The sequence below is a fragment of the Erpetoichthys calabaricus genome, chromosome 10 (assembly GCF_900747795.2).
Source record: "Erpetoichthys calabaricus chromosome 10, fErpCal1.3, whole genome shotgun sequence".
Lineage (NCBI taxonomy): Eukaryota > Metazoa > Chordata > Cladistia > Polypteriformes > Polypteridae > Erpetoichthys > Erpetoichthys calabaricus.
Window position 1 is genome coordinate 161,235,843 of NC_041403.2, and position 218,763 is coordinate 161,454,605.

Consider the following 218,763-nt stretch of genomic DNA (forward strand, 5'->3'; position numbering starts at 1 on the left):
CTGGATTATTGCAATTCCCTTTTCTTTGGTCTTTCTCGCAAATCTCTTTATAAGCTTCAACTGGTCCAGAATTCAGCTGCCCTCCCATATCATTACTAGAACCTCCTCTATTCACCATGTCACTCCCGTTTTGCTGCAGCTTCACTGGCTTCCAGTTCTGTTCTGCATTCAATTCAAAATTCTTCTGTTAACTTTTAAGGCTCTCCACAGCCTCGCCCCTCCATATCTGTCTGACCTCCTCCATGTTGCCATTCCCTCCCGTACCCTTAGATCTTCTTCCTCCATCCACTTGACTGTCCCCTTTGTCCATCTTACCACCATGGAGAGCAGAGCATTCAGTCGCTCTGGAACTCACTACCATCTGATCTTAGAAATATTGAATCATTTTCACTTTTCAAATCTAATCTTAAAACTCATTTGTTTAAGACTGCTCTTTCTCTTTGATTACAATTGCTCTGTCTGATTTAAATTTTTGTATTTTAGTTTTGTTTATAATCTGTGTTATAAAAATAATAATAATAATTATAATAATATATATATTAATAATAATCTGTGTTTATAATCTATTGTTCGGTGTCCTTGAGTGTTTAGAAAGGCGCCTACAAATAAATAAAATGTATTATTATTTATTATTATTATAGAAGTATGCGCCCCTTACACTCCATCCATCCATCCATTATCCATCCCACTATATCCTAACTACAGGGTCACGGGGGTCTGCCGGACCCAATCCCAGCCAACACAGGGCGCATGGCAGGGAACAAACCCCGGGCAGGGTGCCAGCCAACCGCAGGGCACATACACCCACACACAGCACACACTAGAGACAATTTAGGATCGCCAATCCACCTAACCTGCATGTCTTTGGACTGTTGAAGGAAACCCACGCAGACACGGGGGAACAAGCAAACTCCACACAGGGAGGACCCGGGAAGTGAACCCAGTGCTACCCACTGCGCCACCGTGCCACCTGGCCCCTTATAATTTGCACCATAAATCATCTTGTGCATATTTCTTAGCATCCTACACACTTAAAAATGCTGGTTCTTTAATGGCACTTTATGGATCTTTACTGGGTTATGTGCTTCTTCGTAGAACCTTTGATTGACAAACTTCATTCTGGGACAAGATCTCCACATACTGTGTGAACTTAAATCTTTGTGTTTTGAAAAACTTCCTAATATGTAGAAAATAACTAAAATCTTAAATGCCTGGTATAGGCTGCCTAGCAGGACAGTAGATTCAGAAAACCTGCACTTAAACTGTGCTGCTGGATGAAAAGAGTCCTTTTAAAATCAGGAGCTGTTGCTATTTCAAAAAACCTGTTCCCATCTATTCATGTTTATTTACTGTATGGAGCCAGCTACAGATTTAAAGAAATAAAGGACTCTTTGTGGAACTTTCATGTGGATTGGTCTTTTGGGAACCCAACATGGTTCCCCCATGGCATCTCTCTGAAGAACCACTCTGGCACTTTAATTTTTAGAAGTGTATGTTGCCTAATGGATTGAATGGCTCTGCCAAGAAGTACCCCCATAGCATGATGATTCCACAGCCATGCTTCACTGTAGGCATAGAAATTAGGTGGATGATGAGCAGTACCTGGTCTTCGCCAGAGTGCTTGGAGTTCTGCCCAAAAGAGTTCATTATTTGTCTCATCAGACAGAATCTTTTTCTTAAAAATAAAGGTGCCAGAGTAGTTCTTCAGGACAATGCCTTAACCCTAACCCTAACCCTAACCCTTTTTGGTTCCCAGAAGACCCATCCAAATTTATTTAGATGCATAACAGGCTCCATATAATAACCACTGTAAGTGTTTGAGTGGATGGACTGGCATCTTGACAGGGATCAAGGTTAACTCCCTATCTGACTGGGAAGCCATAATGGAAGGATATGGATGGCCAGGCATGCTGACCAGGTTGGTTGCTGGTACCTTTCCTGGTCTGGAAGCCATAATAGATGGACAGAGGGAGGCTACATCATTTGGGCCATGTATTTGGCCCAATTGCACTTGAATCATGACCTTCATTGGTGATTTGGGTCTGATCGTCGTGATTCAAGTGCGATTGTTTGGTGGTCCTGTGTTGATGATTCGAGAGCGATCGTCGGAAAGGGACGCGGCTGGGGGGGCACCATCTTGGTGATTCCAGCACAATTGTCAGAGCTGTGACTTGCCGCGACCCACTGCCATTGTAAACAAAGTAAAGTTGCGACCCATTTTAACCCCCATGATCGCACATCAATCACCAAGGTGAAATCCCAAAGACGTGTTCTGACGGGGCTCCTCGAATGGGTTGCGAGTTTAAAAAATAACATTGGAAAAAGTGGGTCACGACACCGCCCTGTGTTGGCTGGGATTGGCTCCAGCAGACCCCCGTGACCCTGTGTTCGGATTCAGCGGGTTGGTAAATGGATGGATGGATGGATGGGTCACGACACCTTAAAGGTTAAGAAACTGCCATACATCACACATGGAGAGACATGAAGATGGCAGTTCACAGATGCTTCCCATCCAATCGAACGGGATCTGCCAGGAAGAATGGGGTAAACTAACAGAATCCAGGTGTGCAAAGCTTTTAGAGACTTATCCCCAAGAAGAATCTAAGCTGGAAATGCTGTCAAAGGAGCTTCAACAAAGTACTAAATTAAGGGTTTGAATACATAAAATGAGAGATTTCAGTTTTTGACTGTTTGAAGCTAAATGGTAAAGGCACAGTTTGCAGATCTCTTAGAAACCATTTGAAGACTGCACCTTTTATCGTTATATTATGAAAGATCACTTTAATTTTAACGTTTTGGGTTGTCTGAAGTATACTAAATGAAGAAAAATGTAAATACCACATAATCGCTTAAATCACTTAAATTTCTCTTGGGTCAATAAAGTATCTATCTATTGTGATAGATGGCTGGGGACTTTGCCCAGCCGGGATGCCCTTTTGAGGAGAGGACCGGGGAAGTGGACATATCACCAGCAGTACCTCCCCCGGGACACGAGGGGGCAGCCCCCCTGGTTTATATCGGGGCCACGGGACTGGAGCTTAGAAGCTTAACCCTGCACGGGCCCATGGCCACCACCAGAGGGCGCCAGGACAGTTCCGGTGCCATTGTCTACAGCACTTCCACCACACCCGGAAGTGGTACCAGAAGAGGAACCATATTCCCTCGCAGCACTTCCGCCACATCCGGAAGTGCTGCCGGAACTTGATCAAGAAGCACCTGGAGCACTTCCGGGTGCAGTATAAAAGAGGCCTCCTCACACCAGCAAGGAAGCCGGAGTTGGAAGGAAGAAGACAGAGCTTGTGGGAGAGGAGTAGAGGCGGTCAGAGAATAGAAGGAAGGACGGAGCTTAATTGTGGTTTGTGCATCGTGCTGTGCCAAAGGACAATAAATGTGTGTGTTCTGGACATTGTTGGTCTGTGTGTCTGTGTGTATCTATCTATCTATCTATCTATCTATCTATCTATCTATCTATCTATCTATCTATCTATCTATCTATCTATCTATCTATCTATCTATCTATCTATCTATCTATTATATAGCGTCTTTCACAATATCTATCTATCTATCTATCTATCTATCTATCTATCTATCTATCTATCTATCTATCTATCTATCTATCTATCTATCTATCTATCTATTATATAGCGTCTTTCACAATATCTATCTATCTATCTATCTATCTATCTATCTATCTATCTATCTATCTATCTATCTATCTATCTATTATATAGCATCTTTCACAATATCTATCTATCTATCTATCTATCTATCTATCTATCTATCTATCTATCTATCTATCTATCTATCTATCTATCTATCTATCTATCTATCTATCTATCTATCTATCTATCTATCTGAGCATTTTCATTAGCACCTTTCATGACACACATCATTACAAGAGTCATAACGAAGACCTCAACAAATTTCAAAAACATAACTCCTGCAAAAACATCACCTTTCATATCTGATATCAAAGTAAAATGGGCTGAGATCCACAGAGAGATGGATTGAAAACAAATCACTGAGAGGGGAAGCCTGCATGGTCGGCGGTGCGAGTGCAGTGCAATGCAGCGGACCGGCGGGGACTGCAGACAGGAAGGGCTGACGATTTGCTTTTATTCACTCAGACACCAAACACTCGACAGCCATCGACCTTCTCACCCGTGGATTAGAATGACAAAGGAATTGCAACCCACTTTTTGGACTGCGCTCAGGTCCTAGTGCCCGCCGAGTCTCACACACCGAATGTCCTAACGTATTGATAGGTAGCAGCTGCTGAAGAAAAACACAAAAAAAGCTGGAAAAAATCTGATATTACATTTAGTTCATACACTTTATAACATTACATGCAATGTTATATGACACAACCTATATTAAAAAAGAGAGAAAAATGGCACGGTGGCGCAGTGGGTAGCGCTGCTGCCTCGCAGTTGAGAGATCTGGTGACCTGGGTTCACTTTCCGGGTCCTCCCTGCGTGGAGTTTGCATGTTCTCCCCGTGTCTGCGTGGGTTTCCTCCGGGCGCTCCGGTTTCCTCCCACAGTCCAAAGACATGCAGGTTAGGTGGATTGGCGATTCTAAATTGGCCCTAGTGTGTGCTTGGTGTGTGGGTGTGTTTGTGTGCGTCCTGCGGTGGGTTGGCACCCTGCCCAGGATTGGTTCCTGCCTTGTGCCCTGTGTTAGCTGGGATTGGCTCCAGAAGACCCCCGTGACCCTGTGTTCGGATTCAGTGGGTTGGAAAATGGATGGATGGATGGAAAAACAGCAAAGAAACTGTAATGACCCTGTGAGAGACAGAGGAATGGATGTTATCCCCTCACGCCAGACACACTGGTGTGGCCCTAAAAAGGACCTTTGCCTTTTTCACTTACTTCTCTGCAATGCTGCCAGCTGCCTTGTCAATTCTGCCCATATACCCACACTCACTGAAGATCAGAGGCAACCTGAATGCCCCAATGTCCCCTGGTTCCATGAGCCATCCCAAGGGCAGGGCCCATGTCCGAAGGTCATCGGTTAGTCGCCCACACAGGCAGATAGTTCTCAGCAGCAGGTCAATGTGGAATAAAGTGCTTATGCACAGTTTTGTGGCTGCATCCCCACTCTCCAGGTATCCCTGCCCAATCTGATTGTTTGCAGCCACCTGCAAAGTGTGTCCCTCCCAGGTTTGAACCCAGGGTAACTACACTATGCTCCTCTCTGAATCCATCCCCTTGAGGGTAACACGAACTTCATCCACTGGGACACTCAATAGGTGTGCCCTGTCTGAAGTCATCCGCTGTAAGCCTTAGTGCTAAACCAATCATCCATCCTTAGTGGGCTTTATCCCACTCCTGTCACCACTGTAATGAATGAATTGGGTGAGAAAGAAAGAGGAATGGACTTAGCCACCTGAAGTCTCAAGTTGCTACATTATCCTCCTCTCAAAATCCTTGCCCTCAAAGGTTCTCCTTCCAGTGTGACACTCAACAGTCTCAAGCAAGACATGGTAAGCATTGTTGAGGGGTTAATTCTATATTAGTCCTCCATCTTGGGTATGTTAGTTAGTTCTATTCAACTTCTGACACCACCGTAATGACCCGGGGTGTATGAGAGAAGGAGGAATGTATTTAGTCACTTCTCACCAGACCAATGGTGTGCCCCTATAAAGGACTTTCAGTTTCTTCAGCAACATCTACACCACACCACTCGGGTCTCCAGTGGCACCACACATTCTCAGCTGCCTTTTCCCCTTAGCCAACACTCCAACACGGCCAACTCCACCTCACTCTACTCACTTGGAGTCATAGGCAACCTGACTGCCATGCTATCCTCTGGTTCTGTGAGCCAACCCAAGGACATTCAAAAAGGTCGATAGTCCTCAGCAGCAAGAAGATGTAGAATAAAGTGCTTACTCACAGTGCCATGTCTTCCACCACACTCATTTTCTTCACGGGGCTGCTAGTATAACTGAATTCTCCATGTATCCCTGCACATTTTGATAGTTCATAGCTGCTGCCTGGTGAGGACACATAGCCCCATCCCTTCCAGTTTGGGCGATATAAGAAGCCCGTCTGCCCGGAATAAGTTGTCTTTTGCAATCAGAGTGATCAGCTGGACGGAGCCCTCAGTTCTGAGGGTAAGAGATGATTATTCTTCTTGTTATTTACACTTGGGGCTGCTTGTACAGATGCCAAGAGGCATGATTTTCTTGAACCTCATTTAATTCAATGGGATGACCCTGTTGCTGTCAACTTTTCATTCTTTCCGTGACTTGTCATGTCTACAACCCGTCCACAATGTCAAAAATTAGACTGATTCAAGATGGCAGTGAAATCCCTTAAGAGGAAGCAAAGCGGAAAAGGTGGGTTCAGGAAGTTGTAGCCAGGAAATGACATTACTGGTGTTGCCGGTCGTCAGATCTCTTTTAGGGAGAGGAATTAATGAACAGCGCCAACTCTCGACTGATTGTGGAATTACTAGTCGATGAACTCTCAAGTTGTCTCCCAAACGTTTGTGTGAATATATTCTGGCCCATGTTGGGTTTATTTTTGACACTCAGTAAAACTGAATTTGAAACCCCTGCTCTAGAATCAACACACTTTTAGGTGTGCTAGGAACTTGACTAGTCATAAATTATGGTAGACTTCTAAGGAATCTGCAGGATTTTCACTAATTAGCCACAAGAGGGCACACATAGGACATACTGTAACATAACATAACATTACATAACCTAACATAACGTAACATAAGCCCTGGATTACTAAGGAACTAAAAAGAGACAAGAGCATTCAAATCTGATGACAAAGAGGCTCTTAAGGGCATACGGTGAGTGCTGAAGAAAAGGTGAAAGAAAGAAAGCCTACAAAACTTAAGCAGAATATCAAGAAAGATGTCTGGAATAGACTGGGCACAGCTACTGGACTCAATCAATCCAGGGCTCAGGTGCTGGAAGGGAATGTGAACAACACCCTGAACCAATTTTTAAACAGCTCTTCCCTCCTTCCACCACCATCACTTTCTTCCCAAGATGAATCATCTCCAAGCCATCTCTACTACTTCAACAACTACCACTTCAATTGGTATAGCCAATATTGAGTCCAACTATGATCATTAGTATGGGTTGTCCATCACCGATTACCAAGTGAGGAGACAGCTGAGGAGTGTGATGGAACCAGGCCGTCAGCAAGCTCCAAACCCCAAACACGATTATTCAACACAATTCCTACAAGAGTTGACAAAAGCACAAGCACAGGTTCTCTTTCTCTTCCAATCACCTCTCCTCTCTCCACTGCACTGTCCTCCTCCAGTCAAGTGTTGCCTTCTTTCCTCCCAGCTCCGACTTGCCTGGATAAGGGAGTGCAGTTCATTTTATTGCAGAACTGGGAGTCCTTCTGGTGCCAGGGCTGCTGCCTGATGGAAGCACTTCATATGGAAGTCCCATATACTGTATTGGGGAGCGCATCTCCCTGCACCACCCCAATGTGGCACCCGTGGACCCCAGCAGGCCTGTGTTGCCGAACTATATCTCCCAGCATGTGCCCAGTGACATCTTTATCCTTTGGTGGGCTGTTTGTCTCTTCTGGTCATCATTTCCGGGTCTGGAACCTTTCTTCTCCCCTGAACGGGATGCTTGTATGCCTAATAGGACCCTCTCATCCGGGTAAGGTACCATCCCCCTTCCTGGTCAGGATGCCCATCATTCCCATATGCCACCTACAGGAGATTACACATAGGCAAAGCCACGGGACTGTTGGAGTGGGCCCTTGTGTTCTTAAGGCCTGTGCTGACCAGCTTTGTGTTGTACTCTGTCACCCATTCAGTTAGACACTAAAGCTGCAAAAAGTTGTACTGATGTGTCAGACGCTCTGCATTGTTCAGGTCCAAAGAAGTCTGGAGCATCATTTAGTCAGGCACACTTAATGTCCTACAATTCACAATGCATGTCAAGACAAAAACCAAGCCATGAAGTCCAAGGAACCCCATGCACACCGCCACAATCAAATTATGGTGAGGCAAAGATCAGGACAACAGGATAAACTCATTTCTAAAACTTTAAGCATTCCCTGGAGCACAATGGCATCAAGAAAACTGTGAAATGGAAGAAGTTTGGAACCACCAGGAATCCTCCTGGAGTTGGACATCCAGTCACACTGAATAATGGGGCAAGAAGGGCCTTGGTCAGAGAGATAACTAAGAAACCAATGGTCACTCTAATAGAACTACAGATGTCCTCTGCTGAGATGAGAAAACCTGTTGGGGGGATGACCATCTCAGCAGCGCTTCATCAACCTACAACTTAAATGTTTTAAGGCAAAATGTGTAAATAAAGCTGGAAAAGGTCATTTTAAAGGGGTTGATGTCAGATTGCAAGACCAAAGAGGTGTCATGATTTTCTCTAGGCACTATACTATTGTTGTATCATCTCCAGTTCAGTAACTGGAGTATCAACTCCAGTTATGATAGTACTGGAGTTATGGTTATACAGATAATTTATTAAATAGATTCAAGATACAACCCTTAGGGTTTCCTGTATTGATGCCGAAAGCACTGGAAACATCTGCACGCATTCTTACCACCTGGCATCAGCCCATCAGAAAGACAAGGATGCAGCTGCACAGGGAAAACTTCTAAGCCCAGTACTCAAATTTAGTGGTAAACATAGAGGGCATTGAGTTGAAGATCTCAAATAACATCTTCACAAGCTTCCTTTTGTCCAACAGAAAATGAGAAGTATGAAGCACAGCGCAATGTGCATCAGCAGTAGATCTGTTCTGAAGATAAGCAAATTAGAGTGGACCTACTAGAGCAGGTAACTTGGAGTAAATAAAGTGCTTAGTGTGTCTCTCAGATCACTTGATAATGTTGGATGTGAAGGGAACAGAACACTAGCTATTTACAGTGCATCCGGAAAGTATTCACAGTGCATCACTTTTTCCACATTTTCTTATGTTACAGCCTTATTCCAAAATGGATTAAATTCATTTTTTCCTCAGAATTCTACACACAACACCCCATAATGACAACGTGAAAAAAGTTTACTTGAGGTTTTTGCAAATTTATTAAAAATAAAAAAACTGAGAAATCCCATGTTCATAAGTATTCACAGCCTTTGCTCAATACTTTGTCGATGCACCTTTGACAGCAATTACCGCATCAAATCTTTTTGAATATGATGCCACAAGCTTGGCACACCTATCCTTGGCCAGTTTCGCCCATTCCTCTTTGCAGCACCTCTCAAGCTCCATCAGGTTGGATGGGAAGCGTCGGTGCACAGCCATTTTAAGAACTCTCCAGAGATGTTCAATCGGATTCAAGTCTGGGCTCTGGCTGGGCCACTCAAGGACATTCACAGAGTTGTCCTGAAGCCACTCCTTTGATATCTTGGCTGTGTGCTTAGGGTCGTTGTCCTGCTGAAAGATGAACCATCGTCCCAGTCTGAGGTCAAGAGCGATCTGGAGCAGGTTTTCATCCAGGATGTCTCTGTACATTGCTGCATCTTTCCCTTTAACCTGACTAGTCTCTCAGTTCCTGCCACTGAAAACCATCCCCACAGCATGATGCTGTCACCACCATGCTTCACTGTAGGGATGGTATTGGCCTGGTGATGAGCGGTGCTTGGTTTCCTCCAAACGTGACGCCTGGCATTCACACCAAAGAGTTCAATCTTTGTCTCATCAGACCAGAGAATTTTCTTTCTCATGATCTGAGAGTCCTTCAGGTGCCTTTTGGCAAACTCCAGGCGGGCTGCCATGTGCCTTTTACTAAGGAGTGGCTTCCGTCTGGCCACTCTACCATACAGGCCTGATTGGTGGATTGCTGCAGAGATGGTTGTCCTTCTGGAAGGTTCTCCTCTCTCCATAGAGGACCTCTGGAGCTTCTTCTTCTTCTTCTCCCCCGATCGCTCAGTTTAAATGGCCAGCCAGCTCTAGGAAGAGTCTTGGTGGTTTTGAACTTCTTCCACTTACGGATGATGGAGGCCACTGTGCTCATTGGGACCTTCAAAGCAGCAGAAATCTTTCTGTAACCTTCCCCAGATTTGTGCCTCGAGACAATCCTGTCTCGGAGGTCTACAGACAATTCCTTTGACTTCATGCTTGGTTTGTGCTCTGACATGAACTGTCAACTGTGGGACCTTCTATAGACAGGTGTGTGCCTTTCCAAGTCATGTCCAATCAACTGAATTTACCACAGGTGGACTCCAATTAAGCTGCAGAAACATCTCAAGGATGATCAGGGGAAACAGGATGCACCTGAGCTTAATTTTGAGCTTCATGGCAAAGGCTGTGAATACTTATGTACATGTGCTTTCTCAATTTTTTTATTTTTTAAATTTGCAAAAATCTCAAGTAAATTTTTTTCACTTTGTCATTATGGGGTGTTGTGTGTAGAATTCTGAGGAAAAAAATGAATTTAATCCATTTTGGAATAAGGCTGTAACATAACAAAATGTGGAAAAAGTGATGCGCTGTGAATACTTTCCAGATGCACTGTAAGCATATGCACAGGTGGACATATAAGAAGTAGTAGGCATATTAGACAAGGAAAGGCATAAATGAAAATTTAAGTAAGACCACCAACAAAATGGACTGCACATGCTATCAAGATATGGCCAAAGCAGCAGTCTTGAGGGTTTTAACTCTCTCTTAAACTGTTATTAGGTGTATTGATAAGGGGGGATGAGACAAAGGAGAGGAGTCAGGTGGAGAACTTTGTGTCTCAGTGCAGAAAGAATTGTCTACAAGTTAACATCTCCAGCTATTTAGGGGCGTCCAAACTACGGTACTTTCCTTTTTTTTTTGTTCCTTGAGGAGGCGCAAAAAAAAAATTCTTTCAGCGTTGGGGTGTCAAATTTTTCACCCCCCTGGGCAACATGATCTCCAGCTACGCCACTGATATATAGATATTAATTTAATACACAAATTTTACAATAATTTTTCATTTTTTATTATATGTATACATTTATTATAAGTATACATACATAAAAAACTATACTATATTTACTTTTATGCAATCTTAATAATTATAACATAATGACTGATTAATGTGATACCTTAGCTTGTTTCAATGAACACAAAAGTTTTATATTCGGCTCAATATTTGACAGCGCAACCCGAAGTTCTTGGTCAAGATCTTTTAAGATAGATAGATAGATAGATACTTTATTAATCCCAATGGGAAATTCACATTCTTCAGCAGCAGCATACTGATACAATAAATAATATTAAATTAAAGAATGATAATAATACAGGTGAAAAAAAAAAAAAAAAAAAAAAAACAGACAATAACTATGTATAATGTTAAATATTGAACGTTTACCCCCCCTGGTGGAATTAAAGAGTCGCATAGTTTGGGGGAGGAACGATCTCCTCAATCTGTCTGTGGAGCAGGACAGTGACAGCAGTCTGTCGCTGAAGCTGCTCTTCTGTCTGGAGATGACATTATTTAGTGGATGCAGTGGATTCTCCATAATTGATAGGAGCCTGCTGAGCGCCCTTCGCTCTGCCACAGATGTTAAACTGTCCAGCTCCATGCCAACAATAGAGCCTGCCTTCCTCACCAGTTTGTCCAGGCGTGAGGCGTCTTTCCTCTTAATGCTGCCTCCCCAGCACACCACTGCGTAGAAGAGGGCGCTCGCCACAACTGTTTGATAGAACATCTGCAGCATCTTATTGCAGATGTTGAAGGAAGCCAGCCTTCTAAGGAAGTATAACCGGCTTTGTCCTTTCTTGCACAGCGCATCAGTATTGGCAGTCCAGTCTAATTTATCATCCAGCTGCACTCCCAGATATTTATAGGTCTGCACCATCTGCACACAGTCACCTTTGATGATCACTGGGTCTATGAGGGGTCTGGGCCTCCTAAAATCCAACACCAGCTCCTTGGTTTTGCTGGTGTTCAGGTGTAGGTGGTTTGAGTCGGACCATTTAACAAAGTCATTGATTAGGTCCCTATACTCCTCCTCCAGCCCATTCCTGATACAGCCCACGATAGCAGTGTCATCAGCGAACTTTTGCACATAGCAGGACTCCGAGTTGTATTGGAAGTCCGATGTATATAGGCTGAACAGGACCGCTGAAAGTACAGTCCCTTGTGGCGCTCCTGTGTTGCTGACCACAATGTCAGACGTGCAGTTCCCAAGACGCACATACTGAGGTCTGTCTTTAAGATAGTCCACGATCCATGCCACTAGGTATTAAGCATGACCGCTTATCATTTTTAATTAACACAAGAGTTGTTTGTCTTTTTTGGCGTAACTGGGATGGTTTGAATTTAGATGGCGATTTAGTTTACTGGGTGCCATTGCCTCGTTTGATAGCTGATCGCCGCAAATGATGCATTGTGGCTTTGCAGCCGTTTCGTCACCACACCACGAGAATCCATATCGAATGTAGTCTTCGTTGTACTTCCTTTTCACAATTTTCTGTTTTTTTTTTTGCAACACTTGTGCTGGGTTCTTCATCATCTGTACGTGAAGACGAATCTTTTCCACGTAAAAATTTATCCATATTTAAAGGGGTATAAAACTAAATATGAATCACACGAAGAACATTAACCGTACACAATTCAGCAACACAACTAATAGTAATGAATGATAACTACTGACGCAAGACAAGTGAATGCGACGTAGCACGACTAATACATCGGCTTGAATTGAATCTATGTGAGGGCACAGAGCGCTCTGCCTATCAAAGCGTACTACGGAGTTGTCTGGCGACTACGTAGGGCCTACGTCTTAGGCGACAGGCGCCAGGCGATGGGATTTATTATTTCAGAGAAATGACACATAAAATTATGAAACCTTTAAAAGGCTATTTACGCGAATATTTCATTGCACGTATTCTCGTTATTGTGTTTCTAAGGAGGACCGTTGAAATATTATTTAGTTAGAAAATTGTCTTATGTGACCGCGTCACACCTATATCGGCTCAAGGCACACCAGTGTGCCGTGGCACACCGGTTGCGGAGCACTGCCATAGAGGACTAGCTCCCAAGCAAAGAATCACAAATCAATAATATCATCATATTCGTATCACTGACCTTGAAGTACTCTAAAACGATATTCCACATGGGTATGTTTGAAATCTGTCATTTTTAACCTTCTGGGAGAAGAGCTAGGACCACCCATAAAGCATCAAATATGATAACTATGGTCTGCAACCTGTAAATAGCAATAAAACAACACACCTCATGCCTGTATTACTGATTACCCATTTTTTTGAAGTTTTGTGAGATGGAGTAGCTTTGATTCTTCGGCAATCCTCCGAATACCGGTCCCAAATTATTTAACAACTCTTTTCCTATCGAGTGGACAATACTACACTGAAAGCCGCGAAAAAACATTTATTGCAAGACAATAACATGTATTTCCAATATTTTGTATTAATTCCAGCACAACAGCTGCAACGTCTCTTAGTGGTAACGGTTCAACACAGAGCAACTAAATGTTGTAGTTATCGCTGAGCAAATGCATATAATTGCCGAAAAGATTGCGTGGCAATCCGTTACCACTAAGAGACGTTGCAGCTGTTGTGCTGGAATTAATACAAAATATTGGAAATACATGTTATTGTCTTGCAATAAATGTTTTTTCGCGGCTTTCAGTGTAGTATTGTTCACTCGATAGGAAAAGAGTTGTTAAATAATTTGGGACCGGTATTCGGAGGATTGCCGATTCTTCATATTCCATTAGGGGGTGAACCCCTGGGGTCAGTTGATGTGGCATGCACAACTTCCAGTCCTTCTGATCATTTCTGCTGAAGACACCTATTGGTTTTCTCTTTATCATAACGGTGTAATTTCCTGCACATAACATGGTCCAAAATGAGGAGTGGTCAGGCCAAAAATAGAGGGGGAACCCTAAGAACTTGACGCCTTGTGTAACTGGATATCAAGACACGTTCAACAGTTTATTGACAGTTTTCCTGTACCCGTCAGGAGGCAGTGGTCAAACAAAAGGTGTTTCCAAAGCATTTAGAACTAATTCTTTCAAAAACAACATATCCATACTCTTCACTTCAGTAAGACCCTCATACGCTTGCTCTGTTTGAACCTGGAGTCACTGCAAAACCTCTAACACAATAAAGTACTCTCCGAAAGGTTCAATAAATTCTTGCACCAGCGGTGACACTCAGAAGGGGTCTTGCTGGGTGACAATAATTAATCTCCCAGCTGGATGACAAAGCTGCCTCCTCCTTTGTGTAACAATCACTTTAATAATCTCCAGTCTTATCTAACACTAAAAGCAGGAGTCACTGAGGGGATCCAACCAGATTAGTGATGAATTAGGAGAAAGCAGGGGGAGGGAAAATGGAATATGGGGAAGTAAAATGAGAATCAGTGGCAGGGGAGGGGGTGTTGGGATGACAGAGGATGACATTGGCTGCAATACTGAAGCTCACAGGGCCTGACGTGAGGGCGGGTATCGCAGCGAGGCCGAAAGTTGTGAGATCTGGGCCGGGTATAACAATAATATGAACAGTTGGTTAAAATACACAAGAGATTGAGGCCAAAGACACAGAAATCTGTTTGTTTTAATCTGACATAGCGGAAGCATTAGGGTTATCTCTGTCCATAACTCACTCCAAACTAAAAATGGCTCACACTCAGTCCACCAGTTGGTATCTTGTATAGTTCCATTTATCAGATGAGACCCTCTCAAAGTGCTTTCCTATAGGAATGAAAAATCAAACAAGAGATCTCCGCAATAGCTTTTTGGTTTCTCCTCGACAACAATGAGATCAGAAAGAAACAAAATGGAGACATTGTCTTTTGTTTCATGCGTCTCAGATTTTTCTCCCCAGTAGTCTCACAAGGGTCTCCTCTTGAGCTTCAACAGAGATCTCGGCACAAGTCATACAATGGGCTCATATCTGACAAATAGCATCTTGACATTTTTTTTTGCAGTTTCAAAGTATTTGCATTGTGTGCTCAGTAATATATGGTGAAAGGTATGGACAGTAGTAATAAAACACTTTACTGTGATTACAAAGCTGTAGTTCTTGCTTCTGAATTATATTTTTAGTTGCTATAATCTATATTGCTGTACTCCAATTAGGTCAGACTCATTCTGGAAATAAAGGCAAGTATAGTGTGACCTAGTGGTTAAGACTTTGTTCTTCAAGTCCTGAGGTTGTGGATTCAAATCCCACTACTGACACCACTGTGTGATGATGAGTAAGTCACTTCTTCTGCCTGCGTTCCAATTAGCAAGAGAAATGTAACCAATCATATCTCAGATATTGAAAGACACCTTGGATAAAGGCATCAATCCAATTAAAAATGTAAAGTCATGAGAGAGATTAAAACAAGTCTAGAAAGAGATCTCACAAAATGTGCAATGCTTTTCAAGCCATAAAAGTATATATATATTGTGGAGACTGGCACGGACACAGCCAGGCAGACACGCTCATGTCACCCAACACATGTTTATTTACACTATTATTTACAATTATTGTGCCACAAACCCCAATCTTCCCCAAAGTCCAGGCCAACCACTCTGCCTCTTCGGGCCGCCTCCTTCTCTCGTTCTTGCACATTGTCCTACTTCCACCCGACTCCAGCCTCGAATGAAGGGAGGTGGCCCCTTTTATTCGTACCCGGATGTGTTCCAGGTGTGCACCAGCAATACCGCGGAAACGCCCCAGTGTGGCGGAAATGCCGAAGCACTCCGGGTTTTCCCTCTCTTCTTCCCCCCAGCACTTCCTGGTGTGGCGGAAGTACTGGGGTCCAGGGTCCTTCAGGCAGGGGGACGCCCCCTGGCGGTGACCACGGGCCCCTACAGGGTTGGGCTTCCAAGCCCTGTACCCGTGGCCCCCAATACAACCAGGGCGGATGCCCCCTCACGGTCTGGAGGAGGAATGAGCCTTCCTCCTGTCTTCCTGGGCGTCCCGGCCGGGGTGCCACAATATAAATATATATATATATATATATATATATATCGTGAAGACAGAGAAAACACAAGAGAAGCACATAAAGGTTTGGGACCCAGTCCTGTATACTAAAGGTCTTGTGGATAACAGTCTTGTAGAGAAACAAAGACTTCCATGAGACAATGGTTGAATGATACTGGGGATTTTTATATGCGACGGACAAGAAATGACAATGATAATTGATAGTGATGTTGAAATGGTGAACCAGAGGTGATAAGATGAGTTGAAGGTGGAAGCGAGGTCATCTGGAGCGAGCCGGAAGTGAGATCGTCTACTGGAGTCGTATCTTTGACACCCGGAAGAGGACAGTTTCTTGAATGGATTTTGAACAGAGTTTTGGAAGGTAAGTCTTCTAATCGTCTGTTTTCCTGAAGGATAAGAGAGAGACATTAGCGCTAAACATGAAGTCCCCCTGGTTGTTGTATTCACACTGTGTCAGGCCCATTGGCTGGCCTCTATTTGTGCGTGTGTGACAATATATATACAGTATATATATATATATATATATATATATATATATATATATATATATATATATATATATATATATATACTAGCTGTCCTCTGCTGCTCTGCCTGCGTAGTAGTGAAACAGGACAGTGAGGACGGCCCTGCCCGGCTTCCCACTCCTGATGTCACGCTTCCCCTTCCCCTTGGCCCTGTTTTGGATTAGCAGGGCAGTCTCTGTCTCTGATTAGTGCGAATATATCGCTCCTGCAAGTGAACTATATTTCTTAGCGCGATTAGAGAAGTCGCAAACTCAACTGGAATGTTCAAGTAAATTATAGAAAAAGCCCGATCTAAATCCGTTAAGTAGTTCTTTTGTGAAAAGCGGACAGACAGACATTGGATTAATATATATAGCTATATACAGTACATATACTGTATATATACTGTGGCCTGCAGAGGGTGCTACTTGCGCCTAAACCTGACACAGCAGGCAGGCACAGGATACAAGTTAAGCACAGACGCTTTTTATTTTTTATTTTTCCCTCGTGGGAAACGCCTTGCTCCGTTTCCCACGAGTATAGCACAGTTCACAGCTCAAAACCCAAAACACACTTCTCTTCTCTTCCCATCCACCTCCACTCCTCCAGGAGTGCTTTGTCTTCTCCCACCTGACTCTGGCTCCCGGAGTAGTGGCTGCTGGCTCCTTTTATAAAGCACCCCGAAGTGCTCCAGGTGCTTGTTGACTCACTTCCGGCAGCACTTCCGGGTGTGGCGGAAGAGCTGCACCAAAGGGCTCAGCAGCAGCTGCAGCACCCCCTGGCAGCGCCCACGGAACCCAACAGAGCTGTGTCACACTCCAGCTCCCATGGAGTCCTGCGGGAGTCCGAGGCACCGCTGCCACCTAAGGGGGAGATAATGCTCTTGATTTGCTCCTTCTCCGGCCCTTCCAGTGTAGAGGTGTCCCAACTGGGCAAGGGCCCCAGCCATAAGCCATAATACATATATATATATATTATATATTATATATATATATATGTGTGTGTGTGTGTGTGTGTGTGTGTGTGTATACATACATTGTCATACATACATTATTATGAAAGGACATGGATGGACATTTTTAATGACTTGACTGTTCAAGTTCTGGAACCCCATGTGAGTCATTAACATCAAGAATGGACCAACATGGAATAACATAAAGAGAGGGAGTGCTGTTGCAATCATATAGACAGAGGTCAACAGCCTGGAAAGGTTGCAGACTTTGCTTTTTTCCTTCTGTTATTTGTCAATTTGTCTTCTCCCTTTGCTCATCCCACTGCTATATTTACTTGTTTAAGAAATTCTTCATTCTGGTTATTTTAGCATTGTATCTGGGTAAGAATGTCACTACAGTACTGCCTCCCTTTGGTGAGACTTTCTAGTTGCTGGCAAACATGCTCCCAGGTGGGGCCAGTAGGTGTCACTGTTCCAGGCAGACAGACAGCACCCTTTTCAATCAGGCAGCTGTTGCCACCTGGGCTCTGCATGCAAGCTGCAGGAACATCTGCTGTTGTTCTCCATCCCAGGCTGTCACCAAATTCCCCCGCTCCCCACCCTGCATGTCCCTCGGCTGCTCCCTTTAATCTGTTAAAATGCTGGAATTGTCTAAAATCGGTAATGTCTGATTGAAAAGTAGGAGAATTACCCTGGAAATCCTGAAGCAGTACTTCAACGGATTAAAATAAAATGTTGCTTACAGATCTTAGTAAGCTGTCTAATTGTCCTCTGAGATGAACTCCATTATTAAAAACAAGAACACAGCCAGAAAGGGTAGCAGGCGCCCATCCTTTGCCTAACCCAGCTGATTTAAAGTCCAGGCCTGCAGCTCACTCTGCCCATGCAGTACCACCTGGATAGATCACTGGAGATCTCGAATTTGATTGAGCAGCCATCCCTTATACACAGTTACCTCTCCTTCTTACTAAATTCTGCACTGAGTGATGGACATTTACAAAACAGGTCAGAATGGACCAGACCACAGGCTAATTAAAGTGCTGACCAGCCTGTTTATCTCCTAAGGGGATACACAAGACAAGTCTGGCTCAGATCTGGTCCTGCAGTTCATTCATCTCAGATTGTAGAACGGCAGAAGTGATTATGCATTTTTTTTTAATTTACAGAGAATGCTTAACACCATTTCACGTATCAAATGCATAACTAGAATGGACCTAGTGGTTACCGCTGTTGGGGTACCTCACCGTTGTATTTAATGTAAATTTATTCGCGTACGTTTTGCAAAGTGCCTCGTTGTGGGTCTCTGCAGGTTGACTTTGCTTTGCCATGATGTTGCTGTAGATTCTTCAAGGATTACCCCCCAAGGGATCCCCACTCCCCCACTGAGAAAGTTTCTTATGATTCAATAGAGTAGAATAGAATAGAATATCTTTTATTGTCATTGCATTGAGAACAACACAACAAAATTTAAAACAGCTCTCCCAGTGATGCTTTCATCACTCACACACACATCCTCACACATTGTCACGCACGTGTGCATAGGGAGCTGCGTAAAGACCTGACGAGCAACGTAACATATCGTGCCAGGGTATCAAGGCGGGGTACTAACCTTTCTTTCTTTTATTTCCACAGAAAGACAGAAACAACGCTGCTGTAACTTTGCCCGGATTCCCTAAACCAGGGGTAGGCAACGTCGGTCCTGGAGTGCCACAGTATGTGCAGGTTTTTGTTCCAACCCAGTTCCTTAACGAGAACTCAATTATTGCTGATGAAGCACATGTTGCTTAAGTGACATTTTAATGCTTCATTTTAGTGGTCTCGCTTGTTAAGGTTCTCCAACCTTAATTGCTTATTTCAATCTTAAACTGCTGCATTCAGTGTTTTAATTGCTCCTTATTAGCAATAAGATGTAAAACAGGGGTAGGCAATGTCAGTCCTGGTGAGCCGCAGTGGCTACAGGTTTTCATTCCAACCCAATTGCTTAATTAGAAACCAATCATTGCCAATCTCAGACCTTATTTAATTTTATGGCTTGTTAGTCTGTGCAATGTAAGGCTTTTATATCGTAGATTTTTTTCCTTTCCAAGGATATCATCCAAATGATTTGAAGCCTAAAACAGATCATTTTCAGTCTGTCACATTTTTCCATTAAGTGTTTTATTAAATCAAACCGTGCATGATGAACACACACAGATGTAATTAGAAAAAAGCTAGCTGGAGAACTGCTGGCTGCTTTGTCTTTTACATCTTATTGCTAATAAGGAGCAATTAAAACACTGAATGCAGCAGTTTAAGATTGAAATAAGCAATTAAGGTTGGAGAACCTTAACAAGCGAGACCACTAAAATGAAGCATCAAAATGTCACTTAAGCAATATGTGCTTCATCAGTAATAATTGAGTTCTTGTTAAGGAACTGGGTTGGAACAAAAACCTGCACATACTGTGGCACTCCAGGACCGACGTTGCCTACCCTTGCCCTAAACCACGCACTACCACTTCCACATTCTATCCCTTCCTCTGGTCCCATCTTGATGACGTCATGGCTCCCATGCAGCACCTCGGGTCCTTCCCAGCATTCCTTTCATCAGTTTCCAGTCCCACCTCATAAATGCTCCCTCCATCACATGCAAAATGTCTGTTGTAATGATAGAAAGTCATATCACTGACCGTGTTATTTTCTTTCAATCTGTACAGTATACGGGGCTGGAACCCCAAAAACTTTATGAGTTTCTGTGTCCTTATTACAACATACACAAATAAAAAGCTGATTGGGTTTGTTAAATAATGTAAAAAATTATAATTATAGTGCATAAAATATTAAAAATGAATTTCAGTAATTGCACACCGTTTTTCACATGAAAACAACTCTAAGGCTATTAAGTTGGTGAAAGTGATAGTAGGGATAATGGGATAGAGGGCCGAGAATAAAGTTCTTGGGCAGCTGAGGGGTAAAAGCTGATCCTCCATCTTGTGCTACGGCACTTCAGGCCCCAGAGGGTAGCAATGTGAAAACATGATGGAAAGGGTGAGAATTGTCGCCGATAATTCTGAAGACCTTGCTGTAACAGCGTGACCTGTACATGTCTTTTGGTTTGTCCAATGATTTTTGTGTGCTGCGTCGACCACCCTCTGGAGGGCTGCCCTGTCTGCTTCTGAACAGTTTCCAAATCATGCCAGGATGGAGTAAGCCCTTGATTGAGCAGTGATAAAAAGTCTTCAGCAAGGTGTCAGAGATGTGGTTTTTCCTCAGTATCCTGATGAAGTGGGCCTTCTTCCCTGCAAGGAGTGGTGTTTATACTCCATTTTAGGTTACTGCTACCCTACCTGCTCCACCTCTTGGTCCCCTATCCTGAGTGGCAGGCGCCTGTCATGTTTCCCCCTGAAATCCAGGATGAGCTCCTTTGTCTTTTTTGATGTTTAAGGACAGATTATTTACCGCACGTCATCCTGTCAGTCTAGAGACTTCATCCCCATAAGCGGCCTCATCGCCATTTGAGATGAGACCCACGACCTTTGTGTTGCTCATGAACTTGATTATCGTGTTTGTGGGATGAATGGGCGTGGAGTCGCAGGTGTAAAGGGAGTATAGAGCAGAGCTGAGCACACACCCTTGCGGTATCCCTCCTCTAATTGTAGGCATTGCTCAAAACAGGCTCTGTAATGTCGATATGATTCACAGTGCCACGCTAACCAATGATCAAGCCGTTCCTGTGTAGGCTCCCGACCGATGAATGAGAGAGAGATTTGGGTCTTCAATTCAAAAGCTCTTTCTCATTTGAACATGCTGCACTTTTGCTCACTAGAAGATTTTCACGAGAAGTGGTTTATTTAAGAATATTTTAGCAAAAATACAAGTGGATATTTGATAAGTGGGTTATGCGATATTCGTAATTTGAAGGATGTTGTTTGCTGATGTTCGATTGTGGGTCCTATTGAGGTCCACTGAGTCAGGAAATTTATTGAACCCTTTCTTCATGAAAACAAGACATCACTACAAACAACATGGTCATAAGTAAGAGATCAAAAAAAAAACATTTTTTGATGGAATATTTGTTTAAGATTTGAGCAGATTAATGCCTGATGAAAATACTGGCCAGCCTCTCCATCTCACAGGCTATGAGGATGGATGACCAGCCCAGACCTTGTTCTTCAATAAAATCAGAGGAGAGATGACCAGTCCAGACTTGCCTCTTCATTCTTCTATGTCAGAATTGACCAAAGTGCATCCTAAATGAAATACTGATGAGCTGTTTTATGTTATACTAACTGTACCCCGCAGCTCCACCTATGTAGTAGTGGAACAGGACAAACTTTAAAAATCAATAAAAAAATTTAAAAAATGTAATTCTGGGCAAGCAGAAGATATCTAATTGTGTTCAGCTCTTACGGGAGAGCGTCACCCGTGTGGGGAGAAGAGCATGTGCCCGTGATATATCTACCAATCACAAGGGCCCCGCTCTCATCCCCCTCCCCTCGGCAAGCTGTGTCTCTGTCGGATTTGCGCGAATGATTCGGTACCGCAACTGAACTATGATACTGAGAGAATGAGCAATGAGAGAAGTCGCAAAATCAACCGGAATGTTCAAGCAAATTATAGAAAAATTCTCTCATGAAAACCTAACAGAAAGTGTCACAAAATCAAAGAAGCCACAGAAAGGTTTGGGTCAGCCACCTGTACAGATTGGAGTCCAGAATAGAACTGAGGGGATAGGGGAAAGGTGGTGGCTTTTAAAGGCCAATATAGGAAATTACATCATGGGGATCGGAACCGGAAGGGTCTTCATCCATAGGCTCGGACCCGGAAGTGACGTCAAAGGGGTCTGTAGAAAAGCGGTCTGTAGAAAAGCGAGAAAAAGAGTCAGCGCACTCCGCTGCATCCCGGTCTGGCTCGGAATTACCCTCATTCAAGACCTTTAGCTGCCTCCCATGTGGACGTGTGTGACAACAGACAGACATTGGATTTTATATATATATATTGTGATATTTGCCCGGACACCACCAGTCGAAGACCACATCTTTATGAAAGCCATGCTTTATTTTCTGCTCTTTTCCAACACAACAACACAGTCCCGCACAACACACTGTGCCTCTAGCCCCAGTCACCTTTCTCCTCGGCCTTTCTCTCTCTCAACGTCCTAGGGCCAACTGTCCTCTCTCTCCAGGAGCCTCATCCTGCTCCTGCTCCTGACTCCAGCTCTCTGATAGGAGGGAGGCGGTCCCATTTATCCTCACCCGGATGAGCTCCAGGTGCTCTACCTGACGTCACGTCCTGGTGTGGCGGAAGCGTCAGGAGAGCACCCGGAAGCACTCCGGGTGACCCTGGAAGGATCGTCCTCCATGGGTGTGGCGGAAGTAAATAAGTCCCGGTGCTCCATGAGGCTCGAGGTGCCCCCTGGCGGTGTATACGGGCCTCCATGGACTGAAGCCTCCCTGATCCCCTTCCGTGGCCCTCTTCTGCTCCAGAGCGGTTGCCCCCTCATGGCCCGGAGGACAAATATGCCACCTCTCGGTCCCTCCAGGCGTCCCAGCCTATATATATTGCCTAATTTACTGTCAAATAAAGCAAAGAGTACGCGACACGTGTTTTGCCCTCATTTGGGCTCATCAGGCATACCCACTCTACTGCTCCCCTCTCGGGGAATTGAACCTCTGACGTCAGCATCAGAGATAAAGTCCCTTTACACTGCACCACGGCGTGTAGTTCATCTGTTTGACAGCCTGTAGGTCCGGCGTAATTACATTCATTGCATTCGTAGTAAGAGTCTCGACGACCTGAATCGTCGTCGAGACTCAGACTATGAATGCAATGACTATATATATATGTACTGTATATATAGATATAGATATAGATATAGATGGGAGCAGACAAAATTAAAGTAAGTCAGAAAAATCTGGAACCCCATGTGAGTCATTAACATAAACAATGGACCACGTGAGAGAGAGAGAGAGAGAGAGAGAGAGAGAGAGAGAGAGAGAGAGAGAGAGAGACCAGTTTCTTAAGAGTAACCAGTAGAGGGTGCTGTTGCAGACACAAAGACAGAGTTCAACAGTCCAGTTATATTGCAGATTTAGTATTTTTCCTTCTGTTTTTTTGTTCATTTGTCTTCTCTCTCTGTTCGCCCCACTGTTATGTTATAGAGATGACCAGTCTTGTTCTTCAATAAGATCTGCTTTATGATTCGTTGTCTGAAAGTACTTAGTGCTGGATTGTCAGAGAGGGGATGTGCAGCATTGTTCATAATGGCACTCAGCTTTGCATTCTATATCTCCTTGTCTACTATCACCAGGGGTTCCAAAATATGTCCTATAACTAAACCTGTCTCTTTTAATTAGGCTATTGATTTGGTGGGCCTATCCTGAAGTGATGTTTACCAGCCTAGCACACCACAATGCAAAAAATCACTCTGGCCATCACAGAGTTATGGAAGATATGAAGGGTGTCATAACCCACATTAAAGGAACACAGTCTCAAATGGAAGAAGAGCCTCCTCTGCATTTTTATTCAGTTCCTCTGTGTTCTGAGACCAATCCAATCTGTTATTAATGTGGGCCACCAACAGTATGACAACCTTGAAAATTGTGCTTTAGGAAACATCAGTCAGCCCCAAGCTTCTTGCCAATTTTGAGGATCTCCTACTTGTTCTATCTCATGAAAGATGAGTAATCTGTTTTTTTTTTCTTCTTTTCCTTATATACAATGTTTTGAAGAGCTCATATCACATCTGAAAATGCCCAAACTGAGGTGACACATAATGCAATAATGTAAAAGAATATCTCATCTGTTGCAAGTTCTCTGGTATTAACCTGGGGCTTGGAGCATACATAGGAACTATTGAAATGCCTTTAGTGTAAAGGAGAGATCACACCTATTCCCTAGAAGATATTTGGAATTAAACTTCATGGAACAACAAGCTGTAAGGATGCTTTCTTCAAGTGTTTTTATCCTCCTCTTGTTTTTCCTCTGTCCAGGCCAGCCTGCACCCCGGAGTGGTGGGTATCTCTTTGATTTTCCTTTTGTCCTGTTTCCTTGTTTGTGCTTATTAATGATCATAGGGATTGTGTGTGCTGGACATGCGTCCAAAGTATTGTCTGGGATCAACTGTATCGCCGATCCCTTTGCAATCAGGATCATCGTGATCCGCAGGAATTAAAATAATGACACACACTCATGTGTAACTGACTTAACAACGATTACTTTACCAAAGCTTTTAATGAACAATAAATTACACAAGTTGAAAATAACAGATTGGGATATTCAAGGTAATCTAACAGTTTGTCAAGTCTGAGGAGGGTTAGTTAATTTAGGGTAAGTTAAATAATCAATATTATGATGGCATACTGTATATTTCTAAACTGGTATCTGAATAGATAGATAGATAGATAGATAGATAGATAGATAGATAGATAGATAGATAGATAGATACAGTCATATGAAAAAGTTTGGGAACCCCTCTTAATTCTTTGGATTTTTGCTTATCATTGGCGGAGCTTTCAAAGTAGCAATTTCCTTTTAATATACAGTATGACATGCCTTATGGAAACAGTAGTATTTCAGCAGTGACATTAAATTTATTGGATTAACAGAAAATATGCAATATGCATCATAACAAAATTAGACAGGTGCATAAATTTGGGCACCCCAGCAGAGATATGACATCAATACTTAGCTGAACCTCCTTTTGCAAATCTAACAGCCTCTAGACTCTGTCCTCCTATAGACTTTGATGAGTGTCTGGATTCTGGACGGAGGTATTGTTGACCATTCTTCCATACAAAATCTTTCCAGTTCAGTTCAATTTGATGGCTGCCGAGCATGGATATTCAAGTCAGGGGACTGTGACGGCCATTCCAGAACATTGTACTTCTCTCTCTGCATGAATGCCTTTGTAAATTTCAAACTGTGTTTTGGGTCATTGTCTTGTTGGAATATCCAACTCCTGCGTAATTTCAACTTTGTGACTGATGCTTGAACATTATCCTGAAGAATTAGTTGATATTGGGTTGAATTCATCTGACCCTCGACTTTAACAAGAGCCCCAGTCCCTGAACTAGCCACACAGCCCCACAGCATGATGGAACCTCCACCAAATTTGACAGTAGGTAGCAGGTGTTTTTCTTGGAATGTGGTGTTCTTCTTCTGCCATGCAAAGTGCTTTTTGTTATGACCATATAACTCCATTTTTGTCTCATCAGTCCAAAGCACTTTGTTCCATAATGAATCTGGCTTGTCTAAATGAGCATTTGCATAAAACAAGCGACTCTGTTTGTGGTGTGAGTGCAGAAAGGGCTTCTTTCTCATCACCCTGCCATACAGATGTTCTTTGTGCAAATTGCGCTGAATTGCAGAACAATGTACAGATACACCATCTGCAGCAAGATGTTCTTGCAGGTCTTTGGAGGTGATCTGTGGGTTGTCTGTAACTATTCTCACAATCCTGCACATATGCCGCTCCTGTATTTTTCTTGGCTTGCCAGACCTGCTGCGTTTAACAGCAACTGTGCCTTTGGCCTTCCATTTCCTGATTCCATTCCTTACAGTTTAAACTGACACTTTAAACCTCTGAGATAGCTTTGTGTAGCCTTCCCCTAAACCATGAGACTGAACAATCTTTGTTTTCAGATCTTTTGAGAGTTGCTTTGAAGATCCCATGCTGTCACTCTTCAGAGGAGAGTCAAAGGGAAGGAAGCACAACTTGTAATTGACCACCTTAAATTCCTTTATATCTCATGATTGGACACACCTGTCTGTGAAGTTCAAGGCTTAACAAGCTAATCCAACCAGTTTGGTGTTGCAAGTAATCAGCATTGAACAGTGACAGGCATTGAAATCAGCAAAATGACCAGGGGACCCACATTTTTGCACAGCCAGTTTTTCACATTTGATTTAATTTCATACAACTAAATACTGCTTCACTAAAAATCTTTCTTTGGAGAACACCCCAGTACTCAGATGTTCCTAGGAAATGAAAGACATACCACTGTTATCTTTTATGTTGAAAAGAAATTATTATGCAGGCTGAGAGGAGTTCCCAAACTTTTTCATATGACTGTACTTTATTGACACGAGCGAAATTTAAGTGAATTAAGCGATTACGTGGTATTTACATGTATCTTGGTTTAGTATACGTTAGACAACCCGAAACGTTAACATGAAGGTGATAGTTCATAATATTTGGAAAAAGGTGCAGTCTTCATAAGGGTTCTAAGGGATCTGCAGAATGTGCCTTTTCCATTTAGCTTCAAAGAATCAAAAACTGAAATCTCTCATTTTAAGTATCCATCCATCCATTATCCAACCCGCTATATCCTAACTACAGGGTCACGGGGGTCTGCTGGAGCCAATCCCATATTCAGACCCTTAATTTAGTACTTTGTAGAAGCCCCTTTGACAGCATTTCCAGCTTTGATTCTTCTTGGGGATAAGTCTCTAAAAGCTTTGCACACCTGGATTCGGACAGTTTATCCCATTCTTCCTGGCAGATCCTGTTTGATTGGATGGGAAGCGTCTGTGAAGTGCCATCTTCAGGTCTCTCCACATGTCAGTGGCAGTGATTCTTAACCTTTAAGGTGTCGTGAACCACTTTTTCATGTTATTTTGTTTTTCTTGCAACCCACTGGGGTGATTCGAGGAGCCCCGTCAGAACACGTTTTTGGGATTCCACATTGGTGATTCATGTGCGACCATCGGGGTTAAAATGGGTCGCAACATTACTTTGTCTATAATTGCAGTGGGTCGCAGCAAGTCATAGCTCCAACAATCGCGCTGGAATCACCAAGACGGTGCCCCCCATCCACGTCCTCTTCTGACGATTGCTCTCGAATCATCAACACAGGACCACCAAACGATCGCACCTGAATCACAATGATCAGACTCAAATCACCAATGTAGGTTGTGATTCAAGCGCGATTGTCAGAGCTTCGACTCTCTGTGACCCACTGCCATTATAAGCAAAACTCTGGAGCAGGTTTTCTTCAAGGGTCTCTCTCTGTATTTGGTTGTATTCATCCTTCCCTCAACTCTGACCAGCCTCAATGTCTCTGTCACCTGGAAGCAGTGCCAGTTAAAGCCCATTTGGAGCCCTATAGTTGGGGTCGATGGACATTGCCCCTTGCTATCCGGTCGACTTTGACCACCTTCCATGTCTGGAGTACACACTCCTTCAACCCTTTCTGTGCACCCTTGAGTGCAGGGGTCCCCAGCTCTGGTCCTGGCTGCAGGTTTTCATTCTAACCCTTTTCTTAATTAGTGACCTGTTTTTCCTCCTAATTAACTTCTTTTGAATTTTTTTTAATTGACTTGCTCTCGAAGACTCAGACCCCCTCAATTATTTCTTTTTCCTTAATTAGCAGCCAAAAAATAATGAGATACAAAATGAGCCAAAACAGGACCAGCAAACTGTGTCCATCATACAATATCTGAAAATAAAGAAAGATGAAGGTCTCAGGAATGCTGATCTGCTCAGGTCCGCAAAACATTTTGATGGTGGTCTTAGAAAAGAGAAAATGAAAAATTAAAAAAATGTCTGCTATTGCACATTGATAGCAGCAACAAGCCATGGAATTAAAGAACGAGTTTAATTAACGACAAGAATCGATGCCTAATGAAGCAACTGGTTGGAGTGAATTTGGTATGAGTTTGAGGTCTGAGTTGGTCTTCAGTTGGGTCCCTCACTTCACATTTCATTTCTGTTTGGGTGCCATTTAAGGAAAGAAGTGAAACAATTCAGAGGAACGAGGAAGAAATTCAGGGAAACAAATCTGAAAAACAAGTCAATTAAAATGAAAGGAAAAGGAGTTAATTAGCAATGAAAACAGGTCACTAATTAAAACTCCACAAACTGTGGTGACACATAATGCAATAATGTATCAGGATATCTCATCTGGTGCAATGTCTCTGATGGCATTAACCTGGGGCTCAGAGCATACAAAGGAACTATTGAAATGCCTTTAGTGTAAAGAAGGTGGAGAGACCACACCTATTCCCTACAAAATATTTTGCAATTAAACTTCCTGGAACAACATCCTATAAAAAGGGATGCAAAAGAGAAGCGCAAACTAAAAAGCTGAACACGGACATCTAACTGGGAGCCAACAAGCTGTAAGGATGCTTTCTTCAAGTGTTTTTATTCTCCTCTTGTTTTTCCTCTGCCCAGGCCAGCCTGCACCCCAGTGTGGTGAGTATCTCTATGATTTTCTCTCTTGTCCTGTTTCCTTGTTTGTGCTAATTAATGATCATAGGGATTGTGTGTGCTGGACATGCGTCCAAGGTATTGTCAGGGATCAACTGTATCACCGAGCCCTTTGGCATCAGGATCATCGTGATCCGCAGGAATGAAAGTAATGACACGCACTCGCATGTAACTGACTTAACAATTATTACTTCACCAAAGCATTTTATGGACAATAAATTACATAAATTGAAAATAACAGATTGGGATCTTCAAGGTAAGTTAACATTTTTTCAAGTCTGAGGAGGGTTAGTTAATTTAGGATAAGTTAAATAATCAATATCATGATGGCATACTGTATATTTCTAAACTGGTATCTGGATAGATAGATAGATAGATAGATAGATAGATAGATAGATAGATAGATAGATAGATAGATAGATAGATAGATAGATAGATGTGAAAGGCACTATATAACTGAGATAGATAGATAGATAGATAGATAGATAGATAGATAGATAGATAGATAGATAGACTTGAAAGGCGGCATATTATAGATAGATAGATAGATAGATAGATAGATAGATAGATAGATAGATAGATAGATAGATAGATAGATAGACTTGAAAGGCGGCATATTATAGATAGATAGATAGATAGATAGATAGATAGATAGATAGATAGATAGATAGATAGATAGATAGATAGATAGATAGATAGATAGATTTTAATTTTAGTATTGTAGGCAGGATAAGATAGATAGATAGATAGATAGATAGATAGATAGATAGATAGATAGATAGATAGATAGATAGATAGATAGATAGATTTTAATTTTAGTATTGTAGGCAGGATAAAATAGATAGATAGATAGATAGATAGATAGATAGATAGATAGATAGATAGATAGATAGATAGATAGATAGATAGATAGATAGATATTAATTTTAGTATTGTTGGCAGGATAAGATAGATAGATAGATAGATAGATAGATAGATAGATAGATAGATAGATAGATAGATAGATAGATGAAAGGCACTATATAATAGATAGATAGATTTTAATTTTAGTATTGTAGGCAGGATAAGATAGATAGATAGATAGATAGATAGATAGATAGATAGATAGATAGATAGATAGATAGATAGATATGTGAAAGGCACTATATAATAGATAGATAGATAGATAGATAGATAGATAGATAGATAGATAGATAGATAGATAGATAGATAGATAGATATGTGAAAGGCACTATATAATAGATAGATAGATAGATAGATAGATAGATAGATAGATAGATAGATAGATAGATAGATAGATAGATGTGTGAAAGGCACTATATAATAGATAGATAGATAGATAGATAGATAGATAGATAGATAGATAGATAGATAGATAGATAGATAGATAGATAGATAGATCTTTAATTGTCCTGAGTTCTAATACTTTATTTGTGCTTAAGGGGAAATAAAAACTTAATAGAAGTTAAACAAAAATAAATATTATTGCAACTCAAAACCTTCCAATCACACACAAGAGCTTTTGACTCAGATAAGAAGAGAGCCGCTGCTATCTGATAACAGGCTTATAAGATGTGATCAGATCTGCCACAGACTTACAATTAAATGCATCAACATTTGGATAGGACAGGACCAGCTTGTTGTGTCCACAAATGGGACATGCTGATTGACGTTTGTTCCTTTCAATATTCCTCTGGTTGAAGTCACCATTCTAGGGTCAGAATGGTTCGTCATTATAGTGTTGGGAACAAGAAAGTTAATTTTTTACTGATAAATATGATTTTCACAAATTGATCATATATTGATTATATGGAATGAATTCTGTTCTTGTTCACTGTGAGCTTTTGCCTTTAGCACTCTTAGAAAACATTTTCATTAAAGCCTCTTGATCTGTGACCCAGTCCTTCTGCTACTTTAGCACAATGACTAAATGATAAGAAAAAACGAGTACAGAATCCTGACTCCTAGAGTTTGTGTTTATCAGTAACTAGCAAGGACATGAGATGTGAAACTAATCACGTACTGCTTTAATTGACAAGTGCATTTACGAAGTGTTACCACCATCTGTAAGTCAGTCATATCTTTCCCTGTAGTGAGTGGCTCCATGTACGTGTCAATAAAGGTGTCTTCCCATCCTGAAATGGCTTCATGATCTGACTTTGACAGAATTGTTTAATAAACATTAATTAGGATGATGACACTTACCTCCCTAGACAGTGACGTGGACAATTTCAGTCAGCATTTCAATGTCTAGACCTTTTACCATTGTTTATTTGCATTGATGTCCAGTTCTCCTACTTGTTGTCCACTCTGATCTATTAGATGAAGCTCATTCAGCATTACAATAGCGTCTGAAATAAAACGTTTAAGCAGGTTCTCTGCAGTACTCAAAATTCCAAAGTATCTGAGCTCAATAAAACTTACAATGAAATGTGACAGTTCATCCAGCTTATTTAAAAGCTACAAAAAAAAATTAATTCAATTTGTGTCCACACCTCATTTGACACAGAGTAGAATTTTGCAGGTATGAAAACAAATGCTGAACAGGCAGTGCAAATATGAATCCTGAATAAAGAATTGGAAAGCTGCTGGAGCCGAGTCTGGAGCAAATGGATATGTACTTTTGGAACACAAAACTCATCAAAACCCATAACAATAGGGATACGTGTCACTTGATTGTGTGAGTAATCATTATAGGCAGCAGACATAAATACAGAGGCACCTGGGAATTGAATTATTCAGATGTTTGCCAACGTAATTTTAAAATCAGGTGTTTGCACAAGATGCCTGAGGGGTAAATACCAGAAAACAAAGCTTTCTTCCAGCATTGTCTTCACATTTGAAATTGGAAGACACCTTCACTGGCCGTCGAATGCGCCTTACGGACCATGTGCTCTGGCTACTAGACCACCGAATCCCCAGAGACTGAATGAACTGGAAGAAACCCAGAAACGGGAAGACATAGCAAGCAGCCTGCTGAGAAAATCTCAAAGCTGTCAGTATCGAGTGGGATGATGCTCCAAATATCACGGCTGACCGAAGATTTTGGAGACAACTTGCTGCCCAATGCCCAAATGGCACAGGAGGAACAAAACTAAACTAAAAGTAATCTTTTTCTGAATGCAAAATAGTAATAGAAGTCAAAGGCCAGCTAATTAAATGATGGAGTCAATTTAGAAGTCCAATAGACTGAATGATGTGGGAAACTGGATGGAGAAAAATCCTGCAGCCATAGAGGAACTGAAATGTAGGAATGCAGTGACACTGTTACAACGCGATACTTCACTCAAAACACTGCAAGAGAACAGAGAACGCTTTCACTAACATGACAGTTTAATAAATAAATAGTAAATACATTTTTTGACTAAGCTATGTAATAATGATAATTATTCTTGTTTTACCACTCAATATATCCTCACCTTCACAGATGCTTTATTTTATTGTCTTTTTTGTGAATTATTTCTTTTTTTATTTTTATGTTTAATTTTCTTTCACCTGTGTCCAGCTGTGCCCGAGTCTCAAAAAGATCTTGTCACCTATCTGCTCAACCTGATGGTCCAAGCTGAGACAGACAATGCCCAGAATAGTTTGAATCCCAACCCTAGCCTTCTCCTGGGCCTGAGACTGGCACAACAGCACAACCTGTCAGTGGAGCAGAGCGCACTAACCAAACTACAGCAGGATGTGGTCAGCAAGATCCAAGGAGGTAAGGAAGTAGACAGGTCCTCATCTCTATCTATCTATCTATCTATCTATCTATCTATCTATCTATCTATCTATCTATCTATCTATCTATCTATCTATCTATCTATCTATCTATCTATCTATCTATCTATCTATCTATCTATCTATCTATCTATCTTATATATAATTTGCCAGTCTCCTCACTCACTCATTCACTCACGTCCGTCCGAAGCCGAATGCGCAGTCGCCTTCTGTGCAGCTGCCTGAAAAACCTTACGAGACCGACATCGCGGCAGGCGGCGGATTTACGGGCGCAAAAATTCAAAGAGAAAGGCGACTTCGATTAAAGCTGTAGAGGCCTGAAAGGCGATTTCGACTACAGCTCCAGGCCTAATGACGCATTCATTCAATACACCTATATCAGGTTTGTGGTGCTTATACTTATTACTTACTATTCCACTCGTGCCCGTTCCATCTTACGTTGTCGAAGCGGGCTCTTTGTCTAGTCTATAATATACCGCCTTTCAAGTCTATCTATCTATCTATCTATCTATCTATCTATCTATCTATCTATCTATCTATCTATCTATCTATCTATCTATCTATCTATCATAAATTGAATTTGAATGTGAATTCAAATTTTATTTCATTTCGTTTATATTAATTCATTATTCATATTCATTATTCATATTCATTTATTTCATTTTAAATGTGAATTTCCCATTGGGATTAATAAAGTATCTATCAATCTATCTATCTATTAAAGATTTTATAATGCCTTTCTTTTTGACATAGACACTTTCCAGATCTGTATATTAATTGTGTTATGTTGGCTGTGTAATTCTATTTATTATTATTAATGTTGTCAGTTTTTCATGTTATTTTTGTGACAACATCATGCTGCCATTTTGTGGTCTTTGCTTCTTTTTCATCCCCACTTTTTTGTGTCGATCCATGCTGTACAAAAAGAATAAAAACACAGGACCAGCAAATTTAGAGGAATGGTTTTTACTCAGGTCACCAAAAAAAGAAGTCAAAAACAAAAGACCAGAGCGTTAATCAAAGTCACAGTCAACAGGGAATAGTGAAAAATTTGAAACCAGAATAGCAAAGTTACATGCATGAGGATTAGTTTGTATTGTTGGTCCAAATCATGGAAAGTGAATGCAGTGCTATGCCTGTTATTAAAATGATGTGGTGAGTTGTAGTGGCGCTCAGATTCTCACCATTTGTTTGTGATTTGTTTATTTTATTTGACACCCAGCCTTGACTCGGCCCACAAACACTCACATGCAAGAACACAGTTGTTTAATTGTACTGCTCCACAAGATCCTTTTTTACCCCCCGATGACTCAATTCTAATATTGGCTACCGATCCCTAGAGCAAAAATTTCTTCTGGAGTGCGAGTGACCAACACTACTTTCTTACTAGCCACACAAGAAGTATAGAGCACACCAAAAGAAGCAAATGTAATCATAGAGATAAAATTGTTGTTATAACCACTGAGAAATACAAACAGCAGATAAATCAGCTATTTATGCAAAACATACACTCATCGAATTGCAATACAAAAACTCGACAAATAAACCACTAATCTAGTAATGCATTTTATTACGGAATTTGTTGTGATGCACCACAAGTTGAAATAATAAATGTAATGCATTTTATTGCTACATGTATTACAAAAAATAAATTCCAATAGATGGTGTACTGCAAACGTTAATGTTGAGGTCTATGTTGATGATTTAGATTTCAACCCATCTTAGATGGGTGCCACAGCTAGTACAGTAAATCTATTAACCTACACTTCCACTACTTGGTGTCATGGCCTGTTATTCTGCAGTTGTGCTACTCAATACTGACCTCTAGTGGCCTCCATAAGAACTATGCCCTACACATTGACCTCTAGTGGCCTTCTTAAGAACTACACCCTATCAATTTCTTTTATCAGCAGGTTTCATACACAGACTAGCAGATGGCCTGTTCTCCTTTGTTGTTAGTAGGATCTCACAAGACTTACTCTCCATTCAGTATTTCTTAATTTTTTTTTCTTGTGGTGAAGAACGATTCACAGATCTTGACTTTGCTGACGATGCTGTGATCTTTGCGGAGTCGATGGAGGCTCTGATCAGGGCGCTTGAGAGACTGAGTGAGGAGTCTGAGTGTCAGGACTTGTGAGGGTCCTGATAAAAACCAAAGAGCCAGGCCTTTAATGACCTCTTAGGCACGGCCATCAGCAGTGTGTCTGTCTGCGGAGAGAGTGTCGACCTCGTCGAGAGGTTTACTTACCTTGGCAGTAACATTCATGTCTCTGGTCACTCTTCCCGTGAAGTCAATAGACGGATTGGGAGAGCATGAGGGGTCATGAGGTCACTGGAAAGGGGTGTGTGGTGCTCCCGATATCTGTAAAAGGGCGAAGGTCCAAGTCTTTAGAGTCCTGTCTTGTAATATGGTTGTGAGACATGGACGCTATCCAGTGACCTGAGATGAAGACTGGACTCCTTCATGTGTGTCTCTCCAGAAAATCCTTGGGTACCGCTGGTTTGACTTTGTGTTGCTCATGGAGTCCCAAATGAGGCACATGACCTGCATTGTGAGGTAGCGTCAGTTACGGCACTATGGCCATGTGGCGCGTTTCCCCAAGGGTGATCCGGCTCGTAAGATCCTCATTATTGGGGACCCAAGTGGCCAACCAGGATCCCGAGCTGTTTTGACGTGAAGTGGGTGTGGCAACACACTGTACCAGTTGCTCCCCAACTTGACTTGACTTGCCCCAATCTTGCCCTTCTGAGCATCTTTGAGACCCAGTTCATGACAATTGACAGATTAGCGGACCCTCCTCGGAATCATTGCCGATAGTCATAGTGTTGCCCTTGAACAATAGACAGTCATAGCAGAGCAATGTCGATTGCTTAAACTGCTTGCAGTGACCCATCATGAGACAGTTGACAAACCGTTCACGATCCTTTCCAATTGAATTCAGCGGTGAGTCATGACCCAAAAGGTGGCAAACCTTTAAGAAACTATGCTCTTCAATTTTTCTGCATTTTGCTCTACAATCATCATGAAAATTTCCTGGTAGCCCACACTAACCTGCACTATCTCTTGTAGAAAGTCTCTATTAGGTAATGATGGCTTCTCATCATAAGCTCTTCTCCACGGATTCTGGTATTCCTGTGTGCTTATTGTCATTGCCATGCAACTTCACTCTTCAGCATAGTTTTTAGTGCACCTTACTGTAACTTCTCCTTTCCATCAGGTCTGCCATTCTCCTCTGGCAATGTGGCATTATACTGCATGGCAATGCAGGCCAGCTGTCACGATCCCTCTGACATCCCAGCTTCTGTCCTTCCTGGTGGTAAACTGAATCTGGTGAATGTGCTGGAAGAGAAGTTGGTGGAGGAGATTTTTAATATTGGTAAGTAGACGGAGTAATGGAGACTTCTGAGGGCAACAGAAGGCCCCACCAAAACCTCCAAAACCACGGTGGCACGGCGGCTGGCTAGCAGTAAGGAGACTGGGGTTTGCATCCTGGGTCCTCCTTGCATTCTCCCTTTGTCTACGTGGGTTCTCCCCCACCGTCCAAAGACATGCAGGTTAGGTGAATTGGTGGTGTTAAATTGGCCGTAGTTTGTGCTTGCTGTGTGTGTGTAGGTGTGTTTTCCCTGTGATGGAGTGGCACCTGTTCAGGGTTTGTTCCTGCCTAGCGACCTATGCAAGCTAGGATAAGCTCTAGCCCCTTAACACGACTCTGGTATGGACAAGACAAAACAAAGAGAAATGATGGCCCAGGTCTTCATATTCAGCGGAAAGGAAAAGCAATGTGACAAAGATCTGCTGCTGTGGCCCATCCCATTCTAATTCATCTCTTTCTTTTATTTAACTTTGCCAGAAAAAGCAGGCACGCCAGTCACCAACTACTACCAGGTCAGTCTGGACGTGCTGGCCTTGTGTCTAATGGGTAAACCCATGACTGCCCTCACCACGCAGGTCCTGATTGATGCAGCAAAAACCAACAAGTTCAACCTGAGCGGGACCTTCTCCGTGGGTATGTGTCTCGTCGGCATATCAGACTCCATGGCCGCTCTGTCTGTGTCTCTCTCTGTGTCCATCTCTCAGACCTTTCTCTGTCTGATTTTTGAGATATGTGTCTGGCTTTCTATCAATTTGTAGTTCAGTCACCCTTTGACCTACCTGTCTCTCTGCTCTCTTTGTAGACACCGGCTCGGTTGCCGTCCTGGCTTTGACCTGTTTGAAGCAATTCAAGACCATTCAGGCCTTTCCTACTTTGCAATCCAGGATTGAATCCACTATAAGAAAGCTGATCACAAAGATTGAACAGCAGAAGCAGGAGAGCGGAATCATCGGGAACTTGTACAGCACTGGTTTGGCAGCACAGGTAAGCAGCAGGGATTGTGGTCGGACTGGTCGCTGGGTCAAACGTCAGAAGAATAAGCAGAGTTTCTTCTCCTTTATGGTAGAACTGTAGGACTCTTTCATGATACACATGGCCAGATCTTCCATCAGCGTGAATTAGGGTGCTCACTCTCTGGAGCATTAGCCCATGCAAAAGTAAGTCCGCACTTTCACCAACCATAGAGGCGCCCACAACAATCCGCTATTGAGAACGCAAGCTTGCCCCACTTCGATCCTCGTGATTACAGACCTATCCAATCAGACATGAATAAAAAATGTTAAAATGAAATACAGAAGTCCTGGTTGGTTGACAATCAAAGCAGGTCACTCTTAGGAAATTGTACAGTTGAAGTTTAACAGTGCCACAAAACGAGAAGACATTCATATGGTAGGTCATTTAAGACCAAGAGCCCTGTGGTGCAACAAAAAGAACATAAAGAAAGAAAAGTAAAGAAAGTTGTGCTGAAAGCTATATCAGACATCTAAAAAAAGTAAGTAAAATAATGATTTGAATAATTTGACCAAGCCATGAATCCTGCAGTTGAGATGAAGATGAAGAAGAATGACCTTAAAGATGGTTAGAGAGCTTCTAGCAGCTTTAGCATCAACGTGCAGTCCAGTTCTACAGAGTCGCCAACACAGACGTGAACAACCAACAGCATGGCAGACAACAAGACAATTTTGGAATTTTTACTTTCTTTTGCCCCAGAACAGTGGCAGAGGATTTTATAAAAATGTTGAATAGATGTTTGTTAACCACCATATCAGAATAAAAGTTGAATTTCAGCAGTTGTGATCTCCAAAAGACTCTTGCTGCAGACCTTCAGTGGCACGCCCCCCCGAGTCAGGTCAGATCAGGTTGGGGAGCATGCACTAGTACAGTGTGTTGCCGCACCCACCACACGACGACACAACTTGGGATCCTGCTTGGCAACCCCCCAGGCAGACACGTGGTCCAGTCCCACCTTGGCCTGTTCCAGCCACTCGGGTCCTCTACAATGGAGCCGGATCACCCTCTGGGAATCGCACCACATGGCTGTAGTGCCGTAACGGACGCTCCCTCACAATGCAGGTAATGTGCCTCATTCGGGACTCCATGAGCAACACAAAGTCAAACCAGCAGTACCTAAGGATTCTCCAAAGAGACACAGTACCGAAGGAGTCCAGTCTTCATCTCAGGTCACTGGATAGCATCATTAAGAGGCCTGTGGCTAACGATGATAGTGACGTAGGTTTGGTAGGTCTGCCTTCTTTTAGAAGTGGAAGTGACATTGATGTTCAGTGCTCTTGAATGCCATTTATTTTTCTTCAATGAGGTTTCTGTGCCTGATCTTTTATAAGACATGTGTACGCCATTCTTTTTTGCTATTAGACTTTGTTGCAGATTTGTATATCGAGTGTCACCAAACTGAACAAAGTACACTTCAAAGGAGAACATTGTATGTGTGGGGAAGCACAGTGGCGCAGTGTCTTGTTACAAACTCATCAGAGTTTTAAGCCCCAGATGCACCCTGTGTGGAGTTTGCATGTTATCTTCATGTGTGTTTGGGATTCCTCCGGGCACTCCCATTTCCTTCCACACTCCAAAGACATACAGCTTAGGTGGATTGGCGATGCTATATTGGCCACGATATATGTGTGTATGTGTAGAGTATTTTAATGACTGTAACAAACGTATTATTCTGATAGCACAGTCAACGACCATAAAACATTTTCAAGGAGGCTGTGTCACCTTAAAAAGGTGCAAAGTAACTCAGAGTTTAGGATTTGCATATTTGTACCAAATTAAATTAAAGTCGGTTCGTTCAGGTTTGGCATTGATTGGTACGTCTTATTTCTTGCAGTGCTCACATTGTCTTCCACATTATTGCTCATGTCCATATCAGTGTTACCAGACTGAACATATGCTGGTACACTAGAAACAGCAATGTTAGCTTTAATCCTCACCTGACTTCCAAACTTCCATTTGTCTCAGCTGCAGTATTTACAACTTGTTCAAAATGAGAGACTTTTTTTCTGCTTCAGTCCCTGCACCCAATTTATTATTGACATATGTGATGTTCATAATGTGTAACAATAAAAGTGTGACTAGTGGGGCAGCAAGGTGAAGCAAGCGACAGGACGCCATTTGAGCTTTGAAGCTCAGGGGCCTGTGGGGGTCTTAATCTTGATGATACTTAAGTCTTGATGGTGAGCACTGTGCACAGACAGCGCTGTTTGTGGTTATCCCGTACACTTTGACAAGTTGTTAATAAATGAAGAGCCACCATCTACTTTCAACTGTTTTCCTATAGGGGGCAGCAGTACGTCTAATCAGGGAATACAAACAATACATCTAAAGCGTTATAATTCTGTGGTTTCATATGTGCTATTTTAGCTTTTGCTCTTATTTCTTCATTGTCAGGTTGATTTTGAGCATGTAATTAACTTATGTCTTCAGGCAGCAGTGGCCATTGTTAATGTGATATTGCTGTGGTATCCCCAAGTTCTCTTTGTGTTTGGGTAGATTTTCTCTTGGTATCGTGGTTCACTTCGGGGAACTGATGTGCTTGAAAGTGACCTGACATGAAGTGGCAATTCAGGGTTTGTTCCTTTCTTATGATTAGTTCTCCCGGGAGATACTGTGGCTCTCTGTAATACTGAGTGAGTTAAGAAAAGGAATCAATTGAAGGAAATGAGTATATTGGACACATACAGTAATAATAATGTATTGGTAATGTTAACACTATATTGGTAATGATTAGCACTATTAGCACTAGATTAGAAAATAAGACTTCAATTGAACTCTGTAAACATGACAATAACTACCCTATAAACTAGTAAAGTATTATATGAATTAGTACATGTACGGTATGACTTACTGTGTATTTATTATGACATTTAAAATGGTATTTACCAATTATTTCATAATTGTTACTCTTTGATGGAGCCTGTGAATTGACATGTAAAAAAAAAAAGAAAACACTTTGTCGTGTGCACAAGAAATAACTTTTTTAGCTCATATCCCTCTAGGGGCGCCATAAGGCAAGACAGTATATTGTATTACAGAATTATTGGTTAAGAAAATTCCTCCGTATGCCACAAGGGGGCAAAATGGCACCATTTTATGTCTGTGAAACTCTATACATTGCATTTAAAAATGTAATTCTGAAAATAGAGATCTATCTATCTATCTATCTATCTATCTATCTATCTATCTATCTATCTATCTATCTATCTATCTATCTATCTATCTATCTATCTGTTATATAGTGCCTTTTTATCTATCTATCTATCTATCTATCTATCTATCTATCTATCTATCTATCTATCTATCTATCTATCTATCTATCTATCTATCTATTATATAGTGCCTTTTTATCTATCTATCTATCTATCTATCTATCTATCTATCTATCTATCTATCTATCTATCTATCTATCTATCTATCTATCTGTTATATAGTGCCTATCTATCTATCTATCTATCTATCTATCTATCTATCTATCTATCTATCTATCTATCTATCTATCTATCTATCTATCTATCTATCTATCTATCTATCTATCTATCTATCTATCTATCTATCATAGTACATTCCATACCTATTTTCCTTATATAGCACTTTCCATATCAGTATATCACTCGTCTATATTTGTATTTATTTATATATTTTCCTTTCTCCATTTCTTTAATTTTTTTTCAGGCACTGGTTGCAAATCAGGTGAATTTCAACTGCAACAAAACCATCAAGACCATCCTGGCCCAAGTTTCCGCTGGAGCTTTCAATAATCCGATGACCGCCTCCCAAATTGTTCCATTCCTCGGTGGCTACACCTATTTGAACGTGAGCAGCCTGAAATGTTCTGCTGACCAGAGTAAGTGATGCCACTCAGTGTCTCCGTCTGTGCTGTAGGTTCGTATTATTAATGCAGCGGGCAGTGCCAGTCTTCCTGCTTTTCCATTTTCTTCTGACAACTGTTCTGTAAAGTAGACATAATCCATCCATCTATTATCCAACCCGCTATATCCTAACTACTGGGTCATGGGGGTCTGCTGGAGCCAATCCCAGCCAACACAGGGCACAAAGCAGGAAATAAACCCCTGGACAGGGTGCCAGCCCACCGCAGAGTAGACATAATATAAAATGCTATATTTTATGGAAACTGTAATTTATACTTTAATTCAACTCCTTCATATAACATTCTAAAATGCATTTAATACAATTCAGAGTTATTGTGGAGCCAGAGCCTACCCCACAACACTGACTTCAAGCCCTGGATTGGGCACCAGTCCACCACAGGGCCACTGAAGCACACATCCACACACACAGTGGGTCTCTTTAGAGTCGCCAATTAATGTAACAGGCATGTCTTTGAGGATGTAAAAATAAAACTGGAGTAACTGGAGTAAAAACCATGTAGACATAGAGGGGATGTTCAAACTCTTCATGTGCGGTATGACCAACGACATTATGCCTGGCACACAGTGGGTCACACCAGAGTGTTCACAGGGTTGTGAGGGGCGTATGTGGTCAGAAAACTGATTGTGACGTCAGGCTGTGTGCTGGTGACTGTTTCAAAACATGTCACATGAAGGACGTGTACTAAATTTGCACCAGTACAGGAATGGACACTTAACAGACCTTTCCTACTGGATTAATGTTGACCCTTTTCTATTTACATGGTTCTGTTAGAAATAATCAGTGTTTCTTTTCGAAAAAAAAAAAAAATCAGTGTTTTGGACTCATTTTTCCAGTTGTAAACATAATGCTAAAGAGGCTACACAATGCAAAAAGGATATGAGGCCTTCAAATAAAATGCTTCATTGACCGGGCTGGGCCTCTTTTACATGACTGAAAAAGAACGTCACTCAAATCTGCTAAATGCCAGCTCTGGTGGCCTGCCTCATGTTTCAACAGGCGCAAAAAAGATTTAAGCCTGAAAAAATAAACTTAATGTCCCAATAATATAACTAAAACCCACACACAAGAGAAAGAGTGACCGTAAACCCCTGGCTTATATGGAAAAGTACAGTGACAAATAAATATCAGTGAAGAATTTTTTGTTGCCTAGAGATGTAATCCAAAGTGAACAGGTCCCAATATGAAAGCCAAAAAGAATAATCCAAGAATAGGGCAGAAAAATAATATTAGAAAAGCAGTAAATCCAGCAATGCTCATAGTGCTTTCCTGCTGCTGAACCTTCTCAGCTCACTGATATGGGCAGAGTGAGGGCGCAGTGGCAGTTATGTCAGGGTGGTCCTGCCTCCTGGGTCTCCAGCCACAAATAAAAAGGAGCAGCAGAACACTTAAAGAGATTTGTATGTAGAAAATCCATAAATATGACACATAGCTCAAAAATAACAAACATAATTAAATGGATAAACAGGTGCAACTCAATAATAATATCACACAGATTACTGGATACTTCTTCATCCATCCATCCATCCATCCTCTTCCGCTTATCCAAAGTTGGGTTGTGGGGGCAGCAGCTTGAGCAGAGATACCCAGACTTCCCTCTCCCCGGCCACTTCTTCTAGCTCTTCCGGGAGAATCCCGAGGCGTTCCCAGGCCAGCCGGGAGACATAGTCCCTCCAGCGTGTCCTGGGTCTTCCCCGGGGCCTCCTCCCGGTTGGACGTGCCCGGAACACCTCACCAGGGAGGCGTCCAGGAGGCATCCTGATCAGATGCCCGAGCCACCTCATCTGACTCCTCTCGATGTGGAGGAGCAGTGGCTCTACTCTGAGCCCTTCCCGGATGACTGAGCTTCTCACCCTATCTTTAAGGGTTACTTCTGGATACTTCTTACTTAATAAAAACCCTATACATGGACTTGAAGAAAATCCAGATTTGGACAACAATTTTTAACTGAAGCTAAGTGAGAATAAATGTAAAATCTTAAAAAACAGAATAAAACTGCAGTACACAAGTGAGAAGTTTATGTTAGCTTATGGTATGTTAATTTTTCAATTATAATAGTATTAAAATTATAATAGTATCATCTCCAGACAGAAGAGCAGCTTCAGCGACAGACTGCTGTCACTGTCCTGCTCCACTGACAGACTGAGGAGATCGTTCCTCCCCCAAACTATGCGACTCTCCAATTCCACCCAGGGGGGGGTAAACGTTAACATTTAACATTATACAAAGTTATTGCCTGTTTTTCACCTGCATTATTATCAATCTTTAATTTAATATTATTTATTGTATCAGTATGCTGCTGCTGAAGAATGTGAATTTCCCATTGGGATTAATAAAGTATCTATCTATCTATCTATCTATCTATCTATCTATCTATCTATCTATCTATCTATCTATCTATCTATCTATCTATCTATCTATCTATCTATCTATCTATCTATCTATCTATCTATCTATCTATCTTTTTCAACACTGAAGACCACCATGATTTTCTTTAGATGCACAGAGCTATTGTACAGTTGCTGGATTATTGACAAATTATCGTCTTACAGTTTGAGCTGAGGCAGGCGAAGTTGCCCACTTAGGGTCCCAGGGTGACTAAGAGGTGAGAATCGATCTGTGCTTTATTTACATTTCAATGCCTTTGCTATGTGGCCGCACCTCTAGAGGACTGACAGTATTATACGCTTTGCTCCGTAATTCCTATTTCTATTCTGTAATGCCACTTGTTTATTTGTCTTCTAGATAATCTGCCACTGCCAACGCCCACCCACACCAGCCCACCATCATCCTCAAACATCAGTGTCCAATTCACTGTGGCGAACCCTTTCCTCAATTCCAGCAATTCCATTGATGTGTCAGTACTGAATGGCTCCACTTTGCTGACGGTAATGGAGAAAGCAGCTCAGCTTGATCCACAACATTTCAGGTATGGCACCTTGGTAAGGCCAGTAATCCCAAAATCTTATGGAATACCATGTAAATAAATAAACAGAATATCATGAAGAGTTGAGGACCAACCGGGTACCCATTTAACAATTAAATTACAAAAAATGAAAGGAAACAAAAAAGCAACCGTAGAGATGTTTTGGGCCCTTGTGAGTCTCCAAAGGTTTCCCAGTTGTGGAGTTTGTAATGCTAAGTCAATGTCAATGTCAATTTATTTATATAGCACATTTAAAACAACATAGGAATGCTGTGGCCAAAGTGCTTTACAATGAAAGAAGAAAAAAAAAACCCATACAATTAACATAAATAACATAAATAGAAATAAAATAAATGAACATAAATAAAATAAAATTATAAATAGAAGTAAGATCACATAATCACAATTAGGAAACCATCAGTATTACTGAAGGTCACGGAAAGCAAGTGAATAGAAATGAGTGACTGCGGTCCGAATGGGTGCTGACTTCAGATGCCTTTATGGCTTAAATAGCTCCTGTGACGTCAGGGGTGGGATCTCCAAGGTTGTACCGGAAGTGATATTGCGGGTCCTTCCCAGAACTCATGTCCTGGTTTGCAGAGAAGACAAGAAGAGGATATTAACAAAAGATTTTGCCCCTGCCCTGTGGTCGACTGTCCTACTTTGATAGAGTTGCTTAGATGCTCCCCAATCTCACATCTTAACGCTGAACTGATTTTCCTTGAAAACATTTTAGGAGAACTGGGGCCATTAGCTGCAGCAAATATGAATAAGAGAACTGTCTGGGTAAACATTCTTCCAGCTTGAGCTTTTATATTTGAAAATGAGCCTGGTAATGTTTGCTTCCCGATCATTGGAGTAGTGACATACCACTGCGTTCAGATGCTTGACTGTTGTTATACTGTTGATTACATGGAGGTGGTCTTTTTATTAACACTTTCCAGATGATCATCTCCTCCTCTAGTCTCCAGGATGTGCTTACCATATAGCAAACTCTTGGCACTCGCCTATTTAAATACAAGTGCTTTTTCTGTATCTTCTACAGTTTCACTATTCAACCATCCGCTTATGGACCCTATGTGACCAGCATTCAGGGAGTTGCAGGGAATTCGACTGATCACACCTACTGGCAATTTCTCAGTGGGACAACTAGCTTGTCCCAAGGTAAGTCATCATTTCCAAACTACATTTCAATATTTTCTACACCCGCACTTTAAAACAATTTGAAGTGTGCATTGTGTGGTTGTGCTCACACAACTGCCTCAACGATAGTATGATTGGACTTACTTTGTCAAGATCTGCTGATGTATAGTGGGTGTATAGGATGGGTGAGTTTATTGGGTGGAATAGCCTCTTCTCATTCCAGTTTCTTCTAATGTTCTCTTAAAAACCTTTGCCATCCATCCATCCATTATCCAACCTGCTATATCCTAACTACAGGGTCATGGGGGTCTGCCAGACCCAATGCCATCTATCTCTATCTGGATATATGACACACCAGAAGACCTATTGTTATCTTGGAATTTTATTCTTAAAACCACAAACTTAGTTTTCAGAAACCCAGACTATCAACATGCTCAGAGCATTGATTCTGATGAAGGGGTGTCTGTTGATATCACTTCTGCGTGGCATCAAATCGTGCAGCTCCTAGCTGGTGTAATGAGCTGCCCACTTGAAATTTAGATTCCCTCAGTTTGTTTAAGAAGTGTCTGAAGACTCTACTGTTAGGGTTAGAACATTGTAAAGATCTAGACAAGAACAGGCCATTCAGCCCCACCCACTTAATTAAATTCAAAAATAACATCATCTTGAGTTCTGAAGGTCCCTATTGTCCTACATGGTACCTCACTCCTTGTGTCTATGGTTCTCTTCCTAATTTAATGCAAAAGAATGGGGCTGAGTATTAAGGTTTTAAGAAATGTTGCTCAAGTGCGCACCCTGCTGCTTGTTCTGCAGTTTGCACATGTCAGACCTAACACTTTCTATTTCTTTATTTCTGTTCAGGTGTTGGAGACTACAAGCCCAAGAATGGAGAGCACCTTGTGGCCCTTTTTTCGACATATTAGCTGACAAGCAAGAGGAGACTCAAAATGTCTTCTCAGTTGCTGCCCTGATTTGTCGCTGAACACGTCTCTCTTAATGACTGAGGCGCTCTTCTGGGTTTTAAATGTCTGTCGTAGTTTTCTCATCTTGAAAGTTTACTTTTGCTTTCTCACCGCACCATTTCGCCATCTTTGGATCTAAAAATAAGTGCTACCAATGAATTTCCCGCAGGGCATTTTCCTTGCGGCCAAATTGTCAGTGACATAATGGGTACACGATGCCTGTGCTGGGTGTAGCTGAACCCATGAACAAAACATGAGGTGCCATGCATTCTTTGGAAAAAGCGGAATACATAACTTCTACACCCTGCATAATTTAGCAAAAAAACAAAACGCTGTTTTGACATTTAAAAATGAAAATGAAAATAAATAAATAAATAAATAAATAAATAAATAAATAAATAAATGCATCTGTGATATGAGAGCAGAGCTGGCACACCTGCTCCTGGGTAACTGCTGAGCTATATTTGGAGCATGATGGCGTGCAGCAGGATGAATATTTGGATTTAGCTCGTGTGAGTGCGTGTGTGTGTGTGCGTGTGTGTGCGTGTGTGTTGTATACTCTAAAGGTGAATAGAACTTAAGTTTATATCCAAAATTTATATCCATTTTTATCAAGTGTCTCTGAATTACTCCTAGGAATTGTATCCTATCTGACTAGGATAAGAATTTGCCCTACCTCAGAGTAGGATGTGAAAAGCTGTAAAGCGGCCTACATCCACTCAGAGGCCACGTCTGAGAATGAATGACATAGAGATTTTATGGCTGACCGAAGCTGCAAAATGGCACTTGTAAAGGCATTTTTTTCAATAGACTCTAATTGCAGACCTTCAGAGCACCAATCCAACTTACAGCATTTGAGATACGAGTGATTACATTTAGTGGTGGTGGTCAGTGGTGGGATTTGAACCCACAACCTGCTGGTTTGAGGTCCAAAACGCTCAAGCACTGCACCACACTGCCTGCTTCTCAGTATACAGCGGGAGGGAGGGCTCGGCAGCAGTAATGTGAGGGTGGACCAGCACTTTGGGATACCACCTATATAATACAAGGAGTTGACAGTACATAATTACAAAAACGTAGAAATTCCCAACAGAAATGACAAAAAAAAAAAATATTGTGAAATAGTACGGCCTGGACACAGACAGGCAGACACATTTACAGCCATCACCACACGTTTATTTACACTATATTATTTACAGTCTCTAAGTGCACCGCCACCAAACCCCCACAGTCTCCCAAAGTCCAGGCTTCACTTAGCCACCTCTCTTCATCCCGGCTTCTTCCCCAGCCGTCTCTCTCTCTCTCTCTCTCTTTTCTCACACACTTCAGGCCTCTCCTTGCCGCCTCCTCTCCGACCTCGTCCAACTCCTCACCCGACTCCAGCCTTGATTGAAGGGAGGCGGCCCCTTAAATAGGCAGGCGGCTGATGACCACACCTGGCCACCTGCCACAATATATATATATGAAAAGTATTCATTCAAAAACAACAATAAAACTACAGATAAAAATCCTGCCTGAAATACAGCAATCGCAAGGTGCCTTTTATGGTTTCTGCTCTGCCTCAGGTTTTGTTTATTCATTTCATTGTTTAATCATGATGTTTCCAAATTTGTTAATTCTGTTTTTTTATTTGGTTTTGCGCAGGTAAAATTGTTATGTATGCATTAATGTTCTCTGACGTTCCTTGTATATTGTGGGCGGAACCTCCCAAGAGGCGGGACTACCTTTCCCTCACTGCTCATGGACCGCCCTCAGCCTATAAATTCAGGCAGGGAAGCAAGTCCCTTAGCAGTTCATTAATAAAGACTTTCTTTGAGTAAACTTTCTTCTGCTTCACTTTCCGATTACATTATTGGAACTTAGTTTTCTTTTTGGGTTACTTTTTGCCTTGTTGTTCTTTTGGTAACTTGCTAATAAATTCTTTCTCAAGCAAAATGTTTTTCTTCACAGTTTATCTTGAAATACTTACTGTATGGACATTTGAACACTAAAAGCCTGTTTGCCATTTTGGGGCCTTGTCAGGCCTGAAGCCTTCAGGATTGCCCCGGGTAAGACAATAATTGGTGGAAGTCCAGTGAAGATTCTGGCATGTTTTTTTGAGTCTGTTTGAAGCCATAATCCATTTCAATATTTTGTGGTGCCAGAATCACAAGAGCACCTTAAATGTACAGAACTATGTGCTAATTTTTTACATCTAGAGCTAAGGCTACCTCCATGCTACTATGTTTTCATTTAAATATAGTGTTTTTAAACCAGAACACTAACATTTTCATATCGTTATGAAAGTAGTCCTGTCCATACTAAAATGACTGAAAACTCATATGAGGTAACAGTTTGCCTACAACCTGGCATGCGTACTTTGGTGGAAAAATCATTGCCCATGGGGTCAGTCAGTCAGTCATCTTCCAACCCGCTATATTCTAACACAGGGTCACGGGGGTCTGCTGGAGCCAATCCCAGCCAACACAGGGCAGGAACAAACCAAGTGCAGGGCGCCAGCCCACCGTGGGACACACACACACACACTAGGGACAATTTAGGATCGCCAATACACCTAACCTGCACATCTTTGGACTGTGGGAGGAAACCCACGGGGAGAACATGCAAACTTCACACATGGAGGACCTGGGAAGTGAACCCAGGTCTCCTTACAGTGAGGCAGCAGCGCTACCACTGCGCCACAGTGCCACCTTGCCCATGGGGTTTACAGCAAAACTGTAGTGACCTGTAAATTCTTTGCCTTTTTTGTATGCACAAAATTCAATTCAGATGGATACAGGTAAACAACACAACAAGCATCATGGAAAGAAACTTCTCCATGTCTGCCATGTTAAAATATGGTTTTCTTCCGTGATGGGCAACCAATCAGGGAATAACACATTTTGATGAGAAGAATCCAATCAGAGAAGGGTCACATAATAACCTCTGATGGTCTGGGTCGACTCCCCTTTCTCTCTTTTTGTCGTGCAGGCTCCCCGTATAGAGCCAGTTGGGTGCAGGTGTTGTCCTCCACCTGCTCTGAGGTATCAATGAAGCACTTGACTGACCTGCTTATATTTGCACATGAATGTGCCATCAACAAAGCACCCCAATCAATCTCAGGGTTCTGCATGAACGCTTAAATGTGCACCTGCACCTGTTTGGAGCTCGCACTCTCTGGGGCCCACGATTATTCATTAAAATCATAGTTCGCCATAGACCAGGTTTTCTCAGAGGCCAATAACCCAATTTCTCTAACCAGAATGTTGTGGGGTACAAAATCTAGACATTTTGGTTTATATTTCCATTATAGGGAAGGGAGAAATGCTGGTGGCTCAGGCTATCAATTACTTTATAACATGAGAAAGCATAGACATGTAATTTTTTTACAGCCTGGGAAAGGAAGAGATAGCGACACCTCAGAGAACATCAAAAAAAGTTTTATTGTTTGGGAAAACAGACAGTGAATTCATTCATCATATTGACAGTCAGCCAATCAGAATATCTAACAATCACATCTTGCAAAAACCCCCGGTAGAATTTTAGAATAAATATGACTCATTTGAGGAGTGATAAAGTAAAGAAGGAGGGAGGAAGAAGAAGGAACAAATACGTTAGAAGAGAAAAGAGCAATGGCAATGTGCGGCCGTTTCCATCTGGTTGTCAGAAAAGCATCACAAACAACTACGAGTGCTAAGATCACAAGCCGCCTGCGACATTCATCCTTGTCATCTTTACTTTTTCATAAGCTTTTTCTAAAGACTATATATATCCAGACTTCACTATCAGTCCTATTTTCTATTATTCTTTGTTCCAGTGGTATTATTATTCCTGTAATAAATACCGTGCTGCTTTTAACTTTCTATGCTTTGTCTTAATGTCTAGAGTGATTGAAGTAATAAGTTAGATTTCTTTGAGCACCTGGAGCAGCCGGAGGTTTGCCATACACTCTGTGCTGCAAGGTTTATAAGGCTGAGAGTGAGAGCTCCACCCCATAGTAGGGAGCAGTACATAAAGTAAGGCATTACTGGCTGATAAATAGTCAAGGATGCTGAGCCTTTGTATGTTTAATGTATTCTTGGAGACCAAAAGTAATACTTAGGTTTGAGATATCATTAAAACATTGTATGTTGTTCATGCCGATAATAAGTAAGTCTCTTGAAGTGCTGAGATAGTGACAAGTTGTGTCATTCCTAAGGCACTTGTGTGGTTTAAAGTGCCAGAGGTTAACCAGCTATGTGTGTGTCATTCATAGGACACTGTTGAGTTTCTGTGTGTATGCATATAGATAGATAGATAGATAGATAGATAGATAGATAGATAGATAGATAGATAGATAGATAGATAGATAGATAGATAGATAGATAGATAGATAGATAGATAGATAGATAGATAGATAGATAGATACTTTATTAATCCCAATGGGAAATTCACATTCTCCAGCAGCAGCATAATGATACAATAAATAATATTAAATTAAAGATTGATAATAATAATAATGCAGGTGAAAAACAGACAATAACTTTGTATAATGTTAAATGTTAACGTTTACCCCCTCTGGGTGGAATTGAAGAGTCGCATAGTTTGGGGGAGGAACGATCTCCTCAGTCTGTCAGTGTAGCAGGACAGTGACAGCAGTCTGTCGCTGAAGCTGCTCTTCTGTCTGGAGATGATACTATTTAGCGGCTGCAGTTGATTCTCCATGATTGACAGGAGCCTGCTGAGCGCCCATCGCTCTGCCACAGATGTTAAACTGTCCAGCTCCATGCCAACAATAGAGCCTGCCTTCCTCACCAGTTTGTCCAGGCGTGAGGCGTCTTTCCTCTTAATGCTGCCTCCCCAGCACACCACCGCGTAGAAGAGGGCGCTCGCCACAACTGTCTGATAGAATATCTGCAGCATCTTATTGCAGATGTTGAAGGACGCCAGCCTTCTAAGGAAGTATAACTGGCTCTGTCCTTTCTTGCACAGAGCATCAGTATTGGCAGTCCAGTCTAATTTATCATCCAGCTGCACTCCCAGATATTTATAGTTCTGCACCATCTGCACACAGTCACCTTTGATGATCACTGGGTCTATGAGGGGTCTGGGCCTCCTAAAATCCACTACCAGCTCCTTGGTTTTGCTGGTGTTCAGTTGTAGGTGGTTTGAGTCGCACCATTTAACAAAGTCATTGATTAGGTCCCTATACTCCTCCTCCAGCCCATTCCTGATGCAGCTCACGATAGCAGTGTCATCAGCGAACTTTTGCACGTGGCAGGACTCCGAGTTGTATTGGAAGTCCGATGTATATAGGCTGAACAGGACCGGAGAAAGTACAGTCCCTTGTGGCGCTCCTGTGTTGCTGACCACAATGTCAAACGTGCAGTTCCCAAGACGCACATACTGAGGTCTGTCTGTAAGATAGTCCACGATCCATGCCACTAGGTATGAATCTAATCCCATCTCTGTCAGCTTGTCTCTAAGGAGCAGAGGTTGGATTGTGTTGAAGGCACTAGAGAAGTCTAGAAACATAATTCTTACAGCACCACTGCCTCTGTCCAAGTGAGAGAGGGATCGGTGTAGCATATAGATGATGGCATCCTCCGCTCCCACCTTCTCCTGATATGCAAACTTCAGAGGGTCAAGGGCGTGGTGAACCTGTGGCCTAAGGTGGTGAAGCAGCAGCCTCTCCATGGTCTTCATCACATGTGATGTCAGAGCATCCATCCATTTTCCAACCCGCTGAATCTGAACACAGGGTCACGGGGGTCTGCTGGAGCCAATCCCAGCCAACACAGGGCACAAGGCAGGAACCAATCCCGGGCAGGGTGCCAACCCACCGCAGGACACGTGATGTCAGAGCAACAGCCCGAAAGTCATTCAGCTCACTAGGACGTGATACCTTTGGAACTGGGGTGATGCAAGATGTTTTCCAAAGCCTCGGGACTCTCCCCTGTTCCAGGCTGAGGTTGAAGATGCGCTATAGGGAACCCCCCCGCTCCGATGCACAGACCTTCAGCAGTCGTGGTGATACTCCATCTGGACCCACTGCTTTGCTGGCACAAAGTCTCCTCAGCTCTCTGCTCACTTGTGCTGTTGTAATTATGGGTGGGGATGTCTCTCCTATACTGGTATCAGCAGAAGGATGTGTGGAGGGTGCAGTGCTCCGAGCTGAGAGTGAGAGTGGGTTAGGGTGGTCAAACCTGTTAAAGAAGTTGTTCATTTGGTTTGCTCTCTTCACGTCTCTCTCGAGACGTATATATATATATATATATATATATATATATATATATATACTGTATATATATATATATAGCTATGTATGCGTGTGTTAATCTTAAAGTGCAACAGTAGACCAACCTGGTAACGAACTTGACGAGTACACTTACCCTTGAAGAAAACAGGTAAAGGGTAAGTAGAGGGAAATGCTACGATAATATACAGAATAAGGGCTAATGTCATTTTAGAAATCAGGTTTCTATGAATAACCAGGTTATTGAGGCACATGTAAATGCACTGACTCTTAACCTTTGTTATTCGCAAAGCTCATGTGTCCAACCATCAGAAGAAAGAATGAATAGTGACCAGAAAATAAATGTCTAAAAACCTAACCAAGCAAAGCACTCCAATCAACCTCAGAATACTGTGTGAATGCTTACATGTGCACCTGCACCTGCTTGGAGCCTGTACGCTCTGGAGTCCGTGATTATTAATTCAAATCATGCGTCGCTATAGACCTTTTATCATATAAGCATGAACCATTTAGAACATGACGAGAGTTTGTGTTTTCAAAATTTTCCATCTTCATCCATCCACATTGCAAAGTTTAGCCAGCTTTTTCGGAAATATGTGGCTCTGGTGAGCATTTTCAAAAGTCTCAGTTTTCAGGGATTAAAAACACTGGTCTAGTGTGGATGAAAGCTGAAAATGGAGATGAATGAGTCCTTTTTACCTCAGTTGTATCTCATGTCACCTTTTTATGTAAGGCTAGCTTCCCAAAGAAATTTTAGGAGAAACCTCTGTGAGAAACAATAAAACCAAAATGATAATCTCTTTTAAGTTTTGAAAGCCATTAAAGATCAATCTTTGAGAAGTAAAATTTTCCGTAGGGCATTAAAAAGAGCCTGAAGCTAAAAACGTCATAAGAATTCCTCACTTCAGAGGAGGTGGAAAAGTTGTTAATTAGATCCACAGACTTCAACAGGAAAAAGGTGACACGTTCGTCAAGTTAGTGTGTCACTGACTACGTAAATATCAACCTTTGAAAAGTAATATCAGCCTTTGAGAAGTAAATTTTTCTGTGGGTCTTGCCTTACACCCTGTGCTGTTGCAATAATAATAACGCAGGTATGTTAACTTCAATAAGTTAAGCATTGTGTTAGGTTACTTGTAACATGTTAGACTTGTGCTCTCAAGATCGGGTTGCTAAGTTTACCACTGTACATTCAAGATCATCAACATAAATGTATCGATTTCTGAAGTAGTGAGACAAATTATTTCAGCCAGGTGAAGAAATAATGTGATCAGCGAATGATTTGTCACTGGAAATTTATTGGGTGGATGAATTTACCCATGGCTGCTGAAAGTGTGTGTGAAGCAAATACATGAGCAAGCTGATGTACTGCAATGGACATGTGCAGAATACAGAATCCTTAATTGTAAACCGATTAAGGGTTTACATGGCCACATAATCAGATTACTTGTGGAGAAATCTATCTCTGCTAATCAGGTTTTCTCAGAGTCCAATAACCCAGTTTCTCTAACCAGAATAAGGGTTTACACGTCATTTTAGAAATCGGATTTCTGTGAATAACTGGGTTATTGAGGCACACGTAAATGCACTGACTCTTAACCTTGCTCCTAACCGAGTTCATTACAAGAGAAGGCTGGGCAATTTTAAAATTTTTTTTATTTTTGCCATATCACAAAATAAAACCTCAAATCGTAATTAATGTTCACTTCTAAGTGGTCTGTAGCCAAAAAGAACAAGAAAAACAAACAGCATGTCTGGGGTGATGCTTCTTACCGTCGCAACTGACATGTGTATTATGGCAATTACCTACCAATGCTTAGCAACTTCATCCGCAAAAAAGATGCAAATAATTTAAAGCCACTAGATAGCAATTTAAAATAAAAAAAATAAACTTTAATAATTCATTCAGCAACCTCAGGAACCATAATAACTGTTTTTATATGCACAACTCATTCAGGAAATGGAAATAAGAAAATATTATAAATGATTAAAGCTAGGAGCAAGTGTTCTGGAGATCTGAAGCTCACCACATTAAAATCATGGATTATAAACGACCTATCATTTCGTACAGTGAGGTTCATGGCTTATTCACAATTCAATTGACTACTGGTTATGTTTCATATCTCATCAGCCTTCTTTACACACACATAGGTAAGGTGCATGTTTGGCTAAGAAAGAACATTACATTTATAGCGGCGAGAGAGAGCGGAGAGAGCACATTTGCTCCGCACCCTCCATGTGTTCTAAATTTTCTGTTGCAATTCCATAATTTATACTCATACAAAACAAATTAAAGTATTGAGTGATGTACAAAAAAAAAACGGATTTCAATTTTGAAATATTTAGTTCTTTTTAAAAGCTTTTAATTCTGATGCTTTAATCAATTTTAATACAGACTGCTCAACAAAAGGATAACAAGAAAAACAAAAGAATATTTTATTTAAGGTCAAAATTTATTTTTTAAATATGGGCTTGTTTTATTCTCAGTCTGATCCTATTTTTTCTAAAATTGAAAACCGTTTATGGTCTTAACTTTATTTGTAAATGAAGTCAATGTGCCTATCCTTCTCCACGACAATCTCTGTCACTTTCTTGTAAAAGTCCTCCTTGTTTTCCTTTTTCTTTGGCAGTCAGGCGGAACAAAAATAGATAGATAGATAGATAGATAGATAGATAGATAGATAGATAGATAGATAGATAGATAGATAGAACAGGCAATTCAGCCCAAAAAAGTTTGCCAGTCCTGTCCTCTTAATTCTTCCCAAATAACATCAAGTCCCATTTTGAGAGTCCCTAAAGTCCAACTGTCTACCATGCTACTTGGTCTCTTATTCCAAGTGTCTATCATTCTTCGTATAACAGAAAATCTTCCTAATGTTTGTGTGAAATTTCCCCTTAACAAGTTTCCAACTGTGTCCCCGTGTTCTTGATGAACTCATTTTAGATTGAATGTCTTGATCCGCTGTCCTGTCCTCATGTCTCCTCTTAATCTTCTTTCACTTAAACTGTAAAGGCTCAGCTCTTTTAATCTTCCCTCATAAGTCATCCCCTGTAGCTCTGGAATCAGCCTAGTCGCTCTTTTCTGGACGTTTATTAATCCCAAGGGGAAATTCACACAAATACAAATAAATGGGCCGCTGCAGTGCACTTGACTTTCTGATATCGCTAACTTATTGGTGCCAAGAGCCTCTGAGTAGAAGAACAGCAGCAACGAGCACCTGTTGTGCTCACATGCGCCCCCTTCGGTGCGGCACGGTCCTGTCTGCCTCACCTTGTGCCTTTTTACTGCAGTTTTATGTTCCGATCAGCAAGACTAAATATGCCACACACATTTATTAAAGATATTAGCCAGACTGTGGAAAGTCAGGGTGTATAATAAACGTGTCTGCAAACATTATATTGGCGGCATACAGAGAGACAGCGACAGGCACGCAACAATCGCACGCATCAACTCAGTGAGTAAGGGAGAGCACAGTCCGAGGGGAGGTGAAGCTCGTCGCTGCCGCACTGCGCGTTTCTTCCCTGTATTTGAACAGGAAATGCACAAAGTCAGAGATTTTGACTATAAAAATGATCAAAATTAATGGAATCATACAGAAAACCAATTTGTAGCACAGACCAGTGGGCACATTTATTTTATCTTATCATTCTTCGTTTTTTTACTTTTCATGATGACAGCTGAGGCTGTGTCTCACTTGCCTCCCCTGACCGCACGTCCCTGATTTTGTTGTCCATTTCTTTTATTAAAATGAGTCAAAGATTAGCAGTTGTTTTGCGGCAGCCTAGATAGACTGAATAGGAAGAAAAAACATGCAAACCAATTACATGTAGATTAAACAAATACAAAACATGTTATCTGTTTAAATGCTGCCCATTTAAGTTATGTTGCCCAAATTTTGTCACACAGCAGACACCGAGCCTCACGGAACATAATGTACTTACTTTTTAAGTAAGATATTAATTTTATAAACATGTTTAGTGCCTACAACAACAACAACAGCAACATTTATTTCTATAGCACAAATAATGGAGCTCAAAGTGCTTTAGAAGATGTCAAAGAGAAAGTTACACGAAAAGAAAGACAAGTTTAGGCAATCATATTAAAGAATAAGTAAAAAAGAAGTATAAAATGAGTCAAAACGATCTTTAAAACAGATCATCATCAACTAGTGCCATCCTATTGTCTTCCGAATGTCTGTCTGAAATGAAAGAAACAATTAAACCTCTGAATGCTTTGAAAGATTATTCAACATAATAATGTTTACAAAAATGTCAACGCCCATGAATGTGTTCCATCTTCGTTTTTGTTTTTTTTTACTTATTATTGTGAATTATGCAAACAAAGTCTTCATTCCAGTCATCAGGCGCTTTCAGGACAGTTTGACAAATTAGAGCATACAAGGAATGGAGCTAAACCAAACAAGCTTTGGCTTTCAGCCACAGTAAAATCATTTCCGTGTTTGCCAACAAAATACTTTAGGACAGATCTTTATATCTATCCTGGTCACAATCTTGTGCCATATCTGTGTCTGAGGTGGTCATCACACTTTCATGGACGTAGGCTCTCGCATGGATTGAAAGCGGGTGCAATTGATCTCTGTTGTACGCAGTCCTCAAAATAGCAGAGAGGCTATTATTATTGTATCTTGTCAGCGCTGACAGGAGCCACACTTCTTTCAGATGTCATCCAATGTTAACTCCTTCAACACGGCCATGATGAATGACATCTGCAATTCTGTTGTTGTACATTCTGAGTACTACGCTATTGTCTCTGTCTGGGTTAGCTGCTTCCTGGTCTCTTTGCTCTCGATCTTCTCCAATAGCTGCTCACTGAGACTCTTCCTTAGGGATAACTTAACTGAACGGCTGCATCTTTGTCTTTATTTTGATACTCTTGTTCTTCCAGAGGCCATCCACATCTCTCATAATTTTTAGTGCTACAGCTGTTTGTGTTGATACGTCCTTCATGCTGCCGCTGCCTGTTGCGTACATCGATCCAACATGCTTACGTTTGTTCCTTAGTTACAGACCTTTCTCAGTTGTTTCATCTCTCTCTGCTTTTGGGTTAATCAGCATCCACTCAGTCTTCATATCGCTGATTTCCTGTCCATACTTCAACTAATGCTGTCGGTCTTGGTCAGAAACAACTGGGCCCACTCAAGCAACTTGAGGAGGAGAGCAATGTCTTCAGCAAACGTGCACATTTTTGATTTTCCTGTCGTTGATGCACATTCCTCGATCCTCTAGTTCATAGAGTGCTTCTCTGGTGATGTTGAAAGGTCCAGTGAGAGAAGAAGCCCCGTTTTGCACTGATTGTTTCCTCAAACCAATCTGTCATCTCATTGCTAACCCAAACCCAATAGCATTGATAATACATTTGTACAGAGCCCACATACCACAGTGGTGCAGGACTCCTAAATCAAGAAAGAGATCTCCTTCATATCGTTTTGGTTTCTTCTCGACTCCAATGAGATCAGAAAGAATTAAAATAAAGTCTTTGTCTTTGGTCTCCTGCTTCTCAGATTTTTCTCTTGAATACTTTACCACGGTATTCTGTGACCCAAAAATGCGCGATAGACAAAAGCGCGCCGACAAATGCGCAACGACAAAACCGCAAACTGATTTTCGACAAATGCGCGCCGACAAAATCGCGAAAATCAAAATCTCTGCATCAACAAGCTGTGGAAAGCCTATTGACTGTGCTGACCCACTAATATGTAGCCAGGTATCATGTAATATATAGCAAAATGTTTTATTTCTCATATCTCATAATATTGACATCTAAATTAAGTTTTACAAACCATATTTAAGTAGAACTTTTTATGCTTTTATACTACTAATTATCGCGCATTTGTGTGTTTTTGTCGGCGCACATTTGTCGACGCGATTTTGTCTATCGCGCATTTGTCGGTGAACCATTCGCACAAAGGTCTCCACTTAAGTTTCACCTGAGATCACAGCAAAGTCATGTAATGGCCTCAGATTTGACAAGTAGTGTCTTGATATTTATTTTGCAGTTTGAAAGAATTTGCATTGTGTGCTCAGCAATATATAATGAAATGTGGACAGTAGTATTAAAACACATTGCCATAATAACAAAGCTGAGGTCCTTGCTTCTGAATAATACTATTAGTTGCTCTGATTTATACCAGGTGAAACACAAAAATAACCGGACTGGACTTGGGGCTTTCCTGGAAAACTGTCTGGAGGTCGTCCGGACATGAATCACAGAACTATATCCCCTCCTACACGCCTTTTCAAACCGCCGACCGACTAGGTATATCCTGTGAATAGCCCAGTCAGTATTTGCACAACAATCGCTACACAAGTTGCAGCGATAATGTCGGGTGAAAAAAACCAAACAGCGAATCAATATCAAATTTCTCGTGAATTTTCTCTTTTTCCGTAAAGCAGTTTTTGACTGACAAAAACATTCCTGTCCTCGATCATCCTCCCTATTCACCCGATTTAGCTCCCTGTGATTTTTACTTGTTCCCGAAAATCAAAAGTGATCAGAAGGGATGACATTTTTCTTCAGTGGATGAAGTGAAGACAAAAATGGCAAGCCTGCTGAAGAGTCTCAAACAAGAAGACTTCCGGCACTGTTTCAATCCATGGAAGATATGTATGGAGCAGTGTAGAGATCGGAATGGGGAGTATATAGAAAGTGATAATGTTTAGAATGGTGTAATTCATCCAAAAATATATATTTTTTTACCTATCTGGTTATTTTTGTGTCTCACCTCGTATTACTGCACTCCTGCTAGGTCCAAAAAGGCAGGCATAGTGGCTAAGACTTTGGGCTTTAAATCCTGACGTTGCGTGTTCAGATCCCACTACTAACACCAGTATATGACCATGAGCAAGTCACTTCACTTCTAATTAGCAAAGCAAAAGAAATGCAACCAATTGTATCTCAGATGTTTCTAAGTCACCTTAGAAGTTAAGCAAAATGGCACCTTTTATTGGCTGACTAGAAAGATTACAATATGTAAGCTTTTGAGGCAACTCAGGGCCCAAATTCAGGCAAGATGAAGAAGGGACCTGAGTTGCCTCAAAAGCTTACATATTGTAATCTGTCTAGTCAGTCAATAAAAGGTGTCATTTTGCTTAACTTCTCACTACGTCCATAATGGCCAACACGGTACAACACCCTAGTACTAAGTCACCTTAGATAAAGGCATCAAATGAATAATTAATCTTCTTCTTTCGGCTGCTCCCATTAGGGGTTGCCACAGCAGATCATCTTCTTCCATATCTTTCTGTCCTCTGCATCTTGCTCTGTTACACCCATCACCTGCATGTCCTCTCTCACCACATCCATAAACCTTCACTTAGGCCTTCCTCTTCTCCTCTTCCCTGGCAGCTCTATCCTTAGCATCCTTCTCCCATTATACTCAGCATCTCTCCTCTGCACATGTCCAAACCAACGCAATCTCGCCTCTCTGACTTTGTCTCCCAACCGTCCAACTTGAGCTGACCCTCTAATGTCCTCATTTCTAATCCTATCCATCCTCGTCACACCCAATGCAAATCTTAGCATCTTTAACTCTGCCACCTCCAGCTCTGTCTCCTGCTTTCTGGTCAGTGCCACCGTCTCCAAAGCATATAACATAGCTGGTCTCACTACTGTCCTGTAGACCTTCCCTTTCACTATTGCTGATATCCGTCTGTCTCAGATTACTCCTGACACTCTTCTCCACCCATTCCACCCTGCCTGCACTCTCTTCTTCACCTCTCTTCCACACTCCCCATTATTCTGTACTGTTGATCTCAAGTATTTAAACTCCTCCACCTTTGCCAACTCTACTCTCAGCATCCTCACCATTCCACTGACCTCCCTCTCATTTACACACATGTATTCTGTCTTGTTCCTACTGACCTTCATTCCTCTCTAGAGCATATCTCCATCTCTCCAGGGTCTCCTCACCCTGCTCCCTACTATCGCTACAGATCACAATGTCATCAGCAAACATCACAGTCCACGGGGACTCCTAAATTCCGCAATATTGAAACAAGACTAGGAAGAACTCTCAGAAAATATACTATGCTTTTTCATACCAAATTCTCAATTTTGACTTCTTTTACCTCAGTTGTACCTCATGACTCGTTTTTATCTAAAGTTATTTCTTCTAAGGAATTTTATGAGAAACATTTGTGGCAAAGTTGATTCTTAAATGAAACATAAATGAGAATCTCTTCTAAGTTTCGGGAGACATCAAAGATCATCCTTTGAGAAGTAAAATTTTCCTTTGGGCATTTACAAAGAGAGCTTGAAGGTAGAAACACAGTACGAATTCTCCCCTTTACATGACGTTTATTAGATCTCATCGCCGTTAACAGGAAAAAGGTTACACGTTCGTCCAGTTACTGTGCCATCGACTATATAAATGTAAGGCAGCTCAAATGGAAACCCCTTTTCCAGCAAAGATTTTCCCGAATGCAATAAAAACAAAAATGTTTGATATGTTATTTCACATGAACCTTTATTTAACTGATAAAAGTATAAAGAAAAGATTTTCAATAGCTTTATTAGCCAACTTAATTGCATTTTGTAAATATACACAGATTTAGAATGTCATGGCTGCAACACACGCAGTTGGGACAGAGGCATGTTTACCATTGTGTTACATCACCTTTCCTTTTAATAACACTTTTTAATTGTTTTGGACTTAAGGATACTAATTGTAGTAGTTTTAAAATTGGACATTGTGTCCATTCTTGCTTGATATAAGACTTCAGCTCTTCCACAGTCTGTGGTCACCATTGTCTGATTCTCTTCTTCATGATCTGCCATACATTTTCAATAGGAGCTACAGATGTGGACCGGCAACAGGCCAATCAAACACACACACTCTGCGTCTATGAAGCCACGATGTCATAGCACACGCAGAATGTGGCCTGGCATTGTCTTACTGATATAAGCATGGACATCCTGGAAAGAGACGTCACCTTGATGGCAATATACATCTCTCTGAAATCCTAATTTACTCCTCAGAGTCAATGGTATCTTCACATACATGCTACTCATCCATGTCCTGGGCCCTGATGCACCCCTATACCATCACAGATGCTGGTTTTTGCACTTTTCGATGATAACAATCTGGATGGTCGTTTTCATCTTTGGCATGGAGAACTCAATACCCATTGTTTTCTGAAAGCAAAATGAAATGTGAACTCATCTGACCACAGCACATCGTACAAAAGTGTTTCGTTCCATATGAGATGAGCTCGGGCCCAGAGAACTCGCCAGCGCTTCTTCATACAGTTGATGTATGGTTTCCTCCTTACGTAATACAGTTTCAAGTTGCATTTCTGGATACAGTGGCAAACTGTGTAAAGTGGTGAAAATGGTTTTCTGAAATGCTCCCGAGCCCGGGTGGCTATATTTGTCACAGTAGCGTGACATTTTTTAGGCAGTGCTGCCCTCAGGGCTCGAAGATCACATGCATTTAACAGTGGTTTCCGACCTTGCCTTTTATGCACTGAATTGTTTCTGAGTTCTCTGAATCTTTTCACAAAATTATGTGCTGTAAATGACGAAAGACTTGAATTTCCTGGAATTTTGCATTGAGAAATGTTCCTTTTGAACTGAATAACAATTCTGTCATACATTTTGGCACAAAGGGGTGAGCCATGGCACATTCTTGCTTGCAAAAACTGAGCCTTTGACGAATGTTACTTTTATACACAATCATGATACCTCAGCTGCTACCCATTAGCCTGCTTGACATGGAGTCTTCCAAACCAGTATTACTTGAATATTCTGTGCACTTCCAATCTTATTTTAACTCTGTCCCAATTTTTATGGAGTGTGCTGCAGCCATGAAAGTCTGCATTTGTGCATATGGGAGTAGATTCATACCTGGTGGCATGGATCATGAACTATCTTAATCTTACAGACAGACCTCAGTATGTGCGTCTCGGGAACTGCAGGTCTGACATTGTGGTTATCAACACAGGAGCGCCACAGGGGACTGTACTTTCATTGGTCCTGTTCTGCCAATATACATCGGACTTCCAATACAACTTGGAGTCCTGCCACGTGCAAAAGTTCGCTGACGACACTGCTATCGTGGGCTGCATCAGGAGTGGGCAGGAGGAGGAGGAGTATAGGAACCTCATCAAGGACTTTGTTAAATGGTGCGACTCAAACCACCTACAACTGAACACCAGCAAAACCAAAGAGCTGGTGGTGGATTTTAGGAGGCCCAGGCCCCTCACGGACCCCGTGATCATCAGAGGTGACTGTGTGCAGAGGGTGCAGACCTATAAATACCTGGGAGTGCAGCTGGATGATAAACTGGACTGGACTGCCAATACTGATTCTCTGTGCAAGAGAGGACAGAGCCGACTATACTTCCTTAGAAGGCTGGCGTCCTTCAACATCTGCAATAAGATGCTGCAGATGTTCTATCAGACGGTTGTGGCGAGCACCCTCTTCTACGCGGTGGTGTGCTGGGGAGGCAACATAAAGACGAAGGACGCCTCACGCCTGGACAAACTGGTGAGGAAGGCAGGCTCTATTGTAGGCACGGAGCTGGACAGTTTGACATCCGTGGAAGAGCGACGGGTGCTGAGCAGACTCCTGTCAATCATGGAGAATCCACTGCATCCACTGAACAGGATCATCTCCAGACAGAGGAGCAGCTTCAGTGACAGACTGCTGTCACCGTCCTGCTCCACTGACAGACTGAGGAGATCGTTCCTCCACCAAACTATGCGACTCTTCAATTCCACCGGGGGGGTTTGGGGGGGGGGGGGTAAATGTTAACATTATACAAAGTTATTGTCTGTCTGTTATACCTGCCTGGCACTCTCCACCTTGCACTTTTTAACTTGCACTGCATTTTTATCACTCTTTAATGTAATATTGTTTTTTATATTGCCTTTCATCTATCTATCTATCTATCTATCTATCTATCTATCTATCTATCTATCTATCTATCTATCTATCTATCTATCTATCTATCTATCTATCTATCTATCTATTCAGATACCAGTTTAGAAATATACAGTATGCCATCATGATGTTGATTATTTAACTTATCTACAATTAAATCGATCAGGAAAACTATTGAAAATCTTTTCTTTATACTTTTGTCAGTTAAAATAAAAGTCCACATAAATTAGCATATCACATATTTTTGTTTTTATTGCATCTTGGAAAATATCCCAACTTTTCTGGAAATGGGGTTTGCATTACCTGTTGTGCTTACATCCAGTGGCTGTTATTTCTCACCAGTCCACAATGAATTAAGTTGAACATTTTTTACATCGACTAATATTTGTTTGAATCATCCACCAACCACTTGTATATGATTACGCCACAATGTATACTGGAGAATATAACTATAACCCTGGGCGGTCACCCAACTTGCCACCCCAAAAACGCCGCTCTTGACAGGTACATTGAAGTGGAATTAGAAGTTATGCGGACATCAGTCATGGTGAGGAAAGAGCTGAGCCAAAAGGCAAAGCTCTCGATTTCCCCATCGATCTATGCTCCTATCTTCACCTTGTAGCAGCACTACCTAATTGGACTGCAATTCCCATCAACCCCAGGAGTACAACACCATTGGGCAGCTCTGGATTTGTGCTGGGGTTGCTGGGAAGACACATGATGAGGAGTAACCTTTAAAGAGGAGTCATCCGAGCGCTGGAAAGGATCGTGATTGTTTATGTCTATTAGTTTCACCCTCAAACGGATTACAAATAACGACCATCCTGGATTATAGTTTTTCTGGATTTATGTTCATGTTCTGTGACGGCTTGTGTGTGTGATTTTGTCATGGTTGGATATGTCTTTGTCAGGGCAGTGCTCCTAATTAAGTGTGTAATAACTGGAACTCAGTAGATCAATATTGATCATCATCATTTGTGTATGTGGACCTGGACTGTTTGTGGACTGTATCATGAGAGTTTGCCGTTTTGTCAGGTTTTTGTGCTGTTTAACTATTTATCGCCGTCAGGGAAATCAGATGGGATTTGTGTGCCCGCTGATTGCTAATTTAACTTTCCTTCATTACTTGTTTAATAAATTTCTTATCATATCTTTTTACGGGTCTTTCTGTGCAAGCGTGTGAGCCAGGTCAAGACTGGATGTGTTCCTGGAGGTCCCCAAAATTACATTTTATGTTTAACAGTGATGGAGAGCTCGGGGCAGACCTAGTTCATGCTGATGGCATTATATCTCCTAGCAGGCCTGGGAGTTGGAGGAGTTGGCATCATTACTTAGACTGCTGTCCTCACGACCGCGGGTAGAAATTGAATGGATGGATGGATTTTTTTTTTTTTTTTAGCTCAGCTGGTGGAAAGAATGACATTAGTGCCAAATGGCAAAGCCCTGGCCCATTATTTCTGTATATTTCCCTTTATATTGAGGTACTTGGCTTCCAAACATGTACTTAGCAAAAAGGCTGAATTCTTGTGTCAACAGGATATTCCAATTTTTTATTTTTAATACATTTTCAAAATATTATTAAATCCTATTTTCACTTTGTCACTCTGGGGTATTGAGTGTTGCTTGATGAAGGGAAAAATTAATTAAAATCATTTTAGTACAAGGCTGCAACATAAGAAAAAGCAAAAAATGTGAAATGGTCTGAATCCACCTTAATAAAACAATAGGTGTCTGTGTGTCCATCCAGTTTCTATGTTTTTTCCATTCCAACAGAAGGCGCCACCACAAGCATTTGCAGTAACAAATTGTAATGCATTTGCCATTCCAAGAGATGGTGTATGACAAACATTAATACTGCTTTTACAAATCCAATACCAAATGGTATATAGCATAATGTCTCTGTTTATTATATAACAGAGGCAAACACAATATTTGTTGCATTTGCCAATCCAACAGATGGTGTATCACAAACATTTGTTGTAATGCATTTTATTAGCATTGCATTTGTCATTCCAACATTAATACTCTTTTTATGGATCCAATACCAAGTTGCATATAACAGAGACGTATGCACCACAAACATTTGTTGTAATTGTTGTAATAATATGCATCGCATTTGTCATTTCAACAGATGGCATTTTACAAACATTCATAGTAATGTATTTTATTTCTACAATTGTTTTGTGATGCACCATCTGTTGAAATGACAAAAGCAATGCACTTTATTTTTACATACATTACAGAATATATTTCAACAGATGGTGCACTTCAAATATTAATGTTGAGGTCAACATTGATTACTCGCATTTCAACCCATCTTAGATGGGTAGCACTGCTACTTCTTTCAAAGAGCACTGTAGACAGCCAACCCTGGATTGTGGATCTCTGAATCAGAATTTAGAACTTTCTAACATTTTAACATTTGAAAATTGGATTTGTTAAGTGTTGGGAAATAAATTCTAGTTATTGTCTTCCACACAGTTGGACCTTCGGGCTAATTTCTTAATCAGTATAATAACTAGAATTAGAACCAATGAACACTAATACAAGGGTATTTAGAGCTAGTAATGAAGGAGCATCAAAATAGCAGCATTCAAAATTGGTGACTCATTTTCGAGAATGTAGAAGAAAAGAAATGAAGGCGGGGCTCAGGGTGTAATCCAGTAAAATAAGGTGACATCAGATAAAAAAAATGAAGATGTTTGGTCTAAAATTAAAGAACATTGGGGCGGGTGGAGTCCGCACATTCTTTCTGTGTTTTGTGAAGTTTTTACACACGTCTCTGGTTTCCTCTCAAGTCCCAAAAAAACATCCAGCTTGGGTGATGGAGCAGCTTCGGATGGTCTAAACGTACTGGTGGGCCTTTTAGGGTACCTTCTACCCGGTGCGACCAGGAGAAGCTCTGGTTCCTTTGAGAAATACATTGGACTCAAGAAGTATGGAAGATACACGAAAGAAAACTTAGCTAACAATCTGAAGAAAGGCTGTGCTGATGTCATAAAAAGCATTAATAATAATAATGAAAGAGCAATGTAACATGACAGCATGGTCATGTAAGCAGATGATCAAAATAAGATAAAATTCAACATTTAACAGACAGCTGTCCAAAGTGCCTATGAAAAGGATCATCCCTTGGAAGTTTCCACATTTTACTGGTATATAACTTTGAATCATAAGTGGATTTAATTTGCCTTTTTTTTAAACTGACTAACAGAATAAGTCTCTATAATGTCAAAACAAATACATGCAAAGTATTCTAAATTAATCACAATGATAAAACACAGAAAAATTGATTACCCAAGTACTCTCCCCTTTAAGTCAGTATGCCCCTTTAGCAGCCATGACAGCCTTGAGTGCACAGATCTCTATCGGCTCTGCACATCTGGACATGGCCATCTTCATCCATTCTTCTTTGCTGAATTGCTCCAGCTCCATCAAGTCGCATGAGGATCATACATGACAGGCTTTATCAAGTCTGGCTCACAGATTTCTCAATTGGATTGAGATCTGGACTCTGCCCTGGCCACTCCATGGCATTCACATTGTTGTTTTGAAGCCATTTCTCTGCTAGCTTTGGATTTATGTTTTTTGTAAAAAGCAAAAATTTCATCCTGGGTACAATTAAAGATCTATCTATCTAGCGGCTGTTGTATGTAAAGTGCTTTATAAATAAAGTTGACTTGACTTGACTACAGTACTGTGCAAAAGTTTTAGGCAGGTGTGAAAAATGCTGTAAACAAAGAATGCTTTCAGAAATATAAATAATGATTATTTATTGTTATCAATTTACAAAATGCAAAGTGAGCGAACAAAAGAAAAATCTAAATCAAATCAATATTTGGTGTTCCTACCTTTTGCCTTCAAACCAGCATCAATTCTTATAGGTCCACTTGCACAAAGCCAGGGATTTTGTAGGATTCTAGTCAGGTGTCTGATCAACCAATTATACCAAACAGGTGCTAATGATCATCAATGTCACACGTAGGTTGAAACACAGTCATTAACTGAAACAGAAACAGCTTCAAACTGGGTGAGGAACAGCCAAACTCTGCTACCAAGGTGAGGTTGTGGAAGACAGTGTCATGTCATGGCAAGATTGAGCACAGCAACAAGACACAAGGCAGTTCTACTGCATCAGCAAGGTCTCTCCCAGACAAAGATTTCAAAGCAGACTGGGGTTTCAAGATGTGCTGTTCAAGCTCTTTTGAAGAAGCACAAAGAAACGGGCAACGTTGATGATCGTAGACGCAGTGGTCGGCCAAGGAAACTTAGTGCAGCAGATGAAAGACACATCAAGCTTATTACCCTTCGAAATCGGAAGATATCCAGCAGTGTCATCAGCTCAGAACTGGCAGAAACCAGTGGGACCCAGGTACACCCATCTACTGTCCGGAGAAGTCTGGCCAGAAGTGGTCTTCATGGAAGAGTTGCAGCCAAAAAGCCATACCTCCGACGTGGAAACAAGGCCAAGCGACTCAAGTATGCACGAAAACATAGGAACTGGGGTGCAGAAAAATGGCAGCAGGTGCTCTGGACTGATGAGTCAAAATTTGAAATATTTGGCTGTAGCAGAAGGCAGTTTGTTCATCAAAGGGCTGGAGAGCGGTACAATAATGAGCGTCTGCAGGCAACAGTGAAGCATGGTGGAGGTTCCCTGAATGTATGGGGCTGCATTTCTGCAGATGGAGTTGGAGATTTGGTCAGGATTAATGGTGTTCTCAATGCCTGAGAAATACAGGCAGATACTTATCCATCATGCATTACCATCAGGGAGGCGTAAGGTTGGCCCCAAATTTATTCTGCAGCAGGACAACGACCCCAAACATACAGCCAAAGTCATTAAGAACTATCTTCAGCTTAAAGAAGAACAAGAAGTCCTGGAAGAGATGGTATGGCTCCCACAGAGCCCTGATCTCAACATCATCGAGTGTGTCTGGGATTACATGAAGAGACAGAAGGATGTGAGGAAGCCTACATCCACAGAAGATCTGTGGTTAGTTCTCCAAGATGTTTGGAACAACCTACCAGCCGAGTTCCTTCAAAAACTGTGTGCAAGTGTACCTAGAAGAATTGATGCTGTTTTGAAGGCAAAGGGTGGTCACACCAAATATTGATTTGATTTAGATTTCTCTTTTGTTCATTCACTGCATTTTGTTGATTGATGAAAATAAATGATTAACACTTCCATTTTTGAAAGCATTCTTTGTTTACAGCATTTTTTCACACCTGCCTAAAACTTTTGCACAGTACTGTATCTATCATACAGTGCCTTCTATCTATCTATCTATCTATCTATCTATCTATCTATCTATCTATCTATCTATCTATCTATCTATCTATCTATCTATCTATCTGTAGGAAGAGGAATTTTTTTCAGTCAAAAAGGGTGAAAAATGCTTAGTCACAGAGGTCATTAAATGGCATTAATTTCTAGCTATTGAGCAGACAAACATGCATTTCGGTTGGTGACATTTAAAGGGCAGATTCTCAGCAGGACTGAGCGAAGCCCGCTGATTAATTGTAATTACCTTTTCAAATAAGGGAGTGACCTGTCATATGTAGGAGGGCAGCATAGCAATCGCAGTTTCTTTTGGATGCTATTGCAGCACCAAACCTCACAACACTGGGTTCTGGTAACGACCATAAATAGTGAATGAACTCTTATCCTGTGTAACACACATGTGCATGAGAGGCAGCTGAAGGGCTCTCAAAGGGACACAGTAAATCCATACCAGATCAGGGGGTGGCAGGGTGCACTGATCCTCCCTTATTTTCATCAGAAGACCAACCACGGGAAATTTCCACCTGGACTTGAGGATGGCACTTCCGGTTCCTGACTCGATGACATCACTTCCCCTGCCCGGCTCCTGAGAGTGACCCATTCTTTCACAAATGATTGTAGATGCTGTCTGCATGCCTAGGTGCTTGATTTGATACATCTGTGGCCATGGAAGTGATTGGAACACCTGAATTCAACATTCTGGAGGGGGGGGGGGGGGGTCTCAATACATTTTGCAATATAATGTACATAGAAAAAATCTGGATGGAGCCTTAGAAAACTTACTAAAAATCAGCATTTTTAAGGGTGGATGTTGTCCTGGGTCTCTTTTTAAATCAGCAGTCTGTGTGATGAAGTTCAGATGAAGTGGTCCGTCTTTCAGTCTCTGACATGTCTCAGTCATTAACGTTGTCTCAGATTTTCCTCAAGTCTTCTATGATATGCTGTGGAGTTCATAGTTGACTCGATGACTGCATGCTGCCCAGCAGCAAAGCAAACCCAAACTGTAACATTTCCATCAATATGCTTCACTGCTGCTATGAGGGCCTTCTCCCGAACTGCTGTATTCAGATTGACTCAAACATGTCTACTGCAACTGTGGCCAAACATCTGTTTTTGATTCCTCTGTCCAGAACACATTGTTGAAGAAGGCCTGGTCTTTGCGTAGATGTTCAGTGGAAAACAGTAGTCTTGTTCTTTTTGGACAGCAAAGGCTTCTTCTTGGCATACCTCGCATGGAGATCAAATTTGTCCAATCTCTTTCTGATCTTAGATGCATTCACTTTGATGCCCACTTTTGTAAGATCTGCCTGCAGATTTCACAATGAAATTTTGGGGTTCTTGGAGACTTCCTTTTGTATTAAATGGGCTGAATTTGCTGAGCCAGCCAGTGCAGCACAAATTAGCAGTCATTTGAAATCTACGCCTCTTGTAGATGATTTTCCTTACATTTGAACAATCGATTCCAAATAATTTGACATTTTTTTAAAATCCCTTTCCAGACTAATAGGTATCTACAACCTTCTTTCTGAGGGCCTTAGAGAGCTCTTCTGATCTTGGAGTGGTGACACCACACACATCAATAGCACAGACAATACCAGACCCTCCATTTCAGTCAGGTCCACATTATACTGTATACTCCCTAAGGAGGTTCTAATCACTGGCACCTCATCTGGAGTACATGATTCTAATCTGATGGATTTGATGTGTTGATAAATGTAGTTTTTCCATGTGACAACAATTTCCATGGGGTGAATTTACTTTTTCACATGACTGCATTTTAAATAACTTTAGAACACAATTTCATGTGGAAGAGTGACCCGCTGGATGGAGCACCTGAGCAAACAGACGCTAATCCACAGCTAAGGGACGAACCTTTGCTTTGTTATTTGAATCCAGAGGGCAAGAGCTATAATGACTCAGGAATGTTTTCTTTCATCCTGGAAGTTTATGTTCATTAAATGTGACGACCCAGTGAGTGCCCCAAATTTCCCTCAATGACCTGTTAGTCCTGCACTAGATTGCTCTCTCTCTCTCTCTGTATATATATATATATATATATATATATATATATATATATATATATATATATATATATATATATACACATATATATACTGTATATATATATATATATATATATATATATATATATATATACTAGCAAAATACCCGCGCTTCGCAGCGGAGAAGTAGTGTGTTAAAGAGGTTATGAAAAAGTAAAGGAAACATTTTAAAAATAACGTAACATGATTGTCAATGTAATTGTGTTGTCATTGTTATGAGTGTTGCTGTCATATATATATACATATACACATATACACACACATATACACACATATACAGATATATTATATATACATATACACATATATTTTTTATATATATATTTTTTATATATATATATATATATATATATATATATATATATATATATATATATATACACATACATACATACATACATACATATACACACATAGATGCACTTACAATAACATAGAAATCAATATAAACAACATTAACATCATTATCATATGAGAATATGAAGTAATATATAAGAAGCACATTTCATATAAATATAAATTATTAAACAGTAAAATCTTCTTCTATAATTTGGTACCGTGGCTTTTCGTTGGTCTGTCCAGGATTTTAAATCACCTGTAGCTTGCAAACCGTTTCACCTATTGACTTGAAATCTGGCACACATATAATATGTCACGTCTGCTATCCGCTTTATGGGTGATGATTGTATTACTCTTTTTATGTTTATTTTATTTTAGAATCAACTCCTATCTGCGCACACCAGGGCGGCTGTGGGCGGATGCGTATGGTGTATTTACTCCATGTTATCGTGCATTGCGCTGTCACTGGTATTTTGATAAAAGAATTTGAACAATATATAAGAAGCGTATAAATTATTAAACAGTAAAACATTAACATTTAAGAAGTAAAGTTACATGGAGTACTACTGCAGTGCCTTCGGGTATACCTCATTTTTTCTTTGCCCATTACATGGTTAAATGTATACATTTTTTGGTGTACCTACCCGAGAACACGGGACATATAACCGACCGTGGGAGAAGCATGGATTTTAAACACGCGTTGAGTTCATCTGCTGGTCTCCCTCGTGGAATAACTGGTAATGTTTGACTAAAATCTACAGCGAGTAAAACGACATTACCTCCTTTTTTTTTTTTACGATATCTGAGATCTTGCTTTTTTCGGTTCAAGGCTTCATAAGCTCTTTTATGTTGTATGGTGTACTTATCCCAAACCATGATCTTTGAATGTTGCAAGACTTTCGCCTTGTATGTAGATCGGAGTAATTACATTCATTGCATTCCTAGTCTGAATCACAATCTGATTGTATGGGTGGTTACCTGGCACTGTAGGGTTGCCACCCGTCCTTTAAAATACGTGTCTTCTCATTAAACTTTTATCTCGCGAATATGTTATTGCAATCCGCAGTGGGAGCGTTTCTATAAACTTAATTTAAACTTACGTTTTACACCGTGCTTTGTTTCCCTTATGAACATGCTTGTATGCTTAACTCGCTCCGTTCTGAATCGTTTAATTAATTTTTTGCTCTTCGCTGTTTGCGGCTGTTCCTCCATTTCCCCCTACTTCGTTCTTTTATCTCGTGAATATGTTATTGCAATCCTTAACGGGAGCGTTTCAATAAACTGATTGAAAATAGTTTTGCATTTACCTTTTTAGTAAAAGGCGAGCTTTTAAGCCTGAGAAATCACCCCGTAAATGCACACGTTTAATTGGACATGTGTTAATATGTATGGTTACACAGTATTAAAAGACAGTGAACAACGTCAGTTACCTTTCTTCCCGCGTTTGATAAAAGGTGAGCTTTTAAGCCTGAGAAATCACCCCGTAAATGCACACGTTTAATTGCACATGTGTTAATATATATACATAGAGAGAGAGAGAGAGAGAAATAGATAGATAGATAGATAGATAGATAGATAGATAGATAGATAGATAGATAGATAGATAGATAGATAGATAGATAGATAGATAGATAGATAGATAGATAGATAGATAGATAGATACTTTATTAATCCCAATGGGAAATTCACATTCTCCAGCAGCAGCATACTGATACAATAAACAATATTAAATTAAAGAGTGATAATAATGCAGGTAAAGAACAGACAATAACTTTGTGTAATGTTAAATGTTAACTTTTACCCCCCCGGGTGGAATTGAAGAGTCGCATAGTTTGGGGGAGGAACGATCTCCTCAGTCTGTCAGTGGAGCAGGACGGTGACAGTAGTCTGTCGCTGAAGCTGCTCTTCTGTTTGGAGATGATACTATTTAGTGGATGCAGTGGATTCTCCATGATTGACAGGAGTCTGCTGAGTGCCCATCGCTCTGCCACAGATGTCAAACTGTCCAGCTCCATGCCAACAATAGAGCCTGCCTTCCTCACCAGTTTGTCCAGGCGTGAGGCGTCGTTCTTCTTAATGCTGCCTCCCCAGCACACCACCGCGTAGAAGAGGGCGCTCGCCAGAACTGTCTGATAGAACATCTGCGGCATCTTATTGCAGATGTTGAAGGACGCCAGCCTTCTAAGGAAGTATAGTTGGCTCTGTCCTTTCTTTCACAGAGCATCAGTATTGGCAGTCCAGTCTATTTTATTATCCAGCTGCACTCCCAGGTATTTATAGGTCTGCACCATCTGCACACAGTCACCTCTGATGATCACGGGGTCTATGAGGGGTCTGGGCCTCCTAAAATCCACCACCAGCTCCTTGGTTTTGCTGGTGTTCAGGTGTAGATGGTTTGAGTCGCACCATTTAACAAAGTATATATATATAACTAAAGGGCGGCACGGTGGCGCAGTGGTAGCGCTGCTGCCTCGCAGTTAGGAGACCTGAGGTTCGCTTCCCGGGTCCTCCCTGCGTGGAGTTTGCATGTTCTCCCCGTGTCTGCGTGTGTTTCCTCCGGGCGCTCCGGTTTCCTCCCACAGTCCAAAGACATGCAGGTTAGGTGGATTGGCAATTCTAAAAAATTGGCTCTAGTGTGTGCTTGGTGTGTGGGTGTGTTTGTGTGTGTCCTGTGGTGGGTTGGCACCCTGCCCAGGATTGGTTCCTGCCTTGTGCCCTGTGTTGGCTGGGATTGGCTCCAGCAGACCCCCGTGACCCTGTGTTCGGATTCAGCAGGTTGGAAAATGGATGGATGGATGGATAATATAGACTAATATATATAATATAAACAAATATATATGTAAACTAATATATATATAATATAATATAAACTAATATATATAATATAAACAAATTTATATATAAACTAGCTGTGTAAGCCAGTGCTGTAAAAAGCCCGGGGTCCTAGTACCTCTCACCTAGGAGGTTTCGTGTTGCCGATGTGCTTGCATCACTTTTGCATTAGTGGCTAAACAGCTGTCTTTCTTCGGAAGTTTCGTTTTGCCAATGTGCTCGCCACGCTTGTGTATTAGCGGCTAAATGAGAGTCTCTTTCTTCAGAGGTTTTGTTTTGCGGATGTGCTGGCCCCTCTTGTGTATCTTCAGAGGTGGAGCCCTTACCCCGACTCCATCTCTTACTTCCGGGCCGAACAGACAGACACACACACAATTCCATGTGTAGACATTTATATATATGCTGAATATATATGTTTATACAGTATATATATGTATAGTAGACAGTAGCCTTCCTAGCCTCAGTCACCACCACACAAACACAAGTCATCACAAGTCCTAGGGTCAAATAAGTGATTTATTTACACAAATTCTTCACAATGGTCTTCCAATGCACACACAATACCTCTCTTCCTCTCTTCCACACCTTCAAGCAAGCATTGCCTTCTTTCCTCCTGACTCCAACTCCCTGGATGACGTCAAATGGCTTCATTTATTCTTGACCTGGGAGAACTTCCGATGCTAAGGCATAGCCTGCTGGAAGTACTTTGGGGTGAAATGGAAGTCCCATAAACCATGGAAGAGGAATCCCTGTAGCACCCCTTGGTGGCTCCTACTGAACCCGAGAAGGCAGTTCTAGAGAACTAGAATATCCATAATGTGTCTTGTGGGAATCTGCACAGGTACAATTGCCCAGGGAAGCTGCCACCTATTATGTCAGGGAACCCGTAGTCCTGTCCTTCCACTCCCGGCCGGGTATTGTTACTAGGTCCAACCCAGTTGGGACACCAGTGTACCCAATGTTGCATTGGCATCTTTTTCCTGTCTTTTGGGCAAAAGAGGACAATCTTGACCATGTTTCTTGTGGAAGCATAGAGCTGACATCCTGTCCAAATTAAGAACTAAGCTCTTTCCCAGCCAGGATGCCCATGCATGTGCGTTGTCCATGGCATTATACATATATATATATATATATTGCTAGTTTGTGGCCATTTGTTACATTTTGTTTGTGGTTATTATTCTCTTTGTGTATTTTATGGTTGGAGCACAGTGGTTCAGTAGTTAATACTACTGTGTCACAGCAGTGGCTACAATAATCGGTCCAACGCTTCCCCTAACCTTCAGGGACACTTAAAAAACAGCATTGCAACATTATAAACCACTCAAAACTAGTTCAGTTGCTCCTTCAGTTGCTTCAGGTGACTTCAATGCACTTTGTAGAGATTGGTGAAGTGTGCAAAAATTTCTGCAAATTTGCCAAGCTCCTGTCAAAGCGAACTCCGTTGGGTTTGCTCATCACTAATCCACACTGAAAGCAGATATCCGTGACTTTTTTTCCCATTTTCCATCAAGGCTGACGTGTTTCGGGGCTGCAACCAGTTCATGAAGGCAAGGCATAATCTGAAACTAAACATACTAATAAAACACGCACATATAATTACAGCTGGTTTGGTACAATTGAGATGGTATGTTGTTACTTTCTATATATATATACTTAGACAAACATATTTGAAATTAGCAGATAATATAAATTATGTGTTTCCTCTAATGGAGCTTAATTACACAGGCCCCGCCAGTTTTACCTGTATTTGAGTTATTTGCTTTAAGTTTGAAAACTGAAAATCACTTGTTTTCACAACGTGTTTCACAGCATGCCAGCGGATAAAATCGTCATTAATACGTCCCTGAGTACAACGGCTGTGACATCACCAGAAAAGGTGAGAGGATTGGCTCACCCGCTGTTCTGATGCGGTGGATTGTCCTTTCTTGTTGCTCTCCTTTGTGTAATTTCATGTGACCTTGCAGTCCAAGAAAGAGAGTGTTGCAATACCTGAAGCTGGGCGATGTCTTTGGTATCATGTTGCATGTAAATGTTGTGCTCCCCAGTCTGGTTTGATGGCATGGTACGGATTGTCACGTCTGAACTACTGGCAACTCTCTGGCTGGTAGGAGTACCAGTGTGTGTCACCAAGTGTCGGCAGATGATTCAAAATGCAATGGCATGTCACTTTTCTTTTCAAATTACTATATGGCCTCCCTGTAGCACCACAGATAAAGTTCAAATCCTTGGTGCTTACCTACAGAATAGTCGGTGGGTCAGCACCTGGATGAATGGAGACAATTGTGAGGTTCCATGTTCCTTCTCGACCACTCAGGTCTGTTGATGAATGTCATCTAGTGATGCCACCTGCGTGTGGCCTCAAATCTCAATGTGGACTGTTTTCATGTGTAGTTCCTAGCTGGTGGAATGAAATGCCCGACTTCATCTGATCTTCTGACCCCTAACTGTGTCCAGTTAGGGTTAGAACATTAGAAAGATTTACATAAGAACAAGCCATTCAGCCCACCAAAGCTCACCAGTCCCAGCCACTTAATTCCTCTAAAATAACATCATGTTGAGTTTTGAAGGTCCATTATGTTCTACTGTCTACCACACTACTTGGTAGCTTGCTCCTTGTGTCTATGGTTCTCTGTATGAATAAACAGCTTCCTAATGTAACCAATGAATTGTAACTCACTTGTATTTTGTGCTGATCAATTTTGTCACCTTGTCTTGCAGCACTTGTTCCCAAACAGTCCCCCAGACTGATATTATGTTGACCTTTTGTGTAAGTGACTGTGGACAAAAGCGCCTGTTAAGCAAATAAATGTAAACAGACAGAGGGGGAACTTTTAAGTTGTAATTTGAATTTTTCTGCACATTCAGAATAACACGAAATGTAAAAAAAAACAATTTGGACGTGAGCGTCAGTAGGCTCAGCGCCCTAGGAACCAAGTTACCCAAACTATTCTATCACATTTCAGTAATTATTCACCACTCTAATGCTGATCTTTCTGATCGTAAAAAAGTCATTATGACAGCAATCAACGAGAAGAATTCATAATGAACTGCAGAATTACGGTATTTGCCAGAATTCTTGAGATATTATCAAAAATTCATTTGAGGGTTCCTCTGCAGTACCTCTTTCTCTTCCATGATTTATCTCATAAACTAATCAGCACATCGTCATCTCAGAACAGGCTTAAGTTTCGAGTTTGGTATTTTTTGGCAGTTTTAGCTCTAGACGGTCTTCAAGAAACTGTAAAATACAGACACACACACCCATCATCGAGATGTCAATGTTTTTGGTATCAGGGGACCCTAAAACGTCAAGATCCGTCAAACACCGGAAATCGAAATTTTTGACAAATGTAAAGTTTTCGCTCCTCCCTCATCAAACATAAGCTATGGTGGGGGAGGATGCAAAGTTAAAAAAAAAAACAAACAAATTTTATGCATCGATGGGGACGACACAACAGAGATCTCCTTTATTTATCAATCTGAGTGAACTTTTTTTAAAACAAAGAATGGAAAGTCCACCGTAAAAGCAGGAAACAGGACACATTTGGAGAAGATTGTGCAGTCTACTGGTACAGGATTCAGGTTCAATACCAAAACTGTGGGACTGCTCATTGTAATGCCTGGGCAGCTGTTATACTTCTCTTGAACAAAAGACTTCGATAGTCATTCGCCGAAAAAGGACCGGGCAATGAAGATACAGAACAGCAGGGCTAGGTACAAATGTGAACAGCACCTTTATTTAGAGAAAGTGTTCAAAAACTGCAGTCAAAACTGAATCAATAAATAAGTCAATTTGTAATCCATAAAAGCTGTGTTCTTGTGGAAGTTAAAAAATAATAAACAAATAAACAAACAAGCAAACAAACAAATACATTGAAATGCAAGGTCTGTGGTGGGTTGGCACCCTGCCCGGGATTGGTTCCTGCCTTGTGCCCTGTGTTGGCTGGGATTGGCTCCAGCAGACCCCCGTAACCCTGTGTTCGGATTCAGCGGGTTGGAAAATGGATGGATGGATGAAATGCAAGGTAAAAGTACGGTCAGGATCCACCCATGAAAAATCACCCAAAACCTCTGTACTTTCTTCTAAAACTGACATCTCCTCTGTTCATCTATTATGGCGAGAGAAGACGTCCTCCAATGGTGCAGTCAGCCCTTAAATTGGATCGTGTTCTTGCCTCCATCGTTTGGCATCTACAGGAACCCCTCAAGTCCTGCTCACTTCTCTTACCGCCATCCCTTGGTGTCACTGGGAATTTCTAGGAAAGGTTGGTTGCTTCTCCTCTTTGGGTGCCAAGCAGACCCTGCACCGTGTGTGCCATCTGCTCGCTCGAGCTGAGACAGCATTCCCGACTGCCTAATAGTAGCACTGGCTCAACCACGATCCTAACCCTCTTCTCTTTTCTTCCTGTTCTTTGTTTCCAATATTCCCTGCATCTTGCATAGGCTCTTTTAATACTATAGTGAGCTCAAGTGCCTTCATTTCCAACTCCAGACTGCTGATGTGGAAATCGGCCAACTTGCGCACATCTGCATGTGAATGTGGCCTCCAGCAATTCCATCTTCCACATCCTGGAGCCACTCATCTACATAACCTACACCTGCCCAAAGCCAGGTAACAGTGTTTTTAATAAAAAGGGCACATCACAGCGGACCGCTAAATGAGCTTTACCACACTCCCCAGCCTGGTGAATCATTTGAACGCGTCTCTGTCAATAACATGCCAAAGCCATATGTGTTAGGTTAACTGACCTGGTGGGAATGATTGTGGGTTTCCTGCCTTGTTCTCAGTACTGTCAGGATGGGCTTCAGCTCCCAGTGACCCTGAACTGGAATGAAATTAAAAGCTCTCTCCATTTACAGCTAAGACGTTCCTCTTGCAAAACCCCACAATAAGTAATTGAGTGTATGAGTATCAGGTTCTCTGGTCCTGCGGCTAAGATTAGAGTTAAAGATGGGTGTGAAGATAATTGATGTGTTGTCTAACTGATAGATGTGGACTATTAATGCACGGGGATATATTGTACAGAACCAGTTTGCCAACAAGAGTGATGAGAAGAATGTAATGCGAGAGTGAGAGAGAAAGAGAGAGAGAGAGAGAGAGAGAGAGAGAGAGAGAGAGAGAGAGAGAGAGAGAGAGAGAGAGAGAGAGAGAGAGAGAGAGAGAGAGAGAGATGGAGCTTTAGAATCATCTCAAGGAGGGCAGAAGTGCAGCTGTCACCCTGAGCAAAGACACGCGTCTGTGAAATCATCGGATGTAAAAATGGGCTTTCTGAGGACAGCCAGTCTTCTCCTGGTGTTCCTGGGCCAGTGCCACCTCTACCCTTTTTGTGGTGAGTCTCACGTTGGGTACGAGCCCATCTTTATTCTCCTTATTGGATTCCTGCTCTCTTTGCAACACTGATGACCCCTTGTCTCTCTGACTTAGAGGTTCTTTGTTCTCCTATTGCTGTTGTCCACCTGTTCTGCTCATGGCTTGTGCATGAATCCAGCCAGCAGCAGATGAACTCCTTTGACTTCTTTTCTCCATCTGTTTGTTCTTCTGCCAAAGTTGCAGTGATGATTGCCTTTTTCTTCCTCCTCATATAAATTGTCTGGGTCAGCCTGGCTGTGCGTCCATCTGTCTAGTTTTGTGAATCTCTCTCTATCTCAGAGCACTTTAATGCTTGCTCTCTATCTAAACGTTGCTCTTTTACCCTAATTATTCCTTCAGACTTTTTTTATGGACTCTTCACTAATCCTCCTGGTAGCTAATTTCTCCTGTAAATTGGTTTGGCTGGCTCTCCGTCTGTCTGCCTACACATCTACTTTTGTGAGTTCCTCTGTCTTAGAGCACTTAATGCTTACTTTCTATAGACAGTAAGTGTTGCTCTTTTACTCAGATTGTCCCTTCCAACTCTTTTAAGGACCCTCCATTACTCTTCCCATTTGCTAATTTTTCCTATCATTTCAAGTGTCAAGGATGGCTTGGCTGGGTGTCCATCTGCATGCTTACATGTCTACTTTTGTGAATTCCTCTCTCTTAGCGCAGTAATGCTTACTTTTTCAATTATTTATAGTTTAATTTTATTGAATTTTTAAAAATCAAATAGCACTCCATTCACATGACTCGAGTTTTAGAAAAAGAAAAAAAGAAAAGAAAAAGGTTCGAAACAAATCAACCCTCACCACTGAGAAAGAGAGCTAGGCCAGTAGTGTAAAACTTTATGCTAGTAAAGACAAATGAATTGATAAAATAATAAATGAAAAAAAGATAAATGGAGTAAAACTAGTAAAAATAAATAAACTGATGAGTTTAATAGGCGGATAAAGATAAATGGAGAAGAAAAAGAAATGGGAAGAGAATCTGCTTCCTCAGTGCTTTAAGAGTTAATTCTAAAATATTATTAATTAGATCCTGCTAGGTTTTGAAAAAGTTCTGCACAGATCCTCTTAGTGAGAATTTTTTTTAAATTTTATTTATTAATTTTATTGTAACCATTTCATACAAATAGATCAATTTATCACAAAAAAAAAATTGAAGACAAATCAAACCCCACCCCTGAGAAGGAGAGCTTAGCCAAAAAAGAATTGCTTAGGGCTTTTTAATAAGGCAACAATAAACAAAAGAAAGGAAGAAATATATATAGGTAAATAAAAAAAGGAGAAGGGAATTAAATGCGGTAATAGTTATTTCTCTTATTCTAAAATAATATTGATTAGATCCTGCCAGGTTTTAAAAAAATTCTGTACAGATCCTCTAACTGAGAATTTGATTTTTTCCAATTTCAAATAATATAAAACATCGGTTTCCCACTGACTTATAAGAGGAGAGTTAGGATTCTTCCAATTTAACAAAATAAGTCTGCGTGCCAAGAGTGTAGTGAATGCAATCACCGTTTGCTTGTCCTTCTCCACTTCAAGTCCGTCTGGAAGAACACCGAACACAGCTGTTAATGGGTTAGGAGGGATTGTGACCCCAAGGCTGTCTGAAAGGCACTTAAAACTTTTGGTCCAAAATGATGTTAGTTTGGTGCAGGCCCAAAACTTGTGACCCAGTGAGGCAGGAGCTTGGTTACAGCGTTCGCAGGTTGGATCTCGTCCTGGAAACATTTTGGACAGTTTTAAGCGAGACAGATGACCTCGATATATAATTTTGAGTTGAATAATTCTATGCTTTGCGCATATGGAGCTCGAGTGAATTCTCTGCTTTGCTACCTTCCACTCCTTTTCTGATATATTGATTAAGAGATCTTCCCAATGTCCTCTTGGGTCTTTGAAAGGCAGGGACTCTAGTAAGATTTTATAAAATGCGGAAATGGTGTTTAATTCCTCGAAATTAAGCAGTATTTTTTCCAGCATGGAGGAGGGTACGAGGTGAGGAAAATCGGGCAGATTCTGTTTAACAAAGTTTCTAATTTGAAGATAGTGAAAGAAATGTGTAGTTGGGAGGTTGAATTTGGAACGTAATTGTTCAAAAGATGTAAATATGTTGTCTATATAAAGATCTCTGAGCATTTTAATCCCAAAACTTTTCCAGATATTAAAAACTGGATATGTTTGTGAGGGTTGAAAGAGGTGGTTCTCTTGCAGAGGTGCCACAGATAAAAGATTCTCCATCTTAAAATGCTTTCTAAGTTGGTTCCATATTCTAAGTGAGTAAAGCACTATTGGGTTATTAGTATATTTGTGATAACTTGCATTTATTGGAGCGCAGAGCAGGGAGTATAAAGAAGTACTACAGGATTTTACTTCTATTGCGGACCAAACCTGTGTGTGTTCATTTATTTGTGTCCAGGTTTTTATGGCTTCTATGTTTGCTGCCCAGTAATAAAACCGAAAATTAGGTAGAGCCATGCCACCTTCAGCCTGAGGTCTTTGTAGGGTCGCTCTTCGGATACGTGGGTGTTTTGAGTTCCAAATGAATGAGGTTATTGTTGAATCTAACTGTTTAAAAAATGATTTATTGATATATATTGGAATGTTTTGAAATAAAAAAAGAAGTTTAGAAAGGATATTCATCTTAACAACGTTAATTCTTCTGGCTAGAGTGAGATGAAGGGTTGACCATCTATGCAAGTCTTGCTTAATTTTTTCCATACAGACGGATCTTAGTGAGAATTTTGATTTTTTCAAATTTCAAATAATATAAAACATCAGTTACCCACTGACTTAACAGAGGAGAGTTAGGATTCTTCCAGTTTAGCAAAATAAGTCTGCGTGCCAAAAGTGTAGTGAATGCAATCACAGTTTGTTTGTCCTTCTCCACTTTAAGCCCATCTGGAAGAACACTGAACACAGCTGTTAGTGCATTAGGAGGGATTGGGACACCAAGGCTGTCTGAAAGACACTTAAACATTTTTGTCCAGTGAGGCTGGAACTTGCCCTGGAAACATTTTGGACAGTTTTAAGTGAGACAGATGAGCTCGATGTATAATTTTGAGTTGAGTAATTGTATGCTTTGCTCATATGGAGCTCGAGTGAATTCTCTGCATTGCTACCTTCCACTCCTTTTCTGATATGTTGAGTGAGAGATCCTTTTCCCACTGTCTTCTTGGATCTTTGAAAGGGAGGGACTGTACAATAATTTTATATATTGCAGAAATGCTGTCTGAGTCCTCGAAACTGAGCAATATTTTTTCCAGCATAGAGGAATGTGCGAGATGAGGAAAAACGGGCAGGTTCTGTTTAACAAAGTTTCTGATATGAAAATAGTGAAAGAAATGTGTTGCTGGAAAGTTAAATTCGAAATGTATTTGTTCATAGGATGCAAGGATGTTGTCTATATAAAGATCTCTAAGCAATTTAATCCCAAATGTTTTCCAGATATTAAAAACTGCCCTGGAAACATTTTGGACAGTTTTAGACGAGGCAGATGTGCTCAATGTATAATTTTTGAGTTGAGTAATTGTATGCTTTGCGCATGTGGAGCTCGAGTGAATTCTCTGCATTGCTACCTTCCACTCCTTTTCTGAGATGTTGAGTGAGAGATCCTTATCCCATTGTTCTCTTGGATCTTTCGAAAGGGAGGGACTGTAAAATAGTTTTATATGTTACAGAAATGCTGTCCGAGTCCTCGATATTGAGCAATATTTTTTCCAGAACAGAGGGAGGTGAGAGGTGAGGTAAACTGGGCAGGTTCTGTTTAACAAAGTTTCTGATTTGAAGGTAATAAAAGAAATGTGCTACAGGAAAGTTACATTTGGAGTGTAATTACAAGACAATACAATAAAATACAGTTTATTTTTGTATGGCCCAAAATCACACAGGAAGTGCCACAATGGACTTTAACAGGCCCTGCCTCTTGACAGCCCCCCAGCCTTGACTCTCTAATTGTTCGTAGAATGCAAACACGTTGTCTATGTACAGATCTCTTAAGTGATTGAATCCCCAATGTTTTCCAGATATTAAAAATTGCGTACGTTTGCGAGGGTGGGAAAAGGTGGTTCACGTGCAGAGGTGCCACAGATAAAAGCTTCTCCATCTTAAAATGCTTCCTACTTTGGCTCCATATTCTGAGTGTGTGAAGCACAATTGGGTTGTTAGTATATTGGCGATAACTTGCATTTATTGGGGTGCAAAGCAGGGAATATAAAGAAGTACTGCAGGCAATGTTCCCTCTAAGGAGTAGCATATAGTGAGCAAAAAACATTGTTTATGAGCGACATTTTGTTTAAGCCAAAAATTTATGAGCACCAACTCCGACAGTCAGAATGAGCGATCGTGCGGGAAGTATGAGCGACGCCCTGAATTCGTGTGAGCGATCGCTCACGCGCTCAGCTTAGAGGGAACATTGACTGCAGGATTTTATTTCTATTGCGGACCAAGAATGTGTACGTTCGTCTGTTTGTGTCAATGTCCAGGTTTGTATAGTTTGTACGTTTGCTGCCCAGTAATAAAATTGAAAGTTAGCTTTTTAAGGGTTGGACTTTTACCATAATTATCCCTTCAGACTCTTTCTATAGACTCTCCATCACTCCTCCTATTTGCTCATTTTTCCTATCATTTTAAAGTGTCTAGGCCAGCTTGGATATGTCTCCGTCTGCCTGCTTATATGACTAATTCTGCGAATCCCTGCTTCTTGATGCATTTAGTGCTTGTTTTCCATCTCTTCCGTCTCTTTTATTCTAATAGTTCCTTTGCACTCGTTTATATGCGCCACCTGTTTTCTCTTATTTTCTTTCCATTTAAAGCAGCTGAGTTAGATTGTCTGTTTATCAGTCTGCTTATACAGCATTTCTACCTGGCAGTGCAGATTGTGGGCACCACCCATCCCCAAACGCTGGACACAACCAACACAAATGTAGCCTTGATTCCAAAACAGTCTTTATTATAAAAATACCTCACAACGGCTGCTCCAAACGATTGCACAAGCAATTACAAGCACAAGTCTTCTTCCTTCCTTCTCTTCTCTCTCCATCCACGTTCCTCCAGGGAGTGTTGCCTTCGTTCCGATTCTGACTCCACTAGAGGAGGCTGGATGTCTTGCTTTTATGTCGGGCCAGGGTATAGCACTTCTAGGGTCAAGTAGAAACCCCGAAAAAACAGGAAACACATATCCCTGCAGCACCCCCTGGCAGCACCCATGGGAAACAGCAGGGGTGACTCATGGCACTACAATGCCCATCATGCCCTACTGGTGTCCACATGGTTACCGAGGTCCTGGGATGCTGACATCTACTGGATGGGGGATGAAAATATAGGAGCCTTCCCCCACTGTTTCCGTCTGGGTATGGATCCCATACCCATCCCAGACGGGATGCCAGTCCATCACTTTCCTTCCCTTCTCGGCCCTTTTCTCCCGGGTGGGATACCAGATAATCCTGCTTTGCGCTCACACTGGTTAAGCCCTACTTAACTTGATACTCCGTTGGGCCCCCGAGCCAAGCCTTTATCCTAAAAATTGCTCCAGGGGTGCCGTCCAATGGCTGACCTTGCACTCTGACCCCCAAAAGGTCATGTGAAAGGACAGTTTCCCCTGAGGAATTAATACAGTGTACCAAATACCAAAATACGTAGTTTTCTGTCTAAGTGTCTCTTTCACTCTGGCAAATCCCTCACACTGTTTCGATAATCCCTCTGTCAGTCTTCCTCTTCACTCTTTTTTTCTGTCCATTTAAAGTGACTGGGACAGCCTGTGTGTTGTGCACATATAATATGCCTACGGGTGTAAATACTTGTCTCGTACTAAACTGGTTGTCTGCTCTCCGTCAATCCCCTTGTACTTTTGTACAAATCCCCTTGTACTTGTACTTTTGCCAAAGTTTGGTTTTGTCACTTGTCATACGGGTGATCCATTGTCATTGTGTGTGTGACAGTTGACAGCAAGTGAGGGTTCAGCAATGCATACGGCGCACGGACGGCATTTAATCAGCGCTCAGGCACTGACATGATGCACAAATAGAAACAGCTGCGATGGCTTGGCCTCCATGGAGAGTTATGGCGTAGGCTCGATGCAGAAGAATCAGTCAGCCTTGTATGCAGCAGCTGCCAGTTTCACAGCAGCTTTGCTATTGTTTCTTTTGTTATACCTGATTCCTCTTGCAATTTTTCTGTGTTTTGGTTTTACTGGCTTCAACCCCTGCTTCGTCTTAAGGTACTGTTTGCTTTTTTACTTTTTGCCTTTCGTTCTGCCTTTGAATCCATAAATAACGTGTTAAAATTTCAAAGACGTTTTCTTGATTTTCCTTGGGATGGAGGTTTTATGGTTATCCCCTCTTTCCATTTGGTAGTAGGAGACATTTGAAATTTTTAAAGTCTTAGCCCCATTTCTGGCTCTAGACAGGTTTGAAGACTCACGGTGGAGTTTGGGATAAGGCTGCCTGGGGACAGGTCTTACGAGGGCACTTGAATCACCGTGGGAATCCCTCACCCTGACCCTGATGTTTACCAAGAGGACCCGCCGCTCTGACGAGTGATCTCAAATCACCAAGGGGACTAACCCCAACCCCCCCCCCACTCTAAAGACCCCATTGTGTTTGAACCACGTTCAATTGTTCAAAAATCCAAAGGAAAAAACAACAGGAGGGCAGAACACAAGCACATGTAGAAAAGTACCTGGACGCCCAGTGGGCAAAGTGGATGAAGGGGATCAGGTACAAAAGCAGTCAGACAGCACATACCAAGAGTAGGGAAAAGTCAATGAACAAACTTGAATTGGGTCTGTTGATAATTAGGATTTTGGGAACAGAGTTTTACATCATGAAGTGCGCAGGCAGGAGCAGAAAATGATGGTTCTTTAATGGAACCTCTCACCACTTTCTGGTGGGTAATATTGTATACATTTACATTTCTTGTGCTACTATGCGGATTTTGAGCTGTCCTCTGGCTGGACATTTTTTTCTGGACTTGGCAACCCTGCACAGCAGATAAGGACAATTACAAAAAATTCCAGTGGCAGTTGAAAGAGTTAAGGGTATGATACCATCCATCCATTATCCAACCCGCTGAATCCGAACACAGGGTCACGGGGGTCTGCTGGAGCCAATCCCAGCCAACACAGGGCACAAGGCAGGAACCAATCCTGGGCAGTGTGCCAAGCCACTACAGGACACACACAAACACACCCACACACCAAGCACACACTAGGGGCAATTTAGAATCGCCAATCCACCTAACCTGCATGTCTTTGGACTGTGGACCTGCATGTCTTTGGACTGTGGGAAGAAACCGGAGTGCCTGGAGGAAACCCACGCAGACACGGTGAGAACATGCAAACTCCACGCAGGGAGGACCCAGGAAGCGAACCCAGGTCCCCAGGTCTCCCAACTGCGAGGCAGCAGCGCTACCCACTGCGCCACCGTGCCGCCCCAGGGTATAAACTTTATGGTGCCCTCTTCTCTTGGTACCCTAAGCACGTGCTTATTTGGCTTAATAATTAACAAAGGGGTGCATGTAGTGTTAAGGTTTAGGAAAAAGTAACAGGAACTAATATATTAGTCAGAATAGTATTCATATTATTATTTTCAATACAAGTATTAAGGAGATTATAGAAAACAGAATTAAATTAACTTCCTTCAGGATATGTTTAAAAAACACAAGGAGGTGTAATCGGTTCTGAAAAGAGAAAAAAGATGGAAAGAAAACAGAACACCCGAAAGTGGAGGAATAACATGAAAGGATATTATGTCTCCTGTCCAGCAGAGGGCAGCAGTGCATCAAAACAACTGGTATCAATCTGGCAGTGCAAGTGAAAGAAAAGTTGTTTTATATATATATATATATATATATATATATATACAGGAGGTCTGTCTGGAAAGTATCCAGCCATTTAATAGGAAAAACAGATCTATTTATTGTAGATACAAGAAACACTGTACACGGGACAATGACGCCTCAGTCCCCTTCAATGATGGCACCTAGGGACCTCACACAGCTCTCCCAGCGTCTCTTCCGCTGTCCAAAACCCTCCGCAAAATCCTTTGTTGGAATCGCCGTCGGCTGTCTCGTCGTATTTTTCCTAAATCTCATCGACAGTCTGAAATTTCTTCCCTTTCAAATGTGATTTTAATTTTGGGAAAAGCCAGAAGTCGCAGGGCACCACATCTGGGTTGTAAGGGGGCTGAGTCACCTGGGTGATGTGATGTTTCGCCACTCATTGCATCGTCGCCAAAAGCCTTCTGAATCATCCGAATAGTTTCCGCGGACGAATGTTCAAGCTTAACGCAAAATTTGAGGCTGATTCTGTGCTCTAGACTCTCAGTTATTTTGAAGGCGACGGCCACAGAGCACACATGCTGACTAGCGCCCCCACGGACTAGTGCAATGAAGTCGTCATTGTTTACGCATGCGCATTCCCGTCCACTCGTCTCGGCTGAGAGGTCATATTGCTGCCGCGGAAACCGTTCTCGGTATATTAACAATGGCTGGACTTTTTTCCGGACAGACCTCGTATATATATATATATATATATATATATATATATTAATTAACACTGTAATGCAACCCTTACCTGCTTTGCAAAATGATTATATTACATGCTGTGCACGACGCAATATGAAACAAATACTGAATGACTGAATATATAAAAGAATATATACCGGTCGGCGGAATGGAGGTCAATCGTCATCTCAACGCTGCTTGCTACGCGCTTTCATTCGAAAAGCGTTCAGCTACATTTAGAAATCAATCCTTTATTTTTAAAAGCACAACAATTATTGGTAATGTACGCGTTCAGAACAATGAAATATTTCGATTTATTCGGCTTAGTCTCCCTCAAACATAAACATTTTAAATCACGGCGCAGCTTGATGACATTTCTTTGTGAGTTATAAAAAGGCAAAGGACAATAGACCGCGAAGCGCGTACACGAAGTTTTTTTTTGTATTTGCATATCAGAGCCGAACAGAGGGAAGCTGCTCGCATTCCATTGGTAGATCCGTGTATAGTTGCAGCGAGCCTAATTTGCATGAGCAGTAATAAAAGTCCAGCCCAGAAGGGGAGGGCACTAGTCTAACGAAGATACTACTGAAATCTGTGGAAATGCCTGAACCGAAATCGGCACCCGCACCCAAGAAAGGCTCCAAAAAAGCTGTTTCGAAAAGCCAAGCAAAAGGCGGAAAGAAGCGTAAGAGGAGTAGGAAGGAAAGTTATGCCATTTACGTGTACAAGGTGCTTAAGCAAGTCCATCCCGACACGGGGATTTCTTCTAAGGCGATGGGAATCATGAATTCGTTCGTCAATGATATCTTCGAGCGTATTGCTGGTGAGGCTTCTCGTCTAGTGCACTACAATAAGCGCTCCACCATCTCTTCTCGGGAGATCCAGACTGCCGTTAGGCTTCTCCTTCCCGGAGAGTTGGCTAAACACGCCGTGTCCGAGGGCACCAAGGCAGTTACCAAGTACACTAGCTCTAAGTAAATGTGGAGATTATCGCTAGAGATCAACGGCTCTTTTCAGAGCCACCCAACTTCTCTAAAAAAGAGGTCCATTAACTAAATTGCGGGGATTTCTGTAGTTCATTACGAAAACGTTATAATACGTTAACGTGCATACGGGCTCTTTAGAGTTTTGACTCGGGACCTTTCTTTCCAGTTGAGTGCGTTCAAGTGGGTTTACAGTCAAACGAGGTCGCTGCAACCTCAAATATAAATCTCTCTACCAAAAATGTAATTTCTCTAAACAATTAATGGCCGAAAAGGTCTCGCTTTACTCTAAATGTATTTCCATCCGGGGAACAATAACGTTTTGATTTGACCAGGGTGTTCTTGTTTTAGGTGATTGCTTAAAGTGAAAGGTCCATCTGTGAGGTTTTGTCTCGTGTAACGATAACATACATTCGAGGGCAATAATTAGAAAAGGCTTCTGATGGTAAGCGCAACTTTTTTTTTTTTTTTAAAGTAAAATCCTCCCATAAACCTGCAATACACGACGTAAAGGATTTCGTTGCCATTCAGGGTAAGAAACTCCATTTAAAAGCTGAGAGTTCAAGTCAGCATAATTATGAATACAGAGAAGTGGGCGACTGTGGCGGTGCTGTAAGAATTATGTTTCTGGACTTCTCTAGCGCCTTCAACACCATCCGACCTCTGCGGCCTGTACTTTCTCCGGTCTTCTAATACAACTCGGAGTCCTGCCACCTAATCAATGACTTTGTTAAATTAAATGGTGCGACTCAGACCACCAGCAAAACCAAGGAGCTGGTGGTGGATTTTAGGAGGCCCAGGCCCCTCAGAGTTGACGATAAATTGGACTGGACTGCCAATACTGATGCTCTGTGCAAGAGAGGACAAAGCCGGCTGGCGTCCTTCATCTGCAATAAGATGCTACAGAGGCAGCATAATATTATAGGCATGGAGCATCCAGTGCGGAGATCGTTCCTCATACTATGCGACTCTTCAATTCCACCCGGGGGCGTTGGGTGTAAACGTTAACGTACAAAGTTGTCTGTTATATATACCCTATGAGGTGGCTGTCCTGGTTAAACTGCCCTTCATGGCCGTACAGCCATCCACCACCTAATAGGTGTGGTGAGCGTGCTGTTGCTACACATTAGTGATGGGTGAAGTGGCTCCCGACTCACTATGAAAAGCACTATATAAATTTTTTTTTAGTCAAACCTGGCTAAATTCCTTAACAGTTTACAAATCGTAAACTGCATCAATTACTATCACAATTTTCTTCTGTAAGCCATCTAACAATACTGACAGATTTTGAAGTACATACATGCCGAATTAGTGTATTTTGCTTTACCTGTGGTCACTTTGCAGTGACACACCGTCATCTCTGCTAAGGCAGGGGTGAACGTAGGTTTTTGTTCCAACATGGTTCATTTTAGCGTTTTTGCTCTTCTCCCCACCATTAATTCTTGTTAGACTCAAAGCTGTAGCGTTTGTTCTCTCCCCTTAACAGGTAGATGACACCAGAAGTACCCCCATCTTGATCTGTGTGACCGACCTGGAAAAAGTACAACATAATGGGGCGAAATTTTAGAGCTAAAACACTAACAAGCCACAATACTCATTAGCAAAGGATAAACTAGGGTGAAAAAAGTCACCATTATGGCCCTCAGGAACTACTTACTGTAGAGACTCGCCATTGTTCTTTACACTCATTAAAACAAACTAAAGGTCTGCTCTTTATGTAGAAAAGTGTGGGCGGCTCTGAAAAGAGCCTTTAGTTGTTCGTGTTAAGTGGTGGCACCCTAACCTCCAAAGCCGTATAGTGTTCTTCCCTGTCTCTTCAGTGCGTACACTACATCCATGGCAGTCACAGTCTTCCTCTTGGCGTGTTCAGTATACGTAACAGCATCGCGGATAACATTTTCCAGGAACACTTTCAGCACACCGCGAGTCTCTTCATAGATCAAACCAGAGATCCGCTTTACTCCACCACGACGAGCTAAACGGCGGATTGCCGGCTTTGTAATACCCTGAATGTTATCACGAAGAACTTTACGATGACGCTTAGCACCACCTTTACCAAGACCTTTTCCTCCTTTACCACGACCAGACATCTTCTTCTACTTTGTGAAACAAAACAATGAGGCAAACGTCCGCCAGCCAAGTTTTTATAATGAATGACAACGACCTGTTAGAAGGCAGAAGGCACGTCTGTAACGAGCTGCGCCTGCGCGGCTGTAACGAGCTCGTTGGTTCGTTTAAACAGACTCGTCAGCAACAGCTTCGTTTGAACTCAGATGTGCGGCCGTATTCAAACCAATTATGCGACGCGACGACACTTTTAAGCGATTAAAATAGAATTATTTGTCTGTTTAATAAATGTTTAGTTTTCAGGGCACAATCCTTCATAATAATAATGTTCTCATCCTGTTCTTTGTTCAAACTAACAGACAGTTTATAATTTTAGCAGATTTAAATCATGCAATTGTGGTATTCTGTATTAATTACTACTTTTGATTGCATGAAAATAATTGCTCATGTTGAAGTTTTTTTCTGTCTATACAAATTATTAGCAAGCTTTGACCATCAAGGTTTTAGCAAGGTTGAAGAACACATTGACAAAACAGTACCCTGTGGTTTTCTATTTATTTGTTGCTTGCTGGCACATCTTTCTTTTCTATCTTGCTGTTTTTGTGTTTTTTTGGGCCTGTATCCATTGCAGTGTCTGGCAGATATTTGCTAATTCACTTTTTCTTATCCCAATTTCTGTTTTTGTTTGTTTTTTATTATTTTCACAGAAACACATTTCAGACAAATGGAATTTTTGAATTTGACAGGGCAATTATGTTGCTTATTATTATTTGGCTGACACCTTTGTCCAAATCAATTTGCAATATTTGAAATACTATTTGTTACATTTCGTTTGCTTCTTCCAATTGGCAGGGGACTTGCACATGGTAACACTATGTCAGAGAAGTGGGATGTTAATGTTTATATCCTGGTGCAGCAGGCAGCAGTTCCACCTCCCAAATTTTGCATTCTGGTTCAAATCCTGCAATCAGGCATGGTCAATATGGAGCTTGTATGTTCTACCCACTGTGGTGGGTTGGCACCCTGCCCGGGATTTGTTCCTGCCTTGTGCCCTGTGTTGGCTGGGATTGGCTCCAGCAGACCCCCGTGACCCTGTGTTCGGATTCAGCGGGTTGGATAATGGATGGATGTTCTACCCATGTCTTGCTTGGATCACCAAAGACAGACCTGCTATGTGAACTGGTTATTTAAAGTTGGCCAGAGAGTGGGATATGTAGGAGTGTCCTGTCCAAAGTACTGTCCCTGTGCTGAAATAACTTCAGTGGCATTAAGAATGTGAAGATTTTCTATTGTTCTGGCTGGTCCTATATGAAAAATCACCAATAAACAAAGTTCTCCTCCAGATTTCTCTTCTCTTTCTCACCCCCTTTATCAATAAACCACCATAAGTGCAGAATCATCTAATAAACTCTTTAAGTGATATGACCTGGTGTTAGGAATTGGTTCAGCAATGGCACACTCCAAATCTAAATTACAGTGTGTGGTGAATGTTTGCTGAGGAAATAAGTGGCTGTACCCTTCCATCTGTGGCAGATCTGTATACATCTCGAATCACTAACACTGTCATAAGGACCACCACAGACTCATCTCACGGAGCTGAACACTTATTCCAAAAACTCTCCTCTGGTAAACGCTTCAGGCCAATTAAAACTAAAACTAATAGACACCTCAAACGTTTCTTTCCCAGAGCCATAGCCCTCTCAGACCAGTAACTTAGCCTGTCTTTTTTGTATCTTCCTGTCCTGTCATATACTGTATGAAGATGTGTTTTTGGCATATGTACATGTGCGTACATGCTACACACTCGCACTTTCCTTTGCACATCTTTATAATTGCACTATTCTGCAACCAAAATTTTTTTTTTTTTTTTTTTATATATAAACTTACATTTGTATGTGATGTTATATTCCATTATAAGCAGCTCAAAATCTACTAAATTCCTGTACATTAAATACATACTAGCAAATAAAGAAGGCTGATATTTATAATTGAATGTGCACAGAGTGAAGAACAAAGGACACAGGACTGTTCTTAGTGGTGGTGCTCCAGAGTTCCTCAGTCTACCCACAACCCTGCCCTGGATAAGTGGGCTGTGAAAACCCATGGATGAATATAGAACATTTCAATGTTTCTAGCTCACATACACAATAGCATTCAGTAACAAGAAAAGTTTCTTGAATCATTTCTTTTAGGATGCTTTAATGGAACTCACAAGTTCACTAAAATGTTTAGTCTGGAAAAATTACAAACCCATCATCCTAATGGATTTTAGTGGGGCTTGTATTGAGAAACATTCATCTATCCCATACCTCTATATTCAGAATAGCATTGCTAGCATGTCAAGCCAATTTCTACCAAACATGTAATCAAGTATTTAACTGCTTTCCCCAGGTACAAGAAGAACTATTACAAAAATGAGCCAAAAGATTGTTTGTACATTAAGAAAGCTCTCTATTGTAAACGTGAGTGGCTCTGAAAAGAGCCTTTGGTGGTTATTAGCCGGAAGGTAGATTTAACCTCCGAAGCCATACAGAGTCCTGCCCTGTCTCTTCAGCGCGTACACAACATCCATGGCAGTCACAGTCTTTCTCTTGGCGTGTTCAGTGTATGTAACAGCGTCCCGAATAACGTTTTCTAGGAACACTTTAAGCACACCGCGAGTCTCTTCATAGATCAAGCCGGAGATTCGCTTTACTCCTCCTCGGCGAGCTAAGCGGCGGATAGCCGGCTTTGTAATACCCTGGATGTTATCACGCAGAACTTTACGGTGCCGCTTAGCACCTCCCTTGCCAAGACCCTTTCCTCCTTTACCACGACCAGACATTTTTCAATAATCTAACACCAAACAGCGTTATTAAACTCTACCCGCGCCAGTGAGCTTTCTTAAATGGTTGACAACGACCTGTTAGGAGACCAGTCAGCCTATGCCTGTGTTGACGCGCCTAAATTTCGTTCGTTGGCTTTTGAACAAACTTCTTGTAACCGGAACGCCGTTTGAATTTCTAACATAATCCGTTGTAAGCCGCTCAGTGTAATTTGAGTTTGCGACGGCTCATTTGGACTGTTTGCAAAAGAATAAGCAAATTATATACGCTTTCGATATGTGTGAATATTTTTATATCAATCAGCTTTTAAAACATGTATCTGATATGTGTTGGGTTGCCAGATTAGAAAATTAGAAATACGGGAAACTCTTAAAATCTTTCTCTATATTACTGTATATATAAATTTATACATGCCCACTACACACCCAGACCAATATATTATATAAAAGTAGAGACATAAGTTAAAAACATAAAGCAAGGATTTTAATGGGTTATGAGGAAAACAAAAGTAAAATCATTTGAAAATTATTTAATACAAGCCAAGACATCCATCCATTTTCCAACCCGCTGAATACGAACACAGGATCACGGGGGTCTGCTGGAGCCAATCTCAGCCAACACAGGGCACAAGGCAGGAACCAATCCCGGGCAGGGTGCCAACCCACCGCAGGACACACACCAAGCACACACTAGGGCCAATTTAGAATTGCCAATCCACCTAACCTGCATGTCTTTGGACTGTGGGAGGAAACCGGAGCGCCCGGAGGAAACCCACGCAGACACGGGGAGAACATGCAAACTCCACGCAGGGAGGACCTGGGAAGCGAACCCAGGTCCCCAGATCTCCCAACTGCGAGGCAGCAGCGCTACCCACTGCATCACCGTGCCGCCCACAAGCTAAGACAAATTCTGTAAAAGTGAAATAATTTGAAAATATTTATTTAGTACAGACAACAGAGAAATATTATTATTTAATACAGGCAATACAGATAACTAAAATAAATTCTGAGATAGTGAAATCATGAACTAAATACGGGACACTTGGGTGTCAAATATGATCAAATATGGGACATGTCCCGTATATAAGGGACATTTGGCAACCCTAGATATGTGTTATAGTGATTACTGCTTAATTGATATTGATTCTTGTCCTGTCCATATATAATTAACAGTAATATTGGTTGAATGTACAGAAATGGTGTAGAAAATGATAATCTTTCATAGTGTTTTATATAAATAAGTTGATTGTTTTACTTTCTCTTGCTCCGTTTTAAAATGGCTGTTTCTTGTCCCTGTGAATGGCATCTTGTAACTTTTCTGAAAACCTACAAAAACAGTCCGGTTTAAAAAAATATACAGGGATTGGTTTTCTAGGGTGGTGCAGTGGGGTAGATGAGTACCACTTGATTTGGCCAGAGTGGAAATGTTTTTTTTTTTTTTTTTTTTTTTACAAAAGCTCAATATTATTATATTAGGACAAATGACAAACTTCCTCTCAAAATGCATACCAGAATGACTATAAAGAAAGAAAGTGTCATTTGGCAGTCACAGTGTGCCATTATAAAGGCATTTCTCCATATTTGATTGAGCCCCAGTCACGTTTCTTCACACACTTCTGAAGAATTTGTTGGCTGAAAGTCCTTGGTGTTAGCATATCAGAGAGAAGATGTGCAGCATTGTTGATGAACTCTTAAAAATACGGGGTCCTTAATGGCACACTATGACTCTTTACTGGGTTGTGTGGCTCCTAGTTGAACTATTGATTGACAAAACACAATTTAATTCTGGGAATGGCTCTCTGCATGTGACGGCAGGTTCTTTCTGCTTTGAAAAAGTTCCTAATATTTGGGGTGAAAAAAAATCTTTAATGTATGGTAGGCTACCTAGCACGACACTAACAGATTAAGAAAACCCGGATTTAATGTGTTAACTTAATGCAGGAAAATCCTTTTAAAATCGCGACTTATTGGTATTTCACAAATCTGTTAACATCTATTAATGGTTACTTGCTATAGACAGGCTGTTCGAGATCTAAATAAATAAAGGGGTTTTTCTGGAACCTTCATTTGGATGGGTTTTTTGGGAACCAAAAATAGTTCCTCCATGGCATCGCTCTGAAGAGCCACTCTGACACCTTTATTTTAAAGAGTGTTATTACACTCCATTTTGTCTTCAGTCTTTTCTCCACTACCACCTCCAGAGGGTCCAGATTGTGTCCAATAACTGAGCCTGTCTGTTTAATTAGTTTGTCAATCTGGTGGGCTCCTCTTGAAGTGGTGTTATCAGCCCAGCAAACCACAATGCAGGAAATCTCACTGGCCATCACAGAGTTGTAGAACATGCAAAGGATGTCACTACCCGTGTTATAGAATCTCCTGTTATAAACCAGTCCGCTCTGCCCTTTCCTCTTTAGTTCCTCTGTATTTATGAGACCAGTCCTTCCAATAGACCTCCAAGTACCTGTAGCAATGCACCACTGCTACTTCCACTCCCTGAATGGTGACTGGACATTGAGGATTTTTGGTGTGGCGAAGGTTAATAACTAGTTCTTAGTTTTTGCTGATGTTGAGTTGCAGATAGTTCTGAAGGTTCTCCCCCTGACTCCTCTCCTCTGTCTCATGCCTCTTATAAATACACCCTGGAAATGCAGAATCATCCAAGAATATCTGAAAGTGACCTGACCTTCTGTTGTATTTGTACTCCGAGGTGTACAGAGTGAAGAGTAAAACAGACAGAAGTGTTCCTTGAGGTGCTCCAGTGTTGCTCAAACAATCCTGGAGTTTCGCACTCTATGGTCTGCCTGACAGATAGTCCATCATCCAGGACACCACAGGCTCATCCATCTGCAGATCTCCAAGTTTAACAGTGATGTTGATGTCACTTTATGAATTCAGCATACAACAACATTAATTTCTATAGCACATTTTCATACAAATGATGGTGCTCAAAGTGCTTTACATAATGAAGAAAGAGAAAAAAGACAAAATAAATACAAAAATAGAATTGGGGAACACTAATTAACATAGAGTAAATGTAAGGTCCGATGGCCAGGGAGATAAAAAATAAAATCTGCAGGGGGTTCCGAGACTACGAGACCACCCAACCCGCCTCTAGGCATTCTACCTAACATAAATGATTTCAATCAGTCCTCATGGTTTTTAAGCTTCACATGGAAGAATTAGATGATGATGGTCATGTGGACCTCTGGTGTTTAATCCATTAATGTAGGGACTGCATGGTGCTTTGATCAGGTGGTGTTGGCACAGATCGACATCATAGAAAACCGGAAAGAGAACAGCAGAGAAAGTAGGGGTTAATACAGATTGCAGAGCCATGAAAACAAAAACGATAATTAAATGCATATACACAGTATCAGGTTACACTAAAATGAAGCTATGAGAAAGCCATGTTACAATAATGGGTTTTTAGTAGTTTTTTAAAGCACTCCATTGTTTTAGCCTGGCGAATTTCTATTGGTCAGCTATTCCAGATTTTAGGTGCCTAACAGCAGAAGGCCGCCTCACCACTTCTTTCAAGTTTACTTCTTGGAATTTTAAGCAGACACTCAAACCTTGTCCATTTGGAGTATGCAAGTCCTAACGAGGTTTCCTAGAAATTTCCTCACTGTAGACATGCCGGTGAGGTGAATCGGTGGTTTCACATTGGCCAGAGTGTGTGATGTGTGAGAGTGGACCCTGTGATGGACTGGCGCCTTCTCCTGTTCTTTTTCTTGTCGTGTGCCCTCTGTTGCTACCATCCTGATTTGAATGATGTGTTTTGAGGATGTGACTTGTTTTGGCTTTTCCTTTACGAATAAGTATTTGGTCAGACAATCAGGAAAACTGCATGTTTTTGAAATACTTTACTCTTTAGCACACATTTTAAAATGGAATATATAAATAATTTAATCCATGTTCCTCTAAGCTTACCACTTAATAGGGATGGTGTTGCCAACTTTATGAATTCTGCATATTTGGCTCAAATTCTGCACCACAGGCATTGTCCATGTGGAGTGTGCATGTTCTCTACAAATTTCCTAAAAATATTTCCACCCCAAAAACACTCCGTTAATGTGAATCAGTGCTTTCAAATTGGTCAGTGGGTGGGATGTGTGAGAGTGGGCCCAGTGATGGACTGGTGGCTTCTCCAGTGCCCACTGCTGCTACCAGTTTGTATGGGATGAAGTTTTTTGAGGCTGTGCCGATTTTCTTTTGGATTAGATTCACTTTATTAATCGGAAGGGGAAATTCAGATGCATACAGCAGCAGAAACATAAGAAACATGAATACACACTCACAGGACAAATAATACAGCCAATCAATCAATAAGTAAATAAATGGAAATAAACTTAACAAGCACATCAGGTGGAAGCATTGAACTGCCTGATAACAGTGGGCAGAAAAGACCCCCAAAAGGTTCTTCTTGGTGGAAGGAACCTGTGACTAAAAGTGCTCCAAGACAGCGGCTCCTGGAGGGGATTTTTCATGATGGCATCCAATTTTGTCCATCATCCACCTCTCCACAAGAGCTTCCAGCGTGTCCAGGGTTTGTGCCTTGTAATGGCAGGGACTTTCATGATTGTTTTGGCTCGCCTTATACGAAGAAATATCCCAGGCAAAAGTATATCCTTGGATACCTTGACCATATGATGTGCCACTTTAAAGGATGGGTTTTGTATTTTTCAAGTCCAAGGTATTTCTTCAGTGTATATTAAATTTGCCACATGAAAATGTGTTCAAAAGTGAACTATTTTAATGCATTTGTATAAAGCAAGTACCCTGCTTTTATGGGTCACAATGGAGACTGTAATCCAACATGAAAACAAAAGCACTAAAATTTAATATGTTCAGTTTTGAAGCCAAGTGTTATTGATCTGCATCTTGAGATTGCCCACTTATTTCAAGAGCGCATTCATATCATTTTAAGATGGAAAATAGTTAAAGGGCAAAACAGAGGGAGTGACACAGCTGTGTCTTGCCTTACATACCTAAAAGATTAATCATTTAAGGGATTATAAAGCTCAATTCTAAAACGTTGTCCACAAGTTAGGGATTGCTACTACGTTATTTTAAAGTATAGCACAAGTTGAACTCAAGGAATACTTCAATTGTGTCAACGCTCAGGTAAAACCCCGCATGTTCATTAAAACCAGGCGGAATTTACCAGAATTAGGATATGCAAAAAACTTTAACTCTCAAATTAAGATTGTGGTGGCTCTGAAAAGAGCCTTTTGTTTTTCAAGATGGTCTGAAGAATTTATGCGCGTTCCCCACGAATACGGCGAGCCAGCTGGATATCCTTGGGCATTATGGTGACTCTCTTTGCGTGAATGGCACACAAGTTGGTGTCTTCGAACAGCCCAACCAAGTAAGCCTCACTAGACTCCTGCAGAGCCATAACAGCGGAGCTCTGGAAACGGAGGTCGGTCTTGAAGTCCTGGGCGATTTCTCTCACCAGCCTCTGGAAAGGCAGTTTGCGGATTAGGAGCTCGGTAGATTTCTGGTAGCGGCGAATCTCTCGAAGGGCGACTGTACCGGGCCTATAACGGTGAGGCTTCTTAACACCGCCGGTAGCAGGTGCGCTCTTACGCGCTGCCTTGGTGGCCAACTGTTTACGGGGAGCTTTGCCACCAGTAGACTTACGAGCGGTTTGCTTCGTTCTTGCCATTTTCCTTCCACAGTTAACAGATACAACTTTCAAAAGAGTAATAAAAAAATAACTGCTGGAGGCGCCTTATATATAGGCCCTTTTCATTTTGATTGGTTGAAAGAAAAGAGGGAGTTAACACTCGGTTTTTGTTTCACAGGTCGACTTTTGATTGGTCACCTAAACATTGCGCTCTGAATTTGAACACATTCTTTATTTCCGTGTCCTCGCCTACTAACGGTTACTGTTGAGAGAACACAGCAAGTCGTCGTTATTTCCAATGTGTACAATTTAAATTTTTGTACATCTATCTATATCTATATATGGCAAATACACCTTTATAATTCCTTACTGTAACTGACAAATCTGAAGTTGTTTTCTTTTTAGTCGTTCTGGTATTTATTTTGAAAGGGGGTTTACCTTTATATATTTTTTTGCCGAGTATATGTAAAAAGCCACATTTCCCCCTGGGGTCAAACAAAATACTATCTCTCCCCTGTACCACCCCATAAAATTTTAAAAGAGCTGTTTTTGTAGGTTTCTCAAAATAGCAATATAAAAGAAAAAGCTGAGTATATAAACTTTACATAAAACACTTTAAAATAGTACAATTTTTTAATAGCATTTTTTGGTATATTCAACCAGTTTTACTGTTAATTTGATATATACAGGACAAAAATTCAGTATGATTCAAGCAGTAATTATTACAACACACATAAGACAAAAACGTACAAAGCACAAATTAATAAAAGAATGTTCACAAATACAGAAAATATATAACTCTGCTTATTCTATCGTAGTAGTCCAAATGAGCTGCTTTAAACTCGTTACGTTAGAAGTTCAAATGGCTCTTTTGCTTTAACGGGTTTGTTTGAAAGCCAACAGTTTAAGTGCGGCAGCGCACGCATTGGCTGACTGGTCTTCTAACAGGTCGTCGTCAATTTTCACACAAGGTAACCCAAACTAAAGCGCCAGAATTCTTAAAATCACTGCGCGAGGTATTGGCGGTTGAACGGGATGGGCCAGGGGTGGCAAACTGCAGTCTTGGAGTGCTGCAGGTTTTCATCCTAACCCTTTTCCTAATCAGTGACCAGTTTTCGCTGCTAATTAATTTCTTTTTCCCTTCATTTTAATAGCCCTGTTTTTAAGGATTCAGTGCTCTGAATTAATTATTTTTTTCATTAAATGACAGCCAAACAGAAATCAAATGTGAAACAAGTCAACAGTTGACCAGCTAAACTGGGGCTTCAGACTCCAACTAATTTCACTCCAACCAGTTTCTTAATGAGAAGCCAATTAAACTCGCTATTTAATTCTATGGCTTGTTGCTGCTCTCGTTCTGACACAGCAGCCATTTCCATAACTGTTGATTTTCTGCTTTTTTCTAAGCACATTGTCAAAATGTTTTGGGGAGCTGTGAGATCAACCTTACTGCCACTGACCAATTCACCTTCCTGGGTTCTCTCTGCGTGGAGTTTACATGTTCTCCCCGTGTCTGCATGGGTTTCCTCCCACAGTCCAAAGACATGCGACTGTCTTTCTTCGGAGGTTTCCTTTTGCCGGTGTGCTGGCCTGGCTTTCATATCCTCGGAGGTGGAGCCCTTACCCTGACTCTACCTCTCACTTCTGGGCCGGACAGAGACACACACTTCCACGCGTAGACGTTTATATATAAGATATGTATATATATGTGTGTGTGTTGGAGTCACAAAGACAGAATTAGTCCCAAAAATAGTTTAATGCCAACCCGGCAACTGTATTTAATTTCAAAAGCAACAGGCACCCGCGCGGTGGCGCTCAAACATAAAGAATGCTGGCAGTCACCTCCAGTTCGCCCTCTGGTGGTCATTCCGAGTGTAGACCGCAAGATCACCCCCCTACCCTATCCAGAAGGGGTGGGTTATGTCTGATTACACCCTACAGTATATTTAGTCGACCAATGAGGAACATGTGTACCAAGTTTCATGAAAATCCATACATACATACATACACACATTGACTTATATAAGTCAAAAAGTTCCAATTATACGTATTTCTATAATATTCCAATTTCTGTAGATTTTTCAATATTTTTTTCTAGACAAAGTTAACTTGAACTAAGCTGTAAACGATTTTTATTGCACATATCCGATCCCAAAATAAAAAGTTGTAGCTGACATAGCAGAAAGCGTGTTCACGTGTAGATAAACTGTTAAGAGCGATTCTTTAGCTCATCTGAACTAAAAACATGGCGAGAACACTCTTTAATGCACGTGAAGTGAAGCCCTAAATTCTAAGCATGAACAGTAATGACAAATAATTCATCTTAACTAGTCTGAAGGAGGCTGGGATTGGCCCCAGCATACCCCGTGACCCTGTGTTAGGATATAGCGGGTTGGATAATGGATAGTCTGAAGGAGCCGACACGCCTTTCAATTAAATTGAGGGGGCGGAATTCAGCGATACGTTAAAGTTCGTGTGACGCGCCTATTAAAAAAAAAACAAAACTCCAGTGACGCATGCGCGGAACTGTGGCCTGGTTTCTAACAGGTCCTTTTCTTTCGTTATTAAAGCTTGGGTACTTTTAACTCGTGACGCCGTACGATTAGAAAGAGGAAGTAAACTGTTATGTCTAGTCGTGGTAAAGGAAGCAAGGGCCTTGGTAAAGGGGGCGCTAAGCGCCACCGTAAAGTTCTTCGTGATAACATTCAGGGTATTACAAAGCCAGCCATTCGCCGTTTAGCTCGCCGCGGTGGAGTGAAACGAATCTCTGGTTTGATCTATGAAGAGATTCGAGGTGTGCTTAAAGTGTTCTTAGAAAACGTTATTCGTGACACCGTTACATACACCGAACACGCCAAAAGAAAGACGGTGACTGCTATGGATGTGGTGTATGCGTTGAAGAGACAGGGCAGGACACTGTATGGCTTCGGAGGTTAAACTCGCTAAGATTCGACAGTAAAATCACTAAAGGCTCTTTTCAGAGCCATCCATATTAAGTATAGACCTTTCCTTATTTTTAATTAATGAAGCATTAATTTATACAATTGGTGATTAAAAGACTCATTACTTAAGGTTAATTTTAATCTAAAACTGGATATTCCTGTTTAGATAACTGGTGCCGTTTAAGGCGATGTACATGTTATAATTTGAGCGGAAAAAGTTGGGTCAGCAATGTGGTGGACAGGCGTAGCTCAAGTGTTTCGGTTCTCACGCAAAAGGACCTCCCAAGACAAAAGGGTCCGGGCATCAGGTTTCTATTCCAGTGTGTACAAAATGCGTTATAATTACAAAGTTTTTAATCTATAATCTGTTGCAATACAGTAAACTGCCTTTACGATCTACACATTTCCGTGTATTTCAAAATACGGACGACTTCCCCCAAATTTTTTTAAACAAAATGGCAACCAACATTAAATGCTAAAGGCAGTAATGGGAACTGCAAAATGTTTATATGAAGGTATTAAAATAGTTCAGTGCATGCGTAAATATAAATGCGGAACATCTCTTCATATCAAAGCCGTGTGCATTTAGCACTCAAGACCACAAAATTAATGGAGCTCTTTTTATAGATTAGATGGGTGGCTCTTAGAAGAGCCTTTGTATTTCTAGGAGCAGTCTTGCAGTTTATTTGGAGCTGGTGTACTTGGTAACTGCTTTGGTGCCCTCAGAGACGGCGTGCTTAGCCAGCTCTCCAGGTAGTAGGAGCCTCACAGCAGTCTGGATTTCCCGAGAGGAAATGGTGGAGCGCTTGTTGTAGTGAGCGAGACGAGAAGCCTCACCAGCAATGCGCTCGAAGATGTCATTCACAAACGAATTCATAATTCCCATTGCCTTAGAAGAAATCCCCGTATCAGGATGAACTTGTTTCAGAACCTTGTACACATAGATAGAATAGCTTTCCTTCCTGGTCTTTCTACGCTTCTTTCCACCCTTGGCTTGGCTCTTCGAAACGGTTTTCTTGGAGCCTTTCTTCGGCGCAGGAGCAGATTTCGGTTCCGGCATTTCAGCAAAATTCCAAAGATTTCGTCAACTGACTTGTGCCCTCCCCTTCTCGGTTGTCCTTTTATCACCACTGATGCAAATTAGGCTAGCTGAAACATGTACATGGAACCACCAATGAAACGCGACTGATTTTCTTCTTTCCGGTATGCAAATAGAAATATCCCTCTACCAATGAAACGCGAGGAGCGCTCCTTCCCCCTCTCAACATCGACTTAAAAAAAAAAAAAAAAAAACTGTCGAGCGCGCAGCTTCGTATTGGGCCTCTTGTAGGTAAACATATAACGCTTCAAAGACGCTTTCCTTTGGCTTTTTACATCTAAAAATGAGGTTCACATACATTAATGTGATTCAAAAAGTTTCAGTTCAGTTGCGGAGGTTTAGTATTTACGACGGTTATATGCTTCACACGACTATACGTTCTAAGTGAGCGGTAGTTTTGTGTATGTTGATGAACACGTTTCATATTCTATGAGAAATCTCGAGATTCTCATACAACAGAGAAAAAAACTGGCCCAAATATTTCTTAATGTTTTATTTAGGAATTTGGCACTTTAAGGAACACAGGAAACAGGCGCTCTATATAAAATGAATTATTATTAGTAGTATCTATCTATCTATCTATCTATCTATAGAATGTCTCCAGTATACTATTATTTCCTGCAGTTGGTATAGCAATAAAGGCACTTCACTTGACTCAACTTGACTATATGTCTCGTCTGTTTATGTGTAAGACTTTGCTGATGTTTGTATTAGGATCTGTTTTGCTCTCAGGAGTAACTACTGTACTGTATTGGATTTGTAGAAGAGGAAAACACAATTAATTCACAATTTGAAATAGTGTTCCACAAAGTCAACTTGAAGCCAGAATGGTTGGTCACACAGAATGTTTTCTCTGTTTTAGGACAGCTGATTCTGAAAATGTGCTAGTGCCTTTTCAATCGGGGTCTTCCAGATTTCCAAAAATTGTATAGAGCATTCCATTTAAGACATTTGACTGAATGCTCTGCTGTTCTGACAAATTTCCTTGAAGAATAAATGAATCAAATCTTACCGGTGGGTAATAGAATCGGACAGGCAGTTACAACACAAAAATGGGTACTTTTTGTGTAATGAATGTCATTGGTTGGCTGGCATGGTACCTTCCCTGGCCAGAATGCCTTTTTAATACATAGATGTTGGTGGGCGGGCATCTCCCTGGGGTTGCTTAGTGGTACATTTCCTGGTAGGATGGATGGACAGGTGGAAACTTCTTCCTGGGGCCATGTTTTCCCCTGGTACACTGACTAGTGACATCTCTCTGGCATGCTTTGCATTCGGACATCTATGGGGCTGCATGGGAGTGGAAGTTTTGGTGGGTAGCCCTGTTGAGGTCCTTGGGTGCTACTAGGAGTAGCAGCTTGAAGCAGGCTCTCTTATCTCAGGGAGGTCCCGCCTGATTTTGAAGTGCTTCCTGGGTGCAGTTTGATAGCACTGGAGGTACTCCCCAGGTTCACAATAAAGGTAGCTGCTGCATTTCAGCCAGTTGAGCTGGGGTCAGGCGGGAGAACACAAGCCTTGCCTTGAAGGGGTGAAGGAAAAGGGAAGAAGAGAATTGTGCTTGTGTTGTGGTTATTATTATGAAGAAGCCTCTTGTTGAGATAATTTATTATAATTAATCTTGTATTTGAACCTGGGAGTCGAGTGAATGAAACGAATATTGGAGTCCTGAGGGATGTCCCGTTTAATAATTGCATCCAAAGGACAAAATGAAAAGCATGTCTCATGCGAAAAAAAAGTAATGGCAAACTGCCACGCTGCAAAATGGTGCAAGACTGGAGGAGCTCTGTCTTGGTCTCAAGCTGGTCTAAATGTGAATCCCGAATTCTGGGTGTGCAAACGTTTACATGCTCCGACGATTGGGGTGGGGGGGGGGATCAGAGTTTTCGATGTGCCACATTATCTGTGGTTTTCTCCTCTAAGGAAAGAAACAGGATATGTGGAAGCAGTGGTTTCACACTGTTAGTCTTCCCTGTAATCTCGTTGCTCCCAAAACCCATAAAATTGCTCTCTAAGCTCGTGCAGCAGACATCCTAAACAAAAAAATGTTTTGCCTCTTCCCACAGTTGTGCCCACCGATCAGATGAAACTGGTGACAACGTTTCTCACCAAAATATTGCAGTCTGAAGTGGACAAGGTCAGCAATGGGAATGAACCGAGTGCCAGTGTGGTGCTGAGCCTGAGGCTGGCACAACAGCACAACCTCTTCTTGGAACAGGGCCTACTGGAAAGACTGGAAGAGAATGTGGCCAATCCAAACAAAACCGGTAAGTGCAGCATCTTTAGGTCTGCGTGGTGAACTTGGTGGAATGGCAGCACTGATCTGTATTGTCACCTGGATGAACCTCTCATTGGCTTAGAGAATTATCTTCAATAAAGAAACATCATCAAAAAAATTGTATTTGTGAATTGCATGTTGACCACAACTACTGCACACATTTATAACTCTCAATATCGCTAATCTGACACTGGGGAGAATCACATAGACAAGGACATTAGGGTAGAGAGAGATTTTTGAGACTGATACAGAGACAGATGTTAGAGACAGGGTCAGGACAGATGGAATATGTTAAAATCCAAAATGTACCCCGTTGTTTTATTGATGTTTAGTTTATTAAGAAATGAAATTGTGAAGGGCAGCACAGGGTGCAGTGGTAGTGCCTCACAATAAGGTGACCAGTGATCATGTCCCTCATTCTCCTTGCGGGGAGTTTTTTATTTTCTCAGTGCCCATTGAAACCGATTCAGAGCCTTGGGTGGTTGGGGATGGGTTGGGGTTAGTGGTCCTTGTTGTCCATTGCAGGCAGTCTGTACTATTAGGCTTAAATGACCGTGTAGGTGGTCCCCCTCTGTGTCCAGAGCGCACTCCTCTTTAGCAACACCAATGGTGCCCCTCTGTCTATGTGTACATATTTATAGAGTGTATGCTTCTTCACCCTGAAAGGAGTGGGGGGCATGCGGAAAAACTGTGTCAGAAATGTATGCAAATCCCCTTAAATTAGAATCTGCAATGTGCGCTTTAATCACGTCTGAGGTCATTTTAAACTGTGGAGGAGAAGGGTGTGTGTGTGTGTGGGGGGGTGTACTCCAGGAAAAATGTGTCTTTGTCCCAAAAATTATGGAGGGCACTGATACATCCAGACAGAAACTGAAATCCATGGTGGCTGTCGTTGTAATCCAATAGAGTGTGAAGCATAGAAACAAATAGATAGATAGATAGATAGATAGATAGATAGATAGATAGATAGATAGATAGATAGATAGATAGATAGATAGATAGATAGATAGATAGATAGTGTAGTTGGCATGATTAATTAGATAGATAGATAGATAGATAGATAGATAGATAGATAGATAGAAAGAAAGGCACTATATAAGTGATAGATAGATAGATAGATAGATAGAAAGAAAGGCACTATATAAGTGATAGATAGATAGATAGATAGATAGATAGATAGATAGATAGATAGATAGATAGATAGATAGATAGATAGATAGATAGATAGATACTTTATTAATCCCAAGGGGAAATTCACAATAAACACAGATGACTGCAACCCCCTCATGTCTTTTTGCCTCCAGAGAGAGCGCCTAATTATCTTTCTTCTTATTGACACCCCACCACCCCAGCTACCCCTCCCATACTACTTTGAAGCTACCCAATGGTGCAATACCACCAGTGCTGCTAGGAGTTGTAGGCCATTGAAGTGACGCTGCTTCAAGTGCATATACGATAAAGGCTGAGGTTTGCAATGTCCTGGTCAAGAAAACATCATTCGAAATACCTTATGAAAAAAACGTGTCTGCTTACTTGACAGGTGTTTGCATTTTGGTACCTGATACTTCGTACCGTAGTGAGAAATCCCTTTTGAAAACAAAACAGTTCTTTGACACACTGATAAAGAGATTCCCTAAAGTCTACATAACTGAGCTGAATGTTGTTGTCCACAAATCATTTATTTACTTATTTTGCTGACGTCCTCGAGATTCGTTTTGTTCCGATCGGAGCACAGGCAGGTGAAGTGACTTGCTCGTGACCACAGAGTGGTGTCAGTAGTGGGATTTCAACTTACAACTTCAGGCTTTGAAGTCCAAAGCCTTAGCCACTATGCCACCCTGCTCTGCAGTTTGGAACAATCTTTTGGTAATGAAGTGATATGAACATTGCGCAATTCCTGAACTGGCACCATGTCTGACCTACATAACAGCGGGTGAAGATTACTGGAGGTTTGACAAAAGAATCTGCAGACTGACATGACACAAAAAATTATTTCTTATTGCATGTAGGCCTTTGTGGGTCGTGTATTTATAATTTCTAGCCTTACACATTTGTTTTCTTGACCCTGGATAAGAGAGCTGTAAAAGAGTTTAATGGGCACACAATAAGGTGAGTGTGGTATAGCTGGTTAAGTTCTACTTCAGTTTTTTCTTCTGTCTCAGTTCCTGTCTTTTTTATTGTTTTTTTCTTACAGACCCACTGGCTCTATATGTTTTGGCCATTCAGTCGTTCTGCAAAGACCCCTCTCTCATTCCCGCCCCTATGCTGCTAGATGACTACCTGAAAGTGACACCGATTTTGTTTGAGGAGCTCAACAAAGAATTGTGCCATATAGGTATGTGAAAAATGTGTCCTGTGACAAAGTAGCCAGTAGGGTAGACAGACTTATTTATGGAGCTAACCTAAAAACATCTAATATGGCAAGCATTTCAGATGAGGACAGGGTGTTCATTTATTCTGTTTGTGTCTAACTTGGGCTTGGCATAAAGCTAGCGCTTTTGGTGAGAGTTGTGTCAAAATATTCTTGGGAAGAAGTTATGCTAATGGCAAGCTAACTTCGCCAGACTCACAAACACATGATTGTCTACACAGTGTAACAAAAGCACAAAGTGACTGAAAGAGGTCTGGGGCAGCATGGTGAACCCCGTGTAATTGGTTGAAATAAAGATAGTCAAAAAGTCAAAGAAAACGAAAGTGCATCTTCACAGATGGGGCGTCAAAAAGGGACTGGCTCGAGATGGCTCAAGCAGAAGGGGAGGGTCCAGGAGGGAGGATGGCAGAAGTGACATCAGAGCTGGTAAAGCTGTCAGTCTTCTGTTCTGCAGAGGGGAGAAGATAAAAGGCATTATGCAACAGCACCAGCTTCTGGTTTGGAGGGTAATTACCATCACCAGATGCCCTAAAGCTGTCCCCCATGCACACATGTGTGACAATAGATATTACTGAGGTTACTGATCTTCGTCAGTTTCTTTACTGTCCTCTCTGGGAAGGAAGCGGAGGTTCTGCTTCAGACTGTGGCTTCTCACCCTGCTTGCTCTTTCCATGATGCTTCATGTTGGACACAGTAAAGCACTCATCATTTTCAAGGGATATGACAGGTAAGCGACTTGTGTCAAAGTGAATCAGATGTGGTGATCAGGCTTAGAGCCCAATTTCTTAATGACAAGGGTGGAAGGCGGTTCCTGGCAGTGATAGGCAGGTGGCCACGCCTCTTGGGGGACCACTCACAAAACGCATAACAATGGCAGCTTAGATCAAAATCAAATCAAAAATAAAGAATGATGCACATAATCAACATAAATAAAAGAATCAAGAATGAACAATCCTCTTTAATAAAAACCCTGTGTGCGTCCGTGTGTGTGTGTGTCTTCTGGTGAAGTGCGCATGCGCGGGGCATCCTAAAGGACATCGTTGCTGGGGAGAGTGCTGATTGGGTAGTCGCAGCCAAGGCGGAAGTACAGGGAAGGGCGGAATGAGTGGCAGAGTCACCGGCCTCTAGCAGATGCTTCAAAGGCCGCCTGACGCGTCACAGAAGACAGACAGGGCGGGACCTATAAAATATCTCGCGGCCAATCCAATCGGATTTCAGTAAATGAGGTAAGCAACATCTCCTGGAAGAACGGTCAGCTCAGCAAGTAAACATCAACAAAAGAAAGGCTGAAAGACAAAGAAAAATATGAGCAAATAGATCAATTTAAGAAAAAGAAAATGAGCGTCAGAAAAAAGCTAAAAGAGAAAGACTCAGAAGAGCAAATAGATCTATAGAAGAACAGGAAAATGAGCGTAAAAAAAATTCTCAAAGAGAATACATTTAATATAGACTGTACCTACTAATGTTTAAGCACTACTGTTCTAGCGCCCGTTATTGTAACAGGCTTAATGTCTAGTAGAGACATAAAACATGAAATTGAACCCCAACCCTGGGAAAAACCCTGGCTGACATATAAAAGTTATATTTATTAAAATAAAATAACACCAGTAGAAGAAAATATAATTTAAAATACAAACAGTTAGCAGACACTTGATGTATGTATAGCCTTAAAAAGCTTACTGAAGATTAGCTCCAATTATTAAAGAGGATGTTGTCCTGGTCAGCTTTTAGATTTAGCAGTCGGGCTGTTTTGTGAATTGCATTCGCCGATGTCCAGGTGAAATCGTTTCTGTTTCTGTTGCATGTCTGTCTCTGATGTTGGTTTCTCAGATGGGTTGTTATTTATGTCAAAAGTTCCTGAGAATTTCCGGACCTCATGCTACCACACATGTACAGTATAATTGGCTGGCTATCCTAGTGATGGATGGTTGTACCTAAAAGCTTCGAGTCTTGTATCTATCTGTGCAACTTTCCACTCTCGTCAGTTCTTTCATAAATGTTTTGATCATTTTAAACTAAGAATATCATAAATTAATTAGATAATAAGAAAGAAAGTATGTACAGATGGAGGTAGATAAAGAAGAAGGAAAGAATGCACAAATGTATAAAGTCATAAAGTATCGGTCACAAAAAAAGAGACTACTGATTTTATTAACTAAATCGCCTTTAAAACTCCTATGAGGTTCATTGCAGTTTCTTTGAGTTAAAACTTGTAATTAAGCCAGATTGGGGTTTATTTGTTTGTAGTATACTGTCCATAGTTTCAAAATTATGCTTTTTATCCCCTTATTACAAAGACATAGTAAACAATTAATGAAAAAATTACAAACCCAAAAGTAATAACAAAGAAACATGAAAAATAATGATATCAAGTTAACAAAAACAACAAAAATACAGAAAATAAATATGAACCAGAGAATAAACCCTGGCTGTAAGATAACACAAACACATCCTATTGAAATTTTTTCTTTTTTCTTGAACTGTGTGTGGGTCAATGCTTAATTAATGAATTGTATTAAATGACGACATGGTTGCTGTGGTTTCACACCATCACAGTCCTGGGTTCAAATCCTGGCCTGATCCCTGCCTATTTGGGGCAAGGATTTCCTCTCTGTGTTCTCCTAGTGTTCCTCAGGATGCAAATGTTTGTTCCCACATCACAAAGACATGCAGGTTATGTTCATTGGTGACTCTCTGGTGACCTATTAATGAATGCCTAGACTGCAACTTCTTTTGGCCATGTACTGCAATATATAAATGCAGAAAATTCAGAAAGTATTCATTCAATAACTCATAATGACAAAGTGAAAACATGTTTTCAGAAAGATTTACATAATTATTAAAAATCAAAAACTGAAATCACTCATTCTTATAAGAATTCAGATCCTTAATTCAGTACTTTGTCGGAGCCCCTGTGGCGAGCGGCTGGGGGCAGTACCCAGCCGGGACACGTGGAAGGAACGGAAGAGGGACTACGCCTCCTCCGGAGCACGAGAGGGCAGCTGCCCTGGTTGGTATGGAGACCACGGGAACAGAGCATGGAAGCTTAACCCTATAGGGGCCTGTGGTCACCGCCAGGGGGCGCCCAGATGCCTATGAAGCCCTGGACGTCAGCACTTCCGCCACACCTGGAGGTGCTGGCAGAAGGAAAACCAGGGACACCCAGAGTGCTTCCAGGTGCTCAGCCTGCACTTCCGCCACACCAGGAAGTTCTGGCGGATGTCCATCAAGGGGCACCTGGAGCATATCCGGGGCAACATAAGAGGGACTGCCTCCCTCCATTCGTCAGCTGGAGTCGGGTGGAAGTGGATGTAGCTCGGAGGAGAGGAGTGGAGGCAGTGAAGGAAGGCAAGATTGTGAGAGGCCTGGACTGATGATGTGTGGTGCAGGGGCACTGGGTTGTGTGTGGTAACTGTAAATATTGTACATATGGCGAATAAACGTGTGTTGGTGACTAAACTGTCGGTGTCTGCCTGTCTGTGTCCGGGCTGGTTCCCACACCCCTTTGGCAGCAATTACAGCTTTGAGTCTTCTTGGGTGAGTCTCTTCAAGTGTGGCACACCTGGAGTTTATCCCACTCTTCTTAGCAGATCGTCTCAAGTTGCATTAGGTAGAGGACAGAACCTGCACCCATTTGGTTCTATAAAGGGAGCTTGTATGGCAGAATCAGGATGCAAGAAGAGATTTGAGGTTAAAGGAAAATCGAAAGGCAGACAGGAGTAGGACCGTAGAAGAGGTGCTTCAGTAGAGCAGTGGTGGGGAATAGAAGCAGCCCTGTTGTGCTGCATCTCCCAGGTAGATGCTGAAAGACTGGCTAAGGGAGACATGTGCCAGGTTCGGAGGGGAGTCCTGCAGACGCGAAAGTTACTGGCAGTGGGAACCTGAACTCAGAATTAAAGGAGGACTGTACCTGTTGGTGGGCATTTCCACTTGCTGCAAGGTCCTGAAGGCAATAGCAAATTGTAGAAGCACCGGGGCTCATAGTTTCTTAGAAGGAAGCGTCTGGCTTCGATTTTAACCTAATTTTATTGGATCTACTTATTGATTTTAACCTCCACCACAAACTTGATTTCATTGGTTTATTTATTAATTGTCAAAAGTGAAGTGCTGCTCTTTTGGGCACAGTTTGTTTTGTTTTTGGAATTGACAGTTTATACCAACCCCTTTACGACTGTGTGTGTGTCCTCATTTGCCTGGCTCAGATACATTATTGACGGTTTTGGCATCAAGAGGCTCTTGCAAGCAATTAGGGATCGCAGAGCAGACCCAGACCATCACACTAGTTTTATATACAGAAAGGGATTCTGGTGTGCAGATGACAGAAAGATAATGAGGCAATCGACTGAGCCATGAGTGTCTGCATGTGAATGCACAATCAGCACGCTACCAGACAAACCTACACCCCTAGAAAGCCAGAACACCTTTATTAAATTATTTATTTAAAATTGTGCATCACCACAAACCCCAGTACACCACACAGTGATCCAGGAGGGATTTGAAACCCAGGTTCTTGGAAGTGTGATTCAGCATGTGAAATTGGATACATGTTACAAATGTAATTCTGATCTATTTAGGCTTAAGAAAATAACTGAAGGAAAGAAGAATTATGAAGGGATTGGTGGAAAAGAATGATTTGTATATAAAAAAACTAACATTCTCATTCTCTTCAGGGAGTCAAGGCAAACCTCTCACCAGCTACTTCAACATCTTTCAGGATGTGTTAGCGTTGTGCCTCATGGGTCAGAAGTTTGTTATCCAGACAGTAAACAGCCTCCTATGGTCTGTGGACTACAACCAGCTTGGGGAGGATGGAAAATTGTCTGTGGGTATGTTCAAGCAATTTATCCTCTGTTAACTTAGCCGAGAATAACATCTAACGTAGCCTGAATTTAACGTTTTCAAACTTGTGAAACGCCCTCACTTTTGTCTCTTTCCCTTACAGATACTGACTCCATGGCCATTATTGCATTGACATGTTTGCGTCAGTCATTGTCACCTCGGACAGCGGCTTACATAAGAGCCCAAATACAAACTACTCTTGAAATGCTGTTCCACCAGGTTCTTGCAACAAGACAGACAAATGGCTTGTTTGGAGACCTTTATAGCACAGGCCTGGCCTTACAGGTTAGTAACAGAATGGAAGCTGACTGACTGATGGGATGAAACTCTGGGTTTGGGACAACAGCTTCAGAGAAATAATCCGTCAAATCACATATTCTGGTTGTGTGTCAGGGGTAAGATATTTTTATAATTTGGTGAAGTGGATCCAGTTTCAAAGTTTTGAATCCAATGTTTGGTCATTGCCTATGTCTGAATGGACATTCCTCCTACAAGCCCAGAGGCATATAAGTTAGGTCAAGCGTCAGTTCTTAATTGGCCATGGCCGAATGCATAAGTGGGCCATGGGATGGACCAGCAGGATATTTCTTGCCTTCTGCGCTCTGCTGCTGAATTCAATACTAGATTATTTTATTTGTGTCAGATCTTTGTACTAGTATAGTGCTGCAGATGTTACACCTGGCAAGAACAGGCAGATGAAAGAAATAATACAAGACATGACGAGAATCATAGTTTAATAAACACTTATGGGTCAAAACCGAAAGTAGTACCAAACCTAGCAACCCCGATAATTAAAGGGAAATTACAGAAGAAAATGAAATGCTAAAGTCTGTAACAGTTTTTACCCAAACCACATCTAGAAACACTGCTCATCTTTTATTTTATCTGTGACGTCCAATCTGTTGGAATAACAGACACCTCTCCTGTTATTAAGGTGGACTAAATGACAGATACTCACATTATTTACTTATTGTTATTAGGCTGACACAATTATCAAAGGTGACGTACACCATCTGAGTTACAATTAGAACATTAGAACAATCTAGACTAGAACAGGTCATTTAGCCCAACACAGCCCACCAGTCCTATCCACCTAATTCCTCCAAAGTAACATCAAGTTGAGTTTTGAAGGTCCCTAAAGTTCTAATGTCAACTACATTACTTACCATTGTGTTATAAAGCTTGAGCAGAACCTCCTGTGACTTGTACCCCACACATCAAGGCGCTATATAACCTGACCTTCTTAATGGCTTCTGAACACTGTTGGGAGGTCGATAACTTAGAGTCCACTATGACTCCTAAATCCTTCTCATAAGGTGGACTCTCGATTTCCCGACTGCCCATTGTGTATTGAAACCTAACATTTTCACTTCCTAGGTGTAATTCTTTACCTTTACTGACATTAAATTTCATCTGCCACAAATCTGCCCAAAGCCTGTCAGCTGCCCAAGTCCTCCTGTGATGATTGAATGGATTCTGGATTATAATTACAATTGGTTACATTTCTTGTGCTTTTTCCATTTGACGCACCTGCAGGTGAAGTGACTTTCTCATGGTCACACTGTGTCAGCGGTGGGATACATGTGGAATTATTGCAGGGTAAAACCTCCAGACAGGAACTAAACACCTTTATTGATGTCTCAAATGCACAAATTAACTCTTGGCTAATTATTTTTTGTTCCCAGGGCTGAATATTTTTTCAGAAACCTCAGGTTTTCTACAAAGCACACAAAACAATGGTTTTGCACATAAATCAACATAAAATACTTATTTATGACAAATGTCACACTGTTTTGTGTCCCATGAGCCCCTACAGTATGCAAATTGACATACTTATTACACACCTGTTTGTCTCATCACTCATAAACGGAAAGGCACATTCTGGAAAAAAACAGCTTGAAGTAGTCGAGTGGCTGGTAATACGTCATGTCCAGTAGCACACTGGGTCGTTTGATGATGTTCAGTTGCCAGCTTGCCTCCCACAGATCTATGTTTGTGTAGTCCTCTCTGGGCAAACGTTGTCGTGTCAGCTACACGAGCATGTTCTGCACTACAATCAGCTGGGGACCAATCAGCTGACAACAGGAACATGTCTATCGTTTTTGATTTCCAAATCATTTGCATCAAAATCGGAGTTTGATAAGTCAAAGTCTGATTCAGCAATAATGCATAAATTAATACTTGTGGAGTATTTTGCTTTGTGCATCCGCTTCACCCTCTTGCCCAATGTCAATGCCATTCTACACGTTATTTATTCTACGCTAATCATGCACATGCAGGGATTCAATGTTAAGTCAACGAGTCTAACAGTTCTCCTAGCAAAGACTGTCTACCTTTTTATATAATGAGTTTTTTTTTTGACGTTTACAGCTTTTTTTCACCCTCTGTCCTTGAATGTCGACCTTAGTCGACATCTGCCCTAAGCCCCTTGTGTTGACAAAAGTCGACATCCGCCCTATAAGAATTAAAATAACACTTCAGTTTTCAGATAATTTTGTTGATTAGTCCAATCCTCGCTAAATCTGATGTGCTGCATGCTGAACTCACTACTGAAATGAAGGCCACTGAAAATGTTATGTTTGTTGTACATTTTAATTTAACCCTAAACCTTGTCTACCGGAATGACAGAGAGAGGAAAGTTGCCAAAATCAAAAGTAGAGTATGAAACTGTGTGCCCCGGTGACTAAGTGGAGTGGATTTTTTTTTTGTTTTGGTGATTTTATGGATTGACCAATCTAACCGTCCCATCTCTGTCTCCTTCAGGCTTTATCAGTGAACTATGTTGACTTTGACTGCAAGACCACTATGCAGACCCTCCTTCAGGAGATTTCTTTGGGAGCCTTTGACAACTCCATAGCAGCATCCTTGATTATTCCCACTCTAAGTGGGCGCACCTACCTGGACATAAATAAACTGAAATGTTCAACTGACCAAGGTAAGGCAGCCCGATCCTTAGGAAAAGCAGATTTATTTATTTAATATGTGAAAAATGAAAGAAAAGATTCAACAGGGTGGCAGCTGATGAGACCGAATGGCAGTTACATTCCAACTGAAACCTTTAATTTCATTGATTAAGCAAAATACAGTATCTTGTCCGGAGTCTGTCCCCTGTTGGGTGCTGCATGTTTCTTGCTTGCTGACGTTTTGTGGTCTGATGGATAGGTGAATGTCTTGCTTTGAAAGTATGCCATGCTTTCCAGTGATGGCTTGATGGAGCTCCACTTGACAGCTGCTAGATATCATACCTGTATTTAGGAGGTTAAAAAAAGAGAGCAAAGCTAAGCCGTGCCATGGAATGAAAACCAGCAGTCTCTACTTTGTATAGCACTCTTAACAGAATGCACTATCACAAGGAACTTTAAAGAGCAAGTAGCACCCACATGAAGGCAAATCACGCCCATACCCTGTGACAGTACAAGTAAGGTTAGTTATTATTCTGTGCTGCCTTTAAAATATGAGAATCGAAAAGGCCTCATGTTACCTACACTTATTCTTATTTTGGCTGCTCCAGTTAGGGGTCGCCCCAGCTGATCACCTTCTTCCATATCTTTCTGTCCTCTACATCTTGCTCTGTTACACCCATCACCTGCATATCCTCTCTCACCACATCCATAAACCTTTTCTTAGGCCTTCCTCTTTTTCTCTTGCCTGGCAGCTCTATCCTTAGCATCCTTCTCCCAATATATATTCATGTTACCTACGCTTACTGAGCAAATTACGGAGAGACAAATAGAATCAACATGTTGGAAATCCCTCCTGGTCAGAAACTGATTAAATAATAGTGACTGAAAATTTTGCTCAGCTAAAAAAAGTTTCACGTAGAAGACTGGAGAGCCCTAATGGCCATCCAAAAGTGATTATACAGTATGTAAAAAAAAAGAGAGTACATCTCAGGTCCATCATGGATGAAAGAAACACGATAGAGAGCTATTCTGAATGGACCATATCATGAAGAAGCATTTTTGTCAAAAATAAAGAAGCAAGATTATGGTGACCTCTACTGGCCAAAAAAAAAAATGAATGGTAACGAAGTACAAATCCCTGCTGGCCACAGATGAGTCACATTTAGGATGATAGAAAAATGCTGGAAACTGTAAGTTCTGGGAGAGGAAGGACAGGCATCCTGGCTGGAATAAAGTAAGGATTCTTGCTCAGCCAGAAGGCCATGATGCATGAACTGAATGAAAGGGAATGCTGGGAGCAGTTAATTTCCCCAAAAGATAGGTGGCAGTGTTCCTCGAAGCTAAACCCGATCAGGACACCTGCAGGGTGGCATGGGGGTTGGAGTCCGGAAACACAGCCTTGTTGGGTTGTTTAGGGACCACTAGTGTTTCTCTGGTTTTCACAAGAGCTGTAAGTATTCCGGATAACTTGGGCAGAAGACTGGAAGCAGATCCTGGATCGACTTTAAAAGAAAGCCCACCGCTGGTCTTAGACATGTCAGTGTCGGGGAGCTGAGGGATACACTCTCTTGGAGGTGGAAGGAGCGTTGTGTATCAGTGATTTGTTTGGTGGTGTCCTGGAGAAGATGTTAATGGCAAATAAAATAAATTATTTAAACCTGGTATTGTGTTGGGTATTACTGTGTCTATGGTTTGGGGCTCAGTGACACCACCTCTTGTGGCTTCAAAATATATGATAAGATTAAACATTATAGAGATCCCCAGGGGTCAGAGGTGGGTAGAAGTAATGTGATGGAGTGCAACGCTGGAAAGTGATGTGACAAAGAAACCTCAGTCATACCCAGTTTTTAACTCATAATTGTTAGAATCAGTTTGCCCCATATTTTGATCACACTTTCTCCTGCTCATATTACTCTTCAACCTTGTGTGACGGACGGCTGGGGGCCATGCCCAGCCGGGATGCCTGAAAGGACCCGGAGAGGGACTGTACTTCCCCTGGGCCACGAGAGGGCAGCCACCCTGGTTTGTATGGGGGCCACGGGAACGGAGCATAGAAGCTCAACCCTATTGGGGCCCGTGGTCACCACAGGGGGGCCCCGCAGGATTGTGGAGCCCTGGAGTGTGTGGTGGAAGTGCTGACGGATGGAATTCCAGGCACACCTGGAGTACTTCCGGGTGCTCATGCGGCACTTCTGCCACACCAGAAAGTGCTGCCGGAAGCTCGTCAAGGAGCACATCCGGGTGCTTATAAAAGAGGCCTCCTTTCTCCACTCAGAAGCCGAGGTCGGGAGGAGGAAGACAAAGCTTGGGAAGAGAGGAGTAAAGGTGGAAAGGAATACGGAGAGTATAGGAAAGAAGGGACTGTATTTGGATGGATTGGTGCACTGTGTTGTGTGCAGGACATTTTGTGAAAATAAACAGTGTGTGGTTTTGGAGATCCAACGTCTGTCTGTCTGTGCTCGGGGGCTGTCTTATCACACTTGTTACAAAAAATATCAGAAATAAAAGCTGACTTCAGTGATAACCAGAGGTTACAGGTAGTAAAGAAAGGAGACCCTGCTGTATTTCATTCTTCGTCTTTTTTATATTCTGCCTTTGGTGGTCTCGACTGTGCTAAATCTCAAACTCCAGTTTTCACTTAAACTAAAAGGTTTTCTTTTACAGACAATCTTCCACTGACTGATTCTGACACTGCTTCTTCTGGCAATATTACTGTATACTACACAGTGATAGACGACGTGAGCAACACATTCAGGGACAGTATCATCGTCAGCCTTCCAGTGGGGTCTACTCTACTAGATGTCTTAAAAAAAGCTGCTGCCATGTCTCCAGAGAAATTCAGGTCAGGCCCCAATGTGATATCGCAGAAACTCTTTAAGCCAGCATCACGCTACACTACAGCAGTCGATATAACATTTAGTCAAAGGGCATGCCATATTCAATTTGTGCAGCTGCGGAATATTGTTGTCTCTGAGAGAGTGAAATTATATGAATAAGAATTGCAGGGTGCAACAGATGACACAATTACCAATGGTTCCTGATCTTGTTGCTATAAAAGTTCCTCAGTGTTGCCAGTTAATCAACATGGAGCCCACCAGAACAAGCAACAATCCCTGCCCATCTGTATGTCTTTTTTTAGCCTCAGTGCTGGCGCTATATTTCGACTAGCCTATCCTTTATGCAGTGCAAAACAATAGCTTTCCTTTTTTCTTGTTACTGCCAATACTCCCCATTATTTCAGTAATCACTAACTGCTGTAGTCCACCCCTTTGATTGTGACTATGAAAAAAATCAGACCAGTTTACTTTTCTAAAAGTTGCGATGCCAGGGTTGCCAGCAGCTGGCATACTCATTTGAAACCAGGACATCAATAGCCATGACTGAGGATGGACTGGACAATGAAGACATATAACAGCAAGAACAGATGCATCAAAAGTGCTCAACATATTTTATTTCACAATACAGTGTTCCAAAAATCAAACAAAGTGCAGTGCAGATATTAAATACATAAATAATCCAAATAAAAACAGTAGAGGTTAAAGGTTAGACAGCAGAGGTTAAAAATCCTAATACATAAATCAATCCAAACATGGATTTAAAGCAAAGTTTAAAGCACAGTCAGGATCCATTTGTGAATTTAAAAAAAGCCACAAGCCGCAGAGTTTCCTTCTAAACCGATGTCTTTTCTGCACACCATTTCAGGTCTCCCTCCACCGGCATGCACAGTCACCCTTCAGTCTGACTTGTGTCCCCCCTGACACCATCCCTTGGCATTCAGCAGGGGACACAGTGAGTCCTGCTTCCTTCTTCCACCACCATCCCTTAGCAATCAGTGGGAGTCAATTGGAGCAGATGGTCGTTCCTGTTCCTTGGGTGCTCAGCAGGACCAACCCTACCCTGTGAGCGCCATCTGCTTGCACCACCCAGGGACACTTCTCGACTGCTTACCTCCACATTGATGTCTCCCACCTCGACATGGCAAAGGCCTTCATCAGAGAAGACTGGCGGATTACGTTGTCCACTGTTGCTCCACATTTGGATATCACCTATGGATCTGCAGGTGCCATAGTGCACGATGACTTGACGTACCATAAAGTTTGTACAAGATGGATGCCCAGACAACCTGCTGATCTACACAAGCCAACATCCTTTGGTGAAGTTCTGCAGGTTTCACTTCCTTGGCCCAAAGAAATCTCATTGCAGAGTGTTGTTCAACAATGGTGCTATCCCGCAGCAGAGCGTCCATGTTTATTTGACCTTAGCTTAAACTAGATTAATATTAGAGCACTGCACTATTCGTGTTTAAACTACCCATAAGCCACCACTAACGTGTTATATTACGTCAGCTTCTTTCCATTACAGTGTACAGCGTAATTTTCAAATTGCCTTTACTTTTTGATTTACCCTTATATTAACAGATTGATAATTTTTCAAAAGAGCTGCGTTCATTTATAATTTCAATACTCATTTGAAATATTTAAAATTTTTACTGTATAAACATGCTTAATATGTTCATAAAAGACTCCATGATTTGCAAAACTTTCTGGGAAAAAAAATATGAAGGCACTATTATACTGACACTTCAGCACCTGCAAAAGTAATGATTCCATAGTAACTTCTGTATATTTTTTTCTTTATGTTTCTTCAATTTTACAGTTTTACCACTCGGCTGGTAAAGAACCTGGGACTCTTTGTTACAAGCATCCAAGGACTGACTAGCAACAATTATCAGACCTACTGGGAATTTTTCTCTGGATCCAACATGTTGTACGAAGGTGAGATGCCATATGCACTGTTCGGATATATGTCACATGTAAATGTTCAAGCAACTTATTTAATTCAATTCAGGACCATGATTACAATTAAGAAAGTCATGCAGGGATTTGGCTGAGTTTGTAGGTGGTCTGTCTGGTTACCCTACGTACACAGATCTGACATGTAAAACACAGCAATCACCCAATGAGCATTTATTGAATACTGATAGTAGAAACAAAAGTATTTATTAAATGTGTTAAATTTGCATATAATATACTGCTTCCGTCCTGCGGCGGGTTGGCACCCTGCCCAGGATTGGTTCCTGCCTTGTGCCCTGTGTTGGCTGGGGTTGGCTCCAGCAGACCCCCGTGACCCTGTGTTCGGATTCAGCGAGTTGGAAAATGGATGGATACTGCTTCCCACGTGGCAAGCTAATTTGCACGGTATTCTCAACATGGCTTTTATAATTCCCTCCTCTCCAGTGTCTTTCAATAATTCTAAACTAGTGAATTTAGTGTTGTGAGGTAGAGGTTGGATACCAGTTTCTGCTTCTGACTATTTTTAAGTGCATGGTGTAGTTAATGCATGCTCTGTTTTGTGTTGTTTGTCATGGAACTGGTTACACACACTGCTGTAACTTTCCTGTTGTCTACCCATAATACAACAGCACAGTGTCAGCAGGTAGGATTATCACTGCTGGTATCCAAAAAATGTTCCCCTGAAATCGACAGGTTTCTCCAGGTGTGGATCTACCATCAAGACATTTTGAGTCTTTTTACCAAACCCGATGAAACAACAGAGAATCTGTGAGCCAGAATGATCAAGGGGGACGCGCTTGACAAAACAATCGAGCATCTGCGAGTTCAAATGACTGCCCCGGGACGATTAAGCGATCAAGTCTCGTACTGAAATCAAGAGTGAAAAATACTACACTGAATTAAATGACCCGATGTCCGCTCGCTGCATTGTTAAAATTATGATCGACCCTCTGTTAAGAAGCTAAATCACCTAGGGGCCTGTGGGGATCTTAATCCGAGTTTGGGTTTCTGAAGTATATGCCTGCAACTTTTCATAGTATCACCCTTTAGTGCTATTGCCTCTGTTTTAGTTTGTGTGTGTGTGTGTGAACGTCCTATTATGTAATGATCTCTGGGTGAAGTTGTGGGGATTGTAGACAGTAGATGTGTTGAGAATGGGATGTTGTAATAGTCTATGAGACTAAGGTACAGGTTGCACTTTCGTCTTTTTCATCATTGACTAAATAATCTGTGTCAGAGAATTATCTTTAGTAAGTGTGTTATGGGCGAACCTCTAATCAATTCACAAACATCTGAAACTATTTTCATGGGTTTTAGTGTCATTGTCTGAAATATCTATGGTATGTCACATCTGGTTAAGTCTGCTTTCAGTTTGTACCTTTTAAACAGCCACATTGAAAGAACTCGCTGTAATAGTACTTGATGGTGGTATAAGCTTTGTAATAACACATAAACATATTTATCGCTGCTAATGCTGGGACCCTTCTTAGATCATGAGGCTTGTACTGTCGTTTTTACTTCTGTGTAAATGTAAGTTTGGTGATTGGGTCAGTTAACAAGTTAAATGCAGGTTCAGGGTCTACGATGTTTGAAACATCCAGAAAATGTGGATTTACCATGGTGTCTGTATGCGTCTCAGTGGAAATTCAATGTTGATTTTCACTTCTTAAAATTACAGTTTTTATTGGAAAATGATGCAGTTTTCTCCATATTGTAAAGTTCCTGGATGACTACGTTTTTTAATATTTTTATTTTATTAATTTTCATTTGGAACGTTTGGAAAACGTTAGAACATGCGGTTTCTGAGATATCCACCTTGAATACAGAGACCAATGTAAAATGATTGTTTTGGAAAATATTCACCTATCTTTTTCAAATAAGTCATGTATTTACCTTGTTAGAGGTTGTTCCAGGTCTACTGTTTTTGGCCAGTACTTATCCTCACCTCCTTTCAAAACAGTTTGACCTATGTTCAATGGTGATTGCCACAGAAATTGTTTAGGCTGCTCCTTTTAGTCATGAGATCAGGGTATTGATTTGTAAAACTTTTGCACAAGTAGTTTTTTAAGATACATAATTTATTTAAATATACATGATCGCACACACACGGAGGCTCACACAAGTGGAAGCAAACACACATACGCAAATAAATTTATAAGTGAGGATAGCGGACATCTTATTTGTTCTACCAGAACATATGTTGGATGATGAAGAGAAAGAAATGACCAGACACACACTGTAGTTGCCAGCTCCATGGGTGCCCTCGGGCTCAAATACCTCCAAAACTGAAAAACATAAGTGAAATTTGTACATCAACCTGTATTTACTGCACAAACTATATTTCCATAGAAAGTATGGTTTCTCATTGATTCTGGCTAACATTCTCAGCATGTCTATTTATCAGCTCCTAGCACAACTGTGTAGAACAACATTATGGCGGTTCAACAGGTAGTTTTGAAACATTAGCCAAACAAATGTTTGGGACTGACTAGATGCATTATTATGTACAACATGGGATGACACAGTAAACAATTAGTTGCAGTTTTAGTTTGGCCTGTCTTCAAAGGTTAGACCTCAAGTACTGAATGCCACTTCCGAATTATGCCTCCAAGTGTGAAAAATGCTGTTTGTAGGGCCAGGCAATTGGTTTCTGTTGTCATAAACGGAAGTTTCAATGCAACCTTTGCACGTATAACAGTAGGACTGTTTCTCAGGTGGTAAATATTGCTCTCGAATCTATAATCGAGGAATTAAGTGTTGAATTAAGTGGGCATCCTGGAAGCATCCTTCTTCAGGTTTTATATTGCAGCCTGCTGTCATCTGAATTTTTAATTATTGTAGAAACCTCTCTGCTGCTCTTCACCTGGTTTGGTGAAATTTGGGGTGAGTGAAGGAAGGATGAGTATCTCTTTATTATTAGTTACAGAAGAGAGACATAATACACATCCTCTATAAAGTAAATAGGTTTAAGTATCCAAAGAAAAGAGGTAAAACATCAGTAAAAATTTATATGATTGAAAGTGAAACACATTACCTTAATAATGGATGCATTTCTTTTGCAGGGATTGGAGGCTACATACCAAGCAATGGAGAAAACATTGTGGCCCGTTTCCTGCAATTCTGACAAAATTGAGGACTAAACCTGAAGTAGTCACCAATACGTTTTGTCTAGGAGGATAGTCCAGAGCTTTGGCACTTGTTCTTTTCCTTTTGCTTGTCAATTTGTGAGAAAATGAAGGAACTCATTCATTCTTGTAGAAACCTGTGTATGGTATCTGGTATCATTAGTTTTCTAATAAAGACATACTTCCATTCTAATGTTTTTCTGCTTAATTTGGTTCTTTGCTATTCTGTTTTGAATCTTGCATGAAAATGTGCAAACACAGCTATTTTCTAGCCACTGCAACAAATAAAAATCCATTTCATTGTATTATGATGTGTCTCATTTAAGTCTTACTATAATGTTTCTTAGACATTCCTTACGTATTGAATTTACAAAATGGCGATGTGAATATGGGGTCATTTACTCATTGCTATTTATTGAGAATTGAAGAAAACGATTAACCTTTCCGGGCATTCTCACTGGTATTTTACCATTGGTTCACACTCTGACATTGTGAATGAGCCCATTCCACACATACAAGCTATCTGAGAAATTAACCAGTAGATTCCTGGATCTAGAGTAGTTGTGAATGCCAGAATAAAGTATCCCAGAAAACTTGGTCTGGTAATTTTGACTCATGGAAATGTACTGGGTCTGCTGAGGTGTGAATAGAGGGAGTAAACTGCAAGTTTAAGAACACTAAATGCCACACTGGCCATACCTAACATGCACTGACATTGATGCGAAAGGACCATAAGAGGATCTGGATAATGATGTACAAAATCCTTGATTTTTTTTTTGCAAAAAGTTATTATTATTTATTCATTATTATTTTTTTGCAAGGGTGGGCATTTGAAAAGTATTAATTCCTATTAATGGTAAGTGTTAATAATTATTCAGCCCCAATCAACTTAAAGTAATAGTAAAGATACTGATATAGGGTATGGCCAAAATTATACAATATGTTAACATTTAAATAACACTTATACCTCTGGGTACTCTGGTTTTCTTCCTCCATCTCCAAAGATGCATTAGTTAGGGCAGTGATTCTACATTAAATTCTGTGTGAATGTTAGTGTGGGTATGTGCGTGAGGTGTCTGTGTGATGGACTGACGTCCTGTCCAGGGCTGCTTCTTGCCTTGTACCCATTGGCACCCCATGACCAGGAATTGAGTGGGTTAAGCAGATTTGAGAATGTTAGGTTAGCTTGTCTTCAGTGTGAGTTCCTCGGGATTTTATTCTACAAGGTTTCTTGAACTGAACAAGTAGTAAGAAAACAGAGGTAAGGGAAACATCAGGTTATCTGGTTTGAGTTTAACAATAAATAAAAGTAAATTATATATGTTAATAAATTATCATTTATCAAGGTGCCAGAGAATGGAAAAGTTAGAATTTTATTGTACACTGTATACAGTATGTGACAATACTACTATTTATACTCTTACTACCACCCTTAGCAGTCCATGTATGTAAGAATTCATAAAAATGAGTATAGAACAACAGTACATGTATTAATATTAGAGCCATAATACCTTTATTGATCATATCACTCAAATTATTAACCACACTATCTCTAAATTTTATAAAACTACTTAACATCATTAAAAAATAAGATATGTTAAAGCAGTGGTTCCCAACCTTTCTATGCCCTGCACCCCTAGAAAATGTTTGACTTATGTTCACACTCCCTACAAAAGCAATATCACATTTGAAAATGAAGAAGTCAAACTTCTAATTTTTGAAACCATATAATGAACCACATACTATAATGGGAGTGAACAAATTGAACTCGATAAAAGTGAGCTTTTAGCTCAGTGCATAAAATTTAAATATAAATTGAGCAATTTACATTTCTAAGTCTCAATATTCTTACAAATGTGTCCCCCTGTGAAGCTTACACATTCATTTGATGATCAGGGGGTTGGGGTATCCTTTGAAGCATCAAGTTCTATGAGGAAATGACACACGACCAATGATTGAGTGGTTTGGGAAGATTGGAGACTCCCATGAAGCAATAGGTTCCGTCACGCCTCTAGGCAATGAAACAGTTGACAAGGTTTGCTCCCTGATAAGATCTGAATTGCACTTCAAAAACAAATGCACTGCAAGGTTAGAATTGCTGCACTACTGTCAGAACCACTGGCAGAAGAGATGCGTTGAGTGTGAACCACAGGTGTAGCGTCTAATTCAGTCCCCCTTGTCTCCTGCTTGGCAAAAAAGTCAATCAAACCGTGAAATCAGTGTTGTTTCACATTCAGGGCTGGCACTGAAATTGATACTAGACCTCGCTCTTCTCTATGGATCATTGCAAGATCCAAATTCCATTCTCTTCTAAAAGGTTATTCACCTTTACAAATGCTCTGTCCTCATCAAGGAACCCCTGTTAATGCACATTTTTGCTGCTCATTCACAGGTGACATTTGTGCACACAATGCTTGATTCTTTTTATATCATAGAACAGGAGCACTAATTAATAAATGGTGACACACTGCAAAACACCAATTGCACCACAATAAAATCAGGCAAAACACCTTACTCAATTTTGGCGAATCATGACGGAGCCTTCTTCTTTGATGCACGTCCCTGAAATGCCATCTTGCATGCCAGATTGGGAACCCTTGTGTTAGTATTAGTACTGCTGTGAAACACACGGAAAACAGTTGTATAACACTAATCTATTATATCAATATAGTATTAATAAAATCAATGGTGACAAATGAAATAGTGTCAACTGTATTATCGTAATATATTTCCTTCTACTTACCCTTTACATAGGGGTAAGTGTACAAATCAGATTCGTTACTGGATTAGTCTACTGTTGCACCTTAAGATTAACACATGCATACATAGATATACGCATACACACAGAAACTCCACAGTGCCCTATGAATGACACACACATAGCTGGTTAACCTCTAGCACTTTAAACCACACAAGTACCTTAGGAATAACACAATCTGTCACTCTCTCAGCGCTTCAAGAGACTTACTTATTATTGGCACAAACAACATATGATGTTTTAAAGATATCTAAGACCTAAATATTACTTTTGGTCTCCAAGAATACATTTAAACATACAAAGGCTCAGCATCCTTGACTATAGGCCATTTATCAGCCAAGAATGCCTTATTTTACGCACTATTTCCCTACTTTTGGGGGGAGCTCTCACCCTCAGCTTTAATAAACCTCGCAGCACAGAGGTAATGGCAAATCTCTGGCTGCTCCAGGTTCTCAAAGAAATCTACCTTATTACTTCAATCACTCTAGACATTAAGACAAAGCACAGAAAGTTAAAAGCAGCGGCAATAATAATACCAGTAGAACAAAGAATAATAGAAAATAGGACTGATAGTAAAGTCAGGATATATATATAGTCTTTAGAAAAAGCTTACAAAAAAGCAAAGATGACAAGGATGAATGTCGCAGGCGGCTTGTGATCTAGCACTCGTAGCTGTTAATTAGATGCTTTTCTGACAATCAGTTGGAAATGGCAGATGTTGCCGGCACCCTCTTCTGATGTCACTCTGTTCTCTTCTCCTGACGTCTTTGTCCCTTCTTCTTCCTCCCTGCTACGTCGCTCTTCAGACGAAGCATATTTATTATAAAATTCTATCGGGGGGGTTTTGCAAGATGTAAATGTTAGATATTCTGGTTGGCTGGCTGTCAATATCTTGAATGAATTCTCTGTCCTTTTTGCCAAATAATAAAACTTTTTAGTTGTTGCTTAGTACCTACTGGCGTGTCTTCCTTTCCCAGGCTGTAAACCCATTTAGCAATTTATTGTCCCAGATGTCCATCCATTCTCAGGTTATAAAGTAATTGATAGCCTAGGCACAAGCATGTCTTCCTTTCTTTGTTGGAACAGCTTTTTTAAAAGTGAGGTACAATTGGGAAGAGGATATACTTTGATGTGTCCTGAATTTAGTTAATCTGTTGTTGTCTGGAGCAAAATATAATTAAATAATACAGAACAAAATGTAAAGATTTTGCAGCAACACAGAGAAAAGATACAGCATTGCATTATAATATCTAACAAACTATGTAAGTACAGTATAGTGGTAATAAAGTCCTTATGGCTAACTTAAATACTGGTATTACATTGCAAACTATGATTACAGTAGCATTTTGAAAGGCATTAAGTAGAGAGAAAGGAACAAAACAAGAATATCAATAATTCTATGAAGCAGACTTATCTTTAATAGACACTAAAATAATGTCATTCTTCACAAAAAAGAAAGAAAAAATCCTTTCTCCTTCTGCCATGAAAACAATGTCTACAGCTTATCTCTACTGTATATGATGGCCAGTCGTATTTTTCTTATTAGGTCTTGTAGATAAGTTTGTATGGTCCTCTCAGCTCACTTGGGTATGTAAAATATGCATGGCTGATCTCCAATCATCACTTGATATAAGTTGGACCAGATCATAGCATGTGTAATTGTTACGTATGTGGTTGATACATAATTACCATTATAAAACATTTGATTGCCTTAACACTTTAGCAAACCTTTCTCCCTCCTGCAACAAAACACATCTTCTTTATTCTGAAGTTTCAGGAATTTAATGATGAAAGCTCTTTGGAAAGGTTTGCTGGGAAATGTATAGGTTTTCTGTAATTGAGACTTCAAGTATTTTGTTAAAGAAACCAATATGAACTCTTTTTCCCTCCAAGATAATTTTCAGGTTTTTCCTATAAGCACTATTCAACACCTTCAACATCTGCAATAAGATGCTGCAGATGTTCTATCAGACGGTTGTGGCGAGCGCCCTCTTCTACGCAGTGGTGTGCTGGGGAGGCAGCATTAAGAAGAAGGACGCCTCATGCCTGGACAAACAGGTGAGTAAAGCAGGCTCTATTGTAGGCATGGAGCTGGACAGTTTGACATCTGTGGCGGAGCGACGGGCGCTCAGCAGGCTCCTATCAATTATGGAGAATCCACTGCATCCACTAAACAGTGTCATCTCCAGACAGAGGAGCAGCTTCAGTGACAGACTGCTGTCACTGTCCTGCTCCACTGACAGACTGAGGAGATCATTCCTCCTCCAAACTATGCGACTCTTCAATTCCACCTGGGGGGGTAAACATTAACATTATTCAAAGTTATTGTCTGTTTTTATCTGCATTTTATTACTCTTTAATTTAATATTGTTTTTTGTATCAGTATGCTGCTGCTGGAGTATGTGAATTTCCCCTTGGGATTAATAAAGTATCTATCTATCTATCTATCTATCTATCTATCTATCTATCTATCTATCTATCTATCTATCTATCTATCTATCTATCTATCTATCTATCTATCTATCTATCTATCTATCTATCTATCTATCTATCTATTTTTATACCCCATTTACCATTGCTTGGTAATGAATGTCATCTGCATGCAAAATAAAAAATAAATAAAATAATGAAAATACCATAAAGTACATAACTGTAACCAAATATTTTCACTGTTGTTGAACCAAGCATCAAAAGTGCTATAGTTAGTGTGTTGGCGTCTTCTGCTCTCCTGCACAGAAGTGCATGTGTATCAAGAAAACTGCCTGTTCTGTATTGATGCTGTTCAGAAGTACGAAGTGGCATTGCTTTCATTTACAGATTGTGCATCAGTGTAGGATGTGATTAGCCTAATTAACATATTCATATCCCAAATGATAGCACTTATACAGCTAATTGTATATTCCACAATATAAGAATAACTTTTCAGCATTCAGGCAATTGAGGAACACTAATAAAATAACCTCAGATTACTAAGGGGTATTTTACACATTGACATCCAGTCAGCTGCCAGGAGATGAATGTCATTTAAAACAACAATTTTGTTGTAGCTGTAAAAAATGTGCATCTGCATATCAAAATAATGAGCAAAATTACATTGCAAACATTAGGTTAAAATACCAGTAGCAGTTTAAAGTAACAAAAACTAAAGCAACTAAAGCAAGGGCTAATGATCTGAAATAAATTACAGTTTGTTTTACAAATAATTATCCATTCATACATTAATTTTCAAACCTTGGCAGGTTTGGATACAATGTAGTAATCTATGTTGAAGACAAATAGCATTACATCTTAAAAAATGACATATAATAAAACAGAAAATCACAGCATCAGAACCACAAATAAAAGCAATTAGTCATCTTTTGTAGAAGCCAAGGACAGACCAAGCACCAACAAGGTATTTAATTTGGGGAGACATTAGGACACTTGGCATATTTGTGGATATCCAGAGACATTTTAAGTTAAGAATAATAATAATAATTATTATTATTATTATTATTATTATTATTCACATTTATATAACACTCTTTCATCACTCAAAGAGCTTTCATAATGATTGGGGAGCCACCTCAACCACCACTAATGTGCAGCATCCACCAGGATGATGCGACAGCAGCCATTTTTGTGCCAGTACACTCAGCACTCATGAGCTATTTGGTGGTGAAGTGGTGAGATAGTTAGCCAATTACAGACAGAGAATGATTAGATGGCCAGAATGCCTAGGCTGAAGTTGGCAATTTAGCCAGGACATCAGGATACACCTTAGTCTTTATGAAGGAAGCCCAGGGATCTTCTATAACCACAGAGAGTGAAGACCTTGATTTTAGATCTCATCTGAAGAACGGCCCCATTTTAACAGCACAGTGCCCCTGTCACTGCACTAGGGCATTGGGATCCACAATCAGACCACAGGGTAATTGCCCTTACTGGCCTCACCAACACCTTTTCCAACAGAAACCCAAGCTAGATGGTCTTCCATCTTCCATCTAAATACTGGCCGGGTCAGAAATCTCAGGAAGGTCAAAGGAGGCCGTGTGATTTAGCATCTACCACCAAATCTGACAGGCTATAATCACAGTCAAAGCAGCAGGCAGCAGCCATGCACTTGGGGACAGAAAAACATGAAGCGAGTATCCAGAAACACAAACCAAAGTCAGACATTAGTTTAATTTTAATATTCTGCAGCTATGCAGAATAGATTTTCATAATAACTTCATTTTGCCAATTAAAAACTGTTCTTATAGTGAGAGGCTCTAAAATTAGGAGAAAGCCACATTTATAATGTATCTATTATGTGCTTGTTTTGCTGATGTGTTTTTCAAGGACAAAATCTGAATTAATATGAAATCATACCATGATATTTTATGAACAGGAGATTCAGAAGTACCCAGCATTTCCAGGGACATTTAACATTGCATCCCTGTGATATGAATACTGAAAAAAATAACCACTAGCAAGCCTACGATGGTGTAATCAAATAAAGTGATCTCTGCTACTTGTTCAGGCTAACACTCTATGACTAGTTTTTAAAATCACTCTGATAAATCCTATTTTTTTATTAATTTTTACTGAACTACATTATGGAATACAGCAATTACCATATAAATGCTGGAAATGTTCTACCAGTCCATTGTAGCCAGTGTGGTGTTCTATACAACGGTCTCCTGGGGAAGCAACTTGAGCTCAAAAGACGCATAATGCCTTTACAAACTTATCAGGAAAGCCTGCTCCATCACAGAGAAGACCCTGGACACACTGGGAGTTGAGGTGGAAAAGAAGATGATGGCAGCATTGGACCAGATCACACACACACATACGCCATTGAATTCACCTAACTAGCACGTCTTTGGCCTGTGCGGGAAAACATACGTGAACACACAAATACCACCAGGAGTTCTTGAGAAAAACTAGTTTTGTCATTTGTCAGATTCGAATTTTACAATTTTCCAAATCGAAAGTGATATTTATTTACACATCCATCCATCCATCCATCCATTATCCAACCCGCTGAATCCTAACACAGGGTCACGGGGATCTGCTGGAGCCAATCCTAGCCAACACAGGGCACAAGGCAGGAACAAACCACGGGCAGGGTGCCAGCCCACTGCATTTATTTACACATATTATCAATATAAGCACTTTGAAAGCTATGTCTTAAGATTTAATGGAAATCAAATAACATATGATGTTAAATACCAACACTGATTAAAAAAAATCTATAATTTTTGATAAAAAAAATTCTATTTCATAAAACCCAAAAGCTTCACTTTTCACTTTCAAACACATATTGGTTCCATGGTGTAATGGTTAGCACTCTGGACTTTGAATCCAGCGATCCGAGTTCAAATCTCGGTGGAACCTCTTTGTTTGGAAACAAACACTGAATTACTTGTTTCCCAATTTTGCAGACAGTGTAGTTCGGTAGCTTAGCGATCTATCCTGAAGCCATGAAGTTGGAAAGTTATGCTTCAGATTCTCTTTCACTTATATATTCGTACGTGAAAGTAACTTTGGGACTGTAGGCCTCATTACATTAGTCTCAATATAAATCTGGCCTGTCTTGATTAATCAGCTTCCAATTTTTTACTTAACTCCGTGCTATTCGGTGCTGCAGCGTTTCAAACGTAGGACCGTAAAATATATTTTCTGTTTCCAGAGTGGGTCCATTGGACCGGCTTGCGCGCGAACACTCCAGAAACATAAAAGAAAAAAAAAAAAAAATACCCGAAATATCGCGATGGTCAAGGCAGTAAAACAAGGTCAGACGTCATTATAGACGCCAATGGAGGGTGTGACAAAAGCCAAGTAAATTAAATTGCAATAGTTAAAGAGAGGTATGCAGCTTTAATCATATCCATTTGCATCACAAAACATTTAAAGTTTTTCTTTATTTAAACCTTCTAAATACTATTATTATGTATACCTGAAATTTTGACGATGTGTAGTACCATTCCGTATTGTGTTTTAGACATCCCCGTAAGTTTGTACTAATGGATCGGCTCGGAAAAATTGCGGAAGACATTTTGTCATTTGGACTATACCAAGATGTAATGGTAATGATGATATATTTGAAAGATATATTCGGGGATAAAAGACTATTACTTTGAGAAAAGTTTGCTTCCATAATTGTTTGCTTTGTTTGCTTTTTCTGCTTTCTCTGCATCGGCAGTAAAATGTGACTTATACAGTGAACGATAGATGAACTCCCCCTTGATGACATTGGTTGTGCCGCTTAGCGACGCAATGGAAGACAGGGGTGTCCTGAAATAACAGAGGTGTAATGACTCGGTGTTTTAAAGCGGATTAATTGGAATATTTGGGGGCGAAAATCTCCCCAAAGTCATAGAAACAGCAAGCGTGGGTGTAGATTACAAGGTAAGAAAGTGTGCGGGCGCCTTGGGTGCTGAGCAAAAGTGCCATGTGAAAGGGGAAGGGAGATTGGGTAGTGGTGTTTGGGGACAAGTTCCTTATCATAGGGGCCGCCTATTGGATCTCGTCTCGGCTTCCACTTCTGGGCGCTAGTTGTGATAAACTGGTTTTGCACCATCTACCCGGTTGACACTTTATCGCTATATCAGGTTCTACTAGTATTTTTTTTGGAACAGGGGAATATGCTAACTAACTAATATGTAGTGGCATGTCATCGTGCGGAGAGTTGAGGGCCGGTAATCTGAGAATGAGAAGACGTTTCTAAAGGTAGCAAGTGACATTCGGTTTGAGTTTCAGGTTTCCGTTTTTCGAACCGATACATGTCGGAGAAAAGTTGTCAGGTCTAGTAGAAACCAGTATGAAAATTGAATGTAATAAAGTATATAAAATATTAGATTGTAGATGCCTGAAGAAGGCAGTCGCTTTGGTTTTGTTGCCGTCTTAAAGTTCCTATGGACCCCAGCATACAGATCGCTTTTTCCCCCATCTAACTGGGCTAACAACAAATAAACCTAATGATAGGAGCGCCGCGCACTCCACCCAGTCCCTTCCCTGTGCTGTCCTACAACATCTTGGAATACAGACAACAGGCGACACGTCCAGAGTGAAACCAAAACTAGCAAAGCAGCCCGAACTGGTTTATGGAGGTACAGCAGACCAAAGCCCACGTGATGAACACGCAGTCTGTGAAGTTCATTTTTTTCTGCAGGCATCAACATAAAACGACTAAAATATGCAACCTTTGTTATATTTTTTGATTCTTGACGACATCATGTGTTTGATAATAATAATAATAATAATACAAGAAACAGAGACGTTCAAGCTGAAATTTGTCAAGTGTACATAGCAGAAGGTTTACCACAGACTGATGACCATGGTAAAATGGTACAATTCTCAAAGAGTTGTGGGAATTTGGGATGGATAGGTAGAACTTTGTCACCCGGGGTAAATTTTTCGTGTTTCATGTTTTTGAAGTGAATTTAGTTTCATAATTGTGGCATATACAGTAATGTGAAAAGGTTTGTACACATCATGAAATGTTTTTTTCTTTTGTTACATAGGTAGACGTATTAGGATTTGATCTTCGTTTAAACATTATCTGTAGATAAAGGTGTTATAATCAACACCACACCACATTTGCATGTGGAAAATGTAACTACACTCCTATCTGAAAAACCTAAAATTAGAAGCAGGTGCACCAGATCAGGCGCTAATGACTAGAACATTATTATTAGATTGGACCTTGGAGGAACATGTCCACTTACTTAAATCTTAGATGTTTAGTTTGGTTTGCTCTTTGTTGCTGAAGTATGTTTATCAGTTTGCCTAAATTGAAAGAGCTCTACAAGGCCTTCGGAAAGAAAGCATTAGATGCCAGTGATTCTGGGAAGGGATTTAAAAAGATCTAAAAATTAAAATAAAAAATGACACTGTCCAGAAGATAATCTTCAAATAGAGATTTCAAATAACTGCCAACTTGTCCAGACCAGGACACCCCAGCAAATTCAACTTGAAAGCAAATGGCAAGATAGTAAAAGAAGTCTTTAAGAACCCCAGAATTTCATTACATGAACTACTGGTATCTCTTGTCACTGTTTATTTCAAGGTGCATGAGTCAACCCTTGGAAAGGGGCTGTACAAATTAGATCTACATAGGAAGTGTGCTAGGAGGAATCCTTTCCTCTCCAGGAAGAAAATCGGGTCAAGACTTAAGTTTGCCAAAGAACAACTAGGTAAATACCAGGGGTCTCATGTATAAACGGTGTGTACGCACAGAAATGTTGCGTACGAACATTTCCACGCTCAAATCGCGATGTATAAAACCTAAACTTGGCGTAAAGCCACGCACATTTCCACGGTAACTCATACCTTGGCGTACGCAATTTCTCTGCTCAGTTTTGCAGACTGGCGGCACCCAGCGTCAAAGCAGTGCTACTGTTCTTGTGTGGTCACCCTTTCTTTCTTAGCTCCACATTCCTGACGCGGCTTTATAAATACACTGAAACTAACTGCATATTGTTTATTAGTGTAATGCATCTGATTGTAATTAACCTGCAGCAATATAATAGTCCAGGGAATAGCCATAGTATTCCAAATACCATAATTGCTTTAGCGTTGTAACTGTCACTGCATCTTCTTCTTCTTTCAGCTTCTCCCGTTAAGGGTTGCTACAGCAGATCATCTTTTTCCATATTACTCTCACTGCACCACTCGGAGTATTTATATCACTGTATCTGAGTAGGGAATCACAGCAGCAGCAGCTGATCGGAAAGAGAATTATCGGTACACAGCATGAAGCAGACGCTGCCTGAGCCAAGGCAAAACGCTTCAGAGACTTCCCTGTACGGACTTCGCGGTTTAGAAAAAGTTTCATCCCAAGAACTATAAACGCACTCAATCAGTCCATCAAGTGCTCCTTGTAGAACTGTTTACTTATAAGTACAATCACCTCACTGTAAACTTGCACTACAGTTATAATATTGCACAACCTGCGCCACTTTATGAAGCGCGTATTTACATATGATGACGATATCATATTTAAGATGAAATGCAACAAAATATGTTGATTATATTATACAGATAAAACTTTAACTTCATTTAAATAATCTTTATTGTTAATAATTAAATATGTGAGGACACGGTGCCGCAGCGCTAGCTAGTTCAGGGATTGTTCCTGCATTGCGTTGTATTCTTGCTGGTGCTGATGCGACACTGGAAGGATAGACGGATATAATAATTAAACATGTACTACGAAGATATTTCAATGTTCCTTAAAAATTTTGAAGGATCAGCGTTTTAAGCTTACAGATGGCTTCACGTCTATATAGCTGATTGTGTGGCGATTGGGTTTTTGGAGAAAGAAAAGTAAGGACAGGAATTGGAGGTTAGTACGTTTGAAAGAGACAGTACTTCTGTAATAAATTATTTCATCGAAGGTCGCGCATGGCGCAGCAAGCATCTTGCGTGAGACATGAACAAGAACCGCGCCACTGTGTTCCCATGTTTAATAACATGCTTTCATTCCTATCATCATGAAAAAGATATCACGTATACATCTCAGTATTTTAATTATTCAGAGAGCTGTAATATCACGAATGTAATGGATTATGTGTCCTGTCGGAGAAAGAGAAAGCCCGTTTAAGAAGCAGGTAGTGATTCACACATGTAGAGCACATAGAAGATCAAATACAGAACAAAGCATTTAATGTGCTACTTTAGTTACAATGGGATTTGAGAAACTAGTAAATTAAACGATTTTAAGATGAAGTTTATGATGTTCTACTTTAATGGCAAAATAAACTACGTGATTAAAGTGGAAATTTCGAGATTAAAGTTGACATTTCGTGCTTTTTTCCCACTGTGTGCCTATTTTTTTTGTCTGTACCCTAATAAGCTTTCATATGACACTCAAGACGGTGGGCTACGACTCGCCTTTTCACGGCGACTTTGATATGTGATTTCTTTTTTATTTCGGGCACTGTGCGACTTTGTGAACTTGAGCCTTCGAGTTTCTCCGACACTCTGTCACTTGATCAACTTCCTTTTGTTGATTATACCACTGTTTAAACCAACAAATAGTATGTTTTTCCTTTGCCTCCACTTGGTATTCGCTGAAATTCTTATATTTCCCCCCGTGCTTTTCCCATTGTCTTTTCACAGAAGGCTATTTATATTGATTTGCATATTCAAAGATGCGTAATTCTGGGAGGAGTTGGGGCGGGACAGAAGGCGCGTGCACGTACGTTACTTTTCACGCTGATCGGGATTGATGTAGTAGAAGAACGTGAAAGTTTGTGTACGTACAGATTCCTGCATCTGGATTTTTCTGTGCGTACGCACATTCCCGCTTTTGTGCTTACGCCATGTTATAGTGTGAGTTCCACACACGGCGTTATACATGAGGCCCCAGGACTTCTGGAACATTGTGCTCCGGATAGACGAGGCAGAGATAGAATTATTTGGCCATAGCACCAGAAGACATGCTTTGTGAAAACCAAAGACAGATTTGACTAGAAGAACTTGATACCAAGGGTAAAGCAATGTGGTGGAAATGTTCTGGTTTAGGACTGCTCTTCTGCATTTTGGCCTAGGTAGTGCATCCCCATAGGATCCACTAGGAATTCTTCATTGTATCAGAGTATGCTTGAGGATAATGTGAGACTGCCTGTCAGATGATTGAAAGCTCAACTGAAAGTGGACCTTGCAACATGGCAATGACACAAAACATACCAGTAAATCCACCAAGGAATGGCTGAAAAAAATGGAAGTGTTCTGGAATGGCCTAGTCAAAGCTCAAATCAGAATTCCTTTGAGAGGCTGGGGGGACGAGGGATGGGTGAATATTTGAAAGACATCACATAGCTGAAAATATTTCTTCATTAAGGGAAGGGGAAAACTATATTCTAGTTAATGTCAGAGACTGTGAGGCAGTTATAGGAAATGCCTGCTTGAGAGGGGAATTTCAATTTTCAGAGCCAAGGGTGGACCTACTTTTTCCACAGATGGAAATGTCACATTTGTTCATTTATCCCTGAGTACATTTTTGCAAAGTTACATTTTCATAGTTTTTTTTTCTTCTTTCAGTTACATTACCATTAACTAGAGATAATTGTTACATGAACATAATACTTTGCTATGTCCACACATGTTACAAAAGAAATCCTATTTCATGGAGTACACTTACCTTTTCACATGATTGTATTCATTTACCTCTAATTTTTATGTTAAGTGAAACTGTATTTATAAAGGTAAACAAAAATTGATTTCCTCGGTGGTTTAAAGTGTAATCAAATAGATTGTAATAAAAAGCATGTAGTTAAGGTTAATAAAAATGTTGTAATTATGTTCTGTTTAAAGTAGCAAAGGTTTTGGTTTCAGAAAACATGTCAGCTGCGCTTCAGAGGAAGTAATAATTTTTTTATCTCTGGTTCCTGTTACTGTGTTCCCGAGTGAAGGGGTTGTGTTCTGTTTCTCTCAACAACGAGGGTGGGTGGAGTTTTCATATACACAGCAGCCTATGGTGAGATATACTACGGAGCTACTTAGAAGCAAGGGAGAACCTTCAGACTCCACACGTTCACTTGGTGTGAGGGATCAGCTCTGAGCAATGTGCTGCAGCAGCTAACAGGGTCAATAAGCACATTTACTGTAATGAAAGCTCTCCATTTAGTTCTTCTGGCATTGATCACTTTTTCCAGTTTATTTGCCAGCTTCTAGAATTATCCACATCATTAACACAGAAGCTAAACTCTCATGATGTTGAGGGCTTGTTGCCAGACTCCTATCAGTTTTCAGGCTGAGGAAGCAGTACATCCCACTCACTCTTGTAAATGTATTTGTTCTTAGCAGATACAATATTTTACATTTTTCACATGAGCACCGACAATCTACAGCCTGCAGCGGGGTCCCCAACTCCGGTCTTGGAGGGCACCAGTTGCTGCAGGTTTTAATTCTAACCCTTTTCTTAATGAGTGACCTGTTTTTGCTGCTAATTAGCTTGTTCTGAATTAATTTTATTTGACTTGTTTTTTAAGATTTGTTCCCTGGAATTTCTTCATTGTTTCTGTGAATTGCTTCATTACTTTCCTTAAACAGAAATGAAATGTGAAGTGAGTGAACCAACATAAGTCCAACTAAGTCAGGGCCTGAAACTCCAACCAATTTCACTCCAAGTAGTTGCTCTTTCTTTTTTTATTTTTATTTTATTTTATTGTAGAGTCAACTCTTGGCAGTGGCCAGCATGGCGACGCCCGTTCTCATCCCTAAATTATTCTTGAGGCAGATTGAAGACTTAAGTGCCAGCTTAAGTAAAAAATGAAAGAAAATGTACTAAGTAATTACAGCACACACACTGACTAAATCAGTTTTAACGCGAAAAGATGCAGACGAAAGAAGTGAAGAAGCAGGCCGCTAGAGTGGAGAAAAGAAGAGCTGCTCAGGAAGCAGCAAGCGCATCAACCTCTGAGCAAATAAATGGTAAACGTACAGAGAAAGAGGGTGAAAACTAGGAATGCTCAAGTCATTCACTGCATTCACGTGTATTCACTGCACATTATAGTGCAGTGTGCCGTTACTGGTATATAATAAACACTTAATAAGGAACATATAGCATACAATAACAGAATATAGCATAAAGTATAGGAAATACTTCCACATGTAAATGTATTTTATGTCTGGTCAAATATTGTGTATACATCTTGTCATTGTGCTTAAAATATTTAAAGTTCGTTACTAAAAAAAAAAAAAGAAAGAAATTCATTATTGCACTGTTATTTAAATTATGATCTTACTTAGTTTTTATCCAAGGACCATCCTTTAACTTATTGCTAATCTGTCTCTGAACCTGCAGGTATGAATAGTTCTGTAAAGCTTACGACTAGTGGTTGGGTAAATTGGCGTTGCTAAATTGACACTACTGTGTGTGAGTGTGTGTGTTTGCCTTGCGATGGACCTGGGTCCTGTCTTGGAATTGTTTTTGCTTTGTGCCTGATGCTGGCTGGGATAGGAACAAGCTGCAATGCAGCCCTGCCCAGGATAAATATGTTATGACGTTGAATGGATGGATGTTATTTATCTTCAGTGAGTTTTGAACCACTGCAATTTTTTTTTCTTTGCCTGGTACAGTTTGTAGATAGTGGCACATACAGGAGAGCATGCGGATAGACAGAAATTCCAGGTTCCTTTTCCATTTCAAACATTCTAGTAATGGCTGACAGAGAGATAACTTGCACCCTTTGTCTGTGCGTGAAGTACACAGTAAGACACCTTTAGGTCACTTTGCCTGGGCATGAGTATGGATTCACATTTGTAGAAAGTATAAATTGGCATTAAATGGTGCTAATGATGTATTTACTGTGTGCCAAAATATTGAAGGTGGACAATTCACAACTGATTTTCAATTAATTATCAGTGGACAGTCTCAACAAATCATTTTCTAAAAACTGCTGGTGATTGAACTCATCCCTACGCCTGTCTAGGTAATTGACTGTAAGTTGACCGTTAATTGACTTCAGTCCATACTTCAGACTTGTTTTGTGACCCGATGTAAATCACTTGGTTGTGTAGTAAAGTGTGTGTGTGCGTGTATGTGTGTGTGTGTATATATATATATATATATATATATATATATATATATAATATATGTATCAGAGACAAAGCCTCTTTACGTTGCGCCACGTTGAGTAGTTCGTTTATTTGACAGCCTGGTGATCGGGGTAATTACATTCATTGCATTTGTAGTCTGAATCACAATCTGATTATATTGGTGGTTACCTATCAGGTAAAGCTTGTGGTTGGTCTGCAAGTCGGCAAACATCCGCCACAGTGCCCTCTCAGTTGCAAGAAGCAGATCATAGAATGTTGCATAGTATTTAATCCAAATTCAGTTATGATGTAACTGTACCTACATGTGGCTGAAGCTAAAACGTAGGCCTTCTCAGATGGTGCTCCCTGAAAGAATGAGATGAAAGGCAAGTGTGGATCTTCCAAGTTAATCTTGGGTTGCCTTTCATTTACATCCGTGCATCCAAGCCCAGCTTTCCTTCCACTTTGTCTCTTATCTGATTTATTCTTTTCTTTTAACTAACAGGAAGGTAAAGATGGATAAACTTCTTGACCTGAGCCAGGCAGAGCTCAACGAAATGCTGAATGACATGGCCAAGATTGAAAGCATGGTAATGGAATCATCTGAGGTAAGCTGAATCCAAGGATAAAAAATCTTCATCTGATCCAGGAACATTGAGAATACCCTTCTGAGGTCTTTACTTAACCAGTTTTACTGATTGCTTGGGTGGGAATCATAGAACATTACATTGGCAAACTTTTATATATGTTGTCAATCATTTGAACCTGACCTGTACTTTGAGATGCCAACATTGTAACTGTTATTCATAGTAAAAAGGCTAATCGTGGAATTCAATAAAAATGAAAGCAGTAAACACTCCTGTCCCAAGCTTGTCCTGACTGGTGGTATCTCAGTTTAATGCACATAACCTGGCTCTTTAATAATCTTAAAATATGTCATCTTTCTTAAACTTCTCTTTCTGACATGCCTTCTTTCTAGCGTTTTTTAATTCAGTTTAGCCAAAGTTCACTTCTTTTAGACATTATAGGATCATTGCCAAGACTACCCTGGATATGTATAGAAGGGTGTCTTGTGTTTTTTTCTATGCACTGAATCTTTATTTTTATACACAGCTGAGCTTATTACAGCCTACGCATAAACGTAGCATAATCATCTTCTTCTTCTTCTTTCGGCTGCTCCCATTAGGGGTTGCCACAGCGGATCATCTTGTAATCAGTAAATTGTGTTCCTCATTTTGAATTGAATTTGTTTAAGGTTGAATAAAGAATGGCTTAGTGTGAGTATCTCCTGGGATAGACTGCATCCATGGCTGGTTTGTGCTATGGGCCTGACACTTCCTGAATAATTTTTGCTTTCCCACTATCCTTTACTGAAAGAATTGAGCTCAGGAAATGGATGCATGAATTATAAGTTACATGCCGTGATGAAATTGTTTTGGAACTGTCTTTACATATCCATCCATCCTTTTTATCAAGCCTGCTTAATTCAGTTGAACATGCTCATCATAGGAACTGGTGGTGTGGAATATTCAGATTACCTTCCCCAGCCTCCAATACGTACACACACACACACACACACACACACACACACACGAGTAAGGGTTTGTTCCTGGCCCCATGTCATTTTCCCAAATTTCCTGGAGTTGCGAGGCCTCTTTGCTAACCACCCTATGTATGATGTGTTTTAAGGATTCATGTTAAAGTATAGGTGTCAAGGATCATGTATATATTTTTTGATTCTACAATAGCTACCAATTTGTTATATTCAAGTAGGTCTAAGGTAGTATACTAATGTAGTGCCTTCTGCAGGGTTAATGTTATGAAGTTTTGGTGATTTAATAAAGTGAGGTGTGTTTTCGTGACATAAAATAGTTAATTTAATCTGAAAAGAGTGAGATGTGAATTCTATAGGACAGTGGTTCTCAAGTTCAGTCATATGGGATGTGGGGGTCTTTGTGGCTACAGGTTTTTGTTCCAACCAGCATCATAATTAATCAGTGCATTTGCATGCACACTCATAACCATGAAAAGGTGAGTAACTCAGTAAAGGCATAACACCGGTTTCTTAAAAATCTACACTTACAGTAATCTTCTGGAGTTCTCCTTTGGCAGAACATTAAATGCCATTAAAAAGAGTTAAACATTATGCTTGTTTTCAGATTATGGTGGCTGATGATAATTTCCTTGTGCTTTATAAATGTGTTTAGCCCTTATATGTGCTCTGAAGTAAATAACATTCACCCTCTTTTTACATCCTCAACTTGACCCCTCGAAGACTCGACATAGGAACACTGGCCACTGACTCACCCAGTCATACCATTTTAACATATCAGTAGCACATACCCTGATTAAAACTAAACTGACAATTTGTAAATATGTTTGTTAATGGATTGCATGCAGCACAATGTTTTCTGCTTGGCTGTGCGATACGCGCCTGCAAATAAGGGATGCGTTGGTACGTGTGCTTTATGCCTTACGCCCAGTGCTGCTGCGATAATTAAGGTATTTATGAGATTTACATTTATAAGAAGTTAAAAATTATTTGAATTCTTTGCCATTTGTTTTGATTCTTAATTCTGTAATTTTGTTTTTAATTCAAATTTCTTTGGAGTTTGTGCTAGTACAGTGGACCCTTGACTTACGAACTCAATTCGTTTGCGAGGGCTGGTTGTAACTCAAGTTGGTTGTAAGTCAAGACTATTTTTCCCATAAGAAATAATGGAAATGCCCTTAATGTGTTCTGAACCTCCCACAGCAACACTTAATTAACTTTTTTTTAATAGAAAAGGGTTGTGTAATGTGCATAATTTACCCAAAACACCAATAATTTTTCTAATGTACTAACCAAAAAGTTATAAAAAGTGCCTAGCCTACCAGAAACAACAATTTCATACTGTACTCACCATTTAAGTTGACATCTTTGGCTTGCAGGAAGGAAGGAGGAGGAGAATGAAATGGAAGGTGGTTATTGTTAGGAAGGAGTTTCCTTATACAAATCTTTTCTTCGTAAAATTGTCGAGATGGTGGATTTCGACATGCTGTACGTATTAGCGAGATCGGTCACACGAATGCCACTCTCATATTTCCACACAATTTCCTTCTTTGTTTCGATTGTGATCGCTTTCTTTACCTTCGTTACCTTCTCTTCCTTCCTTAGCAATTATCGAAATAAATTATATAAATCACTGCACTGGCCGAAATTACGTCCACAAACACATGTACTGTATCTGGGCCCCGACTGACGCTTACAAACACTCTCGGCTGTTTGTTTATAATCGCACAAGTGGATACACGTGACCGCATTCGGGTCGTAACGCAAGACGTTGGTCGTAATTCAAAACAAAAATTTTGGTTGTAAACCAAGTTGTTCGCATGTCAGGCCAGTCATATATCAAGGGTCGACTGTACTGACAATTAATGACAAACATAGCAGCCACCAGGGCAGGACACTCTACCAAAATGCAGCAATTTTAATGTTACCCATTCATGTGCTTATTAGTAAATAATGGCTTAAAAATTGAAAATGAATGAAATTTTCAAAGGCAAAAAAGAATTCTTATTAATCTAATTTCCTGCTTCATTCAGTAAAAAAATCTTGTAATCGGTTTGTAATTTCGGGATTGAAACAAAATAAACTGGGAAGTAAAAGGCATGCTTAATTAACATAGGAGTCTAATTAAAATAAGAAAGTGGTGGGGATGAAAGCCTGCAGCCATTGGGGATCTCCAAGAGTGAACTTGAGAACTACTTCAAATGCACATCTGAACCGACCAGGTTCATCCCAACATGACAGCAGTGTATAGACCTTTTCAGCAGAATAATGCTCTATGTCTTAAAGTCTTGAAAATCATGCAGTATTTCCAGGAACAAAATGATCAATGCAGTTAACAGATGTCAAATTCACTGAGTATCTTTGAGATGAGTTGTAACATAGAATAGAGGTCCATCACAAGCCCATTTCTGTCAGCAGGGCTCATGTACCCGTGCTAAACTTTCACACTCCGGTTAACTTTTGGCCACCACAAAATCAAACTGTATGAAGGGCAAATGGGAAATCATCTCACTAATAGGTAGGCAGACCTAATAAAGTTGTCAGTCATGTATATATAATACAACCCAATGAGAAGGCACGTTCCCCTGTCTCTTAGTGCATTGCAGAGGTTGTTCAGGTCTTTATACCTTCTGGTGCTACAACTGCATGCATTCACTTCCCTAACCAAATACAACAAGAATCCTTTTCAGCTCCCCAAATGTAGTTCTTAATCTCCCCTGCACATCTATAAACCTCAGACCCTATAGTACACTTCCCTTGAGTGCTGGTTAAACAATACATGGTCACAACCACTCTCAGCCCACATACTGATGACAGTCTTTTCTTAGTTACCCTTGAGGGCTAATATTAATAGTTAATGGGGCATTCCTTCACTAAATGTAGTACAGGTAAAATTCCATTACAACAAACTTCCAGGGACCTAAAAAATATTTCGTTGTAATGAGATTCTGTATTTGTAGCTATAGTGCTTTCTTCAACTTGCGTCCAGACATCTGCAATCATTTCAATAGCTTCTTTCACGTTAATTTTACTCTTCTCCTGTCTACACGTTATGCTGACGAGAATTTTTCTCGGTATTTCCTTGCGATAACACACTTTCAGGGTGTGAATGATGCCCAAATCCAATGGCTGAAGCACTGCTATGCAATTTGGTGGGAGGAATTCAACGTGAACATTATCTAAATGTGGAAGCATGTTGTGGGCAGCACAGTTATCAATCAGAAGCTGAATCATCCTTTTCTTCTTCTTCATATTGTGAGGTTTCTGAACTCTTATGGGATCCCTCCCAATCCCATCAAACAACCCCCTAACCCCCCTCCCACACTCCGCCCAACGAGAACATCATGCTGATATGCGTCCCAAAGCGTGACTGCCGCGTCTGTGGAAGATTGATTGTCCATTGCTGGGGCAGGGGAACAGCAGGCTCACAGCGGTGCAGTGAGGCGCCACAGAAGCAAATCCTAAAAGATTGGGATTGTGCTATAAGTCCCTGTCTTACACCCCAAAACACGAGCCTGAGTCTCAGTACTTTAGCAAAACCAGCTTTATTCAGCTTGAAACAGGAGCAGCACGGTTATTTATTGTAGTGGGATCTGCCACTCTGCTATAAACAGACACAGCAGTCAGGTAGGATCATGGCCGGGTTAATGGCCACATAATCCTGTTCACCTTGCATCACCTGTGGAGTCTGCAGCAGAGCTGTGAGCCTGCTATTGCCCTGGCAACATATAAACAGTCCTTCACAGATTCAGTGATTGCACTTCGGGACGCTCTTTGGGGTGTTGTCCAGTTGTGGGAGGTCCCAAGAGATTTTAGAAACCTCACATTTTCTTGAATGAGTGCCACATTAATAGGAATGTTTCTTGAACGAGCATCGCTGAACCACATAAAAACTGCTTTTTCGACGTCTTCAAATGCAGCAATTCGCAACCCGAGATTTTTCTTCTTTTTTTGCTCAGTCTTTCAAGAAAGTTGACAGTATCGATGGCGAAATTCTGAATTCACTGGCAACGTCTTTTTTTCTTTTTGCCGCAATCGAGAGCTGCAAAAATTGAAATTTTTTTTTCTAATATGAACTGTTATCTTTTTTTCGTGTCTGATGTTTCTATAGGAGGGTGACAATGAGTTAAATTCCAATGGATGTTTTTCAAGTGTTGATGAGCAGTAAGCAAAAGGTATCGCTGAAACCACGGAAAACAAAAACAGCAAAAAAACAGTATGAGGAAAGTCAGAAGAAAGAATTTATTTATTTATTTATTTTTTTTTACAGTGTTTTTGTTTGGAGATCGTTGTGCTCAGCTGAGCTGCGACCACAGAACTAACTGCTCTGTGGGTGATTTATTCAGGCATTTCAAGGTCTTTTGGGCACTTTGTTGTAATGAAAGTATCTGCTGAATGTACTTCTTAGTAACAAGATTTCTATAGACTCGTGTCATATGGGGAAACTGTCGGGACCTTAAAAATACTTCGTTGTAATGAAAATTTTGTTGTAAAGATATTCGTTGTAATAGAATTTAACCTGTATTTCTGCTGATCTTGATAACATCATTTTTTCATTTTTCTAGGTTCAGAATATACAGCTGGAGCGAGAAATGCTTTTGGCAACAAACCGTAGCCTGGCTGAACAGAACCTGGGGTTGAAGCCTCAGTTTTTAGAGGGCCGGGAGAAGCTGTGTCGCAAGTACTTGGAGCTGACAGATTTAAGGGACACCTTCAGGAGTCACAGAGAAAATCTTGGTGTGTGTTTTTTTTTTTTCCATCTCCAACTATGTTGGCAAAGTCTACTTTGTGTTACTTTTATGTTGCAAGCTTTATTCTGAGGAAACATGGCAAATCTATCTCAGTCTGCTACTTTCCAGTGATTACTTATGGAAGGTCAATCATACTAAGTGATTTATATTTTTTAAGAAAACTCAATTTTTTTTTCTTTTCATGATGACCTGGGCATTGTGTTGATTTCTTGTCAATTGTATTTTCTTTTTCTGCGTCTCTGCTATGTAGCTGTCTGTTTGTTTTTACAATAGTGCAACATTTCGTAGCTCAAAGTGAGTATTTTCTGGTTTTTGGTCCACAGACAGCAGATCAGAGACCCTTAAACCAGAAGCCTTGCTTGCCATACTACAGTCGAAGAGTGCCACGATAGAAGAAGAATCAGAGGTAAAGTTTGATGGAAAGGTGGCATGTATCAAGTCAATACTTCCCCTCCTACATCTGAACATGTTCCCATTTTGCTCAGTGCCACTTTTACATAAGAGGAGTTTAACTGCAGCTGTCAAATACTTAGTGTTTTAAAATTTCCCCAACGTTTTCTCTTCTTGTTGTTTTGGTTTTGGATTCTAATAAACCTTAAACTTTAGTACAGGGTTCAATATATTTTCTAAAAAGCTAGTGAGGCAATGATTATAAAGAATAGAGTCTAATGTATTTGACAGGGTGGAGGAAGCTGGAGAGAGCAAAATGGCAAAGGCCCCAAAAATGTCACCATTCAGGGGTGTTTTCTTGGGTAATTTGATCAAAACCAGAGACTCTCTATAAAGGCTTCCTTACATCCTGACCCATATTTAGTGTATATGGCCTTAGAAATGCTGCGTGTTGATTTAGGCAAAGTCATCCTGAAACAAAGCTGGTGTTATGTGTCTGACATCCTTATTGAGGGATCAGGATCAGATTACTGTTGGCTTCTGTTACTAAGTATACATAGGTGTAACCTTTTTTAATATGCGCTTTTTTTTTTTTTTTTTTTTTTTTTTTTAAACTTTATAAGCAACCTAACACCATCTTAAAATTCTTATCCACTGTGGCAGCATGAGTTTTTGAGTTTGTTTTAAATTTTACTTCTTCCGTAGTGTTATTTATTTATTTTCTCTTTTCTTTCACTTAAGATTTTCAGATACTGGCTGACATGATATAGAGTGGTTAGTTTTAGTTTCAGTTAAAAGTTTAATAAGGTCATATTTAGTAAGTATATATGTTTTTTTCCTCTTGATATATGCTTAAAATAAAATTTCACTTTTAGGAATCTTATGAATCTTTCACTAAATTCAATGAAGATAAGAACATATAGTTATGTGTACCTAAAATAGGCAAGTAGCCGGTGGTAGTTCCACTCGGTCTTGTCAAAGTGGTGCATTGCCTATGGCCATGTCACATTACATGACTTTGAAAGTGATTTTCAATCATTGACTTCATTTACATAATCTTAGCAAGCTGGAGGGAGGCATGTCACACTCCCATGATACTAAATTGTGTAGACTGATGTACCCAATGTCACAGTCAAACCAGTTTTTTGACTTGCTATTAAGTCATACATGGGAGCTGAAAACCTGTGAGCTTTAACTAAGAAGTACAATGCGTTATAATGCAGCTACAAGGAACAGGGAATATGGGTGTTTTGGACCTGACAGACAGGAGAGAGATTAGTTTGTTTGATGTTGCATGTTTTATATACAACAACAGAATGGAGTTTAGGGGAGGTAAAAGGGCAGAGACTGCGGCAAAACAAGCCACACCTGCAAAGCCTTTGCTGCATCAGGCAGCACGTTATTGGCTGTCAGAAAAAGGTATGTGCTTATAATAGTTTGGAAATGTGAAACAATGCTGGAAACTGGTCATGCAGTTGTCTAATTTTACAAACCCTGTGATGTGTAACTTGAGTTTGACATTCCCACTGACTAGAAGCTTGTATTGTGAGATTCTTTTTAGTGTTACAGATTCTGGGACCTTGGGGGAGTTATGTGTTCTTAACCATGTCCATGTGGATTTCCCTGGGGTCTCTAGATACTGTGTTTCTTTCCACATCCTAAGGAAATGAAAGTTCGATTGACTGGCAACATTAAACAAACCACCTTTATTTTGTGCCATGCCTTTCTATAATGAACACTTTACAAATGCAAATTCAGTGTGCAATTGTTTGCATGCATATTTTACAGGTTGGAGCAAAGGCTAAGTGGCTTACTAAGGGTTACAAAGTGAGTTGGGTACAAGGTTTGAACCAGTAACCTTTTGACCTAGAACCCAGTTCCTTAACCAGTTGTTAATTGTACCTGGTAGACTGACTGTGGATGTCTGCAAGACTGTGCTCAGCAGTAAATTGAAGCACCATTCTGGTTTGGCTGCCACTTTTTTTGTCTGGAGTTATCCTTTTTTTCCCAGTGAGACTTTTTGTAGACACATGTGAAAAGCGGTTCAGAAAATGGTGCGCTGAATGCTCTGTGCATAATCTATAAAGTTTTTTCACCTAAGTAGTTTATGATACAAAAAAAGAACATCCGATAACAAAATATCCTGTTAATGAAATATTTCTTACAGTGTTTCAGTGTTTCATTTTAATATATTTCTTAGCAAAGTCAAATGACACAGTAGAGGGGAATTTTTAATTCACAACCTTAATGTAAAAACAAGAAAACAAAAGAATCCAAGAGAGTGAATTTTACATTCAAGTTAAATTGTAGTAGCATTATTATTATTATTATTATTATTGTATATTTGCCTGAAGCCTTGCACAACTTCAAGTCTCACCAATCATCTTTGCAAAAGACACCTATTGTTTTACTCTTTATCATAAACGGTTAATTTCTTGTCCAAAATATGGTTCCAAAAATGGTCTAAAAATGAGGGTTTTTCAGGTCTAAAGGGCCAAAAATAGGAGAGAACCTTAAAAAGCTCAATATCTTGGATAACTAGACATGAAGATACATCGAACCGTGTATCGTATGTGGGTGTTTTCTCCTAAAGATTAGTCGGATAATGAAAACTAAAGTGTTTTTGAACTGTGTGTAAGTAATTCTTATGAATAAAATGTAAAGAATGAGGACAACGTTAGAGCTCTCGAACTGAAATATGGAAATGATGCAAATATGTTTTAAGCACCAAATCCATGCCTCTGATACTGGGTTTTCTTTTTGTGTGCTGTTTATAGGCATTAGCAGAACAGTTCCTTGAAGGCTCTATTCCTCTGGACAGCTTTCTTGAACACTATAGTGCCAAGCGACTTTTGGCACATCAACGACGAGTCCGGATAGAGAAGATGCAAGAAGCTCTGAGAAACTGTCCCAGCAAGCTGCCAAGTCAACAAACACAAGTTTCAGCCTTGCAACCAAAACCGCAAGAAACACCACCTCAACAACCAAGTGTGGTTCCTACACCACCTACATCCCAATCTGTTTCATACCCACAATCAGACAGCGGTCCCTTGCCATACAGCTATATACCCTCCGTAACCATGTCTCAAGGCCCCACTGCACATGGTGCTATAAACATTACTGGGTTCCCAGGTGGTTCTTTAGCACCTGCTCCTATGTTAATGCAGCCTCCTGTGCCAACAGGTCCATCTTATGGCCCAGGGTACCGGCCTGGTGTTCCACCTCCTCCTTTTTCTGGGGGTTATTTTGGGTCATCTTCAGTTCCACAATGCCCATACCCTACCCAGCCACCATATCCAAGTGGACCTAGACCGAGTCAGCCACCTTATCCCACACAGCCATATACTTTCCCTCAGCAGCCCCAACCTCCATCAGTCTATGGGTCTTCCTACAGGGTTCCATAGGTGTGCACGTGTTTATAGGCTGGATGATATAAGACCTGAAGGCTTGTAAGTTGGGTTACACCAACAGGTGTTTGAGATTCTTTCTATTTTTAGGAAAGATTTAGGGAGGAGCAGTATGTCTTTTGACCCCTTTTTACCATGCCTTGAATGTGATTGGTACATGAAGTGGTGGCTTTGTAATTTGAGTCAAGATGAAGTTGCATTGGGTTATAGAGCATGTACTCATATAGTCTTTAAAATCCTGGAATTAGTATAAAGCCTAAATATCAAGATTACAGGCATGGCACAAAAACAAGTAGATTTTCTATTATAGCTTAATTTCAGCAAAAAAAAAAAACAAACAAAAAATAAAACAGATGGGTGGTGGGAGTGGAAAACTATGTATATTTCTTAGTCTCCCTTCCAAATGGCACATGAGAGGTGTGTCTGTGTGGGCTGAATTTTTTTTTTTTTATTATTCACAATTCTGTCGGCTAGGGCCAAAGCTCCAGTCTGTTGGGCAGATCCATTTTCCTTTTTCATTCGCATTTTGTCGGTTTACCTGTCTTCTCCCCTATGATTGTTTTTATTTAATTAAAAATGTAATCAAGTATAAGATTTCTGTAAAAATGTCTACTACAGAGATTTTGGCGACCTACCATGTAACATCTAGCCTATCTGAATTTTATGTACATTTTCAAAGTTGTTCAGGAATAGGGGAGCGACAGACTGTGCCCTACTGTGTTAAAGAGGTACTCTCCGCATCTGCTGCTGCCATTTTCCCACCCCATTCTACTACCTCAGGCTTACATTTTGATGCTTGTATGAGTCAGACAGGTATTGCAAGGCATTATGGGCTGAACACTGGATAAAACAGTATTGACATGGTAGCCCTCAAGTTGGGCTAGAAAAGAAATCAGTCTGAATGTAGTCCCTGCATTCTTGTACTGCAGTCAGGACTGATTTGTTTATGCCAAGGGTGTGGTAAAAGTCAGACCCTGGAAGCATTTTATTCAGAAAAGTCACTACAATATGAAAACTCTAAATGTGTGCTTCACTCAATATATAGGGTATTGTCAGCTGTTGTCTTTTGTTGCTGGTTTAATAATAATTAATTGCTTGCTACATGTTAATCATAAGACTTAAAAATCAATTTCCCATGTCAGTTTTATCCTTTCTCTGTTCGTGAGGGAGCTGGCGAGTTGTCAGTTGTCCTGGAATAGGGATGTTGGGCTGCTACCAGGTGCATTCTGACTTTCGACATCCATACACAAGGTGGAGCAGCTTAGCACTAACGGACAACATAACTGCAAACTACAGTACACATGTGCTATATTATTTAACTTCTTATAGCCTCAGACAGCAGGCCTGCCACAGTGGTCTGAATTGTTTACTGTGCTTAGTGATACCCCCAAAGTTAATACGGCCAGCACCTGCAGATTGAACCGTATGTTCAGATGGAATGTTCTGAAAAAGGCACTTCTAACCGTGGAGTACATGAGTAAGTGGAACCCCAAAACTTACAAAATGTGACTGAATATGGGACTTGTAGCTACTGACTAATCTGTTCATTGGATGCTGGGCAGCACGTTGCAGGTCTGATGGATCTGCATCTGAAAGTGAAGCTTACGTACAGAAAAGGTACTTGCTCAAATTACTTAAACACCTGTTGTGTATGTTTTAGTTTTCTTTCTATTAATAATTAAACATGTATCTTGGAATATTATTCTAAGTATGTTTTTGAACAGTTTAAATGTAGTTTTCGTTATACAGAATTTTATTTGAAGTTTTGTTCAGAATACTGTGTTGCTAGGCACAGTCTGTGTCACCCAGGGAGTTATGAGGGTGACATTTGTGCAGCTTTGTTCTCCTATTGACAATGCTACATTTTGGCACGATGTGCAGTAGGATAAAATCTCTGTTTGACTCATAGTACACACTAAAAATGTCTTTATGTTTAAATATTCTGAGGAGGGTGCCTCCTAAAAAGTGCTTGTGGCCAAAATGCTGTAAGGGTCACATGACTGGAGTTGTATTTTATTTCTTTATTTTTTAATAGGCTGTACTGTACATTTAGGTTATGATGGACATACCAAACATAATACTAATATTTCAGTTCAATATGTTTATGTATTCATACTACAATGCTTTCATATTCCTTTTTTCTTCTAGAAGGAAACTTTAAGAGATGTCCAAAAAAAGAAAAAAAACTGTTGTTATCAAAATAATGCTGTCTTCTTTAAATAATGTAACTGTATGCTGCTTTTTTAGTTCATATTTGCATCTACAGTACATACATTGGACTTAATTCTTAGAGAGTATAAATATACTTACATTTTGGGGATTCAGAAAGTTTTTGACCCTTTCATTTTCATCACAGTTTGTGTTGTAGATTTAATTTTAAAATCTGTAATTTTTGCCTACACTCAATAATTCATAATGGGAAAGTGAACACATATCTTCAGGAAGATTAACATTTTTTTTTTTTTCAAAATATTAAAAATGGAAATCTCATTCGTCTAAGTATTCAGATCTGCTAATTCAGTACTTTGTAGAAGCCCCCATGGCAGCAGTTCCAGGTTTGAGTCATCTTGGGTAAGTCTTGACAAGCTTTACGGCCACCTGGATCTGTACCATTTACCCCGTTCTTCCGGGTAGATCTTCTCAACCTCCATTAGAAAGGATGGAATGTATCTGTAAACTTCCATCTTCAGATATTCTATGGGATTTCAAGTTTGGACCTTTGGCTGGGCCACTCAAGGACACTCGAGACACTTAACCTGAAGCCAATCCAGTGTTATCATGATTGTATGCTTCGGGTCATCGTTGTGCTGGAAGGTGAACTGTCGCCCTGTCTGAGGTCACATTCTGGAGCAGGTGTTCTTTAAGGATCTCTCTGTATTTGGCCAAATTCATTCTTCACTCAGTTCTACCAGTTTTCCTGTCCATGACGCCGAGAAGCACCCCTTTACCATGATGCTACCACCGTCATGATTCACTGTAGTGATGGTATTAGGCAGGTGAAGAACAGTTTTTTTGCCAAATCTAGTACTTGGTGTTCTTCCCAAAGAGTTAAAGTTTTATCTCGTCAAACCAGAGAATCCTTTTGCCCATGTTCTCAGATTCCCTTAAATTCATTTTACTCAAGTGTGGCTGCTGTCCAAACCCCTCTACTGTAAACACCTGACTGGTGGAGTGCTGCTGAGATGGTTGTCCTTGTGATAGTTTTTTGGAGGAGATTAACCATTGGGCTCTTGGTCAAATCCCTTTTTGTCCATTTACTCAATTTAGCAGGACAGGAAACTCCAGGAGAGGTCTTGGTGTTTACAAACTTCTTCCATTGTACTCCTGGGATCATTCAGAACTTTAGAAATGGTGTTATCCCCTTGCCCTGATCTATGCCTCAATGACCTCAATTTGATTATGGCTTGGTTTTTGCCCTGATAATGTGTTGTGAATTGTGGGACCTTAATACATAAGTACATGTGTCCCTTTCCAAATGATGTCCAGTCAATTCAGTTTTCCACAAGTGCGCTCCAGTCCAAGTTTTAGAAACATCTCAAGGAGAATTAAAGCAAGCAGAATAACCTGACCATATTTTGGAGTGCCACAGCAAAGGCTCTGAATACTTAGAGGTTTTATTTTTTGATTTGTTTTAATAAATATGCTAACCGTTCTGACAAAAATGTTTTTTTCACTTATTGGTTATTGAGTGTAAATTTAAAAGTAAATACAAAGCATGGCAAATGCATCCATTTAAAATGAAATCTATAACTCAATAAATCGTGCCAAAAGTGAGGGGGTCTAAAAACTTTCAGAATCCACTTTATTTATTTTAGTCTTCTAACACATGCATTTGTGTTGTATTAGTTATTTTTTAATATCACTCACTGTTACAAAAATATTTAATAACCAAAACTATGCTGACACTTTCAAGTAACAAAAAATGCTCCAACCTTCATACCAGTCCCTGAATGCACCTGAATATTACTCCATGCTTACATTTTCTAAGTTATTTTTATAGATTGATCTCCTCAATGGGGTTGGTTCCTCTGTTGCACCCGATGCATTTTACCTTCAGAGGCACAAATTTGGAATCCTGCAAAAACATGTAGGTGCACTTCTGCTTCAGACACTCTGTCTAGGAAGTCATTATCAAGCCAAGAAATTGTGTTTAGTGAAAGGTGGGCTTGTAGGTACATGCTGGTTATGAGCCCGTCATTAAACTCGCCAAAATTCAGAATGGCAAAGCTATACATAAAGGTCATGAAATTATTCTGGCATCACGTTCACAATGAGAATATTGCTAACTACAAAACTTTTCAGCTTTTTTATCGTCCCATCATTTTCGGAAAACTATATTTCCTGGTGGGGATCATGGTTGCAACATGCCAAGCAGGTCAGCTCAGATTTCCATGTCCTTAGCTACTCTTTCTAGCACTTCCTGTGGAATTACCAGGCATTCTCAAGCTGGCCAAGAGAGGTAATCCCTCCAGTGTGTCCTGGGTGTGCCTCAGTGGGATGTGACTGGAGCAGCTGTACTGTAGGGGAGCTGCCTTGCAGGTCAGCATTACAATTGGTCCAAACCACCTTAACTGGCTTCTATCAGTCTGGAGGAGCAGTGACTTTACTCCAAGGCAGTCCAAAATTGCTCATCTTTTCACCCTGTCATGGTGAGAAGGTCAGCAAAGAAGCCCATTTCTGCTGCTTGTACTCACGATATCCCACAGCTCATGACCATAGGTAAGGACATGGATATTGATAGAGTGGTAAACTGAGAGTTTTGTCTTTAGACTTTGCTCCCGCTTGTATTTGTTGGCAATCCTGCAGTTAAGCATCCATGTTCATTTGACCTTGGCTTCAACTAGACAAACAGAAGAGTGTTATGCTGTGTGTGTTGCAACTACCCATAAAGCCATTCTGAACATGTTATGTCAGCTTCTCTCCATTGCAGTTATGGTGTAATTTTCAAATCACCTTCACTTTTTGATTTGCCCTTGCATTTTACTTGTCCCCTCTTCTATCTGCCTCTCAAAGCTCTATTTTGTTCTAGAAGTGAACCATGAAATGCAATCAGTTTGAAAAAAAAATGGAAAAAGGTATCCGGAGTGTTATGTGGCAGAAGAATCTGTGTAAGAATGAAGGGTACAATGCTTGACACTGTGGTCAGACCAACATTGATATTTGGACCAGAAACCTGGATGCATGAAAGGAAACTAGAAGCTACAGACGTGAGGATGTTGAGCTGGATGTGTGGACTAACACACCTTGATAAATCAGGAATGAGAGAATCGGAGGTGGAGTTAATAGTTGGGAAAATCTCTTTAAGTAAAGACTGGAAAGAAGGATGCAGTGGTACGGGCATATCATGAGACAAGAGGTCAACAATGTGAGGAGAACAGTCATGGAGATAGAAGTGTTTGGATAGAAGAGAAAGACCAGAAAGAAGGGCTATCAGGTGAGTAAGTGTACAACAGAAGAGAATGGACGAGGCTGTGAAAAGTGGGAAACACTTCAGAAGAAGACGTGGGTTCAGAAATTGGGAAAATGTGTCAAATAAATTTTTAACTTATAAGGGCTTGGTGTTTAATATCTTGTAAAGTGTAAGTCTGCAGATTAGACCGTATCAACAATGTCTGCTTGAAGCCATGACCACAGAATGTCAGGAAAAAAATGTTGAAGTATGACAACAGCAAAGATGAGCATTAGCAAGATCACACCACTAAGCACCTGTTTCGTTTCAGCTTATTTTCTTGGTTATGGCGCTCTCATTTTGATTCATTTTGGCCCATTTTGGTCCATAATATATGACTATAAATTTCCCCTGCTGTTTTGGAACCATTGCTGATATGGAACACTTAGTCACTCTTGTGTCTCTGTTCATGAATTGAATTGTTGTAGGTGTGAACTTCCGTCATGTTCAGCACACTTTTCACCTACATAAAATTCTGTATTTATATGAACAAGCCATTGGTGTCATGTCATATGATTTTCCACGAGAATGTCACTAACATACTGTAGCTTTATCAGCATTCTTGTATTTTTTGTCACGGCACAACGCTTTAAAGGTCAATGCCTCATTTCTCTGGAGTCCTGGATTGGTTGTGGCATTTTAAAATTTTTTTTGGGTTGTTCAGGTGTTTCCCCGTATATCTCAAAGATGTACATTTGATATTAACTGACCAGTGTGACTTTGTTGGGATGCGTTTGCAGCCAATGCTGCCAAGTTGGACTTTACATCTTTAATGAATAGTCAGGCTTAGAAAGTGGATGGGCACTTGCATTTTGAGTTTATTTCATGATATCCATGCACTTTTCCTTTTGTTATATTTCTAATAAATGCCATTTTGAGATTTTGGTAGCAACTGACTCGAGACAGGACGCCATCCTACACTATATGGCCAGAAATTTGTAGACTTCTGACCATAATGTGAATTTCCCCTTGGGATTAATAAAGTATCTATCTATCTATCTATCTATCTATCTATCTATCTATCTATCTATCTATCTATCTATCTATCTATCTATCTATCTATCTATCTATCTATCTATCACACCCATATGACATTGTTGGACATCCCATTCCAAAACCATGGAGATTCATATGGAGTTGGGCCCATCATTGCGGCTCTTCAGAGAAGCCTTTCCACAAGATTCTGGAGTGTGTTTGTGGGAATGTGTGCCAATTCACCCGAAAGAACATTTGTGAGGTTGGACCAGAAGATGTGAAGTAATTCTCCCTACAGGTATTTTGTAGGGTTAAGGTGAGGGCTCTGTGCAGGCCACTTGAGTTCCTCCATATCTTTATGGATCAGGATTTGTGCACAGGGATATGCTGCCTTCTCTTAACTGTTGCCACAAGTTGTAAGCACACAACTGTCCATAATGTCTTTGTAGGTCGTAACATTAACAGTACCCTTCACTAGAACCAAGAGGCCTAGCCCAAACCCTCCCATTATCCCAACAAATGCTAAACATACAGAGAAAGAGTAGGAAAACTATGAATGCTCAAGTCAAATGTATTCACTGCACGTTATCGTGCAGTACACCGTTACTGGTTTCTTAATAATTTTAGAGAATTGGGCTTTCTGGGTTCATATAATTTCATTTGCGATTTCCTTTTGTTTGTGTTGTTTTATTCCCACTCTTGAGTGCAACCTATCATGCGTTATTCACCTTCATTCTTTCAGTATCATTTTGTTAATTGTGTGCTCACTAGAGGTTGGTTTCTGAAAGCAGGCCCTTACCATTGATCACATTAGTTCATGGAAGTGAAGCATGAAGGGTTTTCAGGGCTCTGTCATAAAAGTCGTAATTCACTCCCTACCACTGGACTAATTTTTTTTTTAGTCCAGTGGTAGGGAGTGAAACATTTTCATGCCATGTGCTGGTTTTTCCATCTGTTTCATTACTTGATAACCTTTTATTGTTCTATTTTATTTAATTTTTAATAAATTACAACTGATCTGATTCTTTCTCAAAAAGAAATCCACAAATTGTCTCTAGCTGAGGTTTGTTTATTGGTCGTTCACACATTCACATTCAGTGTTCTTTTGTAATAAGCTTACATTAATCTGCAGGACTGCTGTGTTTATTCATTCATTTTTGAAGTCCCATGCCTTTCAGGGATACTGTGTACATTTTTTGTAGCATTATTGTAAATTAAAACTATTTATATAATTTATTTGTTTTGGTGGCTCGGGGTTTCTGTTCCTCACACTCTCAGATGTGCAGATTTCTTGGCACAACATTTCATCTGCTATTCCACATTCTTTGTACTTCATGTGACTGGCATTCATTGGAGAAAGCGGCACCCAGAACTATATGGCACCACGAGAAACGGTGTCAGGCACAATGGGAATCTGGAAGCTAGGTAATTATTTCTTTCATTCATATGGCAGTTTTATGTGTGTTTATCGTTAATAAATGCTAATTCAGTTCAAAAGTAAAAACAATTTACAGTATGAAGTCAGGCATGCCATATCGTGTTGAGCAGAAAGTCCATTTGGAATAGGTCCTGGTTCCTGACTGATCTTCTTCCCAACAGTGAATGGACTTTCCCCAGTAGATAAGAGACAACTCATATTCCACTATTGCTGACTTGATTGGCAATCCAAACTGTGATTTTTCTGTACAGATAAACTGATCTTGTTATCCTCCAACATAATTGTAGTCATCTTCTATGATGGATCTTTCTATTTCACCTTTTTTGAGCCCTTCTGGCAGTCAGTAACTGAAAAAGAGAAAAGTGAAGGTAATGGCCAAGTAATTCAGTTTGACATACACTCTACTTGAGGGTTTTCAAACTCCTGTCCTGGAGGGCCGCAGTGGCTGCAGGTTTTCTTTCTAACCCTTTTCTTAATTAGTGACCTGTTTTTGCTGCTAATGAACTTCTTTTGAAATAATTTTAATTGACTTGTTTTTTTAAGATTTGTTCCCTGGAATTTCTTCATCGTTTCTCTGAATTGCTTCATTACTTTCCTTAAAAAGAAATGAAATGGGAAGTGAGTGATCCAACAGAAGACCCAATAAGTCAGGGCCTCAAACTTTCTAATTTCACTCCAAGTAGTTGCTTAATTAGGTGCTGAGTCTTGTCGTTAGATAAACTCATTCTTTACTTCCGTGGCTTGTTGCTGCTCTCATTGTGCAATAGGAGACATTTCTGAAATGGTTGATTTTCTCTTTTCTAAGAGCACAGATAAAATGTTTTATGGACCTGAGCAGATCAGCATTCCTGAGACCTTCGTCTTTCTTTATTTTCAGATATTGTATGATGGCCACAGTTTGCTGGTCATGTTTTGGTTCATTTTGTATCTCATTATTGTTTGGCAAATAATTAAGGAAAAAGAAACAACTAAGTCGTATGAGTCTTCAAGAGCAAGTCAATTAAAATGAATTCAAAATAAGTGAAGTAGCAGCAAAGACAGGTCACTAATTAAGAAAAAGGTTGGAATGAAAACCTGCAACCATTGGGGCCCTCCAGGACCGGAGTTTGAGAACCTTGCTCTACTTAGTTAAGTGCGCTAAAGAATCGGTAGGGAATCATACTATCCATCCATCCATTTTCCAACCCGCTGAATCCGAACACAGGGTCACGGGGGTCTGCTGGAGCCAATCCCAGCCAACACAGGGCACAAGGCAGGAACCAATCCTGGGCAGGGTGCCAACCCACCGCAGGACACACACAAACACACCAAGCACACACTAGGGCCAATTTAGAATCGCCAATCCACCTAACCTGCATGTCTTTGGACTGTGGGAGGAAACCGGAGTGCCTAGAGGAAACCCACGCAGACACGGGGAGGACCCGGGAAGCGAACCAAGGTCTCCTAACTGCGAGGCAGCAGCGCTGCCACCGTGCCGCCCGGAATCATACTAGCATGGACAAAATAATAGAAATATCTAACAAATTAATTTCAAAGACCTAATAAGGTCTACAGGTGCACTTTGCTTTGAAAAAAGCTTCAGTCTTTCTTGGAATTCTGTCATAGGAGTCCTGAAGTGTACGTAATGGGAAATTGCTCTTTTTTTCAAGAAGAAAAACTTAAAGTACTTTAAGTGATGAAAAAGATGGAAATCTACTCCATGCTCCAGAGAGCCTCAAAAAAGATTCTATGATGTTAAGATCTGATGATTGAGGAGTCCATGGAGGGTGCTGACTTCGTCCTGGTGTTGCGAAACCGCTCATGAAATAACTGTGTGTAGGGGGACATTACCATCCTGGATTAGGGGAGCATCATAAGGGATTAGTGGTTGCAGCATGGGGTGCACCTGTTTCTGTGAAATTTCTCTGCATGATCTAAAGACAACCAAAGAATAGCAGCCAATCATTGGACTTAACTCCTCACAAGATTCACCACTTCATTGAGGTGGAGAGGTTTGTGTGTCCCAATGATCCTAAGAGCTGCAGTGTCTGGTGAAGTTGTCCCTGGTAATGTCACCCAAGGTAAATTGGTCCTAGATAAGGAACCTGACTAAGTGCAGTTCAATTACCATATATACTATTGTTTAAGTTCTCTCGCGTATAAGTCAGGAATTGATTTTACCATATAATTTGCAGTATTTTATGATGTTGATCGTTTAAGTTGAATGCAGAAAACTCAACGCTATTGGTCCAAGAGATTATGATATGCTAACGCTCGCCTGGGAGAGTAACCATGGAACACACTGCCTTTTTTTTCTATGTATCGTGCCTACGTGACCCCACGGTAATACCCGAACTATTCTGAAGTGACGTTTGCACTGTTTTGTGTTTTTTTGTATCTCACACCTTCATACACCTTTATTGTAAGAGCATCCCTTATCTACGATGAAAATATGAAGCTGGTTTTAAATTAAAAGTCGTTGAAGTAGCGAAATAAATTGGTAACTGAGCTGCTGCAATAAAATTCGATGTGTCTTGAGAAACTCGTGCGAGATTGGAGGAAGCAAGAAGATGTAGAAAAAAAAAATTAACTGTTGTATTTTTGAACGGGTGTATAAGTCGGTGTCTGATTTTATGATCGATTTTTCGGGTTTCAAGACCCGACTTATACGCGAGTATATATGGTAACCCTTATGAAAAAGTTTTATCAAAAACCCATCAGTCTTGCCCAGAAAATGGAAACTGAGGCCATCAATAGGCACACAGTAGTTGGGCCTTTACATGTGGGGCCGTCGTCCGACGTGCCCACTATCTGTAGGAGGAGTCATAAGAGTCTGGTTCATTTTGGTTTGTGCGACCTTGGTGGACTAAACCAGATCCTAAAATTGACTCCAGGGACATGTGACTAGGTGGATCGAAGCAACTTCAGCAGTTATGCAGACATTGTAGTGGAAAGTCATGGTGAAGAGAGAGCTGAGCCAAAAGGAAAAGCTTTCAGTGTACTGCCGGATGAATGTTCCCGTACTCACCTAGTTTTGAGTAGTGACTGAAACGACTTGATTGCGGACGCAAGTGGCAGAAATGAGACTTCCTTTGCATGGTTTCTGGGCTCAGCCTTAGAGACTGGGTGAAGATCACAGGCATTTAGTAAGAACTTTGAGAGAAGGCAGTTGAAGAGGTCTAGTTAGGATTCCTCCTGAGAAGAGACCTTGGGGAAGACTGGGGACATGACGTAGAGAAGTTTAGGGTGTGAGAGTAGATCAACTCACTAACAAATTTAGCGAGTTCCTCTCATCTGGCAATAATACATACTCTATTCATTTATAAAGATTGCCTTGTGATAGACTGGCACACCCTTCATGCTGCAACCCCTCTGCAACCCTGTATTGAAATAGAAGGGACTGGAAAGGAAATAATTCATGGCTCATTTAATCATACTACCGATAGTAAACATCTTAACAGTTTTGGCCGGTCAGGTATCCTGTAACTTCCATATGTTTTTATCAATAACCAACGTCCTCCATGAGATCGCCTCACCTGAAAACAATCAACACGCCCGTGGCTCGTAGTCATACCCACTGTTCCGAGCAGAGGAAGCCCCAGAGTTCAGATTGACCAAAGCCCGCTCCAGAGCTGTAAAATGAGAGGACATCTGAATGAGCTGTTCATGTTTACACACAGGGACTTTTGTGAGTTACAGAAAAAGTTGCCTCAGGAGAAACCCTACAGAGACCACCGACTGCCAGGGTTCCTCAAATAAAGTAACTCAACTCAATAAATAATGAATTACTTCTCAGTAACAAACTGTAACAGGACTACTTTACTTGTTACGTCCTGGAAAAGTTACCTCACTACTTAGTTTACTTTTTAAACACATGAAAATATAAAAGCAATGGATGAAAAGCACACAGTGCATCCGGAAAGTATTCACAGCGCATCACTTTTTCCACATTTTGTTATGTTACAGCCTTATTCCAAAATGGATTAAATTCTATTTTTTTCCTCGGAATTCTACACACAACACCCCATAATGACAACGTGAAAAAAGTTTACTTGAGGTTTTTGCAAATTTATTAAAAATAAAAAAATTGAGAAAGCACATGTACATAAGTATTCACAGCCTTTGCTGTGAAGCTCGAAATTTAGCTCAGGTGCATCCTGTTTCTCCTGATCATCCTTGAGATGTTTCTGCAGCTTCATTGGAGTCCACCTGTGGTAAATTCAGTTGTCTGGACATGATTTGGAAAGGCACACACCTGTCTATATAAGGTCCCACAGTTGACAGTTCATGTCAGAGCACAAACCAAGCATGAAGTCAAAGGAATTGTCTGTAGACCTCCGAGACAGGATTGTCTTGAGGCACAAATCTGGGGAAGGTTACTGAAAAATTTCTGCTGCTTTGAAGGTCCCAGTGAGCACAGTGGCCTCCATCATCCGTAAGTGGAAGAAGTTTGAAACCACCAGGACTCTTCTTAGAGCTGGCTGGCCATCGAAACTGAGCAATTGGGGGAGAAGGGCCTTAGTCAGGGAGGTGACCAAGAACCGGTTGGTCAATCTGTCAGAGCTCCAGAGGTCCTCTGTGGAGAGAGGAGAACCTTCCAGAAGGACAACCATCTCTGCAGCAATCCACCAATCAGGCCTGTATGGTAGAGTGGCCAGACGGAAGCCACTCCTTAGTAAAAGGCACATGGCAGCCCGCTTGGAGTTTGCCAAATGACACCTGAAGGACTCTCAGACCATGAGAAAGAAAATTCTCTGGTCTGATGAGACAAAGATTGAACTCTTTGGTGTGAATGCCAGGCGTCATGTTTGGAGGAAACCAGGCAAAGCTCATCACCAGGCCAATACCATCCCTACAGTGAAGCATGGTGGTGGCAGCATCATGCTGTGGGGATGTTTTTCAGCGGCAGGAACTGGGAGACTAGTCAGGATAAAGGGAAAGATGACTGCAGCAATGTACAGAGACATCCTGGATGAAAACCTGCTCCAGAGCGCTCTTGACCTCAGACTGGGGCGACGGTTCATCTTTCAGCAGGACAACGATCCTAAGCACACAGCCAAGATATCAAAGGAGTGGCTTCAGGACAACTCTGTGAATGTCCTTGAGTGGCCCAGCCAGAGCCCAGACTTGAATCCGATTGAACATCTCTGGAGAGATCTTAAAATGGCTGTGCACCGACGCTTCCCATCCAACCTGATGGAGCTTGAGAGGTGCTGCAAAGAGGAATGGACCAAACTGGCCAAGGATAGGTGTGCCAAGCTTGTGGCATCATATTCAACAAGACTTGAGGCTGTAATTGCTGCCAAAGGTGCATCGACAAAGTATTGAGCAAAGGCTGTGAATACTTATGGACATGGGATTTCTCAGTTTTTTTATTTTTAATAAATTTGCAAAAACTTCAAGAAACCTTTTTTCACATTGTCATTATGGGGTGTTGTGTGTAGAATTCTGAGGAAAAAAATGAATTTAATCCATTTTGGAATAAGACTGTAACATAACAAAATGTGGAAAAAGTGATGCGCTGTGAATACTTTCCGGATGCACTGTATGTCCTTCCAGTATTTTAATAAGGAATAAATAAATAACAGTAAATGTGAATTTAGCAGTTAGTCAAGTAAACTACATGACAGTTACAACATCCTTATGCCATTTCAAACTACAGGCCTTTTGTTAATAAAAAGAATTCTTAATAAAAGATAAATCTTAATACTTACAAATAAAACAGACACAACCATCCAAAGGCTTGTAAACACGGAGTCAGTAAAATTGGAGGAGGGCCATTTGCATCGTTTATTGTGTAAAAGAATAAAATGTGGAATTTATGTCACCTGCCTCAGAGCTCTTTGCACTGTCAAATTAGTTAGACAATGTACGGAGGTGTGTTTGGCGACTAAGCTAACTGGTTTGAAAGTTTGAAAATGTTTTATTTATTTCATCCAAGTGTCAGTTATTGCAGTTTTTGTTTATGAAACAGTTCCGTAACAAAGAGTCGTATTCAAAAGTAATAGCGATAATAGAATGCATCTCCATGTGTTAGTTAACAAAATTAAAGCTGTGCTTTTAAACAGCACTTTACAATGAAGTTCAAAATGGAGCACGAGGAGGCTTGTGGTGGCTCAATACTTTCATACACAGCAGACTGCAATTCAAGTGACGTAAAAATGGCATTGATTGATCCGTTATCAAGGTGGATGGTCTGTGGCTGATTTTTGTTCGTTTTTCTTTTAACGTAACATTTTGGAAAGTATACCCAATAGAGTAGCACTCAATAAATAGCAATTGGGAAATATCTGTTAATACAAAATGACCAATGCTAGCATAAAATCAGTATCAATACTAGCCTATAGAATGAGAAAAGGAACTGAAATATGTTCCATAGCTATTAATATTAATCAAAATACAGTAATTTGTTAAAATTAGTTAAATAAGTAAGGACTTGAAAAGGAACTGATTTATTGCATAACGGGAATATGAATGGTAAAACAGTGGGCAAGCAGATTTCTTGATTTTTATTTGACATACTTTATTAATCTCCGAGTGGAAAATGTGTTTTCACATGTGGTGGTCAGAGAGCAGGGTCAGCCACGTTATTTCTTGCTTTTCCTACGTCACAGATACTCAGCAAAATAAAAAATTCTGAACAGTAAATATGCGTTTGAACAACAATAGCCCACCTACATACTCACCTGGGTACGTTGCAGACTGTCGTTTTGATGGTGTGAATGTGTAGTCATTGTCACTGTTGCTGTCCGCCAGTCTGGGACTTGGCTGTAGCGCATGTTGATTGCGGTGAAAAGACACTGCAAATGACAGATATACAAAATCTTAGAACACTGGATTAGACAAATGAAAGACACAGGCCTCACCCGTCATTATATCACACTGGTGAGGCCTCATCTGGAGTACTGGGTGCAGTTTTGGTCTCCAGGCTACAAAAAGGACATAGCAAGCGCTAGAAAAGGTCCATAGAAGAGCAACGAGGCTGATTCCTGGGCTACAGGGGATGAGTTATGAAGAAAGATTAAATGAGCAGAGCATATACTGTTTACGCTAAAAAAGATTAAGAGGAGACATAATTAAAGCGTTTAAAATTATGAATGGAATTATTCCAGTGGATTGAGACTATTTTAAAATGGGTTCATCAAGAAAACGGGGACACAGTTGAAAACTTGTGAAGGGGAAATTTTGCACAAACATTAGGTAGTTTTTCTTTACACAGAGAACCACGGCCACATGAGTAATAAGTGACCAAGTAGTGTAGTAGAAAGGAGGACTTTGGGGACCTTCAAAACTCGACTTGATGTTATTTTGGAGGAAAAATGTTGCAAAATCATTATTAAGTTGCTCCTTACATAGGGAACCACAGACACACGGAATAAGCTACTAAGTAGTGTGGTAGACAGCAGGACTTTAGGAGCCTTCAAAACTCAAGTTGATATTATATAAGAAGAATTAAGTGGTTGGTTCTGGCGAGCTTTGATGCGCTGAATGGCCTGTTCTCGTCTAGATTGTTCTAACTATCACTTTATCAAAATTCATCCCTTAAACTGAAGGTTCATAAAATGAAGAGCCCATACTCTTCCTCCCTGGGTTTCTTCCAGTTTATCTAATTTCGATTTCTAGATTTTCATAGCGTAACAGAATTGAATGTATAATGGCTAGGGTTATTTCTTTGTGTTTCAAATGTCATGGATCAGGGAAGCTCTTACCGCTTTGACTCTGTGTGGGTCCAATCCACTGCCTTTCCTTTTTTCTGAACACTGTGAGGGGATAAAAGGTTTGAAAGCTGCGTAAATATTTCAGTACTTTTACATTTTGGCACATAATAACAGTTTGACACCAAGAACATAAAACAATTCATCTAAGTCAGAAAGGCCACTCGGTATCACAGGGGATTTTATGACAATTTATGACAATTTTTTTTGTGGTGCTCTTTGGAGCCGTATGTAGCAGTGATGACCTAAACTATTTTGCAAAATGAAACACTATTGTGCAAAAAATTGTGAAAATAATGTGTTTTATGCTTCAGGGAAATTTGCACCATTTACAGCAAGAACAACGATGTTTAGTTCCTGTCTGGAAGCATTTCCCTGCAATAATTCTCTTGCAAGAAACAACGTTATGCAACTTCACAACTAGGAGGCTTGGTGGCAGTGGCTTACCATGTAGTGACATGTCACTGCGGAGAAAAGTCAGTAATGCACATGACAGTGTGTTTTGTCTTGTCTTTGCATGGAAAATATGCAACATTTCATATTTTAAAAAATTTACTGCACTTTTTGTGGTGATGTGAATGAGAAACATCAACAGAAAACAGATTTTATGGGTGTGGCGTGTATTACATGCGTTAGGCAGCTGCAGAAAAAAACATAAGTGAGCACAGAAGAGTAAAGCCTGATTTATACTTACTACATGAATCATGCGTGTGCATGGTGAATGACCAAAACACATTTAGATTTGTTACAGCCCGTTCGATCGGCATGCTGTTATTCTCCTTGTCAATAAGTGACAGTGTTTGGCCAGTGCCCCATAGCTAATAATGTCACAGCAAAGGATGCGAGACTCTGCTGATGGAAGAAGAGTTGTGCCCGCCATTACTGACTTTAAGAGGAAGAAAGGGAGAAGGTGGAGTGTCGGGCCTTTTGAACGAAAGCGGTAAAGGAAGGGCGAGTATAATGTTCTCATAACTGGGGGACCTACCTGATGAGCAGATGCATTGCAAATGTGTTTGAATGTCTTTCTGGCATTTTGATGACCTGTTGCATCATATTCAGCCCTTCGTTCATCATTCTGACACCCACAAAACAAATATCTTCCCGGTTCAAATTTAAAACAAAGCCCACTGCCTCACTTAAACAATTCAGAGTGGGGAGGCAGTGGGCAACGTTCTCCTGGAGGTGATTTGTAATTTGATGTGTTTTGCTGGTGTTCTGATGAAGAAGGTGTTTACTGTCAATTAAAATCCTTTATTTAAACCTGGAACTATGTTGGGTATTACTGTGTCTGTGGTTTGGGGCTCAGTGCAGTGATGCCCCTTATAGTTACGATAGATTGAAATTTATTTGTACCCTGGCGGGAAATTATTCACTGATCATAGCACCAGAGTAGAGACATACTGCATGTTGATTGCAGGTAAGAATTTCACTGTACCCTAATAAATTCTTTGTTAGTTGTGGTAATTATACTTCAAAGACACATGATATTCTATATGATGTTCCACAAGGATCTATCTTGGGTCCACCACTTTTTTCGATCTCCATGCTTCCATTAGGTTAGATTATCTAACGGCATAACATGAGCTACCACAGCTATACTGATGACACACAAGTGTATTTATCAATAGCGCCTGATGACCCCGACTCTCCTGGTTCACTGACACAATGTCTTACTCATGTTCCTGAATGGATGAGTAGTAATTTTCTCAAACTAAATAAGGAGAAAACTGAAATTTTAGTAATTGGCAAAAATGGATATAATGAGGATATTAGAAATAAACTGATCAATTAGGCTTTAAAGTCAAGACAGCGGTAAAGAATTTAGGGGTAATTATTGACTGACCTGAAGTTTAAATCACATATTAATCAGAATACTTGGACAGCATTTTTTCACTTAAGAAATATAGCAAAAGTTAGATCTCTTATAACACTGCAAGATGCTGAGAAATGAGTTCACGCTTTTGTTTTTAGTTGACTAGGTTACTGTAACGCACTCCTCTTAGGACCACCCAAAAAAGACATCAATCGATTGCAATTGGTGCAGAATGCAGCTGCTAGAATCTTAACTAGGAAAAGAAAATCTGAGCCCATCACACCAGTATTAATGTCACTACACTGGTTACCAGTGCCATTTAGAATTGACTTTAAAATCCTGCTTATGGGTTACAAAGCCTTAAATAATCTGCTCAATCCTATATCTCAGAATGCCTTTCACCTTACACTCCAAATCGTAACCTTATATCTTCAAATGAGTGTTTGCTTAGAATTCTAAGAGCTAAACTTAAAAGAAGTGGTGAGGCGGCCTTCTGCTGTTATGCACCTAAAATCTGGAATAGCTTACAAATAGAAATTCGCGAGGCTAGTACGGTGGAGCAGTTTAAAAAAACTGCTAAAAACTCATTATTTTAGCATGGCTTTCTCTTAGCTTCATTTTAGTTTAACCCTGATATTCTGTATATGCATTTAATTATCATTATCATTCATGGTGGTTCCAAAATCCATACTAACCCCTACTTTCTCTGCAGTTCTTTTTCCGGTTTTCTGTGGTGGTGATCTATGCCACCACCACCACCTGATCAGGGCACTGTGTTGTCCCTCCATTGATGGATTGAAGGCCAGAGGTCCACATGACCATCATTATCAAGTTCTTCCATGTGAAGCCTAAAAACCATGAGGACTGATTGCAGTCATTTATGTTAGGTAGAATGCCTAGAGGCGGCTGGGTGGTCTCGTGGCCTCAGAACCCCTGCAGATTTTGTTTTTTTCTCCAGCCCTCTGGAGTTTTTGTTTTTTCTGCCCTCTTGGCCATCGGACCTTACTTATATTCTATATTAATTAGTATTACCTAATTTTATTCTTATATTTTGTCTTTTTTTTCTCTTTCTTCATCCTGTAAATCACTTTGAGCTACATTACTTGTATGAAAATGTGCTATAGAAATAAATATTGTTGTTGTACCCTGTGACAACACTGACTCTAAGAACTTATAAATCTAAGGTTTTTGTACCATCCAGCTTCCCCTCAAGATTGCAATTCTGAAAATACATGTATTGTGGTACACAATGGGCAAGCAGATTTCTTAATTTTTATTTGACATACTTTATTAATCTCCGAATGGAAAATGTGTTTTCACATGTGGTGGTCAGAGAGCAGGGTCAGCCACATGTGTTAGTGCTTTCTTTGTACCTTTTTATGCCAAATGTTTGTCACTGATGAGGAAATAAGATTAACCACATTGGTCAAGAAAGTCCATCTTGTAAAGAACAAGTCTCTATGAAGTTTGTAGAACAGCACAGAGCTGTTAAAATCGGAAGCCTCATACAAAGTTAATGGAAAAACTCCCTGTGGTGTAGCCCAGAGTCAGAAGACAAAGCTAGTGGTGGACAGTTTTACTGAGAGAGGAGCTCTCCGTATCTGCTCTATGAGGTAGTATAAACTGTCGAGATGTTCATGAAGGAGAAAAAGAATGAAAAACGCAAGAAAGTTGTTTGAACAAAGCAGACAGCTCTTATTTGGAGTTATTTCCCTTCCTCTTTAAACGGAGGTTACTCTAAAGCAGCAGTTTTCAGATTCAGTGCTGTGGCTGTGGGTTTTTGTCGCAGTTGGTTAAAACATTTTACCTCAGCTTGATCTCGTTGGTTAACTTGCAGGTCTTTTTTCTTTTTCTTCTCATATTTTAGATTCACAACATGCAGAAATGTCAGATTATCTTTAATAAGTAACGTAGAAATATTGGTATTTTTCCTTTCACTTTAACTGCTTAACTGTCTTTTGCTGGTTTTCTATTAATTTACCTCTTTGTTGTGTACTTTGCTTTTTAGCAGCGGGGACAGTGAGACCGGTCAGAATTAACCAAACTCGAAAGGATCTGCCAGGAAGAATGGGATTAAAATGCTCAAATCCAGGTGTGCAAAGCTAGACTAGAAGCTTTAATTGCTGACAAAGTGCCTCCTGCAAAGAAGCGAATTAATAATAATAATAATTCTTTGCATTTGTATAGCGCTTTTCTCACTACTCAAAGCGCTCGGCAATTGCAGGTTAAGGGCCTGGCTCAAAAGGCCCAACAGAGCAGAGTTCCTATTGGCATTTACGGGATTCGAACCGCCAGTGCAGATCCCTAGCCTCAGAGCCACCACTCCGCCATGAATATGTATATGACTGAGAGATTTCAGTTTTTGATTTTTAATAAGGTTGCAAACCTTTCTGAAAACATGTTTTCATTTTGTCATTATGGGTTTTGTGAGTGTAGATCAGGGATCTCAAACTCCAGTCCTGGAGGGCCGCATTGGCTGCAGGTTTTCATTCTAACCCTTTTCTTAATTAGCGACCGGTTTTTGCTGTTAATTAACTTCTTTTGAGTTCATTTTAATTGACTTGTTTTTTAAGATTTGTTCCACGGAATTTCTTCATAATTCCTCTGAATTGCTTCATTACTTTTCTTAAACAGAAATGAAATGTGAAATGAGTGAGCCAACAGCAGACCAACTAAGTCAGAGCCTCAAACTCCAACCAGTTTCACTCCAAACCAGTTGCTTAATTTGGTACTGAGTCTTGTCGTTAATTAAACCCGTTCTTTATTTCCATGGCTTGTTGCTGCTCTCATTGTGCTGTAGCAGTGCTACTGTGGGGAGAACTTCACTTCCCAGCAGCCCAAGGGGGTTACCCGCATAGGATAATGGAAACGGAAGTAGGAGTGTATCCAGTCCAACGTGTCGTCTAAAAAGTCAGGTGTGCCCTGGATCGTTTCACGTCAGATGAGTGGACTGTCTCATGCCTGCCTGTCGTGTTATATTGGTAGATTAATTGTCGTGTGTCTTCTAAAAGAGCTCTCCTGGAAGTTTCACCCCTCGCTGCTCAGGACTGTTTCATTCATTTTCTACAGAAGCTCTTCTCAGGATTCTCACACCATATCATTTCACCTACTTTTGCTGTATTGGACTGTATAAGGACATTGTCACGAGTGTTTATTGTTGTGGTTTGTTTGTGTTTATTGTACATCACCGTAAGGGGTGTTTTTAATACATTCTTTAATTGTTTTATTACCTATTGTTTTTTGTCTCTGCTTGTGAGTGTGTGTGGGTCGGGCCAAGGCTGGGTGCGTCTCTGGAATCTCCACCAAAAAAAATAAATCACCGTCTCTCCAACGTTGTGAATCTTAGCGGCACCAGACTGCTACAGTGCAATAGTAGACATTTTCAAAATTGTTAATTTTTTCTAAGAGCACTGGTAAATTGTTGTGGGGACCTGAGCAAATCAACATTCCTGAGACCTCCACCCTTTTTATTTTCAAATATTGTATGATTGTCACAGTTTGTTGGTCATGTTTTGGTTCATTTTGTATCTCATTATTGTCCGGCTGCTAATTACGGAGAAAGAAACAATTATTGGGTCTGAGTCTTCAAGAGCAAGTCAGTCAGCCATTGTCCAACCCGCTATATCCTAACTACAGGGTCACGGGGGTCTGCTGGAGCCAATCCTAGTCAGCACAGGGTGCAAGGCAGGAACAAATCCCCAGGCAGGGCGCCAACCCACCACAGGGCACACACACACACCAAGCACACACTAGGGACAATTTAGGACCGCCACTGCACCTAACCTGCATGTCTTTGGACTGTAGGAGGAAACCGAAGCACCCGGAGGAAACCCACGCATACACGGGGAGAATATGCAAACTCCACACAGGGAGGATCCGGGAAGCAAACCCAGGTCTAATTACTGTCAATTAAAATTTAAAGTCAACTAAAATTAATTCAAAAGAAGTTAATTACCAGCAAAAACAGGTCAGTAATTAAGAAAAGGGTTAGAATGAAAACCTGCAGCCAATGCGGCCCTCCAGGACTGGAGTTTGAGATCCCTGGTGTAGATTGTTGAGCAAAAATGGCAAATGTATCCATTTAAAATTAAATCTGCAACACAATAAAGTGCGCAGAACGTGAAGAAGTCTGAATACTTTCTGGATCCACTTTATATTAATGTTTTCTAAATATCCATTAAGGCTGAGTAGACTCAGTTTTGTCATATTTGGATTGACACTTCAAAGGCTTGCTTAATTAAGGAATGAGTTCAATTAAAAGCTGAACAACAAGTTGCTGCCACCATAAGTGTTAATTTATACAGTGATAAACTCAGAGGTGATACCTTTTTTATTTATCTTCTGCCACAGCAATGGACCAAACTTCACTAAAAGGACAGCCAGAAGCATGAAAGCTAGTATCCCACTGAACACATTCCATACCATCTGACCTGTGTGGTTGGGCTCCTTGTATCCTGTTTTAGAAGAAGGAGAGAAAAGAGTTTTTAAGTTTATGTGAAGTGAGAGGTTCGACTAAATGATAGCATAGCTACAAACCAGTGCAAATGAAATCTATTTCCGAATGAGATCAAAACAAAATAAAAATAATAAACATGCAGAAATGTTTCTTAACAAATCCACACAATATCCCTACTGCTCACATTAACAATTAAATAATTAGTCCTGTTCACTTCACGAACAACAGCAAAACATTCACTACTTAAACAGTTTTTTTTGTTTTAAAAAGTAATTAATTCTAGATAGATAGATAGATAGATAGATAGATAGATAGATAGATAGATAGATAGATATGAAAGGCACTATATGATAGATAGATAGATAGACATTAAAGGCACTATATAATAGATAGATAGATAGATAGATAGATAGATAGATAGATAGATAGATAGATAGATATGAAAGGCACTATATGATAGATAGATAGATGTGAAAGGCACTATATGATAGATAGATACATAGATATGAAAGGCACTATATGATAGATAGATAGATAGATAGATAGATAGATAGATAGATATGAAAGGCACTATATGATAGATAGATAGATAGATAGATAGATAGATAGATAGATAGATAGATAGATAGATAGATAGATAGATAGATAGATAGATGTGAAAGGCACTATATAATAGATAGATAGAGGTGACTCTATATGATAAACTATGCGGGCAAAGTTATGTGGTGTGTGGACAACCCTTCAAATGATTGCGTTCAGTGTTTCAGCTCCACCCTTTGCTAACAGGTGCATTAAATCCAGACATAGCCATGCAATCTCCATTGACAAATATTTGTACTAAGTTGTACTAAGAAGCTTAGTGTATTTAGACATGGAACCTTTGCCACAAATTGCCTCTCAGAGCACAGCAGCCTTGCCGTGCCTCACAGACCTGAATTTGATTCCCCGCTGGGGATAAAGTGTTACTTTCTGCGGTGGGTTGGCACCCTGCCCGGGATTGGTTCCTGCCTTGTGCCCTGTGTTGGCTGGGTTAAGCTCCAGCAGACCCCTGTGATCCTGTGTTCGGATTCAGTGGGTTGGAAAATGGTCGGATGGAGTAAGTGAAATTTCTGCTCTGCTAGATCTGCTATGGTCAACTGTAAGAGCTATTACCATGAAGTGGAACCACCAAAGAATAACAACAGATCAGCCATGAAGTGGTGAGCACACAAACTGACAGAGGTGAAATCCATAGCACGAAACAATGGTCCATTCTGTGTGGCTTCTGTCACAACACAGTTCCAAACTGCCTCAGGGAATAACATCAGCACAAGAACTGAGCATCAGGAGCTTCATGAAATGAGTTTCCATTGCCAAGCAGCAGTACACAAGCCTAAGATCACTATGTGTAATGCCAAGAGTTGGCCAGAATAGTGTAAAGGGCATCATCATTGGACTCTGGAGCAGTGAAAACGGGGAGTGATGAATCATGCTTTACTGTCTAGATGTCTTCTGGACAAACCCAGGTTTGGAGGATTCTTGGAAAATGCTGCCTTCTAGACTACATAGTACTTACTGTAAAGTTTGAAAGAGGAGGACCTATGGTCAGGGGATGTTTTTCATGGTTTGGGCTCAGACTCTTGATGTCCATTGTAAAGTATTGTTAATGCTACAGCAAACAAAGACATTCTATTCAGTTCCAACTTTAGTGGCAACAGTTCGGTGAAGGCCCTTTTCAGTTCCAGCAGTTTCTAAAGACACGGAGGGACTGACCTCAACCCTACTGAACATCTTTTGGGATGAATTAGAAAGCTGACTGTGAGCCAGGTCTTCTTGTCCAACATTAGTAACTAATTTCCCAAATGCTCCTTTGGGTGAATGGGCACATATTTCCACAGACACATTCCAAAATGTTGTGAAAAGCCTTCCTAGAACTTTGGAGGTGCAAATGTGGGGGCTTGGGGTTGGGGGAACTCTATATTAATTCCCATGCCTTTGAAATGAGATGTCCAACAAGCTGATACATGTGTTTTGGGAAGGTATCCACAAACTTTTGGCCACAATAAATGCAAATTTAGAAATAACAGAAATACTTAAAGTAGAATTGGTAACTTTCCCTACGTCTGTGACAAGGTTTGAGTAGGTGGTGCACTTCACAAACTAATGAGGTGTTGTGCTCTTAGTTTTTGACCTGCGGCCCAAACACTTACCAGTGCAGATGATCCAGTCCATGGAGCAATCTTTAGTAGTTAGAGAGTGGAAGCAGTCATCTAGGTTTGTATTACTCATATTGCAGTACATTCCTCTCTGTTTACTTTGAGATAGTGGAGCATTTTGAATTTCCTTGACTGTACCGCAGTTAAGACTCCGGCAGATGTTGTGGGCAGAGAGCTTGCTGTCATTGCAAACCTTTTGCCATTTATTCTGGTGGTAAACCGTAACTTTGCCAACACATTCACTGGGACCATTGGCCAGCCTATAAACCAATCTTGGTTTTGATTCTGTGAAGAATAATATAACAGACATGTTATAAAAATATTGTACTTAAGAAAAAAAGTAAGTATAATATAGTTAAGAATGTGACTGAACACAAAGACGCATGAATCATTTTATAGTAATAAAAGTAATTTAACATCACACCAAGTTGCAAAACTAGTGACACAGACAGACGACGTGCACAAATGGGTGGCAAACATCAGACATCAACATCTGGCACTACAGCACAAACAAGTGGGAGACATACAGACCAGATTGGAAGGCACTATATGGTTCTTTATTGGGTTGTGTGGTTCCTCATAGAGCCATTGCCTGTCAAAGTACCATTCTTCTGGGAAGAGATCTTTGCTTATGAAGTTGATTCTTTGTGCTTTGATGTGGAACAAACTGAAATCTTTAGTGTATGGTAGGCTACATAGCAGGATACTAACAGATTAAGAAAACGTGAAATTAGCCTGAGCTACTGAACGTATGCAACAACAGGCCCTTTAAAATCAAGAGCCATGGCTATTTCACAAATCTGTCCTTTTCATTGTTATCTACTGTATGGAGCCTGTTAACAATCTAAATGTTGGCAGTATGGTGTGGTTAAGGAAACCCTGAGGTTGTGGGTTCAAAACCTGCTATTGACGCTGTGTCACTAGAAGCATATTCAAATATTGTAGCAGTATGGATGTGTATAACTGGCTTCATGAAACAGAAATGTTAATAAACAGCATAATACTACAGTTTTCACTAATGATCGCAGTCTGCGTCACCATTTTGAATTATAATCTGATGTCGGAAAAAACTTCCATTTGATGGAGCAGCGCAGAGTTTTCAAGTTGGAAATCTGACAGAAAAAATTCCGACTAGGAACTTGGAAATTCCCTTTGGAAGATGGATGAGAGATATATGTTTATAGGCTCACATGTGCCTTTTATTCTCCTTTGCCAAATCACAAGGAAGGACTTGCCCAATTGAGACAGTTTTGGGATTTAGTGGGTCCTGTGGTAACCCTACTAGCCGTGTTGAAGGTTAAGCTGTGTTTATTTTTTTAAGGTAGTTATTAAGTTACTAGGACTTCAAAATGAAAAGGACAGATTCAAATACAAGTACAAGTGTTAACAGCTGGGAAAAGTGTGCTTGATTGTTTGAAATGCCTAAAGATTAAAGGTAAAGTAAGATCATGTTGTGATTTTGATCAATTCATATTGAATATTCTGAGTGGTATTATAAGATGCTGCAGATGTTCTATCAGACGGTTGTGGTGAGCGCCCTCTTCTACGCAGTGGTGTGCTGGGGAGACAGCATAAAGAAGAGAGACGCCTTACGCCTGGACAAACTGGTGAGGAAGGCAGGCTGCTGTTGTAGGCATGGAGCTGGACAGTCTGACATCTGTGGCAGAGCGACGGGCGCTGAGCAGACTCCTGTCAATCATGGAGAGTCCACTGCATCCACTGAACAGGATCATCTCCTGTCAGAGGAGCAGCTTCAGTGACAGACTGCTGTCACCGTCCTGCTCCACTGACAGACTGAGGAGATCGTTCCTCCCCCACACTATGCGACTCTTCAATTCCACTGGGGGGGGGGGGGGGGTAAACGTTAATATTATACAAAGTTATTTTCTGTCTGTTATACCTGCATTGCTATTACTCTTTAATTTAATATTGTTCTTTATCAGTATGCTGCTGCTGGAGTATGTCGATTTCCCCTTTAGATTAATAAAGTATCTATCTATCTATCTATCTATCTATCTATCTATCTATCTATCTATCTATCTATCTATCTATCTATCTATCTATCTATCTATCTATCTATCTATCTATCTATCTATCTATCTATCTATCTATCTATCTATCTATCTATCTATCTATCTATCATTTTGGTGATTCTGGGTCGAATAATTTAAAATACAACACATTGTTTGTTCCCCCTTCATTTAACCATAGTTTGAATTAGGAAGTGTTGCAATCCCTTTACCTTCACAAGTCACATTGACGGTGGTGCATTCTGTTTCCTGAAGAAGTCCCTGGCACTGGAAGAGGTCACGATTACGAAGGGGACAGTGAACAGCTGAATTGTTGACTTCTTTGCTTCCGCTGAATTTCAGGACTCCATTGCAGTGTGCTTGTCTGCAGATCTGCTCTGCAGTTTCCTTTGTCATGTCCTCCTCACACAGAGGTTTCCACTGCTGCCACACGTGCACCTCGACCTTTCCAGAGCAGGAGTCTTTTTCACCAATTAGACGAACAGGCAGCTGAAAAGAAGGATCTGGAAAAAATAGAAAGAAAGAACAAACTTTTCATAGAAATTTGTGCGGCTGCATGCCATATTTAGAAAACTTGTGTACATATTGTTATTATCTTTATTAACTGGATAATTTATTACACTACTTCAATAACATTTATTGTTACATACTCCCATCATTTTTATTACTTTCTTGTATACGACGTATAGGAAAAGTATTGGAATTGTCCAAAAATTTGATGTCAAGATTTTGATGAATCTCAACGTTTTAGAACTCCCTGACTTTCTCGTATACAAAGTATAGGGAAAGTATTGGAATCGTCCTAAAATTCCATTTCGAGATTTTGATGAATCTCAACATTTTAGACCTCCCTGAGTCCAAAAATACCATTTTTGGAATTATGTCTGTGTGTCTGTGTGTGTGTGTATGTAAACACAATAACTTGATTACGCTTTCACTTATGTCAACCAAATTTTGCATACAAGAATTAGGTATAAAATGTAGATTTCTATCAACTTTTGGGCTATTTCCGCTAACCAGAAGTGGTACTTTACCTTTTATTAATGCAGCTACAGAGTCCGATTTATTCAATTTTACTTTTGTAACAGTTGTTCAATATATTATTAATTTGATTTGATTTGTTGTTGATGGTTCTTTAATGTACATAATATAAAAATATAATAATTGTATTGCAGTTAACTACTCAAATATCCATCCCCATATCTCAGTATACAAGAAAGTCAAGGGGAGACTACTCCTGATTTTTTATTTGCTTGTAAGCAATAGACATAATATGAGTAGCAAACTTGAATTAGACGCTAGGCAAGAATTAATCCTTCATCCATTATTGTATTCCTTTCCAACCCCATTTAAAAAAATAGTTGGGACACTGTGTAAAATGTAGTGATTTGCAAATCATTTATACACATATTTAATTGAAAATAAAACAAGGACAATCTATCAAATGTTGAAACTGTGAATTGTTTTAGGAAAAAAATCTTATTTTAAATTTGATATCAGTAGCCAGCAAATAAAAACACCTAGTGGAAAATCTGACAACCAATGAGGTGACTTGGCCACAGGTCAGTCACATGACTGGATGAGAGAAGTGCATTGCAGAGATGCAGTGTCTCACACAAGTAAAGATGGGAAGGGGTTCACCAGTAGTATGGAAAACTACTTGGGCAAATAGTGTAACAATTTAGGAATAGCATGTAAAATTGCAAAGAATCTCTGGATTTCTGTCTGTCTAATACTTAATTTGATTACATTAATAAACTTAAAGTATAAATTAACAACAACAACAATTATCAAATCACACCCAGATCAATGCATGTTTTGCAATGTGGGTGAATGAAGGCCATCAGGGGTAAGACAGATTTGGGTTCTTTGGCAACCTAACTTCGTGTCCCACCCACAGGACGCCCACTCACTCTGATGCTGCAGCTCCTCCATGCTTTCACAGTTGTGCTGCACTTGTCCCACAGTTCTCATGCACAGAGCTCTGGGTTTCTCCTCCAGCTTCAGATTTTCTCTAAAAATAAATTAAGTGTGCTGCACCTTCTTCTATCCATGAAAATAGTTTTCCTGTTGTCAGAAGTGCTTCAGAGCATGTTAATCATGCACAAGAGGTGGCAAGAAGTGCTACTGTTGTGCTGTCTTTAAAAGATTAGTTTCCAGAATAGACAGCTTAAAACCACTTGCACCGTGTAAGCCATGTCTCACAGATCACTCACCTTTACATGCCAGCCAACTGGCATTTGGGTCAGTGCATCGCTGAAGAGTGGCATTCAGCTTCTGCATTTCATTTTCAGATAGGGGCAGAACGCCTGGTTCACCATTATACTGCCAAGTCTCTTCACATCCGAGTTCCACGCACAACCATTTTAACTGACGTTCTTTTAGTCCCTCAGTACAGGCTGACACCCACGTCTTGTTCTGTAGAACCTCCAGTGTCCCAGAGCAAGATGAGTTCTTCTTGACCAGTCTGACATTAAGATACGGATCTGCAAGGATGGAAGAATATTGTTAAGAACCACTTGCTCTCCCTATGATTTTTATTCCCACATTACTTAATGTTAATTTTTACAAATAGTTTATGGTATATGAAATTCTTGAATGGCCAAGCAAGTCACCCAAAGAGATCCAACTGAGCAGGCCTTTCACATACTAAAGAGATAAAATAAGGGGGCACCCTGAAGATGACTTCAATTGAGGCTTGGCAGAGCATCACCAGAGACGATCCTCAGCACCAGGTGATGTCTATGAATCACAGACTTCAAGCAGTCATTGCATGCTGGGATATGTGATAAAGTCCTAAATGTGATGGCTTTAATAGACCTACCATTGCTGCGTCCAAAACATTATGGTGCCCTGAAATTGGGGGACCGTTGTAGAAAAAGTGTTGTGTAACAGAAATGTGTGCAAATCCTCGACAATGTGCACTTTAATCATGTCTGAATGGTTTGATTTGTAATTTTAAACTTTGGAGCAAAGGGGGGCATCAAGGAAAAACAGGACTTTGTCACAATTATTATGGAGGACTCTCTAGATGCCATTAGCGCAACATGATTAAGTAAAGGCTCATGCAATAAAGCAAGTGGTGTCCTCCTGCTCAATGCTATCTTTAATGCACCAGCACTGAGGATTTGTAACAAGCTCCATGTGTGTCATGAAAATGTCTTTGTTAAGATTATGTCACATTAAATTACTTTTCCAGCAATTCGTCTATGACTCACCTCTTAAGTCAGAGTGCTTGTGTGCGTGTGAGATCTGACAACTAATCAGCACTCACCCGCATGTAAAATCCATATAAAGCAACAATAAGGAATAAGAAATGCAGATGTTTTGGACCTCACAAACCGAAAACAGGCTCATCTGTCTGATGTTGCAAATTGTAAATATCATGACAGGATGGAAAAACATAAAAAGACTGACCTCACCATACCTATAAGGTCTTTGCATAGATACATGTACATGAAAAAGGAGTGAGCTTCCTATGCTTTGGAAATGTGAAACTTGTCCTGACAACAAGCCAGTAGATAAACGTTTTTGAGAAGAACCGGGAGATGTGTGTAAAGATTGAAAAAATGGTCAAAGCCAGGAGATCAAAAATAATAACCAAAGCCAAAGCGTGAGACCAAATTCACAGTCAAAAAATACAAGCCAAGCGGTCAGAACTGAACAAAAGTCATGAGAAGACTTTTAGCAAAAGTTTTTGAAAGTGTTCTGGTATCTGTAGATCAGATAAGGAAGAGAATCCCCAGCCGACCTTTTATCCCATTGCGCAGATTACAACTAGGTTACAACGTCTGAGACCACACAGGACGTGGACCTAACGGTACTCAAAATGGCGATGATTAAGGAGCTAAAATGGCGTCCAAGATATTACAAAAAAAACAAAAACACACAGCACCTAAACTGTCAGGAATTTCAAGCAGCTAATGACAAGAACAGTACCCTCAACCTCAAAAACCCCCAGTTCAAAGTAAAAATAGCACCATTTACTGTCCAAATGAGCTAGCAGCAAAACCAAATTAGGTCAAAACTATATTTGAAAGCCATTCTGCAGTCATCTAATTTGACAAGATCAGAAACAGCAGTCATCAAGCTTGAGGAGAAGTTGTGTAATTTGACATTGGATTAAGACTAGAAGTGGTTATACACTTGGAAAATCAGAAGACACCAAACAGAGTCAAAAAAGCTCATTGGAGAAGCTGACAAATGAACGTTCAGAGATTTGGTTAACCTGGAAATGGATGGATGGAAATCATTCGCACAGTGTTAAGCAATTTGTGAAAAACAGTGATTTGCATAATCACAAAAATTTTACTTCTCAGAATGGAATTGATTAATGTTTCTTTTTGGTATAAGGGATGGGCGAACATTTTAAAACAGTTTGGCATTTTGGCAGGTGTGGCATTCATTCCCTACCATGATCTGCACCACAATGGAGGAATGATGACCTTAATCTTTCCTTTCTTGACTCCCATGCACACCTCCACACAGATGTGCACATGTCTGACATCATGGGGGCTTACCATCAGTCTCTTTACAGTTAATGTAAATTGAACTTCATGTAAAGGTTTTAATGTTAGGACATGACAATAACTCATCATGACATTGATTTTTCAGGCTTAGGGGCACCTCTTCTTAAAATCAGTCAGCATCTCTGTGATAGTATTCTTTGGCGGAGAAGGCAGTGGCTCTCCAGTCCACCATCCCCTGTAGATGATATGGTAAACCTTCTTTTCTAATCTCATATTAACATTGTAAAGCACCTTATGATGGACAAAGGAAGCTCAGAAAGTAGATAATTAGATAAGCAATGAGAAAAACAGAAAGGTTTGCATACGGTGTTCATTGATTTGGAAAAGGCTTTTGATAGATATCTAAAAATATATCTAAAAGATATCTAAAAGTGCCTGAGAGAGAAACCTATGTGAGGATTGTCCAGGATATGTATGAGGGAGTGAGGACTTGGGTTAGAAGCAGTGTTGGGGTAACAGGTAAGATCCCATTTAGAACAGATCTGTACCAGATGTCTTCTTCATATCCTTACCTTTTTGATCTGGTTACGGATGCGTTGAATCATGGGATAAAAGCCTAATCCCCCTGGTTCAGACTTTGTGCTGAGGACATATTGTGTTGTGTATTATCAGAAAAGAGGAAATGGAGGGCAAGCTAGGAGAATGGAGAACGATTGGAACGATTAAAAGAACATGTCAGGAGTATTGTATGATTGAAGAATTAAGGTGAAAGTTAACGGGGAGGTTTTTAGGGCAGTGATAAGACTAGCAATGATATATGGAACAGACACATGGGCAGTAAAGGGTGCTCAGGAGAAGAAGTTAGAATTGGCAGAAATGAGAATGTTGTAATGGATGTGTGGAGTTACAAAAAAGGACAGAATAAGAAATGAGACAATCAGAGGTACAACAAAAGTGGGAGAGATATCTGAGAAAGGACATGGTATGGACATGTGATGAGGAGAGACAATGAATATGTGGTCAAACGAGTAATGGACATGGTCATACAGGGGAAGAGAAAATGAAGGAGGCCAAAGCGGAGGTGGATGGAGGTGGATACAGTAAAAGAAGATCTGAAGGAAAAGGAATTAAGTGGTGAGGTGGTGCAAGGCCGAGATGTTTGGAGAAGGTTGATCAAGAACATCGACCACTCACTGAAGTGGGCAAAGATTAAGAAGAAGAAAATTAAGTTGCAGGCGCCCTACGCACATTATTCTGTCCTCATTTCCATAGTTTTTCCATATATTTCCATGTTTCCATATATTTAAGTGTTAATTTAACACTGCTTATTTGCGTAGTTGGCTAACGCTGTTCTTAGTTTTTTCACATTCAGATTTGTGTATCAAATTAAGTTCAAGTGACTTTTGTCTTGCCTTTGTGAAACTATCTTAAGTCCTGGAGTTCATTGATTTTGGTATTCTTCAGTTGAAGAGTTTTAGTCTGTAGATGGTCTAGCAAACAGCTAGTGGCAGAATTGTCTTTGAAGATGTGACGTGCCCATTCTCCATATGAGAACACAGCTAATCAATATAGCATCCATGATAGCTGACTTTTAGTGTACATTTTGCACTTTTATAGTCACCATTAATGCTCTGTAGTTTTGCAGGTTACACCCCCACTTGGCCCAAACCACCGGCTTCCCCCATACTCCTCTACGTCTGATATTGTATATGCAGTTTCCAGTTGCCAGGTGGCGTGAAAGTGTAATCAGTTCACTTGACGCCTACAACCTATACATTCTGCGATGCTGTTGCAGACGGATGTGGGGATACTATATAACATGCAGTTTCTTGATTTCATCTGATAAGACTGATCAATCACAGGCAAATGACATCCAGAGATGTCTCCATGATGCACCATTTTAATACTTGGTCAATGAACGACTGAATGATATGGACAATATTCTCCACCTGCGGTGGGTTGGCACCCTGCCCGGGATTGGTTCCCTGCCTTGTGCCCTGTGTTGGCTGGGATTGGCTCCAGCAGACCCCCGTGACCCTGTGTTCGGATTCAGCGGGTTGGAAAATGGATGGATGGATATTCTCCACCAATTGTCATCCAAATGGTTGGGGCTTTTGTGTACCCAAGAAACAAATAGCAAAAATGTCCACTTCTTCTTTTATAATCTATTGCAAGCACTATCACTGTAACATTCTCTATATGCTGCATGCTGTCCATGCTTTTGGCCTCCCATAACTCTGCTCCATAGCAGGACACCTATTGCATGGACTGTTGCCATGATATAGCCCGGAGTTGTCCCATTTATTTTCTAAGGTAACCTAGTGCTGGACTGTAAGAGTTGAAAACTGTCTGTAATGGAGATGAGTGAGGGTGTCATGAGTCCAAACCTTGCTAAAGTAAAGCAAGGTTCACAAGCAAACCAGGTTGCCAGCTGGTGTGAATGTGTAGTCAGTTCGCTTGACGCCTACGACCTATAAATCCTGTGATGCAGATGCGGGCGGATGTGGGGACGCTACACAGTATGCAATGCCTGTAAAATGGGGATGCAATGCGTCAGCATTTGAAGAGATCTGAATGTCATTTTAGTTTCTAGTGTTGGGGGTACCTTAGCAACCAGAGGTCCAATCAAAGACCAGGCCAGTTGTGTGGTTCAAGTACTGTGAGGAAGCAACTGTATTACCGATGATATCTGATGGGTTTGTTAAATACCAAAAAACTGCAACCTAACATTGTTATAGTCACCATACAGAAATAATACTTGAAATGGGGTGGTACCACAGTTCTTCTATATTTGCTTTTTGGAGTACTAGGAATATTTCCATGTATATCGGCAGTGTTTGAAGTCAGCTGGTATTTACTGGGAGTTTTTATCACCTTTTGGTATTGCTATTCTTTTGACAGGCTGCTTTCTCCTTGCAATTTTACCCTCAACAGGTGTCTTCAAGCATAATATCTATCCAACAGGTAACTTTTATATGAAACGGGGGAATTATCACATTTTTTTGAACTGAAGAAGCTGAAACATATGGAGTGCCACCTCTTCTTTTTTTCTCTGTACTCAGCTTGTCTTCAGTTCTGTTTTTAACCTGCATCTGGAAAGATGTCTCCACAAATTATTGTGTGTTGCATTATTGTTCATTCTATCAAATTAAACGGGGTCACCAAGGTGGTGCCCCAACTCTTTTACTTTGTTGTGTCTCTTTTTCACAGTATTATATATATATATATATAACCAGCCGGCGTGATGCAACATCAGAGATTCAACTCCCATAAGGAGAAACAAAGCCAATTCATCCAATTAGGATGAATCATGTGTTGTGTACTCTTCATATTATTTGGCGGGAACTGTGTCACATATCTATGACCTGCTTCTCGCAACTGAGAGGACGTGGCGGATGTTTTGCTGACTGGCTGACCAACCACAAGCATTACCTGGTAGGTAACCATCCATATATTCAGATTGCGATTCAGACCAATCTTCACCATGTCAAGTAAGCAAACCAGCTGCCATGGCACCACTTCAGAGGCTTTGCTTCAGGTGCTGACGTCTGAGATTTGATTCTCGTGAGGGGAAGAAAAAGTGCGTACACCTGATGAGTCCCAATTAGGGCAAAACATGTGTCATGTACTCTTTGTATTATTTGGCAGGTGCTGTATCACACACACACACACATTATATATATATATATATATATATATATATATATATACACACACACACACACACACACACACACACACACATATGTATATACATACATACATGGGATGGTATGAGTATTTCATTAACTGCTAATCCACTGGGATTTTCATGCACAACCATCTCTAGGGTTTACAGAGAGCGGTCTGAAAAAGGGAAACTATCCAGTGGGCGGTAGTTCTTTGGATGAAATGCCTTGTTGATGCCAGAGGTAAGAGGAGAATGGCCAGACTTGCTCGAGCTGATAGAAAGGCAACAGAAACTCAAATAACCATCGTTACAACTGAGGTATGAAGAAGAGTATCTCTGAACACACAACACGTTGAATCTTAGAGCAGCAAAGGGTATCTAAACCCACCTTATTGATCCACCCCACAGCCCTTCATTTGCGATATATTGCCTTTAATTCCTGTACGTCTAATCAGCTTCCTATGATAATGACACCTGGTAGCTTGTCGAAAGCTCAGGAATGAAAAAACAATTTTAAGATATGTGATTCATTTTCTCCCTTTGTGAATTATTATCTACAAATTATATATATATATATATATATATATATATATATATATATATATATATATATATATATATATATATATATATATATTATTTGACAGTAAACTATTTCAACCATTCTATGATCTGCTCCTCACAAACTGAGGGCACCGTGGCGGATGTTAGCAGATTGCTGGCCAACCACAAGTGTTACCTGGTAGGTAACCACCCATACAATCAGATTGTGACACAGACTACGAATGCCGTGAATGTAATTACCCTGATCTATATGCTGTCAAATAAACGAACCACACGCCTTGGCGCAACGTTAGGGACATCGCCTCTGGCGCTGATGTCCGAGGTTCGATTCCCGAGAGGGAGTGCAGTGGAGTGTGTATGCCTGATGAGCCCAGAATGAGGGCGAAACACGTGTCGCGTACTCTTTGCATTTATTTGACAGTAAACTATTTCAACCATATATATATATATATATATATATATATATATATACTGTATCGTGTGTGCACATAGGAGACAACTGGAACAACTGAAGGACTTTAGTCCACTGTGTCCTAATACCTTTTCTCTTCCATCATTTGCAGTGACGATAATTGATGGCTATAAAAACTCTGACTGGTACCCCAGCTCTTTATTGTTGCCTTGTCCTTCTTTTACTATATACATGGGTGGGAAAAAGTAGGTTTACAGTTGTGAGTACACAAAACACAGTTTATTCTTTGAATTAATGTCTAATTATTAATTATTGTATTATTTATTTGCATTATCGGTCTTCTTCTTCTTAAAGATTTTGATTAATAAAGCTATTGTAATAATCATAACCTGCATATCTTTTTCCACATGAACTACTGTAAACCTACTTTTGCCCACCCCTGTATATATGCATGTGTATGATAATTATGTAAACATACATGTGTATAATATAATTAAGAGGATATAAATATATACTGTATTCATAAACCTACATATTGTATGTAGGAATTTATGTACAATTTCATGCTTTGAGATACTGGAGACACTATGGAATATACTTCAGTGCATCTTAACTCACCTAGTGATTGTTAACTTTTGTGTTTGGTGGTCTATTCTGAGTGTTCAGCTGTGTGTTTACATGAAGAGAACTATAAAATATTTTTATGAATAAAAAGACAAGCAGCCATATGAAACAATATCAACATTTTTAACTTGCTTTGCGTAACAAAAGTAACGATGCCTGAACATACACTGGAAGTAAAAAACACAAAACTGGAAAAGTCACCTTTCTTTGATAAAAAACACCAGCAGCGTAGCTGCAGTTACCTCCAATTTCATAAGAATTGCCTACAGTCTAATGATTTCATATTTTTTTTTATTTTTGAGCAGAAATAAATAATGAGTCAAAACCATATTTGTTAAAGTAGCACTCACCAGGAACTTTTATCGTTATATTTTTGCAGTCTGGGGGTGATACTGAAAAGACAGAAAAGAATGAAGAAATAGAATTGAGAAAGCTAAAAAAAAAACCAAATTTAAATAAATAAGCAAATAAGACATTCAAAATAAGTAAAGACTATTCAATCCATTAATGTTATTTAAATCAATCAGTTAACAAGTTAGATAGTTACGTAGAACTGTATGAAATTATCAATAAAGAAGAAGAAATAAATTTTAGAAACATGAAAAAACAGCTTAAAATAAATACAAGAATATGATTAAAAAAACAATTAGAGACTGTTCTGTTGCTAAAACCAAACCAATAATAAGGTGAGAGGCATATAAAATTTTATATACCTAGCCTATAATAGTATAATGGCCCAAAGAATTTTCGCAGTGAGTGTATGTACACTGTATAATACACTATACTCTGCACATAGTATGCACATATATTTGGATTATAAAGACTGCTTATGTTTGTGGTGATAGATATACAGAGAAGGAATGTGCAGCCCAAAGATTACATGATTATGTCTCCGCATATGTCTAGGTATGGTATAATGTAGCTTTATCTTTGTTGGTCTCTATCTTGCACTCGCCACCACTGTGGTAGTCTCTATAACTGTTAAGCCCTGAAATGAGATCAAAGGGTTAACAAAGTCGATGGACAGTTGCATAAAATTATAAAATTATCAATCCATTTGAGGGTCAAATGGGAGCTTATCTGGGAACATGGTAGGAAATAAACCTGATAAGGGTGCAGTTCAATTCCAGCACCCATTCAGCACACACACACACAAACACATGCACACACACACACACTTACACTCATGAAGGACCAGTTTGGAAAAGGAAGTCAAGCTAAGCGGCATGTTTTGATGGGGAAGAAAATTGGAAAACACATGCAAACACCAGGTATGGGGTTCAAATCCAGAACACTGGATCGATGAGGCCAGAATTTTAAATACTGTTGAAGCCTCCATAAAATAATGACGTACAGATAGATTGGTAGGTACATGTCAAAGGCAGGGTGGCACGGTGGCGCAGTGGGTAGCGCTGCTGCCTCGCAGTTGGGAGACCTGGGGACCTGGTTTCGCTTCCCAGGTCCTCCCTGCGTGGATTTTGCATGTTCTCCCCATGTCTACGTGGGTTTCCTCCCACAGTCCAAAGACATGCAGGTTAGGTGGATTGGCAATTCTAAATTGGCCCTAGTGTGTGCTTGGTGTGTGGGTGTGTTTGTGTGTGTCCTGCGGTGGGTTGGCACCCTGCCCGGGATTGGCTCCTGTGTTGGCTGGGATTGGCTCCAGCAGACACCCGTGACCCTGTGTTCGGATTCAGCGGGTTGGATGATGGATGGACGGATGGATGGATGTCAAAGGCATTATATAATAGATAGATAGACAGACAGACATGAACGTCACTATATGATAGATAGATAGATAGATAGATAGATAGATAGATAGATAGATAGATAGATAGATAGATAGATAGATAGATAGATTTGAAAAAACACACACAGTCTCATTTCATATTAATTTGAGCATTGTTTCAAATAAACCAACCTTTAGTAGTGGAAGTTGTCGCCATCCAGTTGTTAATGTCACCTGCAAACAACAACCAGAAGATGTTAAAACAATGGCAAAGTTCAATAATAGCTATGTATTCAGAGTAGTTAGACTATAGGAGTGTAAAATCCAAGGTTACCTGGGTATTCCTAGCCTACTACATTTGAAGTGAATGACACTGGCAGCAAAATTGTAGACATTTACATAGCCAGTCAACACCAATGCTCCACTCCGGAAATGTGGAATTTGGGAGAAAACAGCAGAGGTATTACCACCACCTCTGTAATTAACAGCCCTTGAGTAGAGAGGATTCAGAGTTTGAAGTACCTTGAAGTCCACATCACAGAGGACCTATCCTAGTCCATACCAACTCCTTGGTGAAAAAAGGAATAAAAACATATTCACCCCCTCGGATACTTCAGACTACCCTCCCAATTACTAAAGAGCTTCTGCACATCCATCATTCAAAGTATTCTGATGGGATGTATCACCTTGTGGTTTGGGAAAAGCACAAAGCAGGACCACAAGGCTCTGCAGCAAGTGGTGCAGTCAGCTGAATGCACTTCCTATATTTGAGGACATCAATACCAAGCAATGTCAGACCAGGCCAATGTATAATATCAATAATTCAAGCCATCCCAACAATGACCTCTTTTTTTGTGCTGTGGTCTGATAAACACTATGGCTGCCTGAAGACAAATTCAAAGAGACTGAGGAGGAGCTTCTGTCCACAGTTCATCTTCATCTTGAATAAGGGAAATGTATAGAACTACATGATGTGCTATTGTTGAGTTATTTAAGTTATTTATATAGTTATTATTTATTACTATAATATATTTAAAATCCTGTTAATGGCTCTGTGGCTAAGGATTGCACTGGTATCTGGAGGTAATTGGTTCAAATCCCATTACTGATAGAAGGGATCCTACTCTGCTGGGCCATTGAGCAAGGCCCTTAACATGGAAATTGCTCCAGGGGTGCTGTACAATTGCTGACCCTGTGCTCTGACCCCTAAAGAGTCATGTGAAAAGACAATTACCTTTTGGCAGAATAATAAAGTATATCAAATCAAATAAAAAAAAATCCAAAACGATTAACGACATTTATAAACTCATATATTATTGTTATGGTTCCTTTACTATTCTTCTTAGAGTCAGTTTTTGGAGCTTAGTAACTAAGTATTTCACTAGATATTGAACTGTATTTATAGTTTGTATATAACAAATACAATTTGGTTTGAATTTGATGCCCTTTCACAAACAATCTTCTCAATGACAATAATAATAATAATAATAATAATAATACATATTATTTATCTAGTGCCTTTCACATTCTCAATTGGTGTCACTGTCCTTAAAATTTGCTGTAAATCCTATGTCAGCTTATTTTTAACTCAGGTTTGCTTTAACATTCAAAAACTTACATTTCTGTTCTTTGTTTTAATCATCCATCCATCCATCCATTTTCCAACCCGCTGAATCCGAACACAGGGTCACGGGGGTCTGCTGGAGCCAATCCCAGCTAACACAGGGCACAAGGCAGGAACCAATCCCGGGCAGGGTGCCAACCCACCGCAGGACACACACAAACACACCCACACACCAAGCACACACTAGGGCCAATTTTGAAACGCCAATCCACCTAACCTGCATGTCTTTGGACTGTGGGAGGAAACCGGAGCGCCCGGAGGAAACCCACGCAGACACGGGGAGAACATGCAAACTCCACGCAGGGAGGACCCGGGAAGCAAACCCGGGTCCCCAGGTCTCCCAACTGCGAGGCAGCAGCGCTACCCACTGCGCCACCGTGCCGCCCTTGTTTTAATCAGTTATACTGAAATAATGTATACTTTAATTCTCTCTCCTGTCCCTCTCTTCTTCATGATTCTAAAGTACTGCAAGTCTGTCCCTGAATACCATTAGTGTTTACTTGTGTTGTCTCCTCAACATTTACTTTGTAGGATATTGGAGCAAGTGTGGAAAGGAGAATATTTTTTAATCAACCCACCACTAAACTGAGCACAGATGTCTATTCTAAGCATTGCATCAACAGTAACCTTGGTCATGCTGCAAAAAGTGAGAGAACTGGTCTTCATCTAATGGGAAAAACAACTTTTTCCTGCTTCAGATAAACTTTCAATTAAAGACAATTACCTGTAGGAACGAAAAATCAAAAAAGAGATCTGCTTAATATCTTTTTGGTTTCTCCTTGACAACAATGAAATGAGAAAGAAATAAAAGGGAGACATTGCTTGGTTCTGAATAATACTATTAGTTGCTCTAATTTATATTGCTGTTATATTTTGTGCCGTAGGCCAAGTTTATTAGTGCGTCAACTTTCTCTTCGGGAGCTAAGCTGTGTGGCTGGGTTTTTCCTCCCAGTTACGATCTGTGCCCTAGGCGAATGCCTAATTTGCCTTAATGGTGGCGCCAGCCCTGCATATAGCTAAGAGTGGGTTGATTTGTTTTATTTCCTCTGTTGTACTAAGATAGTTTCCCTCTTCCATTGACCGTATGATGGATAAATGGTTCTGAAAATTCATTTATGATTATTATGTTTAAACTAAGGGCAGTAAAGAGTGGTGCTGTCTCAGTGCTGCATCATCTGAGGGGCACGCTCTGGATACCAAGGCGAAACTCCCACCAGATTCAAAGAAGTATGCTAATAATGTCCAATGTAATTACACAAAGGGGTGCAATTTGCATTTCTGAATGCAGATACCGAGGGGGACCTCCCTACTTGGTTGTCAAACTATGATGATAATGAGTGGTTGAGTGACCGTCTTTAATGAAAGTAAACCCGAGGGGAATCCTAACCCTATTTGTTGAATTTGGATGATATTGAGTGGCTGTCGTTACCCCCGGGCATTGTTTATGAAAGCGAAAGTGCTCATAATCTTTAAAGTCTGCAATTTATGTGTAAATAGGCATTGTTTATGCTACTGAAGGGGTGCACAGTCCAGACAACGAGGGGGACACCCTCCAGGTCATTGAAGTCTAATAATACCGACTTCCTACTATGGACAATGCAGGGTGATGTCGGTCAACCCTGCCTAGGGCTCCAAATGGGCTTTGACCGGCACTGCCCTTACATTCCCAAATGTAACCTTAGGTTGTCAAATTGTGCTTGGCTTCCTGTTCCGAGAGTAAACAAGAAATGATGAGACTGTTTTTAATTTCTGGGCTCCAAAAATATGGAATAATCTTTCTACAGAAATATATCAGGCTTGCAAGGGCATATCTGTCTAATTCATGTCTTAAAACATACTTTTTAAACCTGGTTTTCTGTTAAATTTGTTACTAATCACATTGTCTGTCTTTTGTTTTCAGTATCTGGTGACCGCTATGTGCCACCACTCTTCCAGACGAAATTCCCTGAGGCTGGTAGAAGGAAGAAGAACACTGAGATCCCATCCTTGATGATGTCTGCACAGACTGACTATCTCTCTTTAATTTCTTTCTTTTTTATATCTTAGATATACAACAGAATGCCCAATAAGTCCAGAGTGGGCTTTTGGTCATGGAACCCCTTAGCTTTTTCTCTACTAGACATAAAACCATTGTATTTAGTCATGAGAGGCATTATATAAATAGATGTTTTTGTTAAATCCTTAGTCTGGTGTGATTATAAGGGTGGAGTTTGAATATTCTCCCCCTTTCCTTAAACATTTGACCTCCGTACACTAAGATTTTCCTCCAAACATCCAAAAATAAGCAGATTAGGCTAATTGGTGATTCTAGATTAGTGCTGTCCTGTCGATAGGTGTAGCTGTGGTTGAGGATATTGGGCTTCAATCCCACCTTCCAAAATATACTGTATTTTATGACAATTCCACGGTATTGTGCCTCTTTTAAACTTTGTTGGAATCACCGTTAGTTTTAAATCAGCATGAAATATGCTGTTGTCTTTGATACTATCATACACTTAAAATACGCATTATAAAGGCGACTAAAACATGTGCTTTCCATGTGAAAAATGCTGGGATGGATGGATGGATGGATGGATAGATAGATAGATAGATAGATAGATAGATAGATAGATAGATAGATAGATAGATAGATAGATAGATAGATTTATTAATCCCCAAGGGGAAATTCCAATACTCCAACAGCGGCATACTGATAAAAACAATATTAATTAAAGAGTGATAAAAACACAGTGCAAGTTAAAAAGTGCAAGGTGGAGAGTGCAAGGCAGGTATAACAGTCAATAACATTGTATAATAAAAATATTGTAAATATGAAGGACACTGAGAAATTAATTCATGCATTAATTTCTAGTACAATTGACAACTGTAATTCATTTTTGATTTGAATTTTTTATCACCAATCAGAGAAAAGCAAAGCAAAATGATACCTTTTATTGGCTAACTAAAAAGATTACAATATGCAAGCTTTCGAGGCAACTCAGGCCCCTTCTTCAGGCAAGATGTAAACCAATCAGTAAATATTGAGATAATAATGTAAAAGCAAAAACACCTTTCTACTGGGTTAAATACTTCATCAGGGAAATGTTGCTACACTTGATTTGTGATCTAAATTTGTCTTTAGTCATTTAGATTATTGCCACGCACTCCTAACATGTCTGCCAAAAGAAAAAAAAAAAGATGTCAATCAATGAATTGGTTCAAAATGCAGCTGCAAAAATTCCAAGTAAAAAGAAAACACGCGCACATTGCATTGGTGTTAGGCGTCTGTGCACTGGCTGACAGTGTCTTACACAAGAAATTTTAAAATACTGCGAATTGTTTATAAGGCTTTGAGTAATCTTGCATCTTTATCTATCTATCTATCTATCTATCTATCTATCTATCTATCTATCTATCTATCTATCTATCTATCTATCTATCTATCTATCTATCTATCTATCTATCTATCTATCTATCTATCTATCTATCTATCTATCTATCTATCTATCTATCTATCTATCTATCTATATACGTTTGTTCCCTTAATTTGTCAATCACAGCCTTAGATTCTCAAATTCTGCTTGACTTGCTATTTCAAGAGTAGAACTTAAACAAACTGGCAACACTGCTTTTAGTTTTTATGCTCCATCAATATGGAATTATCTATCTACAGAGATACACCAGGCTGGAACAGAAGAGTTACTGAATCATGTTTTAACTTACTTATTTATTCTGTTTTTCTGTTAAATTTGTGACAATCACATTGTTCGTCTTTTGTTTCTCATTTCGGTATCCAGTGGTGGCCCTGTGCCTCCATTATCTGGATGAAATTCCCTGAGGTTTGGAGGAAGGTAGAAGAACACGGAGATCTTGTCCTTGAGGATTTCTGCACAGATGGACTCTCTTTTTGCTTTTTTTTTTTGTATTTTAGATTTGCGATCGAAAGCCCAGTGGGCTGTGTAAGAGACAACCCATTGACCATCAGTCATTTTTTTTATATTACTGGTTTTCTTTATTTCCACTTAGTACCAAATTGAAATCACCTTGAATTATATTCTTTATTGGAAGGCGGTATATTAATAAATGTTGTTGTATTAACAGAAAGAAGAATTTGCTATACTGCTAAGCAAATTGAATTGAAATTTGCCAAAATATCAGTGGATTAAAACACTTTTAATTGTCCCTGTAAAACTACAACTAGCTGTGAATCTACAACAGGGTATTCTGTCAGAGTAAGAGTGCAGGTGAGAAGGCCTGAAGTCAGGCAAGGAAAAAAGAAGCATAAAAGAATTACCATCTTCCACAGTTAAGACCTGAGAGGTTATGTCTATGACAAAAATGTTATATTACATGTGTTGCTAGCTAAACTAAATAAAACCTTAACATTTTGGGATGAGTGTCAAGTTTGATGGAAACGTAGCACAAATCATCATTCTGAGCACTGTCATGGTATGAGGATGCATGCGCTCCTTTAGTGCCCAGAACACTCATTAAGATTTACTGAAGGCAAAACCGGTGAAAGGCATCTGTACCACGTAATGAAAGCTCATTTTCGTTCAAAACAGAAATTCAGATCATGCAGCCAAAGCAGCCTTGGTGTTACTTAAAAACATGACGGCTATTATTCTGAAGTGGGATACTCAAATGCAGGCAAAGTTGAAGATCACGGTTCACCAGTGGCCCTAGTTCGTCTTGCGTGAGCCTGAATAATTTTTTCAAGGAAGGAAAAAAAAAAAAGAAGAACTTAATGGCAAAGTCAATGACTGGGATTTTTCTATTTTAAAGTGCCTCTTCACTGGAGGTATGAAAATTTATGAAACCAGTTATTTTCTGACAATATATGTAATTCAGATAAGGAGGGCCTGCAGTGTGGTATTTTCAATTTAACAAAGTGAATTTTTGTGCAGTGATTAACGGCCACATTTTTTTTCAAACAATTTGTTTATTAAATGATGAATTAAGATAGAACAATGTGCACAATGAAATTACAAACTTATAAAACCAAATAAGTCATCCCCTCAGTGTCCAATCCACTCATTCCCCAGCCTTTTCTAGTAAGATTTACATTGTGTATGCCTAAAGAAGTCTGACTTGAAAAGTGAGAGGGTCCCACAAAATCAGGTGGTCCCTAGCATCCTAAGGGTACCTCTTTGATTAGTGGTGGGTCCCAACTGACTCCCAAATCTGGATAATATTAACCATGGGACTTCCAGTTACTAATATTACTTATGGGTACCCCATTAATCCTTGCCATCAAGGTTAAACTAAAAAAATGAGGTCTTCCGGACTGAATGTAAAATGGAGTCCCAACAAGTTATTAATATGGATTTTACAGCAAAACAGTCAATAGACAAATTACGATTCTCTACTTTAACAAAATAAAATGTGAAAAGTCCAAGGGAAGGTGAATATTTTCAGACCCGCTGGATCTTTGCTTTTACCACTCTGCACCCAGACTATCAGGTTTTCTGGTGTCTTTAAATTTGCTAAATTCATCCATAAATGAACTGATGTGCCATTCAACTGCACACACTGCCACAACACTGATCACGAAACAATTTAAAGTCTGGATGAAAACATTTTTTTTTATCTAGTATTATTAAATATGCAGTAGGTGTATTCAAGTGAATAAGAAAAATCGGAAAATATGACAAGCAAAAATGTGCCTTTAATTAATTTTGAAAAAACATTACTGATGATACTATGTGGATATGATTATTAGTTGCCATGGGTGAAGCCGTGAAAGATTATATTTTTTCTATTTTATGTGTCCTTAGCAATGTAATATCTGTGGAATATCTGCTAAGTGAAGAGGAGTTGAGCTGAGAACTTCGGGGCAGAGAAAAAAACAAAAAACAAAATGGCAAAGACAGTTACGAAATGAACAACGAATCATATTAACTGATAAATAAATTAGGAAGAAATTCTATTTAAAAAACATATTCAGTATCAAGAACAAGCCAAATCTGAGTTAATAACAAAGAAGTAAAAGAGATACATCTTTGTAAAAAAGAACACTAAATTATATATATATATATATATATATATATATATATATATATATATATATATATATATATATATAAATAAAATAAAAGAAAGTGCGTAAATAAGTAATACCAGGATAGGAGAATGGTGGCCCGCCAAGTTAAAATAACTAAATCATGGGTGAAAAAAAGAAGTGATATCTGGGTTAAAAACAAAATATCAGGACCTACTCCGTGATTCCAAGAAGCAACATCTGGACAAAAGCAAGCAAATCCAGGATGGCTCAGTGGTTAGTTTTGCAGTCTCAAATATCCAGGGTCCTGAGCTTGATTCTCAGATTTGGTTGTTGCGTGTGAGGAGTCTGCACTGTGTCCCTGTAACATTAAGTTCTTTACTGGAACTTTAATTTCTTTCAAATATCCCAGAATTGTGTGTTTTAGGTAAAATGATGAGTCTAAAATGGCCACTTGTGATAGACGTGTGTGTGTGTGTGTGTTTGTGAGTGGGCCCTGTAGTGAACTAACATACTATGCAAGCATGTTTTTTCTTACGACAAGCCTCTGGGACCCTAAATTGGAATGAAAGGATTTTGGGAATGTTCAAAAGGGCCAATGAGACCTGAAAACTACTTAAACATGAAATAAAAATGACTACTGGTTAAAAGTGTTTCAAAACCAAGGGGTAAAACGGAACCATTGACAGATGACATTTGGATGTGAATAAGTAAGTCCAGGTCAAAAAAAAAAAAAAAATTAGTCATTGAAAAAGATCACATGGGGTAAAACAGAATTGGAAATATGATGGAAATTAACAGCGCATGGACAAAGTAAGCAATAAGTGAAATAAAATGGGATACCCTAAAAAGTGTAAAAAAGCAGCATAACATAATAATCACAGATGCACTTAACCCCATTCAGGGCCACAGTCTTTGACCGAGGAGTCCACTCACACACACGATAAGTCTGGGGCCTATTTAGAGTCGCGAAATAACCAAACCTGCACACATCTGGGGATCTGGGAGAACAAATCAACAAGAAACAACAAATACTTAAATATCTAATAAAAATGACTTCTGGTTAAAAAAAAAATTTTAAGTCAAATGTAAAAGAAAGTCTACACCATTGTAACAGACAACATATTGGTCTAAATAAGTAACTCCAGGTCAAAAAAATATTAGCCCCTGAAAAAGATCATAGAGAAGTAAAACAGAGTCAGAAATAGGATAACAATAAACATCACTTAGACCAATAATAAGTAACAGGTGAAATAAGACGGAATACCCAGAATAAGTTAGAAAGAAGAATAACAACAACAAAAAAAAATAGCACATAAGTACAAATTAGTCACGTCATGGTACAAAAAAAATATAAATGGAGATTTCAAATGCCGCATTTGGAAGTAAATATATGAAAATTTGTGAATAACACCAGATAAAACACCTGGATAAAAACAAGAAAGGCCTGGCAGTAGAAGGCAAAGAGTGATGTTCTAATATTTGAAAGAACGTGTAGAAAAAGAATAAGTGAAATTATACTTCAATAATAGAAAACCAAGTCTTTAGTAATGAATGGGAGCCCTTATTATATACAATTAAAATAAAGGAGCCGAAGTGGTTCTTCAGAGTGAAACCATTAGACAACCATTTCCAGTTTCCACAATAATCACCTTCACAGATTTGTTTGTGGATCCATAACAAGTTCCAAATATAACCATTAATAGATAACAGATTTGAGAAATACCAGTGAGTTCCTGATTTTAAAGGAGTTGCCCTCCCTACAACATTAGACTATGTTCAGGTCTTCTTGATCTGTTGGTATCCTAATAGGTAGCCTACTAGATATTAAAGAGTTGTGTATTGTCCACGTATTAGAAACATTTCAAAGCCCAAAGTACCAATTTTATGCAAAAGGAACCCTTCCCAGAACCAGATGCACCAAGAGGAACCACATAGCTCTGTAAAGTGCAATTAAAGAACCGTCATTTTAAGAGAATAGGTCAGAAAATAAGAACCAACACCAGGTAACAAAAGCAGCATTTGGGTATAAATATCAAAAATTCAGTTGATTTCACTTTATTTTAGTGAAGCGCTCTTCACTGAGTGCACTGTTCTCAGGTAATATGAAAGTATAAATTTGTACAAATTACTAAATACCCATTTAGTATACATAAAGACAGAGATTTATTCAAACACACAGGAAAACAAAGTCTTCTGACACTGATTAACACTAATGAAAACTAACAATATGTGTTTGGTAATTAATTATTGAGCTATGGCCAATTGGCACTGGAGGAGAGGTAACCAAAAACTCAACATTCTGGAGAAAATCAACCTCTGAGTGATCTGTGGTCCATTACAACAGAGTCAAACACAGTCAGTCCTGAAGACCTCGGCCAACTAGCCACCCACCTGGACAGGGTCCATTCACCCACACAAGCTGGTCTAGGGTCTGTTTAGAGTCTCTAAGTAACCTAACTTGAACACCTTTGGGGATCTAGGAAAACATGCAACCTTCACATTGAAAACAGCCGGCGAGATTCAAGCCCTGGAGGATCTATGAAGCAGCGCTGCTGACTATCTAGTTATATGTTAGCAGTTAAAGAGAACAGACAGGTCATATGTACCAAATAAAGCACTCAGGAATCCAAGATCCTAGCAAACATGGAACAGACATTTCAACCAGGAACCCTTTTCTGAGTCAGTTCTGACGCTAAAGGGGTAAGCTCAGTTTTATACATAACATTTTCATGAAGATTACAGGGTACAACAAAACCAGGGCTTTCTTTATTAGATTTTGGGATTCTTGGAGAGCTAAACCTAATGTTAAGTTACACTGCGATTGATGCGGAGGTGGACAGCCCAGTGCACTCCTTCATTTTCAAATGCTGCCATGCTCCTGGAAGATTAATAAATTGATCATGAAGTGCTTGCTCAACACGAGGTGTGCCTCTCATCAAATGCCATTCTGCCCAAAAGGAAGCTGTTAAAATTAATTTAGGGTTCTGTGTTCATCCATAGTGCTCCTATTTAGTGATCTACCTGAGATTCCATCTTCTTTTGGACAGGATATTTGAAATTAAATTTCTAAGAAGGTGCCATGGACTGTATTCCTTAATTGTTGACTGACATTTTTTTTCTCCTCCAACTTTGCATATTTACCTAGCAGTGATTACTGTAAATTTAAATCTCTAACTAACTCTAGCAGATGGCTACGGGTTGATAGATAGATACATTGAGGCCTACTCCTGGACGTGCCTGCTTCCCAAGCTGATTGACTGCCTCCTTTCTCTGGAGCTATGTCACCCTTATAGTCCCGCTGCCAGTGGTACATCTATGGTGAGGAACTGCTGGCGCAATCAGAGTTGATTATGTGTACCAATCAGGCCCATTGTGCAGTTTTGATCTAGGTTCAAATTTAGATACAAAGCAAATAGAAATGCAATGAAAATTTACTCACCTGCGATCACTTGTTCCAGAAAAAGGAGGAGGAGACACCACTTCTGAAATAGTTCCATCTTGCAAGAAAAGGTAAATAACAAAAAAAAAAAAAAATGAAACACAAACCCCCTTTGAGTATAATTCACTTGAAATTTCTGCCCCTCTCTTTGGTGCTTCTACTAAACGCTTTTAAATCCTTTGAAAGAAAAACTTTAGTTGTTGGTGTTTTGCAGCGCCAGAGATGAAAAAAAGAAGAGCAACACTGAGAGATGAAACATGAAATGAGTGCAGAAGTCAGCCTTTGCAGTCAGTGAAGAGCTTCCTCTGTGCCTTGCTTCACGTTTTTGAAGATGAAACAGAGAGAGAGAGAGAGGAGAGAGAGTGAGAGGAAGAGGAGGTGGGGAAGAAACAGAGGAAGAGGGGGAGAGAGAGAGAGAGAGAGAGATAAGAAACCTAGAGAAAGTGAAAAAAGACAAAGACCTGAGAGAAAAAGAGCGAGACAGTGGAAAAACTAAACCGAGGGGTGGAGCTGGTAAATGAAAGGTGGGACAGGAAGGCAAATGAGATGAAAAAAGGTAGTGGGGTCAAATGCAAAGGAGAGGTGTAAAAGCTTAGTAAAAGTAGAGCAGAGAAAAGTCAAAAAGAACAAATAGCAGAGGTAAGGAATGAAAGCGTAGGAGAAGGCGTAAAAAGTTAAAACAGCATTAAGGGGATGAAGGAGAAAAAGAGATGGTAAAAGGATAAAAAGGTGAATAAAACAAAAGCAAGAACAGGGGGACAAAAACAATACTGGCAAGTGATAAAGAAAGGCAAAGGGTTTAAAGGACAAAGCAACAAGGGGGAGAAAGTGGGCAAAGAAAAGGATTTGTGAGAGCAAAACAGGATAAGTATCTAACATTAAAGAAGTTAGATGAATAAAACAATCAATAAGAGCAACATACACAAGTGATAAAGCTACACAAAAGTATAAAAGGTTAAAGTAAGGAAGAGGAAGGGCAAAAGAGAGGGTGAATTGATGAACGGGAAAATAGAACAAAAATAAAGGTGCTATAGGTAGTGCTATAAAGTGAAATTGAGAAGAGTAGAAGGAAGGCAAAAATGAAAAGTGACATGGGGAGAACGGATTAAAAGGCCAAAGTAATGAAGAAGAGGAGTAAGGGCAAGAGATAGAAACAGGAATTTAAGACCAAGCAGGTAACTGATAACATGCAGTATACAGCACAGAAATTAAGATGAATGAGAGGGTAAACAGAGACTTCACAAAGAGATAGTGTGGCACTAATAACAAAAAAGCTTGGATATGATGAAGTGTCTTCTACAAGAACCACCAAGGTCTTATTTGTGCTAAATGTCGAAAAACCTTCTTATTTAAATCTCCTTTGTGTTCCCACTACTAGAGCGGTGGCGGTGCCGCAATTTTGTAAATGATGGAGGTAGCATGCGACAGAGTGGTTGACATTTAACAACGACAGATGTGGATCCTCTGTCAAAATGGCCGCTATGAGAACGCGGGCCTCATCAACAATGTATATTGTTCTCCTGTGACCTTTACTGTTTTCCTGATTACATAAGAGCTTAAAACGTGACACGGAGTTGCTGCTCAACTTTACATACAGATTTTCTCCACATTAATACAGCAACATTATACCGAAAGACCTACCTCTGTTTGCACATCTTAAAGTCCTCTCAGTTTTAGATCAGATGTCAAAATATGGTGGAACAAGCTGAAGAGCACACTTTCCTCCATGCAGGTTTAAATAGCTTTGAAGTGATATGCTTAATTTTATACCAGTCATTATGAGAAAAATATGTTTTTTAAGTTTCCCCAGAGACAAAACACTTATTATCAAGCATGTGTGTGAGGTCAAGCCTCCAACTTACGAAACCTGGACAACAGTAGCTATAGCAGAAGCAACAGCACAGTGAAAACGAGACACAGTCAGCCACAGCTAGGAAGTTACTATGCTAGTTTGGAAGCATACACTTGGTAAAGTGGAGTTCAAGGCAATTTGAGTAACAGTTCTTACTAAGGAAAGCTCATCAGCAGGGAGCAGGCTAAGCTGTATGGTATCTTTCCATTGCCATGGATGTGCGCCTGGGGACCCTTTTCAGGGCTCTGAAGAGATGAGCTGTTCCACCCTGGGATGTCAGAGGATGCTGACACTAACAGTATCTTCTCTTTTCCACATAGCACTAAAAAGCTGTTCAAGGATAATACCCAACCCTACTCACTGTGTCTTGAGAAGTCTCTGACCCTTCTGGCACTGACACCATAAAACCGAGCTGCTCCTAGAAGATGGCATTTCAGACTGACCTGGCAGTTGAGGAGGACAGAGCTCCAACTCATGTTCATTCTTGTATAGAGCTCTACGAAGCCACCTTGTTTTGTTTTGTTTTGTTCCTAGGCCCAAACGACAGACTTTTCGTTAAAAATGAAAGAGATGACCTGGTTGGCACTCCATTCATTTCTCTTTATAATCAGGTCTGCCTGTCGGACACGCTACACTACTTACAGATGATGGTTAGCCACTGTGCAATCTTTGATATGATACCTCATCTTCCATGAATTTATGGGCAGTGCACAAAATGTTGCATCCTGAATCAAAGGGTAAGGGATACATGCCCAAAACAGAAAAACTAAAATCTAATTAGATGGACAGATGCTCCTTCATTGACATTTTGTTTATTTTTTAGTGTTTGTGGGTTTATTTTAGATTTCTGAATTTAAAAAATTATATTTTGCCTTTTTTTAATCTGTTATACAATTTTCACAATATACAGTGATGCGATTTAGTGGTTACCTCTTCTGCCCCTCAGTCTAGGTTTAATATGTGGCTTAAACATTGCTTTTATCATCTTTCATTTCCTCCCACATCCCAGAGATGTGCATGTCATGGTAATTTGGCAGTTCTAAGTGTGGGTATAGCAACATGTCTATTCTTGGGCTGACATTCTGTAACACATCTTGCTTATGAGTATTGGCTCTGAACTTCCTTGACCATGCTATGAAAAAGATGAATTCATAATATTAAAGCACTGCCATCCATGAACCTGATTTGAATTGAGTAGATCTGAATAATGGAATAATCAATCCATCCAGCTTCCAAGCCTACTTATCCAGAACAGGGATACAGGAAAGCTAGAGCCTATATAATATAATATAATATAATATAATATAATATAATATAATATAATATAATATAATATAATATAATATAATATAATATAATATAATATAATATAATATGGCGGCACGGTGGCGCAGTGGGTAGCGCTGCTGCCTCGCAGTTGGGAGATCTGGGGACCTGGGTTCAATTCCCAGGTCCTCCCTGCGTGGAGTTTGCATGTTCTCCCCGTGTCTGCGTGGGTTTCCTCCGGGCGCTCTGGTTTCCTCCCACATTCCAAAGACATGCAGGTTAGGTGGATTGGTGATTCTAAATTGGCCCTAGTGTGTGGTGGGTGTGTTTGCGTGTGTCCTGCGGTGGGTTGGCACCCTGCCCGGGATTGTTTCCTGCCTTGTGCCCTGTGTTGGCTGGGATTGGCTCCAGCAGACCCCCATGACCCTGTGTTCGGATTCAGCGGGTTAGAAAATGGATGGATGGATAATATAATATAATATAAGCAATTCATCAATTTTCTAAAGTTGTTTCATGGGAATCCACAGATGTGCACAAACCTGCTCGTTCGTTTAGAGTGACCCAATTCCAAAACATGCACATCTTTAGAATATAAAAGACAACCAACATGGACAATGTGCAAACACTACAGAAAAAGTAATAGAAGTGGTAATTGAAACGTACTTAGTACGTTTAACTTAATTTTTCACTTAATCTGGCACTTAAGTCTTCAATCTGCCTCAAGAATATTTAAAATATGAAGAGGTAGGGGAAGTGATGGTGAAGGTGGTAGGGAATGAGAACGGCACCGGTACACATGCGCTGCTCGGCTGCCTGCAGCCAAGAGTTGATTCTAAAATAAAATAAAATAAAAAGAGGAATAACCTTGGAGGTCAATCATCACCCCGAACGCAGATAGTAGACATCATGTAGTATATGTGTACCAAATATCAGGTCAATAGTTCAAACAGTTGGCAAGCTACAGGCAATTTAAAATCCTGGACAGACAAACGAACAGCCACAGTAGCATATTACATAAGAAGATATCCATCCATCCATTATCCAACCCGCTATGTCCTAACTACAGGGTCACGGGGGTCTGCTGGAGCCAATCCCAGCCAACCACAGGGTGCAAGGCAGGAAACAAACCCCGAGCAGGGCCCAGTCCACCACAGATAAGAAGATATAATATAATATAATATAATATAATATAATATAATATAATATAATATAATACTGGACATACCTCACACCCCACTTTCTTTGCACTTCTTGTTGCTTTTCTTCATTGGACCTACAAATCTGAGACCACGGTACTCAGTAGGATAAAAGGTGGATTGTCCTCTCTGACTGGGTGGTGAGTCACTGCCTCGAGTGGAGGGATTTAAGTACCTCGGGGTCTTGTTCACGAGTGATGGAAAAAGGGATAGTGAGATCGACAGATTGATTGCGGCAACAATGGAAATTATGCAGTTGCTATACTGAACTGTAGTGGTGAAGAAAGAGTTGAGTCAGAATGCAACCAGTCAGATTAACAGTCGATCTACAGTACGACCCTACCCTCACCTATGGTCATGAGCTTTGGACAATGACCAAAAGAATGAGATTGCGGGTACGAGCAGCCAAAGTGAGCTTTCTCCGCAGGGTGGGTAGGCTGTCCCTTAGAGATAAGGTAAGACATATGGGAGAGGCTCAGAATGGAGGTATTGACCATCCACATAGAGAGGAGCCAATTGAGGTGGTTCAGGCGTCTGATATAGATGCCACTTGGATGCCTCCCTGATGAAAGGAGACCCCAGGGAAGACCCAGGGCCTGTTGGGAGGATCATATGGCCTGGAAATGCTTTAGGATCCCACAGTATGAGTTGGCAAGTGTGGCTGGGGAAAGGAACATATGGGCTTCACTGCTAAGACTGTTGCCCCCATGACCTGGTTTTACATATGTGGTGGAAAATGCATGAATGAATGAATGTTTATTTAAGGGGACACCAAATGAGCAGAGTCTGTCCTGATATTTTACAACACAGAACTGAGATGAGCTGATGGTCAATACAGGATGGAGCTGGTCAATCCATCAGATATCCTAGGCAGCTTCCTAAGGTGCCATCACCTGACGAGTGACATTTATAAAAGTAAAGGGATGTGCACTCCGGACACAGAGGTAGACAGTGGTGGTGGTGGTGGGTTGGCTGTGTCATTAAAGTCTAATAATGTTGTCTGAGATTATAAAGTCTGTTCTGTGTACACAGGTTGTCCAATAAGTTTAATAATACTGACTACATCCCGCCTAGAGCTCCAAATGGGCCTTGACTGCTACAGTATATATATTTTGCCTGCTTTTTGTTTTTGGTTTATGTATAAATTATTTTCATAGGTAATATTTTCCCAGTATTGTTTCCATGTTTATAGACGTTTACAACATGACATGCGTTTACAGGCAATTTCTTTGAACATGTTCATTTTTCTTCTCTTTCTGTCCTAAAGCACAATTGTAGAGCAGCATATTAAAATTCACAGAAATTTTGCGCCAATCAAACATGGAAGATATTTTATGTTTGAATTGTTCTGCTTTACAGCGCAGTGACCCTCACAAAGAAAAGATTTTCTCTTTAGCAATACAAATAAGCTGGGCACGTTGATGGTTACATTTATGCTGTTAGAAAAATATGCTCAGATTTTAATTTTTAACTAACAGCCTGCATTGGGACATTACACATGCCTGAAATCCTTTTCAAAAAAAATCTCTAACTTTCACTTGGTGGGCACCTAGCAATTTGAGCAGTCGCGTAACACTTAACATTCTGCGTGCTCCTCATCTATAAAAAGCTTTGTTGGCACGGAAGTAAGTGAAGAAGCTCGATTTAAGCAAGCTTAGGCTATCTGGAGAACAAGAGTCACTTTTGATATTTTTATCCTCTGCAGTCTCTCAAAACAGCAACAGGAAGTGGGCCCAGATGAGCAGGAAACCTGCTCTGGTATGTGAGGTGAGTTGTTGCACTCATGAGGTTATGCACTCATCCTTGCTGCATGCCTGCTTAGAGGCTTCTCTCTTGCAGCTTTCAGTTATTCTCCTGCTTACTTAGAACTTCTAAAGATTTTCTTCTCTCCTTCTCATATTGTATGATAATTCATTCAAAAATCTTCTGTGGTCCATGCAATTTGGCTTTTAGCATACTAGTGAGAGTATTATGGAAGGTTTGTTGTTCTCCCTCTTCTCATTGCCATCCGTTTTGATTTTAAACACAGTTTATCAGAGTTATGTTCTAAGAAAACCATATACATTGTATACATTGGGGGAATGGAATTAAACATTAAATGAAAAAGCATATTGTGGCACAGCAGAGTGAAGGAAGTGGTCTATTAGTGACAGAGATAGCTTGGCTTTTTCTTTTCATTGTAAGGCTCTGTGTCTGACTGTTTTGGCTGAAACTGACCAAAGTCATGTCAAGACAGCATATTTAGAACTGAACAACGCTATTTGGGGTTATCATTGCTCAAAGATCATACACTCTACTCTTCTAAGAAAAGAAGCATCACTTCAAGAGAGCCTCACCAAATCAACAAGCCAATTAAAAGGGCAGTCTCAGGTATGGGGTGCTCTCTGGACCTGCTGGAGGACATAGTGAAAGAGAGAATGAAGACAAAACTGAGTGCCATTATGAACAAGGCTGCACATCCTCTCTTGTACACACCAACATTGATGACTTTCAGCCAGTGAATCATTCAACAGAAGTGTGTCAAGATACGCTGCAGGGGCTCCTTTATACCAAAGGCAATACACCTGTATAGCGCCTCACTGTGACTGGAACTGCCAAATTAGAAGTTTCCTTTCTTTTTAAAATTACATTCGTTTTAGTCTTTGTGCCGTGTGTTTAGACCATAGTGTGTGTTTATATTTATTTACATATTTATTTATGTATTTATTTATTTAAAGAGCTTCTGTAAAAAAGCCAAAATTCTGAAGCTGGAATGTCCTTAGATTTCCTGAATCATAATGAGGAGAAAACTAAAATCTTATTATTTCTTCCCCACTCTTTTATGGGTGCTGGCTCCTTACAGAAAACCTCACATTAAAGATATAAAGGAGTGATTTTTAACAATGTTTTTTTAAATTTGATATAAGCAGCTATATTCAGTTATCATTTAAGAATCTTGACTATATATTTGTATGTATTTCTATTTCTATTTCTTGATTTTAAGAAATTTTGTAAAAAGCCAAATTTCCCCCTTGGGATAGGGCCTTACAGATCTATCTATCTATCTATCTATCTATCTATCTATCTATCTATCTATCTATCTATCTATCTATCTATCTATCTATCTATCTATCTATGAATAATAGAATATATTCATGGTGCTGACAAGTGTCTGCAAACTTTTGTCCAGATGGACAAAAGTCAAAGTATCTTTATTATATTGATAATCTTATGGATGCTCTCTCACTGACAACTTTAAGGAAACTGTGTCCTTTTGAGACAATAAGTTGCTTCTTTAAAACATCTTTAAAACCTTGTGATTCTAATGGGTGGGTGACACAGTGGTAGCGCTGCTGCCTCGCAGTTAGGAGGCCCGGGTTCACTTCCCGGGTTCTCCCTGCGTGGAGTTTGCATGTTCTCCCCGTGTCTGCGTGGGTTTCCTCCCACAGTCCAAAAACATGCAGGTTAGGTGGATTGGCGATTCTAAATTGGCCATAGTGTGTGCTTGGTGTGTTTGTGTGTGTCCTGTGGTGGGTTGGCACCCTGCCCGGGATTGGTTCCTGCCTTGTGCCCTGTGTTGGCTGGGATTGGCTCCAGCAGACCCCCGTGACCCTGTGTTTGGAATCAGCAGGTTGGAAAATGGATGGATGATTCTAATGGGCCAAAACTCTTAGGTGCTATAAAAGATCACACAGTGTCAGCAGTGGAATTTGAACCCACAATATTAATGAATGGTTGCAGCCCACACTGCCTGTTCATTTTTTAATATCTTTATGTAAACACTGAAAATTGAGTTGTCATTTGTAAGTATCAGTTATTTATTTGAATTAAAGGATTACAACTTTACATAAACACATAATCAAGTGGCAAATATTTTAGCTTTTATCTTTTCTGATATTTGTGAATATCATATTCAATTATGATGCTTTATTTTTACACCTGTAACATTTATTTCATTAGATCCAATTTCTTTTAACAAGTAATTTTATGTTAAATCCGAGTTATATTTTAATGTTGCCTAAAGTTTGAATGTGTTAATTAATTGAATTTTTCTGTTGCAAATTAATGCCTTTAGGAATTAACAAATGGTTCGTGTTCTCGACGTCTTCATTAAAGTATGATATATTTTTCTTTTTATTTACAGATACAATGCGTTAAAAAAGAAAAGCTATAATACAAGAAACACACATTTCTATAAACAAACAAAATCAGTCAAATCAAAATACAGTTTATCCAGTAAATTGTTAACATTTGATCAAACAACACTAAAACTCACACCGTGACGAAATGCATCGCTAAATAGTAACGAAAAGTCCATTATGTTATACCTCCTTATTGATGAAAATAGCAGGAATTAAGCAAAAACATCGGCAAGAGCCCAGCAGAGTCATAAATTGAATTGAACGAGCCGAATAACAAAGACACTCTGAAAGATTCCACGAATTATCGGTTTCTTCTAGTTTTAGATGAGATTAGATAAACTTTATTAATCCCGTGGGGAAATTCTGATTTACACAGCAGCAGAAACATAAAAATAGGGATACAGACTCCCAGGAGAGATAATACTGCCTATCAATCAATCAATCAATCAATCAATCAATCAATCAATCAATCAATCAATCAATCAATCAATCAAGAATAATGTGAATTTCGCATTGGGATTAATAAAGTATCTATCTATCTATCTATCTATCTATCTATCTATCTATCTATCTATCTATCTATCTATCTATCTAAATAAACGAGTACATCGAGTGGAAACACTGAAGTATACAATATTATTTTCCGCTTGAGGGTACAACATAAAGGATTCTTCCAGGTTGGCAGGTCTGCTCTTTTCCTTCACCTTCCAAGCACACAGACTGCACTTTTGGTCGCAGCGCTCCTGAACTGATGACCGAATGTCCCCAACCAGTACAATCCGCTCATCCCTGTTTAATACAATTTAATACAAACTTGTGAAAGTTTCTGTTGACTATGGCTATACATTAAGTTTTTTTGCGATCGCATCTATAAAACTCTAGAAATCCACGTACTAACACTATACAAACCATATATGTTGAATAAACTGCAATACATTAAACGGACAAAACAATGGTTTTAAACTGATAAATGAGCGTCAGTTTACATTTCAGCAGTGTCTAAGCTGTCAATAGCATTTGTTTCAATAAGCAAAACTATTTTATGAATGATTGTTGTATTACAGTAAAGTCACAAGGACACAGAATTCCATATTTGCATAGAGTGGGTATGTTTGCATAAGGAATGTCCCTTTGCTGCAAAGTGTCCCTGATGATCCCCTGACACACTTGCACTGTGGAAAACAGAATAATTAAAGATAGTAAGCATACTCGATTATTTTTTGATTATTAAAAGTTAGGTCTTTATCCCATGCTGCAAGTTTGTGTAATCCTAACCACTTAAAACTGTTAAAATAAATAAATAAGATAGATCAAAGGAAGTAACGGGCGAGTGTCTCGACCTTAGGAATTAAAAATCTTTCCTGGAACAATGAAGTTGCAGTGTGATGGACAAAGAATTGTGTGCGTGTTTCTGTTAATTTGCATTTTAAACCCCACGTGGACGCATCGACAAAGAAACCGTTATCTTTTCGAAATGGAGGATTAATATAGTAATATAGGATAGGATAAATTAAAGCTTGTCGGGTCTTTGTCTGTAACCTTTGCTGCATCTTTGAAAGGAGACGCACCAGGTTGTCCTGTCACGTTCTCTGATTTGGGTGGGACAAGGGGGATGTGTTTTGTTTCATTTGACAGGTTTTGAAAACTTTTTTGAACTCTTTATGCATCGTTTGCAACGGCGTAGCAAGGTTCACAGGGGCCCGGGTGCAATCATCATTGAATGGGCCCCCAAACCTGCGCGCTTCGTGCGCTCGCAAAAAAAAAAAAGAGGCCTGATGGGCCCTCCCGAGGCCCGGGGCCCGGGTGCATTGCACCCCTTGCCCCATTGTAGCTACGCCACAATTTATACGAGTACATCCTTGACTGTAACACCGAAGAACTAAAATGAAACGTGCAAACCAATATAATGTTGCATACATTGTTAACACGTAAAAAATATATTCTTCTGTGAAAAAATCTTAACTACGGCACCACACATGAGATAAGCATATTATATCTTCCATTTTGCTACACCAAGCTGTTTAAAAGAAACGTTGCTGTTTGTTGACGTTGTCTGCTTTGCTCTAACTGTCGCGTGGTTACCAACAATATATATTCTATAACTCTAAACAGCTACCTTACTTTAATTTAACTCAACATGATCATATATATTGGCTTTGTGTGTTACTTTTAACTAATGTGCCCCGAGGTAAAACAAGTTTGTGTGGTTGCCTTATAGAGTAGGATGAAATTTCTACATTTGCATACAGTTACGATATTTGCATAAGGTAGCGCCCTTTTTTATTATGCTGTTTTTGGTGACCCGCTCGCCTCTGCACATGCAGTATCGGAAAAAAATTTTAAAATAAAGTTACCCAAGTTATTTTTTCCCCGAGTGCTGAAGGTTTTTTGAAATTTTGTAAGCTGATTTATTAAGAGTTGTGTTTCGACAAATTGGCAACCCTGTAGCACACCATACAACCATAAAAGCAAACGTTTCTTCTCCCACCAGACAGGCTATTACTTTCTTAAACACTCAATTCATTTCGATGTCTAGAATTAAATGGCATGTATCGTATGTTCCGGCAAATTCTTTCTTGGAAAATAATAAGATAGTGACAACGAAAGCAATATTACAAAATGTGGAAAGGGCAAAATAATGCATAATGAGAAAGGACAGGAAGAAGTGGCGATCATTCAAGGATGGAAGGAAATGAAAATTATAAATTGCAATTTAATAGATGAGTAGGCAAACAACTTCTAAGAGAAGGAAAAGTTGGACAGTCAGTCAGTCAGTCATTCTCCAACCCGCTATATCCTAACTACAGGGTCACGGGGGTGTGCTGGAGCCAATCCCAGCCAACACAGGGCTCAAGGCAGGAAACAAACCCCGGGCAGGGCGCCACCCCACCGCAAAGTTGGACATGTATAGGTAAATAATGTGAGGAAAAGTGAATGGAAGCACGATCAAGGGGTATGTGGTGATGGTGGTTGTGTCAGTGAATCCAGGAATAGTATGGAAATCAGTCCAGCACCAATAGGACTATTGTAAAGAAAAAATTAACAAAGTGAAAAAAGGCCAATAGTGTAATGTGTTGTGTGTTATATAGTTTAGACAAAAAATATGTTATTGATTGCTGTTATTTTATTAGTGCAAGCTCTATACTGGTTTGTGCTTCTGACAGCTTTTTTAAATTGTTAATTTTTTTACAGTGTGCATTTTAGCTAACGGTAAAACATTCATTTCTATTGTAAAGTGCGACATAAAAACAAGAGTTATTTAATATTCAGCTTCAAAAAGTTATACCGTAGAACTAAGAATATTTTCACTTTTTTTTTGTTTTTGCAATGTACAAGTATTATAACATGAACAAATATCTGTGGACTCTTCGCTCAGTTTCAGCCCCGCTGTCCTCCTCGCCTCCACCACTCGCCAAGCTCAGCGCCGTTGCCGACCGCGCATCTGCAGCTCGCCAGAATGCACGCGCCGCCGAGGCGTCAGCGCTGCAAAAGTGAGATCGGCGGTGTGATACTCGCACCCGACCGGGGACCGCTTGGGGTTTTGAAAAAAGAAAAATGCCTCATTTCGCGGTAGCACATGCAGGCAAATCATTGATTTGTCAGAAACGAGCCGACCAGGACCAAATTAGCGCCTTTCACATCAAAATCCCCACACGTTCGTGTGAATTGTGTGAACTGCGTATCCACATGGCCACTAATGACATTATCACCCTTAAGACACTGAACTCCGGTACACCTGTCTCGTCAAAACAGCATGGGCTAAGAGAAAACTATATAAATTCTGAATAAAATACCAGGAGAAATAAATACAAAATTTATATTTACATGTATGAATATGTTAAAAGTTCCAGTAAATACAAACTTTATAAACTGAGGGAATCTGAAACACCCGGGGAATGCTTGAACAGTAAATCAAAAACATAGCTTGCAAAAACTTTTCTGTTTAATTGATTGTTTCCAGAACACTCTAGTGAAGGTCTTCATATTTTAAAAAAATCATTTTCGGGGTCCGCTTAATCGAATTGAGGCTCAGGCGACCTGCAGCTACAAAAACGTTCAAGATGAAATCCAGTCGTGGACGTAAAGTCAGTTATCGCCAAGCGCATTACATTCACATGATTCACTTAAAAGTCGCCAGGTAGGCCTTTCTCTGAGACAATCCGAGTTAAAAACAAAACAACAAAAAACAAAAACAAAAAAACAAAACTGGACTGCAATCTGGACCCATTGGCACATTCTTAATAATGCTGGTTATTTAATGATACTTTACGGTTCTTTCGTGGGTTGTGTGATTCCTCATTGAATTATTGATTGACAAAGCACGATTCAATTCTGGGAAGGTTTCCTTGCACATGAAGTTGGTTATTACTGCTTTGAAAAAAAATTCCAAATACAGTATGCAGAAAAACGGAGACCTTTAATGTATGGTAGGCTATACCTATCAGGACACTAAAATATTAAAAACTTGACTTGGTCTGTGTTATTGAATGCAGAAAGTGAAAAATCATGACTTTCATATTTGACAAATCTGTTACCATATAGTTATGGTTATTTATTGTATGGAGCCTGTAAATAAAGGTTCTTTCTGGATATGTCTTTTGGAAGTCAAAAATGGTTACCCTATGAAGAACCACACTGGCACTGGAGTGAGCACCCCAGTTGATGCAGACATATAATATTCCATAAAATATAGAAACTATTTACAACATTTTAGGCTTGATATGTAAATACAAATCAAACCCATCTGTAAACTTTAGAGCCCTCCCTTATCCCAAGTATGTGTCAGTTAGACCTGCTCAGAGTAAATAAGGATATGTGGATTGGGATGGAGTCCATCCAGGATCGACACCTGCATTGCAGTCTGGGCAGCTTAAATGGAACCCAGTTTCCTTAACTCCCTAGTGGAAAGGAGGTTAATGGGTGAAAAAAAATAACATTAATAGAAAAAAATAAACATTCATATTAAAATAAGTAAATGATAAACCCTCTGATTTCAAAGTTAGAAAGGGAACTTGAAATCCATTTGTGTGTTCTTTATTGTAGGGGCTCAGGTATTGTGCTTTACATTGTGGGCTGTGTGTCCAAATCACTTAAACTGCCTGTGCACCAGCTGGAAAAATATAGTTGTAATACAGTATACTGAATTTATAAGAGATTTGGACAAGGCAAAGGCGTTCTATAAAATTACACCTTTAAAGTTTTATTATGCAAAAGCCTTGTGTTTTCTTGAGAAGGGTTCTCTGCAAAGAATAATTGATTTCTTCACATATATTTTCATTGTGTGCTATAATATAGTTTATTAATATGGTTATTGTGGCTTACTGTAGCTCTGCATGAGCCTATATTTTGTTCCAAAATGTGAATTATATAGAGCGCCTATCTTAAGGAAGGCAACTCCCAAACAATACTGTAATCTTACCGGAGGTCTGAAGATGATAGGCTCTTTAAATCAAGGCCTCATAAATTGTTAGCGAAATATGAATAAGTTATATAGGGTTATTGATCTGTTTGTATGGAATGATTACAATAAAAATTAATAAAATATATATATATAAAAAAAAAGTTATATAGGGTTACTGAGAAAAACAAAATAACAATAATACAAAAACAAGCTGAAATGTGCGAAAAGAACATTTTAGGTGGCTTAATGCAAGTCACACACACACACACACACAAATGCTTCAAAGTAAGAAATAGGTCCTTCATGTCAGACAGCAAGACTTATCCATCTATCAATCTAAATCTATTATAGGGTGACTTTCACATCTATCTATCTATCTATCTATCTATCTATCTATCTATCTATCTATCTATCTATCTATCTATCTATCTATCTATCTATCTATCTATCTATCTATCTATCTATCTATCTATCTATCTATCTATCTATCTTTGGACTTCAAAGATTGTGGATTCAAACCCTGACAATGTGTGAATTTGAGCAAGTCCCTTCACTTGCCAATATGCTCCAAATGGAAAAACAAAAAAATGTAATCCGATTATATCTCAAATGTTGTAAGTTGCTCGAATAAAGGTATGAGCCAAGTTACTACTTATTCTATTATTATCATCATTATCATTTAAACTCTTAAAAATAAAAAGTACTAAGTGGCTCTTCAAAGTAACGCTACAGGAGAACTGCTTTGATTCCCGAGAAGAAGAAGACATTGCATTTATAAAGTGCTGCCCTTTGACAAGGGGGAGCCACTTCATCCCCCCTAAGAGACCCAACAAAGCCATCCACACGAAAGTTTCAGAAAAAGCCTTATGGATCTATAAATAACCATGAATAGAGGATGAAAGATTTGTAAAGTACCAGTTGGTTCATGATTTTACAATGTCTCTTTCTGCATTTAATAGCAAATGCTAAATTTGGCCTTTCTTGATCTGTTAGTATACTGCTATAGACAAACTACTATAAATGAAAGATTTCTGTTTTGTCCTTATATTAGGAACCTTTCCAAAGCCAATAAAAGTTGTAAACGCCGCAAACTCTTCCATAATGAAATCTTTTTTAGTCAAGCAATAGGCCTACCAGGAACCACACAACCCGCTAATGTACCACTTTAATGGCATTATTTTTAAGAATCTATCTGTCTCAATCACAGCAGTAAACTATAAGATAAAAGGCTGTGGTTCAGATTTAGGAAACATTTCACAATTCAATTAAACGTCGTTTTCGTCAAAGCCTCACCTGTTCTTTAATTATGTAGAAAGCGTCATACATTAGTAAGCATTAGACTTTTATAAACACGCGACTATCAGAATGTTGTGTATCTTGAAAGGTTTTAAAGCCTGAAGTCGAAGCTACCAGCATTCTCAGCACATGTGCCTGTAATTCCACGACAAACGCTTCACTTTCCCGTATGACCCGACATCACTCCCAAATACTCAGAGATCAAAGTCCCTTTGTTACGAGCGAGCTCCCCCTCCTCCGATGTGTGAACGGCGGCGGCGGCGACGCTTTTCCTCACGAATGAGTGCGCCTCACCCACGGCTGACCACTTCAGAGGCACGGGCCCGCACACTGCCGCTGCTTTTCGGTAAAGTGCGGGCGGAGCGCCGCCGACTCCGATGTGTAGGGACTGGCCCCTTTCGGGTCAACAGTCATTTGCTCACCTGAGTATTAAAAACAAACTTTGATTAAATGAATGAGCACATTTTACTGATTTCTCCCATAGTTGCTTTGCTCTTCAGAAAGTAACAATAACAATCCGCAACGCTTTATTTACTGTATTATTTACAGTAATATTCTAGCAGAGCACTGCTTCTTAATTGTCATACACCATGAATTAACAAGGCAGTTTGTCGACCATAAAGGGGACAGACTGTCCGAAATTACGAACACATGGAGTACCATCCACCCTATCGCTTGACCGCTCACCTTTGATGTCGGCATCCGTGCACTCGTGCTTTCAACCAAGGATCCTAAGCCGCAGTCTGAAGGTAATATTTTGTCATCTTTCTGATTTCCTTAATTCGTGTATGTCAGGGTTCTGTCCACCTGTCCTTTCCTAACCTTTTTTTATCCATTTTCAGATGGACTTTGTGTTACAGGATACATTTTTTTTTTCAAATCCATGCTGTTCAGAAGTGCATGTCAGACTCAGAAAGACGAGCTACTGTATAGTCAATCAAAAACTAATTAGCATGTAAAGTTGTATACTGTTGATGTGAGTCTACTGCGAACGAAAGTGTAAATCGTAGTGGATTTCCATTTGAGCCAGAACGCCTTCTTCACTCCAACTGTCGGATTACGCGTTATTTCCACAAAAATGAAGCTGACGCAAAATGTTTTCCTAAGAAAAACAGATGAACTCGACCTAAAAAGTTTTTGTTTTAAGAAATAATCAATAAAGCGACAACTAGTGTAGTTTTAATAATCAATCAATATTTGCTTCTGCATTGGGGCTTTTTTTTTCTCACAGCCGGCGGAATCAACACGCAGCAGATCGGTCGAGCTGCTATTATTAACTAAAAACACGGCGAACCGTTAAAGGTGCCGGCAGCGGCGCTGGCTCTATGGCGTGTGAATTATGGAGCACCAGCTAGTACAGTATACAAGTTACATGCTGATCTAAAGGTAGCATTTGAGCAAAACGTCTAGTTTATGTATTCGATAAAAAGAGGTCAGGTGCATTTTCACATGTAATTAAAAAATTCTGATCTTTTGCCCTGTGCCAGTATCCCATTACTTGTTGATTGTTCATGGCGGTCCCAAAAGCGCTTCAAAGCGATTCTACAATAATTCTAAAAGAGTCGAGACGAACTTTTATCGCCATTCCTCTGCTGTTAATTGTTTTTTTTTTTCACATCGTTTATGATTATGTTGTCCACCAAGGCTAAAATAAATACTGTAGACAAATAAACAATAAATAAATAAATCCAGATGAAAGGACACCTGACAAAGGCAATGCCCTTTGTTCGGCTTAGGTTGCGTTTGAAAGTGAAGTATCTGTTAGCAAGAGAAAAGCACGTTTTTATACAAAAAACATCACTATATTAGGCTGTTCTAAATTATAAACAAATATTCGCTTTGATGCCATAGATACTTTAATTTATTCGGATTTAGTTTTACAATCAAAATAAACCATTTATGAACGCGTCCTTCCTTCCGGTGATTATAACATCAAAGTGAAAGTAATATATATTTTTAACTGTGGTTGCGTTAAGCCTTTGTGCAGTTTAGATGTTTTCTATTACATTTTAGTTTACTGAATGTGGGCTCGTTTCATATTGAAACGATTTGCAAGTCATATGTTTATTTTTTTCATCACTAACGTTCTGGTTGGTTATCTTGTCTTATACGGAACTTTAAACTTTTCAAAATTAATTTTTATTCACACTGATACATAACTTCTAAATCAGTCAAACAAACAAACTAAAGATAGACATACATATATACATAAATATCTCTTAGTACTCTCAAAATTAAAGGTGCAAAAGTATTTAAAAAAAACTTTGTATTAATTTAGATCCGTTAACAGATTCCATAAATAACAATGAATACGTGATACCAGATTTGTGAAATGTATGGGTTCCAAAAAAGGTCTCTCACTGCATATAATAACACAGGCTTCTCTAATCTGTTAGAATTCTCTTACGAAGCCAATTGTACATTAAACATTTCTGTTTCCGCATATTAGGAAAATTTTCAAAGGCCAAAGAACCAACTTAATATTCAATAAACCCTTTCAGGGCTAAAATGGTTCTTTGTGAAGGAATGGAGGTAGTTTAGAACAGTTATTTTTAAGAGTAATATACTAAATGTAATAGATAGATAATCTTTTTTTTTGTTTTTGTTCTATCTATCTATCTATCTATCTATCTATCTATCTATCTATCTATCTATCTATCTATCTATCTATCTATCTATCTATCTATCTATCTATCTATCTATCTATCTATCGAATAAATATATATGCACATCCGTGCATCTATGGCTTTTTTATATAGAAAAAAAAAGAAAGAGCATTGAAGGCTTCACGTTAATGATTTTTGCCATTACATTCATTCATCCTTCAATCCATCCATTTTTAAACATGGCTGTTTCATTAGAAGATCTCCGGATCCTCAGTCTATATTTACAGCATTGAGTGCAATTCAGGAACTAAGCCTATCACTCTTAAAAATAATGGTTCCTTAATAGCATTATATGGTTCTATAACTGGGCGAAGTACCCATTCTTAAGAACCTGTTTTGCTTCCCAAATGATCCATCCACATGAAGGTTCCAGAAAGAACCTTTACTTATTTAACCTTCATACAGTTCATAATCATGAATATAACAGATTTGTGAAATACCAATGGTTCATATTTTTTAAAGGACTCTCTCTGCATAAAACAGCACAGGCCAAGTCCAGGTTTTCTTAACGTATTAGTGTCCTGCTAGGTAGCTTACCATACATTAAAGATTTCAGTTTTTTGTTCTACATATTAGGAAGGATTTCAAAGCACAAAGAACTAACTCCATATAAAAAGAACCCTTCCCAGAATGAAATGGTTCTTGGTCAAGCAAAGTTTCTACAAGGAGTCGCACCACCCAGTAAAGAACCATAAAATGTCATTAAAGAACCAGCAGTTTTATGTGGGCCATTTCATTTTGGAACAGGTTCTTTGCATATGACGTTGATTCTTTGTGCTTTGTAAACTTCCTAAAATGTGGAAAAAACACAAATTATTTAATGTACATGGTAGGCTGCAGGACACTAACAAATTAAAATTAAGAAAACATGGATTACCCATGTCCATCGGTACATCACAAATTTGTTACCATGTTTTCATGGTTATTTACTGTATGAAGTCTGCTAAGGATTTAGATAGATGAACAGTTTCTTCTGGAACCTTCATTTGGATTTGCCTTTTGGGAACCAGAAAAGGTCCCACTATGGCATCACTTTGAAGAACCAGCCTGGCTCTTTTATTTTTAAGAGTGTAGACGGGACGTCACTTACACAGTTAACCCCACTGGATCAGATTGACCTAACATCAATGTGTTTGGACTGTCTTAAAGTGAATTGGTACATACAAGGGACGTTCAAAAAGTTTTTGCACTTTTATATTTTCTTTGGAATCAGTGAAGGAGGGAGGAGTAGTAATTGGGCATTAAAAAGTTGGTACGACGATGGGAAAATAGTAATCGCAAATGAAGGAGACTATGTGGAAAAGTGATGTCATTTGTTTTTGAAATTCTTAAGAGTTAAAAAAAAAAAAAAGCGCAGAAACCTTTTGAACGTCTCTTGTACATAATTACTGTATACATCACATTTCATTTCTATATGCACATAATATTTTTAATTAATGTAATGTTATCTTTATATTAATGTAACGTTTGATTTTATTTAAAGATGTCATTTAAGTTATTAGTTTGTGCTGCGCTGGTAGTGTGGAGTAGTGGTGAGGACTTTGGAATTTGACCTGTGTGGTTGTGGGTTCAAATGTTGTTAAGGACACTGTGTGACCCCAAACAAATCACTTCACCTCTCTGTACTCTGATTAGGAAAAAACAAAAGAAAAGTAACCACTTGTATCTTCAGTGTTAGAAATCACCTTGGAATAAAGGTGTGTCAGAAAAATAAATATTGTTAATATTTTTAGTTAAATTCTGATTTTTATGCTGAGACAGCACAGGTTACTCAGCTCCAGTTCTGGAGGTCCACAGCAGCTGCAGATTTTTGCTTTAGCCAGATTTTTAATTCAAAGCCATTTATTTACCATTTTATTTAGAAATATTTGTGCAGGGCTTAGTCTTAGTTAAGTCATTTGTTACGATTCAGAACTATTAATTGCCTGCTTTAGTTTTAAACAGTTATGTTTAGGTTGTACTTGCTGCCTGTTTTCTTAACTGGCCATCAGTTAATAATGAGGTGCAAATGACAAAGGAGCCACCGGCCCTCCAGTGAACGTGCTTCTATTTAAACCTGTGTGTTTGCATTATGAATTATCTGTGTTAATATAAGGTTCTGAAATAAATGAGAGAGAAGGGAGGGACCAAGAGGTAGAAATCTGTTGCGGATCACAACACCTATAGATAAAAACAATGTGATAAAGATTTGTCTTAGAAGAATGAAAGCACTAATAAGCCAAAGAGTTAAATACTAAGTTTCATTATGTGCTAGGCTTGGCTTCTAATTACAAAACTGGCTTGGAATGAAAATGGACTTCTAGGACCGGAATTGAGTTCCTCTGTGATCCAGCCTTTTATATATCTGCATCGGTGCCTGATTGGGAAAATTTGGTGGGGCTGAGCACCTTTTTGGACTTGAGGTGGAAGGATGGAGATAAAGTGTTGTAGCTCTCTGAGTGAAGTGTCTTTATACTTACTAGACCCTCGGCTTTACATTAATATTTGCATTTTGAGTTGTGTTCAGTCATTCTTTTCAGTCACTTAAGAATTAAATGTGCAATCCTCACCTAATCATGTTCCATTCTGTGCTGAAATTATACAAAAATATGCAGATCTATGGCTGTTGATAGCTATGCATTACTTAGGACTCTTGGGGTGCTCTTCAATTTGTCAAAACACTGTATTATATTAGTTGTTTTCAAATTTATGGTTTGATTTTTTTATAAGTGTTTTGAAATATTGTTAATGTATGTGAATTTATGTTTTCATTGTTATTTCACACTCCCACACTCTCACACTCCCACACTGGGCCAATTTCAGAGTCACCAGTTAACTTAAAATGTATGCTTGCAGATTTAGGAGAAACAAAAGGGTAGAATATGGGAAAATCAAAGCAGTCCAGAGTTCACACAGAAGACTTGTGGACCATAAAAATCCATCGATTTCTTAAACCCCAAGTCATGCTCACAATACCAGTGTACACACTTAAAAATAATGGTTTCTATTTGACTCTTTACTGGTGTTGGTTCCTCAATAGCATTTTACTGGGTTATGTGGTTCCTCACACAATCACAAAGAACCATCTCATTGTTTGAAGAGATCTTTTCATATGAAATTGTTTCATTGGGTTATAGAAGGTTCCTCAT

General features: G+C 40.1%; 7 protein-coding genes, 1 long non-coding RNA gene and 1 other non-coding gene across 9 annotated transcripts; 6 read left to right on the forward strand and 3 right to left on the reverse strand.

The window, feature by feature from the left end:
* The first annotated feature begins 28,357 nt into the window (after positions 1-28,357).
* LOC114659688 (transcobalamin-1-like) lies at positions 28,358-47,505 on the forward strand. The gene is made up of 10 exons (XM_028812295.2): positions 28,358-28,522; positions 32,043-32,243; positions 35,482-35,640; positions 36,115-36,270; positions 36,440-36,621; positions 40,324-40,495; positions 43,285-43,468; positions 44,511-44,629; positions 45,470-46,694; positions 47,041-47,505. The coding sequence occupies exons 1-9, from the start codon at positions 28,453-28,455 to the stop codon at positions 45,529-45,531; spliced, it is 1,305 nt and encodes a 434-aa protein (XP_028668128.1). The 5' UTR covers positions 28,358-28,452; the 3' UTR covers positions 45,532-46,694; positions 47,041-47,505.
* A 30,831-nt stretch (positions 47,506-78,336) lies between these two features.
* LOC114659690 (cobalamin binding intrinsic factor-like) lies at positions 78,337-118,002 on the forward strand. The gene is made up of 7 exons (XM_028812296.2): positions 78,337-78,532; positions 104,667-104,867; positions 107,073-107,213; positions 111,920-112,075; positions 112,192-112,373; positions 114,852-115,023; positions 117,656-118,002. Exons 1-7 carry the CDS (start codon positions 78,463-78,465, stop codon positions 117,985-117,987), a joined length of 1,254 nt encoding a protein of 417 aa, XP_028668129.2. The 5' UTR covers positions 78,337-78,462; the 3' UTR covers positions 117,988-118,002.
* On the forward strand, positions 87,640-88,093 carry LOC114659693 (histone H2B type 2-E-like). The gene has a single exon (XM_028812300.2). It carries the CDS (start codon positions 87,660-87,662, stop codon positions 88,035-88,037), a length of 378 nt encoding a protein of 125 aa, XP_028668133.1. The 5' UTR covers positions 87,640-87,659; the 3' UTR covers positions 88,038-88,093.
* Positions 98,154-98,652, reverse strand: LOC114659691 (histone H3-like). The gene has a single exon (XM_028812297.2). It carries the CDS (start codon positions 98,599-98,601, stop codon positions 98,191-98,193), a length of 411 nt encoding a protein of 136 aa, XP_028668130.1. The 5' UTR covers positions 98,602-98,652; the 3' UTR covers positions 98,154-98,190.
* On the reverse strand, positions 102,140-102,607 carry LOC114659692 (histone H2B 8-like). The gene has a single exon (XM_028812299.2). The coding sequence runs from the start codon at positions 102,562-102,564 to the stop codon at positions 102,187-102,189; it is 378 nt and encodes a 125-aa protein (XP_028668132.1). The 5' UTR covers positions 102,565-102,607; the 3' UTR covers positions 102,140-102,186.
* Positions 118,003-118,961: 959 nt separating the features above from the next.
* LOC127529371 (uncharacterized) lies at positions 118,962-123,214 on the forward strand. The gene is made up of 2 exons (XR_007936047.1): positions 118,962-119,766; positions 122,847-123,214. It is a non-coding gene; the product is annotated as an uncharacterized LOC127529371 (long non-coding RNA).
* A 7,739-nt stretch (positions 123,215-130,953) lies between these two features.
* trnaq-uug (transfer RNA glutamine (anticodon UUG)) lies at positions 130,954-131,025 on the forward strand. Its single transcript has one exon. It is a non-coding gene; the product is annotated as a tRNA-Gln (tRNA).
* Positions 131,026-131,884: 859 nt separating this feature from the next.
* Positions 131,885-151,027, forward strand: vps37c (VPS37C subunit of ESCRT-I). The gene is made up of 5 exons (XM_028812301.2): positions 131,885-132,039; positions 139,682-139,784; positions 145,294-145,465; positions 145,803-145,885; positions 148,647-151,027. The coding sequence occupies exons 2-5, from the start codon at positions 139,692-139,694 to the stop codon at positions 149,271-149,273; spliced, it is 975 nt and encodes a 324-aa protein (XP_028668134.1). The 5' UTR covers positions 131,885-132,039; positions 139,682-139,691; the 3' UTR covers positions 149,274-151,027.
* Positions 151,028-156,748: 5,721 nt separating this feature from the next.
* LOC114659695 (scavenger receptor cysteine-rich type 1 protein M160) lies at positions 156,749-198,326 on the reverse strand. The gene is made up of 11 exons (XM_028812302.2): positions 197,838-198,326; positions 186,984-187,025; positions 185,416-185,457; positions 177,543-177,812; positions 175,539-175,829; positions 173,291-173,581; positions 170,971-171,099; positions 164,827-164,877; positions 163,804-163,917; positions 160,654-160,749; positions 156,749-157,485 (listed from the first exon to the last, which is right to left on the reverse strand). The coding sequence occupies exons 1-10, from the start codon at positions 197,893-197,895 to the stop codon at positions 160,664-160,666; spliced, it is 1,374 nt and encodes a 457-aa protein (XP_028668135.2). The 5' UTR covers positions 197,896-198,326; the 3' UTR covers positions 156,749-157,485; positions 160,654-160,663.
* Positions 198,327-218,763: the final 20,437 nt, after the last annotated feature.

Coding starts and splice junctions, on each gene's coding strand:
- LOC114659688 (XM_028812295.2), top strand. CDS start 28,453: ATGCTTTCTTCAAGTGTTTTTATTCTCCTCTTGTTTTTCCTCTGCCCA. Junction 28,523..32,042: donor CCAGCCTGCACCCCAGTGTG/GTGAGTATCTCT, acceptor ACCTGTGTCCAG/CTGTGCCCGAGTCTCAAAAA. Junction 35,641..36,114: donor GGAGGAGATTTTTAATATTG/GTAAGTAGACGG, acceptor TAACTTTGCCAG/AAAAAGCAGGCACGCCAGTC.
- LOC114659690 (XM_028812296.2), top strand. CDS start 78,463: ATGGGCTTTCTGAGGACAGCCAGTCTTCTCCTGGTGTTCCTGGGCCAG. Junction 107,214..111,919: donor CAAAGAATTGTGCCATATAG/GTATGTGAAAAA, acceptor CATTCTCTTCAG/GGAGTCAAGGCAAACCTCTC. Junction 115,024..117,655: donor GAAATGTTCAACTGACCAAG/GTAAGGCAGCCC, acceptor TTTCTTTTACAG/ACAATCTTCCACTGACTGAT.
- LOC114659693 (XM_028812300.2), top strand. CDS start 87,660: ATGCCTGAACCGAAATCGGCACCCGCACCCAAGAAAGGCTCCAAAAAA.
- LOC114659691 (XM_028812297.2), bottom strand. CDS start 98,601: ATGGCAAGAACGAAGCAAACCGCTCGTAAGTCTACTGGTGGCAAAGCT.
- LOC114659692 (XM_028812299.2), bottom strand. CDS start 102,564: ATGCCGGAACCGAAATCTGCTCCTGCGCCGAAGAAAGGCTCCAAGAAA.
- vps37c (XM_028812301.2), top strand. CDS start 139,692: ATGGATAAACTTCTTGACCTGAGCCAGGCAGAGCTCAACGAAATGCTG. Junction 139,785..145,293: donor TGGTAATGGAATCATCTGAG/GTAAGCTGAATC, acceptor TCATTTTTCTAG/GTTCAGAATATACAGCTGGA. Junction 145,886..148,646: donor CGATAGAAGAAGAATCAGAG/GTAAAGTTTGAT, acceptor TGCTGTTTATAG/GCATTAGCAGAACAGTTCCT.
- LOC114659695 (XM_028812302.2), bottom strand. CDS start 197,895: ATGGAACTATTTCAGAAGTGGTGTCTCCTCCTCCTTTTTCTGGAACAA. Junction 185,458..186,983: donor GACAACTTCCACTACTAAAG/GTTGGTTTATTT, acceptor CTGTCTTTTCAG/TATCACCCCCAGACTGCAAA. Junction 160,750..163,803: donor ACAGTCTGCAACGTACCCAG/GTGAGTATGTAG, acceptor CTCATTTTACAG/CTCTGGAGCGGGCTTTGGTC.